This window comes from Barbus barbus (assembly GCF_936440315.1).
Source record: "Barbus barbus genome assembly, chromosome: 7".
Classification (NCBI taxonomy): Eukaryota; Metazoa; Chordata; class Actinopteri; order Cypriniformes; family Cyprinidae; genus Barbus; species Barbus barbus.
The window spans coordinates 25316203-25559995 of NC_136735.1; the positions used below are offsets into that span (position 1 = coordinate 25316203).

Consider the following 243793-nt stretch of genomic DNA (forward strand, 5'->3'; position numbering starts at 1 on the left):
GAAGTATTAGCCATTATTAGAATTTTTTATATTAATAAAAAATACTGGATATTGTTCATATTGTACACATTTTATTTCCTATTTTTACATTTAGATTTAATGTTCCATAATCTAACATTCAAAACCAATTGAATGTTAAATGTAATTGTTAGCAAATCTCAATATGAATACATATTTTTCATATTGTACTGTACATTATAATGTTGTGATGCCTAAATTCACTTTTGCATTTAAAACAATGGATTGTTTAGGATTTTACTTTTTATTATTTTTTGTAACATTTATTTAGAAAACAAATGTTGATATTGAATATTGACTATTATCTGACATAATATAAACTTATCAATAATGGCCAGACTTTCATTATTTGTGCATCTTCGTGAATATTTTTCTAAAGAATGGACTCTTACGAATCACCATATTATTTTATGCTTGTTAAAAGAATCAAGCAAAGCTGAGAAAATAGTGTCAAACACTAGAGGATTCTAGTCCACATTAGTTAAAATGTACAAATTTAAGCTCAAACAAATACAAGCACAAAAGCACTTTTGACGTCTTTATAAAGATAATAGTGTGTGGAAAAAAATGGAATTTCTCCACTGTGAGTGGAATTCTGTGCTGTTTTCAGTTGTTCTGAAGGCTTTTTGTTTCATTTACTGTGGTCAGAGAGAGCAATTGAGTTAAAAGCCTTAGTGCCCCACTGTTACAGGAAGTAGTGCAGACTCTGTGCTTTCCCCGGCGTCATACAAATCAGCACTTCTCTTAAAACTCCTGGATTAAATTTCCACTTCACCAGGGAAAGCGGCCAAGATTATCAGCACACCTTTTATTCTCGCTTCACAGAAACAGACACCTGAGAGATTAACAAGCCATAACCCACCACTCTAGAGAACATATTCCTGGATTATAGATTATACTGACTGACTCACTCACTCACTCACTGTCACGTATCCTGTGGGTGTGCCCTGGTTGGCCACCAGATGTCACTGTCTTGTCTGAGCACATGGGGTTGTGTTGTGATTGTTCCATGTGTTCCCCGGTTGATTGTTTGACCCCGCCCTCCTTGTTATTCCCTAATTGTCTCAGTGTGTACACCTGGTTCCTCCTTGTTTGTCTCCTTTAAATGATCCTGGTGTTTGCAGTCCTGTTCGGCCACGTTGTCTAATGTGATGTGCAGTAAGTCCTGTGTGTTTCTAGATCCTGATCGTTGTATTGCTTAGTCTGCCTGTTTTTCCCCTCGGGGGAATTTATGTTGTGTTTTTGTTTCTTTTATAATTAAACCACCATTTCCCTGCACTTGAGTTCTCGCTTCATTTCACTGCACGTATCATGACAGAACGTGGCCGACACTGAGAACTCAGCGGGGAATGGATCCACACCATCCTCCAGCCGCTAACGTGAGGAACCCTCGCTACTCACGGATCCTCCAGGTCAGGACGCTGCGATCCCTCCGTCAGAGGGGCACTGACGTGAGGAGATTTGCCCTGACGTTCTGTGAGGCAGCAGAGGGTTTGGGCTACAACGATGCGGCTCTCAAGGACTTTTTTAACCTGGCCCTGGAGGAGCCACTCGATGAGGAGTGGATGAGGGGGCTGGGCCGCTTGACTTTTGGGGAGTTTGTGGAGTTTTTGGCGCATCTCCAAGCGGCGGTGCCCACTCACAGCGCTCCCGAGGCGGCCGTGCCCGCTCACAGCGCTCCCGAGGCGGCCGTGCCCGCTCACAGCGCTCCCGAGGCGGCCGTGCCCGCTCACAGCGCTCCCGAGGCGGCCGTGCCCGCTCACAGCGCTCCCGAGGCGGCCGTGCCCGCTCACAGCGCTCCCGAGGCGGCGGTGCCCGCTCACAGCGCTCCCGAGGCGGCGGTGCCCGCTCTCAATCCCCTAGTGGTGGCCGAAGATGCCGCAGCGGCGCCCCGCTCCCGGAGACGGAGGAAGAGGCGGAGGAAGGCCTTCTCCGTCCCACAAGGCCAGGAGGCTACCCAGGAGCTCACTGCTGGCCAGGAGGTCGTGCCAGAGCCACCCAAGCTCCTCGCCCTGCCGGCGCCACCCAAGCTCCTCGCCCTGCCGGCGCCACCCAAGCTCCTCGCCCTGCCGGCGCCACCCAAGCTCCTCGCCCTGCCGGCGCCACCCAAGCTCCTCGCCCTGCCGGCGCCACCCAGACTCCTCGGCCTGCCGGCGCCACCCAAGCGCCTTGCCCTGCCGGCGCCACCCAGACTCCTTGCCCTGCCGGCGCCACCCGAGCGCCTTGCCCTGCCGGCGCCACACGAGCTCCTCGCCTTGCCGGCTCTACCCGAACTTCTCGCCCTGCAGGCTCCACTCGAGCTCCCTACCCTGCCAGAGGCCGTTCCTGAGCTCACTGTCTGCCCTGTCACGGCCACAGAGGCCGTTTCTGAACTGACTGTCTGCCCTGTCACGGCCACAGAGGCCGTTCGTAAACTCACTGCCTGGCTTGTCCCTCCGGCCCCACCCTGGCCGTGCGCTGGGGTTCCTGTTGGGCCGGAAACCCCCTGGTCCGTCCCTCCGGATCTGTTCTGGTCTCCTGCTCTGCCTTGGTCTGCGGGCCCCCTGCCTCTGCACGGGCCTGGCCCACCATCCCTCCCCCTGATCCGTCTCTTGCCCACCTCCCTTCTTGACATTTTGTATTTTCATTTTTCATGTTTTTGTGTCGTCTTAGTGTTGCAGATGGAGCATCTGGGAGCTGCTCCTTTGTTGGGGGGTAGTGTCACGTATCCTGTGGGTGTGCCCTGGTTGGCCACCAGATGTCACTGTCTTGTCTGAGCACATGGGGTTGTGTTGTGATTGTTCCATGTGTTCCCCGGTTGATTGTTTGACCCCGCCCTCCTTGTTATTCCCTAATTGTCTCAGTGTGTACACCTGGTTCCTCCTTGTTTGTCTCCTTTAAATGATCCTGGTGTTTGCAGTCCTGTTCGGCCACGTTGTCTAATGTGATGTGCAGTAAGTCCTGTGTGTTTCTAGATCCTGATCGTTGTATTGCTTAGTCTGCCTGTTTTTCCCCTCGGGGGAATTTATGTTGTGTTTTTGTTTCTTTTATAATTAAACCACCATTTCCCTGCACTTGAGTTCTCGCTTCATTTCACTGCACGTATCATGACACTCACAGGATTAAGGAAAATTTGCTCAACAACCTTTTTTTCAGATTTTTCTTGTGAATATGTAGGACCTATTAGTACTGTTGAGGGTACTGTGATGAATGACTTGAAACTAGTAGATGAAAGTACTCCAAAGTACCTCCAAACCCCTTTTCTTGTCAGACCTCTCTTTCCCATTAGACAAGAACTGTATTGATTTTATGGCCAGAACATGTTCCATTCTAAATAATAGAGGATGGTTGTCTTTCTTTTTTTCTGATTGTTTCTGTCTTTGCCCCTGACTGTGTCTTTCTCTCTCTAGGATGAAGTAAATCAGATCATGGAAACAAATCTTTGGCTGAGACATGTAAGTGATTTTTGTGTGCAGCATGTAGGCCTTGTGCACATGTTTGTGTTAACACAAAGATCTAATCTTCTTTGGGCCTGTTTACACCTGGTCACTTCATGCGTTTTCTTTGATCATGAAAAGACCAGATGTAAATGCCCTCCAAAACGCTTTTGAGACACATTTAAATCCGATCGCTCAAACCACTTCAGGAGGTGGTCTGGGCCGCATTCCAGATGAAACTGGACAAGTGTGAATGCATCCGGTTGTCGAAACCACATATGCAAGTTTTACTCCTCCCAAAATATTAAAATAATACACGTGTGAGAGCATTTTAAAAGTTATATGGCATGTTATAGTCAGATATGACAGCGCTAATGCAACACACATCGCCGCGGATGAGTAGCTGAGTATCTCTTCAGCAAGCCGATACGCAAACTGCCACAAATGAAACTGAAAGTAATTCACAGAGGCTCAACACACAATCATCTTCATTAAAAGTAGTGAGACTAACCTGTCTTTCCAGTGCTGATGCCGCGCTCTCTCCTGTTGCGGTCTTTGATATTGAAATTAGCTGATAATGAATAAAATGCAGCACTTATCTGCTCTTTCGTTAATGTGAACTCCTTTAAATTTACATATAGCGTGGGAATTGAAGACTGGATTTCTATCCGTTTTGCGAAGACACATTTATGTGGCCAAGTGTAAATGGAAACGTTTTAACAAATCAGATAGATATCCGATCAGAGAAAACACATGAAGTGACCAGGTGTAAATAGGCCCTTTGTGTCTCATACCCCTGCCAGTAAGAATGTAACAAGAAAATGTGTATAGCATAAACATACAAAGGATGGGGTTGAGTAATGCAGGTGAAGAACAACACAGTAGGCTACATATATACATGGAGCAGATGAGTAGGTGGAAACAGGACACCATGAAAAAGAAAAGTTATGTAAATAATAAAAAACGTAAAGGTAGCACAGTAGTTAGGCCTATCTCCAAACATGAATGGAAAGAAAGAGGTTAAAAAGATGGTAATATATGTGCAAAAAGAGTCTAGTCTAACTAGATCAAACATTTCCCTTTTTTTAATAACCAGCAGAATAATAATAAACTACTGTTATTTCACAGTCAGCAAAGATTGTTTTCTTAGTTATTTAGTGAACTTATTTATTTAGCAAACCTATTTTTCATCCTCTAGGCATGAAGATACAGTACATGCAGGAAATGAACTTGGCTTTATATGTCTGAAGTGCTATGTTCTTATGTCATACTGAAAATATTTGTGTACTTTATTATTCTGTGTGACTGTCTGCTTAGTTATTACTTAGATACTGTACATGTTTTCAGTACTACAATAATGAGTACAACATGCTCCAGAATTACTGTTGAACTTATTGATTAAATCAGCATATTGTGTTTATAGTTGAGAGTGATTTGTGTGTGTGTGATTCATTGTGTGTGATACATTGTTACGAAGAGTGTGTTGCCCTAGCTGAGGAGGATTCTGGATTTGGATGAAAATTTGTTGATTTTTTTCTGAGAGTGTGTATGTGCTTTTGTTAAGCCCTGTAGTATTGTTCAATAAGTCTGTGTAATGCCTGATAGCAGGATGCTTGATATCACTGAACACAGAGAGATCAGCAGTCCTAATAACATATCTCTACACAGACATGTCAACAAACAACAAAATGAAACAGAAATGGGCACAAAAGCACAGCTCTGCAAATAGACTATTGTACACATTTACACCTTAGTATAAACATTTGTTTACAAGCCTCAATAAACAACATGCCTGCTCAAGCAGAAAATGTGCTTTCTTTTTTCACTGCTGATGGAGAAATGAACATACAAAAATAAAGGCTGTGAAAGGGCACAGATGACAGATGTACACATACAAGTGTACAGTAGTTGCCAGATTAAAACTGTGTCATTTGTATGGGCACCAAAGTTTGAAGCATTTGCATTAATCTTCATCTTATGGTTTAAGCATAAAATTAAAAATGTATTTTTATTTTATTTTATCATAGATATGGAATGACTACAAGCTGAAGTGGTCACCTGCAGAGTTTGATGGAATTGAGTTCATCAGAGTCCCATCAAATAAAATCTGGAGGCCTGACATTGTACTTTACAACAAGTGAGTGGAGTCTTCTAACCTAACTTTCAACTTCTAGGAATTTAAGTTTATAGTAATTGTGGGCATATTTCCAGGTCATTTTTTGTTTTGAGGCAAATGAACATGATCAGAGCTAGCACTCTGAGAAATGAAACATGAATGCAAATATGAAAGAATGAATGTAATAACATTCAAATGTTCTTTTTCTGACACAGTGCTGTTGGGGACTTCTTGGTGGAGGACAAAACCAAAGCTCTTTTGAAATATGATGGAACCATCACTTGGGTTCCTCCTGCAATCTTCAAATCATCCTGCCCTATGGACATAACATACTTCCCCTTTGACTATCAGAATTGCTCTATGAAGTTTGGCTCCTGGACATATGACAAGGCCAAGATTGACCTGGTACTTATTGGCTCAAAGGTAAACCTTAAAGACTTCTGGGAGAGTGGAGAGTGGGAGATCATTGATGCACCCGGTTATAAGCATGACATCAAGTACAACTGCTGTGAAGAGATCTACCCAGACATAACCTACAGTTTTTACATACGGCGACTGCCCCTCTTCTACACTATCAATCTTATTATCCCCTGCCTCCTAATCTCCTTTCTGACAGTTCTCGTCTTCTACCTTCCATCAGACTGTGGTGAGAAAGTGACATTGTGCATCTCTGTACTCCTCTCTCTCACTGTGTTCCTTCTTGTCATTACGGAAACCATCCCGTCCACCTCACTCGTGATCCCTCTGATAGGCGAGTACCTTCTCTTCACCATGATTTTTGTCACCCTCTCCATTGTCATCACCGTCTTTGTATTGAATGTGCACTATCGCACCCCTATGACCCACACTATGCCTAGCTGGGTCCGTACCGTCTTCCTCCGAGCTTTACCCCGCATTATGCTCATGCGTCGACCTCTCGATCTATCAGAGTCATCTGGAAAAGGAGGAGTAGAAAGTGGGGGCTCGTCCGGGACTGGAGCAGGACGAGGAGGAGAGGGAAAGAAGAGGAAAAACAGTGGATCTCAGCAGGGAGCAATGAACTCTTTGGAATTTGGAGAAGGGAAAGCAGCATTAGAAGGAAAGAAAGGCGGATGCCCATGTCACCCAATGAAAGAGGCAACTGAGGGGGATTGTGGGAAAGTGAGTCGTCAGTTGAGTCCACAGGCTATTAACACGGTCGTGGCTTTCTCTGTGGTGTCACCGGAGATCAAACAGGCTATTGAGAGTGTGAAGTACATTGCTGAGAACATGAGGAGCCGCAACAAAGCCAAAGAGGTAAAGTGATTACCATTCAGTCAATCGACTCGGTACAACACATTGACTATAAGGAATTGTGCTCTCTGGATAAACACACTGCCAAAATTATTATTCCTTGACATGGAATTTGGATCCACATGCAGAGCTTTTCCATCCCAGCAGAGATTAGTCACATTAGAGTCAGCTGGGCAGCAAATTGTACTTGCGTGTCTACTTGGGCTGATGGCCCCTATGATAGCAGAAGTCAAATTAGGCTTCATGTTGGTGTAAGCTTTTCAGTCCTCAGTTTTTTCCAGCCATCTGTGTATATCCTATTCACAGGATGGTGGGAGTGACATCTCTAGGCCCATGGAAGGATCCCTTTTTACACAGGGAGTTCCACGGGGCTCTGTTTTGCCAAATAGTGACAAAAAGCACCGGAATGTGGAACCATGTAATGTCTCCTAGAGCAGTGGTTTTAAAACTTGTTCCTGGGGACCCACAGCTCTGCACATTTAGCATGTCTCCCTAATTTACACATGTGATTCAGATCATCAGCTAATTAGGAAAGAGCTCCATGAACTCAAATGAGTGTGTCAGATAAGGGAGACATGCAAAATGTGCAGAGCAGTGGGTCCTCGAGGAACACGATTGAAAATCACTGTCCTAGAGGGGTGTAACTAGTTACACAAGCTACACTTCTTAGAATTACTGGTGGTCTTTTTTCTCCCATTATACAGGTCAGCATGTTCTGATCAGAACAGACAATACAACTGTTGTGTCTTACATAAACTAAATGGGACCTCTGCGCCAAGCAGGCACGGACCTCCTTTACAGGGGAGGACCTTACGTCAGGGAATGGCATCTTCAAGGGTGAACACAGATCTTCTATGTCAGTATAGGTCTCTTCGAATTGTGCGGAAATGTGAGGTGTGAGGTATACCAAAACAGATCAGTGTGCTTCTCTAGGAAAGATGCATCCGCGCATCAGTGGCCCAAGGCTATTCATTTATGCATTTCTTTTTGTACCATCAAAAACATGGTATGCTGACATCATCAAACTTCTATTAGAACAGCCTTGGTGTTTCCTATTTGCGTACAGATCTGCTCAGCCAACCAAAAGGGGAAGTTATGCATCCCTGACCAGAGCTTTGGGCTTTTGAGGTCAGTGTTGTGGGCTGAGTGTTGTTTCTACAGTTCATAATGGTAAAGCCTTCTCTACAAAAGTCTTTCTTTTTCATTCTTTTTTTAACAACTGAAAGTCTTGCAGGACTTTCAGCATATCATAAGGAAATCTGTGGGGTTCCCTTGAGAGATGTGAGGTGCATCACATTAACTATTCAACTGTATGTCTAGGACCTTTCAGATTGTTTGATCAACTCTTTGTCTGTTTTGCCAGTCCGGCTCATTGTACATTTGCAGCCTAAGAAACATCTCTCTCTCACTGAATTGTGGAGGCTCTTGGCATGTAACAGCCTGAGGGAGTGCACAGTCATTCAACTCGTGGGATGGCTGTTTCTGAGCTGTCGTATTAATTTCTGTTTTATATTTGCTAGATTCATTGGGTGTGAGCATTGGTCCTGTAGTCAATGTGTTGCATAGAGCAGAGCAACTATATATAACTATGAATACATAACAACTGTCCCAGAATCAGGGGAACAATGTTCAACACATCACAGTCCCTCTCCACCTTAGCTACCGTAAACGCATCCTTGAACGATAGGAATGACGTACACAGGAGTATTTGTATTCCTGCCTGGTGGATGTAGCTACCTGGCATCACTGTGTGTTAATGGATTTTCAGGCACCCATTTCTGGTCTGATTTCCAAAAGTCAATGTGTTGTACCCTGTTTCCCTCTGGGAAAAGTAATTATTTGCTTAACTGTACCTTTACTCACATGATAAGGCATGCACCCAATCTGTCACACGTCATAATGTCTTCATAATAAACAACCGCATTGCCCATTGGATAATGGATATGACTCAAATTCCAACATCATGTCATGCTTTGGCTGTAATGCCATCACAAGGACAGGTTTTTCATCACAGACATCTAGCATAAGCTTACGGAAAAGACTCAGCTGCTCTCAGTGGAAATGTTTACTGAGTGCTTCACTGACAATAAGTGCTTTAGATCCCTCAATGGAGACATCACACTTTGATATGGAAAGCCTCACCACTTCATCCTTCATCTTCACTTGGCTCAGAGCCTCACTACTGAATCACATTAGCATTGTAATGCACCCAGTGCCTAAATATGTGGAGAGAAAATGTTTCGCGTAGCTCCGCTTATAGTAGCACAATATAATTTAGCTTATCCCCGTGTAGTGTGAATAAAGCATTCTGGACAGTCAGCAGACCTGCTTTTCACTCATTCTTATCATCTCCTTGCCATTTTCTCCTCCATTTACCTTGCTTTCTCATGTTCAAATTTTCCTTCTTTCTCTCATTTTCTTTCCCTGTTACCTCTAACCTCTCTTTTCTTTCATTTATTAACCTTCCATCTCTCCTCTTTTTCTCTGTTTTATTGTATGCCCTTTCTCTCTTAGGTGGAGGATGATTGGAAATATGTTGCCATGGTGATTGACCGTATCTTCCTTTGGGTCTTTGTGCTGGTGTGTGTGCTGGGAACTCTGGGCCTCTTCCTGCAACCTCTGATTGGTTTCTTCTCGTAATTAACTATGCCAGCTTGCCTGTTCTAACTAATAATAAGTCACTGACATGCTCCATATTTAATTAGTATCACAAGTGTTCGGTCACTACAACAAAACTCTCCTAAACTATATACTGGTGTCCTTGCGCAGCAAATAAATAAGCAGGTGTTCTGTTTTTCTCTCTGCCACTCATCAATTGAAGACTCAAAGACTGCTTTTTGTCTTTTTAACAATCAATCCCTCCAAGTGAACTTTCTAATCACCATCTATCCTGAAGCACTGAAATGTCCATAAGAAGACTAATCAGACTGATTGGTGTTCTGTGTCCACTGCTCAAAATTAAATTTTTACACAAAATATCTGATTACACACACTATATGTGGCGTTTTATACCAAACAACATGGCCATTTTCTCTCAACTACTTGACAGTCACTCAGGAAAATCTGCAAAAGACAGTGACGGTGTTTTTCTTGCCAGTGGGAATAGAGTAGAGTAAATCCAGTTTAAACACAAAGAAATGTGTTGTGTAGGTTAGTTCCCCAAACTCTTCAAGGATAAACAGTGAGCCGTGCAATTATGGGATGAAATTAGTCAAGAATATGGGTGTTCTATAAATAAATTTGAGTTGTAGCATGGCTGCACTCCAGAATAAAAATGACTAATCAGGTCCCATTTATGCCAAATAATTTGTTTAGAATGAGATTAATTAATCAGTTTTTTTCCTCAGTGTGTCTCATCCCTATGATACTGCATTTTTTTTTTTGTTGTTTTTTTTTTCATTTGAAGCAGATGGTATTGACCAAGATGTCTAAGTCCTTAACTGTTTTTAGTGGTGTGCAGGCTATTAAAATGACTGCTTTCCCTCCCTTTCTTACACTCATGCTCTCTCTCTTGCTCCATCAGCAAGAGACATAATCCCCTCTTTAATATCACCATTTCAGGTTTTTTTTTCACTTCCACTTGTCAGCTTCTGACACTTTTGTAAAACCGTTTTTAAACAGATGTCTTTCAAATAAAAATAAGTTATTTTTTTGTTGTACACACTATGATCTCTGTCTTACTGCCTCTGTGTTAAACTCAGCAAGCTATGAGTATATTTATGTGGTGTGTGTCTAGGAAACGCACATGCTTATCTTGGTTTGGCTGCTATAGCAGAGGTTGAAAGTGCCTCTGGTTTTATGTTTGGTTTTAGTAGCATTAGGTCTTTTGAAGTAGCAGCTTTTTATAATCATTTCCTAAGTGTAAAAGTGGTTTCAGAACTATCTGACTTAATTCTAGCACAGTTGTAATCCTGTACCAGTGTTTATGGTGTGTAGGAATGACAATTTTTGCAACTTAAATGCAACATAGTGATTTCGCAGATCAGTCTGCAAAGATTAATCATGTGCTATATTTATGTATACTACAAAATTAAAGTCTTCAATATGACTTCAGAGCAGTTCAGAAACTCAAAAAAAATAATAAAGATAAATAATTAGATACATAAATTTTCCTAGTATATTATGTCAAATGTACTTTAACCTTGCAGCAATTCATTTATAATAAAATTTTCAAATACTGCATGAAAATTATTAAAAAAAAATAGTAAATGGTTAATTGAGGGCACTCAAAGTCCCTAAACTGTCATAATTTGAGAGAGAGAGAGAAAGGCAAATGAATTACAGTAGAAACACTAAGACTGTGATGTGTCTCTCTTTTCTAGCACTTTAGATACAGTTGCTCCTTTACGCTTAAGGAAGATCAAAGAAAACAGTCTGACTCCGTGGTATAATGAGCACACTCACACCTTAAAGAGAGCAGCCCGGAAAATGGAGCGCAGATGGAGGAAAACAAAACTAGAGGTATTTCGTATAGCCTGGAGGGAAAATACCCTATCCTACAGAAAAGCATTAAAAACTACTAGATCTGATTACTTTTCATCTCTTCTACAAGAAAACAAACATAACCGACGGTATTTATTCAATACAGTAACTAAAGTAACGAAAAATAAAGCATTAATAGGTGTTGGCATTTCCCAAGAGCACAGCAGTAATGACTTTATGAACCACTTTACTTCCAAGATCGATTCTACCAGAGGTAAAATTGTAATCATGCAGCCGTTAGCTACAGTATCACATCAGATAGTGCACTATAAATCCCCTGAGGAACAATTCCACTCATTCTCTACTATAGGAGAGGAAGAATTGTTTAAATTTGTTAAATCATCTAAACCAACAACATGTATGTTAGACCCTATTCCATCTAATCTACTAAAAGAGCTGCTTCCAGAAGTCATAGAGCCTCTTTTAGCTATTATTAATTCATCACTGTCATTAGGATATGTCCCCAAAACCTTCAAATTGGCTGTTATTAAGCCTCTCATTAAAAAAACACAACTTGACCCCGAAGATCTAGTTAATTACAGACCGATCTCAAATCTCCCTTCTCTGTCAAAGATACTAGAAAAGGTAGTATCCTCGCAATTATATTCCTTCTTAGAGAAAAATAGTATTTGTGAGGAATTCCAGTCAGGATTCAGACCGTATCATAGTACTGAGACTGCTCTCGTTAGAGTTACAAATGACCTGCTTCTATCATCTGATCGTGGTTGTATCTCTTTATTAGTTCTACTGGATCTTAGCGCTGCGTTCGACACTATCGACCACAACATTCTTTTAAATAGACTAGAACATTTGTTGGCATTAGTGGAAGTGCATTAGCATGGTTCAAATCAAACTTATCTGAATGCCATCAGTTCATAGGAGTGAATGAAGAGGTATCATATCGATCACAAGTGCAGTATGGAGTACCTCAAGGCTCAGTACTAGGGCCGTTACTTTTCACGCTTTACATGTTACCCTTGGGAGATATTATCAGGAGACATGGTGTTAGCTTTCACTGTTATGCTGATGATACTCAGCTCTATATTTCTTCGCGGCCCACACCACATTGAGAAATGTGAGAATGCATAGTCGATATAAAAAACTGGATGACGAGTAACTAATTACTGCTAAATTCTGAAAAAACAGAGGTGTTAATTATCAGAGCTAAAAACCCCACATGTAATAACCTAGAACACTATCTAACACTTGACGGCTGCTATGTCAATTCTTCTTCATCAGTTAGGAACCTAGGTGTGCTGTTTGATAGCAATTTTTCATTTGAAAGCCATGTTTCTAGCATCTGTAAAACTGTGTTTTTCCATCTCAAAAACATTTCTAAATTGCGACCTATGCTCTCAACGTCAAATGCAGAAATACTAATTCATGCGTTTATGACCTCAAGGTTAGACTATTGTAATGCTTTATTGGGTGGTTGTTCGCTAACGAATTACAGTTGGTCCAAAATGCAGCAGCTAGAGTCCTTATTAGAACCAGGAAGTACGACCATATTAGCCCAGTTTTGTCAACACTGCATTGGCTCCCTATCAAACATCTTATATATTTTAAAATATTGTTAATTAATTATAAAGCCCTGAATGGCTTAGCTCCTCAGTAGAGCTCTTATCACATTATAGTCCTCTACGTCCGCTGTGTTCTCAAAACTCTGGCCGTTTGATAATACCTAGAATATCAAAATCGACTGCGGGCGGCAGATCCTTTTCCTATTTAGCACCCAAACTCTGGAACAATCTACCTAACACTGTTCGGGAGGCAGACACACTCTATCAGTTTAAATCTAGAATAAAGACACATTTCTTTAACCTGGCTTACACATAACACACTAATACACTTCTATTATTCAAATCCGTTAAAGGATTGTTAGGCTGCATTAATTAGATCAACCGGAACCGGGGACACTCCCCATAACACATGGTGTACTCGTTACATCATAAGAAGAATGGCATCTACGCTAATATTTGTCTGTTTCTTTCTTATTCTGTTTCTCAGTCCGTGTCCGGATCAGATGGTGGATCGGCGCCGGAAGATGATGTATGTGACCCTGATCATCGGCGGAGGCCAGACACCTGGATGAGCCCCGGGGACATATCCCCAGTGAAGACCTCAACTTAAAATACAATAAAACTTAAAATAAAACAAATAACTAAAAATATTATAAAATACCGAATTACATAATACTATTATTGTTAGAAAATGCAACAATATAAAAATAGAAAAATAATACATTTATACATTTAAAATTTTAATTAAAACAATAAATAAACAATAACATCCTGGCCAGAGGAGAACTGGCCCCCTGACTGAGCCTGGTTTCTCCCAAGGTTTTTTTTTCTCCATTCTGTCACAGAGGGAGTTTTGGTTCCTTGCCACTGTCGTCTCTGGCTTGCTCAGTTGGGGACAGTTAATTTACATTTACATTTAGTCATTTGTAAATGTAATTAGATCAATACATTTACATTTACATTTAGTAGTCGAGTCTCGGGCCGGCAGGGATTGTAGGTGGGGGGAGTGAATGTCCAGCGCTCTCTCCACCCTCAATACCACGACTGAGGTGCCCTTGAGCAAGGCACCGAACCCCCAACTGCTCCCCGGGCGCTGCAGCATAAATGGCTGCCCACTGCTCCGGGTGTGTGTTCACGGTGTGTGTGTGTTCACTGCTGTGTGCACGTTGGATGGGTTAAATGCAGAGCACGAATTTCGAGTACTGGTCACCATACTTGGCAGTATGTCACTTCACTTCACATTTGGCAGACGCTTTTATCCAAAGCGACTTACAATTGGGGAATACAAAAAGCGATTCATCTTGAAGAGGCAATCAGACAGAGGAAGTGCTCGTAACACCAAGTCTCAGTCATTGTTCAAATAAGTACAAGCTAGTAAGGGAAGGTAGAGGGAAAGATTAAGGTTTTTTTTTTTGTTTTTTTTTTTGAGCTATTATAATTTCTAGCTATTATCATCAATTTGATTTCACAGATACTATTTAAACTAAACTGAGCTAGACAATGACATCTCTGAATTCAATAACGAAATGCCTTTAACTGAAAACTGAGTGTCTGCACTGGTTTATGTTCATGAATGTCTATTTTCTTCTTTATATCAGTGGAATGTTTTGAATCAATAGCATCTCAAGCAATACAGACTGCAGTAGCATCTTTGACATGTGCTAACATTTGGCTGTGGCTCCAAATGCTCATGTAATTCATTAATTCCAAAGAAAAAAATCTTCTATACACGTTAAGATTGATGTAAAGAAAAAAGCTAATTACCAACATTTGGCTGGAATTACCATAAAACTAAAGAGGCCTCTTTCTTTAATCTGCAATTTTGCACACAACTGCTCATTATTGATATAATGGCTTCAGGCAGCAGACACTTTATCATAGGTTTTCTGAAAATCACAGAATAATGCAGAAAAATGACTTTCCTGAGTTTATTTCTTTGTTTGGGCATTAGAGAACTATGAAGGGGAAAATGCACCTCTCTGCCTCTGTATGGAAAATCATAAAGTGTATATGAATATACACTTTAAAGTTAAATACCTGTATAACACTTGGAGTATAAGTGAAGAGCTCTGTCTTGCACTTCATAACTAAAAACAAAAAGAATAAAAAATGCACTGTTCACTGTTGTTGTCTCTCATATTCCAGTCTAGTGGAATTTGGGACACAATATAATAGTCCAAGATCTGTGTTTATTCGGGATCGTAATAAATGGATTTATTCATTTAGATGTCTTCTTATGAAAAGATTAAATAAAAGATTAAAGTTTTCTATTTGTGCATATTTGCTCAAAATGGATGAATAAGTTCATTTTCTTGATTGTTGTTTGAAAAGAACTTTGCATAATAGTACTCATCAAAACATCTTTCTCTCTTACCGTCTTCCTTTCTGTGTTTTCATCTGATTCATTATACTGATTACTGTGGATGTGCTGCCATATCCAAAATTAACATTTGCTTGTGCATTTGCATGTTTTTGCATTTGTATTACTCTCCCTTTTTTTTTGGTTGCCTCCATTTTTGTCTGGTTGCCTACAAAACTGGATGTGTGTGGCTGTGGCATGAGAATGCATAAGATCCTCAAATAAATTGCACACATTTACCTTCCTGCAATCCTCTCTCTTAGAGGGTAGTACTTTTGATATTATTCTCTTCTTTTGGAGTGCTTAAATTCTGAGGTCAGGCTTACCTCGAAATACCACATTTCTGTCCTTCCAGGATTAGTCGGTCAACATTGTGCTGTTGTCATATTATTGTTACTCTTGTTATTATAGTTGTTTTTGAGCTGTTTGTTGTGGTGTGCCTTGGTAGCCTCCTTGTCACTATATATGGAATCTGAAGCTTTTGTCACGGCAACAGCAGCCCATAATCCAATAGCAAAGCCTCCTTCTCCAGAGTGTATTGTGTACGTGTTCTAACAAACACACCCGCTGATGTAACTGGGCTGAGACAGCAGGAACTACTGTTCCTGTAGTTTGTGTTCTTTTTTGAGAGTGTTCTTGTAGCTCAAACAGTAGGACATGTTGCTAGAAATGCCAAGGTCATGGGTAACATGCAAACTTTGAACTCACTGTAAGTTGCTTTGGATAAAAACATCTGTCAAATGCCTAAATGTCAAGCAAAATAAAAATGCAATTTTTACAGAAAAAGCAAATGGCAGCTAAACTATTTGGCACAAGCTGATTGGTTCATGTTGCATACAAAGCCAATGAGCTTGCTGCTGAACATTTAATTGGTTAGTGAGCATTTAGCAGCGCACTTTTAACGTTCCTCTGAAACCCTTCACCTTCCCCAGCTCCACCTGTATAGATCTGCTATGTGTTATTTTATATGCTATTTGTGCAGCAGCAGTAGGACTATGTCTTAAAGGGATCCCCGGGTATTAAGACATGTATAGCTTAATATAACGTAAATTATGTATCTTATTTAAATATGTAGAAGAAAACCTATGAAAATGTATGTTATTTTAAAAAATCAACATCGTTTTTGGACTATGGGGGGCGCCATTATTTTATGTGCACAGTACATTCTGCGTCGATGACGTAAAATGGCTGCACTCGGTGAACTACTGGCGCTTATTTCTATAGTCTTTGGCTTTTTACCGCAACACAACTCAGAATACACAACTCAGAAAATGCTGATACGATACCGCATTGTGTGGCTTTTGGTTGTAATTTTCAGTCGATGGGCAACAAGAGAAGCAATGCAAGACTTCACTGCTTTCCTAGCGATAAGAGGAGAAAAGAATGGGAAGATGACTGTGGACGAATAAAACTTCCTAAAGACCCACTTCTTTTTTCTGTCCACTTTAGCCCTGATGCCTTTGAGTCTTTTAGTAGACCACAGCTACAGAAAGAGCTTTCAAACGCCTGAGACAAGAAATGCTAGATGCCATCTGTTAGGATGTAAACATGCCGTTGTTAATCATGATGCGCGCCCGCTAGAGGAGTTTCTCAGCACAGACTTCCCTCGATATCCGGGGCGTTTAGACTCCTTGTGGGGAAAAATCGATAGTACAGCATTTGGTTTAAACCTATACTTATATTCATCGCCACCTGTAAGCTCTTTCAGTAGCTGTGGTCATCATATAAGTATTTTATTTTTCGAGTTGTCTATTCCGAGTTGTGCTGTGGTAAAAATAGCAACAGGTAGCAGCAGTAGCTCACAGAGTGCAACCATTTTACGTCATCAGATAATGGCGCACCCCATAGTCCAAAATATGTACAAAACGATGTGAATTTTTAAAAATAACATAAATCTTTGATGGGTTTCCTACTACTTATGAGACATCATTAACGTTATATTAAGCCATACAAGTTTTAATACCCAGGGATCCCTTTAAATACTCATAGCACCATATCAGCGTATGTATTGGCATTAGCATGCTCCTGTACTTGCTTTGCAGCAGCAGCAATAATCTACAACAGCAGCAATAACTAAGAGCAGCAGCAATTTAGCAGTGTAGCGGATCTATTCTGCCAAGACGAAATGTATTAACATTGTCAAATCCATTACCATGCTAAAATCTTCATGACAGAAACACAATAATTTTTACATTGCAACTTCCAATCCTAAAACAAATACTTTGATTAAGCTTGTTTTATGTGACATTCAGCAACTATAGCATTTGACATTCAGTTAGCTGAGCTCTAGGGTTTACCCTGAGCTTGTTTTAACCTTGACATTGAACCTGATGTTTTCAATTGTGGTTCCAGTGTCTCTTAGGGTGATGTTTTCAGGAGAGACTGACTTTTTTTCTCTTTTCTAGAGGAGCATACACTTGAGTCACTTTGTTAAAGGCAGCCGTTCAGCACCAAGGACAGCAGCCCTTAAAACTCAACACGACACATGACCATGACGAGGAATAGCAGAACTGGACATATATGTGTATATGAGCGTCCCTATAGGAAGAAGGTTTTCTATATGACTACCTACCTGCTGTGCCTCTGCTGCATTTTTTTCATAGTCCTAGGTCGAGATGATTAAATCATGCCATCTCATAGTGAGAGACCTGGGATTCTTATTAATGCCAAACTCAAAGCTAGTGATCATGCTATGACATTCAACACCAGAGACCCAATCATAATGCTTCCTACAGCAACACCATACCTTCATAACTCAAACGCAGATTCTGCTGCTGTCAGGTTGGTTCTTAGTGGACTGACCTATTTGTAGTATGTGTCTGTCTAAGGAACTGTATAATAGTTAGACATGTTTTGGAGACAAAATTGTTCCTATTAATAAGCTAAATCTGACAAACCTTGCTTAGGGGGTTTCCAGGGATGTCCTTAAAGGTTAAATGATTCATAAATAAAGTATATTTTTATTTCTTTTTTTTTTCTAAAAATGCTAAATATTTTCATGTCTGCAGCATGTCCTCATTTAGTTACATAGTGTGTGTGCATGCGTGTGTGTGTGTGTGTGTGTGTGTGTGTGTGCATAGGTTTAACCTACATTGTGGTTCCCACAAGAATAGTAAAACCTATATTGTGGGGACCAGTCGATGGTCAGAAAGACAACTGGTTAACAAACCTGCTAAATAATGTTTTAATTGATACATAAATATGCATAAAGGGTCCTGAGAGGGTTAGGGCATGGAAGTCAGTGGAAAGTTCCCACAAAGATATAAATATAAATGTGTGTGAACTTAACCATTTATTGGAGACAAATAGTTGAATATGACAAAAACCTTCTTTTGGGAGGCCCTTCTTTGTAAAAACGGTAAATAAATGAAAATTTAGTAAATATATATGAAGCTATAGAAAAAAATAGAAGTCTTGAATGTCCCTGTATGCATAGCAAAACAAGTGTGTGTGTGTGTGTGTGTGTACACATCATAGCTCAGAATTGTATAATGCATTTAGCGTTGTTCAACTTGGTGTTCAATAATACCACACAGTTTTTAAATATGATTATGATGGGCCTGAAAAGCCAAACTGTTACTTGATTTGTGAGTGCAGCCTATTCAGTTCACTAATAATCGGCTTTACTGTCACCACAGAAGAGCACACAGCTGTATCCCTCTCTGTTCTCAAAATAGACATGGTTTATGAAAGTTTATAGCTACAGTATCCATTGGGATTACTCTAAGGGAGGTAGACAATCAAGATCTATTATCTATTTTTAAATTGTTTTTGAATAATAAGCATTTTTCCATCAAATGGAAAGTAAGATGCTAAGTGCTAAGTAAGAGCTGTCATTTTTTAAATCCCCATTTTATCTGTGATATTTTCAAGGAGTAGCACATGATAAGAAGTCAGATTGTTTTAGGGAGTTTTAGGGATCTCTAAGGACAGCCTGCCAATTACATTAGCAGTGAGGCGTTTCATTCACTCTGTCTCACTTTCTCTCCAAACTACATAATAAAATCCTCTCGCTTCCCTGTTTTGATCAGGCATGCAGAATCATTTCCTAAGCTTGACTGACTGGCTTGGTTTTTATCTTGTCACTGCTGGTCTTTCAAGGACATCACCTCATTTCAACTCAAAGAGCACAAAATTCTGCACTGATCTATGTATTTGAGCTTGTGTAGGGCAAACTCAAACTTTTGAATGTCACCTGTTCACCGGCTGCTCCTTGTACTCCCACTGTCTATTGTGTTTATGCTGTTATTTCTTTCTCTTTTTTCTAATGTACAAAGCAGAGCTGAGGAATGTTTATTGTTTTCCGCACACACACACACACACAGAGGCACATTGGAGGGATAGAGAGCTTTTAAATGTCTAATGGATCTCTCAGAGGGCTTTAACAAAGATATGTTTTACAGATAAATCAATGCGAACACTCTTTCTAAAAACAGTGTACGCATCACTGAAGTAATTTCTGAAAAATTACAGGGGGAAGAATATTAGCTATTGGCACACATGAGGTATAAAAGGACCCCAGGTGTGATTTTTGGATGGTTCATCTGCTGCAGCCTCTTGTGTGTTTAGTGTAAAGGGTTCACAGTCCAGCACACATAAGCACACAAACACATACAGATGTCATTCATTCCAATTCAAGTTAGAACGGAAAAATAAAATAGTTTGTTTATGCATATATCTGTTTATGGTCAGCAACAAGAATACATGAGGAAGAGAGTATATGCTCATGCAAACTTTTGTGCACATTCACTCACACGTGTCTCAGTTAAGTCGACTGGAAGTAAAGGGAAGAGACTATCACTCAATAATTCATTCTAGTGTGCAGAGCTTCTGTTAGATTACGCTTGTCCAAGCCACATAGCAGCTTTTGTTTTACTAGCAAGAAAGCCCCTAATAAACAAGTACTTTATCATCATAAAGCTCTTTTATTATGTTGCTATTCAGAAAGCATTTGAACAGCTGTGATGTTAGGGTTGTTACATAAAGGTTTTGCTAAAATTACAAGGGAGTGGGGTACTACAGGGGTAAAGGTCCTCATGGGGATAAAGACCTTTACTTATAGGGCCATTAAAGGCCCATATGTTGCAAAAGGTCAAATTTGAGGTCATTTGATGTGCCATTTTTAATGTATATAGCAAATTTGTCAAGTTACATGAGTTACATGTACATGTTACTGTACCAATATTTAATTTAATATAATAATTTTATTTTATTATATATTTTAGGTCTTTGCCTCTAGCTGCCTTTATATGTACATTAGTTTTTTTTATCAAAACAAACCTTTTTTAATTATTTAATTATTTTAAAATATTATCTATCTATCTATCTATCTATCTATCTATCTATCTATCTATCTATCTATCTATCTATCTATCTATCTATTGCATTATATTCATGTGTTTTTATAAAAATAAACTTTTTTCAAATTTTTACGTTGCTTGAAATTGTCAAAAATTGTCATTTATATAATTTATTATAAAACTATTTAAAAGTGATGACAATAACAAGTTTATTTGATGTGAAAAAAAAAATTATAGAGAAAAAATCGAGTATCTGTTTTCTCTCTCTTTGAGTTTCAGTTTTATCTTGTCCTCCCCCTGCTGTTAAACCAGTGCTGCTCAGCTCTAGCAATAAGCATTGTGCTCATTGCTTTTATCTGGCCATCGAGCACTTTGTTCATTAGCGGCATGTCAATGATGAGTCACATGCCCCTTGCAACCTCTCTAAAAGACTAACAGCCTTTTAAATGCCACTTACACAGTGACCGAAACTCAGCAGTGCGCCCTCAGGATTATAGGGCTCTAAACTTATGGTTTACTGTGTATGTTTGAATGACCTCCGGTGGAAGACAGAACAGTGATTTATTACATGACAACACTGCAGGTCAGTCTTTTTTATATGTCTATTGTTCAAGTGATTGGCATTTTAATAAATCTCTCTTTTTAAAGCAGGTGTAAAAGAGCTATAGTTTTGTTCTGTCAATATTAGTCAGTGCTGCAATCATCAGGCAAGAGGTTGAGAACTTGACAGCACAGATATCCTTCCTGTGAAGGATACAGCGATAGGCTCGTCTCAAAGCCGTTATGTATAGCTAGAAGAAAAAGAAATATATTTAAAACCCACTCGTTGTGTATATTTCTTTGTGAGTTTTATAAAGCTGGTGTAAAATATTAGTGCAGAAGAAAGCAGAATGGAAAGTATAAACAAGATTTAATAGAACTATAATTGTATTGTTTACTGAAGAGAAACTGGTATCAGAAAGAGTTGAGTAAATCATGAAGAGGCTGTCGAAATGTTCTGTTTATAACAGTCAATGTTTAATATGCCCTATGAAGTTATATTACTGCTATTTTAAAACCCAGTTTCCCTAAAATTGCACTTTATGAAAAACAAAATACAGTCCTTAGGTTATTTTGAAAATAGTATCTACCTGTATCTCTATCCAAACAAAAATATTTAGGCCAAGGGTATCTATCCCTGGTGTCCTAATTCTGTCTTATCAGTGCACTAAAACAGTCAAATGTGAGCTAGTAGTATGTAGTGGCCAGCTGCATGCTAATGTCGAAGTGCTGTGTAAAGCAATTTAAACTACTTTTAACAAACACACACTGTTTTTGTCATATACACTGAACAAAATTAAAAAAAAAAAAAAATAGGGGGAAAGGGAAGTGGTGTGACCCATACTCGGAATTTGTGCTCTGCATTTAACCCATCCAAGTGTACACACAGTAGTGAACATATTCCTGGAGCAGTGTGCAGACTTGGTCTGTTACATATGTGTAACAGTAGCTGCCTATTACATCTACATAATTACATAATTACAAACTGTAATTACAGGCTGTTCCATAACGTAGTTACATGGCAAGTACATTTTATTTCATGTAAGTACAACGGCTACTACTAAGTACTTAATTAGGTAATTACTATGTATTTTGACACCTTAAAATAAAGTGTTACCAAAGCGACTTAAAATACATTACACTTACTGAATACACTGTCTAGCTTGCAGTACTTTTGAGTAAAGAGCTTTTAGATAGCTGAACTGAGTGGACAGTGAAATTTAAAAACAAATCTGCTTTAAAACCCGCAGCAACACAACTACAGTAGTATAACTTTACAGCAGCAACACTGCGTATCAAGAAAGCAAAACAACAACAGATTTATTTTGACATCAAAACAAAATGGAAAAAAAAATTGACATCAAAATTAAAAAATGATCTCTAATCGCTCTTGCGGTACTTTTATGTCAAACAGAACTGTCTGTGCAGTGCGGCTTCAAATCAAACACCTACAAACACACAACAGTTCTTCTGTGGCTTTATAGGTAATATTTTTATTTACACAGTTTTGCAAAAACTTACAAGATTGTGTCTAATATATAGGCCTACCACAGTATTAACTACTATTAGTGTCAAGGTCAGCAGAAAGGGACCCAAATGCAGAGTGAGTGAATCAAATATTTATTGAAATCACAAGTTCATGGGTGCATGGGATGAACAATCTTGAGACAACTCCAACCAGCGGGAAGAGAGCTATGCCTCCAGAGGTCGACGGTCTGGAGAACAGTCCCAGTCGGTGGCCAAACCAGGCAGCAGAATGGGGAGAAGGCCAGAGCAGAGAACCGTAGAGCGTGCAATCAGAGTGAAGGGACTTAAAGCAGGCCAGTATCAGAGATAGATTCTCAGCACCAGGCTTGGTTGGCAGACTGCCTTGGGGAACCAACAGGCAGGGAGTTCAAGGGCTAAACATGAGGCCGTGACCAAGAGAAACAAGGAGATGGGATCACAGGAACACATGGTAGACACAAACAAAGACAAAGCAATGTGTTAAAACACAAGACAAACAAAGAAACATTAAATAAAGACAACACAGACAAAGCTGCCAGGGCAGAGCCCAGACAAATAGTGCTGTCGAACGATTAATCGCATCCAAAATAAAAGTTTTGTTTACATAATATATATGTGTGTGTACTGTGCATATTTATTATGTATATATAAATACACACACATGCATGTATATATTTAAGAAAAATATGTTACATTTATATATATATATATATATATATATATTTAAACATAATATAAATTATATTAATGTAAATATATACATGTAAATATTTTCAAAATATATACTGTATGTGCATGTATTTATACATACGTAAAAATACACACAGTATACACACACATATTATGTAACTTTTAATTTGGATGCAATTAATCGTTTGACAGCACTACTTATTAATGAATTGTTGTAAATAAATATCACATATTATATCACACAAATATCACATATCATGTTATTGTCTTTTTTCTGAACAGTAACTCAGTAACTTTGAAATGATCAGTAAAAAGTACAGAGAAATATTAATTGCAGTAAAAAAGTGACAACTAGCCCCAGTCTTCCATATACTAGCCATCAACACTTAAAAACTTTGCACAACAAATAAACGAACCTTGTAATTTCTTGGTAACACTACAAGATTAGCTCGGTTGACTGAGTTGTCTTTTTAGCTATATGATAGAGCTTTCCATGTCTATTTATACTGAACAGGTCCCGCTGCTATTGATAGTTAAATCAAAGAATTATTGACATTCACAAAGTTCAGCCACAGAGGCCTTACTCAGCTCCCCACACACACTAACACAATGACACAAAACACACAGCAAACTACTTTGAGGAGCTATGCAGCACAATTCATCTGCCCACAGGGTGAATCTAATGAAAGTAACTCCCTCAAACACCCTTTCTTTCTAATCCTTCTAACCTACTCACTGTGGCCTGCAGCTGTGTGTGTTTGTGTGTGTGCATCAGAGCCATGTACAGTATGCATCACTGTGTAACATTCAGAACACAGAACACGTCTAAATGCAGAAAAAGTCAAAGTTGCACCATGAAAAATATTCAGATATTTCAGTCTTACTTAAAGTCGCTTTTACTGAAATGAAAATACTTAATTCAAATATTATTCTGTCATTTCAAAGCACTCAAGATTAGCACTTGAAAGTCAAAATGAATTATTTAACGTGGAACAAATTATTGTATGTTAATCATTAGGCTTCCTTTATATTTGTCTGTATTTGCAGTTTTACATTTTTTGTCATTCAGTCAGTGGGATATCATAATTAGTGTAAGTTTTATGCTGCCTTCAAACACCTGAGGCACCTCAAGTACAGAATGTAACAAACAACTGTATGGCAGCATTTTTTTAATCATTATTAATACAAATTACTAACTGCAGTCATTGGAATGTCAGAATTCATCAAAATTAGAACAATAATAAAAACAAATATTTGTGCATGTGCACCTGTTGTGAATATTTCTGTGATTTTCTGAAATTTAACTTTCTATGTACATGTACACAACTGTTCAAACTCAGGTCAGTAGGACATACATTATATACAGTAGCATAACTACTAAACTTGTACAATTATTATTGAATGAGCTTTAATCCATGACAGACTTACTCCCAAGCTTTGCATAAGACTGAAGCAGAATGTTTTTTTAACCTGTTTTAATAATACAGTCCTTGATGATGAAAAGCAGCTCTAAAGATCGATGCTACCTCCACCATGACAGCATATGGCATTTTAAACATAGATTTGTACCAGAAAAATATAAAAGCTTTAAACTGCTCTCACCTGATTATCTAATCTTTCCCATCTTGCAGCTAGGTCATTATTAAGCTTTGACAAACACCATGTGATTTAGTGTCACATGGAGCTGTGGCATTCCTATATAAAGCCTAGTGTTATGTAGAGAGCTTCATGTGGTTTACTGGTGCAACTTCAATCTGATCTCTTCAACCCTGTAACTCCTTCAAAGCAATCATCTGTGTCTGTGTCTCTCACATGTTTCTTTCTTTGATCAAGAAAAGTTTTGAAGGTTGACCTTTTCTAGACAGCTTTTGTTTTGTTTCATGTAACTTACATTTCCTGACGGTTGCATCAACAGGGCACAGTGGGGTTTCCAAACACTTGGTAATTGTTTTGGTACATTTTTCCAGTTTCTGCAATGGCTTTACTTATATCTCATGCTTTTTTTATACCTTTTATGCACTTTCTATTCATCACTATTGTTTTCTGCTGTCCTACAGGATCACACATTGAATCCCTTATCTGGGTTTTATGATTCACAGCAAATTGCAATGCAGTTGTTTTCAGAGAATTGAATAGTGTATACTATTGCTTACTAATGCATATCAGTTGTTTGGAATATTTTCTATTTTTAATATTATTTTCTATATTTTCTAATTTGTATTTTGTAATTCCAACTATTAATTGTGAAAAACATTAATACATTTGTACTTATTTTATTCAGCAAAGAATCAAAAGTGACAGTAATGACTTTTACATTGTTATAAAAAATAACTGTTTTAACTGTTCTTTTGAAATTTATATTCAACAAAAAATCCTGCATAAACTTTGAAAAAATATATATTGCAACACTAATAACACACACACAACACAATAATAATAGCAATAATAAGAAATGTTTTTGAGCACCAAATCAGCATATCATAATGATTATAATGACTATTGCCTGCTGAAACTAGACGAATGTCTGCTGAAAATTCAGCTTTGCCATTACAGGAGTGAATTACATTCTGAAATATATTAAAATAGAAACAGCTATTTTAAACATATTTAACAGTATTACTGTTTTTACAGTGATGTTCTGTTTTTCACTGTTTTGATCAAGCTTAGGTGAGCATGAGACTTCTTCCAAAAACTGTAGAAATCTTACCAAGACTGAATAATAAATATATATATATATACAGGTGCATCTAAAAAAAAATAGAATATCATGAAAAAGTATTTTTTATTTTGTAACTTATTTTAGTTTTGTAACTTATTTCAAAATTAAACATTCATATATTCTAGATTCATTACATGTAAAGTAAACCATTTCAAAAGTTATTTTGTTTTAATTTTGATGATTAGAGCTTACATTTACATTTATTCATTTAGCTGACGCTTTTATCCAAAGCGACTTACAATTGCTATATATGTCAGAGGTCGCACGCCTCTGGAGCAACTAGGGGGTTAAGTGTCTTGCTCAGGGACACATTGGTGTCTCACAGTGGATTCGAACCCGGGTCTCTCACACCAACGGCATGTGTCTTATCCACTGCGCCATCACCACCCTTACAGCTCATGAAAGTCAAAAATCCAGTATCTCAATATATTAGAATATTTACATTTGTTGTTTCATTTTGTTATTTGAAACCACAATAATGGGGAAGACTGCTGACTTGGCAATGGTCCAGAAGACAATCACTGACACTCTCCACAAAGAGGGTAAGTCACAGAAGGTCATTACTGAAAGGGGTGGCAGTTCACAGAGTGCTGTATCAAAGCATAATAAATGCAAAGTTTACTGGAAGAAAGAAATTGAGTTGGAAAAGATGCACAAGCAACAGGGATGACCGCAAGCTTGAGAATACTGTCAAGCAAAGCCGATTCAAACACTTGAGAGAGCTTCACAAGGAGTGGACTGAAGGTGGAGTCAGTGCATCAAAAGTCACCACACTCAGACGTCTTCAGGAGAAGGGCTAGCAAGCCACTTCTGAAACAGAAACAACACCAGAAGCATCTTACGTAGGCTAAGGAGAAAAAAGAACTGGACTGTTGCTCAGTGGTCCAAAGTCCTCTTTTCAGATAAAAGTAAATTTTGCATTTTATTTGTAAATCAAAGTCCGGAGTCTGGAGGAAGAATGGAGAAGCACAGAATTCAAGCTGCTTGAAGTCACTGTGTTTATCAAGTCCAATGTCAATGTAGCCGTCTACCAGGAGATTGTGGAGCACTTTATGCTTCCATCTGCTGACAAGCTTTATGGAGATGCTGATTTCCTTTTCCAGCAGGACTTTAGCACCTGCCCACAGTGCCAAAACCACTTCCGAGTGGTTTGCTGACATATTCCTGTGCTTGATTGGCCAGCCAACATACCTGACCTGAACCCCATATGGAATCTATGGTATATTTTCAATAGAAAGATGAGAAACAGTCGATCCAACAATACAGACGAGCTGAAGGCTCAATAGTGCCTCATCAGAGCTACAGGCTGATCGCTTCCATGCTATTCCTCACTGATGCTGGAGTTTGTGCTAAAGGAGCCCTGACCAAGTATTGAGTGCGTTAATGAACATACTTTAAACAACTTGAACTTTTCTGTTTTGCAAATTCTTTTTTATTGATCTTAGGCAATATTATAATATTTTGAGATATTGGATTTTTGGCTTTCATGAGCTGTAAGCTCTAATCATCAAAAATCATCAAAAACGTTTGAAATATTTTACTTTATATATAGCTAATGAATCTAGAATATATGAAAGTTTCACTTTTTGAAATAAGTTACAAAAAAATAACTTTTTCACGATATTCAAATTTTTTGAGATGCACCAGCAGATATACTATCCACTTATCCTTGTCTCTGTTCTCATGTATATTTTACAGTGTGACTTCATATCTCACAATTGCAACTTTATTATTATATATCTACCTGTATTTAAGCTTCAATTTAAAAGTTTTAAAGTCTACGACACTTTCAATAAAAATAAGTAGAAACAGTGTTAGCTCATTCACTGACCTTTAAACATTGCTTACATAATCCTGTTGTTCTGCATCAGGACATACTGTACTTATCCCATGAATAATCATTGTTACATCACTAAATATCCTGAGTGGATTAACAATAATGATAAATAAACTGTAAGGCTGGTGCCTTACAGTTCACAAATGTTAAAAGGTTTCATCATAAATTCTTCCATATTCTTATACAGTCCATTACTAAAGCAGTTTGAGTGTGAACATCTTGCACTGACATCAGTGTGAGCTGGTAAGAGGCCATACGTGAGCATCCTGCATACGAGACACTAGTCGTTGTGTGGCGGGAGCAGAGTGTGTGTCTTTAATGCTGCCACACCGCTGTGCTCTGTGCCTTTGCAGCAACTGGAGCAGAAAATTGTCTCATCACGCAGTGCAGATTACATGTCTCTCCACAGACTGTATGTGTTTGAGAAATGCGCATTCTGCTTGTTTACTTATTTATGTTTGTTCATGCTGGTCATTGTCACCCCATGTTGTCTAAAGTGATGTACAATGCAGTACAGTAACATTCTAAAGCTAAAGGATGTAATGATGGAGAGAACTAACAACATTTGTCCTAGCACCAGTTTATAGAATTACTGACACTGCTTAAAAGCTACTAATCATTCACTAATTGCTTTATTGAAACAAATTATGTGCAAATTCTAAAATGTAATTGTTTTAGAAACTTACTGGGCCTACCACAAAAAGTAAGAATTGGCTACCTTTCAATTCATGAATGGAATTTGAATTCAATTGGCCATGTCCCGCAGCAGGGCCTGTGATGTTTCTATAATTTAATTTCCAATGAATTCATCCTGACACTGCCCAGCCCCACAGGTTGCTTGGGATGTGCTCTTTTTTGCTTGGTTTTGTATTTGAGACTTTTAGTTTGTAGTGTTCTTTTGTGCCTTCCTGTATCCTGTGCCACATCTTCATTGTTTTCTCCTCTCTTACTTTACCCTTGTTATTCATCTTCTTTTTAATGTAAGTGTGATTGCAGCCATTTGTAACTTGCAAACTGGTATTTGTTATGGTATTATTTTAATTTATTATTGTAATTATAAACACACTGGTTTGTAATGCAAATAGTTTGACCATTTATACTTTGTTATTCTTCTAATTATAGTGGCTAATAAAATGGACTGTCTTGCATATTCAAAGAAAATAGCTTACTTCCATGTTGCAAAATAATAACCACTAATGTTTCCTTTGTTCTTTGTCAGGATTTATGTAACTGTATGTAAAGCTTTTATTGTTTTTGTAATATGTCATTTTAAATCTTCCTATTAGAAAGACTGAAAAAAAAATAATATTTAAAAATTAATTAGCATGAAACAGATATATTTTCTTCCCTTTTCTTGTGACATATTTCAGAGTAAAATGGCTTCTTGAATGAGAAACAAAGTAGGGTGGGACTTGATTTTGTCCACTGGGAATTGATTGGATTTTTATTGTTTGTGAATTGCTTTAGTCATTTTATGTAACTGTTTAGTTGCTGGTGAGGAAGGATTGAAACTAGTGCTGGTATACACATCATTAGGGGAGAGATGTTGTTGTGAGGACAAATGTTTGTGATTAAGGAATGTGAGTAAAGACTGCTATTCTGTTACTATGCTGAATTGGAATAAAAAGTATCAGGAATTTCAGTGTAAAGACATTTGGGCAAAGCCCCTATCAAGAAAAGTTTGTTCACTCATCAATGCTATTTGCAACGCCTGCAGGCAGATATTTCGGGAATCTAAAACCAAGTCCTATTTACTTGGAGAATGGAGAAATCCTGAAATCTGAAAAACTGCTTGCCACACTAATTTAAATAACGTATTTCAAATCATCAGCAGAATCTGACATGAAGTGTCCCATAAATGTTGTGATGTTATGCCCGATATATACATAATAAATCATCAGAAGTTGAAGCAAGTCGTTGTCCCGTGGCATTAATAACGTAACAAATGTTACTTATGCCAAAATGGCATAAAAAAATGTATTTTAGGCTGGACCAGTCAGTACCCTGAACATATACCCTGAACTCTCGGTTGATTAACCTAAACCTTGCTTACTTGAGGTATGCTGGTTCCAAAAATGCATCCGGGAGTAATTTCCGTCAGCTCAGAATATTTTCAGGGTTAATGCACAAGACATTATCAACAGAGCGACGAATCGACGAGTTACTATGGAAACGGATGCTATTAAAAATTGCGCCATACTGATTCTTTCTTATTCTTTTGTTCAGTGGCCATTTACATACTTAGTGCATATCGCCACCTAACCTAACCTGCTTCGGAACAGGTTATGTTCAGAGAAGAAGTTGCTATGGCTAACCTGAACGTTACCTCTGTTTTTGGAACCGAAAGCTGAGATTATCAGCTTACTTACCCTTAAACATGGGTATGTCACACAACCTGCTTTCTGGAATACCCCCAACCCTTCTGCCCCCAACAACCATTCTAAAGTCACTTATATCACCATCATTTCCCATTTTGATGCTCAATCAGAACTTCAGCAGAACCTGCTACTAACTTAAATTTGCTATGTTTGCAGGGATGTTGGAGTCTATTCCAGCAACCTGGATGGATGGCCAGTCCACCAGAGGGCTCAATTCAATTCAATTTTATTTGTATTGCACTTTTCATGATACAAATCATTGCAAAGCAGCTTTACAGAAAATTTAAAGTTTCTACATTACATTTAGGAGTAGGATATTAGTGGTGACTATGCCAAAAATGTACAGTAAAAATCATGAAGTTAGCTGCAAATTACATGTAATCAAACAGACGGTGAACACTATAACTGCAATGATTATATGTTGCGATTAAACTTTGCGATTGTGATTAAACGTTGCGTTTAAGCAAAATTTGGTAGTTTTATATGTTGTTCCAGGGTAAGCATCATCTGAGGTCTTCTGGGGGGTTGGCATCATCTCTTTTTAGGAGTTCGGTCATCTCAGATCTTCGTAAGGGTTGGATCCAGACTGAAGCTTGTGTAATTCCTAGTTGCCTCAGGATGCAAGTCCCATGGCAGAAACAGAGAAGCAAATAGAGACGAAATTAGTGTAGATGCTGTTCCAACCAAGCAAAGATGATGTGTTCAACCCAAGCAAAAGAATGCTAATTTGTATTTGATCAGATTTAGTTGAAGTACAAAGTTATGAGATACATTATCTGAATGCTTGGCTAAAAAGATGTGTCATTCACTCACAAGCAATTTATTGTGATAGGTGTAAATATTTACAATAATGTCTTACAAATTTGACATTTATAAAAAAATAATGTTCTCATGAATAAATAAGTAAAAACTCAAATGGGACAGAGCAGGATTCACTTTAGACTGCTTAACATTCACTACATTTTTATATATGAAAATATTCTCTTAATCTAATTCTTTTGACCATGTGTCTGGTAAAAATAAAAGAAAGAAGAAAAAAAAAAACATTGTCAGGCATTGCCAAAGGTCTAATGATTACGTCCTATGGATGGTGTCCAAATGTCCAACTTTTCTATGGATGATTTCCAAATCTTGTCTAAACGTTGCATCCATTTTGTTCTCCTAAGCTGCAGTCTCATATTGCATCCAGTACTTAAATTTTGCCCTTAACCCCACATAAGATGTTCTTGCTTTCTCATCCTCCCAGCATTTGTCAAAGAATTTGATAAAAGTAAGCTTACAACAATCACTAACTCTTACATAAAGGATTTTACTTACATAACCTCCAATCAAAGCTCAGCTGTGTGACCTTTTAGATTGAATTCTATGTTTATGAATCATCTCCAGTTGATATTGTGCCAAAGAGCATGAATAATGTTTCCAATGAAGACCGCAAAACTTCAGCTTAAGATACAGTACCAATCTAAAAGACTTACATTGTTTCTTAGATTGGATAGAACCGTCTAGAAACACCAGCATGATACCCACTAGAGTTAATGTATCCCTTGCCAGAATCCACATCCCTTCATCCTCCAGTACACACACACACTGTGCCCAGGTCTCCTTGGAGGCCTTTCTCTCCTTTCCACCTGCCTTTATATGAGCACAATCACAGCTGGCTAAGCAGTAAAGCACCAGCTGTATGAACAGAAAACACACAAACTTAAATTCTGCCCAATGCTCTTGGTATTTAAAACATTCGTTCTCAAAGAATAAACTTCTCAGGGGTTTAAATGTTAAAATGCTTTGTGTTTTAGTACATGTTTATAAAAAGTAGGACTGCATCAAGACCAATGCTACTGATGTTAAAGGACTAGTTCACCCCAAAATGAAAACTTTGTCCATGGGGTCCAAAACACTGACTTTTATTAGCCTTGTTTCTACGCCCAAAGAGCATGCTGCTAATTTCTAATGTTTTCATGTCAGGTAACCTCAACATTTAAGACATTTTAAACAATTTTTAGATGAAAACTCACTTTCAGACACCAGAAAGCCTTTGAAATAACTTCCGGCTTGCACTGGCCTGTTCTATTGAATGGACAAAAATGATGACAGAATTTTCATTTTTGGGTGAACTATGCCTTTAACGCTGCCTGCACTCTGTATGACACATTCATATATTCACAACACAAACCTTCACCCTTGTGTGTCACTTTTTCCAGACCCACTTGCTGCATCTGGTCACTGCAGCATATGTATATGCACACACTCACTCTGTGAAATCTAATGCTTTATGACAGGCGTTCTCGCATCAGTTCTCCTGACCCCCATCTCTCATAAACTTCCCTCTATCATTAGCCACTTGAGTTCTTATCGACAATTTAAACAGACATTTCATAAATGTGTTGGTGTGTATACATGTATTTCTGCTGCTCTTGCTTTGTTGGTCTCTCTCTTTCTCATTTAATCTTGTTGTATAATCTCATGCGAGGATGGACTGTGGTGAAGACAACTGTCTGCTGTCCTGCAGGCCAAATTTATGACAATCGACTGCAGCATTGATAATTATATGTTTAATTAACTGTGCAGAAATTAGGGAATATGGTGAGCTGTGCGTTAAATTCTCGCATCAATATTGTCTCTCTTTCCCTCTTTTTTTTTTGAGAAAGCATCATTAGGTTTAGAAAAACAGTGAAGAAACTAATCATATGTAATAATAGAGAGTTTAAGTGATAATTCACCCAAACGTGAATAATCTGTCAAAATTTATCGAATGTTATGTTGTTTCAAAATAGCATGACTTTCTTCTGTGAAACACATAAGGAGACATTTTGAAGAATCTAATTCCAATGACTGAGCTTTCAAGCTTCAAATGTGATTCATATGTATTATAAAACTGGTGCAAACAACTTGTGTGCTGTATTCCAAGTGTTCTTCTGAAGATATAGTTTTAGGTTAAAAACAGACTGAAATTCATCATTTACTAAAAATCTTGATATCCACCCAAGCTCTCTATGGCACATTCATTACAAAGTTCTTGAGCAAAGTAGTTATTTCAGATTTGTCACTGAATCCTATCACTGAATTATTTGTTCACAAATCAGATTGATATTATATCGACTCTATTCTCAAGTTTATCCCACTGACTCCATCTCCAGTTAACAGTCTACCACATTTAAATAAATAAATAAAATCAGTATAAAAATGGAAAGGTTACTGGTCATTTTCTGCCAGGACATTATCTGTTAAGTTTACAGGCATTTCCTTTAACCCTAAAATACAAAATTCCTTCATATTAACACTGTACCTTGTGCCCTAGTTTTACAGACTTTTCATAAACTATAGAGGTGAACATTATGAGTGAATAATGACTTAAATATCAGTCTGTTTGTCACATAGGTGCAATAAAACATAGGTATAAAGAACAATTGGAATATAGCATATTAGGCCATATGGACCACTTTAATGATATTTTTATTATGCTTTTACATTCTTTTTTGAAGCTGTCATGCTCTAGCGCCCATTAATAATATTTATTCATCAGTGCATTCATCAATGTTTCTTCTTTTGTTTTCCACAGAAGAATAAAATGGGGTTGGAAATGGTCAGCACTGACCGGAAGAAATGAACTGTTAAGTGCTGTCTCAGCTAGAGCTCTGGCCAATCTTTCTGCCTTATTCATTCTCTGTAGGTGAAAGCAACAGTTTTTTGTGTTGCATAAATATTTTAAGACTGAAGCTGGGCACAAACAAAGCACCCTCCCTCTCTCTTTTGTTATTTAGTAAAGTTCAGTGTGTTTTGACAGGATAAATGATACCTGTTCTGGTTAAACAAAGAAATAACAGATTTATAGATGAATGGGAGTAGCTCAACTTCTGCTGTGCATTGTTCTGTCTGCGAGCATGAAGATGAGCTTGGCAGAGTGTGTTGGAGAGATCAGGTGCTGGATTCTCTTGCTGTTTGATGAGCTTTTCATGCTTAATTAGACTCACATTTCACACATCAAAATTCAGAACCTCCTTTTCTTAGTGGATTGATGCTGATGCGTGTTTTGGTTTGCCATTGCCCATTAGTATTAGTACTCCCTCGTGGCCCAGCAGGGAAACACATGCAAACGTGCTCGCTCTCACACACACATGCACACACACACACACATACATGGTGTATAAAGGTGTAAGTGAGTAACAGTACCCCTGCTGGTCTCTGTTGATCTGTTTTGCGGAGAGTCTTAATTAGTTATGGGAGATTTACCCAGCATGCTTTTTTAAACACATGTCTCTTTGGCCTCTCTTCTTTCTTGCAATCTCACTCTCCTTTACTTTCTTTCTTTCATGTTGCCCTGTGTTTGTTATGGAAGCCCATTTCCACCACAGGATGAAAAAAGATAATAGCAACAAAAGGAAAAATAAAAAAGATAATAGCAACGTTTTATCTCAAAATACACATTTCTGAGGGGGTTTTTCCTCAGAATTGTAAGAAAAAATTAAGAATTGTAAGATAAAACGTTGCATTCTGAGATTTAAACAGAGTTCTGAGAAGAATTATATAAGTGTTATATCTTGGAATTCTGAGTTGCGAGAAAAAGATCAGAATTGTGAGATTAAGAGTTACATTTATCTTTTGAATTTTTTATTTCGTGGCTGAAATAAGCTTTCATAGTTTGTCTTTCTTCATGTATAGATTATAGCATTCTACAGTATAGTACAGTTGCCTATTTTACCTTTGGAAAAAATATTTTCTCTTGTGTATGTTTACTGACTGTGAATTTTTATTCAGTATCATGATCATTCTATACCTTGATTGTTTTATTAACCAGTTGGGGTGCCTAGTGTTAGCATGCTATCTTGTTTTCATATCTTTGACCAGCTGGCAGGCTAATCGCTTATTTCATTACACGCATATTACAGTAAGTGTTTGGCCGTGTCTTAGATTTATTTTTCAGGCAGACCATGTTAATGATAATACAAATCCTGACTGGGCCCCGTTTCTAAAGTTAGGAGTGGTAAGCACTCCTAAAAATCAGTGAATGAAAGAAGAGCTTTACATTTTTTTTCTATCCTAGCATATTTTCAAAGCTGTGGATGAACATCTCGCGCCTTCCATCTGCAGCAGCACATGAACACTTTGTCTGCATATTTTAATATGGGTAGGGTTTTTCTAATTATGAGCATGATCACATTAACATAATCACAGTATTCTGTTTGCATTAGCGTCAAGTACTGCCTTAATCGCATTATGAGGGAAAATCTAAACTTGATGGCAGAATATAAAATAAAGAATTATTCTTAAAGAATTACTGTAATTTTTTTGTCATTTCCTTTTGCTATTTTAGTCAGGTGTTATTATTCAGACATACTCCCTTTCTGCAAACTGAATAAATAATAATTTACTGTAATGAACTGAGTTTACTGACAACATGGTGAGTTAAATAGTATAATACCCTATACTACAGTTACTATACTACAAAAGATATTAGGACACAGCTCAAGGCAGCTTAGTACAGAGTTGATGGCACCACAATGAGAGGGGCACAATAAAAAGTCTATAAAATATAAATTATAGAAAAGGGCTCAACACGATTGCAGACAAGGAATAAGGGTCTTATTGTCAGTCCTGTCATGTGTTCCCGCCTCATGTTTCCATATTTGGCTTGTTTCCTGTCCTTGTTAAGTATCATTATTAGTTCATTCTGTTCAGCTGTGTGTGTGTTAATTATCCTGTGTATTTAGTACCTGCCTGTTCAGTTCCTTTTCGTCTGGTCTACTCATTACTCCCGGTGGTCCTGTCCTGTCCTGTCCTGTCCTGTCCTGTCCTGTCCTGTCCTGTCCTGTCCTGTCCTGTCCTGTCCTGTCCTGTCCTGTCCATTAAAAGACTTTTGATTTGAGTTTACTCCTCATCTCCGTGTTCCTGTATCCTCTTCGTGTGTGCACCATGACACTTATTTAGTGAAATTATCAGTTATTTTCTCAAAAAAAATAAATGCGTATACTTTTTAACCAAAATATTATCATCTGCATTGAAACAGCAATTTGGGCCATCAACCTGTTGGCTCCCATTGAAGTCCACAATATGGAGAACAATTTCTGGAATGTTTTCCTAAAAAAAAATCTTAATTTCTGTTTGATTGAAGAAAAAAATATATGAAGTTCTTGGATGACTTCTTTAATATTAATAAAACTGAATTTTATTAATAGCCTTCTGATTTTTATTTTAATTTGCAGCCTATTTCATGGTAGCAATTTTTTTTCATATTCCTTGGCCTAATTTTTGGGAATATTAATAGGCTAAAATTAGGCTACTTCTCTTTTAGGGACAGTTTTGATCACCCTTTCACGCTATACAGTTGTGTGTGTCAAGCCGCCACTTGACGTCACTTGTAAACTCCTGAAGCAAAACCACGCCAGTCTTCAAATAAGGTATATTTTCGTCTTGAAGACGTTGGTTTGTTTATCCCCTCCCCTTACGTTCTCGAGCGCTCATTTTTTTTCTCTCTGCTTCACTGCAGCTGCTCGGCGAATGAATGGCGTCTTTCTCAACATCACGAGGGGGAGCGAAAGCATCTTCCTCTTGTGTTCGACTCGGACGGAGCAGCCTGAAAACCCCACTCCGTTCATGATTAATTTATAGCTTTATCACACAGCAGGTTGCAGTACATCTGATCGTTTTACGAAACGGCTCGGTGTCCGGCCGTATGAATAAAAAAAGAGAATACCCCCTTTTATCGATGACAGAGACTCACTGTTCAAACAGCATGAAATAATTTAATTGAATGAAGGAACTGGAGCCGGGAAAGACAGCATGAAGTTACAAATCTCCGGTCTTATGCTCGTAATGGCAGTAGCCTATGCAACGATTGAGGGTGAGTAACCTGCTGCACTTGAAACTGATCATCTTTAAGAGTTTTCTTGCATTTCTCCGTGTGTGGTTGCATATATCATTGCTCAGTTTTACTTATTACATAGCCAGTTATTAAAATGATGCAAGTGATTTCGTCTCCTATAGCCTATATGTGACCTAAAATGTTATTTTAGACGAATTCGTAAATGTTCAAAATGAAGCCAAGTGCATTCAAGCATTATCAGACGTTTTATCTTGTGCTTTGAACAAATGAATGATGCTAAAGAAATTCGTCTCGTGTTTAATTTACGCTTATTGCTTGACTTCTAGCGCCCTCAGCTGGGTCTCTGAGTGTTAATGTTTTGTGTGACCTGTTCAGTCATACATCCCATAATTGAACCATAGACTTTTACTGGTTTTCCACCCAGCTTTGTAACAAAAAAAAAAAACAAACAAAAAAATTAACAACACCAAAACTTTGATGTGTTAATAGTATCACACTGAAGCACTAATGCAAGAAAATGTGTTTTGTTTGGGTTTGGCAGAGTGTAAAAGTGAAGATATGGGGGTTCTTATCTATCAATGTAAAGCCTTCATCTGCAGCTTTAATCCAAAAATTGAGCTGCTGGACTGGATTTTCATTTATCTTGTCTGTCAGCAACACTGGAGTCAAATACTTGACATATTTTCTCTTCCTCTCTCTGTTCATTGGAATGAGTGAAATTGTTTAATCAAGGGGAAATTGCTGTCAAACTTGGCATTCATAGATTTACCGAATTGCAGTTCTGTTGTAAAGGAAATGTAAAGGAAATTTTATATTCTCTTTTATATCTGTACCATAAGGCCTATATAGCCACTATTATATTTGCAATCTTGAATATCAGCATGGCCATATGCTGAATAATATTCCATGCTGATATTCAGTATAGCTTAACAACTTGATTGTGAGTGTGCTGTTATTTTTATACAACAATTCCTAAAATAACTTGTTTCAAGTCATTTTTAATTGTGATATGGCTGGTTATGTCCATTCCTGCTGCATCTATACAAAAGGGTTCCAAAAACGTCAAAGCAGGATAATTTGACTGAAAGCATATCTGTAATGATATTGAATGAATCGCCATGAATATGCTTATTTGACTCTTGGCTTTTGATTCAGCCCTAAAATTTACCCTAAACTACCTTTTACCCTTAAAAGACCAGACCAGATGTTTTGCTGTCGGGGAAGACAAGAGGACATTTGGTCACATTTGTGGCCAGTGACTAATGAGGTCATGTCTGTGAACTTTGTCCATCTATATGCAAATAACGCCAAGGTTTTCATGATTTTTTTATTTGATATTGTAAGAAGGAAATAACATTATTTTCACTGTAGCAACAGATGAATGCAGATGTCCTTGGATCAAGAGGGTTATTCATAGCGAGTCTGTTTTTTACTCTTTGTGTAGGGATGTCCTATGAATTGCAGCATGCTTGAGTACATTAAAGTGGCTTTGAACGTCCTGATGCAATTGACCGAAATCTAACTTCTATTGAGGAGAAAAAGAACTCATTAACACAATGAAAAAAGAACCATCAACTTTTCTCACAAAACATTAAACAGTTTTTACCTTGAAATTGGCTTGTACACACTTCAGAATGCATATACAAATACACTCTGTTTTCACACTCCCTCCCCCTTCTTGTCTTTTGATTTACACGTCCTTGTCCACTCCCTGGTTGGTTGAATCGTAAACCCAGGCGAGATGGCCTGCCCTGCGTCTTTATTTATGATGTCATTTCATATACTTGCTGTTGTAAGACCCACAGCCCTGCTGAAGATAGGCTGAGAAACCTTTTGCCAGGGCCTGACCGACTGTGATGAGAAAGGAAGTGATGCTGGTCGTTCAGCAACGATAGGTGTAACATCCTGTAAAAATGTCATTAATGTGGTGGAGCACAGATTTCTATGTCATTAATGATGGAGGGTACCTTACAGAGGACATTTATGGATAACCCCAACCCCCAAATGCACACCCTTAATTTGTATATAATGGAACCTACCTACATTTTTAAACTGATGCATTTATAAACTTGCAAGGGCTTCTACTTTGGCTCTCAACGAAGGCTGACGCATTTTTCTCTCCCTCTCCTCCCCCTTACCTTCCCTGCTTTGCTCTCTCGTCTCGTCTATTGTCTAATACTGGAGAGACTCTCTCTGCACTGCTCCCCAAACTGGAAAAATCATGGATTTGATCAACTGGTCTCTCAACGCAATTGACACCATCTTCTCGACGAAAGCTTGGGTTTGGGGGAACCTGACTGCCTTGCCAGAACGTTCACAGCTGGCTACACGATGGACGCGTGAGAGGTGGCGGGTCGTGTGTCTGGCGGTTCTTTCCGTGGAGGACATTGAAGATATCTACCTATTCGGAACCAAGATAACAGGTCTTCTGCTGATTGGATTAGGCTTTTCCCTGGGTTACCGACGAATTCAGGAAACGGGAACAGCTGTCTAAAGCCTCACAAGGCTGCCCGTCATGACTGAAGCAGTGGGCAGAGCGGTCAGCAACCGCAATATGGATACCATCAAGGAGAAGCTCACGGCTTTGCAAAGGAAAATTGATGGATTTGGAGACCAGAATGGGCAAAGAGAGTAGCCGTGAAAATTGGAATGCGGCTACTCGCCCCAAGACCAAACAATCGCAATCTTATCTTCTTTCGACTCCCCTACACCAGCACTGGCCTCAGCCAAGGCCGCTGTTGGGAAAAACAACCCCGGGAAGAGCACTGCAGTGAGACGCTCTTGCATTCCTCGCCCCTTCCACAGACACCTGCCGATTGTTGACTCTGTCTGGGTCCTGATCAAGGCTGTCTCCATGGCAACTTGCTGTGTCGCTATCACAATCTGCGGACTGAGACAACTTGATTTGAATGCCAGCGTGGCGGCTCTCCAGGCATACAAATGCACAAACTACATACATACACAGACACATACGCACATATATACAGATATGCATTCACCTCCCGATCCATCGCCTTCGCCGCTTTGTACCGCCAGTCTGACAAGCAGGTCTGTGACCAGCGCCGAGAATGGCTGCAGGACCGGATGGCTGCTTGCTGGATCTGGATTACCTCCCCCGTTACAAAGTCGTGTGTCTATGCTGTATTGATTGTGCTTTTGTTGCTGGGGTGTTTTTCCTGTTCTCATACTGTACTCTCAAAGGAGCATAGTCTGGGGGTTATTTTTTTTTCTCTCCCGCCCTTCCTATAAAATAAAATATTATTTTATTTTCCAAATTTTGCGGCGTGAATGAATGAATGAGGTATTAAAACATCGCTTACACTTTAAAAAGGGGGAGGAGACCGAAATAAACTCTGGGTTTACCAAAGAAAACCTGCTCCCGACCAGGTTAGGTTCACAGAGTAAGTTACCACGGTAACTGACTCTGAGTATAAGTTACCTCTCTTCCAGAAACGGGCTTGACTTACCCTGCTTTCCCGGGTTTGACAAACCTCCCATTTTGAAACGGAAAACCCAGAGTTTCCCTGATTTCAGGGTTAACATACTCAGAGTTTTCACTTAACCTCTTTTCTGAAACGGGCCCCTCGTGTGTTTTTCTGCATAATAAACAGGCCTGTGAAATGTTATTTTATTAAGAAAATGAATTCCGTGTTACCCTTCCAATAGATCATATAATCCTTGTCATGTAGATGTACATTATATTAAATTTATATTACAAAATGTAAAATTATATAAAATTACATTATATACATGCTATTAAATATACATTAACTGTTGCAATATTGTATATTTTAGCATGTCTGGAATATACAGGACTGGGACCATCTTAGTTATAATTACCTAAAATAGAATTATGAATTATACTGCATAATGGAATCAAGAACTCCCAGCGAGTGCATGCATGAATGTTCTGGAAGTACTCTGAATATAACAATCATGCTGAGAATTACAAGTTTTATCTCAACCAGTCAGAAATACATAACCATGAAAACAAACTATTTTTGGAAATGCCCATTTTATCTGTTGTTACATATCCATGTCTGAAATAGTGCAGACATATTTATTTACTTACATGCGTAGCATGTACCATTTTTGGGGGAAAGTGGAGTGTTGTTCATTTTAAAGAAAGAATAAAGAAAAGCTTTTGCAGGTAAATATACTGACAAAAGATAAAGATCAGCGGCTTGTAAATGCTTTATGAAAATGCTATTTACAGGGGTAGTTAACACTGAAATTAAAATTGTCATTATTTCCTCTCATTGTGCCTAAATAAATTACCTTTCCTTTATCTTTGAAACACAGATTTTAATATTAGTTTTGTTTTTTTAAATTCTCACATATTTTTATATAAATAGAAAGTACAGTGCCCTTCATAAGTAAAGACAAAATTGCTCTGTTGGCTGTGGAGTCAAGACATTTGCAAATATGATTAAAAGATGAATATGAGACAAAACTACAGAATGTCTCATTTTATTATTTACCAAATAAAAAGAACAGCACTTTTAGAGTCCATCCCACTCATTGATGTGAGCATAAGGCAGATCTAAAATATTAAAAGCTACTGTTTCTGCCTTTACTCTCCTCTCCAGCTGGTGAAATTCATGTTCAATCGGATTTAAATCTGGAGATTGACTTGGGCGGTCTAAGACTTTCCATTTCTTTACCCTTATACATTCCTTGACTGAACTGGCAGGGTGTTTTGGGTCATTGTCCTGATGCAATATAAAGCACTTCCCAATGAATCTGGTGGTATTTTCTTGAATATTGGTAAGCAAGATGGTTTTGTACCCTTCTAAATTCATTCTGCTACTGTCATCATACATTGTCATCAGTAAATTTGAGAGGGCCTGTTCCAGAGACAGCCATGCATGCCCATGCCACGACACCACCTCCACCATGCTTTACAGATGAGGCTGTATGCTTGGTATCATTTACAGTTCCCTTTTTTTCTCCACATTTTTGCTTTCCCATCACTTAGATAAAGGTTCATCTTTCTCTCATCGGTCCATAAACACAGTTCCAAAACTTTTCTGGCTAACCTCTGTGCTTTTTTGCAAACTCTAATCTTGCCTTTCTATTTTTGAGCTGGTCAGAGGTTTGCATCTTGCTGTGTAGCATCTGTAATTCTGTCAAAGTCTCCTGAGGACAGTAGGTTGTCAGAGCATCACCCCAGTTTTCTGGAAGTTGTTGGTGATTTTACAGACACTTCTTTTAAGGTTAATTTTCACAGCTTTTATGATTTGTCTGTCATCAACTACTGTTGTTTTCTCAGCCGATCAGGTAGTTGTTGGTTGCTGGTGGTTTCCAAACTCTTTTTTTTCTCCATGTCCTTTGTTTTTACTAGAGCTCTAATTGACTTCCTCTTTTCTTTTGGCATCCAAATTGCTTGCTTTTCTCTCAAAGTCAGCTCCCTCATCTTCATCCTGGTTTGTGTGTGTCATCATCGATTGCAGGATTCAGAATGCAGAAGTAATGGATATAACTGATACGACACATTCCCTGCTTTTAATATCTGAAGAATTAATGCAACAGGATACAGCTGATCACTTAGAAAGACCTGTGAGGCAACTGTTCCAATACTTATGCTCACATCAGATAGAGGGATGAAACTCTAAAAGTGCTGAACTTCTTTGCTGATAAAACATCTATGTGTTGAATCACCCAATAATAAAACGTGACATTCTTGATCACCACCAGAGGGAACCCTCACCTGAGTATTAACTCTGTCATTCGGACTTCATTTCCCATCACACCCCGTACCTGAGACTGATTACCTGCACAGGTGTTCCCCATTGACTGGTCTATTTAATCTGCTCCACCCTTGCTCTCTTTGCGAAGTCTTGTTCTTGCCATGCAGACATTTCTGAGCATTTATCCTGTGTTTGATTTCCTGTTGCCGACCTGGACTGTTTACCCATTTATGAAAGAACTCTGCCTGCCTAATCTGACTCTGCCTGCCTTGCTGATCTGTTTTGTTATCTGTCTGCCGCCTGCCCAGACCTCTAGCCCGAACTCTGTTTATGATTCTGCCCTGCCTACGTGGTACCTGACGCCTGTGATTGACTTAAGCTTGTATGACCATTCTTGTGTGATAATAAAACTGCACATGAATCTTAAAGACACTGCCTCCTTGTTACAATTCTGTAGTTTTGTCTCATATTCATCTTTTAATCATATTTGTAAATGTCTTGACTCCACAGCCAACAGAGCAATTTTGACTTTACTGTTCCAATACTTTTGGAGGACACTGTATGTAATCAATATTTTTAAGCTCCAAAAAGTACCTAAAAACATGATCACTTTAAATGATGAACAGATTTAGATTTTTATTTAGATTTTTATTCACTTAAAAACATTTATAAAAATGCATACTGAGGGGAGCAATCTATACAAATCTCTTTGGCTTTGGAATAGTATTTATAAATGATGACCAATTTTTAATTTTAAGTGACCTAACTCTTTAAATGTTAAATTTTAAAATGATTTAGCATTTTACTGTTTATTATTTCATTTAATTAAATTAATTAAATTTAATTAATACTTCAGATTTTTAAAGACATCTATTTATAATAATAGCTAAATATTTATTTTTTAATACATTTGGTGTTCCATAGTTCAGTCAGTGTGTGTGTGTGTGTGAGAGAGAGTGTGTATGTGTGTGTAGTCGTGGGCTCATCTTGTTCTCCTGATGCTGTGTAGTGCGCTTGTCTGAGGTCATCATGTCATGGCAATGGTTGCGTCAGCAGAAGGAGCTCTGAGGAACATGGGCCAGCTGTCACTTCATGACTCTGTGCTCATCTAACACTCGTGGGAGAGTGTTTCTGAATTTAATGTGTGATTTCTCTAGATGGCAAATCCAACATAGACATACTTCCTACATAACCAGACGGATATGTGTATGTATAGGCCTATACAATACTGGTAATCAGCATGGAAGCTTTAGATTATGCTTTACCTTATCACCACATGCCACCCGAGGCTGTTATGTCATTTTAGTTCCTTTTTATTGTTCTAAAATTAATCCACCCTCTCTCTCTAGCTCCTGAAGAGTTTGTCTCACTAGCTGAGATGGAGGACACATTGTTGAGGAATCTTTTTCGGGGCTATCAAAAGTGGGTGAGACCTATCCTTCACGCCAACGACACGATTACCGTTCGCTTCGGTCTGAAGATCTCGCAGCTGGTGGATGTGGTAAGAAAAACACACATTTGCACTGCAACATCTGATCTTCAGAAGTCATGAAACGCCCTAAACAAATATGTCTTTACTGAACACATGTATGTACTGAAATATGTCTTTTACTGTAAACATGCAAAAGGCAAGGAGGAAAAAGACTAATGACTTCTTCAAAAGCTACTTAAAAACAGCTGTCTAAATGCTGTCAGTTGCTTTGATGTTGAAAAAAATGTGAATGTGAAGTGGATTTTCCAGTTTATGTATTTTATGTGCCATCTGTTTTTGTCTGTTGTTGTTGCACAGCCAATATGCATCTGCACATAGTCAAAAACAGGTTCAAAATCCATATGTCACTATATGGATGCCCGTTTCAGGACTGAATAAAAAATATAAAAAAGCTAATTGCGACTTTTTAACTCACAATTCTGACTGTTTTCTTGGAATTGTGAGTTTATATCTCGCGGTTCGGATTTTTTTTTTTTTTTTTTTTAGAATTGTGAGATATAAAGTCAGATTGTGTAATACAAATTCACAATTTTTACTCCATTTTTCTCTGAATTTTGATATAAACTCGTTTATATCTCACAATTCTGACTTTTTTTTTTTTTTTTTTTTTTTTTTTTAGAATTGTGAGTCCGATTCTGAGGTGAAAAAGACAGAATTGCAATTGTGTGTTTATAAAGTTAGAATTGCGAGATCTAAAATTGCAATTTTGAGAAGTCACAGTTGCGAGTTTATATCTCACAAACCAACATCATCATGACAACCTGCTGTATCACACTTTACTATAGTCTCTGTATCTAATTAATTCTCTCTTTCTCTGTTCTCCTCTTTACTTGTGACCCACTGTATTGATCCTGCTGATGCTGAGCATTCGTGTTCCTGATTGAAAATGTGTGTTCGTGTGTGTGTGTGTGTGTGTTGACCTTGTGGGAAAATTTTTTTGGTCCCCATGAGGAAAACAACTTATAAATCATACATAACTTTTTTTTTTTTTTTTTTAAATCTACAAAAATGAAAAACGTTTTATGTGAGGGGCAGGTTTAGGGGTAGGGTTAAGTGAAATAGAAAATATAGTTTGTACAGTATAAAACCGTTATGTCTATATCCCCATAAAACATGGAAACCAGTGTGTGTGTGTGTGTGTGTGTGATATTAGGTACTAGAAAAACTTTTATTATATCATGCTGCAATTCCAAAATGCTTTACCAATTTGAAGATGATCATGTAGGAGACACTGTTTAGGCTGTAGTCAAACGTAATTAAAAGTCAATAATGTAACTATTAAACTGACCTTTTATTAATCTAAGGTCTCACCAACATCTGAACTGCAAAGCTTACCTAACAGACCCTAAAATGTGTATGGCATCATCCAAGTTTTTTCCTTTTTACTTGTTACTGAGTTCATGAAAAATAACACTGACTGCCAGAGCCATGGGCCTAGCAGCTAGCATATGTGCATGTTGAGATGTAATGTAGTGCTCATATAGACATTATGATATGAGGTATTAGCCTTCAGGGTATTTTGTATTATTCTGTATATTCATACTTCATCATGACATATAGTATAGTATTAAAGGGAGAGTTCACCCAAAAATAAAAATTGTCATTTACTCATCTTCAAAGAGTTTGGTTACAATTTACAGCCATTATATGTACAAAAACGGAGACATTTTATCAAAATATTGTTCCTAACCAATGTAACCTGTTCTACTCCACCCGCTCCGAGCGGGATTCGAACCGCGGTGTCCGGCGCGGGAGGCGGGTGCTCTAACGAGGAGGCTAAAGGTCACGGCCTCTAGCGTCAGTCGCCAGAGCGCCTCTTTTTGAGATCAGGGGAGTGAGGTTTACACGCACCAGCACTTACTTGCCTACGTCTGTTACACTAGCATGATTTTATTTCTTCTGTGTAAAAGATTAAAATAGTCATACAGGTTTGGAATGACACAAGGATGAGTAAATGATGAAGTTTTGGATTAACTAACCCTTTAAAATAACATTTAATATGTGGTACACTCACCAGACACTTAGGTACACCTATTCAACTGCTTGTTAATGGGGTCCTATTGTGCTTTTTCACTTTTTGAATTTTAGTCAGTGTCTAGTGTGTATGTTTGGACATAAAAATATCTACAAAGTTACAAATCTCAAAGTCCACTCCAAAGTGAGATATTTCGTTTTAAAAAAATCCCTTTTCAAGAACGCCTCGTTTGAACTACAAAGTTGTTCCCTATCAATTTCGTTCTCCGGACATCACGTCAGAAGCTGACACTTTGGGGAAACACCTTTCTCCTGAAATACTGAAGCCTTATTGAATAACTCTATTGTGTTGCAATAGCCATGGCGTTCATGCGTGCACATTTGGGAGTGACACCACCCCCTATATAACTCGTTGCTTGGCGCCATTTCCTCAGAATTTTTCTCCTTCATACAATGCGTTAGAAGCTTCTCGCCGTGGATTCATCGCCGAATAAGTGGAATTTTTTTACAGAATAAGTGTATTACTTTTCCCCTTTGAGCGTTCCAGTGAGAACAACGATGTCCATCAAAACTTGTGGAGTCTGCGAGGGAGCCATCGAGCTCCAAGACGGACATGACTCGTGCGTCTTCTGCCTGAAGAACTGAAGATCTGTCTGCCCACGCGGAGGCCGCAGTCATAGAGTCCAACTGCCCTCATTGTGTGGAGATGAGCCTCAAGGCTCTCCGGACGCAGATAGCCATCTTGCTCATCGAGCAGCTAGGGGTGTGCGATATTGACGAAAAATAATATCTCTATATTTTCTGGGATTTTATCGATAACGATAATTAGACTATATTTTGCTATGTTATTGTGCCGGTACCTTAAGGACTGTCGTGGAGATCTGACTCCTTCATTATTCTGTGTGGTGGTCAGTTCACACTGATAGAAAATCTTTTCCAATAATTTTACACTGATTTTTTACATTTTATGGGCATTTTTACCTTTTATAAAGCCATTTTTTCTAAAAGTGTCCATTTATCTTTTGAGTCACATTCTTACTTTTAATCAGTGAATTAGAATAATAAGACTTTTGGGCTGTTACCAAGCAAATGAAATCAGTATCAACAAAATTCATCTTTGCAAAGCAGAGAAAACACAGAAGGTGCATCTGAAGTGGCATTTGCACACTGTTTAATGCAAGACATGAATGCATTTAACCTGCAATTACAAATGCATAAATCATGTATTGATCTGTTAAACACAAAACGTTAAATACCGATATTTGAAATTATTTAAATAATAAAAGATACTTTGAATGTGAAATTAAAATCGCCAGCAGGTGGCACCAATCACTGTTAATAAGTGAGTCATTGAACCAAATCATTCAAACGGTTGATTCATGCAGGAATGAAACGCCCTCGTGTTGCTCAGAGATGCAAAACATTGCTGTGACCGTTTGTAGTGATTTTTGTTGTCGAAATAAAGCAAAAACAGGAAATGTGTCTAAAACGTAAGTCTCTTAATTAACCTCTTGTTTGTTGAACTGTTGTAAAAAATTATCACATTTGTAATCATGGTAATTTTCGGAGTGTTATTTTTCATTATTATTCGTGTGAAATTGATTAATCAGGCTATATGAAGTGGTACAAAATAGCCTATATACATTTTCTGCTCCCATGTTTTTAATTTTGTGTTCATTCTAAATGTAGTGACAGTGCAGTGAAAGAACACACTGTACACACGCGCACTAGTCTAGACTTAACGCAATCCATGTGCAGCCCGTTCTCAGCTCGCAGCAGTCTCCCTCTGCCAGCTATGCTGAGCCGCGGAAGACGAAGTCGTGTTGCCCTGAGGTGGAAAACGGCAGGTCTGCTGGTAAGCACTAGGGCTGGGTATCGTTCAAAAATTTTCGATACCGGTACCGATACCTTGAGTTCGATACCGGTTCCTGAACGATACTTTTTTCGATACCAGTTTTATGAAATCAGTTTTAATAAGATTACATTATCTCAAAAAAATATTTTTTAATGTTGATATTTATACAGACTCAAAGCCTCATCTCCTGAGCCACTGCACAAAGGAACAAAATATATCCAACACAATAAATAAATAATTTTAATAAAGTTCAAATTGTTTTCAGTTTACACATCTGTTAGGCTACGTTTACATTAGTGTGTGTTCATTCATCATCACTTCTAGGTTGTTAAAGACTTCAAGAAATTTCAAATCTTCATCCACTTTCATAAGTGGGTGTTTTATTTTCTTTCACCATATGTTTTATTGTTATTAAATTCTGGTGTAGTATGTCTAATTATTTGAATGCATAAAAACAACTTAGTTTATTTAAATTTATTCTTAAAATAGCCTAATGAAAGGTTTTATTTTTCCTCAGAAATTCTGTGTTCTGTATCTGGTTTTCAAATGAAGACATAAACATTAATTTAATTTCTTTAAATTATTGAAAATCAAAGTTTATTTATTTTGGCAAACAAAGGGGGTTTACTATTAAAATAAAAAAAATTGAATAACTGTTGTGTGATGATTTCTAAAAAAAAATAATAATAAAGTTTTAATTTTAATAGTAGCCTAGTAGTAGCAGTATGTACTGTCCGCTGAACAATAATACAGTATTTCTGCCGCAGTGTCTTCCAAGTGAAACCGAACTTTTATTTTGACGGGTTTCCGGGAATACCTTTACAGTTCTGTGTGTATATGATATGACGTTAGTTTTATTCGAATCAAACGGTAAAATGCTCATTAATTGACTCTCACAGCAGTTCTGGAGATGTTGTTCATGTGTTTATGTCCTCATTTAGTTCGGCGGCAGACGCTGAAATCACAGCGAGGCGCGAGCGTCACGCGAGCTTCAGTCTGTGTGTAGTAAACAAACCGCGCGATATAGAGAGCAGACTGCTCCGTGCGCTTTCATAACGCTCTCGCGGATGTCAAACACTGATCTATCAGCGCCGCGCCGCTTCTACTCAAACACACCTAGTGCTGCAGGATTATTGGCTCACTGACGGTGATGAGATTAACCCCTTAGGTATCGAAATTTGGTACTGAACGACAAGACGTATTTCGATACTCGGTGGTATCGAGGCAATTCGGTCGGTGCCTAAAAAGTATCGAACTCGATACCCAGCCCTAGTAAGCACGTGTCAGTGCACCCCCCACGTGCCATCCATGCGGACGAGGAATTCATCCATCTCATGTCCAAGGCAGTGGAGGAACTCGAGCTGGAGTGGGCTCCAGTGGAGTGGTTCCTCCATCTTGACCGCCGTCGTACTGAGGGCTTTCAAAGACCAGCCCCATTTTTTCCCGAAGTACATGCGGAGGTATCGAAGATGTGGCATGCACCGTATTCGGCTCGGATCTCTGGACCAGCACTCCTCAACATGGTCGAGGGCGCCAATGCATGGGGACATTCAAATCTTTCCCCTGTTGAGGAAGCAGTGGCCACCCAACTCTACACAGAATTGCTCAAGGTTAAGTCCTCGGTAGTGTACCTCAATAAGGCACGATGGCGAACATAGCTGGAAAGGCCTATACAGCAGCCGGCCAAGCAGCTTCACTGCCCAGTACGCACTCTGCGCGTTTATGTTGAGTGCACCAGACAGCTAAGACTTTCTGAGCAGCTCTTCATCTGTTTTAGCGGTCGCAATAAAGGGCTGCCTGTTTCAAAGCAGAGACTATCCCATTGGATTGTGGACGCGATAGCTCTGGCTTATTGTTCACAAGACTATAGGTCTGCGTGCCCACTCCACAAGAGGGATCGCTTCATCATATGCATGGGCTAACAGGATACTCATTGAGGATATTTGTTCTGCAGCTGGATGGGCTTCACAAATGGGTCTCTTTGTTAGCCTCGCGGATTCTGTCCGCACAGGAGTCACATCAGTGAGTTAATTGCAGCAACTCAGTGAATTTAGGCATGTAGACATGGTCAGACTGAAGGACAGAATGGGGACGAAATGTGATTTTAATGATTTTGAACATGGCATGGTTGTTGGTGCCAGATGAGCTGGTCTGGGTATTTCAAAAACTGTTGATCTAGGATTTTCATGCACAACCATCTCTAGGGTTTACAAAGAATGGTCCAAAAAAGAAAAAAAATATTAAGTGAGTGACAATTCTGTAGGTGAAAATGCCTTTTTGACGCCAGATGTCAGAGGAGGATGGCCAGACTGGTTTGAGCACATAGAAAGGCAACAGTAATTTAAATAACCACTCGTTACAACAGAGTTACACAGAAGATCATCTCTTAATGCACAATATGTCGAACCTTAAAGCAGATGGGGATAAAGCAGAAACCACACCGGGTGCCACTTCTATCAGCTTAGAACAGGAAACTGAAGGTACAATTTCCACAGGCTCACCAAAATTGGACAATAGAAGATCGGTAAAAGGTTGTCTGATCTGATGAGTCATTTGTAGCAACAGTTCAGGCTGGTGTAATGGTGTGAGGGATTTTTGTTTGGCACACTTTGGGCCTCTTAGTACCAATTGCACATTGTTTAAATGCCTCAACCTACCTAAATATTGTTGCTGAAAATGTCCATCCCTTTATGACCACAGTGTACACATCTTGTGATGGCTACTTCCAGAGGGATAACAAACGATTGTCACAAAGTTCAAATCATCACAAACTGGTTTAGTTTAGTTTGCACTAGAGTAAAATAAATACAATAAAAACACACACACACAAAAAAAAAAATGCAATCCATATACTGTGCAGGGAGAGGCAGAAAACCGAAAGGGCTTATTTAGAGCCTCCACCTAAACATTGAAAAACAAATAAACTCATGAAACTAAAAGAAAAGCTAGATTACAATAACAAATATATAAATTCAAATTAATTACAACATAGTTTGTTGAAAAAAAGAAAAAACAGAAATAATATACTCAAAACAAACCATCTATGGTACATAAAATGCATAAAAGACACAAGATAAATTATTATAAAACATTTTTTTGCTAGATGAGATAAATCATTCCATAATTTAATACCCCTAAATCTTATCAAGTATTGACCTCTATAAGTGAGAACTTTAGGAAAATTAAAATTTGAAAATTGACGAGTTAAATAACAATGAACCTGTGAATTTACTTTAAAATACATTATAAATGGCTCTGGAATGTTACCCTCACTTGAAAATATCTTATACATAAAAACACATATTTGAAAAGTATTAATATCATAAACGGTAAGAACCTGAAGTTTATGAAATAAAGAAGCAGATGAAGTATATTTGTTTGATCGGGTTGCAATCCTAACAAAATGCTTCTGAAGAACGAAACTTTTTCGAAGAGTAGTAGGAGAAGTACTCGCCCAAACAATATTACAATATGAAAGATACAGATAAATTAAACTATAACAAAGCATCTGTTGTAACAAGATGCTTAACCCTCCTTATTTTTTACATTTTAAAGATCATTTGTTTAAACCAAATTGCATAAGCAAGTAGACCATCATTTGCATTCTTAATCAATAAATTAAAATTTGGGTGAGAGAGAACTAAGGTTGTATCGTCAGCAAACGTTACTGGAGTAAGAATATTTGAAATATTCGACAGGTCATTTATATTAATAAGAAATAGTAATGGTCCAAGTATGGACCCCTGAGGAACCCCACAGAGTAGACTTGCTTTGCTAGAATAGCAACCCTTATAACAAACAAACTGTCTTCTATTAAAAATATAATTCATCAACCATTTATATGTAAAATCATGAAAACCATATTTATACAACTTTCCCAATAAAATGTAATGATTAACTATCAAAAGCTTTTGACAAGTCTAAAAAAATACTATAAGCGAATTCGTGATTTTTCCAGTGCAAGGGTAACCTTGTCAATCAGGTGAAGCAAAGCCATATAAGTAGAGTGTTTTTTTTTTTTTTTTTTTTTTTTTTTTTTTTGGAATCCATATTGATGTTTATAAAGAACAGAATTTGAGTCCAAGTAAAAAATGTATATACTATTTTTGGAAAAAAAAATTGACAAACATGGCAAAATAGATATAGGTCTATAGTTGTTCAAACATTGCGGATCATCTGCTTTAAACAGAGGAATAACTTTAGCTATTTTTAAATCCTCTGGTACAATGTCTGTTTTCAAAGAAAGAGAAAAAATGTGAACAAGTGGCTCCAATATTGAACATTTCGCCTGTTTGACAAGGAAATACAGAAATATTATCATGACCAGCTGAAAATAATTTAAATTAATCAATTTCACTTATTTCCTGAATTTCAGGTGCCTGAAAGTAGTCCCTAGCTAGGGAACTAGTTCTGATATAGCTAGGGACTACTTTCAGGCGCTGCGTAATATCATTGCGCCTGCTGCACCCATGGTACGGCAGCAAAGTTCCTTGATTATTACGCCAGAATGAGCGTATAGTTCCTAGCCATATCGGCCTAGAAAATCGCAACTTTTCATTTTCTGTCGGTCTTAGTACACGATGTAACTACAGAAGAGTCAAGCTTTAAATAGGAAAATTATCGAAATCTTTGGTCATTTTTGAGCGAGAAGCAAATGGTCTAATCCAATTCAATGATCTATGCTAAGCTAAGATAAAAGTGCTACTGCCAGACCCGGAGATCGGCTGAATGGATTGATTGGAGTGTAAGTTACTATGGCAATGAACGCAGCTAAACGCCAAGCCACTTTCATGGTACCTACAACCCAGAATTGGTGCAAACTAAACTGAAATCTACCTGGCTAGCCAGCTAATCCGGCTTCATGGTACAGGCCCCTGAGCAGGAGCTGTCATGTCAGTATGGACCAAAATCTGACGAATATTCCCTTGTTGAATCTATTCCATGCCAATGAGTGTAGTTTGTATGGATATTACATTGATTACAACATGGTATACATAAAAAGGAATAATAACTTTAAAGAAAAATTGATACAGAAGCATGTTTGTATTTCAAATCACAAACAAAGCACGGCAATAATTTTGAAAATTATCTGTTTGAAACCAATATACTGTTAGAGAATTTTTTTTGTTTTTGTTACTTCTGATTCTGACTAACCTTAAAGTAAGATATTGCCCTTTTGATATTCCCTTTGTCACACCTTGCCTTGCTCTCCTCTATAGCTTGTCAGTATATCAAGATCCGTGTGGCCTGTGTCTTGTATAAAATGTGTAGTGTTCCAACCCTACAGGCGCATCTAAAAAAATTAGAGTATCGTGAAAAACAGTATTTTTTTTGTAACTTATTTCAAAAAGTGAGACTGTCATATATATATTTTAGATTGTAAAGTAAGACATTTTAAAAAAAAAAGTTTTAATTTTGATGATTAGAGCTCATGAAAGTCAAAATCCAGTCTCTCAAAATATTAGAATATTTCCTAAGATCAATCAAAAAAAAGGATTTGCAAAGCAGAAAAGTTCAAGTTCTTTTAAGTATGTTCATTAATGCACTCAATACTTGGTCAGGGCTCCTTTAGCACAAACTCCAGCATCAGTGAGGAATAGCATGGAAGCGATCAGCCTGTAGCTCTGCTGAGGCACTATTGAGCCTTCAGCTCGTCTGTATTGTTGGATCGACTGTTTCTCATCTTTCTCTTGAAAATATCCCATAGATTCCGAATGGGGTTCAGGTCAGGCATGTTGGCTGGCCAATCAAGCACAGTAATATCATGGTCAGCAAACCACTTGGAAGTGGTTTTGTCACTGTGGGCAGGTGCTAAAGTCCTGCTGGAAAAGGAAATCAGCATCTCCTTAAAGCTTGTCAGCAGATGGAAGCATAAAGTGCTCCGAAATCTCCTGGTAGATGGCTGCATTGACTCTGGACTTGATAAAACACAATGGACCAACACCAGCAGATGTCACGGCACCCCAAATCATCACTGACTGTGGAAACTTCAAACTGAGCTTCAAGCAGCTTGGATTCTGTGCCTCTCCATTCTTCCTCCAGACTCCAGACATTGATTTCCAAATGAAATGCAAAATTTAATTTATCTGAAAGGAGGACTTTGGACCACTGAGCAACAGTCCAGATCTTTTTCTCCTTAGCCCAGGTAAGATGCTTCTGACTTTGTTTCTGTTTCAGAAGTGGCTTGGTAGCCCTTCTCCTGAAGACGTCTGAGCGTGGTGACTTTTGATGCACTGACTCCAGCTTCAATCCACTCCTTGTGAAACTCTCCCAAGTGTTTGAATCAGCTTTGCTTGACAGTATTCTCAAGCTTGTGGTCATCCCTGTTGCTTGTGCACCTTTTCCTACCCAATTTCTTCCTTCCAGTCAACGTTGCATTTAATATGCTTTGATACAGCACTCTGTGAACAGCCACTCCTTTCAGTAATGACCTTCTGTGACTTACCCTCTTTGTGGAGGGTGTCAGTGATTTGTCTTCTGGACCATTGCCAAGTCAGCAGTCTTCCCCATTATTGTGGTTGCAAAGAACAAGAGATACCCTGAATTTATACTGTAGAGAATGGTCATTTAATGAAACTCAAATATAAATATTCTAATATATTGAGATACTGGATTTTGACTTTCATGAGCTGTAAGCTCTAATCATCAAAATTAAAACAAAAAACTTTTGAAATGTCTTACTTCACATGTTATGAATGTAAAATATATATGAAAGTTTCACTTTTTGAAATAAGTTACAAAAAAATGAAATTTTTCACAATATTCAAATTTTTTGAGATGCACCCGTATGTGTACGTGGAATGTTCAGATCGGATTTGAGGTTTGGTGTGTTGAAATATTTGAACTTTTGCAACTAGACCATATGTAACCTCCCGACCAGATGTAACTACCCAAATCTTCTAATCTGAACTATGAGTGTAAGTTAAGAATGACCAGTATTTTTGCCATAGAACATTTTTCTTTAAACCCTGTTTCTGGGTTGTAACAAATAATTCTGTCATAAATATTATTTTATAATTATTACATGGTTATTTATGTTGATTAGCCATAGAAAACCTACTATGTTTCTCTTTCAAACATATATTGGTGGTTCATGTGGATATATCCATTATTCATTCATTTTACCATTGTGAATAAGCAGAGGTTAAAGCCAGGAGTACAATTAGCCTACATTTTATTTGATAGGGAGTAGAAAGCGAAATTTTCCTCAAAAGAAAAAGCCCTCTGGTCATTATGAACTGTCACTGTATGGTAAGAGCTGCATACGGATTCTTCAAATATTTCTTTGAACAGAATACAAGTTTGGAACAACAAGCAAAAATAATTAAAGAATTTTCACTTCTGTGATCTCTTTAAGCTAGTGCCAGTTGCCCAAGTTAAATCAAATCATAGTCTGAGTCAGACCTGCAACAGTCCATAAATCATACAATATTGTACTGCAAGGAAGTGTGTATAGTAATTACGTCTTACTGTATGAACGTATTTGCATGTGATGCCTCTTTGTTTGGTTAAAAATTATCTGAAATCAATATTTGAGCAAGTACATAACCAGCCAGTGTTCAAAACCATTGCCTTTCTTTAGCCCGATTCACAAAGGTTAGCTTATAATAATTTTTTTCTAATTTGAGTGGTACGGGTAGGTTTTCGCGGGAAATTCGAGCATGGCACTGCATCATTACGTCACGTCTGTAAACATAAAGATTGAGTCCCGGCTACTAGGCTATCTCATGTTCCTTTCTCATGAGGATCCTGCAGGTGGCAGATCATTTAGCCTTTTCTCACAGCAGCTAGAGTAATTAAATGCATCATTTTGATGGTGGATTGTAATCCAGAAAGGATTATGTGTTTATGAAACGCATGTGAATGAAATTAAAGTATATTCCAGTTTTAAATGTGCTTCTGATTACAGATAGCCTGGGATTACACAAGATTTGTATTTTTAAAGAAAACCAGTTCGAAGAGAGCATAGTTTGCTTTTTGGGTTAAAAGAATTTCTTAATATGAAATTTGAATTGCATAACAATTAGATAAGACTGTGTACAGAAATTGAAATCTACACGTTAATACACACTACACTTATACTCACGCAATGCTGATGTTGTTAACATTAATAATTTGAGAATACAGTATAACAATAATAATACTTTGCACGGTTTGTGATATGAGCTAACCGATCGTTAGATTTAATCACTATTGGTAGTGCGATTTATGGTAATGCTTTTTTCCTCAGTTGGGCAGAACAAACGTGGCAGACTTGTTACTTACTTGTTTAGATGGCAATATATGGTAAAAATTCTTATTTGGGTCCATATATTCCAAGACATAAGCTAGAATCTGTGATTGTGAAGTACAGTAAACCTCCACATTAGATTCATCCGCGCTGAAGCCGTGCAGGAGCACATCCCACGCAAGCGAGATAATAAGCTGCAATTCCAGGTTTTCAAACAGAGATGGTGACAAAGAGGCAAAACTTATGGTCTGCAGCTTTAATAGTGCGAGTTTAATAACTCTACATAATGTGTAAATGGGGGGGGGGCTTAAGTTCTGAAAGTTGCATAATGTTTTCAAATTAACTATAGTGATTATAATGAAAGTATAATGAACTCACCCTAATTTAACTAACTACTTTCACACGAACAGGTTTCTAATAATATTGCTGTTAAAGTCCTCTTGGGAAGTTCCTACTTCAGTTTTGAAATGAAAATGCAATTACAACATGATGAGCTTGAAGTAATGTTATCTTTATTGCTTAATCATGTATAAAATAGTATTTTCACTATTTTTTTAATTAAAGTGGACAAAATGCATACAGACTAAATTGTACCATTATAAATCAAACTTATTATGATAATCACCAGTTTGCTTTTGTCATTATTCCTGAATTGATCTAGAGTTTCATGCTGCTTGCTTCAAATCCTGTACATGGTAGAGTTCATGTTTGCTCAACTTTTAAATGCAATCATTCAGTGAAGACTGACAGATTTTTGAGCAAACAATCCCTTTAAAACCATCATTATTATAAAAATAAAAGTGCTGGGTCTGGAAAATATTGCTTTGCAAGCTCACTTTAGACATAACCTAGAATAGATCATCAGTTTGACAATATAGTGCTTTGAAGTCTGTTTAGTCTGAACAGTGAGAGACAGCAAGTCAATTGTTTTGATTCAGACACATTCTATATGTGATAGTCCTGCAGAGCCACCTGATGGTCATATCTTGTAATCAACACTACATGGTATTCAGTGCTCACCTTGTCAGGACTTGACAGTGTGAATTTTCTGGGTGGTGGAAGACTGAACACTGTGGGAACAATTGATTTTCACACTATTCTTATTTAACAGATGAGTCTCAGTATATTAGTTCCTATTCAGGATCTGAATTTCAATTTAATGAAACAAAGGACATAAGATACTATCTTTTAAGCTGCGAGTATAAATAGCACAGTTGAGTTAATCATCTGTATGACACAAGTAGGTCAATTGTGAGAGATTTTTAGAGATTCAAGCTCATGTATGGTACTAAAATCATTTTGCATCTATGAATATTTATCTTCTTTCATTGTGCATTTTCTTCATTTTTCTTTTCAGGATGAAAAGAATCAACTAATGACTACAAATGTCTGGTTGTGGCAGGTAACTCAAAGTAATTTATCTTTTTTTAAGTATGTCCCAAAATACTCTCCTGATTGATGCTTTATTGGTCTCTTTCTTGTAGGAGTGGACAGACTATAAGCTGCGGTGGAATCCAGAAGATTATGGTGGAATCACATCCATCAGAGTGCCCTCAGAAACTATCTGGCTACCAGACATTGTCCTTTATGAGAAGTAATATTTTTAGAACCTCTTATCCGTATCAGTGTCATACAGGTGCACATATTAATGAATAATGTGATCGTATTTTGATTTCATTTTTGTGTGCTTGTTCTGAAAGACAGAAAAAACAAACTATGTCTAGTCTCCCAAATATCTGCATTGTGTCATGTATAAAACGCATGACCAGTCGGTATCAACAATAACTGCTGTTCAGTCTGCATACATGTGCTGCGCTTCTTTCACTCTCTTCTGAATTCTTCCCTAATACATCTGTGTTCACTTTATCAGAGCTCCAGATAAAGGGTTGCAAGCAACCTTGTGTAGTAAAACAGCTACCATAGTTATTGTGCTTTGGGTAGGAGATGGTATTCTCAAAACAAGCCTCTTATAGATAATCTAGAATTAGTTTTTGACAATAATGATCTATAACATGTTCAAAAGAGCCTGAGAAGTGTAAGCTGAGCAGAAAGGGAATTATATGTTGACCAAAAAGAAACATCTCAGTTACGAATGTAACCCTCATTCCCTGAAGGAGGGAACGGAGACGTCACGTCGGATGTCCGACGAAATTGGGATCTCGCCAGAGAGACCAATCCACTTCGAGTGTAACTAAACAAGCCAATGGACATTGGCATGCGATCATTGCATCCAGCTGCCGCTGATCACAGCGTGAGTATAAGAGGCAGCAGGTGCAACTCATTCTTTCCCTGAGGAGCCGAGCCGCTGACCCGGCAGCTCAGCGGTGGTACAGCGACTGTGGCGACGGGACGTGACGTCTCCGTTCCCTCCTTCAGGGAACGAGGGTTACATACGTAACAGAGACGTTCCTATTCAGTCAGTCACTCCGAGTCACGTCGGATGACCGACGAAATTGGGATCCCTACCAAAGCGCCACAGGAGCTGCCCCTTCCAGTGCCCTGTGTAGGCCTCCTTATCCTTCCTATAAGGCAGACGATAGGACCGGGCTCTACACAGAGGTGGTGAATTACTGTTGTTCCTTGAGCAACCCAAACAGTAGGACTTGGATAACACTGGGAAGCGTGCCCTTCCGCTTGGAAGAGGCACACTGCGGAGTCACCTTCTCACCTTCTATTGCACATGGAAGTCTCTGAGATGGCTTAGGCTGCATCATTAAAGATAAAGGGGAAACACAGCTGTAATAAGCATACCATGGAATACACATATGGGATCACATATGGGATCCCGACAGAGTCTCTCATATGGGCACTAACCTCACACCAGATTTCAAGAATTCATTGGCTGAAAGGCCTGGCGCCGGATGCTCCGCCACGTCCGGACGCCGGAGTGCTGGAGGATTCGACAGGGTTTGCCTGGTTAAGGAACTCTCTGGAGAATTAGGCGTAAGGACACCGCAAGCCGACACTGAGCCGGGCCTCTCAGTGCCAATGCCACTACCCTTTTGAGGTGAGAACACAGGAGGAAACCGGTTCGACACGTAGGCTATAAAACCTAGCGAGCGTGTTGGCAGTCGCCCAACCCGCAGCTCTACAGATGTCTGCTAGCGAGGCGCTACAAGCCAGCGCCCAGGACGATGCGACACCCCTAGTGGAGTGAGCACGCAATAGGCCAAGGTGATGGCATCCACTATCCAGTGGGCCATCCTCTGCTTGGAGACAGCCTTCCCTTCTGCTGTCTTCCGTAACAGACAAAGAGCTGTTCTGAGGTCCTGAAGCTCTGAGCTCTATACACGTACTGTCACAGTGCACATACAGGACAGAGCAAAGCTAGGGCTGGGTCTACCTCCTCCTGGGGCAGCGCTTGCAAGTTCACTACCTGGTCCCTGAAAGTAGTGGTAGGAACCTTGGGCACATAGCCAGGCCGGGACCTCAGTGTTGCACTGGAGTCAGCCGGCCCAAACTCGAGGCACGATTCGTTGACTGAAAATGCCTGCAGGTCCCCCACCCTCTTGATCGAGGGCAACGCAGTAAGGAGTAGGGTTTTCATAGAGAGAAACTTAAACTCGACTGACTACAAAGGCTCAAAGGGGGCAGTTTGTAGGGCTCTTGGCACCAATGCCAAATCCCAAGAGGGTAGAGAGGGAGGCCTAGGAGGATTTAACCTCCTGGCCCCCCTAAGAAACCTGACAACCAGATCATGCTTCCCCACCGACCTCCCCTCTACGGGGTTGTGGTGAGCGGAAATAGCAGCAATATAAACCTTAAGGGTGGAGGGGGACAGCCTACGCTCCAACCCTTGTTGCAAAAAGGAAAGCACTGCTCTGATTGAACATCTCCGGGGGTCCTCATGGTCAGAGGAACACCATTCGACGAACAGGTTCCAGTTCAGAGCATAGGCCCGTCTTGTGGATGGTGCATGTGCTGAAAAGATAGTGAGTGCTACATCCTGGGGTAGGTCACCTAGAACCTCCGCGTCCCATCCAGGGACCACGCGTGGAGTTTCCACAGGTCCAGACGTGGGTGCCAGAAGGTGCCCCGTCTCTAAGAAAGCAAATCCTTCCTCAGAGGAATCGGCCAGGGAGGGGCTGTCACGAGGAGCATGAGTTCCGGGAACCAGGTCCTGTTGGGCCAATAGGGAGCCACTAACAAGACCTGCTCCTCGTCCTCACTAGGGGGAACGCATATTTGCGCAGGCCCTGGGGCCAGCTGTGTGCCAGTGCATCCGTGCCGAGCGTTGCCTCGGTTAGGGAGTAGAACCACTGGCAGTGGGTGGTTTCCGGAGATGCAAACAGGTCTACCTGAGCAACTCCGAACCGACTACAAATCAGCTGGACCACCTGGGGATGGAGTCTCCACTCCCCTGGAAGTGCTGCTCGAGACAGCTCGTCGGCTGCCCGATTGAACACTCGTGGGATGTGGATGGCGCGAAGGGACCTCAGATGCTTCTGACTCCAGAGGAGGTGGTGGTGGGCGAGTTGCGACATGCGATGGGAGCGTAACCCGCCTTGCCGGTTGATATACACAGCGGTCACAGTGTTGTCCGTACGGACCAGAACGTCCTTGCCCTGAAGGCGCCCTCTGAGGCGGCTCAAGGCAAGGCGTACTGCCAGCAGCTCAAGGCAATTGCTATGCCAACGCAGTTGGGGGCCTGTCCATACCCCTGACACTGCGTGCCCATTGTACGTGGCTCCCCAGCCGGTGGCCGAGGCGTCTGTGAATACCACAGCATGCCTGGATACCTGCTCCAGGGGCACTCCTGCCCGAAGGAACGAGGGATCTGACCACGGGCTGAAGGTTTTGCGGCAGGCCGGTTTAATCTGAACCCGTTGAGTACAGCGTTTCCACGCCCACCTTGGGATTCGGCCATGGAGCCAGTGCTGAAGCGGTTTCATATGGAGCAGACCGAGCGGAACTATGGCCGCAGCTGCAGCCATATACCCCAGGAGCCTCTGAACGAGTTTCAGTGGGACCGCCGTCCTGCCTGTTAAAGTCTTGAGGCAGTTCAGCACCGACTGAGCACGTTCCTGGGTGAGGCTTGCTGTCTGGTTGACCGAATCCAACTCCATGCCGAGAAAAGAGATCCTCTGCGTTGGCACGAGTTTGCTCTTTTCCCAGTTGACCCGAAGGCCCAACTGGCTGAGGTGCCTGAGCACCAGGTCCCTGTGTGCGCACAACTGCTCTCGAGACTGTGCAAGTATGAGCTAGTCGTCGAGATAGTTGAGGATGCGCACACCCAGTTCTCTCAGGGGAACAAGGGCTGCCTCTGCGACTTTGGTGAAGACTCGAGGCGAAAGAGACAGCCCGAAGGGAAGGACCTTGTACTGATATGCCCGACCCTCGAACGCGAACCGCAGGAATGGCCTGTGTCACGGGAGAATCGTGACATGAAAGTACGCATTCTTCAGGACGATCGCTGCAAACCAATCTAGGGGACGGATGCTCCCGAAAATGTGTTTCTGCGTCAACATCTTGAATGGCATCTTGTAAAGTGCACGGTTCAAAATTTGCAGATCCAAGATCGGTCGTAACCCACCGCTTTTCTTGGGCACAATGAAGTAAAGGCTGTAAAACCCCGACCTCATATCGGCTGGAGGGACTGTCTCTATCGCGTCCTTCGCCAGCAGGACTGCGATTTCCGCACACAAGACAGGGGCATCGACGGCTTTGACTGAAGTGAACCGCATGCCCCTGAACTTGGGGGAACGCCGGCGAACTGAATCGCGTAGCCGAGTCTGATGGTCCGCAGGAGCCACCGAGACAGACTGGGGAGCGCTAGCCAAGCTCCGAGAGACCATGCCAGTGGGACCAGTGGGGCCACCGACGTACCTGTGGAGGAGCAGCGAGGTGGAACACAGGGATCCGCCCTGGGGCCTGTGACGGCCTGGCCTGTAACGGCAGGGGGCGGGGTCTGGGTGTGTAGTGTAACACTTACCTGATTCCTCCTCATGCGGGAGGAAACACAGGAACCCGGCTTGAGGCTTGTAACATTCCGGCGTTTGACGACTTGAAGCAGGGACTCGAGTGCTACCGCCCTTACCTGGTTCCACAAATGGGCAGGAGGGTTGCTCTTGGGAAACCACCCGCTGCCTGGCGAGAGAGGAGGAGGGAAGTGATCCCGTGATGCACGGTTCACCACTCTCCTCCTCTTGAGACCCAGAGATTTAGGAAACTGCTCTTTTATCGATGTTTTGGGTATCACCATCTCCCGACGAGCAGTCTCCTCCATCTCTGGGTCGCCCATCTCAGGGCCTCTTGCACTTGTGCTTGCCGCCAGGTTTGGCGGGGGCCTGGACGGGCTGAGCATCCTGCCTGCGACCGGCTCCACGACCCTGCCTGGTGGAAGTCTGCTGCGGCTGCGCGGGATCGGGGGCGGCCGCAAGGGGGCGCCCACGGCGACGAGCAAGCTGAGGGGCTGCAGCCGGGGTGGAAGCAGCAGGTTTCCTCCTGCGCATGATGTGTTTGATCACCTCAGTCTGCTTCTGTGCTGCCGAGAACTGCTGGGCAAAGCTCTCGACAGCGTCGCCGAAGATGCCGGTCTGTGACACGGGAGCATTCAGGAACTGTACCTTCTCCTGCTCCTTCATGTCAGCGAGATACAACCAGAGATGGCGCTCCTGGACCACTAGCATGGACATCGCACAACCCAGAGACTGTGCAGTCACCTTCGTCGCTCGAAGCGCGAGGTCCGACGCAGCTCATGTAGAACCGCCAGGTCGTGACCACCCTCGTACAGGTCTTTCAGGGCTTTGGCCTGGTGGACCTGCAGTAACGCCATGGCGTGGAGGGCAGAAGCCGCCTCCCCACAGGCTCTATAAGCACTGCCAGTTAGACCTGACGAATACTTACAGGCCCGTGAGGGAGACACGGTTCACCCCGCAGGGTGGTAGCGGCTGTTGGACACAGGCCACAGACCGTTCCACCGAGGGGATGCCCATGTACCCCAAAGCGGCCCCACCATCGAGGGTGGTGAGGGCGGAGGAGCCACAAGATTTGTTTCAGGCAGTGAAAGGTGCCTTCCATGATCTTGTAAGCTCCTCATGCACTTCCGGAAAGATTGGCACCGGAGGGGGGCGCTGAGAACCAGCGCAACCCCCACCGAGAAACCATTCATCCAGCCTCGAAGGATCGAGACGCGGTGGAGGATTCCGCACGAGCCCGACATTCTCGGCGGCCCAGGAAAGCATGGCCGTCATCTCTGGGTCTGGCTCTGACAACGCTACCACACCCGAAGGGGGCAACGCAGCCGAGTCATCATCCCTGGAGAGAGAGGGCTCGCCCTCCGATGCAGTGATCGACATCTGGTCGTCAGAGGGGGCACCGAAGGAAGTGCATGGTGCACCCCGTCCAGCAGAGGGCCCAGCACGCTGCTTCGGCAGCTCCACCGGCTGCGGAGTGCTTGAGGGGTGAGGAGATCCACTTGGGGAAGCCCTCACAGTGATCCTCAAATCACCTCTGACTCCACCAGACGCAGCGCCACCCCGGGTGCCAGGACGAACGCTGGATCGCGACAGAGGCCGAGGGACTCCGCCATGTTTGACATAACGGAGTCTATTACGCAACTCCGAGATGGTCATGTCCCCACAAGAAGAACATGAACCATCCACGAAAGCTTCCTCAGTGTGCTGAATGCCCAGACACATGAGGCAGCAATCGTGACCGTCCTGAGGCGCCAGGAAACGACCACACCCAGAAACCCACGAGTGATAAGACATCTTTGAAAAGACGCGATCACCCGTGTTGCTCTTTTAGAGAAATTCGCTCTTTCAGTGCTGAAGCACGCAGGGGAGCTGGCCACCGCAAACTCCTAGTGTGACCGTCCTCACGGAAATCGCTTTTCCTTCCTGTGGGATCGTGACCACCGCTGCTGCGCTGTAACGCCAACACTTGCTCGCTCTTTCTCACTCGCAGGATAGGAGAGCAGCAGTGATGCACCGCCACTCGGCTCCGAAGCGAAAGGATGAATTAATGCGGCGCACCTGCTGCCTCTTATACGCACGCTGTGATCAGCGGCAGCTGGATGCAATGATCGCATGCCAATGTCCATTGGCTTGTTTAGTTACACTCGAAGTGGATTGGTCTCTCTGGTGAGATCCCAATTTCGTCAATCATCCGACGTGACTCGGAGTGACCGACTGAATGGGAACTCTTTTTTTCAACATAAACATTTTTCAACTTATAAAAAAGCAAAACCCACACATAGGATCATGTTTGCAATCTCTAATCTAATTAGTAGGGTTAACTAACCCATCTGAGGAACTCTTGCAACAGATATAGTCGCAATGTAGCAATCACTCACAACACCTTAGCAATGTCCTGTCAAGCACCCAGAACCTTGTGACAGTTGCTTGGGCAATCACTACTTATGTTTTCTTTAAAAAATGAAAAATGTAGTTGTTAATATCATGTCTCCCTCTCTCCATCTCTTATAGCGCTGATGGCCGATTTGAGGGTTCTCTAATGACCAAAGCCATTGTAAGGTTTAATGGTACCATCATGTGGACTCCTCCTGCCAGCTATAAATCCGCCTGTGCCATGGATGTCACCTTTTTCCCCTTCGACAGACAGAACTGCTCGATGAAGTTTGGGTCATGGACATATGATGGCACTATGGTGGACCTGACCCTGGTGGACGCATACGTAGACCGTAAAGACTTCTTTGACAATGGTGAATGGGAAATACTCAACGCTACTGGCCAGAGAGGCAATCGGCGTGACGGCATTTACTCCTATCCTTATGTCACATATTCATTCATACTTAAACGTCTTCCTCTCTTTTACACACTCTTTCTCATCATCCCATGTCTTGGTCTGTCATTTCTGACCGTGCTGGTCTTCTACCTCCCCTCGGATGAAGGAGAAAAGCTTTCCCTCTCCACCTCCGTCCTTGTGTCTCTCACTGTCTTTCTTCTCGTCATTGAAGAGATCATTCCGTCTTCCTCTAAAGTCATTCCTCTGATAGGAGAGTATCTGCTTTTTATCATGATCTTTGTCACTTTCTCTATCATTGTAACTGTCTTTGTCATTAACGTCCATCATCGTTCTTCTGCCACTTACCATCCCATGGCACCGTGGGTTAAAAGTCTTTTCCTCCAGAGATTACCTAGACTGCTCTGCATGAGGGGACACACTGATCGTTATCAGTACCCAGACATCGAGCTGCGGAGTCCAGAGCCAAAAAAAGGGATGAAAAGAGGGCAACAAAAGAGTGCTGGAGGAGGACGAGCGGGGTTAAAGGAAGATCAGAGCCATGCCTGGATTGCCCTGTTGGAGAAAGCCACTTACTCAGTGCACTACATTTCCAGACACATCAAGAAAGAACACTTCATCAGAGAGGTGTTTAGGCTTTTTTTCCCCACAGCATTAACTTTCTAGTCATAATTTGTTCATTCAGGACACTATTTGTAGAGGACTAAGTGTAAAAATGCAATAAAGCAGTAAGTTATCAAATTAGGAATTAAAAACAAAAAAAAATCAAATAGACAAAAAAAACCTGACAAATATTTATATTTTGAACTTATATTTAAAATTTAACAATTAACAAAATATTAATAAAAACAATTTTAATTTCTAAAATTTAATTTAAGTTCAAAATCTTTCAATTGGAATTATTTAAACTAGTTGCTTTGCCAAATTATTCACTGTTTCGAATTGTTTTCAAAGTGTAATCTATTAAAGGAATAGTTAACCCAAAAAATAAAATTTGCTGAAATATCACGTCTAGTGTAGGCAGACTTTAGATGTTGCGGCGCGCCGAGTCCGCTGTAGGCTTGGTGTTACTCGCCAAGAAGAATCAAAGCAACCTCGGTGTCCGATCGCAGGCCTTCCGCTCCTTGAGTTCTCTCCAGCGCTGGGAAGCTGATCCGATATTTACACGGGTTCTACTTCTTGCCTAATCGTTCCGCAGATGTTTTCCTCTTTTGTTTTTTATCCGCCATCTCTATCTTTCTGTCATCGCTTGGCTCAGCTAATGTCCGTCCTGCGCACTGAATGCTCTCTCCTCTGCATCATGAGTAGACACGCCCCTTACTGCTGATTGGCTACAAGTTTGTTTTGGTACTCGGCCCTGACTCAGTTTTCTAAAGCGTTTTTGAAAAGTTACATACCCCACCTTTAATGTATTGTGAAGTTTTCAATGAAATCTGAAAATAATCAAATACCGTTTAATAAGATGTTTCTGCATAATGTTTTTAATCATTTATAGTGTTTGTATGAGTGTATTGTATTAACTTGTAGACTCATTTGCCCAAGTCATGTGACTTATTTGATACAAATTTTAATACAAAAACAAATCATGAAGCAGTGTTTCAAAAGTGGCAGTCACTAAGACACACCGCTTTGACACAATAGCCATCTGCAAAGGCAAATGCTGTTGGAGATGTTAGCCTGAAGCCATACTTCATCAACATAGTTTTAAATGTAACTACATAAATGCATCTGTGTTTGCAAGATTTTCTCTGAACTACAACACCTATTTAAAAAAATAATCTGTGTTTTAGTGTGTGTGTCTTAAAATTCAGAAAGCTCACTGGCTGTTCCCACATGTGATTGGTTCAAATTGACTGACAAGTAAATAAAGAAAAGCATTTGACAAAAGGAAAAAGAAAGCCAATATGGAAATTATTTTTTTAATACAATGTTGAGTTGAGTTGAGCTTTATTGTCATTCCGCTACATGTGGGGACATACAGTGGAACGAAATGTCGTGTCTCGCAGGACCACGGTGCTACATAAATACAGACTGACATACAACAATGAGGTAAAAAACACTATAAACCTATACACAACTAACCTACTGACAGATTTAACTATAAGTATACTATATATAAGTATTTACCCTATACAAACTAAAAGAATAAAGGATAAAAAATACAAACTATACGAATGCTTCACATAAATATTACCCTATACAAACTAAAAAATAGAAGATAAAAAATACAAACTATACGAATGCTTCACATAAATATTACCCTATACAAACTAAAAAATAGAAGATAAAAAATACAAACTATACGAATGCTTCACAAATACTGTACATGTGCAAAGAGAGACATTTGAGTCAGCAGCTGGTTGGGGAACAGTGCAGGATGATTTGTAGTGCATGAGCATGTAAACATACATATATTGCTGAGTCTTTTGTGGGATTGTGTACACGCAGCAGTGTGTGTAAGTGTTCATAGTGCACATAGTGTAAAGTGTCCATAGTGTAAAGTGTCCATAGTGCACATAGAGGAGAGTGTGGTTTGTACAGGCCCACTCACCTGTGTGTAGCACACTTCGAATTGCACAAAAAATAAAAATATAAATAAAAAAATAAAAGTTCCATACAGTTTTTCTTCGGTGTGGTAAGGTTTGGGGTGGGGGGTGGTCCATGTTTTTAGGAGGTAGGGGGTTTGCATGGGGTTTCAGATGGGGACGGGGTGGTTTGAGTTCAGGGCTCTCACAGCCTGGGGGAAAAAGCTGTTGAGCAGTCTGGCAGAGCGGGCTCTGATGCTCCGGTACCATCTTCCTGATGGTAGGAGCTAGAAGAGACTGTGGGGGGGATGGGTGGAGTCCTTCACGATGCTGTTGGTTTTGCTGGAGCATCGTGTAAGGAAAATGTCCAGGATGGAGGGGAGAGGGGCACCGATGATCTTTGCAGCTGTGTTCACTGTCCGCTGGAGGTTCTTGCGGTCAGCAGCACTGCAGTTCCCGTACCAGACAGTGATGCAGCTAGTCAGCACACTCTCAATGGTGCCTCTGTAGAATGTGGTGAGGATGGGTGGAGGGAGACTTGCTCTTTTCAGCCGGCGGAGAAAGTGTAGGCGCTGTTGTGCCTTTTTGGAGAGTGACATGGTGTTGGTGGTCCAGGTGAGATCCTCTGTGATGTGCACCCCCAGGAATTTAGTGCTGCTGACTCTCTCCACAGTCGAGCTGTCGATGGTCAGTGGGGGGTGGTCAACGGAGTTTCTCCTGAAGTCCATCACAACCTCCTTTGTCTTCTCCACATTGAGGGACAGATTGTTTGTGCCACACCATTCAGCCAGCTGTGCCACTTCCTCTCTGTAGTGCGTTTCATCGTTGTTGCTGATGAGACCTACCACTGTTGTGTCATCAGCAAACTTGATGATGTGGTTGGAGCTGAACTTGGCAGTGCAGTCGTGGGTTAGCAGTGTGAAGAGCAGCGGGCTAAGCGCACAGCCTTGTGGGGCACCTGTGCTCAGTGTTGTAGTGCTCGAGGTGTTGTTGCCGACACGGACTGACTGAGGTCTTCCAGTTAGAAAGTCCAGGATCCAGTTACAAAGGGAATTGTTAAGGCGCAGCAGGTTTAGTTTATTTATGAGCTGTTGTGGGATTATTGTGTTGAATGCCGAGCTGAAGTCAATGAACAGCATTCTAACATAGGAGTCTTTATTTTCTAGGTGGGTAAGAGCCAGGTGGAGGTGTATGCAAACTATAGCGGGTCGAGTGTGTTGGGGAGGCTGGTTTTGATGTTATGCATGACTAGCCTCTCAAAGCACTTCATCATGATTGGAGTCAGTGCTATGGGACGGTAGTCATTGAGACAGGACACAGGTGATTTCTTTGGTACCGGTATGATTGTTGTGGATTTGAAACACGTGGGGACGACTGCCTGACTCAGCGAGGTGTTGAAGATATCTGTTAGGACATCTGTCAGCTGTGCAGCACAGTCTCTCAGAACACGGCCAGGTATGTTGTCAGGACCCGCAGCCTTGCGTGGGTTAATTCTAGATAGGGTCTTCCTTACATCGGCTGGAGACAGACAGAGCGCCCGGTCGTTGGGAGGTGTGGGCAGTTTTTGTGCAGGTGTGTCATTCTGCATTTCAAACCGTGAATAAAAGTGGTTGAGTGCATCGGGGAGGGATGTGTCCTCATCACAGGCCTGTGGCGGGGGCTTGTAGTCAGTGATGGTCTGAATGGCTTGCCACAGGCTCCGTGTGTCTCTGCTGTCTGTGAAGTGGTTGTTGATTTTTTTTGGGCATATGACCGTTTTGCTTTTTTGATGCCACAGGACAGATTGGCTCTTGCTGTTTTGAGGGCTGCTTCATCTCCTGATCTGAATGCTTCATCTCTGGTCTATAGCAGCCCACGAACCTCTGCTGTCATCCATGGCTTCTGGTTTGCACGTGTGGTGATGGTCTTAGTGACTGTCACATCATCAGTGCACTTTTTGATGTAAGCAGTCACAGTTTCAGTGTACTCATTCAGGTCTGTGTGGTTGTTGTAGGTGGCTGCCTCTTTAAACATGTTCTAGTTGCTGCCTCTGTGTCCTGGAAGCAGTCCTGCAGTGCTGAGGTGGCATTGTCTGGCCATACTGTGATCTGCTTTTGAACCGGTTTGGTGAGTTTGAGAAGTGGTCTATATGCTGGGATTAGCATAACAGTGATGTGGTCTGAGTACCCGAGGTGGGGGCGGGGTTCAGCCTTGTAAGAGTTCTTTGTGGTCGTGTAAACAAAGTCCAGTGTGTTGTTTCCCCTTGTTGCAAAGTTCACATGTTGGTAGAACTTTGGCAAAACTGTCTTTAAGTTTGCGTGGTTGAAGTCACCGGCTATGATGAAAAAGCCGTCTGGGTTTTTTGTTTGTTGTTCACTGTATAGCGCCAGTTCACGAAGCGCGTCTTTAGCGTTTGCACACGGGGGGATGTAAACCGCAACGATAACAATGGCCGTGAACTCCCGCGGCAGATAGAACGGTCGACACTTCACAACCATAAACTCCACCAGCGATGAACAGTGTTTTGATAATACCGCAGCATTGTTACACCAGTCTTTGTTGATATACACACACAAGCCACCTCCGCGTGTCTTACCAGACAGTGATGAATCTCTGTCCGCTCGGAAGTTGGTTAGCCCGTGCAATTGAATGGCGGAGTCCGGGATGTTGTCGTTTAGCCATGTTTCGGTGAAAACAAACACGCAACAGTCCCTTGCCTCATGCTGTGTAGATCGACTGAGTTGAATTAAGTCCAGTTTGTTTTCCAGAGAGTGAACGTTTGAGAGCATGAGTGTTGGAAGAGCCGGTCTTGAGGGGTTAGCTCTTAGCCTAGCTCGTATACCTCCGCGCTTACCGCGGTTCCCTCCTCTCTCACACCGCTTGCGACGCTGCCTTGTGCGGGTAGCGTCAGTAGGCGAGGCCGCGGTCTCGAGGTCCGGCTCCAGCAGTAAACAAAGGCCTCGTAGCTTCTCAGTAGCCGCCGGCGAGAGTTGATGTTCGTATGCGTTGCTGATATCCAAAAGACTTTGGCGATCATAGATGAATTCTGGGGTGGTTTCCGTAAGAGTTAGCGGTAAACTGACACTATTTGGAGACGAACAGACGACATTAAACGACATAAAAGCACCTTCTTTGGGACCCGGAGCAGCCGCTGCGATCGATCGCGCCGCCATCTTGGATCTAGTATCCAGTAAATGTTGCATTTAATAATGTTTGATAAATGTATTCTTACATGAAAAATTTTAAACATAAATTGAATTAAACTGTTTTAAATAATGATTTCTTTATTTGTCAGATTGAAAACTGGTCAAAGACACACCTGTGCAATTAAAAAATAGCACAATAGCACAAGGCCCCTAATGCTAACTGTCTGGGACAATTCAGTATTGGAGGTAATCAGTGAAAACTGCTTTGTTATTAAGGTGAAAAAGCAATTTATTGACAGTATGTACTTAATTCCATTTGGGTCTGTTTGTCTCTCAGGTTGTTCAGGACTGGAAGTTTGTGGCTCAGGTGTTGGACCGGATCTTCCTCTGGGTCTTTCTCACAGTCTCTGTGCTTGGGACCATCCTCATCTTCACCCCGGCGCTGCAGATGTACCTCAGCACATCTTAGAGATTTCAGCCTACTAAATCTCTTATGACATTCTTATGACCTCTTTGAAATATGTGTAGTTCCCACAACATTACAGTAATCTCTTTAAAAGTAATTTTCTGGTCTAGCCACATCTGTAATCCTCTCCAAATTCAGCTTCTATCTCTCCTTCCTAGTTGCTGTGTTCAATAGTTAGACTGAAAATAGCAAAACTCAGCTAAAATGAAGTACAGGAATTGTCTGCCCTTTTAACACAAAACTAAAAACGGCAGCTTATACAGTTGAGGGAGTTTGGATCTGTGTAATCTCTCTAAGGGGATCATGATTTTAAAGATCTTCAATAAACTGGCATTATGTGTAAAAGGTATAACCACCTTTTTTATGCCTTTCATTTTGCTTTCAGTCTTTTATTTATTTATTTCAGGTTAAAAATGTGTCATTGTCCATGTAAGTAATATTTTACTTTGTGATTTTATGATTCTGCTTACTACATATTCATGTTATTAAAAATGCAATCTGTTTGCAGTAAATGTAAAAAATTGTATCACTATCCAGATTAATGTAATTGTTCATTAATTTTATTAATAACGTAGCGTTATTTCTGTAAATCTGGATGATGATCAGTTAATAGTATCTCTCTTATTGGCACAGGTGACATTTACCGTACAGTTTATCATCTAGCTTCCTATTTTTAGCACTGTTAAATTAAGTAGTATCATGCCTTGGATGATATTATGCATATGTAACTTTTATGCAGATAAGGTCATGCATAATACAAAGCGCATGTGTATGTATTGTCCACATCCTGGAATTTATAAAAAGAACGCTGCAAAATTTTGCCACATATATCGTTTTATCAATCTATATCTGCCATTTATGTTTATGCATACTTTTAGGATGAAATTTACACTAAGTGTCAGGCATCCTTATCCCTAAATCTATGGAGATACTGTTGCTGATTCAATGGAAGAGATTAAATGATCACAACTTGTTTTTGGCATCATTAGCAAAGACTGTATTATGATAAACTTCTTTATTTCTGTTCATAGATACTGTTTTATCAAAGGTCAGTAAATGGAGATGTCAATTGTACCAAATAAATCACATTAATTTATGTAAATAATCTTTTCACTGATCTGTGCAAGTGTATTTACTGCTGTGACGCATCAGAAACATTCCTCTATGGTTCAGAATAGCCTGGCATTTTGCACAGGAAATATTGAATCAGTGTTATTTGGGTCCTTAAAATAATGTTTTCAAGAAAACCCTAAACCTGGACCTTTTTTTAGAGGTGAATTTAAATTCAGGTAAAATGGACACTTTTGACTTTGACCATATTGCTGTATATATTCACAATACATTTTTAGTTGCACTTAGTTTTACAGTGCCCTTGATACAGTGTAATTATACAATTGCTTAGTAATATTAATCAACAACATGTACTTACTATAAGGTTATGGTTAGGATTAGGGTTTGGTTTATATTTATAGGGTTAGTTGGTTGTAATTATGCAGAATTTATTGTTATTAGTATAGTAAGCACATGTAACGTGTAACAAGGATACTGTAAAATAAAATGTTACCATATTTAATTTTATTTTCACTAACAAAAAGAGGACCATTCAGTTTACATTTACATGAAAAGTGTTCAACAAAAGTAGAATGTATTGGCAACATGTTATTGTAGTTCCTCTCTCCCTCTTTTACCATTGATGATACTGATGTCACATATTCAAGTCAACCCGAAATCTTATTGTACATGATTCATCAGCGCACGCTCTTCCCCTCTAATGACTGGTTGATTTTCAAAATATGAAAGTAAAATGAGTACATATCATTTCATGCTGGCTTTTGTATTCATGAATGAATATGTATTTAACATCTACATTCCTGAATGCTGCTTTTGTATCACATCAAAGAAATTATTCAAATGTTCAATGCTGAAGCGTATGGTTGACACTGTAGTTTGCCTTCTTGATAGGCTTTAATCTCAACGCACCTCATCTGGGAGAGATATTGTCTGGCCTCTCAGAGAAGCACAGAGTGTGAAATATTTCCATTTCCAGAGTGTTTGAATTCTTCAGATATATTTTCAAGTCACATCTGGGCTCTGTAATCACTGGCTTAGCAGCCCATGGTGTGTAAACGGTAGATTGAATTTCACGCTGTTGTGCCATCTCTTTCTTTGCAAGCCATGAGCACTAGGTGTATTCTCTCGAGGTCCCCCACATGCTTCAACAAATCACAGAGTTATATGTTAAAATTAACTGATCAAAATTCATTGTTGACTATTTATCAGTATCAATCTAATGAAAGCCAAAAATACTTTCTTTTATGTTCCAGTCAATGCAATATAGTACTGTACTGCACAAAACAAAAGGTATAGGATTTACTTCTAAAACAATTCACTAAAATTGTTAGTAAATTTCACAAATAATTACAAAGAATCATCAAGTAGCACATTGAAGACATGAAATTGAAGTAAAAATACTGATTTTTATGTTGTATTTATATGTAAAACTTTACACATAACAATGAAATGCAATAATAATTTAACAAAATAAGATGTAACATAAAAACCTATACGTACATAGTTGATACAAAAAAAAAAAAAATAGTTATTTTACTGGGAGATATCTGGGAAGACCAATTTACAGTTTTTCACTGTTAAAAAGATGACTTGTTCTTTTCCACTTCCAAAAACTGTAAAGGTAACAGCAGGCCTATTACAGTTTTTCTCAATATAGTAACGGAAAATATGGCTATCCAATCAACAGGTTTTTACCATATGATTTTTACAGTAATTTACAGTTAAAATAATGTCATTTTTACAGTGTATGCAACTGAAAAGAAGATAAATTTCATAATAATGACAGACATGAAGAGGCCTGTGTAACAGATTTTGTAGGTAAGGTCCAGGGCTTTCTAACAGATTCAAATAACAGTAGATTAGGTCCATTTTTAAAATGACTTATTTTACATAATAAATTCAGGTCTTGTGGATGTATTGTTCTAATAATGCATAATGCAGACTTAGAGGATGCCGCAACAGGCTTCACCTGTCAAGTTAATTAAATACAAAATGGGCGCAAATGTGTAACAGACCTGTATTTTAATTGAAAGGAACTTAAACCAGGCAAACTCAGCTCTTGAATAGTCTGACTTCATCTCCTCCTGTATAATTCAGTAGAGGAGATATTATGTGGTGTGACAGCACTGGTGCTTGTAGCAGTCTCAATTCAGAAACCTTGCAACATCCAAAACAAGTTTACTTAACCTACTTTACAATACCCACACTCACAACTGTATTTCTTATTTTACAGGGGTCTGAAAGTTTTTTGTTGTTTAATTAGCCAACTGTTCTCCATAACTATGAACTAACAACACTTCTAAATGAATCCATACTTCACTGTATCAGACCACTGTACTTAGCTGACCGCCATCAGTTCGTAGCAGTGAATGAAGAGGTATCATATCGATCACAAGTGCAGTATGGAGTACCTCAAGGCTCAGTACTAGGGCCGTTACTTTTCACACTTTACATGTTACCTTTGGGAGATATTATCAGGAGACATGGTGTTAGCTTTCACTGTTATGCTGATGATACTCAGCTCTATATTTCTTCATGGCCTGGTGAAACACACCAAATTGAGAAACTAATGGAATGCATAGTCGATATAAAAAACTGGATGACGAGTAACTTACTGTAACTTCTTACTGCTAAATTCCTAAAAACAGAGGTGTTAATTATCGGACCTAAAAACCCCACATGTAGTAATCTAGAACACTATCCAACACTTGACGGCTGCTCTGTCAATTCTTCTTCATCAGTTAGGAACCTAGGTGTGCTATTTGATAGCAATCTTTCATTTGAAAGCCACATTTCTAGCATCTGTAAAACTGCGTTTTTCCATCTCAAAAACATACCTAAATTGCGACCTATGCTCTCAACGTCAAATGCAGAAATGCTAATGGATGCATTTATGACCTCAAGGTTAGACTATTGTAATGCTTTATTGGGTGGTTGTTCTGCACGCTTGATCAACAAACTACAGTTGGTCCAAAATGCAGCAGCTAGAGTCCTTACTAGAACCAGGAAGTACAACCATATTAGCCCGGTTCTGTCAACACTGCACTGGCTCCCCATCAAACATCGTATGGATTTCATTATCTTGTTAATTACTTATAAAGCCCTGAATGGCTTAGCTCCTCAGTACTTGAGCGAGCTCTTATCACATTATAGTTCTCCATGTCCGCTGCGTTCTCAAAACTCTGGCCGTTTGATAATACCTAGAATATCAAAATTGACTGCGGACAGCAGATCCTTTTCCTATTTAGCACCCAAACTCTGGAACAATCTACCTAACACTGTTCGGGAGACAGACACACTCTGTCAGTTTAAATCTAGATTAAAGACACATTTCTTTAACCTGATTTACACATAACACACTAATACACTTCTATTATTCGAATCCGTTAAAGGATTGTTAGGCTGCATTAATTAGATCAACCGGAACACTCCTCATAACACACGATGTACTCGTTACATCGTAAGAAGAATGGCATCTACGCTTCTTTCTTATTCTGTTTCTCAATCCGTGTCCGGATCAGATGGTGGATCAGCACCGGGAGATTATGTCTGTGGCCTTGATCGTCGGCGGAGGCTGGACACCTGTATTAGCCCCGGGGACATATCCCCAGTGAAGACCTCGACTAAGAATACAATAAAACTCAAAATAACTAAAAATATAATACAATACCTAACTACACAATACTATTATTGTTAGAAATTGCAACAATATAAAAATAGAAATATAATACATTTATACATTTAAAATTTTAATTAAACAATAAGTAAACAATAATATCTGGCTAGAGGAGAACTGGCCCCCCAACTGAGCCTGGTTTCTCCCAAGGTTTTTTTTCTTCATTCTGTTACAGAGGGAGTTTTGGTTCCTTGCCGCTGTCGCCTCTGGCTTGCTCAGTTGGGGACACTTGATTTCTAGCGATTATCATCAATTTGATTTCACAGATACTATTTAAACTAAACTGAGCTAGACAAGGACATCGCTGAATTCAGTAATGAAATGCCTTTAACTGAAAATTGAGTGTTTAATCTTATTATTATATATTACTGACACTCTATCCTCCAGTTTGATACTGTTAAGTGCTTTGACACAATCTGTATCGTTAAAAGTGCTATATAAGTAAAGGTGACATGACTTGACTTGACTTATATAAAAGAAAAACAGTATTTAAATTATTACTGTATAATATCCCAATGAAATACAATAAGTATTACATTTTACACAATATAACACAAGCAACATAATTTTTCTGTCTCTTTTTTTACTCCACAAATTAAAAAATATCAGCGTGTCCAAAAAAAAAAAAAGAAAAACTACTTTGATATTTAATCTAATACAATTTCACAGACCACCACTTTCCAAAATTATATTAATTAACCTCAATACTGTTTCAACTGAATAACTCTTGACATTCAGGTAAAATGACAAAATAAAGAAGAGTCTAGACACTAAGATGACATTTTGTTCCATTTAAATAAAATGAAATAACATAAATAAAATAATAAAAACATTCATTGCCAACAGATGGCAGCATATCCCACTCTAATGACACTGGTTGCATTAACGTTCATCTTTATGACTAACATCCATTGTGAGGGAACTTTGATGTGCATAATAATATAAAAAGGAGAAGGGAAAGTGGTGTGTGGCCAAGTATGGTGACCCATACTCGGAATTTGTGCTCTGCATTTAACCCATCCAAGTGTACACCCAGTAGTGAACATACACACGAAGCAGTGGGCAGCCAATGCTGTGGCGCCCGGGGAGCAGTTGGGGGTTTAGTGCCTTGCTCAAGGGTCTCACCTCAGTCGTGGTATTGAAGGTGAAGAGAGTGTTGGTTATTCACTCCCCCCACTTACAATCCCTGCCGGACCTGAGACTCAAACCCACGACCTTCGGGTTACAAGTCCAACTCTCTATCCATTAGGACACGACTGCCCCTAAAAAAAAAGGGCATGATACACTGAGATATAACACTACACTGCAACTTTCTCAGAGGGTGTTAACTAAACTTTTGCCCCAAATCCTGTCCTTGATCTGTTCGGGTATGAATTACTATATCTAACTTACATTTCCAAATATGTACCGTTCTAGTATGGAGCCAGGCCTAATGACTTCAAGACTGTCTTAATGGGTCTCAGAACTGCATTAACCAGTAAAGCAACAAAAAATGTAATTCTATTTCGCTGTATATTCTGATGCTTTATTCAAGTGTTTTTGAGTGATTAACTAGCTTGTTAAAACTTCACGTCACATAGAAACCAGTGTGTCACTTACTCTTCCTTACTGTGGTAGCATGATAGCCAAAAAGGAACCAGTGTCACCTGCTAAAAGTAGCATACTCAATTAATCTGAAGAGACATTGTCATTCTGTGTTAACACAATGCAATATAGTCTTTATCTATATAAAATATTTATCTTTATAAAAATGCACTGTGTTCTGTGCTATCTCGATCATTGAGAATATTATATGCCTCTGAATAACAGTGCAAGTTATTTAAAAAAACAAACAAAAAAAAACATTTAATTTAAAGTGAAATCAGGATTCCAGTTAAGCTATTCTTTCTTTCTTCATCTCTTCTCTTTGAGTTGATTGAGGGTCAGAAAAGTTTAATTCTGTTCCTCTCTTTTTCTACATCTTTCTTTTTCTTCGCCTTCTGCCCTCCAATCTTTGAAGCTTCAACTCCAATCTTCTGAACACTGATATTCTTTTTCATATAATGAAAGGTGAGAGAGTGAGAGGGTAAAAGAGAGAGAGAGAAAGATATGGAAACCTTGACAGAGAGCCCACTAGTGTCTTCTCTGAGGTTGTAAAGGTCATTTAATATAAATCTGAGCCTGTAATACTTCCTATCGCATTGCTTTCTCTCGTTCTAGTACAACCCTTATTCCGGAAATGTTGGGACATTTTTTAAATTTGAATAAAATAAAAACTAAAAGAATTTCAAATCACATGAGCCAATATTTTATTCACAATAGAAAAGAGATAACAGAAACAGTACAATTTTATGCACAAATTGAGCTCATTTCAAATTTGATGCCTGCTACAGGTCTAAAAATAGTTGGGATGGGGGGGGGCATGTTTACCACGGTGTAGCATCTCCTGTTCTTTTCAAAACAGTTTGAAGACGTCTGGGCATCGAGGTTATGAGTTTCTGGAGTTTTGGTGTTGGAATTTGGTCCCATTCTTGCCTGATATAGGCTTCCAGCTGCTGAAGAGTTTGTGGTTGTCTTTGCCGTATTTTTAATTTAATGAAGCGCCAAATGTTCTCTATAGGTGAAAGATCTGGACTGCAGGCAAGCCAGTTCGTCACCCGCACTCTTCTATTACGAAGCCATGCTGTTGTAATAGCTGCAGTATTTGGTTTTGCATTGTTCTGCTGAAATACACAAGGCCTTACCTTTCAGCATTCATAGTTCCTTCCAAAACATGCAAGCTGCCCATACCGTATGCACTTATGCACCACCATACCATCAGAGATGCTGGCTTTTGAACTGAACACTGATAACACGCTGGAAGGTCTCCCTCTTCTTTAGCCCAGAGGACACGGCATCCGTGATTTCCAACAAGAATGTCAAATTTGGACTCGTCTGACCATAGAACACTTTTCCACTTTGAAACAGTCCATTTGAAATGAGCCTTGGCCTACAAGACACGATGGCACTTCTGGACCATGTTCACATATGGCTTCCTTTTTGCATGATAGAGCTTTAGTTGGCATCTGCAGATGGCACAGCGAAAGTGTGTTTACCGACAGTGGCTTCTTGAAGTATTCCTGGGCCCATTTAGTAATGTCAATGACAGAATCATGCCGATGAGTGATGCAGTGTCATCTGAGGGCCCGAAGACCACGGGCATCCAACAAAGGTCTTCGGCCTTGTCCCTTACACACAGAGATTTCTCCTGTTTCTCTGAATCTTTTGATGATTTTCTGCACTGTAGATGATGAGATTTGCAAAGCCTTTGCAATTTGACGTTGCGGAATGTTGTTTTTAAAGTATTCCACAATCTTTTTACGCACTCTTTCACAGATTGGAGAGCCTCTGCCCATCTTGACATTCTAAAAATTCTAAAATCAACAAAAGGCTTATAACTAAGAATCATATTATTAGTATTAGTATTAGCTATATTACATTCATTTTATTGGGGGTACATAGTGTGGGGGGTTATAATCTATTATACAACAATAGTTTTGAAACATTAAAATACTATAAAGTCTTCTAATATAAAAATTATAAATGCATTAATGTCTCTATGAAAGTAGGGTTATTTTTTAGATTTATCACAAATCAAAGCCCTTTGTTTTCTTTCAAAAGCCAGATTTGCATGGCTGTAGGTTATATGCCAGTAAGGACAGATTAAATGACCCATGACTCTGAGAAGAAAAGAAGAGAACAATACAATAAAAGTTAGTTAATGTGCTCTGAGTCGAGCTGATGGTGCATGAGGCTTGTCTTTTTCCCCCAACTGTTTTCTGCTCTTGTCTGATGCTGAGAGACAGTTATGCAAAGCTTGTGGAGAAGGTGAAGGGGAGAAGAGGGAGAGGTCATATACCGGTGTCTACCACCAATGGGGTTTTGGGGACTGTCAGATTCAATGCCTTGCTCTCTCATTCATAGTCCTGTGTGAGAACGAACATCTGCCGGGGCACCAGTGTGTGATGAATCTGTTTGCAATTCATGCGGCTGCAAAATGCAGCACATTGTAAAAACATATGTGCTCTGAGGGCCAATTCAATTTTGCTAGTCTATAACATCAAGCAGTAAAATAGTGTGTGAAATTGTTTTTAATGATAACCGTTTTGTATGGGTAAAATGTGTTAAGCAGGTTTTTGTTTATTTATCACATAGGATTACACTTTATTAGACAGAGAATGTATTGTACTGTATTCCATACTCTTTCCATAATATTGTTTTCTCCAGTTAAAAAGCCAGTTTGACTGAATCAGGTGAGAAATGTGCACAAATCAAGTACCGTTTACAAGCGAAAACCGTCTAAAACAGTTCTAAACAAATATGTTGGTGGATGTGTGAGGACAACAGGGGATGGACTTTTTCACTGGAGGAAGCATTATTATCTAGCAGTGGATCTATTGGTGAGCATGTGGTAATTCTAAATTTCTCCAAATAAGTTCCGATAAACAACCTTTTCTACATCTTGGATCATCACAATTTTAAAATAGCAGTTGGCTAAATAAGTAACCAATGAAATCACACAAGTAGATTTTAACTGAAATGTTGAACTGTGTTCTCGGGACAAGAGTCAGGTTGGAAACTATTGTAACACTGATATCAGGATTAAGTTGTTACATGTGATCTCATTAATTTATACAGTTCATTAATTTGAACTTCATTATTGATGATTTTCTTTGTAATTTTCCATTAGCCTACTTTTTTTGTTGTTGTTTTGTTTGTTTCTTATATTTTATGTTATAAATGCATAAATATTGTGGGAGATTTCTCTTTCTATTGACTTGAGCCTACATGTATTGCTCCACATTCCAGAAAAAAAGGTATTCTTCTCAAATCAGTGTCTAAACAACAGGTTTCAATTGTGTCAATTAATCCTAGACTGTCAACATGTTTTAAGTGCACTGAATCTTTTCCCCTGAGCAATAAGGCTGAAAATATTAAATAGCTTTTTGTAGTCAAGACTTCAAGGTGTTTATAGGAACTGATTTCCAAAAATAAATCTACCCTGAAAAATATTCACTGGAGTAAAAAGTGACAACAAGACCCGGCTTGCTCTATCCTTAACAGTAACAGACTACAGCCTTTAGACTTCAGGGACATTGTGTCGTGAGCAACATTGGCTTTAAATGCATTGCTCAGTGGCACAATAGTGACAGGAATCATGAATTAAACTTAACATTGTTTAGAATAGCGACCTTATCTGTTCAAGTCTTTAACCTCTAAAATTAATTAACGAGAGAAATGTAATACTTAAGATTTAGTGCAACGATCACAAACACCTGATGATGCGCTCGCGCTGCAAACTCATATATGTATAAATCCTCACTGAACCAAATAATGATTCATGAAGAACATTGCCCAATAAAAGGGGGTTTAAATCTCCCCTCGGATTCAATACTTTAAATGTAAATTTTACAAGCATCATGTCGCGGTTGGAGCATATTATCCACAGCAAGTGAGTGAAATAATTCCTGCAGCTAGCGTGTATCCAGATGGCGTCTTTACGCATAATGTAAGAGCGCGCGCCAGTTCCATAAATCGTTTATGTATTGTTATGCATAGTGATTATACTCTTGGCTGAGACTGATTAAACCACAGAAAAAGACAGTTAATGGGTCACAGTTTGAGGATAGCATGCTGATTATAGACAGACTGCTCTTGCATTGCGGTCACAAATGTGATTGAGAAATTAAAAGCAAAGGAGAGAGAGAGGAAGAGAGAGAGAGAGGGCGCGCGCAAGTGTTACCTACCTCTGCACACAGCTCGGATGCTGACAGACTAAAGTTTCGTCGGCTTGTGTGTATAAGGACAACTTCCCATTACAGAAATGATGCAGAATCAACGATATTTTGGAATTCTACACCTTGGAATTTTTATATGGACGTCATTTTGTATTAAAGGTAGGTGCTGTTCATTTTTTTACTAAAGTAATTCGCGCAACATTAAATTGAATCGTAAAAGTGAACTCCGTGAAGGTGCATCAAGGCGTTTTTACTTCGGTGTTGTTGTAGTAAGATGTTACTGCCTGAATACATGAAGTATGACAAAACAGTTACTAATTTAAAGCGAGGATTGATCATTTCACTGTAGAAATATATGAGCATGTGTGTTTATCTTTGTGTACAGCTTGTAAGAGTGTCTGTGTGCGATTTTCCTTGCAGCACCTCGACCCCTTAATACCCCATAACATCTGGCATGATCGCACTGACGCATGAGCACTGACAAAAATACCGCACAACATTCTTAGGTCTTCTCGCTATTACGTCAATGTGAGATGCGAGCAGCCATGGAAAAGACGTGATGATTATGGGTGTTATGGGTATTATGGGTTAACTCATTGCATGAGTGTATGGGTATGCACGCGCATCAAGTGCTATGCTGGACTTACTTTCCATACTTTCAATTACGCCTCTTATGCGCTGCAAATAAATAAACACCTGCAAATAAAGAAAACAACTTCCTCAATTTTACAACGCACACGCTGCAAATGCTCACAACACAACTAAAAAAAAAAAAAAGAAAGAAAAGAAACGCACTACAAATAGAAAAAACGCCTGCAAATTAAGAAAACAAATTTCCTCAATTTGACAACACCCGCTGCAAATGCTCACAACACAACCAAACAAAGAAACGCACTGCAAATAGAAAAAATGCCTGCAAATTAAGAAAACAACTTTCCTCAATTTGACAACACACAAGCTGCAAATGCTCACAACACAACCAAACAAAGAAACGCACTGCAAATAAAATCTATTTGGCTGTGTTGTGAGCATTTGCAGTGTGTTTCTTTATTTGTTTGTGTTGTGAGCATTTGCACCACCTGCTATCAAACTGATGAAGATGTTTTCTTGATTTGCTTGTAAGATTTATCTTACAATAAATCTGTGATGTCTGGTGTTATGCCTGAATGACATTTAATATTGATTAGCTCTAAAAATTTCTTAGGTGACACAGAAAGTAGTTCCAAAAGAAACCAAAGTAGCCTACCATCCATTGCGTAAACACCTAAGTGAAATGCCCCATTATTAAATCATCACTCTTAGAACATCACTCAGCCAATCAAATTTGAGGAATGGAACTAATTTTGTACAGTCCACCACACTTACACATTAGCATTGGAACTGGAATTGCTCCTCTGAATAATAACCTGTCAAATAGAGAACTTGGTTTGTGACTTTTTGGATAAGTAACACATTCCATTCCTGAACGTGGTCTCTTGGTGTCCTTTAATTCCCCTTACGGCCTGAGCATGATTCAATTTCTCTGATTGATTTTGTCTGGACATTCAGTGTGTGTGTGTGGGCGGAGGGGGGAGGTGGGGGTTCTGTTCTAACCATTTAAGGTGTGGAATTCCGTTAAACTATTTACAGAGGTCAAACTCACCCATTGCCCTTAGTATTTCAGCAAAATTACTTCAGTTTATGACTCTGGTCAGCTATGTGCCAATTATGGTAATACTGTAAGACTGAGTTTGCAGATTTCTTTAAAAGGTACAGTAGAACAGTTGCAAACAAAGGGCCCTGGATTCCTGGACCTCTGTTGTCTTTCTATAAAATAATAAGAAAAAAATAGATAACAATTAAATGTATTTTTAAGGCACCATGAAATTAAAATTGAACATTGTTATTTTTTATGGAATATTGCAATGTTTATCTGATTTATCTGTGCACTTTTTTTAAATTTACGTGCCCTCTTAATCAATAACCAATGCTTTTAAAAGCAATGAAAATACCCATGACGTTTTGCTGTTTTGACACCAGAACAGCAAAACAGGATAGATATTTTCTTTATGTCGGCAGAAATGTCATTTTATCTTATAGTCTGACAATATTCACAGCATACTCCTGGCTATCATAGAGGGTCAGAGTTTATACCATGACCTTAAAATCCCATAGACCAGCAGCTTACACTATTTGGCTGAGAGAAAATGGTCAGCACGTAGATTAGAGAGAGATATGGCAGTCATACTGTATGTTTTGCATCAGTAACGTACTGGAAATGAACAGCCTACACAAAACCCAGACCTGAACCCTATAGAAGAATGAGCCAGACCTCATCATCATGTCAGTAACGTAACTCACTGATTGTATCAATATTTACTTTGAAAATAATGGCAAAAAGCATTTATCCTTCCCTTTGCTTCCACACTTCTAAGAAGCTTTTCCTCTAGGTATTGGAAGAATGACGCAATGATTTGCTTGATTCAGATGCAAGAGCATCATTGAGATCAGGCACTGATGTTAAGTAAAAGGGCTTGACTGACAGGTGTTCCAATAAATTGCAATGGGGTTCATTGTGGTTCAGGTCTGACATTCTACATCAAATCCAGAAAACTATTTCTATATATAAGCCTCACTTTGTGAACTGTTTTATTGCATGATGTTGCATTAAGTTTTGTTGTCATAGAAATGACTGAAATAGCTTAACCTGTTATTAGCACATTTTTTGATCATATATTTCATACGCCTAAACATATGCTGTTTAAGGTTGCCAAGCAACGTAAATTAGCATATTAATGTAGAATTAACTAATGTGCAGTCACAGGTGTGCATATATCAGCTGTGGTTTCATGCATGGTGTATATCCAATCATAATTTAGACTTGCATTTAGATCTGTTATAATGCGAGTAACAATTAGCCTAAACAGACAGTTGTTTTAAAGGTGCCTCAAAGAGTTCTACATTAGTTTCCCAAAGATATTCTATTGTTTTTTGGATATCCAGGGCTTCCCAATTAGAGCCCTGCATTTCGGTCCGTGTTTTTCGGCCCTGCATGTTTTGGGTTTCTCCTTATTTTATATTGTAGACATCTATCGATTAGCGATTAAAAAAATTGCCGCGCAGGTGGAAACAACACGAGACCGTGCCGCGACTGAGAGCAGCTCGATGGTGTTTAGTGTCCCGCAGCAGCAGCAGATGTGCAAGTGACTTCAGCGCAGCTGAATAGTTCTGCTTTCAAATGCACGCAACAGGCTAAAGCTTGCTGCAAAACCCCAGCAAACATAACCATGAATGTGTCTGCGGCAAATAGTAAGGAGATATTTGAATTATTTACTAATAAACTAATGTTTTCTGAGTCTGTGTCGCAAGGATGAAGTTACTGATCCTGACTGGCCGTCTCCTGATTAGACGCGCCTTTAGAGAAAAATGCATCTTTATTGATTAGGATTATAACAAAAGAGTTTTTGTTTTCAATTTTTTTTATTTCGTTAAGTGATAATTAGCTTCAGTTCATTTTTGTGAAGCACTCTTGTTCAAGACGGCAGAAAGCACATCATGTTTGTTTTCTTTGTTTTATAAAATAACTACCTTTTGTTGGTATTTTGAGTGCACACAAATACAAGTAGACTCTTTACAGGTCCGAATGATGCATTACTCTTACCTTTATCAAAAAAAAAAAAAAAAAAAAGAAAAAAGACGGCGTAGGCTATTTTAATTTGTTTCCACTGAAAACAATGCAAGTGTTTGCTGGTGCCTCCATGTCCTGCAGAGCGCGCTTTAGCTTCCACTCTCCGCACAAACTTAGATATAGGCTAGCGCACATTATTATTATAGCCCAGGTTTAACGTTTAAACATTGTTATATACTTGAACTGTTTTAGTATATCTATAGATTTTATTTTAGGCAAGTCGTGATGATATGAGAAGGCTAAATTGATCAAACATAGCCTATGATCAGTTCATGCCGCTGGCCACTTGGTCGTTACTTTAAAAAAACAAAAACTTATAGGCTATTTAACAAACAAAAATGCTCCAAACGTTTTTCTAAATTAACTTAAAAAAACAAAACGAAATATAACCATTTTGCCATCACACACAAAACTGAACTATTTTAATAGCCGAAACAGTAGTATAAACTGTTTTAGGAGAAGGGGAAAAAAAGACGGGCTCGGGCCGGTAATTCTGATAAGCTGTCGAGTGGGCCGGGCTAGGGCCTGAGCGTGCAGGGCTCTATTCCCAATTCTGTTCATGCAGATCTATTGCAGAGTTCAGTTACAATCCAATACACCTAGTGATCAAGTCTTCCACAAAACTTATAATTAATTACATTAATTCTAATTACATAGAATTACAATTTTTTTCCTCGTTGTATGTTATGTCTGTATTTATGTAGCACCATGGTCCTGCGAGGCACGACATTTCGTTCCACTGTATGTCCCCACATGTAGCAGAATGACAATAAAGCTCAACTTGAACTTGAACTTGAACTTAATTTGATTAATGTAATTGATCTCTGCACATCAGATTTGACATCTATTTTTGAAAAGATGGTGGTCTATTAATATGATATTTTGGGTTTCAGCTTGCCCCATATGTGATGTGAAAAACAGTAAAAAATAAAAGAAGGTACAAGGTTGAATATGTACTGTCGTGTTGGCTTTACTGTCACTCTGAAATTTCTAGTAAATTAGTAAATTACACAAGAACAGATTTTCATACTTTCCCTTACTACTTAGAAAAATAATTTTATTACAGTGCAGCTGAGACATAAGAATAGAGAGGGTTTTGTTTTTATAGGGCATTAACAGTAACAAGTGCATTTTTGATGCGATGGAGTTGAGAAGAACACTCCACCAGTGGTATATTGAAGGAAAAGATTTTGTGTATATGCAATGACTTCTGTATGCAATCATCACTTCAATCATCAAGCAAGCAGCAATTGGCAGTCAGTAGAGTGAGACAAAGAGAGGTCTAACATGCTCTCTTGGGGTTGCTGAAGACCAAATACACATTTCCAAAGGTTGATTGTGCATATAGGAAAAAGCATTGCAGCTGTCAGTCAAGATAGGACAGGTTTGCTTTGCCTAACATTGTAGAGGTTCCCAAACTTTTTCATTCTAGGATCCACTAAAAACTTTTCTGAGTATTTCTTTTCTTTTCACAAACACACATACAGAAACTATTATGAGGAAGATGCATGGACATCGCTGTGCGAATTTCTTTCAAAACGTAGCATCTGATATCCACCACAAAATACTAATTACCTGTTTGCCACTTAGAATTACAAGTTTAACACTAGATTTAGAGAGTAATTATAACATAAAAATACTTGAAATCAACTATGATATCATGGTTTAGCTATACATTTATGAAAAAGGTTTACAACAAAAAATGTGTTACACGTAATCTGATTATGTGACACACATTACTTATTTAATGTTCTGTTATCGTTAATGAATGATTAATAAAACCAGTTTGCAGATTAAGTCTGGCTTTACTGTAATGTTGAATTGCCATAATTACTCATATCCAGAAAAACATATAAAATTATCCATTCAATATCAGTATTTGGTGTTATTAACACTGGCCTTCATTATTAAAAAGATAAATCAAATTTTAAACTATACTGTTCCCACATTTATTTGGAGAGTCATTGTTAAAATATTATAAATACTATTTATGATTACAACACCTGTAATGTTAGGTTATTATGATTGCAGAAATCTGTCTGATAAAATAATTATTTTCTTTAATCAATCGACAACCCTGCTTCTCCCACCTTACCCTTGATCTTGGCTAGATCCTACAGGCAGATGTTCTCAGTGCTGAAAAATCTAAAAGCAATGATTTGTCGTAAAAGTGATAAAGTAAATGTACTGTAAAGTAAATTAAGCTAATATATTTCACACTCTAAATAATGTGTGACCTTATTTAGGCACTAGAAAACAGAGAGCATGAGAATAAAGGATTAGTAACTATCCAGGGTTTGCTGCTTCACCACTATTCTCTCTTCCCTCTGCCCCCTTTAGCCCAGTACTGCCATTACTGAATGAATTTATTAGGAAAGCGTGCTTTGTTTAGCTCTTTCCCCCCTCTATATCTTGGTTTTCATCAGGGGAAGAGTGGAGTGATAGCCATTCAGCTTTTAAAGCCAAACGTTCATCGCTAATCTGGACTATAACACAATCCTACAGAGAGTGAGCTGACCCATTTATTCCAGAGGGATTTTCTCTTTCTCTCTCTTTTTCCTCACTTGATTTTTTCCAAAGGCATGAGGTGAAGCTTGATGTGTTATTAGACCGGATGATTTGATGTTTGAGTCAAAGAATATCTTGTCCCTGATCAGGCTTTCATATAAAATAATTTGCTCTTTATCCTCAGTGGAGAAGAAGAGTAATTTACAGCGTTTCTGATTCTGATCTAACTTGTGCTGCCATAATCATACTTGGATTGACATAAATCCCCATAAAAGGCCTGGACTGTGAGTAAGCAAACACGCACACACACACACACATGCAAAGAACATCTGCGTCTGATCCTTTCCAGCAGAAGATGTGATCAGAGAAAGAAGAGTTTAAGAAATCAAAAAAGGAAAAACAAAGTCTGTCTTTTTCAATGTTTGTTTCTTTCTCTCTTAAACAGGTTTTCCCCCTCTCACAGACTTACAGTATATGCATTTTCTCTTTCACTACAGTGGTTCTCAACTGGTGGGTACAGACCCAAAATGTGTCAAAATATATAATATTATGTAAATGCAAATAATAAAATGGAACTAATCATCTAATCATGCATAGTCAGTATAGCATAATGAATAGACACATTGAAAGGAGAAAATGCTACAATATTTTGCACGAATTCATTTGTCAACTGAGAGTTAAACATTTAAACGTGTAAAATTTACTTTACTGTACATCCCCTCATCCTCAAAAACCATTAACAAACCTCTGCAAAGTAAAAAGAAAACACAATGCATTAAATACAGGTTCCCTTGAAAAAAGGAAAAACAGCTTATTTTAATTAATATTAAATCTAGCATTGTTGCTGTTTTAATAATACTGATATATTGTTGTTATAGGAATAATACACTTCAAAATTTGATCCCAAATCCGATGTAAAATCCTAAAGCAAAACCAGTTGAGAGCACACTGTCTCTCTGTTCTCAGTTCTCTTTTTCTCTTCCACGTCTTTCACATTATGTCCAACGTTCTCTTTTTGCAAGTCTCGCTGTCACAAAGTTTCCATTGAGCTGTCTTTGCTATTATGTTTCAACATTTGCATGAAATTCAATAAATCACCCATCACACCATCACTGTCAGGTTCAGACTCTCTGTGAGCTTGCTGATCTCATGGCCACCCGTCTCCCTCTGGAGTCTCCTTGATTGTTGTTTGGGGTTTAGCACTGTGTGCTAGCACTCAAGTGTGAGGAAAAGTTCAGTGAGGGCTTGTTTCCCTAGCAGGCTAAAGTGACATATACTTGTTCCAGTCTTTTTAAATATGTAATATCACTCTGTCCTACATTGTGTTTCACAGCTTCTGTTTGCTTAGCTTTGAGTTTACACCGCAGCTGTTGTATTTGTTTACCCACTTCCTTTGTGATGTATGTGTGTGTTTGTGTGTTAAATGTATCTAATTAGCTAGCTATCTAGCTAGATTGATAGATATATTAGATAGATGTTGAAAAATCAATACAAATTACTTATCTGAGTGACATCATACAGTGTACATTGCCAGAAAATTTTTTAAAACGTCCACCAAGTATGAACATAAAAGAGTTTTTATAGTTTTATTTTAGTCATCCCTTTGTTATTAACCATTTTATTGCCGTATTTATCTTTTAAACATCATGTACTTGCAAATTTGAGAAAATGGGTTAGTTAACCTGAGGCAATAGAGGGTTAATCAATGATGGCACATACATAGTAATGAGTGTGCCAGTGGGATAAAGACTTTAAATAAGTAATGAAATTTAACAAACGTGATTTAAAGGCTTTTATGTTCTGTAGATGTGACCAGGATAGGGTTGGTCTGAAACACAATAGCCACAGTATCTCTTTCTTGGTCTCTGTCACAGTCTTTTCTATACCTGAAATATGTATTTGAATCACATTCCCCAGATACTGCATAACCCTCAGGCTGAGATGGACCTGAAGCCCAAACACTTATTCCATTAGGATGAATTAGGGTAATCTGGAACACCTAAACTCTGATGTGTACATTTCACAAGCAAGTCTATGTTAACACTACACTCATTTGAGATGCCAAATGCCTCACCTTCAGTGTTAATGAGAGTAGACGGCTGCAGTCTGGGGAGGAGGGGAAAAAAGAGCAGGCAAATCAGACAAATCTCACTTCTCATGTGGATCAGCAATCTAGATGATCATTTTTTTCATATTCCTTCTGACCAATTAAGTGCATATGTAGAGCAAGAAGTCCAATTTATCTAGTTTCACCAGAATATGTTTCTTCTGTGTCAGACTATGTGTTTCTCCATTTTAGTGTTAATAAAAACATGTTTTATATTATTTAAATCAAAACATTCTCTACAGAGATCAGAGTGTTGTGTTCACAAAATGTATATTACACAAACATATACAGAGTTAACATTTTAGACCAAAACAAAACATTTATAAGTTGTTTCCCTTCATGCTTAAGTTTGTGCAATTATTAAGGAGCAATTGATGGATCTGGCTCTGAAAGAGTATTTGGCACTGCACACATCACACGTCACATCAAGTCAGAAAGCATTTCTAACTTGCATACAACTAGTAGTGACCACCGGTGGTCCATCAGATTGTTCATTTCAAATCCTAGCAGGGTTGTCAAGTAATCTCGATCGTATTTTAAATAAAAGACCACTGAAGTGAACTTAAACTTCATAAGGTTACTATAGTGGCCTTATCTACTATGTACCTACATCAAAAATAAGTACAATGTATTTATTGTGTTCATAATGTATTGCAAAACACTTTAGCTGCTATTGAGGTGGGATACCGGTAAGGTAAGGGACAGGTTTGGTGCTCTGGTTAGGTTTAAGGGTGGGTTAAGTTGTAAGGGATTGGTCAAAAGTCTAATTATAAATGTAATTATAGAACTTATTTACAGATGTAATTACATGCAGGTATTTTTAAAAATATGTAAAAAAAAAAAAACATGTATGTACACAATAAATACATTGTATCAAATGATTAATTTAAATGTAAGTAGTAGATAAGGCCACTTAATATAAAGTGGTACCAGAAACTTACCACACTTAAGTACACTTTTAAAGAGTACCTTTGTAATAATGTTAAATTAAAGTTTTACTTTAAAGTACATTTTAAATAATAGTTTTAATAATTTTTTTATCATGCTTTAAAGAAGTACACTTGTCCTGACTAACATACTAAAGCACATGTAAAGTACTTGATCATCGTTTAAAATGTAGTGCGTTATTCAGTATTACATTTAAAATATTTCAAATGTACATCGTAACCTTATTCATTACAAATTTATAAAAATATATTTAAATACAGCTTCAATAGAAAAAAATATGTTTGTAAGTATATAAACTTTAATTTCAAAGACAATAGAAGTAATTATGAAATTATATATAAAGATGTACTTAAAATTATATATTAAGATGTTTTACTTAAGTGGGTTAGAAAGCACTCCACTGTTCAGTTAGTTGCATATAATATACATTTAAACTATAATTTTTAATTTTCATTTAGTTTAATTTTCATTTAATTGCAATTAACAATGTGTTTATTAAAAATTGTGGAAAATATTCTATTCAATTTGCATTGAAGTATATTCTATAAATTATAGTATTTCCGTAATAATAGGTATGCACTTAGCACACTTTAGGATAGAAATATAAGGAGAAATATGCTACGTTTTTCATTATAATTTTTTTATATATATTTTTAATAACATTGCAAGGCACAATGAACTCAAAAGGTGGTAAAACATCCAATACATGCATGATATTTAATGTTTTTGTTTTATTTCTGGGTGACATCAGTAAATTGCAGAAATAAGTGCAAAAAGTGTCCCATATTACTCTGATTATGCACGAGAACAAAAGATAAATTAATGTGCTGCCTCTGATGGAATCTGTCATTTCTTCACAGCAGGGAACTCGTTAAGAGTGTCAGTCATTCTCGTCATGGACTGTAATCCTTTAGTGTCATAGTGCTAAATCCTCTGTTGCTTCCTCTGTTGTTGGTGCTTCATGCTGTGATTTGTGTGTGTATGTGTGAGTGACACTATTGACGAACCAGTCTTTTAGAAAGTAAACTTTTATCTAGAAACTTGTAAACTTGTATCTAGCAGCTATCACTGTTCCTGTGGGAACAAGAGATTGAAGTCTCATTCTTTAACAAACGCCCATGCATTGAAATGCATGCCTGACATTTCCTTTAATGGAAAGGATTTAATGTGCAGAGGTGTGGTTATGACTTCTGCAAAATAGTTTTTGCAAGTATCAGCCATTAGAAATGCCAGGGGAAAAGAGCACCATATTGAATCAAGGGGGGAAAAAAGTTTAATGGTATATGGTTTAGTGGTAATTAAAAGGAAGGACCATGTGCGCACTCATAATTGAAAATGAATTGTGATAAAATGAGCCGATATCTCTTTCTAAGCAGCTTCTTATGTTAAACTTGTCTACCCATTTAAGGTTTGGCTGCTTTATCTGTCTGTATGGACCACAGCAGTGCAAAAAGGCAGTTACCACTGCTAAAATGTTTCCACTGATAACTGCAACTTTATTTGGTTTATTAAAAAGCACATTCTTTGAAGAAGAGAAGTCACTCATTACTGACATTCTAACCTTTGATCCAGAATGACTTGTGAGTTTTTTAGTGCATAGCTTAATTTAATTATTTTATATTATTGTATTTTTAGCAGTAAACTGTATTAATATATAATACATATAACTACAGCAAATGTCATTGGAGTATGTTTTACCAGAAAATTCTATTTCAGTCTTTGTACTTCAAAATGTTATGTTTAATTTAATGTGTTCAGTGAAAGTAAACATGAAGTGAACCCTGTTGCAACAACAAAAATATGCTACAGTAAAAGCTAACAACTATATAGGCTTCTAATTGGTAAGAACCAGTTCTAAATACTGTCTTCTGAAAGTAATTCTTAAATATGTATCTGTTTGAACATCAAAGTTGACATCTTTCTACTGAATAAATAAAGAAAATTAATACATTTTCAGGAACAATAGTGATGTTTTATGTGTGCCTATGATTAAAGTCAACGCATACTTGGTTGGTTGGCAGGTTTGACATTGATATGATGCATATCTTGGATCAAAATGCTGAGAGTTTGCATCAGTGCATTCATTCAAAACTTGATTCATGTTGAACAGATTTTATGCGAGCTGAATATTATTTGCTCTGTCTCCCTCTCTGTCCATCACAGCTGCAATCTCATGCACAGACACACAGAACTGGTTTAGACAAAATGGCGCCGCTGATGGCAGCTATTGTGCGTTGCTCCTCAGTGTTCGTATTGTTTTTGTTTGTTTTTCCTGTTTTTTGTTTTTCAAATAAGATCAGTTTTACCAGGGATGATCTGCTAAACATTCGGCAGAACACACCACAAAATCTTCTACCGGTTTTTGATTTTTCGGACGTTTTGCTGGACATTGTAGTTGGTGGAGCCGTAGCTCTGGTCAAACGCTACAGGAGGAGGCGCAGACGGGGAAAGCGAGCCGGCGCGCTTGTGAAACTTCGTCAGCGCGGATTTAGAACGGCGTTACCTAGCATCCATTTGTCGAATCTCCGCTCTCTACCCAACAAAACGGACGAACTCCTTCTGCTCTCCCAGACAAACAAGGACTTTTCTAACTCTGCTGCTCTGTGTTTCACGGAAACCTGGTTGAATGGCGACATACCGGACAGCGCGATTCATCTGCCTAATTACCAGCTGATCAGAGCAGATCGGGACACAGAATCAACGGGGAAATCGCGCGGCGGCGGGACATGCTTTTACATCAATGAGAGGTGGTGTACAGATGTAACTGTGTTAAAGAAGATGTGCTGCCCAGATCTAGAAACGCTCTTCGTTAACTGCAAGCCGTTCTATTCGCCGCGGGAGTTCTGCTCGTTCATTCTCGTGAGTGTCTACATTCCACCGCAAGCGCACGTGAGCACAGCTTTACAGAAACTCGCTGATCTGATCACAGAGAGTGAGCAACAACACCCGGACTCTGTTTTAATCATTCTCGGGGACTTTAATAAAGCAAATCTCTCCCGTGAACTGCCAAAATACAGACAGTACATCACATGTCCCACCAGAGACAGTAATATATTGGATCACTGTTACACAACAATAAAGGACGCATATCACTCTGTTCCACGAGCAGCTTTAGGACTCTCTGATCACTGTTTGGTTCATCTTATTCCATCCTACAGGCAGAAACTTAAGTCTGCAAAGCCTGTATTAAGATCTGTTAAAAGATGGACTAACGAAACAGAGCGGGATTTACAAGCCTGTTTCGACCTGACTGATTGGACTGTTTTTGAAGCTGCTGCAAATAATCTGGACGAGCTCACAGAGACTGTAACATCTTATATCAGTTTGTGTGAGGACATGTGCATTCCTACCAGGACTCATCTATTCTACAACAATGACAAACCATGGTTCACTGCCAAACTCAGACAGCTCCGTCAGGCCAAAGAAGATGCTCACAGAAAGGGGGATAAAGTCTTGTACAAACAGGCCAAATACACACTGGAAAAGGAGATCAGAGTGGCAAAGAGGAATTATTCTGACAAGCTCAGGAACAAATTCTCTTCCAGTGATCCTGCTTCAGTGTGGTTAGGATTGAAGGACATCACCAGCTACAAAACACCACCCCCCAGCACTCTGGAGAATCAACACATGGCAGACGACTTAAAGAGTTCTTTTGTCGTTTTGAACGATCACCCCACACCCGCCCAGAACACCCCTCCACACAACCATTCACACCTCCAGCAACCCCTCTCTCCCCCACACCTACAATTCAAATCAGTGAAGATGATGTGTGCCAGGTCTTCAGGAAGAACAAAAGAAGGAAAGCACCTGGTCCAGATGGTGTGTCACCAGCCTGCCTAAAAATCTGTGCTGATCAGCTAGCCCCCATCTTCACACAGATCTTCAATAGATCACTGGAGCTGTGTGAAGTCCCCTCATGCTTCAAACGCTCCACCATCATCCCCGTCCCAAAGAAACACAAAATTACTGGACTTAATGACTACAGACCTGTGGCCCTAACATCTGTAGCCATGAAATCATTCGAAAGACTGGTTTTGGCTCATCTGAAGGACATCACTGGACCCTTACTGGACCCCCTGCAGTTTGCCTACAGAGCAAACAGGTCTGTGGATGATGCAGTCAACATGGGACTGCACTTCATCCTGCAGCATCTGGACAGACCAGGGACTTATGTGAGGATCCTATTTGTGGACTTCAGCTCTGCTTTTAACACCATTATCCCGGAAACCCTTCAAAATAAACTAACTCAGCTCTCCGTCCCCACCTCCGTCTGCCAGTGGATCAACAGCTTCCTGACAGACAGACAGCAGTTAGTAAAGCTGGGCAAATTCACATCCAGCACTCGGACCATCAGCACTGGAGCTCCTCAGGGCTGCGTTCTCTCCCCACTGCTCTTCTCCCTCTACACCAACGACTGCACATCTAAAGACCCCTCTGTCAAGCTCCTGAAGTTCGCAGACGACACCACACTGATCGGCCTCATCCAGGACGGTGACGAGTCTGCTTACAGACAGGAGGTTAAGGAGCTGGCTGTCTGGTGCAGTCTCAACAACCTGGAGCTTAACACGCTCAAAACTGTGGAGATGATCGTGGACTTCAGGAGAAACCCCCCTGCTCTCCCCCCACTCACCATCATTAATAGCACTGTGACTGCAGTGGAGTCATTCAGATTCCTGGGCACCACCATCTCTCAGGACCTGAAGTGGGATATTCACATTGACTCCATTGTCAGGAAGGCCCAGCAGAGGTTGTACTTTCTTCGCCAGCTGAGGAAGTTCAACCTGCCACAGGACTTACTGAAACAGTTCTACTCCGCCATCATTGAATCCATCCTCTGCACCTCAATAACTGTCTGGTTCAGCTCTGCTACCAAATCTGACCTCAGAAGACTACGGAGGTTAGTCCGGACTGCTGAGCGAATCATTGGTACAACCCTCCCCACTCTCCAAGAACTGTACTTATCCAGAGTGAGCAAAAGGGCTGGCAAAATCACTCTGGACCCCTCACATCCAGCACACAACCTCTTTGAACTGTTACCGTCTGGTCGACGCTACAGAGCTCTGAGCACCAGAACGACCAGACACAGGAACAGTTTCTTCCCTCAGTCAATACATCTCATGAACACTCAATAAATAAACGTGGAACACACAACTAATTCATTATCCATCCACCACACTCACTTATTTTATTTTTATTTTTCTCATTTCTAATTTGCACATACTTGACCTGTACATACATAGTCGCCTATATTATATATTATATATTGTGTTTTTTTTTTTTTTTTTTTTTTTTGCTGCTTTGTACATTGGTTATTGGCTATTTCTTGTTATTTTGTTTTATTACCTGTGTCCTGTCCTGTTACTGTCTTTCTGTTGCACTGTGTAGCTTCTGTCACTACAACAAATTCCTTGTATGTGTAAACATACTTGCCAATAAAGCTCATTCTTCTGATTCTGAACATACGCTCCTCTTAATTTCCTCATATGTATTGTGAGTCAAGAGAGTCTGAGTGATGCCTCTTGCTTAGAATGTGAATGAATTCCTATGATTTATGAAGGAAATTCTGCTTATTTAACAACATAACCATACTGAATCTAAACATAGACATCATGACAGATGTTCCAAGAAAATTAAATTATCCACATTGAATTATCCAGGACTGCTAAGATTATGTCATTCATTAATTTGTTGAAATTTTCCGTTTCATCTCTCCATCTCATTGTGTTTTTACATTTGAGAAAATCCCATTTGTACACATCAGGGCGCTTTAGTCCATCTTTGGAAGGTGTACAAACGGCTTGCGTGTGTGGCCCCTTTAAGACTTGTTGCCCTTTTAAGACCTGTCGCCATTTTAAGATTGCGCAGCAAAGTTTGAGAGAAGAGATGCGAGCCGCTCCAAATCCAGGTGTAATATGTGTGCGTGCATCCTGTAAAGTGAGTTGTTCTTGTTGAATTATGCTTAATATTGAGATTAAGTTGTAATCTTGCCGGTGTTATGGATCAACTGGGGATCGTGTTAACTGGGGACATGCGCGTGCACGCTAATAGTTTTACCTGAGTTTCCAGCAGACGTTGGACCTCCACAGATTCGTCACAGGGAATTTTCAACGGAACAGATTTCAAAGCTTTCCACATTATTTGTGAATGTTTTGTATTATTGGACTTATGTATGGACTTTGTATTATTGTATTATGTTCCCCTGTCCATGTTCAAATGTATCTGACGCGGTTTAAGGGAAGTCTTAATGCGTTTTCAGGTCACTTCTCAGACCACGCCCAGATTAATTTGTTTAGGCTATCTTAAATTCGTTTCAATATATATATATACAGTGTATATATATATATTCTAATGACAATTGTACATTCATTAAATAAGGTGTTACTTTGTTTCTTTGCAACGCGTGTGTAGGCAGTTGTTCAAAAATATTACTTAATTTGTGTAAATGAATTCGAGCATCAATATTGCTGTGGTCAAAGGAATGTCAAGCATTTCATTTTCTTTCTTTTTATATTACTAAAGAATGAGCGATAAACAAGCTATAGTTTTGCATTATGCATATAATTTCGAATTAGTGACAGATAAAATGCAGTGAATTATGCTGAATAGGGAATGTTCAACAAACGTATACACATAGTTAGGTGTTGAGGCAAACACACACACACTTTTACATTTATCTGACGCTTTTATCCAAAGCGACTTACAATTGCTATATATGTCAGAGGTCGCACGCCTCTGGAGCAACTAGGGGTTAAGTGTCTTGCTCAGGGACACATTGGTGTCTCACAGTGGATTCGAACCCGGGTCTCTCACACCAAAGGCATGTGTCTTATCCACTGCGCCATCAGAGTAGCTTATCTCTGTTTTTTTCTTCACACCCCTCCCCCCTCTCTATATAATCACTCAGAAAAGAAATAATTTGATTAAGAACAATCGTAAACTCAATGAACAGGCTTGTCAATAAAAAAAAAATATTGACTTTGCAATTCATGTTTGTTTTAGGTCTACTGCTAATTTTAACTTAATCTAGGCCCATATCTGTTCATTATAACACATGACAACACACTACAGACACAATGTGATCCAGTAATATTGAAAAGAAAATACTTCCATTTGTATTTCAGTTCGTAGTAGAGTTTGATCATCCATTGAAACTAATGTCCCATGTTAAAGTGGGCGTGGTTGTGAGCGTGACTCCGGAGCATGGTAAACTTCCCAAAAACCGCGGGACATACACAGGTATGGACATCGCGGAATCAAAACGCTTTATTATGCTTGATGCCAATGTATACAACTGGTGAAAAACGTTTTTTAGTCTATGATCCGTAGAATATCTCAGTGACGAATCTGTCGCCGTCTAACATCTGCTGGAAATCCAGGTAAACATTTTAGCGTGCACGCGCACACCCCCAGTTAACACGATCCCCAGTTGATCCATAACACCGGCAATCGCGGTTATGGTAATTATTTTCCTTTGATTGAGTGCGCATAACCAGCGCCTGTTTAAATGAACGTTATGTATATCTGCCGTGAGATTCTATAATCACTCTATTTCTACTGTTCTTATGTTCTACATTGAGATAGATTATTGTTTTAGTTCATATGTCTATTGGGAATCGCAAGTATAAGTGTGTTAATGAAGATTATGCGGTCAAATGGCCTATTCAGATGCTAATATGCCAATTCGTTGAGTTGTAGTATTTCATTTAATTCCAGTAATATTGACAGTAATGTCATTTGTTATTGAATTGGCAAATTATTGGATTTAAAGTCTGTATTATTTACTTTGTGTTTGTTATCTCTGTACAGACCACACCTATTACATGCTCCAGTGCACAGTAAAGTCATAAAGGAAAATAACTGTTGTTGACTGAGTTCCTGGGTTCTGACCAGCCCACCAGGGCGAGTGATCCCTTCCACAGTCCTTTAAAGACAGACGCAACATTCTAATTCCTACAGAAGGAGTAGGTCTGTTCTGAATATTTTATGCTGCTGACACGCTGCAGTTTTACATATTCTTTTCTTTTATCAGAACGTTCCCTTCATGTGTTTCTATCTACAGGACAACAGCAATGTCCCTCAGGGTATTAGTCTCAGTTACCGAGTCACCTATCGGAGCCTGTGGAAATCAAATCAGTCTGACGATTAATTAATAATTTAACCCCAAACTGTCAGGATTGTGGACTGTTTTGTGTGTGTTTTGCTCCCCATGTGTTCCCTATGACCCAGCTTTTCCCTCATGTTGATTGTGTTAATTTGACTCCAGGTGTGTCTCGTTCCTCCCTGATTGTCCTGTGTATTTAGGTCTTGTCCATTCAGTTAGTGTTTGTCGGTTCTGAATGTCTTTCCATGTGTTCCTGTGTCTCCTACGTGTGTGGACTATTATAGACCGTGTTTTTGAAGTACTCCTCGCTCCCTTGTTCCTTGCTCCCTGGTAAAGTGTGACAGAAGAACCGACCAATAACAGTTACCTCTGCATCTACCCTCCGTTTTGTTTCCCGTTTTCTATCAGTGTTTTTGTTTCTGTTGTGTGCCCCATGGAGCCCCCTCGTCCGGCCCAAATTCCTCTTCCTCGCTCGTTCGCTCGAGGACCATACCAGACTGTTTCTGGCCCTCGCGGAACTCACCAGCTACCCGGACGACACGCTCTGCGCGTTCTATGACACTAACCTGAACGCTGCGTGCAGAGTGCTGTCGTCTGAAGATGGTCCTCGAGCAGAATTCGCCACCTTCGTGGAGTGGACTCTGGCAAGAAATGGATCGCCACTCACCATCTGCCCCGTGGATGATCTCGCCAGATTCACTCCAGACCCAGAGCCCAGCCCACCATCTCCCCGCGGTGCGGAGCATCAGCCCGAGCCCACCGATGACGGAGATCCATTTCCCGCTGCAATCAGTGAGCCAGCGCAAAGCCGAGCGACTGAGCGGAAGATCGCCCCGGAAGTTGAGCCCAACCCATGAGACCAGGTGCGAGAGCCGGCGACAGTGCCCACCATGAGGGACGGTGTGGATGGTGTGAGCACGGAGTGGAGCTCCACCCCCTGCACCGCGGCTGAGGGTGAGCTGATGATAGATCTGGGACTGCTGGACAGGGAGGGGGTGTCAGATCCTCCAGTACCCATTCCGCTCCCTCGCCTCCACCTTCACCCATCGATCCACCAGCTCTACCGGGCTCCCTCGTCCCTCCGGCTCCGCCTTGGTCGGGCGTCGACCCACCATCGCCTCGGGACTCCTCTCCTCTGGCTGCGCCTCGTCTCTCCACCCCACTGGCTCCGTTGGGCTCCTTCTTCCCTTCAGCTCCACCTGGGTCCTCAGTCGCTCTGGCTCCGCCGCGGATCTCTGGACTTCCAGCTCCGTCTCGGTCGGCAGAGCCCTCGGCTCCACCCTGGCCCCCGGATCCTCGGCATCCCTCTGGCTAGTTGGCTCTTGGGCTCCTCCACCACCTGCTCCGCTGCCGTTGGTCGGCCCCCTGGAGTCCGCGGCCATCCCTCCTCCATGGCTCCTCCCTCCGTCGGCTCCACCATGAGCCATCATCATGGCTGTGGCCTGGGTCCAGCTGTGCGCCTCCTGCTCTAGGTCCCTCCTGTCTCTTCCCTGACTCCTTCCTCCATCGTCGCCTTCCTGGTCTCTGTCTGCCGGCCCCCTCCCGGGTGTCCGTCCTCCTCCTGAACCTCCTCCCTAGTTCCCGCCCGCCCCTCCCCTTTGGATGTTACTACAGTGCGAGGATGTACCTTCCGGGAGGGGGACGATATGTCAGGATTGTGGACTGTTTTGTGTGTTTTGCTCCCCATGTGTTCCCTGTGACCCAGTTTTTCCCTCATGTTGATTGTGTTAATTTGACTCCAGGTGTGTCTCGTTCCTCCCTGATTGTCCTGTGTATTTAGGTCTTGTCCATTCAGTTAGTGTTTGTCAGTTCTTTCCATGTGTTCTGTGTCTTCTACGTGTGTGGACTATTAAAGACCGTGTTTTTGAAGTATTCCTCGCTCCCTCGTTCCTTGCTCCCTGGTAAAGTGTGACACAAACCATCTGTCTATGAATTCAGTTTTGATTGGATGGTTCACAAAATTTTGTCATTATTTACACTTGTTCCAAACCATTATGACACACAAAAATAATTATAATGGTCATGCAATTATTGTCAAGCTTTGGGAAAAGGACCATAAATGTATAATAAAAGTGGTCCACAGGATGTATGTGCTATATGTTTTCACAGATCATATGGGATATTTTTATTATACTTTGTTTCTTTTGCCTCATTCTTTGAAGTCATACAAATTTTGAACTACATGAGGGTCAGTAAATAATGACAGAATTGTAATTTTTTTTTGTTTTTTTTCTTTCTTTCTATAGGCTCGTTACAGGGGGAATATCAGCGGAAGTTGTATAAGGAGTTGATGGAGAACTATAACAGACTGGAAAGGCCTGTTATCAATGATTCTGCACCTATATTGGTGGAGCTGGGACTCACACTGCTTCAGATCATAGACGTGGTGAGTGTCTGCTTCTGCTTCTCTTTTATGTGATCTTCCTTTCATGATGCTGGTTTGCATCACACCATGCATATTGCACTTCCCAGTGTTTTCAGTGGTGATTTGCAGTTGGATGCACCCTTTACTACTGAATCCAGTTTGATTGATAAGACTGGATTGTATATAGAGTGTGCTTAAGGTCATTGTTTTTTGTTTCGGCATCAAAATCAAGTTAAAAATTGTGAATACCTTGAATTAAAATTAGGGTTCATGCTCTACTCATGAAGAAATACAATAGTTTAAGAATGGTTTTATAAAATCCCTGAATGAACAATCTTCGCTCTCATTACCAGTCTGTTTCAAATTCTTCCATTACGTCATTCCTCATTACATATTCGCCATAGAATGTTGGTAAATAATGTGATTTATTATATCAAATACGAAAATAGTATTTGATGGTAGCTTACATGTGGTGGAACATACACAGTCTGAACACACACAAAGCTGTTTGATTACACTATTGAATTTTTTGGGTTTACAAATGAATGTGTTTATACACTGACCACAAAAATATAAATGCATTATGTAACAAAATATAAATAAAAAAATAGTTTTTTTATAATTATTAAACTATATCTATTTAAAGATCTACTCAAGACATTTTCTGATTGTATTTGGAAACTTTCTGGCTATCAAACAGTAGTGGAGCAGGTTTTTCTTGGCATCTATAGTTCCATGAAGAACCTTCGACATCCATAGAATCTTGGAGCTCTGGAGCACCCATAGTCTCGCTTATGATTACCTGATGCGCCCCTGGTCTTTTTTCTTTGACTATGATCCATAGAATATTTTTATTGCACAAAGGGTTCTTTATAGTGAGTAAAGGTTCTGGGAGTAAAGTGTTATGGGAAGTACAACCAACTTAACAATTAACACTTCTTTATATAGGGCTTTAGGGCTAGTTCAAATATTCTGACCTGCTTGGACCCATGAGTAGACCACTTCACTTGGAGACTGTGCTGTTAATGAAAATGTTTGTTTTCTGCTTCTTAGCAGATGTTTTCCTTTCACCAAGCTCTTAATAATAATAAAAAAAGTGTACTTCTGAAGGCAACCAAGGCACATTGCCCAGTTGTACTAAGCCCTTTAATTTAAGAAAAGCTTTTATTGTTATAATTGTAAGCACATTAAAACTGTGACTTTCTTAACTTAAGTGGTTTGTTGCAACCAACTTTTTTTTTTTTTCTCTAACATCAGAGAACAAAACCGCTTTGACGGCGGAAATAATTCTAAAAATAAAAAATGTTTTAGTTGGGTTCTTACTGAATTTTGAATTCAGCAAAAAGTCATGTAATGCAAATGACAAATCACTATATATAGCTATTTTTATGTTTTAATATTTAATAAATAAATTAATATGGTAATTTATTCTTACCTTTGGGGATTTAGGACAAACTGGAGGTTATCTTAATTTTAAGAACATTCTAAAGAAGTATTTTTAGCAATACAACATTCTTTTTTCCCCTTTTTGTGTTAGAACATAAGAAAATAGCAGTTTAAAGATTGTTTTTTCTCATATAGTTGTGTGAATCCAGCTCCAGTTGAAAAGTTTATTTTCTCTAGAAAGTCTTTTTTGAAGACACTGACACATTTTCCTTTTTATTTTTTCCTTTTTATTTCCACATTTTCTCCACATTTTATCTTACCATTTTATATGCCAGACGAATACATATGTTGATGTTTCGTCGCAGCAGGACTCCCTGAGCATGAAAAGAATCACATGAAACATTAATAAGATCACATTTTAGCTGTTGCACTTGACAGTGCATGCATCTCAATCACATTAATATCTATAGGCAATAAATAAGACAGGCAAAATATGCAGAAAACAATAGACTGACATAAAAAGGATCATTAAGTAATTAATAAATTTTGTCAGAACAGTTTAGTTCAGTCTTTAACCATCATGCTGCATCTTTGCATGATGCCCCCCTTTGGATTTGATGGAGCCCAAACATCCATATGATATTGTTAGTCCATCTGCAGGTTTCTTGGTATGTAAGACCTAAATTATTTGCAGTCTGATTTTGCAACATCAATAAAAACACATACTCTGCACTTTAGATTTTACCCTAAAGAATTAATGATGTTTAGGTCTGCTGATTTGTGAGGCCATCGAAGGCATTTATCACCATCCTTGCGTTTACAAGAGTCTTGAATTTCATTAAACAGCATGCAGTTTATCTTTATCATCCTGGAATATGGGTACATCATGAGTGCAATGTGTTTGCATGTCAGATTATCCTGTGAAATGGCTGATGACCATTAAATGTATATGCGGAGCAGTTATCAGATTTAAAGGACAAAGTGTGTCATTTCTCTAAACCTACTTGATGTTTTATAGAACCAGTCAAACACTATTTTACAGATGTTTCTTGAATTTGAAAAATTTTACCCACTTCCTTTATGCAAACAATACAAAAAAATTCAAATTAAAGAAAATAAAAGTATGCATGCCTGACTGTCCCATTTCCTCTGTCCCAAAGGCCCCGTCACCCGGCTGAAATCTATCTCCATTCACCCATTGCACCATGTGAATTATGAAATATCTGTTTATCCTGTGTGTTAAATCATGGCTGCTGTGGCGTGGTTCTTGCGCGGCCCCAGATGGTGAGAGGCCCATAGGCTATGACTGGGATGCTGTGAAACTGTGAACGCATGAGTTGTTAGAAATCAGCTGAGGGAGGGCTGGGGGTGGCAGCTGCCACACCATTCTACATCACCGCAGTGCTGGGAGGGATATGAGTGTGACTGAGGATAGGTGGACTGTGATAAACAAAAGCTGAAAAATACTTGGAATTGAAAAGGCCTCTGTTTGATTTGTAATGCAGTGTGTCCATTACATTACAACATAGAGTAGAGTTCATGTGGAAGGAAACTTTACTGTATCAGAAGTGGCTTAAATGGCTTGCAGTTTTTGGGGACAAGACAGAAGTTTGCAATTAACGTTTGTTGATGGGGGAATTGAAGCTTTATTGTTAATGATCTAGAACTGAAAACATAAGGAAAGTTAAAATCTAGGCAGGGTTGACCCTGCCCAGTGGCGTAACTTTGCTTTGAAAAGTGGTGGGGACACCGCACAAAACGTTTTGCTATTTGTTTATTTAATAACCGAATTTACTTGGGGACTGAGTTCAGAGTTGGAAATGCACTTAATTTCCACACATGCATCACATTCACAATATGTCTATAAACATCCAAATAAGCAAAACGTAACATTCACAATGTGGAACAACTTGCTAAAAGTAGGTGTGATCAATGCACGCGCTGAACGAAGAATCAACATTACGTCAAGAGTCAAGACAAGCCCACAAAATGTTTCCTCATCCAATCAAATAATTTAACCAATCCTGAACTACGCAAAACCTTGTGTAAAACATGAATGAGAGTTCATTTGTGTTTGAAATAGTTAAACTACCTTTATTAATTAAATAATTAAATAAATGAAATTGTTTTGACGAATCTTTTTTTTATGACGTTTTTATAAAAGCTCTATTTTTTCCTCCCCCACCCCACATGTAAAGGCTAGTTAACGGTAATTGTTGCTACCTATAGCATAAATGTTAAAACATCAACAAAATGTCCAAAAGAAAGTGTGGAAGTGATATAAGAAGCTTTTTAGTGAAGCAGCCACGCACAGTAAAGGCCATTGCACACTGAGTCCGAATTTTTCGTCCGAAATTTTAGCACGTTGAAAAATAAATACGAACTCACGTTGTCAATCACGTTTGCACACTGCCTCCGAAATTGTCGTCCGTCAAAAAAAAATCGGATCGGGTTCGATTTTTTTGCGTTTTTCGCATCCGTATAAAGCATTTTGAGATGCTTTGAGAAGGTGTTTTGACTATTCAGCGCCACCGTACAAGCGAAAGCCAAAATCCAAAATAGTGTCAGACAAATTAATACACTTCGTCTTGCAGCACAGAGCACTTTATGACAAACAAATTGCAGAATACAAAGATACAGAATATAAAGAACTGCTGTAGCCTATTTTTTTATGCCTGGCGCGCACCTTTCCGATGCCGTTCGGTGTGTGTGTGTGTGTGTGTGTGTCTGTGGGTGTATCCATACCTCAGACAGTCTCTGTTCAGGATCAATTGGTTCACGGAAATTGGTGGTCTTCTTTTTAATATGTGGATTCAGTATCGCTAGCAAATTATCAAACTGAGGCACTGACATCCCGAAATAAACTTTGAATCTCTCGGGATAATCCCGCAGCTCTTTGATGAGGAGGTGGAACTCTCCTTCCTCTCTGCGCAATCTAAGGATTGGATGGACCCAATATTTCCTTTTTTTTTTTCTTTTTTTAAAAAGAGAGAAGACAACAAAATCATCCTCACTGCTTGAAGACATTTTGTATAGTTTTGCGAATTTTTTCGCAACGGATTAATTAAAACGCATCGGACTCAGTGTGCAAGGTCTCTGTGCGTGACGAATTTTTAAGATTGCGAATGCGAAAAAACGCATGCGAAAATTTCGGACTCAGTGTGCAGAGACCTTAAGACTAAAATACAGTATTAACATTGTAGACTACAAATACATTTTAAAAGAGGTACAGGATCTGTAGACTAATTAATTATAGGGAAAGGAAACTACATATCCCATGACGCATATCGCGTATCTCGCGATAGTTTCACAACGAGACTTAATATTCATTTTTGAGGATGTTGAAAAGCTTCTGACCGGCGGAAAAATTTGTTAAATGAATGAATTAGATTATGAAGAGTGACGATTTGTAGATGGTGCTTTTCCTTTAATACATACCTTACGCAATCTATTTTTCAGTTACTTTTTAAAAGTGGTGGGGACAATATCGAGCCTGGTAAAAAGTGGTGGGGACATGTCCCACCCGTCCCACCCGTAAATTACGCCTATGACCCTGCCATACTTCCAGCTTTGTGGCTACTGTACCCGACAACAAATTTTTAGGTTGTTTTGTTGACAACAGAAAAAAAAGAGGCTGTTTACTGTACAATAATCAATGGGAAGCAGTAACCAGAAGTTCATCCACAAAAAGGATGATTTTAGGCAAATGTACAGCTCAAATTATAAACAGCTTTTTTACTGAATAATTAGTGAATACTTTAACAAAAAAAAAATTAGGTTCACATTTTTGCTTTTAAACCTCCTAGCACTGGCCCAGTTTATGTATGTTGTAAGAGCATTACTGTAACCACTGTTATCGGCTACTAAAAAAAAGTTGAGTTATTTTTGATAATGCTTAACTTGGAACATTTCTTTAAACAAGGTCTTGTGGAGGTCAAACGCCATGTATTACATGTGACCCTTTGTATGTGTTTACATGTCCTTATAACGGATAAGCAGACAAAATGTGAATTCTGGGAATGCAAATAGCAGTTTGTGAGGGAAAGTTCATTTCAGGGCAGGAATCTCTCACATTCACCGTCTGCCCACAGAACCAGTAACCCCTCTGTGACCTCCATCCTTCTGTCCTCCAGCCTCCATACTGTATAGTCCTGTCTCACTCACTGCCTGCCATCCCCAAACCACAAGACCGCCAATACCACACTCTCACGTTCTCTCATCTCTCTTTTTTCAAGGAAAGACTAATCATATATATATATATAGTACCAGTGTTGCAGTTGAGACCAGCCCATTTGTGTTGAGACTGCGACCAGGAGAGGGTCAGTTCTGAGACGAGATCGAGACCCGAAATGGGTTTATTTTTAAACAGGGTTACTTCTGATAAAACTGAGATGAAACATTTGCATGAACTTTCTCTTTGCCTTGTTCTCTCTTTCACACACACATAAGGACAGATTAACAAATAGCATTAAATTAAATAAATTGTCAGTTTATTCCTCACACAAAAAGCCAAATTCCCACTGTGTGGAAATACTGTCATAAATATTAAACTGCTAATGAACCCAACAAACAATGTAGTAATATGCAGCAAATACAACCCTCATACAACCTCCCAAGTCCTGACCATATGTGGTTTCAAGTCATGCACAAAAGAAAATAATCAGTCACTGATTAATATTGGATATCAATGAAATCATCAATTGAGTGAAATACATTTAATAAAAGTAATAATCATCATAATGAAAATCACACAAAATAAATTTCTCCCAAATAATGCTGTAAATTTGTTATCTCTATCACTTGGTACATTAAGACAATGTTGAAGATTTCAATTAACAACAGAGTATTAATACAAACTATTAATTTGGACTATTGCACGAAAGCTGATACATGTCAGGTAAAATGATGAGAGGTTCAATCGCAAATGCAGATCATACTGTTTATTAGGCAGACAGGAGTACACACAAAGAAGTCTGGTGTAAGGTATCGTGGATACAAGGAATGGTCAGTTCCTCGGTAGTGCTGAGCTGCAGGGGGTGAAGGTAATCCAACTCCAAATATGAAACAGCGGAAGTCCGACCAGTCCAGGAGTCCACAGCAAACGGGAACAGTGACTACTGCCAGGCATGGAAAAACAATAGAACATCCAGAAAAAACACACGCACACGCACACACACACACACACACACGTTGGTTTTTGTGGTTTATGGGGACTCTCCATAGGCGTAATGGTTTTTATACTGAACAAACTGTGTGTGCTATTGCCCTACACCAACCCTACACCTAAACTTAGCCCTCACAGGAGACTTTGTGCATTTTTTGATTTTCAAAAAAACACCATTTAGTATGTTTTTTAAGCCTTTTGAATTACGGGGACATAGGCAGTGTCCTCATAAACCACCTTCATATTGTAATACCTCTGTCATACCCATGTCATTATACAAATTTGCGTCCTCATAAACCTCATAAACATGCGCACACACACACACACACACACACACACTTAAGTAGGAGCACTGACGAGCCACAGCTGAAGCTGATAACTCATCAGCGGCAGTATACAAAACGACCAGAATAGGCCAGTGAATACTGTGAAGTGTGAACCATGACAGATACATTCCAGTAAGTCGTACGGATCCTTTCAACATACCTTATGATATTCATTCATGTTTATTATCAATATTTTTGACCCAGCTCTATTAATTACTTGACTTTTTTTTAAGACTCTACTGATCTCAGGAATAAGTCAGATTGCAAACTTGTTAGTGTCCAAATCAAGAGTTCAAATGCTCTGGGTCCATGACAAGACCAAGACCCTGAACTTAGACTTGGATGGAGTGGAGTGTCCACAATTTCCCATCCTCAAAGACATTGTGTAATCACTCAACTGTTTTCACTCAACTGTTTTCTGTTTTTCCACTGCAAGCTCGTTTCCTGCTCACTGGTAAAATAAAACCCCTTATACTGTAAATTTAATCTCCTGGAAATCACAAATTTGCACTTGTTTGTTTGAAACCATGTTTAATTATTTGCTTTTTGGACTACACATCTGAAAAGAAGATGCATTACCCACCTTTGCATTTTATTCCAAATATTAAAAGAACATTTCATGTTTTTCTCAACTCGTCTCATTAAATTCCTCAACAAATCTCAAATCTCCACAAAACTTGTGTTCACCCATTGCATTTATTTTACAAAACATTTTGAGTATTTCTACAATAATATTTTACAGATTGCATATTTTTTTCATTATGATACGTATTAATGTATCACATTTACCATTGTTTGACACATTTTTCAGGCAAAATCCAATAATTTGAATAGGAAATCACACAATCTGCAGCCACACAATATGAACAGCCCACTGGCACCTCTGACATTAACATTGTGTTTAACACATGGGAAATTCTTGCTGACTTCTAACTGTATTATGGACTGCTAACATGTTAAGGTTATGATGGGTACAATCCTGGAACCAGAGAGCACACTCAAAAAACGTCTAAAATGCTCCTCGATCGCTCCAGGCAAAAATCATGCACGCTTTGCTCACATACTCTGCATAGAGAGTGAGAAATTGAGAGAGACGGAGGGTGTAGATAGATAGGGCCTAGAATAGTAGCTACGATTTTCCATAGTTCCGCTCCATTGTTCACTTCCTTCTCGTATCGAGTGCATATTGTCAGAGTCACATCCTCTTTTTATCAAATCAAGTGACACTTATTATTATATTCTCCATTTAAAGAGCCTCCATACTTATGTGGATAATCTTCTGTCATCTGCAATGCGTGTTCATTTCACAGCTTTTCCATATGAAAGATTCAATTTATCGGTTCACAGAGCGAAAACGCTCACGCGCCCCCTTATCTCAATCTGATCACAATAGTCAGTCACTGCTCATTACCGCAGGCAGGTTTTCATGTGTCTCATCTCTTCTAAGTACTGTAGAAGTGTTCATTCACAGATTCGTGTTGGACAGTCTCACTGTACAAAAGCAGATGCAACTCTCTGTTTATTCTACAACTATTTACAAAATCAGCTCTAAATAAGCAGTTTATGAACTCATCTTAAGTGTGTTGGCTTTTTGAAGATGCAGACAATGAAAAAAAGAAATCCAAACAATTTACAGTATGCATACAGTGATGTAACACTGAATGATAGAATGGCAGTGATTAGCTGTGCGTTACAGTGATCTCTTGTGACTTGGCAGATTAACTGTAATAGCGGTGTGCTGGCACTTACAAAATGTTTCCAGTATTCAGTGGAATTAATAAATTATGTGGTTCCCTTTTTTCTTGCTGGTTTACTTTGCTGTTTGTATGCTGAGTGTTATTTGTGCATGCCTGGTTAATAACTCAACCATATGTTCACTGGTGATAACAAGCCCTTAGACAAATAGTTCACCCCTTTATTATTTATTATACATTTTATTATTAATATTTTAATAACATTTCCCATCAACTGTAAAATACAAAATTGTGCACAAATAATGATTAGACTATGATTAACAGCATATTGTATTCATGTAATACAGTGAAACCAATTAGTCTGTAGCCCAATTACACTGGCTGGGAGAAAATTAATCAAATGTAAATAAGGTCCAAATTCCCAGTCAAATGGAACACTAATTACTGCAGTAATGTCTTCAAATACACTATTACCCCACAATCTGGAACTACATAACCAGTATTTTAGTAATTGTTTGTGTCATAACAGAACACGAGCTTGATAGATGCTGCTTGATCATAATTTTAACTCAGTATTTTGTTCAATATTAAATATATGTTAAAATATTTTAAATATAATATATTGCAAATTCATTACAAATGCAATTACAAAATTACTAATATATTAAAATACTTAACATACAAGTGTCAATAAAATGACATTAAATTATATTTTAATGTTTTTATATTTTCTTTACAAGGGTAATTTAAATTTGAGTGAAATGAAATGCCTCTTTATCACTTAAACATGCATCAGCATTTTATTGCTCTGTTTTACAGAAGTATAATTATTTGAAGCTCATATACACAGCTGCATGAGGCTGTGCTCACGGCTGCTTCAGTGGGTTTCATTTAGACGTTGCAGTGGAACTGCTATTTAGGAATCCTGCCATATATATGAAAGTGACATACGGCCAAGTATGGTGACCCATACTCGGAATTCGTGCTCTGCATTTAACCCATCCAAAGTGCACACACACAGCAGTGAACACACACACACCCTGAACATACACCCGGAGCAGTGGGCAGCCATTTATGCTGCGGAGCCCGGGGAGCAGTTGGGGGTTCGCTCAAGGTATTGCTCAAGGGCACCTCAGTCGTGGTATTGAGGGTGGAAAGAGTGCTGTACATACACTCCCCCCACCTACAATCCCTGCTGACCCAAGACTCAAACCCGCAACCTTTGGATTAAGAGTCCGACTCTCTAACCATTAGGCCACGACGTCCCTGGAAGGGGAAGGAAAAGGTAAAATGCAGGAAAAGGTGTTTGGAAAAGCTTAGCCATGAAGGTCTAATTATAAATGCAGTAATATACTTTATGCTGTCCCATGTGCTTCCACAGAAATTAAGCACAACACTCATCTTTACAATGTACTAGCCGGCTACAATGAATTTGTTTCATCTTCAAATACACTTATCACTGGATTTGAAGGTTTAAGTGATTGATAGAATCAATTCTTTTAAAAGATATTCAGGGTTTTGTTAAGGAACTTAATAGTAAGTACACTAAATTTCCACTGCAGAATTTCTTTTCACTTTATTGTCTGTGAAATAATCAGTACTTATTACTTTTGGATGGACAGAAAATCTGATCGAAGTCTACACACATTTCCGAGGACATATTCGAAGGACTTTCCCACACTATTCTATTAGTGTAGGACATAAAACTGATTTTTGTAAAACATTTATAAAGAGGAATTACTTTAATTCAACAGTTCACCAGAGGGACTCTCACAATCATGCATAAATGTGTCTTCACACAAAACACAAACTACAACAATACAACAAGAATCAAAGGAGACTAAGACTAATGTCAAAAATAATTTTATTTCTTTTATTATTTTTTGATTAAGCATGCATTTTTTAATTATTCTTATTTTTATTAAGAGTATAAAGCACAAGGGCTTTAGTGTTTATTTTTCTCAACTTTAATTTTGTACTCTATCAATTGTATCAATAATTAATACTCAAAACATTATGATTAATGGTAAATCAATTGTATCAGTAATTAATACTCAAAACATTATGATTAATGGTAAAAAAAATAAATAAAAAAAAACCTATGTTGTCAACAAATTAATTTCATTTGAGGGAGCTGTTAGTATTTATAGTGTGTCACTAGTTAAAAGTCTTGGTCTTTTGGAGCCGTACAGAGGAAGTTTTGTTCAGGCTTGTGCTGGCACTGTTATAGCATTCTTAAATTCATCCGTTGATGTTGATTGCATGTCACAAGCCCTCAGTTCACCCTTCACAGACAGCATGTTACCTCTACTTTCTTCTGCAGGAGCAGAAAACAACAGGGACTTTAGTGTGACAAAGGAAGAGACAGAGAAGGAAGGAAAATAAGAAGCGACAGGGAGTGAGAGCAAGATTAAAAAAAGTAAATGATATATACTCAGCAGAGAAAAAAAGATCAAACAGGCAACTGATGTGTCATGTTAATGAGTGTAAATTTTGGCATGCACCCCTCTCTCTCTCGCTCTCTATCAGGTTTTGACACATGGAGGATACATAGAGAAATTACTAACCTTGTTTGTGGACCTTAAATCAAGATGGCTAAGGCATTATTTCTTTCATCAAAGTGACAATGTTTCTGCAGACAGGCCTAGAATAGTAATTTAATAATTAAGAAAAGGAAGAGCAAAAACAACAGAGCGAAATGTGAGAATATGAGTTGTACTCATTGACATCCTGAACAAAAATAGTAGTATTCCATTACATTTAGTAACCCTAAAAACGTATTTGGACACCTAAGACATGCTTTTAAATCAGAAACATAAAAAACAAGCATATAAAACAAAGTATAAATATATCATGATCATTATAAGATCAAATATATGAAATATTTAAAATGATATGATGATATGCTATTTCAATTATTTAAAATAAAAATATATGTATATAAAAATATAAATAAGATCTGCACACTCTCACCACACTGATGTAATGCTGTGTCAAATAAAGATGTCAACTTTTTGATTTAAGTTTTATTTATTTATTTAATTTTTTGTAAAAAAAATGTCTTTTTCTGTCAAATTGTTCATAGACTCCCTATACCTCTTTGTCAACCACATTGACCTATTTTAACATTTTGCAAGGTATTCAATTGGTGTATTTTGTGCTGGAATGTCATAGGAACCATTCTGCAGTTGCCAAAAGAGACATCATTGCAAATTACACAGGAAGCTCAGTGACAGAGGAACTGGAGACAAGGACGGGTTTCTCTTAAGCATGAGTAATCATTGGTGCCTTAAGGAAAGATTCAAAACTGAGATTCAAGATCAGCAACAATGAAAACTGTTTTTGTCAACTGGAAGCTCACCTCTATAATAGTTCCTTTTCAGCAGACACTTCAGAAAGCAGTGTTGAATACTGGCTTCATTCATTACAATGTTTAATTAATTGTTTACTATTTAAATATATTTTAAATGTAATTTACTCCTGTGATGGCAAAGCAGCCATTACTCCAGTCTTCAGTGTCACATGATCATTCAGAAAGCATTCTAATATGCTGGTTTTGGGCACAAGAAACATGACACACCATTGTTACCATACCAATGTTGAAAACAGTTGTGATGCCTCTTTTTTTTGATAAATAATGTAGTGTTAAAAAAACAGTATATTTTTTGTGACAATGTAAAAGTCTGTTCTGTCACTTTTGATCAGTTTAATGCATTCTTGCTCAGTAAAAGTTACCTTTTGAATGGTAGTGCATACTACATAATATACTAACATATTAAACATCAATCACAAACCATGGTGTAGTGATGATACCAGAAGTTAATATCATGGTACTTTGATATTGACTGTGGTACTGTATGATTAACATTCTTATACCATATTTACATGATACTATATATTTAAAACTATGGTATTACTAGCATGGTAACATATGTAAGACCAGACTATTTTTTTGTGTATTAAATACCTCCTAAACTTAAAACAGTTCTCCTTCTAAAATTTTTATTTATTCTAGAACAGTATCTTGTATGTAGTATGATGGTGTGTTTAAAATGTGTTGACACTTTATTTGGACCTCTCTGAAGCTGACGCTTTGTTCTTATCGGTCAGTTATACTTATTGAAATATAGCTGAAGCAAGAACACCTAATGGTGAATTGATGACACTGTGGATCATCCCTGGTCCAAACTGAATGAAATGTGAGGAAATGAGAGCTGACACTTCTCTGAATGAAACAAACGTCTTTGATCATTCAAAGCTCAATGTTCTATAACTCACATAAACACACACACACACACACACACAGATCAATGCATGTTGAAGTCAAGCTTTAAAGCCCAAGAGGTTTACAATGAGATCTGTATTGTAATGGTGATTGTCACTTTGTAAAACTGCTTTAAGGGTAGATTGCTCCTATTCATTGGGTGTCATAGCAGGTCCCTTTTGGCATTATCTCAAATACTCCAAAAAGCAAAGTCTGTGGAAGTGTGTGTGAGAAGATAGAGATAGAGAACCACTGGTACACAGAGGGCAAAAAAGAATAAAAGTATTTGTTCATAGAAAGGGTTGGGATTATAGAAGCAGAAAGGAGATTTGTTCAATTTGAAGTAATCCTTCATTTATGTCCTCATTTGATACTGAATCTCTTTTTCTCTTCTCTTTCTCTGCCCCAGGATGAAAAAAATCAGGTATTAATAACCAACGCCTGGCTACAGCTGGTGAGTTTCTACTTAGTTTCCTTTTGTACTCTTTGTGCATGTCTGTGTAATAATGTCAGGCTGCTTTAAGGCAACCAAGTTCACTTGACAGCCATTTTGGTAACATTTCTAGGCAGCTACTTACTATTTACTAAGAGCCACAGCTCCTCTGTACTTGGAAAAGACCAAAATGTGTTTTAACTGTTTGTCACAATTACATTTCAATATCATCTAAAATTAATTAAAAACATCAATAAAATCCAACATTGAAAAAACATTCAAATAAAATAAAACACGCACGCAGAAATATCCCTCTACCTGCATTTTTGCAAAAATACAAAATATACAATTCACTGCAGTTTCAGTTTGACATGTTCACCGACACTGAAATTCTGGCAGTGTCAGAAGATTTGCCGCATAGTCTTGCAGTGTGACGCCTCCTACGGCGAAAGTCAAACGTATCTTTCGTTTTTCAAGACAAGCCATGCTCAGAATTAATGCTAGAGATTTCTTCTAACTGCTATCAACTCTGGCGCTCCCGTCCTCCACTCACGGAATGCACAAGATTTGTTGCCTTTGCTATGATAAACACCGGTTGTGCTGCTGCTTTTATATGGGTGTGTGATGCTTACATTATTCTTCCTGAATATGCCAATATTGCCGCCATATACTTTTCGTGATCAACATTTCAGCTCCACGTGTAATGCAGCTCACAGTCACTGAGCGTGTATGGGTTGATAATGTAAAACTCTGGACGAGTTTTCTTGTGCACACCCATTTTTGTCGCGTCGTGACAATCGTACAGTCTGACAATAATAACATCTAAGATCCCACAGTGTGACATGACCATCATGTTCGTACAGTATGTCAAGCAACAATCGCAAAGGACTATTAAAAATCATACAGTGTGCGCCCGCCTTAAGCCTTAAAAAACATGCACTTTATATTGTATGACTTATAAACTAATACATTTTGGCATTTATACATCATATGTACCATATGAATGACTTTTCTGATGTAGCAAACTTGCTCAGTATAGCTCACCTGGTACAGCATTCACTTGCAATATCGAGCGTTTGGGTACAAGTCACAATTAAATAGCTCAAAGACTTGTAGAAGCCAGCTAAAATTATGATTTTATGTGCTTAAACATGCTTTTATCTCACGTTTGGTTTTGTTAACACTATCGATTAGGTTTAGAGTAGGGTTTATTGTAGGTGGTGCATTATTTTCAAAGTAAACCTTTTAGCAACACACACTCGACATTTCATCTGTGGACTGCCACAATACAAACAAAAACCAAGTTGACAGATTCACGTTTATCTGTGTTTTGCAGAAATGTATCTCAACGTTTTGCAGAAATGTCGCCATAGGCATGTTTTTCCAGCCTGGAATAAAATCTGATCACGGTGATGTCATAATGTCAGACCTACAGTATGGACCTGTTTTGTTGTGCTTCATCCCTCATGTGCTCTGTGTGACCCAGTTTTCCCTCATGTTTGATTGTGTCATTTAGTTCAGGTGTGTGTCATTAATTATCTTCATTTTCTTCAGTGTATATATATTTGTGTTCAGTCCTGTGTTCCCACGTCCGGTCTACTACATCCCTATGTGTGCATCCTGCCTGTCCAATCTGTGTTTGCCCTTTTGTGGATTATTAAAGACTATTTGCATTGTTCATTGTCTTCTTTGTGTATTTCATTCACCATAGTGGTGACAGAAGACCGGACCTAGAATAGAGTACACAGTGTGATTTCACACATTTTGTTTTTCCGTTTTTGCGAAAGTTTCTGTTGTTTTTTGTTATGGAGCAAGATTCACCACCCTAGCTCGGAGGAGCCAGGATATCGAGGATTTCGGCCGTTTCGCCGTTACTACCACCTTCATAGACGAGATGCTGAAGTCCCTGTTCAAGATCGGGGCTAACTGCCACCGCCCTGTAGACCTTCCAGATACCACAAGACTGAACTGGAGGGAGGCGATCGTCCGTGTCTGGAGAGTGTCCAGCTCCGATCCGGAATGTGACTTGACCCAGAGCCCAGCCCACTATCATCCCGCTGCATGGAGCAAGAGCCAGAAACTGCCTCGACCGATGAGCCATCACCAAGAGGAGCGACAGTTCTGAGGATCGCCCCGGAGCTAGAGCCCAACATGTCAGACCAGATGCGAGAGCCGGCTACAGACCTCGCCATGGGGGAGAGCGTTATGGACAGTGAAAGCTCAGAGGGAAGCTCCGCCCACTGCACCATGGCTGAGGGTGAGCCGAGCTCAGTGGACTGTTATTTGGATATATATGCAGACATGCCCCCTCTTCTCCCGTCTTCGTCTGAACTCTCTGCCTGCCCTGAATTATCTGTCTGCCCTGAACTGTTTGCCTGTCCTGAAACGACCACGGAGGTCATTCCCCTGTCCACCACACTCCAAGTGTTGGGAGTCGCAATGTGGTGTGTGTGGATGGTACACACCATCCCTGAACCCTCTACCTGTCTGTTGGGGCAATTTCCCACCCAGCCTCCCTCTCCCACCTCCTCTATATCAGTCCTCACAATCGCCACCGCTGTCTCCTGGCAGTCCCTCTGCTCACCTTCAGCCCACCATCTGTGAGGTAGGATCGCCGTAGATCTGCCAGTCTCCATCGTGGCTGGAGGGTCCCTTGTCTCTGCCTCCAGCCTCTGACCCAGCAGCTCCACCTTGGAACCTAGCTCCCTCTCTCCGCCGTGGCCCGTCAGTCCACCAGTTCTGTCAGGCTCCCTCGTCCCTCCAGCTCCGACTTGGTCGGTCATCGACCATCCACCGCCTTGGGACTCCACTCTTCCTGCTACACCTCGTCCCTCTGTCCTTCCGGCTCTGTCAGATGACTGCTTCCCTCCGGCTCCACCTTGTTCATCTGTCGCTCCGGCTCCACCGTGGCCTTCCGGATCCCCGCCTCAGTCGCCAGAGCCATCTGTTCCGCCTTGGCCCTCCGGATCCTCCCTGTTACTCTGGCTCATCGGCTCTTCGTCTCTGCCCCGGGCTCCACCACCACCTGCTCCGCCATCGTCGGTCAGCCACGTGTGCATCCTGCCTGTCCGACCTGTATTTTGTAAGACTTACAGAACCTCAGACACTTTGATCTTCTGAGATGGACAATAAACACAGTGTATTCAAATAAAGACATCTGTTTCCACATCTCACTGAGAGAAGATGTGAGAGAATTTTCCTTCTCACCTATCCACTTCCTTCACTCACTCTCTCCTGCTCTCCCCTAATTTCCATCTAAACACAGGACACTACAGAGATCACAGAAACCACTATTCTTAATCAGAGTTCATAACAATGCAACTGTTCGTGTCTGATATTGTTTGAAAGGTCTCTGTGTGTCTGGTAAAAGGTCTCATTCTCTTCTTCATGCAAATTACTTTACGTCCCAAAAGGTGTTAATTCATCTTGATCAATACATATTAAAATAGTTAGTTCCTTTCTCCATTTCGGGGGATTTTGTCAAGGGCTGAGTACTTAAGGAAATCTTGCAAGAAGATCAGGGCCATTCTGTAGCCAGAGGCCCATAGAGACTCCACACTATGTATCTTTCTAAAGTCAGGTATGCATTTCTTACTCTTAGATTTATCTTTGAGAATGTTATGATTTGTATTGATTTGATATCTCTGAATTGGCTATGTAATTGGCATAATACATATTTACCTGAGTGATAATAAATTGTTACCTTTGAATTTATTAAAATGTTTTAGAGCTCCGACTAACACATTGGCATTAGTTATACTTAGACTGTAGAGGCTATTGGGTTTTTCTGTTTAGAACAACAGTGTGTTGTTGACTAACCTAAATTCGGGTCAGCCTCAACCTCTGGTTATTGTAATATTATTCTAACTAAGTGTACGTGAGAAATCACAGCATGATTATATAAAGTTAGAAGAAGCTAAGTTGGTCAACTTGGTTCTATAGTAATGGTCATGACCTCTGGTTAGATCTTACCTTAATTAAGTGTTTACAGATCTATGAGGACTAATAAAAGTATTCTAGAATGAGCTAAGTATTGCACGAGCCGTCTAGAATATTAGTCAATCGCCTCTGTCTAATGACCAAGACTGACGAGTTTGTGAATACGAGATCTGCATACCAGCCGGAACGAGACTCAAAATGTTATAGGAAGATTAATGAGATTGAATACGATTAAAGAGCGAAATAGAATAATCAAATGCCAGAATAATAATAATTAGAAATTAACAAACAACCAATTGGCATTTCAACGTAAATGAGGTCATAACAAAATTAAATCAGATTAGATCATAAAATGGAGTCAGATTATAATTTAACCTAAATTTAATAACTTTGAGCGCTGAAACGACAGAACATGCAGAAAACCTTCATCCACCATACCTCCGTTGGGGCAAGTTGTGGATCTTACAGTTTGCCATTTTGTGGATTATTAAAGACTTTTTTTATTGTTCATCATCTTCGTGCGCTTCATTCACCGTAGTTGTGACACATAAATGTAGCTTCTCTGGCTCAAATCATGCTACAACTGTATTTTACTGTATTTTTATAGATAAATCACAGAGTAAATTCTAGTGTAAATTAATTCAGTGAAATAGACTGAAAGGTGGGACTTCCATTCCTATAGCCGTCATATTGAACATTATGATTTCTCTTCTTCATTTAATACAAAGTAGTCCATGTCCTCCTCCTTATATTGTTACGGCATAATTTTTGAAAGTCTAATAGCAATTTTGCTTGTTTTAAACATGACAGTCCCTGTGTTCCTGTCCTGCCCAGTTATGCCGCTCAGTGGCACGTCTTCCTCATATGCTATTTGTTCAGACATCACCCTGGAAAGCAAAAAACAACAGCAGAATTATTTGAAATTTAAATAGGTTGTTCCAGTTGCATGCCTTGCAGGTGATGATAACAAAGGTTTCAGTCCTCAGAGCAACAAGATAACGACATTTCAAAGGCTTCTATGGGTTTAATGTCACACCCCTTGGTCACATCAGGCAGATTTACAACTAAAATAACAGCTTGAAGTGGAGCAGGACCAGGTCTGTTTCTGGGAGCTTGACTTATAATGGGGTTTCTGACTTTAGAAATGTTGGAACGGTCTGTACAAGGCTGCCATTCTCTGGTTCACCTCCTTTGGACTGCATTTTTTGTTTAGCATATTTTGTTTCACTTTTAACAATAAAGTTGAGCTCTAAACAAAATTCAAAAGGAGAATTCATAAAATATTTATATTATATTTATATTCTGAATTGTTTTCAGTACCCAAGAGTGCTTTAAGATGAGCAATGTTATCAGACTTTGAATATATTTCAGTTCTGCATTCAGAACTCATCTGGATATTATTTACTTGAGTAAAAGCTTCCATGCTGAGAAACATTACAAACCAGGGTAATTGCTAAAATGCCCACAACCATTAAAGGTGCAAAACATAAGCACATTAAATATATATTTGGTAAACATAATCAGCATAAAAGCAGGCGAGTGTGAAATTTCATGAAAGACATGTTCATAAATTTGTATATACTCAAATGGCACCAATTGGCTTGTGCAAACTATGGGTTTTAGTTGTTAAAAGGTGTTTCTATCTGTCTGAAACATTGCTCAGCTCTAATTCACCTTTATTGACCTCATCAGCCATAATGCACAAGTTTAGCCAACTGAGTACTTAACCATGAAATTAAGCTGGATAAGAAATTTTCCACAAAGGGGCTGCTCTGATTTTGAACCCAACATTCAGACCAATTGCTTTCCAAAGTGCCATGCAGGCTTAGAGACAGACCTTGCACAGATGATCACCCACAAACTGACTTTTGATTTGTTGACGTTGCAATGTATGGCCCACAGATGGACGTCACATGTTAAATGTAGCATAATAATACACAGGTTTATGATGGTGTGTTTTGGTCCTACATCTCTCAAATGTCAGCACAAAGTAGATACACATATCTTCTACAAAGCTCAGTTGCTTTAATATATATATTGATTTTGAAAAGGAGTTCCATTGTTGCAGTCTCCTCCCACAGGCCCTTTTGACTTAACTGCAGCTTTTTACCCTTTCTGCCTGTCATTCCTTATGTCTAAAAAAATACATTTTAATTAGGGTTGTCAAAAAGTACTGTTTTTCAAAAAGTACTAAATTTCTTTTCATTCATTCAAGTTGTAACCTGCCATTATTACCTCAAGCTATTTCTATATGATTTAACATATAACATTCTTTGTTGGTAGAATGAAGTTGAAGTGTAGAATGGTGGCATGATCTTAAATAAAGTTCATCAAAATGTTCTTGAAAGGCTTTTCATGAGTTCACTTATAAAAATAAACAGCACAAATGTATTACATTTATTAAATAACTTTATTATTAAAAAATTAAAACAAATATGTTATATTTGACATTTTTTTATTTGTATTATATATGTATATTTAATATATGCAAATTATTTTAAAGTATAAAATTAAAATATCAGCACAAATCATTCAAATATATAAATACAAATTTGGTCCAAAAATTATTTTCTCACCTTATCTTTTATTGGTTCTAAAATCTGTTGCTTAAAAAACATGAAACTGCATGTGACAAAGTGGATCTGTTGTTTTCTTCCTATGCTTTTATTAGATATGGAGTAGAAACCGTGTGTTCTACTGTAAGTATGTGTCGCAGTACATATATGAAATATATGCATATACATTCCTTGATCCTTTCATGATGTCAGTGCCAAGCAAGCTATTGTGTCCGGAGAGAGAGAGACAGCGCCTCAGGGAATACGCTCACTAAAGCACACTGGGACATCTGAGCCACAGAGAGAGATGTGTGGAACCCAACTCCTCTTTCCTCCTGACTGATCTGATGTGATCTGTGAGGATGAAACAAACATGATTTTCTCCCTGTTGTTTTAACGCAATTAACTGTGCATCAGTGAACACACACACACACACACACACGCGTAATCAGAAATAGTTGAAAGGTCGTATTATAATGACAGCAATCTGTAATATATGAGATAAAGAGGGACAAAAGTAATAAAGAATATATGTGCTTAACCTACATCATCTTTTTGAGGAAAGTCATGCGAGGTTTTTTGAACATGCTCAGGAACTTGTACCAAAATTTCCAAGAGTTACAGGGATAGTTCATCCAAAAAATAAAAATAAAAATCAATTACTAACCCTCATGTGATTCCAAATTAATAAGACTTTCATCAATCTTCATAACACAAATTTAAATATTTAATACTCTTTTAAATGTGCATGCTTGATGTGCAAGAACACACTAAGCAAAGATGTGTGTGCTTCCATTGACCATAATTGATGTGCTCTATGCATGTGTGTTGATCAGTGTTTACAGTGGAGGCCAAAATGATTAGAACACTAGTATTTTCACCAGCTAGAAATGGTTTTAAGTCACTTATTTCTATCTTTTGCTGTAGTGTGTCAGCAGGAAATATCAGTTTACATTTCCAAACATTCATTTTACATTAATTATAATAATCCAGTGAGATTTTTGTTTGCACAAGCAGTCTGACATCAGCCAGTGCTCCACACAGAGATCTGGTCATCATTCAGTCTGTCTGGATTGTCATGAAGAAACAGAGCAAACTGAGACAGACTAAATCCAGAAGAACTGTGGCAATGTCTCCAAGATGCTTCAAGAAACCTACCTGCAAAGCTACAGTACTGTTAAAAGTTGTAGGCACTTGTATAAAATGCTGTAAAATGAGGATGCTGTCAATAATAATGTCATAAATATATTTTCTTTATCAATTAACTTCTATGAACTAAATTAAATCAACATTTGGTGTGACTATCCTTTGCGTTTAAAGCAGCTTTTGCTCTAGGTGCACTTGTGCATAGTTTTTCAGGTAGGTTTGCAGGTAGGTTTCTTGAAGCATCTTGGAGATGTTGCCACAGTTCTTCTGGATTTAGTCTGTCTCAGTTTGCTCTGTTTCTTCATGACAATCCAGACAGACTGGATGATGATGATATCAGATCTCTGTGTGGAGCACTGGCTGTTGTCAGAGTCCTTGTACAAACAAAAATCTCACTGTGCTACTACAATTAATGGCTAAATGAATGTTTGGACATGTATTTCCTACTGACACACTACAGAAAAAGTCTTAAAACCATTTTTTAGCTGATGAAAATCCTAGTGCCCTAATAATTTTGGTCAACACCGTGTATGAATAAATAAAAGTCCATATTAAAATCTGTTCATCACATAAAGCATTCATGTCTCTTCAGAAGACTTGGATTAAACTGCTAGTTTTATACGGATTACTTTTTACAATTTATGTACTTTTTAAAGCATAAATATTTTCAGTGGATGGACAAAAATTATGAAAGAATATTAACATTAAAATATTATTAATAATATTATTATTATAAAAATACTGATATTAAAAAGAGCTTTTGCATTCATGTTTCGTAATTTTTGAACACTTTATTAATAAATCAGTTCTAACGTGAACATTTTAAAAGTATGTATCCACACACAATGTTTTAACATTTCAATAAATAAGGCAAGGGACTTGAGGAAGCTTTGTGGCCAAGCTTAAACTCTTAATGAACTATTTGTACATTTTCCCTAATAAGAAACTATCAACAACAACAACCCACAATTGCCACCATAGAACTGAAGCACTGCAATGCTACTGTGTAGGAATAAATGGGCTGAGTATCAAACAATGGAAATATTTGTTCTAATTATCAATGCAGCAAGTCTGATTTCAGAAAGCAATGTCTTGTTTGCCTCAGTTGACGGTATCTCTAAATTAATTTAATAGAATACTAGTGTGCTTTCTGTTACTTATAAGAAAGACTGCTTCATGTGTGCTGCTTAATAAAGCTTTAAAAAAGAATATATTATGCTAAATCCACATGGCACCACATATGATCCTGCCCTAAAATACAGCGGGGAGGCAACTTTAGGTTAGAGAAAATATAGCCAAGGGCCATCTACACCTCTTAAAAGGGATCAGGTGGAGTTCATGCACAAAGAAGTGAGATGTTCAACACACATTACTCATACTAAAAAGCTTGACTTTCAGTGACTTTGTTGAACTTTAATTATTGGCATTTATGTGATCTTTAGGGACTGTTTTAGCACATTGTGTTATATTCAGCTTTGTGTATTGCATAGGCATATACCTTTGCTCTGTGTTTTATGTGTATTTATGTTCTCTTCTTATTTCCCAGTGGTAAATTTACATGTGTGTACCCTGGGCAGACCACAGCTGTGTGATTGTGTCATTGTGTTTTCTGGCTCTGTCTGTGTGTATGTGTGTGTCCAATATGTTTGTGTCTTAGCAGTCAAGCATTTTAATGGTGTTGAGTCTGATGTGTGTTTTGTGTATTCAGGCATGGACGGATGTCTATCTGAGCTGGAACCCTGATAACTATCCTGGAGTTCAGACCCTGCGTTTCCCATCCAATCAGATCTGGACACCAGATATTCTGCTGTATAACAGGTAACGGACACATTTATATAATTTTGTTTGCTTGGAGCCCACAATAGTGTGTTCTTCTTAAACCTGCCTAATGATCGGTTTTATTTCAACAAAGCAATAAGCCACAGGAGGCTGTTCATACAGTACAACACATACAACACACTCCAATGGCTTTTCCAAGACAGCAGCAACAACAATACAATAAAAGTACCTTCAGTGATAAGAATAAGTGGTTACATGTCAGTTTAGGGTGTGTAATTCTAGATTTTTATATGGAGTAATATCAGTTTACAATGTGTGCTTACTATAGGGTTGGGATAAGAGATTGCTTTAGGGTTAGTTGCTTGTAATTACTATAGCAAGTACCTGTAACAAATGAAACAAAGACACTGTAAAATACAGTGTTACCGATTAATCTTAGGGCAAGATAAACAATATTTGGGTTGTCAAGAAACAAAGCAAAATGATACATGAATATATGATTCAACTGATGTGGTCATGGTTTGTATAAAAAAACATTTTTTTTTATACAAAGAACTGTTAAATAATACAGGAGCTCTGATCTCACTCCAACAGAAGAAAGCCCTTAAAACATATCAGAAAACAGAGTTTTATCGAGCTTACCTGGACACGTTTTCATGTGTCTCATATCTGTGTGGATATGGTGCTGTGATTTTTGTTAATGCTAAGTAATAATTAAGTAGCATGAAGAAATTTTCGTCATGCATCCTGACACAGGTAATGATCCGCATGTGATGTTTCACAGCACCAAACATGCATAATAAAGTCCTTCGGTGTAATTGTACAGAATGTTAAAGCAGGGACAGTTCATCTAAAAATGAAAATGCTGTCATCATTTACTTCTCCTCTAAACCTATATGACTTTCTTTCTTACCAAGAACTTCACCCAAAAATCTGTCATTAATTACTCTCCCTCATGTCATTCCAAACACATAAGACCATCTTCAGAACACAATTTAAGATATTTTTGATCAAATCCGAGGGCTTTCTGATCCTCAATAGACAACAAAGCAACGTTGTGGTACTCTCGTGAATGATGGTGGACGGTGACGTGGAGGACAAGAATTATTGAATAAAGTCATTATTTTTGCACACTTACTGGTTTAGAACGACATGAGGGTGAGTTATGTTGTATGAGAAAGAGCTGCATGAACATTTTTTAAAGCATTTTTTGGTCCATTGAAGACAAAGTTCTTCATGTTTGCAGTGACATGAAGGGGAGTAAATGAGGACAATTTTCATTTTTGCGTGAACTATGCCTTTAAGCAGTGTTAAAGTTTGGGTGGGCTTTGAAAACACAAGCCTTTTGTCAACACTCAGTAGATTTGAGTCACCATCTGTTCCATCTGAATGGACATCTGAACTGATTTGTGATGCAGTTTTATTATATCTTACCTCAATCTAGTTGCTCTTATAACAGAATGGAAAGCTCAGGAAATAAAGACAAGCAGTGAAATATCAGTTTACACATCACAAGGCATTAGGCCACACCGGAGGCTATTTTAATTTTTTTTTTACATTTTCCTTCATAACCCACAAACTAATACAAATCCACCTGCCAACAACAGTAGAACCATTAAAGCATTTACATTGAAAGAGACTTGATCATAATGTTGAGTTATGGATTTAATTACAGGAAGTCAGAGTGTTATAAAACTTTTAAGAAATATTGGGCATTAAAAAAAAACTCACTTCAAATGCTTTCCATTTCTATCTAAAAAAACTTTATTTTTGTCAGAAAGAGAGAATAAATGTGTGTTAAATGTGTTACCAGCTCCTTTAATCAGATTTATTCTGTTCAGTAGTGTGATAAATGATTTGTGTGAAGGGCCATTCTGAAACATTTAGATAACAGGCTTTTCTTCATTCCATTTTAGTGCTACTTTCAATGGGGTTAACCACTTGAATAGCCCGTGTCTGGTCTAGTTTGTTAACAGGTTTAATCTCCAGAAGGGTTGATCTACTGTTGACATCATTGTGCAATTAATTATGTGCAATACCCAACACACTATTTAAACTTATTTAACATATCCTACCTCTTGTTTTTTTTATAGAATAGTTTTTACTTACCTTTATTTTATTTGTCTGTCACCAAGATACATCTCTTTTGTGTAAACATACCTCTGATTCTGAGCATTCAACCTGAACGATGTAAAGTAAACCAACTATTCCGATCCTCTTCATTTAGCTACATTGCTTTTATCACATCCCATCTTTAATCCAATGTATGTGGATTCTTTCTAATATATTCCACACCCTTTTCTACTTGATCAGCAGATGTCCAGATCATTTTATAGAGGTGATTAGAACAACGTTTACAGCAAACCTACACCTTAAGTTGAATACCAGTAGTAAAAGAAAAGAGAAAGTAGAAGAATACAGACAGAGAAGTTAGTGAGGTGAGAAGAGAATTACACACATGATTAAGCTGCTTTACCCATTGTAGTAATTTTAGAACTATTCATTTAATTTTAGTTTCTGGAAATCGAGTCGTATCGATTTCATATTCGTATGATTAATGGATATTAATCAAAACGTCCAACTAATACCTTATTAACGATGCCTCATTAACGACTTGTCCAGCAAGCATTAAAACCAGTATGTTTTAACAATTCAGATTATTCCCGTGGCCACGGTAATACCGAACTGATTAGGTCATTTTTTAGCATAGGTAAAAAATAACCTAATAGGTAAATTTAGCATAGGCAAATTTTAGCAAATTAACGCAATCTTTGGCAAATAGTTTAAGACTTGAAAATCACATAGCACCAGACAAAGATTTCTTAATAAATCAAAGTTTATTTGCTACTCTACAACACTACTAAGCTAAAATAACACAAAACAGAATACGTACACACACAAACACACATACACGCTGCAGTCAATGAACGGTTTTGATTTGAAGAGAGTTTAAGGTTCTAATGCTCGTTTTCAAGAATTCTCTGACTTCAACCTGAGGGAGTCACAAGCAAGGAACTTTATTATCTTTACTCTTAAAGATGAATGCAACCAGGGGGCTGTTCCATAAACCAAGATTAGAGTATAAGCCAGGCTTATTTCGGTTAGTCAGTCTTATTTTTGGTAGATTCGGTTTCATAAAGCAAACTTAAAAAAGTTCAAACTCAGTTACCCCGGCAACTTATGCTGGCAAACTAACCTGGTCCGGAGCAGGCTAACTGTCAGGCTAAGCTGAGCTCCTCTAACTCTGACCAATAGGAACGCATCCATATTACCACTGACTCTCTCACATACAGTCAGTTTAATTTATTATCGGTCCAAAAATAAAAGTATACAGAAAATACACCTTAAATAATCAAATAAATAAAAAATAGGCTACAACCAACTGTATTTAATGTATTGTGCCCAAAATGTAGGCGAATGACATTTTAACAGTTGCTACTTGTGCATGCAGTTGATCAGAAGTTTCTAGCCATGCAGCCTTTCTCTCTGAATTTATGACAGCTGTACCTTTTATGGTTATTAGAACATTAAAACATTACAATCTAAAATGTCTCTTTAAAGCATTAAAGCATAAAAACACAATCAAAAGTTAAAATCACTTAATTAAAATTTTTAATTTATAATAGAAATCAGAGTACATTTTAACTGATAAGAGGAACACACATTTAACTCATTTGAGCTAGTGATTAACAGTTGCTGCTATCATAAAAATAAACTTATATGTAGTAAAATTCTATGTGTCACATTTAATGTCCAACAACAAATATTTTAGCAGAATGTATATTTTATTCAGATTTCTTGCGCTAGTATTCTATTCTGCTCTGTCTGTGTAGCGCGCATGCGCGCCGCAGCGCTCGTTCTCTCGCATAAGCCTCGCCCACTCCTGACAGCTAAATGGATATATTTGCATGGCTTTTTGACATTTACAGATGTAAAAAATATACCTGTGATGTATCAGTTATGCACTGAGGAAAACACAATGTTTCAAATGCATTAAACAGCACAAATATTCGCTGTTTGCTATGGTGGATCGATTTGATCCATGATCGACATTAAGGGCTGCTTCAGAATAAGCGTGTACGTCACATTATCCTGACTCACTGAACCTGGATAGCATTAGTCAGATTGCGTGAACTTGAATTGTCGTTTATGGAACCGCTTTAGTCCCGATTGATTTGTTAGGTTATTTCAAGTCAGGTTTTGGACTTTAATCCCCGCTTTTCTTAGCGTCTTTTATGGAACAGCCCCCAGTTTTCAGCAGAATTATGAAGAATTATTTGATTACTTGCTCTGAGTTGTTTCGTTCCTTTCCTGGTTGAGGGAACCCCGGGTGCGGATTGGCTGCTGAAATCGCTGTTGCGTGATGTCACTAGGGATGCCCTCTTGCAATTGGTTGGTTTCTCTGTGACGTAATGACGCGCTTAGGAAGCGTAAAACCGGTTGTAAAACCGTCTCTCCTGGTTGATAACATCATTGAATGTATGCGTTAAACGGTCAGGAGATATCAGGGAGGGTCTGTGCTGGAGCCTTTCCAGATGCCACATGCTTTGTACTGTTGATTATGCAACTTTTATTTATGGTAAACCGGTCAGGAACAACATTGAAGGTTCTGTTCTAAATCCATTGCAGATGTTCCCTCAAATTTATCCTGGGTTTTAGAGGTCTCCTGAGATAAGGAGATTTAGGGCAGGAAATTGGCCAGCCAGTCAAATGCAGATGCTGGGAGGGGAAGTCTTAACTCCTGCTAAGGAATGTGCTGTCTTGAAATTATTTTGTGTCTGTGTCCTGGTCTACTAGGCACTACACCATAGATCATCAACTCCTGATGATGGCAATGTCACTCTGAAAAGAAACGAACAATGATAGAAAGAGTTCAAGAGAGACAACGTGAGTGAAATAATACAGAAAAACTCTACAATTTCAAACCCTTTTATTCTGTCTGTCTCAAAGAAATGGTATGCAGTGTCAGTGGTTGGATGAAAGTTCTTGTGTCATTTGCTTCTTGTTTTATATTTTAGAACAAATTTTTCCCAAGAAATCTGAATTATTTACAAGAGCTGGTCATGAGTTAATGTTTCCTGACATATGTTGTCTGATATCATACAGAACAGACAGTGACTCTGAAATGTGTGCAGATATGTATATATATATATATATACTGTTGATATTATATTACAATTTTTCTCTAATTTTGGCTCAATTATCGAATTCGTTTTTTTATTTCTCAAAACAATAAATTCAGATGTCTGAACAATTAGTTTCTTGTTCACATCAGATTTTAAATTGCATTTGTTTTGGCACGTGTGCAAATTGTCTACAATTTGCATAATATCTAAATTCACTTGGCTTGGTTGATTAAAACCGATGAGTTGATTCTCACTGAAAATTGTCATATTCATCACAACTTCTAAACATTCTTTAATCATGTGAGCCATTTTTTGCAAAATGAAAAAATCTGTCAGAGATGCGTGAATATTCCATAAATATCTGACATGGAATGGTTGAAATGTCCACTAAGTTGGCAAATGGCTTGCTATTAGGGTTGCAAATGGATGGAAGCTGTATAGAATTTTTATAAATTTTCCAGGATTTTTTGTAAACTATAAAAAAAAAAACTGTACATTTTCGAAAACTTTTAGAAAGTTTTCAGTAAATTTGCTGGACATTTTCTGCCTCTTTGTAATGAAATAGGAATCACAATCAATCAACAAAGTTTGGAAGCATAGGCTATATATGGAGTTTGCCCAGCACAAGCACTACCATTTTTAACAAGGAGGAATGTCACAACTCTAAACAGCAGCAGCTACAGCAGTTCTATATAAATACATTTACATTTGTACAATAGATTTATCTCTAGATATGTGTTACGTGTAAACTTAGAATTTTAAGAAAAATTGCCAAAGCAATTGGGAAAACCTGTAATGTTTTGTGCATAGCAGTGTGCTGTATTTGCAGTGTAAATCCCAACATAATCACTCTCTCACTTCACACTTAATGCCCCCTTATCTGTAATATAAAGCATGCTGTGAGTTGGCCGTGTTTGTGTGTGCTGAGAGAGGACAGATGTAGTGTTATGTATTATTTAGACAGAGCTGCTCAGAGGTCAGATTCACTTCCCTACCACCACCCTCTTTTTATATAATGGACTGCACTGATTACAAGTCTTCCATCCCCCCATTTCTTTCTTTTTTGTTCTTTTAAACATCATAGTCTTTTGTGTGTATTCTGCAGAAATACATGATTACAAATATTTGTCTCAAATTCCAGTGATAAAGTTGATCAGTGGTATTTCCCTTCAGTTCCTCCTAATGTTTCTCTGTTGACAACCGTTCTAAAATAGCTGTGTATTCTGACAATCAATCAATCAATCAATCAATCAATCAATCAATATTCAAGGAATAATTTAAATATAAATAGCATATGCTAACGTGTAATTCTTTAAACCAGGGTGTCATTTTGTTTTGATGAGCCTATCACAGACTCTATGTTCTTGGTGTTGTCTTAACAGTAGTAATCCAGGTTCATTATATGATCTGGATTGAGTACAATAATTAAAAATTATCTTTTCATTTTGTAGCAGAACTATAACTACATATTGTGTGGCAGATTTTGTGTGCAACACTCATTTATAGAGCAGATTGCAGCTGGGTGATTTTATTAGTGACAAAAATTACTGGGCTTGAAAGACAATGTAATAAAACATTTGGTGAGTTAAAAAACAATCTGATAAGGATAAACAAATCTGGCTGAAAGAATATGCCAGATGATTTGAAAGAAACTGCAACTTGTTCATGTGCAATGTGTTTGACAGGGTTCAAACCATTCAGAAATTTGCAGATTTCCTATTAAAATCGCTTGATGGTACACCATTAATTAGACAAATAATGAACATCTTGCGTCTTACAACTGGACTAACAAGTTGAATGGAGAGATTGCCAGATCCTGTTGTTTATATGAATTAAAATTAAAATAATATAAATGGATCACACAACAACTAAAATACTGGAGAAACTGTGGCAAGGTGCTTTACAACATCTGCCATTCACAAGAAAACAGTTTGGCTCAAGAAGCATGACGTGTAGAAGGAAGGAAATGTGTCGAAGATTTAGATCTTCCAACTTAGTACAGTTATTAGTTATTATTCACTTAGTAAAGTGATGGCCTGCATGTTCTTTTATTCATTACTATATTGTTCTAGATTGGTCCCATGCGTTCTGCAAACAGTTTATTTCCACCATATACCACCCTAACAATAACTTAATATTCTCGACAATCGTTTGGTTTTAATTTAACACATTTGTCATGGACAATTAGAATTGCAACTAAATGTGCCTGTATGATAGAGAGAAATGGGAGCTGTGTTTTGTGTCAGTGACTGACAGCAGTAATTGCCTCCTCTATGGCCAGGCTTCATAAATCTGCATTATGCAAATGTCTTTTGTCCTAGCTTGGCAGGTGTCACCTCTTCCTAAAGCTGCATTACAACAACTTGCTGTTTGAGGAAAAGATGTAAAGAGTTTTTAATCTACATCATCCGAATTCTGCCAGATCATGCACACCTTAAAATATCGCTCATGGCCTCTTGGCAGAAATCAGTAGCTAAAGCATCATGCCATGTTAAGATGAATATATTAAGAGATGAACATCCAGAGATGCTGACTGTGCTGCCTGACTCTGAGGATGAGTCGAAAGAGGCTAAACCTCTAAAGACAAGACAGGATGCATTTAGATAAAATATTTAATGTGGATGGATGTGGAGTGGTGCCAGCGGTGTACAGGACACCCCCGCAGCCTCCGCAGTGCGTGGGACCTTCTAGACAGGACATTCTACAAAGGTACTACAAAGGTAGTACAGTGGAGTGGAAAAGCGCATGAAAAACTCTTAACGTGGTTTTAAAACAACAACCAAGGAAAATCAATTTCATCATTTCACTTGTCATATACAGTACACTGTACTTCAACGACAATGGCACCGTAATTGAAGTAGATATTTTTACACTTAACATGGATGTGTAAGGGTTAAGTCCCACCCTCCACAAATTTATTATTGGATTTAATGTCTGTGGGTTTAAATAATTACACAGTTATTTAATTTTTCTGCATTCTTTTAGGTCTTGTGATTTATATTTAATGTTTCTGTTCTTTTCATGCTCTATCTGCACAATAGTATGTATGTATTGTGGCGGGAGGAGCAAACGACAGACACAGTCGGTTTGGCGTCAGGCCTCGGAGAGGCTTTTATTAAACAAAATAATAAAATAAAGTGTCCAAAGGGGGTAAAAGTGTCCAAAAATAAACAGGGGGGTCTGGTGTCCTCGTTGTGCTGCGGGGTTTGTGAAGGAGGGCAGTGTTCTGGAAGGAAGGGTCCAGGTAAGGGGTGGAGTCCGGCGGTCGCACGCGCTCCCCTCTCGGGACCGGGGCACGAGGGGCAGTGGCTTCTTCTAGCGGCTTCATCCTTCTTCGGCCCGCGGCGCTTCCGGGGGATAGTACGGCCCGGCATCCTGGCCCGTGAGCCGTCACACGGGTGCGGAACTCGGTCCATTCTCAACGCTCCCTTCCTGGACCCACGAGGACACCAGCGTGCATGCACGGGGAAGAGACCAGTCTCCCGAGGAGAGGCGCACTCGGCATTTAAACAGCGGCGGTGATGAGGCTCTTTTCAGATCAGGTGCGCCTCATCACACACCGCCAGCCCTGGCTGTTTCAGCGCTCCTCCTCTCTCACACACCCACTCCCGTCGGGAGCCTGGTGAAGGGCGGCGAATACGGGACGGGGTGGTGATGATAATAAGGGGGGAGGCAGCCGACTCGTCACAGTATGTATAAAGTCTGTCTGTGACTTTTAAGCTGATGCTTGGCAGACAAGATTTGTAGAAGACAGATGTGTAGAATCACGAGATCAAGAAAAAAAAAACGAAGAGAGAGTAATTGAGAGACGGGTGGATAAGCATGTGTTGTTGATGTTCCCCCGTAGTGTAACTCTGTGTTGAAAGTGTTCTTGAAATAAAACGGACCTTATATCTTCCTAAAAACACACGTGTGGACTCGGTGTGTGTAACATATGCATTAAGACAGCAATATTAAAGGATCAAGAGAACAGAATATGAAAGCAATGTGCAAATTTTTATGTTAAGCATTTACCTTACACTGTAAAAAGTGGTAACGTGTAATTGTCATATTAAACAGATATTTTGACCTGTTCTTACCCTTAAATTTAGTTTTGCCTCCACGTTCATAGACTAAATACTTTCCTGCAGGAATTTCAGCCTGACTAAAAACCGTTATTCAATAAACGCATCAATGCAATGATAATTCACCGCATAAATCAGTTATCTAAATGGGGGAGACAGACTCAGTAATATGTTGCAGCAGGTGCACAATAAATTTTCATACATGACATCACTGCTGGTGGGAGGGGCCTCATCACAATCTTTTGTGGGGGGCCTCAAAGATATGTGTGGTATGCCACTGTGTATTAAACTGGAGACATCTGTGCCAGTTATGCAATATAATGTAAATGTGAAAAGAACGTCTCAGGTTACATATGTAACCATGGTTCCCTGAGTAGGGAACGAGGCACTGCGTCCTCTAGGGGTCGCTATGGGGAACGCCGTCAGCGTGACCCGTGTCTGAAGCATACATACAAAACACCACGCTGGCCGGCGACAGCCTATGACGCCACTACCGGCGCAACCACAATATAAAGGGGCGCCGGGAAAATACGTCATCCACTTCTTCGTCTGAAGCTTGCGTCCGAAGCATGGCACAAAGCCTAGAGGACGCAGTGTCTCGCTCCCTACTCAACCATGGTTACATATGTAACCTGAGACGTTCCCTTTCGAGGGAACTTCGAACTGCATCCTCTAGGGGTCGCTATGGGGAACGGAATACCCACACCACCCTGCTGAGGGGAGTGCAAGCCAAGCACAAAAGGCGAGCACTAAGAACCAACTCTACCAGGCTAAGGGAGTTGCCCCTGAGACAGTTAGATGGCTGTCAGTGACATTATCCCCTACGGCCAAAGACCCGAGCTGCATACCCTAAAAAACTTACCTGTTTTTTAGGGTATGCAGGGCCGGGACTCCCGGACCCAGGGTAGAGCTCGAAGGCTTAGAATCATAAGGAAAGATTCCTTTAAGGGGATACGGCCAAGTGCCTAGGATAGTAGCTAGGTCCTGGCCTGTCACCCAGGGGCTACCGCTTGCTCTGCACGAGCTCGCTGAGGGAATTGTCTCAACAGACAATCGGTAGCACCCCACTGTTCAAGCCCAGAAACATTGGGAGAAATAGGTAGAGTGGGGCCCAAGGCGAAACCAGGGCCTGACCAACACAAAGAAGGGGCACGAAGCCGCAGCGCGTAACCCCTACCGTACAGTTTTTTAGAAAGAACGCAAAACACGATGTGCGATCTTACCACAATGTGGCTTTCAGAAAGTGCACAGAGACTTAGCGTGCGCACTTACCATAACATGGATTTTAAACACCAGAAACATTGGAAGAAATAGGTAGAGTGGGGCCCAAAGCGAAACCGGGGCCTAACCAACCCAAAGAAAGGGCACGAAGTCGCAGTGCGTAACCCATACCGTACAGGATTTTAGAAGGAAATGCAAAACACTTGCTGTGCGATCTTACCACAACGTGGCTTTCAGAAAGTGCACAGAGACTAACGTGCGCACTTACCATAACATGGATTTGTAAACACCGTTCTAGGGAGCAAAGCAAGCAACTTAACAGGGAGGAAGAGAGAGGCCTAACAACCTGAAGTTGCTGACTCACAGAGCTCTGGGGGGGTGGAGAACTCAACTCTCAGGATGAGAGGGAAACTCCAACGCTCAGGAAGGGGTTGCGTGCTCATAGAGACCCTCGGAGTGAGGGGAGCACTGCCGAACATACCACGAGATCAGCCTAAGGGGAAGGGCGGAGAAAGGGCCTGACCCGTTGGCATGACTGCACGGTGGATCCCACAGAGCAGAGAATCCAATTCTCAGGATGAAAGAGAAACTCAGATGCTCGGAAGGGAGCAGCATGCTCATAGGTGACCCTCTATAGTGAGGGGAGCAATGCTAGCTCGACCAACAAGGAGAGCAACCTAATAGGGAGGCAGAGAGAGGCCTAACAACCTGAGGCTGCTGAATTACAGAGCTCCGGGGAGCAGAGAACCTAACTCTCAGAATGAGAGGGAGCTCAGATGCTCAAAACGGAGCGGCATGCTCGTAGGTGACCCTCTATGGTGAGGGAAGCAATGCTAGCTCGACCAACAAGGAGAGCAACCTAACAGGGAGGCATAGAGAGGCCTAACAACCTGAGGCTGCTGAAAGACAGAGCTCTGGGGAGCGGAGAACTCAACTCTCAGCATGAGAGAGAACTCAGATGCTCAGAAGGGAGCAGCATGCTCATAGGTGACCCTCTATGGTGAGGGGAGCAATGCTAGCTTGACCAACAAGGAGAGCAACCTAACAAGGAGGCATAGAGAGGCCTACCAACCTGAGGCTGCTGAATGACAGAGCTCTGGGGAGTGGAGAACTCATCTCTCAGAATGAGAGGAAACTCAGACGCTCCGGCGCATGGTCTGAAGGCAATGCTCAAGCCATCCCACACGGTGCCCCTCTATCAGCAGGTGGTCCTACACTAGCTAGCCTGAAAAACCCTGGTAAGCCCTCCAAAGAAGCTGCCACAAGAGTGGGCTACTTACTTACTAGCAGGGGAGAAGCACACTCTAGGCAAAGGCTCAGGGAGATCGCTACTTAAAAAAACCTGGGGGGGGGGGGCAGTCCCTGAGCTACCACATATATATCCTCAGATAGTCATGCACCTAGGAAGGTTACCAGAGAGGAACCGACTGAGACTATCCAGACCACAAAGAGTGGACTGTTTGCGTTAAAAAAGTAAAGCCGCTCAGTAGAGGAGCTTCACTCAGAGAATGCTTGATGATAGAGTGGGTAATCTAACAACAGTGGCAGGCGTCCCAGCCATAGAAAATAATAGTAAAAAGACCCGCAGGTCCTGGAATTGCAGTGCTGGAGACCTGATGACCAAGGAGGTTCCCACGGAAACCAACCACTGGGCTCACACAATCCAGGGGTATGAGGCTGAGAACAGGGCTCTCATCCTGGATCTAGTATCGATGAGTGAGGTCATCACTGAACAGAGTCGAAGGAAAGAGGTTAGAAAACACACAACGACAGGTCCCAGAAGTACGGCAAAGAATGGCTACACAATACCAGTGAACCATTAGAACTGAATCGTACTCACCCATCCATGGATCAGTCCGGACCATCAGTAAGGTAGTTTCTATGAAACACAGAACCTAACCAAAACATCATAAGTCCAGCATAGAGACTGCAATGTCCAGCGCAGGTTCTAGGTTCCCACCTAACCTCGGTCAGGTGGTGTTAACTGTGGTTGCAGGGGAATTAGAGAGGGGAAGATGAGGGCAGATGACAGGCCCCCCGAGGGAAGGGAGTAGATGTTCAAGTCTTACTCTGGTCCGGACTAGAGCGTTGAGAACGCCTCGTCTGGATCACCTCCCTCAGGTCTTGCCTACCTCTCTTTGACCCGCGCCTCCCTCTAGGCGTGGGTCAAAGAGGGGCATGAGTCGCGACACTAGCCTTATGTGCCCATCTCTGATCCCCAGACGGAGATGGGCCAGGACCCCTGCGTTGTTCGGGCTCAGACCTGGACCTTCTTGGAATTAAGGTTTTGAAGGCCGCTGAGCACGCCTTCGCCTCCCTAAACTTCTTGACCACCGTCTCGACGGAGGTACCGAAAAGCTCGGAAGGCGAGAATGGAGCATCGAGAAGAAAGCCCTTCTCTTTCTTCCCAATATCTGCCAGATTTACCCACAGATGTCTCTCCATTACCACCATGGCCATTAGTGGCACGGAGAGCCAAATCCGTGGTGCGGCGCAGCTCAACTACTTCAACAGGTGACAAGCCCTGACCCTTATCCATGTCTTTCAGCAGATCAGCCTGGTATGCCTGAAGCACCACCATTGTGTGCAACGAAGCGACAGCCTGACCTGCTGCTGCGTATGCCCTGCCATTTAAGCAAGATGTCTCCTGAAGGGGCTTAGACGGCAAGGAGGGAGCCTTGAGAGAGGATGTCTCGCCCATAGAGAGATAGCTAGCTGGCGTCTCTTCTACAGGGGGCATCTGCTCATAACTGCTCTCACGCATCCTTTCTTAATCTTCAAAGTTAGCATAACTAGTATGCAGGAACCTATGAATGCGAGAGTAAAACGGATGGAGATCAGGAAGAAATGGAAGGCTCACTCGAGCTGGGGGGCTATGGCCAGAAAGATAACGCTCATCGAGACGACCCCGCGTCACCACCATCTTACTTTTTACTTACTTTTTACTTTTGTCATTTAGCAGACGCTTTTGTCCAAAGCGACTTACAAATAAGAAAAAGTAACTAAAACTAAAAAGTTACAACTCTATAAATACTATCTACCCACATATTTAAGAAAATAAAGAAAATAAATAAAATTAACACATGCATATAACAACAACATTTCAATAATAAACATATCAATGAAAAAATTTAATAAAAAGCTACTACTATCCCTTGCCGGTGTCCCTGCCCGGTGGAGTCGCACGGTAGAGTCGATGGTCTTTACACTCTTTACTTTTTTACTTTTGTCATTTACCATCTTGGCACCACTTCCACGGGAAGTCAAGCCTCGCCATGGCATGTTCCATAACCTCCAACAACTCGTCATACGCAGAGCAGGAGGATTGAGAGGGCTCAGTCTCAACTTCTTCGCCCTCAGACATCTCCTGCTCTTCCTGGGCATAACCCAGCAGAGCACTAGCCGCTGGATCAGATGATGTCAGAGAGATCGCATTATCATCATCCAGCAACTCACTCTCGTTCGCGGCCGATGAGAGCGAGAAGGAAAGCCCCCTCTCTAACTCATCAGCCAGATCCGCCTGCGAGCCCCACAAGCTCATTCTCCCCCGTGCCTCGGCAACAGTGGGTCTTGAAACGTGGGAAGCAGATGGCTGCACCTCCTTCCTCGAAAAGAAAGACAGACGAGAGCGGAGCTTTCTCATAGAAAAAAGCTCACAGTGCACGCAGATTGCCCCCTCGAGGACATCGCGTGCATGCTCCTTGCCCAAACAAAAGACGCAAAGATCGTGTGTGTCATCAGGTGTCAAATAACAAGGACACGGATGCACACATCTCTTAAACTCCTTGCTAGTGCTCGCCACGGTAACAGTAGAAAAACGTTCTTACCAGTAGAATGCACGCTTCAAACAAAACAGTCACTGAAGACGAAGAAGAGGATGATGTATTTTCCCGGCGCCCCTTTATACTGTGGTCGTGCTGGTAGTGACGTCATAGGCTGTCGCCGGCCGGTGGTGTTTTTGTATGTATGCTTCAGACACGGGTCATGCTGACGGCGTTCCCCATAGCGACCCCTAGAGGACGCAGTTCGAAGTTCCCTCGAAAGGGAACGTATTATCATCCATTGATTCTATTTGTTTTAGAATAGATTGGATTAATGTAGAATAGAGTGGATTAGTAACTGGTATGAATCAGATTGTTTTGTATGTGTCTGCGGATTGTTTTAGTGTGAAGATTCATGGAGAATGCTTCAGTGCACAATGGAAAGTTGTCAACTTAATGTTATCTCTGAGAGGCAAGAGGATATTGTCAAAGAGACGCTTCTTTTATTCAGCTACACAATGAACCACCTGTTGTCCACATTAACACTAAAACCGAATGTATGACGTCAGCTACTAACTAAAGAACATTCATTCTTTAATAGTGCTCTCAATGAGATTTTATATCAATGATTGAGAGGAGGAGATACAACCAGCTGCAGGTGATTTCATTGACACTAGTGCCATGGAATTGCTGAAATGAAGATTTTATTATACACATTTTAGGTTTTTTACTTAAATACTGTATGTTGAACTATTTAGACATACTATTACACTTAATTTATCCAGGTGAATAATTAATGCCAAGTGTAAGTATTAATTGTAAAAAAATATCAACTACTGCTAATAATGGTGTAGAATATCAGAGACTGAATCAGACAAATTTAAGATGCATCAGAACATTGAAACCTGAGGAGCTGGAATTCAGAGAGGCCCCAAGGAAACAGGACAATGTCATAAATTAGATTCTGGCACTAGTCTGAAGCAAGCAAACTAACCAACTTTTTCACAGAACAGCTTACAACCTTGAGACAAAAGAACACTTATTGATAATTCCAATTCAGGAAGGAGACCGTCAAAATTTGGGCAAATAATCAAGATTGATGGTCAAAGAGATGGCCATCACGTGTTCCACGATTGAATTCACGAGCTTCCTTAGACTGACTTCTCCCCCACATAGAAGACAGACCAAACCAAAATTCCTTTGTCTAAAGAACATGCCTTCGTTCTCCATAGAACTATACAAAGACTTTCTTTTTCATATGCACATAAAATCATCCTAAAAGACATTTCTATGCAGAACCCCATATTATGTTGGTAACCCACATATTAGACGTTCATGTTTTAATCAAATATTATGTATGTCTTTTTAATCATTATTGAATAGCTGAAGGATTCCTGCGTGTTTGGTATGTACGAGTTTGAAAAATCATGCTTTAAATGTTTCTTCTAATCAATTCTTTGTCAAATGTATCATAGTCTTGTTATAGAAACCATGTTCAAAAGTGTACTTTACCCCGAGCAAGGACAGTATCTAATTGGTCAAGACGTCCAGATGGGACGGTCTGAAAGACGAATTTAAAAACTCAGGACACCATCAAACGCTCTCTTCTTCTTAAAAATGCTCTCTTGGCTCTCTTAGTCCTCTCCCTTCTCCTCTTTTTATTTTTTGCCACCGCGTTTTGACGCTGCTCTTTGAGCATGCTCTGGCCCACGTGCCAGCTGCTACCATAATGAGAAGAAAACCAACCTAGTCTTGTTACAACCTTTTATTCTTTTACTTTAATTTCTTTTCTTTTCCGTTGTGAGTTTCATGTACTCAGTTAAGTTTTGCCGCCACGCCTCGTCTCCGAGTTCAACTGGAGTCTGTGACCGCCTCAAAACTTCTACCAGCCCCAACTCCATTGGCTTCCCAAGACGTCACTTCACGACTACTGAACTCTCAACCAATCAGACACTTCGGGGAACCCCTTTTCTGCAACGACAACGACACAAAGGAAACCCCTTAACACAGGCATAGCAAGCAAGTAACACCTCCAGGTTCTAACTGAATCGGTGTATTTAATATAAATTTTAGCCTCATTGAGAAACTCAAAGCGAGGGTTAAATAAGTGATTGATGGTTGTTCAGGTCTATGCAATTGAACATATTGCTGTAAACTTGGGATTTCACATTTCCATTCTCTTACTCATCCTTTCCTTACTTTCTCTCTTTCTGCAACGTGTGAATGTGTGAATGCTTGTGTTCACATGTCTTAGGTTTATTGAATAAAGTCTTTAGTATTATAGTCTAGTATTTTGAAAAGAGAAGTATCTTGTGTTTTGTGTTCACAGGTTAATGTCTTAATCTGCCGATCTTGTTACTGTGCTATTAAATAGTGTTTTCACTATATTTTGGATTTTAATATCCAGTGCAGAGTTGATGTTATATGACTTGGTCAGTGAATCGCTTCCGCCTCAGTGATCAGCCATTGACCAGGGAGTCTGTTAAAATTCCTTATAAAATCATAAATGATTCCCTTTGAGCTAAATTAAACTATTTGCTTTAAATATTAATATTAAGTTTTTTTATTATGTTACAATGGGTTAACTTTGCATAGTTTTGATTTGACTGCATGACTGATTAGCAATTGAGTTACTCTTTTAGAGGCATGTAATGGATATTTTATGTTGAGCAAAAGCATCATTGTGAGTATGACAGGTGATTTGTATGGTAAACTGGTCATTTGCAGGCTGGTTCTTGTGCTAATTGCTGTCAAAATAATTATTCTGTCATTATATGAGATATTGTGGGGTTTTTTTTTGTCTTGTTTTGTTTTTACCATGGCTGTTAGCCAGGCAGGTTCCTTTCAGTTTGGCAGGTTGTAATCTGCCAAACCACCATTAAAAAAAGGGACAGCTTTCTGAGAATGGAAAGGATTAGGGACATTATTATCTTGGCTATGCAGCTGAAAGGTCATCTTTGACAGCAAAGAGCAGTGACAGTTAAAATCTCACGGTATGGAACTTTGATTGGGATTCTGTCCTCTGACTTTACAAAAAGGTTTTTAAGAAAAGTTTTAAGATTGAAAGGAATGTCATAGGAGAATATCACAAATGGGCAGTCCTTTTGGGGACATTGCAGTGATTGCCATCTTTGCATTTTGTTTTAGGTTACATAATGGTATTTTATTTTTAGCTCAAAGCCCAGTAATAAAACAGTGTGAAGAATAAGTAACCCCCCCCCCCCCCCCCCCCCAAAAAAAATCATGAATTTTCATTGATTGAAAATAAAATAAAATATATTTTAAACCTATTTTGGTTACATGGCAGCATTCCTGTTTCGTTTAAATTAAAATACTAAAACAACTAAAACTAAAAAATATATAAATTAATGCTAAATAAAAATATATAAAAAAAATAAAATAAAAAAAAATGCCCTAATCTACTCGATCTTTCATCCCTTTCATCCTTTAAAATTGCTTCTGTTGGTTTTAGATATCTTGGGATATTTATTACACCAATGCTTAAGGATTTATTTAAAGAAAATTACGCCCCTCTTTTTGAAGTTATTAAAAAAGACCTTAACATTTGGAGGACACTTCCTATTTCTTTTTTGGGTAGGATTAATGTGATTAGAATGAATATTCTCCCTAAATTTTTATATTTATTTCAATCTCTTCCTTGTTACTTACCTAATACTTTTTTTAAAGACATTAATAAGCATTTTTCTAAATTTATCTGGAACCATAAAATGCCCAGAATTAATCTTAATAAATTAATGAAACCAAAAGAAAGGGGAGGAGTCGCTTTACCAAACTTACGTCTTTATTTTTGGTCAGCACAAGTGAAGCATATGGTCAGCTGGTACAGTGAAAGAATAGACTCGAGATGGTTCAACATGGAGGCAACAGCTTGTGCTCCTCTCCCAATAAAATTCCTGCCTTTTATTATAAATATTAAAAAACTTGAATGCGCTTCAACAAATTTCATCATCTCAAATACTCTTTTGACATGGGGAGACATAAAAAAGTATTTTACAATTCCAGCTAATATCTCTTTGTTTTCGCCTATTGCTTTTAATCCTGATTTCCCTGTATCTTTACAAAATATTGGCCTTTCAGATTGGTCTAAATTAGGGATTCTAAAGTTATCGTGCCTCTTTACAGGCAGTACTCTAAAATCTTTTCAAGAAATTTCTAACCAATATAACATACCACAATCCAATTTTTTTAAATACCTTCAGCTGCGTCATTTCATAAAATCTTTGTCTGATAAAGGTAAATTGAGATTTGAACTTGCTGCCATAGAGCAAATGGTAACGAGCAGTTTTTCCAAGGGGTTAATATCCAAAATATACAAAGCTCTATCTTACTCATGTACCTCTTCTTTCGAGAGCTTAAAGAGTGTGTGGGAAAAAGATTTAGGCCATGAAATTGAAGATATAGACTGGTCTGAAATATGTAACAATTTGTTCTTTAAATGTACTTCATTGGGTATTCAGGAACTCAATTATAAATTCATCAACAGAGTTTATCTTACACCTTTACGTCTGAAAAAGATTTACAGAAACTCCTCTGATCTTTGTTTTAACTGTAAAAAATGTAAAGGAACATTCCTTCACTGTTTTTGGTACTGTGACAAAATCATTTCTTTTTGGAAGAAAGTACATCATTTTCTACAAAGGCTTTTTAAGTTAAAATTGTGTTTTTCTCTGGAATTGTATTTGTTATATGGTGGAGTAGAGAATGTGTTGGACTTCCACACCAAACATTTGTTTCTAATTTTGGTTTATCTGGCAAAGAAATGTATACTTCTATTGTGGTCATCTTCTCAGGTACCATCTTTTGAAATGTGGTTGTCTCAAGCATGTACACTATTTCCACTCAAGAAACTCACCTATGATATACATCAAAAGTCTGATGATTTTTGGCAGTTATGGACACCCTTTTGGTGCTACATTAATAATTTCTCTTGACTCTATTTTATGGTGCATATTTAGTCCCTAGCCTGATTGTTAATTTGTTTACCTGTTTGTATATTTCCCATTATTTCTTACTGTATAGCTGAGACTGTACTTGTACGTGCATGTGCATTGAAATAACCGACGACTAAAAAAAAAACAAAAAAAAAAACAAATGCATAAAAATTACTAAAGCTTAAACTAAAATTAAAATGAAAAATGAAAATCTATAAATAAAATTTAATTAAAAATATTGATAAATACAATCATGTCTAAATTATGAATTTTCTCATTTCAACCAGACCTATGCTGGCACATGCTGTCTTTGTAAATATGATGCCACATAGTGTAATGAACTTGTCAGACACAGCAGGTTAGTGAAAGAACAAAGGTGTTTAATAGTGAATCTGGAATCGGAAGAACTGAGGGGTTGGTATTCTTGAGATGAGTAGAAGTCAATGGAGTTACAGGAGACCCGTGAGCCGGGATAAACTCAGTCACTGTGTCTTTGACAGGGATGATGACAGCGGGAACCTCCAGCGTGCAGGGGAGTGCTCTGTGTGCCGTGATACGTGTCCAGTGAGTGGTAACCACAACAGTGTCCGTCGTCGAGCGTCTGGATCTGCGGATGGGGAAGATGAAGAGGAGCAGAACAAGAGGTAAGTTTCAACAGGTAAGTATCGTCAGGTAGTATACTCAGCTATGAGTCTTGAGAGCGTCGGTCCTTGTATGTTACAACAAGATCGGACACTGTTGTGATTGAGGAGAGTGCTTTTAAGTGTGTGGTGATTGTTCGCTGATGAGGTGCAGGTGCGGGTGATTAGAACTCTGGTGACGTGGATCGTGGCAATTGGTTGAGAGGAAAGCCTGGTCGTTCTCTGACAGTACCCCCCTCTCCACGGCCCGCTCCTGAGGGCCGACCCCGGCGTCGTGGTGGTCTACCTCGTCCTCGAGGAGCAGGGCGATCAGGATGGTTGGAATGAAATTCACTTAATAGATCCGGGTCAAGTATATCATCCCTGGGAACCCAAGCGCGTTCCTCTGGGCCGTACCCCTCCCAGTCGACTAGATATTCGAGTTGACCACCCCGACGCCGGGAATCCAAAATCTCCTGGACTTTATAGATAGCACCGTCGTCAATGATGAGAGGGAGAGGGGGTTCCTCGACCGGACCAGGCTCTGGGGAGACAGAAGGAAAATACGGCTTGAGGAGTGAGACGTGGAATGTGGGGTGGATCTTGTAGTGTGCAGGTAGTTGTAGTTTGAAGGTTACCGGATTGACCTGTTCCAGAATGGTAAAGGGGCCAACGAATCTGGGACTAAGCTTGCGGCAAGGCAGGCGCAGCCTGACGTCCCGTGTGGAGAGCCAAACCTTTTGTCCTGGATGATAATCAGGTGGGGTCGAGCGACGAGCATCGGCGGAGATCTTTTGCCTGCGCACTGCCTGCTGAAGATGGTGATGAGCCGAGTCCCAGACTCCCTCGCTCTCCCGGAACCAGTGATCTACCGAGGGTACGTCAGATGGTTCTCCTGACCATGGGAATAGGGGAGGCTGGTAACCGAGTACGCACTGGAAGGGAGTGAGACCAGTGGCGCCTTGCCGAAGGGAGTTTTGAGCGTACTCGGCCCAGCCTAGGAACTGGCTCCAGGAGTTCTGGCGGCCGTGACAGAAGGTTCTCAGGAATCTCCCTATTTCCTGGATTTTGCGTTCAGTCTGCCCGTTGGATTGAGGATGGTATCCAGAGGTCAAACTGACGGTCACACCTAGGAGAGAGAAGAATGCTTTCCATACCCGTGATATGAACTGTGGTCCTCTGTCGGAGACGATGTCCTCCGGGATTCCAAAGTAGCGGAAGACGTGGTTGAAGAGTAACTCGGCAGTTTGTATAGCGGTGGGTAGTCCAGGGAGAGGAAGGAGTCTACAGAATTTGGAGAAGCGATCAATGATGACGAAAATGCAGGTATTCTTATCTGAGAGTGGTAAATCAGTAATGAAGTCTACTCCTAGGTGTGACCATGGACGATTGGGAATGGGTAGTGGTACCAGTTTGCCAGCAGGGAGATGACGTGAGCTCTTGGATATCGCGCAGTCGGGACAGCCCTGAACGAACCTCCTCACATCCCTTGCCATGTTTGGCCACCAGAAGCGATCGCTTAGCAGCGAGAGAGTAGCGTTGGCCCCTGGGTGGCCTGTACCAATGGATGTATGCGAGGAGTGGATGAGAGGCGTGCGTTGAGTCCGGGGTACATACTGGCGATTCGGGGGACAGCCCGGCGGATTGGCCGGAGGAGGATCGGAGACAACTGGAGGAGAGGTCCATACAATGGGGCTGGCAATAATGTTGGTAGGGAGGATCCCCTCGGGCTCATCGGAGACCTCTTCTTGAGAGTGAACCCGGGACAGGGCATCAGCCTTGATGTTACGAGGACCTGGACGGTATGAAATTTTGAAATCAAATCTAGTGAAGAACAGCGCCCACCGCGCTTGACGAGGATTGAGCCTCTTGGCGTCTCGTAAGTACTCTAGATTTTTGTGATCTGTTAAGACTAGGAAGGGGTGGTTGGCTCCCTCCAACCAGTGTCTCCATTCTTCTAACGCTAGCTTGATAGCTAGCAACTCACGGTTTCCGATGTCGTAGTTCCTCTCCGCCGGGCTGAGTTTTTTAGAAAAGAAGGCACATGGATGGAGTTTCGGAGGGGTCCCCTGCTGCTGTGAGAGAACCGCACCCACTCCGGTAGTAGAGGCATCCACCTCTACGGTGAAGGGTAAATTGGGTTCGGGATGGACTAGGAGTGGTGCGGTCGTAAAGGCTTCCTTAAGGCGGTTGAAGGCGTCGGTCGCATCTTGGCCCCAATGGAGAGATTTCTTTCCTCCCTTCAGGAGGTCAGTGAGGGGACTGGTTATGGTGCTGTAGTTACTAATAAAGCGACGATAAAAGTTAGAAAATCCTAAAAATCTCTGTAGTTCCTTGATGGTAGTGGGTTGGGGCCAAGAGGTGATGGCTTCCACCTTCCCCTTGTCCATGCGAATGCCACCATGACTGATGATGTACCCCAGGAAATGAACGGTTGTTTGATGGAATTGACATTTTTCGGCTTTCAGATATAACTGGAACTTTCGTAATTGCTGGAGGACCTCCGCAACGTGTTGGCGATGTTCGGCCAGGCTCCGGGAGTAGATTAAGATGTCATCAATGTAGACCAACACAAACCGGGGAAGGAACTCCCGGAGCACCTCATGCATGAACCCCTGGAAAACGGAAGGGGCGTTGACGAGGCCATAGGGCATGACCCGATATTCGTAGTGGCCAGTAGGGGTCACAAAAGCGGTTTTCCATTCATCCCCTTCCCTGATGCGAATGAGGTTATACGCGCTGCGGAGGTCCAGTTTGGTGAAGATGGTGGCACCGCGGAGTTGTTCCAAGGCTGCTGGGACAAGAGGAAGGGGATAGCGAAATTTGACAGTTATCTGGTTGAGCTTACGGTAATCGATACACGGACGTAGACCTCCATCCTTCTTTGCCACAAAGAAAAAGCTGGAAGCAGCAGGGGACGTGGACGGTACAATATAGCCTTGATGGAGGGCTTCCTCGATGTACTCCTCCATGGCCTTCTGTTCAGGTAGTGAGAGGGGATAGATCTTTCCTCGTGGTACAGGCTCACCCGGAACCAGGTCAATTGCACAGTCCCATGGCCGATGCGGTGGAAGTCTGGCAGCTCGCTGGGGGCAGAAAACGTCACTGTAAGAAGAATACTCAGAAGGGATATCCACGGATCTTTGATCCACAGGACTCTCGATAGTGGTGGCATGTAGGGGAAGTGAAACGGTTGCCCAATGAGTAGGTTGAGGTAAGTACGGGAAACATTGAGGGAAACAGGACGAACCCCACTTTAGCACCTCGCCAGACTTCCAGGATAATATTGGATTGTGTTTCACCAGCCAGGGCAGACCCAAGATGACATCAACAGTTGCCTCTTCCAGTACCAACAGGTGAATGAATTCTTGATGGAGTTGCCCTACGCGAAGCTGCAACGGTCCAACACAATTCTCAACAAGATTGGGAGTGAGTGGCATACCGGTTATGGACTGGATCTGGTAAGTGGTCTTTGTCGCGGCGATCGGGAGGTCGAGCCTTCGACAGAGATCGCCGGAGATGAAGTTCCCGGCCGAGCCGGAGTCGAGGAGGATGGTAACTGGGAGTGGAGTAGAGTCTATTATCAGATGTGCATTGGAAGTTAAAGGGTTCATCTTGGGAAAGGTAGGTTGGATGCCACTCACCGCAAGTCGAGTAGGACGTTGTGGGCATGATGAGATTCGGTGGTTTGGGTCACCACAGTACAGACACAGGTTGTTAGCGATTCTTCTTTGTCGTTCTGAGGGGGACAAGCGAAACATGTCTGTCTGCATGGGTTCCGGTGAGGGTCTGGCCTCTGGCTGGGAAGTTGGAGGAGTAGCAATGGCAGATGGTGAGGGAGTATCAGAAAGACATGCCTTCATACGGTTCGAGCAGCGGATGGCGAGCTGTATAAACTTCTCGAGCCCATAAGTATCATCATAAGCAGCGAGATGTAACTTCAACCGGGGGTTTAAGCCTTGTCGGAAGGCAGTAAGTAGTGCAGGCTCATTCCAACCGCTCGTGGCTGCCAGGGTGCGGAACTTCAGAGCGTGTTGATGGATAGTCGATGAGCCTTGACGTAACTTAAATAATTGTTCGCCTACCGATGAGTCCCCCGGTGAGCTGCTAAATACTTCTTTGAAGTGGGCGAGAAATTGGACATAGGAATGTGTTGCGGGACCGGCTTGGCTCAGGATCGACTCGGCCCAACTGAGGGCTGGTCCCCGGAGCGAGGTGACCACAAAGGCAATTTTTGCTTGATCGGAGGTGAACATCTGAGGATGCAGATCAATAGTTAGTGAGCATTGTAACAAAAAGCCATTGCACTCCTCGGGATCACCTGAGAACGGCGCTGGTCGGGCCATGGGACTGGCGAACATGATCGGCGAAGAAGAGCTGAATGCGGAAGTGGCTGGAGAAGGTACTGGAGCTGGTGCGGGAGGAGAGGTGGAATGAGTGAGGATCCTCTTGAGTGTGTCGACAAGTTCCTGGAAGGGATCAGCTGTACTCATGATGTTGCTGTCCAGGTCCGATCTTCTGTAATGAACTTGTCAGACACAGCAGGTTAGTGAAAGAACAAAGGTGTTTAATAGTGAATCTGGAATCGGAAGAACTGAGGGGTTGGTATTCTTGAGATGAGTAGAAGTCAATGGAGTTACAGGAGACCCGTGAGCCGGGATAAACTCAGTCACTGTGTCTTTGACAGGGATGATGACAGCGGGAACCTCCAGCGTGCAGGGGAGTGCTCTGTGTGCCGTGATACGTGTCCAGTGAGTGGTAACCACAACAGTGTCCGTCGTCGAGCGTCTGGATCTGCGGATGGGGAAGATGAAGAGGAGCAGAACAAGAGGTAAGTTTCAACAGGTAAGTATCGTCAGGTAGTATACTCAGCTATGAGTCTTGAGAGCGTCGGTCCTTGTATGTTACAACAAGATCGGACACTGTTGTGATTGAGGAGAGTGCTTTTAAGTGTGTGGTGATTGTTCGCTGATGAGGTGCAGGTGCGGGTGATTAGAACTCTGGTGACGTGGATCGTGGCAATTGGTTGAGAGGAAAGCCTGGTCGTTCTCTGACACATAGTGCTTACAATTTCATAATGTGCAACATGAATATTGCATGACATGCATATTTCAGCATTTTTGCTTTAGCATCAATAGTACCCGAAGTCAGAGTACAATTATACACACAAAAACACACTGGAGTGTACTGGACATACAGTGTATATATATATATATATATATATATATATATATGATGCATATTTGTGTGTTCCCATTTTACACTCCCGCTCACATACACACATGTACACCCCTACACAAACTCTGTCCAAATACTAATTAAATGACTAATGTGACAAATAAAAGGTCACAACGTTTATAATTACTTTTACATATTTAAAACCATATTGTTTACCTCCTACATACTAATAAGTCCTAAATGTCACTGAGGATTTATGACATTATTTTACAAAGGTATTATCAAATGCCTCTGTCCTTGCTAAGATTTTACCTGAATTTCATTTCTTAATCATATTGCTGATGGTGCTTTGGTATGTATGATTAATTATGAATAGGTTTTTGAATAATACAACTGCTGGACTGCCTCCTTGTTACCACAATGTCAATTGCATTGGACATTTTAATCAACAGAACATTATTCTTGTGGGAGGTAGGCGAAACACAAAAGGACAAGGACATATATTATTCTGCAGAGAGCTACTGGGACAGAAGCTATTTTAAGATGCATTGTGACCGATTACATAGTATGAAGACAATAACTAGTATTTGATTGTCCAATGTATGTTAGTTTATGCAAATTACAAGGCAGCAAACATTTGAGGAATGCAGTTGCAAAATATTCTGAGTGAACTTTGTTCTGTTCTTTCTCTGCAGTGCTGATGAGAGGTTTGATGCCACCTTCCATACAAATGTCCTGGTTAATGCATCAGGTTCCTGTCAGTACATACCACCAGGTACAAATTATTCTTACCACTTAATGATAATGACCATATTTAAAACACTAATCATTTAATAACAATATTAAATATATTTCTTTAGCAGTGTTTCATTCTGTAGGCTACATGAGCGATGCTGATGTAGAGCGATATCAGATGGCTACGAGTGTGATATTGCATTTATACAACAGTTCAACGGCAAAAATGTGTCAATGAATAAGAAACTACAACAGATTGTCTTAAAAAACATTTTGTATGCAGAATTACTTCTGCCCGCCATGGATTCAAATCTCAAGTTGACAGTTAACATTATTATTCAATGAATAAACAACTAAATTCTCGCCTAAAAAACTCTTTAAACTTAATTCTGTCACACAAAAGCAGGAGAAGTGTTAAGAAGCCCGCCATGATACTTGCTGTGAGAAATACCAAAGCCCCTGGAAGGCTCTGGAAATACGCAAGCGGAGTGATACAAATGATGAATCAGTTCCTGTGGTGATATTGGGGGATCTTGTAAAGACCTATCAGGCTACATTTACACTAGTGCGTTTTCATTTTAAAACGCATAACTTTTGCTACGGTTATGCCTGTCGTTTACACTACTCCATTGTTTTCGAGGAGACTTTTGAAAATGCTGCAGACCCCGTTTTAGTTTAAAAATTCTGGGGTTGCATTTCAGTGTAAACGGAACAAAACGGAGACTTTTGAAAACGATGGCATATTGTAAACAATAACATCATATTCATTGTTGAAAGCATATTAAGTGAAAACGCACTAGTGTAAACGTAGCCTAAGCCAATCAGATTCGAGGACCAGAATGAACTGTTGTATAAATTATAATATTGTGATGTAAATTCACATGTAGCATTTAAATTCAAATGTAGCATTTTAAACTAAGTGCAAATAGCAATGGATTCTATTTACACTAAGTGAAAATAGTAGCATTTTTTAACGATATGCTATTTACACTATGTGCAAATAGCTAAAGATTATATTTACACTATGTTAAAATAGCAAGATTTTCTGCTATTTATACTACTTATTGCAAATAGTGGCAATTATCTGCACCTCAGAATTGTAATACATTATAAAACAGTATGAAATAATAACGTATTGAGTGTAAATTATAATTTTAATTCAAATTATTAAATGGATGCCTTTTTATTGGGTCAATAAAGCCCTCCCTACACCTACCCAATACTTTTTGATTATTTCCTTCATTTTTATTGACAATAAATGCCTTTCCGATGCTATATGAGATTTGAAAAGGGAGAAAAAAAAGTTTGCCAAAAGGTGGGTTCGAACTCGGGTCAATAGTGTCAAGCAGCATGTGCCTTACCATCTACGCCACTGAAATGGATGACCAATGAGAGTCTTTTTTTCAATATTGACTGTCCCAATCACACGTTGGTGGGCAGAGTTAGTGTAAATAGCCTCAGCCAACAAGGCGGGCACTTAGTGTAAATAGACACTTCGAATTGTAATACCAGAATTTTAACCCGTATTTTGCTAAATCAATTAATAAAACAGAAAATGGTTCATTATTTTGTTTCTACACTTGGTCTATATGTTTGGCTACATTAATTTTGCAGATTTATGTGTTACATATACCCGTATCGGACAAATAGCCCGCCTTGTTGGCAGAGGCTAATTTCACTAACTCCGCCCACCAAGGTGTGATAGGGATATACAACATTACAAAAGACGGCTTTCAAACAACAGCTCCAGCCGCGTAGGGAGTAAAACGTGTAACGGTTGGCGCGATGACCCGAGTTCGAATCTGCCTGTTTTGGCCTTTTGTTTTGGCCAAAACAGGGTCTTTGAGTTGGAAGCATGGCAGCGGGCTTTGTGATGAACGCACTTCATTCCACCAAACTTTTATTTCTTCTTATTTATTTAGGTAGATAATTGATCAACAAAAAATATACTAAAATTAAGATAAAAATCGTACAAAATGAAATTCGTTCCAAAACAAGGGATTCCACAAAAAAAAGAATATGAAGTGGTCAAAAATTATGTCTGACCCACTTCCAATCTTCCGGCGTCATGCCGTGATTACCACGCCCTTTATGATGTTTACAATTTCCTTTCTTAATTAACAAATTAAACTAAGAACACAAACAAATAATATTTAAGCAAATAATTTAAAATAGAAATACTTTGTTAAATGGCTACAACACCACTTTTTGCCGAACTAGTTCTTCTCCTTTTTCACATTTCATATCACATCATAAAAGCATTTATTTTCAGTAAAAATGAAAGAAATAATTGAAAGGTTAAAATTAAGGTGAATAAAATAGTTTAAAAAATACAATTAAATAAAATTAAAGCTTTAAGTATAAATAGAATCATTAACAGAATAGAATTGAATCAATATATAGAATATAATAAATAGTATTGCTATTTGCACTTAGTGTAAATAGCCTATGACTAAGAAAATACTGGTATTTTTACCTGGTGTCAATAGAATCCATTGTTATTCACACTTAGTTAAATAGTGGCCCTGTCTTTACAGTATAGTGTAATAGTTAAGATAATTTTCATTCATTCAATTGCAGTTGAAAATGATCTTCTCTACTATTATTAATTTTGTTGATACAGGTATTTATGTGTTTGTGTGTAATCATGCAGGTATTCTGAAGAGTACATGTTACATAGATGTGCGCTGGTTCCCATTCGATATACAGAAATGTGACCTCAAGTTTGGCTCCTGGACTCATAATGGCTGGCTGCTGGACCTACAGATGCAGGCAGTAGACATCTCTACATACATTCCCAATGGAGAATGGGATTTAGTGGGTGAGAGTCCCTGGCATTACTACTGAGATACTGTAAAGGTCTTTCTTTGGGTAGATTTCTGAGATGTCTTGCCTTTTGAGTTGTTTTGGCAACTAGCGGCAAAAAAATATGATGTTTATACAGTCTTTATATATTTTATTTTTTAGCTAATGTTTTATATATATATATATATCAAATTTCTGGTGGACTGAATTTGGTGTTTTAAAAGAGAGAGCAGTTTGTGAGAAACCAAATCCATTTTTATGAAAGCATTGAGTACAAACACCTGTGACTCACGCATTCCTTCTTTAATGGTATATAGATCTGTTTCAAGTGTCAGTAATGCATTATTGTGTGCTCAGTATAGACCATGTGTGTTTGAAAGTTTTCTTTGCCTGGAGGGACACTTTTGCTTCCCCCGCCGCCCTGCATCAGCATCATGTTGTTGGCTCACCTGAATGCTGAGGTGATAATTTCGTCCTCCCTGCTAGACTGTAGGGAACACAAATTGAACACACGGTACAGAAGGTCTTTGAAAGGCACTTCTTTTTCATGTTCATACTCAGGTGGACAATAAAAAGAAAGTGTCTTGACTCATTTTCTCAGGAGAGCATTCCTTCTGTCATTTTCTTGGATTAAGACAGCGCATACAGAATTTTAACATTCTGTCGATTACAACAAAGTAATTTACTTTTCTATCTGACTTTATATTGTAACAGGATAAAATATCGTGCCGCACTATAGGATGTTTTGCACTAATATTAGAAATGAATGTTTGTGTGGCACAGGTTTTCTAATCTCATAATCTGATCGTGTTTGGCTTTTTAATCTCTCTGTTTCGGTCTCAGTCTCTCATTTTTTCGCTTTCAGTGCCAATGTGACCCAGGGTCTGTTCGACAGATGGGGTCCTGATGGTAGTTGGCAGTGCTTTGGCACTGATTCTGGCTGGCACCAATGGCCAGTTGCGTGCCAAGGTTGTACAGTGACATGGGCAGTCTGTGAACGGGTATCTTTAACACCGCAGGGAGACACACATTGCACACACACACACAGCCACAACCTACTGGTCATCCTGTTACAGAGTACTGCAAACATATATGATATGCAACAAGAATCGTTGTATGTGCTATTAGGTGGTTTTTCCTGTTTTTTTCATTCATCTTTGAAATTTGCAGGCTATGATGCAAAATTTTTTTGCAAAACTATGATTACAAATCCCTCCCCCTTCAAATACACACACAAAGCACATTACTCAGGTAGGCCTTTAGTAATCAGTTAAATGACTCAAACCAGCAATTTGCTTTGATGTGATTGTCTCTGAGTGCCATGACAATTTTGACCAGCGTGAAATCCTGATGAAAGCTTTTCCTCCACCTGCCTAGTTTGATTAATTACAATTTTGATTTAATTTTTAATCAATTGGAGAGGAGGGCTGTCTGACCCTGACAGATCTAGACTGTCTCATTTGCAACATGTCATGTCGTTGTTTCCCTTTTGCAACTGGTAGAAATAATGTTTATTTCATGCATTTTGAAGTATGGATTGCGTTGTAAGATACTATATTATAGAAAACATTGCTGTATTTCATATCATTAAAACTTGGGTTGGGCTTGTTTTACTATGAAGCACAGAATTATTGAATTGTATAATAATTCTATAGTATTTTAAAATTGCATTTTAAGAGACTACATATTATAGAAAACATTGCCGTGTTTCATATCATTAAAACTTGGGTTGGGCTTGTTTTACTATGTAGCACAGAATTATTTAATTGCGTGCCCACTTTCGAGAGCACCGTAGGATTAAGTGGAGTGCATTGCAAAAATTAGGAAAATGGAAAGCAAATATTAGTCTTGTGCACACACAGATCAAGGACAAGAAACAGAGGATAAATAATGGCTGAATCTTATGTTTGCTTTAGATTTAAAGTTTTGGAGGTTATGCACTTTAAAGGTCATGAAGATCATGTCTGTGATTTGGTCCTGTCACAAATATGCTCATCTTGGCTGACAGCCTTTATTTTTAGAAAAGCCTTCATCTCAGTTCTGTTGTGGAAGGGTCACTTTGACGTGCTGCCTTAGCTTTTACCTCTTTTAACAAAGACAGCATATATTAAAAATATACTAGAGAATTTATATATATATATATAATCTATCATTATGACTTAGTATCTTGTGAATTGACAGATTTTTTCATAATAATGACAAACTTTCTCATGTTTTCTCATAATGACTCATTATGAGATGTTTAGTCATTACTATAAAGTATTCAAGACCCCTGAGGTGGGACAGAACAAAATCACAATGCAGATGAGCTATAGATGTGCTTAAAACTATCCACTTTTGATGCTACTGTGCTATACAGTATGTAAGACAATATTTAATATTTTTGGCAACAAAAAGTAAGGGGACACCAGAGTGTACTGTATTAGTGGAAAATGTCTGCTGTTGTACGACATAAACCTGAATGTGTTCCTTTGTGCTTTGTCAGGGGTACCTGGAAAACGTAATGAGTTGTATTATGAGTGCTGTAAGGAGCCGTACCCTGACGTGACATTTACAGTAACGATGCGCAGACGAACATTGTACTATGGTCTGAACCTGCTCATTCCCTGTGTGCTCATCTCCGGCCTGGCTCTGCTCGTCTTCCTGCTGCCAGCAGATTCTGGAGAGAAGATATCACTGGGTGAGATGACATCCTTGACCATAAAGCTGTTTTTTTATCACAATGCTTTATGCAAAGTTTATGCACAACTGTCATTGAAGGAATGTCATTTTGTTTTATACTTACTTTTCCACTTTCCCGTCTGTCAGGTATCACTGTCCTCTTGTCGTTAACGGTCTTCATGCTGCTAGTGGCTGAGATCATGCCGGCCACCTCTGACTCAGTTCCTCTCATAGGTAAGTGCAAATTGCTGAATTTTAATATCATACTGAATCTCACACAGAACTTTTTGGCCGTTGATGTTTTAGACAGCACAGCTTGCAGGTTTAAAAGCTTGTTTCTTCTTTTCTCCTTAGCTCAGTACTTTGCCAGCACCATGATGATTGTGGGTTTGTCCGTTGTTGTCACCGTCCTCGTTCTGCAGTTTCATCATCATGATCCACAAGGGGGAAAGATGCCAAGATGGGTAAGTGAAAACTCTTTAAAGCAGATTGTTTAAGTTTAAGATGAAAAAAAGAGGAGGACTATGACCCCAGAACAGTCTTGTTAACTAAAATTAAAAACCATAAACTATTTTCATTATTTGAAATAAAATAAATATTAACTGAAATAAAAGATGAAAAAAAAAACTATTTCAGCCAGTTGCCAAGGCAACATTTTTGTATTAAAATACCTAAAACTGAAAACACAAACTGACACAGAAGAATGTGCCTCATTGCCAGGAGATGCACAACTGAAAACAATATTGGGTAACACTTCGTTTTAAGGTGTCCATAATACAGTGTAATTACCTAGTTAAGTACTTAGTAGTAGCCGTTGTACTTACATGAAACAAAATGTACTTACCATGTAACTAAGTTATGGAACAGCCTGTAATTACAGTTTGTAATTATGCAGATGTAATACGCAGCTACTGTTACACATACGTAACAGACTGAGTCTGTTACAGCTACTTATGTAACCAAAAGATTGTTACATACAGTTGGGCAAAAAAGTATTTAGTCAGCCACCAATTGTGCAAGTTCTCCCACTTAAAAAGATGAGAGAGGCCTGTAATTTTCATCATAGGTACACTTCAACTATGAGAGACAGAATGGGGGGAAAGAATCCAGGAAATCACATTGTCTGATTTTTAAAGAACTTATTTGCAAATTATGGTGGAAAATAAGTATTTGGTCAATAACAAAAGTTAATCTCAATACTTTGTTATATACCCTTTGTTGGCAATGACAGAGGTCAAACGTTTTCTGTAAGTCTTCACAAGGTTTTGACACACTGTTGCTGGTATTTTGGCCCATTCCTCCATGCAGATCTCCTCTAGAGCAGTGATGTTTTGGGGCTGTCGCTGGGCAACACAGACTTTCAACTCCCTCCAAAGATTTTCTATGGGGTTGAGATCTGGAGACTGGCTAGGCCACTCCAGGACCTTGAAATGCTTCTTACGAAGCCACTCCTTCGTTGCCCGGGCGCTGTGTTTGGGATCATTGTCATGTTGAAAGACCCAGCCACGTTTCATCTTCAATGCCCTTGTTGATGGAAGGAGGTTTTCACTCAAAATCTTTTAAATGGATGTTAAAGATGCTACATGGAACCAAAGGTGCCAATAAAGAACCTTTATTTTCAAGTGTAAGTTCATAAAATCACTTCACATCAGACTGTTAACGCAATATTTTTTTAAGTAATACAAAGGGTAACACTTTAGTATAGGGACCAGTTCGCACTTAACTAGTTGCTTATTAGCATGGCTGTTTTTAACGTATTGGCTGTTAATTAGTACTTACAAAGCACATGTTCTGCATGACCATATTCTACATCCCTAATCCTACCCAATACCTAAACTAAGCAACTACCTTACTAACTATTAATAAGCAGCAAATTAGGAGCTTATCAAGGCAAAAGTTAATGGTTTGTAAATAGGGAGAATTGGACCTTAAAATAAAATGTGACCAAACACATTTTTGGAACAATACAAACTATCAGGAATTGTGTAATATTTAACTTAAAATGCTGCTTTCTGTTCAAACAACTAGTGCTGGATTCACAAAAATAAAAAAATTAAAAATCATAAAAAATCACTTCTGACAGAAATCTCAGAAAACCTCCTGAATATAAGCAATGTAGGTGAGTTGTAGAATGCAGTTGGCATCATGGCCCCCCACTGGAGAGGTAATGAGGTCTATTTGTATTAAAGTTTAATGTCTCCTCTGCTACTCTTACAAGAAGAAAAGAGATCTTAGGTAGCTGTGTGGTGTTTCTTATTTGGTTCATGTCCAGTGGGACGCACCTGCCACTTGAAGCAGGTCTGAATCTTTAAACACACAAACCTTCAGTGGACACTTTCTCCACAGTCTAATGAAATATACCAACTTCATACAGCATATCATCAAAATAAAGACACGAATGTCTCGTTCACCCATCTGAGAGCTTAATCTTTAAGTAGATTCTTCCTGCTCTTCTTAGGTGCGCGTGATCCTGCTCAACTGGTGTGCCTGGTTCTTGCGCATGAAGAAGCCTGGTGAGGAACGCAAAGCCAGCTACAAATATGACCACTCTCCAGCGCACCACACCAGCGCAAGCAGCATTCAGATGGGAGTCATGCCCGGTCAGCCATCCTCTACCAATTCCACCACCAACGGTCACATGAACCTGTACTTTGGCTACCACTCCATTGACAGTGCTTGCTGCCCACCCAGCAGCGACTCTGGTGTGTCTTGCAGCGGTGGGCGAGTCGGTGGGTCACCAAACGAAGAACAGCGGGAGGCAGTTAGGATGTTTGTAGGTGAACAGGAGATCAATCGCATCCTAGCGGAGGTGATGTACATCGCTCAGCGGTTCCGTGACCAGGATGAGGCCGAGGCCATCTGCAGCGAGTGGAAATTTGCAGCAGCAGTCGTGGATCGGCTCTGTCTGGTGGCGTTTTCACTTTTCTCCATTATCTGCACCTTTACCATTCTCATGTCCGCGCCAAACTTCATTGAGGCTGTCTCGAAAGACTTCACATAATCATAATAGCTTCGCATTTAATTTGTTTTCTTTTGTTTTTATATATATATATATATATATATATATATATATAAACACCACGTGATTGAGTGTGAGAAGTGTCTACCACCAAAGTCAATTCCTTCCGCTTCTCATCTTTCTGAGATCAACGTAAGCTGTTACAAAAAAAAAATTGACAAAGTTGTGTATTTTTGAAATGTGACTTTTCGAACAAATACAGACCCCTTGGACAAGCTGTTTGGGTGATATTTTATGTCTTTATATAATGTATCTGGACTGAGCACTTGAGGGTTGGTTTATGTAGAGATGTGTTCTCAGTGTGCTAAAACTGTTAGTCACAACAGCTAAAAATGTGTCTGTGAAGTTTATGTGCTGAAATTCAAACATAATCAATCCCATAATCCCTTTGGAAGTCACACTGTTTCATTTAATTCCTTGGCTTTAGTAATATTTTTGGTATCATTTAATACTATTATTTTAGAATTTAGTTATCACTGAACTTACATAAAATTATCTACATTTTTAGCAAGCATTTCCTTACCAAAGCAACATTAACATACATGTATGGTAGAATTAATATGCTCTTTAACTGTCACTTTTCATCATTTTGATATTTTTTATATAAATATTACAATTTATTAGTCTGTTGAAATGTCTCACTTGTGTCTGTTTAGTCCAAGTAATCAGAGTGTCATTATTTTGTGACTTCATTCTGACCCTGTGCTCTGTTGTATTATGTAAAGAAATACTATGTAAACCCTGTGGATATACGTCATTTTGTTAGAAAATATAGATTTAAAAAATTAAAAATTTAAAAAGTTCTAGGTGAGTCTTATGTATTTTGGAGAAGAATTTTCCAGCACTTAATTTTCACTTTCTGTATATTGTGCATGGGGCATGTTTTGTTTAACCTTGTTTTTCTTTTACACACTGGTATCTCTACTTATTAGAACTGCCAGAGGTGGAAAGAGTACTTGAGTAAAAAAAATATTTTACTTAAGTAAAAGTACCATTACATTAATGAAATTTTACTTAAGTACAAGTAAAATCTGACCTCTACCTTAACTCTACATGCTTGCGAAGAGTTGATGTCGAGATTTTATAGCTGCTAGCTTGGTCTCCCTAGGCAAACAGTTTGCACTGCATAATAGAGCATAAACATGGCCAGGGGTTCACTTAATTTCCTTCGAGTACAACTTCAGCAGAATACAACAGGGTTTGGTTTTCAGCTGTGTCTGCACCATAACGCCTGTTGTCCGTCTGCATCTTTCTTGTGATTTTAGCGCCAGTTTGTTCTCCTGCCCATTATTTACTGCAGTAGTTTCCAGGGAGCGATTTTTTTATTTTTTTTACTCAGTAATTAATGTGTTTTAAAATGTAGCGAAGTACAATACTTCAAACAAAATATACTTAAGTAAAAGTAAAATTACAGATTTTAAAAATTACTGTGTACTACTTTTTAGAGTAACGCGAGTAAATGTAATTCGTTACTTTCCACCTCTGAGAACTGCAAATACCAAGGCTACACTGGTGGCTCTGTGTTTAGCACATAAACAATGCAACATTACAGTTCATTTTGATTTACAATTCATTTTGAATGGGTTTTTTTTAAAGCTTTAATGTTACTTATCCTCAAAACACTAAAAGCACTGTTGAGAAAGGATATACATTTTCAAGAAGTAAGTGAAGTAAAGCATACAGCATTGCTTATTCATTGAGTTGGCAGAGTAGTGCAGATGCTTTTGAGATCCAGTAGTCACTGGGCTGGTTGGATGGCAACATCACAGTTACCACAAAATTTGTGGAGTGTCCTAACAGACAAAACAAAATATACAATTAAATAAAAGAAACAATAAAAATGATAAAAATATGATAACACATATAATACAATTTCAAAGCTAAGGTCTGATACTAGTGGTTTAAAAAGTTTAATAGACAATATTAAACAGTAGTTTTTTTTTCCTCTAGTAAAAATATGGAACCATGTTTCCAGGATAAAACCTGAAGTTAATTATGGGGTAATTGTGGGCTAATTTTGAGCTGAATATTAAAATATGAAATAGTTACAATTGTGAGGTTTAAAGCTACAATTAGTTTTTTTTTTTTTTTTTACTCTGTGGTGGGAACAGGATAACTATTTAAACTTGACACAAGATGAAGTTCTGAACAAGTCAAAATATAACCTGTAGTTGACAGAGTTCCAGCACGAATGGAGGTCTTGTACAGAGGTGCGTGGTATAGGGTGGGCTCAGGAACATAGTTTTGCTGAGGTTCGAAATGCACCACAGGCAGCATGGGGTTCATCACTCTAGACAGCGCATCCTCAATAACCATGTTTGTGTCATCCCAGCGACAAGCATCCATGAACATCCCATGAACCAACACACCATCCTCCATGGTGGGAAGCTATCAGGCAAACCACAAAAGTATTGACTTCATTCATGGTGTCAGATTTTAAAAGAGCTATACCATTACAAACCTTTTCCTTGATATTTTGAAATGAAATAATTAACTAAGGAAAACTGTAAAGAAAACTCAGTTCAAAAAGCATATTTTAAGACTCATCTCAATCTGAAATAAATAGATAATATGAATAATTCCTAAAACCTGGCCCATCCATTTGTAGAAGCAATAATCTTCACATGAAGAGGATGTTTACATTGAACTCTCAAAGGCACAGTACCAAAGATTATGTTACTGTCGAAAAGTCTGGGGTTCACATTAGTAAGTTTTTTTAATGACTTGAATACTTTTGTTCAGCAAGGATGCAATACATTGATCAAAATTCAAAGATATTTATAATGCTACAAGTTTTGGATTTCAAATAAAAATGCATCATGGTTTCTACTGTAAACAACTGTTTCCACAAATGTTTATTGAGTACCAAATTAGCATATTAAAATTATTTCTGAAAATTCTGCTTTGCCATCACAGGAATACATCACATTTTAACATATATTCAAATAGAAAACAGATATTTGAAATAGTAATAATATTTTACAATATTGTTTTAACTGTATTTTCTGATCAAATAAATGCAGCTTTGCTGAGCATGAGCCAAGTCCAAATACTTCAATGGTAGTTTAATTTAATAAGGAAAATGGTCATGAAAAAATTAATTATGACTGTTGTTCATGCTAAAAAAAAAAAAGTGAACCTCAGAGAAAAAATAAAACTTAAATCCCTTTATCATGTAACCATCTGAAGTTTCTGCATGCCTGCATGCTTCTGGACTGACCTCCTTGTCCATGTCAAGTTCTTCCCCTGGCTCAAGGGTTTTCAGAGCTTCAGTGACAAGGGTCTGGTCTCTGTACACTGGTACCATGTTGAAACGAAAATTCAGCTCATCAATGGGCAGGTTGTATTTGCGCGCATGATTCTGCAGTGCACCTATGAGACACATGAACCGACTCTTTATTGAAAAAAAGGTGTTTCAACAAAGTTTTAAAAATACTGTATACATTTGGATTTCACCTATATTAGCAGGGCCAAATTTTGTTAGGATTTTATTTCATTTGCCAGAGCAAGTAAGCAAACGTGTTACTTACCTGTGAGGAATCCTTGAGGAAAAAATAATCCAGAAATCCAAAAAGACTTGGGCTGACCTGTTGTGATCCAACTCTGCTCAAACACAAATACAACCAATGGGTACTACTTCTCAATTCAAAATGAAAAAAAGGAATAAAGATCAATAAAAATAAAACAAAAAAGAAGCAAAACAACTCAACTTTTGCCACCTAAGGGAAAAAGAAGTTAGCTCAAGGTAAACAGACTTGGATCATTTCTAATTCAAATCATATGAAAGAATCAGAAACTAGAGGGTTGAAGGTTATAGCTGATGGACACAACTACCCACCCACTACCCACCCAAAAGTTCACCACATTTTCCCCAAAAAGTTTTGTGTGAGAAACAACTGAAATGTTATTTATTCAGTGAAAATCTTGCCTTCTGGCTTAGCTCTCAAATCTCATTCACCCTCCAAAAATTTAAACTTGCTGCTTCACAAGAAACAAGACAAGAATGTCAATGAGGATTGTGCTGGTGAGTGTTCTTCTTCAACACTTTCCCTAAACTTGATTTTCACCATATCATGGTAGAAGACTTTTTGTTTTCATACATGATGATGGGCTTATCTTATGCAGTGTACCTCAGTCTATTCAAGCTGATGTAGAGGAAACTTCTCACTTCACTGCTGGAATTTAAACTAGTTCCGTTACATATTCTGAGCCTTTTTCTGATTTCAAAAACAGCATACTTCTGCAATTTATCCATATTAACATGAGCTTATTGTGCATGTCTGTGTGTTATATAACAGAGCACTCAGACCAGCCAGGTCAGAGATAACAGTTTGGGTGTGCCCATCAACCCGTGCAAGAGAACTATGACCATATGTGCATGCCAGACAGTGAAGCTAGTATATCCAGTGAGGAAATTGTAGTTGTTTATGTAGCTTTTTCTGTTTGGAATGGCTGTGGGCACCTCTAGCTCCATTTGTGAACTATAATACCAACAGCATATCATTGGCCTTTACTGGAATCCCCTACCCAGAGGAAATTGTCCATGTACAATGAGGGTGAACCTCCTGAATACAGAGTAAAAAAGTGTGTGTGTATGTGTGTGCATTGTGAGTGTTAAACCAGAGACTATTTTAATGCCTTGCTTTAGGAATAATAGAGTCAAGAATATTGTAGTCTAGATTTACAGACTGGAATAACATAATACAGATTTAATTGCATCAAAATTTTAAGTAAGCAAGCTTTTAAAATATATATAAACTACATGTGTCACAGTATTCCCTACAGGATTTTGGGAGATTATGGTGGTAAAGTAAAATGCATCAGTCTGGTGTCTGTTGGACATCTTTTAGAGACCAAATTGAAACTGAAAAAAAGAAAATTAACACTGACTTGAACCTGGACTTAAAAGTGAACTCAAAGTCTAAGTGCACTCACAATGTAAGAAGCCAAACTATTTGAACATGGAAAACAATATGAACATGGGTTTAACAGCATTTACTGTAAACTGAGCCAATCTGAGATTATATACTAACATAGCAGGCATTTGTGATATGATAATTGCACTAAGCCATATACGATTTCGATTTTAGTCTGACTGACAATGCACTGTTAAGCAACTGCACATAACACAGCATCAGAAATCTTTTATGTTATGAGAAGTGTAACATTTTTCAGTTTATCATGAATCAGGCAGGACGAATTAGCAAGCTTCCACAGTCTAAATAATTAATAGGAAATACAAGTGTCATCATTTTGACTCCACAGACATACCTCTATAAATGCAGTGCGCAGGGTGAGGTCTCTAACCCAGCTGGCGAGGGGTTTGAGAGATGGGTAAGCAGCATTAGACCAGTGATCAGGAACCTGGTTATTCAGGAAACTGTTATAAATCTTCTCCATTTCTTCTGACATCACCACTAGACCTGCTATTGCCTTCTGCAGAGTACATAGCGAAGTCTGCAGAGAAATGCAAGCACACAAATACAAACAATCAAGAGCAGGGAGATTAGTGTGATCAATAATTCATTCATTCTTGCTGGACTGGCTTCTGTAATCAATTCATCATTTGTAGTTTACAAAAAAAAAAAAAAAAAAAAATTCTTACCTTAAGGACACGCAGCAGGAAGTTAAAGCGGTCTACTTCCTGTCCGAGCACAGTGGTTAGAGAGTTGACTCTACCGTTTGAGTCTTGCAAGAACAGACTCTCCACTGCTGCATCCATATCTAATTTCTCTGCTCAGATACACACACACACACACACACACAGAGGCAGGTCCAAAATGTCATTATAAAACAATGAAGTGACAGTAGACTTCTGTGCAAAGAGATACAGGGTTTTGAGACTAACCAGGGATTCTTGCTAAGATGGAGTCAGCCAGCTCATGAACCACCTCATCATTGCTCTTCCCTCCACCTGCTGCAGAGGAGCGGGGCTGGACTTCCAGAATGGTGCTGATCAGCGTCATTGTCTCCTGCCTCTGTTTTCAATGATGGAAAGAAGACCCACATTTCGGTCAGGACCACTATCGTCAAAGATGACTGACAATTAGCATACAGTTTGGATTAGCGGTATGGTTCTGTTCTGAGCAAGAACAGCAATAACCCCCCAGGGTAAACAGAACAGAACAAATATAAATGTATTGCAGATTTCATTATGTTCAATAATTTAATGTAACATTTTAGAAATTAGTCTGATTCAAAGGAGAACAGAAGGCTGAATCCTGACTGACAAGAGGAGTCGGGGATGGAGGTGGGTGATTAATTACTGGGCAACGCAAAAGCAGGTGATAATACTGAAGGACCTTATATATGAGTGGTGTGATAGGTGTCACATCCCTATAGGTAGACGTGGATCAGCTGAGAGTCAGCGGATGCAAGCTTGACTAACGTGACCTGCCAGAACTGACGCTATGCTTGATGTGTGTTATATGTCAGGTAACAGGTGCACTTTATCTAAAGATGCGTGCAATGCACAAAAAGCAAGGACAGCCACACTGGAAATAAACATGGCTTAAGTCAAGTCACCTTTATTTATATAGCGCTTTATAGACATTGTTTCAAAGAAGCTTTATAGTATTAAACAGGAAAGTAACAGAATCATTGATGCAAAATGTTGGGGTAAATACAAATTCAGTTGTAAAGTTCTCTTACGAGACAAAAGCATCATTATTCAGCCCCAGTCAGTTCAGTGCTGCATTAATGTAACTTTTATCAGTTATTAATAATACTGTCAATGTTGTGAAATGAGCCAATTATGAACAAACTGGATTCAGTGGGGGCTCAGTTGGGGGACCAGTTCTCCAGTTTCACACAGTGTAGTTCATTACAAATCAGATTTGTGGATTGATATTATTTAATAACATTTTAGGTGTTTTAGGTGGAAAGGGACAGTTCACATCATTATTTCAAGCGATTCATGTTGTTCCAAATCTTTTTTTTCTTCTGTGGAGTAAAAACATGGATACGTGAATGAGGACTGGGGCTATCAGGCTTCAAATAAACTCACTGATTCTTGTGAGTCAAGTAAGTATGCGGAATATTTGATGAGATCTATGTATTTGCTTTTATTAGGTGTTTATATATGAACACGTTTCTTTAGAAGATGTGATATTAATAGTTCAATTCATATGAATCACTTTTAACATGTCTTTTTTATACTTTGATGCATGAAAGTTTGATTGTGTGGATTGTCAATAGATGGACAAAAATGATGAGAGAATTACTGGAAATATCTTAATTTGTTTTCCAAAGATAAGCAAACGTCTTATGGGTTTTGGAATAAGATAAAAGTGAGTAAATAAATTTTTTTATGGCATAAAGTTACAGCACAAAATTGTACAGAATAACAAGTTCTAAAATACTGGACTTGAACAAATACTCCTACTTACAGTACTAGTTTGCTGAGTTTGTTATTCTGTGTGCGGTTAAAAGAGGTGAGAATTACCTGGAAGGCCAAGTTAGCATTTTCATGCATGCCAAAGACCTCTGGATCATCAATCAGTGGCAGATCCTCAATATATTGCTTATATTCAGTCAAGCTGTCTGAATTAGGAGCAAAGTAAATCCCTGCACAAAAGGAAAGAATGTCTTGGTTACTTGGAGGTGAAGTGTGTAATGATCTAGTGTCACTAAAATGAAGTCTGCAATGAAGTTTAGTGGCACTAAACAAAATCTCCAATAAAAAAAAAAACAACACTCCCCCCACCCCTCATGCCCCTCCACCCTCAATGGCTATCCATTAACAGTATACAAAGGACTCCAGAGGTTAAATTAATCAAAATGTAAATGACTACCTAGCCAGTAACATTTATCTAAATATATAAAAAAGCTAATTTTAGAAAAGGTGACCAATGAAGTCAACATACGAGTACTTGTGATTGTAGTTGTCACTGCACATAAAAACTGGAGAAAGTATTTCAGAGTGGGAAAAATACACACTACATTTTTAATTTACATGACTTGCAAGTCTGAATACCAGATTTTGCTAAATGTGTGTTAATATTATTTATCATAAGTTTGAGCATGAGTGTGTGTATATGCATATGTGACCCTGGACCACAAAACCAGTCTTAAGTAGCACGGGTATATTTGTAGCAATAGCCAACAATACATTGTATGGGTCAAAATTATCCATTTTTCTTTTATGCCAAAAATCAATAGGATATTAAGTAAAAAATCATCTTCCATGAAGATATTTTGTAAATGTAATACCATAAATATATAAAAAATGATTTTTGATTAGTAATATTCATTGCTTAGAACTTCGTTTGGAAAATCTTAAAGGCAATTGTCTCAGTATTTAGATTTTTCTGCACAGATTCCAGATTTTCAAATAGTTGAAATAGTCCATGTAAAGCTTATTTATTCAGATTTCAGGTGATGTATCTCAAATTAAACAAATTGACCCTTATGACTGGGTTTGTGGTCCAGGGTCACATATTTTGGGGTCAAATTTCAGCCAGAAGTGAGCAAAAAATTACAAAACCTCCTTTGGGGGACACCCTTGTTTGCAAAAAATGGCATAAAAATAGAGGTGTTTTTTTTTTTATTGTAAAAATGTATAAAGTTTTGTGTTAGAGTTATAGTACTACACTAGCTGTGCTGTATATAAAAACAACAGAAGTCTATGGAATTCCCCAGTTAGCTAAGTAGACGTGTGCACCTGATTTAGAGAAGGTATAGCTGTCCTCTAATGTGGTTGGGGAGAAGAAACTCTTGAGTATGGTGCGCAAACATCGCTGATCCCAGGCATCTGTCACCCTGCCTCCATACGTAATCTCACCTACAGAGATAATAAAACACACACACACACAAACACATTCCATTTCATTGCATGACTGACTGACACCTTGCCAAGAATTAATGAGACAATTTGACACTGTGTGAAGCTTCCTTAATGAGTCTTTCCCAAAGCCTCTCATAACAACATTACTGAAACATTCTTTTATAGTCCCCTGCACACCACCAGCTGCATCAAATTTAATAACCTTTATTTTCACCAGCTGATGGTCTGTAAAATGATGCCTACTTAAACTAATGCATTCTTAACAATTAGAAAACCTTTTAGAAATTTTAGCGAAAGAAACACTAAGTTTTTCTGCGAAAATTCAATCATAACACACTAATATTAATATTTTCTTTCTTTATGAATAAAATACTTGATTCTAAATGTATTTCTTGAGCAAACTCACATAGAAACAGCTGAGAGAAATGTGTAAAAGTGTGGATCAATAACTGATGCTATAAATAAACACACACATACCCGTGATGTATATAAGAGCATCCCAGGGTATATGTCCTGTCTGGCAGTAGAGGTTTAGGTTGAGAAGAGCACACTCTCTGTCACTGTCATTGAATTCATAACGGATGTTCCAGCCCAGAGGACCAAATTTCTTCCTCTCCTATTCATACATAAAAGCATTCACACACGTATGAGAAAAACACATACAGACAAATAAGGGTAGGATTTAGAGGATGTGATTTATTAAGGCCCTCTTGAACTTCTAGTATTCTGCAAATAATTGGCCAATTTTTCAAATTAGATTAATGTTACATTTTTCAAATGATTTCTGTATCAAATAAATGCTATACTCATTAGAGACAAACAAACAAATAAACTCAAATCCCATCACAGTTTACATAATGTTAAGCAGTACAACCACTTTTGGTTTGATACATTCATAATACACTGATCATTGATAATTACATGAATAATGATAAGGGCCAGGATCTCAGAAACAAGATATGAGAATGATTTTCGAGAGTCACTGCCTTGCCATTTAATAAATTAATAAATTACATTTTAAAATATATTAAAATAGCAAATAATTCTTTTAAATTGAAATAATATTTCACAACATTACTGTTTTCACTGTAATAAATAATGCAGCCTTTACAAGCATAAAATACTATAATAAATAATGCAACCATAGTGTATGAGTAGAGTATGTGTACATGAACATAAATCAACATATTAAGCATTTTAAATGTAGACCTGCAATATAATTCCAAAAGATATTATGCTTAAATTTTATTTTATTTTTTTGGTAAAAGTGTTTTTTTTTTTTTCTAGGATTCTTAGATGAATAAAAAGTTAAAAAGAACAGCATTTATTTAAAATGTAAATATTTTGTAACAATATACACTACTGTTCAAAATTTCAGGGTCAGTAAATATTTTTTTATTTTATTTTGAAGAAATTAATACTTTTATTCAGCAAGGATGCATTAAATTGATAAAAGTAAAGTGATAGTGAAGACTATTAGTATTACTATTAGTAAAATATTTCTATTTTGAATAAATGCTTTTTAACTTTATATTCAACAAAGTAAATCCTGAAAAAAGTAGTACAGGTTCCAAACTTTTGATCGACAGTGGTTATTTAAATATATTTGAATCAGACGCAGAGCTTTTACTGTAATATTTACCACTAATTAAGTGGTTTGAAGCTGTTCTTACATAAAATCATTGACACATAAGAAATAAAGAGAAACAAATTTAAAGTTAACCCAAAACAAATTTACCATACAGTATAAGCTGTACAAGAGCAAAGTTTCCAGCCAATTGTTTTTATTTAATCATAAAAACTGCATTAGCCTTCCACACCAGTCCTGCTCATATTTTATGGCAAGAAAAACATAAGGCTTTTCATGAGGTTTTCTAAACTTTATAATCTCTATAGGCTTCAAATTGAATAAAACCCCCCATCATTGGCTACACACAAAATTTTCAACCCTAGAGCCCTGACCTGAACGATGGCGTGGAAGAAACACACTCCAAAAATGATCTTCCTCCATTTCCTGCCAAGGATGTGTTCCTCAAAGAACGTACTGCTGATCTCAGTAAAGGCACGTCTCACATTGGCACGGAGACCCTTTGGGGGCTCGTTAGTAACCTACCATCACATTAACAAAGGCTCATTAGTTCCCTGGCAACAGAAGCATATTAACAACAAAACAAAATTTAGAGCCAAAGAAATAAAATAGAACTGCTAAAATTCATAAACTAAGTTACAAACTCTAAAAGTCTGGCTGCTTAAAGACATCCATGTCACTGCACTTTCATTATAATGAAACATTGTTTAAGGTCTTATAAACTACTATTGGTTCCAGTGATTTGGTAAAGCTAGGGTTTAATTGATAGGGATGTGAGCACAGGGGTGTTAATGTATTAGGTTGAGAGTGAATAAAAAATGAAAGCGCTCCTCCTTGTGAAGTGTTATCTTCTTTTTGCAGGAGTGTGTGACAGTGTTAGTGTGACTAAAATTTTAATTTGATATACATGCAGATATATCCCAGTGCTAGAAGGATGAATGACGTGTAAAATGTAAAAATATGTGCATGTCATCAGCATATGGATGCCACTGACACGTGAAGCTTCACTCTATATTGATGTATGTTTTCCTCCCGAAATATTAAAAAATGAGCTAAAGGCATGTGAATGCTTTCCTGAAAAATCACTACTTGTTTGTGAGCACTCACAGAACTTTACTATCAGTTTCTAGAGCTTTTAAGTATGTATAAGCAAGTGTGTGTCTGTGTTACCTTGACAGAGTTTTGCAATACAGTGACAGGAAACACATTGGTAGGCATGGAGCTAAGGAAGAGTCTGAAGTCCTCATGGATAACAGTGTCTGCAAAGGTCGTACAAGAACAGGACAACAAAATAGCTTTATAGTGGATTCACATGTGCAACACACACACTCTGTAATAAAAGGTAGAAGCAGGTGCAAAACAGGTGAGTCTGTCTAAAACAGAACAATAATATTTTCACTGAACCATACAAACAAACAAGCACACAGACACAAATATAAACATACAAAAATAGTTTTTGTGAATCTAGTCATTCATTTGACATGTTTATTTGGCATGTCATACTGATCTAACAGTGTCAGCTTCAGGGACAAGTTTCTGGAGTAACTATAATAGTCAGTAACTATAATAAGCAACTATAATAGCAACTATAAACTATAATCTGGATCAGCTCACAGAGATTGTAACATCATATATCAGTTTCTGTGAGGATATGTGCATTCCTTCCAGGATTCATTTAACCTACAACAATGACAAACCATGGTTCACTGCAAAACTCAGACAGCTCCGTCAGGCCAAAGAAGATGCTCACAGAAAAGGGGATAAAGTCTTGTATAAACAGGCCAAATACACACTGGAAAAGGAGATCAGAGTGGCAAAGCGGAATTATTCTGACAAGCTAAGGAACAAATTCTCTTCCAGTGATTCTACTTCAGTGTGGAATGGTATGAAAGATATCACCAGTTACAAGTTACCATCCCCCAGCACTGTGGAGAATCAACAACTAGCAGACGACTTGAACGAGTTTTATTGCTGGTTTGAAAAATCACCCCACACCTGCCCTGAACACCTCTCCACACAACCATTCACACCTCCAGCAACCCCCCTCTCCCCCACACCTACAATTCAGATAAGCGAATAAGATGTGCGCCAGGACTTCAGAAAGAAAAAAAGAAGGAAAGCACCAGGCCCAGACGGTGTGTCCCCAGCCTGCCTAAAAATCTGTGCTGACCAGCTGGCCCCCATCTTCACACAGATCTTCAACAGCTCACTGGAGCTGTGTGAAGTCCCCTCATGCTTCAAAGGCTCCACCATCAGCCCCGTCCCAAAGAAACCCAAAATTACTTGACTTAATGACTACAGACCTGTGGCTCTAACGTCTGTGGCCATGAAATCATTTGAAAGAGTGGTTTTGGCTTATCTGAAGGACATCACTGGACCCTCACTGGACCCCCTGCAGTTTGCCTACAGAGCAAACAGGTCTGTGGATGATGCAGTCAACATGGGACTGCACTTTATTCTGCAGAATCTGGACAGACCAGAGACTTATGTGAGGATCCTGTTTGTGGATTTCAGCTCCGCTTTTAACACCATCATCATGGACACCCTTCAGAATAAACTGACACAGCTCTCCGTCCCCACCTCTGTCTGTCAGTAGATCAACAGCTTCCTGACAGACAGGCAGCAGTTAGTAAAGCTTGGTAAATTCACATCCAACACCCGCACCATCAGCACTGGAGTAGAGGTCTGCGCGGGACTGTTTTTTAAGCTCCCACGAGGTTATATCCCGAACCCACCCGCTCCCGCGATATATTCACTCTTTGTTCACCCGCTGTCCGCTTTGAATAATTTTCTTCCTGACCCGACCGTTCCCGCTAAATTTAGATCTTGTTTCCAGAATCATACATTTAAATTTACTCTACTGAAAGAAAGCGAGATTGGCTAGCAAATAAAAGACACAAAGTTCGTTTAACATTTTGCTGCCAACACAGTAGGAAAAAAAAGTGTCACAGAGAAAATAAATATGTACAAAAGTCGTATTCCTTATTTTTATTTGTCTTGTCAGGATACAATTCGTTTAACCTTTACAACACAATACGAACAATTGTTGCAGAGGAAAAAAAAATCTAGGTTGTACAAAAATGGCCTATTATAATTTTATTCGTCTTGTCAAAATACTAATAATAATTCGTTTAACATCTTGCTGTAAACACAGTAGCCTAGCCTAGGAAAAGTGTTGCAGAAGAACAAATAAATAAATAAATAAATGTTACATCTGTCATTTAAAATTATAGGCTAAGCAAAATATAAACAAAACCGAGTTGAACGTTCTTCAAGGACAGCGCATCCACACTTTGCTCCATCTTTATTCTGCTCTGTCACTCATCTACAATCTGCCTGTTCTGTCTGCGGGCCGTATATTCACCACCAGTACAGCCTGCTGTGAGCATCATTATGCACATGCTGCGCACACAGACCCCGCAAATAAAACAAAGCACTGGTTCATGCGTGCAGCACGTGCATAACAGTCGAGTGCAGGCTGTACCGGAGCTTGAATAAAGCGCAGATATGCAGTTCTGAAAGGACGTCGGGAACGGGATATTGTTAGACTGTCCGCTCCCATTCAAATTGACATGACGTGACGTGCTCTGCATTTAACCCATCCAACGTGCACACACACAGCAGTGAACACACACACACCGTGAACACACACCCAGAGCAGTGGGCAGCCATTTATGCTGCGGCGCCCGGGGAGCAGTTGGGGGTTCAGTGCCTTGCTCAAGGGCATCTCAGTCGTGGTATTGAGGGTGGAGAGAGCGCTGGACATTCACTCCCCCCACCTACAATCCCTGCCGGCCCGAGACTCGAACCTGCAACCTTTGGATTACGAGTCCGACTCTCTAACCACTAGGCCACGACTTCCCCCATTAGGCCACGACTTCCCCCATTAGGCCATGACTTCCCATTAGGCCAGATTTGCACCAGAGTTACCGACCGCTGCCGTGTTTTATACAGGAATTTAATCCTGCGTCGCAAGAAATCTGGTCACGGGAATGCAGACCTCTACACTGGAGCGCCTCATGGCTACGTTCTCTCCCCACTGTTCTTCTCCATCTACACCAACGACTGCACATCTAAAGACCCCTCTGTCAAGCTCCTGACACTGACCACACTGATCGGCCTCATTCAGGATGGTGACGAGTCTGCTTACAGACAGGAGGTTAAGGAGCAGGCTGTATGGTGCTGTCTTAACAACCTGGACCTTAACACGCTCAAAACTGTGGAGATGATCGTGGACTTCAGGAGAAACCCCCCTGCTCTCCCCCAACTCACCATCATGAACAGCACTGTGACTGCAGTGGAGTCATTCAGATTCCTGGATACCACAATTTCTCAGGACCTGAAGTGGGACATTCACATTGACTCTATTGTCAAAAAGGCCCAGCAGAGGTTGTACTTCCTTCGCCAGCTGAGGAAGTTCAATCTGCCACAAGAGCTGCTGAAACAGTTCTACTCCGCCATCATTGAATCCATCCTCTGCACTTCTATAACTGTCTGGTTCAGCTCAGCTACCAAATCTGACCTCAGAAGACTACGGCGAGTAGTCCGGACTGCTGAGCGAATCATTGGTACAACCCACTCTCCAAGAACTGTACTCATCCAGAGTGAGCAAAAGGGCTGGTAAAATCACTCTGGACCCCTCACATCCCCTCACTCTGTAGGTCGACGCTACAGAGCTCTGAGCACCAGAATGACCAGACACAGGAACAGTTTCTTTCCTCAGGCAATCCATCTCATGAACACTTGACAATAAACGCGGAACACACAACTCTATTATACATTATTTATTCACCATACTTATTTATATATATTTTTTTTTTCATTTCAAATTTGCACATATCAGACCTGTACACACATAATTGTCTATATTATATATTGTGTTTTTGCTGTTTTGTACATTGCCTATTTGGATATTATTCTTTTATTATCTGTGTCCTGTCCTGTTGCTGTTTTTCTGTTGCACTGTGGAGCTTCTGTCACTAAAACAAATTCCTTGTATGTGTAAACATACTTGGCCAATAAAGCTCATTCTGATTCTGATTCTAATAAGCAAGTTTTGATGGATTATTTCATTCTTTAAGCAGGGGTTTCAACCTTTTTCCAGCTCTTCTTATTTTTTACATTTACATAATATTTTAATGCAGGAGAGACAATCAAACAAATATGGTACACTAAAGTTTAAAAGTGGGGTCGGTAAGGTAATTTTTTAAAGAAATCAATCATTTTATTAATTTCAAGGATGCATTTAATTAATCAAATTGAAATTTTTTAAATGTGTTCACTATTTCAAATAAATGCTGTTCTCTAGAACTTTATTTTTATCAAAAAATCCTATATTTGCCACGTAGGTTACACTTTATTTTAAGGTGTCCTTGTTACAGTGTAATTATACATTTAAGAACTAAGTAATATTAATTAACTAAATGTACTCAATATATGGCTTGGGTTAGGATTAGTGTTTGTCTCATGGTTACTTGCATGTAATTATGCATAATTTATTGTTATTATAATAGTAATGTAACGTGTAACTAGGGCTGCACGATTATGACAAAAATCATAATTGTTGATTATTCCCTTTAGATTGTAATTGCGATTATTAATAACGATTATTTTGAACAGATTTATGCCATTGTTTGAAGCTGCATGCCATATTTTTATATAAAATATATATTTAAAAAAAGGCTGAAAACACTCTTCCTGAACTTTTATTGATTTCTATAGCATTGAGCCTCAAATGTCAACTGGTTTGGTTTCTTCTTTAAACAAAAAAAGGTAAAATTATGCATGGTATAATAATGTTATACTAAAACACTAACTAAAAGAAAAAAAAAGGTTTATTAAAGCTATATATTTAATTTACAATTAAACAGATGGAATTTCAAATTACAGTAACATTTTACAATACAATTTATATTATCAGGGCTCCAGACTAACATTCGAGAGCGGTGGCACCAGCATCTGATTTGGTAGCACTGAACATGTAATATTACAAGTTTTGTCTCTTAGAAATGCACATTAGAACAGGAGCTTGAGTTCAGAGTAGCAGGAGTTTGAGTTGGGATGCAGATGTACATTTGTCAGTTCCATTGTGAAAACTGTAACAGCCTCATCTTTTATACATAACCAAAAGTACAGCATCTCATTACCATGGTAAAAAAGTAGCCTAACTATATGGTTTCTATGGTGTTTGCATTGAAAAACAGTAGCCTAAAGACATTCAGTCAATAACAAATCCACATTAACTGATAGAATAATTAACAAAATAATGTAATTATATTCCATTACTCCTTTAACATATTTAGTATATTAATAATATAATAATACTCAATATGAAGTATTGAGTACCTTACCATTATTGAGCCACCTTACCATTGTTACCGTTAGTGTTACTACAGTAAAATTATGGTAAATGTGGGTGATTTGTGGATTGAAACGTCTTCTAACTGGATCGTTGTTGCACTGTTTCTGCATCAATGTTGATGAGAATAACAGCTCCGATTTATTTGGCATTAAACTAGTTTAAATTAAAGAGATGTGATTTGTCCTGGAGAACTCTGCGCTGAACTCGAGTGCTTCTTATTAAGTCTTTTATCCAATGTGTTTGAGTTTGTTAAACCTCGTGCTGCAAACAACTCTTAAGCACACAGAATAATGCAAGTGGTCATTTTTAATTGTTTATTTATTTTTGTAATCGCAGCTTTGAACGATTATGTAATCGTGGCATCCATAATCGTAATCGCGATTAGAAATTCGATTAATTGTGCAGCTCTACGTGTAACAATGGCACCTCAAAATAAAACGTTACCATTTTCTACAGTAATAAGAGGAAGAGGAAGAAGAAGAAGAAGAGGTTTCTTGAGCACCAAATGAGCATATTAGAATGATTTCTGAAGAAACGTGATCACTGAAGACTGGAGAGAAAATTCAGCTTTGCCATCATAGGAGCATATATTAAAATACGTATGAAAAAAAAAAAAAAATTAAATGGTATTTCATATAATTACTGTTTTTATATGAAGATTTAACAGACCCCTTTGGGCAGTAGTGTAGTTGAACTACAGCATTATTACGTTTATTTTTGGTTGAATATAAATATTTTTTTAAATTGACCCCTAATTTAAAGGACTAGGCTACAAAGCAAGACCTCACTTATACACACATACAAACTAACCAGGCTCAGTGAAGGTTTTGATAAGCTCCTCCATTGCCAGCATCCACGACACAGCAAGGTGACAGTTTTGCAGGAAGATCCAGTTGCCTGTCTTCAGAGCTTCCATAATCATCCTCTCCGCAATAGGCCCTTGACCCTGACCCAGTGAGATTGATTTCACCCTGCAATACAAAAAACGCAAAATAACTGCAAGTGTTTATATTTTAGGTACTGGATTTGCCAAAGTTTGTCAGATTTACTTAATAATTGTTACTACAATTATTTTAGATGCACCCATGCCTAAATTACATATTAACACACACACACATAAATCAAATAAACAGCTTTACTTTTCAAAGAGTCTCTTTGTATTTAGGGATAGTTTTTGGCTATCCAAAACTAATACAAGTCCTTGACAATAGGTGAACCTTTTGAAAATGTGTTTCTTGTGGCTTTGTTGGAATTACTAATGAATCAACTGTTCTCATAGTTGGCAAGCAGAAGTGACAATTTATCAGGTTTACAATTTATTGCAAGACTGAAAGTAACGGGAATATAGGAAATTGGCAGCAGTGTGAGCTAAGGTGCAAATTTGATATGTCGGCGAGGCACATACACAGGAGGAGGAATTTACTGTATGTGTACTGCTGAATGTAATGAGCACAGCAATGCTAAAAGAAGCATGGGATCTGAAGTAGAAGTGAAGTGTATGCAAAAGAAGAATAGAGGTCCAAGCACTGATCCCTGTGGTACCCCCGTTTTGAGCAAAATGTGAAGAGTGTAAGCCTTCGTCATAAATATCACATACTAAAGTTTTTTAATTTTAGGAGATCTGTTTGTAAGCTATCTGAAACATGTATCACACATTCAATATGAATTAATATATTCAGCAGAAGTGAATGTACAACACTCTGAGTATTCAATCATGTATGTATGTACTAACATGTGTGACATAACTGGGAGTGACACTTGGGAAGTGAGTGAGTAAACGGTATATAAATGTCACAGTGCATGTACAAGTACCTATCTTGGTATCCTCTCTCATTGGCAAACCGCTGGAATGCTCCCATTGGATCTGAGCCTGTGCTTAAAATAAAGACCAGGGGAATGGAAGGAGACATGTCTGCATACAGGGTTGCAAGATCCACTGGGGGATTCTCCACAAATTGTTGTCCCAAACCAATGATAACAAACTGAGTCACTGCAAACACAACCTGAAAACACACAGAGTAAGAGACTCGAAATACATTTCAATGAAGAATCATACCAGCTGATAATGACACATAACTCAAGCAGACTTACAAGAAACTTGACACACAGGAACCGTAACACATACACACACACACACACACACACACAAACAAATCACAGTTTCTTTATATCAAAGCATATACAACAGCTAGGGAGACATCTGAACAGATTAAAGGCATTAAAGAAAGCCTGAATATTGAGATTTTAACTCAAATTGTGATATTTGTGAGAGTGAAGTGTGAAGAGAGTGAATTTGTTGATTGTGAAAATTTTGAGAGTAGTGAGATACAAGGTTGCAATTACTTTTAGTGTCAGTTATATTTTTAAAATTATTTCTAAAAATATTAAGCGAATTTTGAGAATTTAGAGAATTGTTAAATTTCAAATCAGAGCAGACAGGAAAAAGTCAGACTTGTGAGATGCTAGCTCAAAATTACAAAATTCAAACTCGTATAAAGTCATAATTGTGTGTCATGAATTGTTAATTCTGAGGAAAAAAATTATGAATTAATCTGAGAATCAGCTCATTTAACTCAGAATAAACTTGGAATTGCAAGAAATAAAGTCAGAATAGTGAGATTCTGGCAGAAACAGTCTTACATAGTAAGTCAACTTTCTCTCTTTCTCTTTCTTTCTTTCTTTCTTTCTCTTTCTCTCTTCCTTTCTTTTTCTCTTTCTTTTTTTTTTTTACCTTCTCCTCCATAAAACTCTTGATGAGGATGAGTTTCTGGAAGGCCCCAAGTCGCTGGTTCCAGTGACCTCTGACCTGTGGCTGTTTCTCAGGGGGTATGTCTTCTGAGAAAGGAGGAATGTCAGTAACATACCCATCCCACTGTTCAGGGTTTATTGTTACCTCTAGTTGCCCTGAGAAAAAGAGACAAGGAAAAATATCATTAAGATAAAAATTACTGTACGATTTCCATTTTGTGATTGATGCTTTTCAAGAAACTGTGCAAGCATGAGACAGTGATGTTTTAATGAAACAGGAAGAATATACCCAGTTTGACAGATATAGGTGTGGATATGATCTCCTTTTTAATGCCATTAAAGCATGGTAGTCGGTCTTCTAGATTACAACAAGTCTCCCAGGCAAAATCAGACAACCATGGCACTTCTGGCTTCTCTGGCAATTCCTGCAGTGGGAAGCAGGAGTGTTATGATCAGAAAATGTGTGTGTGTGTTTGTGAATAAGGCTGCATAAGTAATATTTCATCATACTGATACATGTCAGAAGCCATCAAACAGCATGAATTGAGATTAGGGACTTTGATCAAGCAACAAGTCATAATTGATTTGAGTACAAAAATGTTGACAAACACTGGCGTAGACTGAAATATAAACCTATCAGAAGAAAATTAGTTACAAGCAGTGATGGACAGCATATTGGATTATTACACTTGGAATTTTTTCTTCTCTTATTTCTCTCCGCAGAGAAATTCCCTCTTTTCCTTAATTTCTAAACCATATTAACATCCTACACTGAGAGGTTCATAAATAAAGGAACACAAAAATATCCGTCAGTGTTTATAAAATTCGGTAAATGACAAATGTTTTACTTAATGCGACCTCTCGTGTAATATGTAAATGGTGATTAATTTTGTGTGGGAGACACACTGGAGTGAAAGTGCAAATACAATCCTTTTCAAATATAAAATCAATGTTAATATAAGGTGAAATGGAGCTTGCAAGAGCAGTAGGTGATCGCCAGGACTTTAAACGATGTAGCATGTTTCCTTGAGGTTACCTGGGTGTTCTAAATGCATTCCAGATGGGTAATAGGGTGTTCTGGAGATTTGTTTATTGGCCAAAATGTCCACCCCTAAGTAAGAATGTGGAATTTTTTGCATATTTGATTGCCTGATTGTCCAAGTTTGATCAATTAGAAAAGTAACAGCACACATCTTCTCAACAAGCCACACGATTTGAGTTTCATTCATGTCCCTAATAGTACTGGAACCAAGTTTAATACTTAGGGTTACCCATGAGCAATAGTAACAGAGAAGCTTTCCTTAGCAACAGAACAGGACTCAGTTTACTGAAATACACACAAAAACACATTGCTTCAATGCACACTAAAACAATATAACAGTGTGGGGCATTAGAGAGATGCCTTTTTAATGGGGGCAGAGACCGTAGGCCCCTGAGGAAAGGGAAAAATTAGAAAACAGTTCTACAATCTAACAATCAACACAATTAAATCTCATTCATGACTTGTAGAAGGATAATTGCCTTCTACAGAATCAGAATAAGAACTTACATACATAAGTACTTACACACACACAAACACACACACACACACACACACGTGTTTTTTCTTTTTCTGTTATCACATATGCCCTTTCAACATCCCTGACCTTCTCCATGCCTCCTGCTCCTCGCAGAAAGTACTGCCACTCCTGCTGAGAGATCTCTCCCCTCTGCATCATGATCTCCACGCACAGCATGAAGCTGTAGATGGCCTTGTGCTGCTCAAAAAGGCCGCGAGACACGTTCTTGTAGGCGCTCAGCAAAGTCTGATCCAACAGGATCTGCAGTCTCACGCTCAGATCTCTGTGCTTCTCTGATGACTCAATAGTATTGTTGAACAACTGCAAAAACATTTCAGGGAAATTCTCAGGGGATGCGTGAATTGGCAAAATGCACTGAAAGTCACTTTGAACAATATAACTACTGTATATATACATATAGATTGCTGATCAAAAGTCTGGGGTCGAAAAATATTTTACAATATTACTGTTTTTATTGTATTTTTGATCAAATAAATGCAGGTGAGCATAAGACACTTTGTGAAAGAATTTAAAAAAAATCCTATAGACCCCAAAATTTAAACAGTATATGAAGAGTTTATTTGCAAAAACCGATAAACTCCACTTTAAAAAAAAATTAAAAATGAGCTGATTGCCATGCATTATTCTCCACATATAGCGCGATCTAAGCTGACAAGCACCCTTGTTGTTTTTGAACAGAAGCCGATAAGTGCGCGCTGTATTTAGGTCAGGTGGCAAAGCTGCTTTCACTTTGAAAAGACGTGCTAGCTGAGAGGAGTTTCGTCAAAGCTGACTAAAAGTGATCGAAGATGGATGATTTCGACGAACTTGATGGACCTGTGATATCTTCTTTAGGGCGTAAAGGAAAATAAAAGCTGAAACTTTTTCACACAACCTTGCAAAAGCAGCGTGTTACAATGGTGAGGGAAAGCTCTGTATATTGTGTATAATCACATACATACAGTCTATGATCACAACAACAACGTTTGTCAGGCATCTACATTGTCATCTGAGGAGATTACAAAGATTAAAGGAGTGTTGGTTTTTTAACTCTAAAACATGAAATGTGGAGTTATTTGCTTTTGCTATAAAACAAACTTTTAATATGTAAAAAAAACATACTTTCAATGAACTTTAATTTTGTAAATTACCTTTATTGTTTAAGTTATTATTACTTAATCAAAACAACCCAACTGCAGTTTGATTGATAGTACTTGGAACGCACAATAAAAAAATTAGTTATCGGTTTTTGCAAAGCTGGGTTTATTTTATTTAATAAATTTTTTTTTATTACTTTAAATCCTGAAATAATATTCTAGAATGTCTGCTCTAGACTGAAATTACCTGTTTAAAGTACTTTAGGGAGAACTGGTACATGGGGTCAATCTCAGACAGGCTGGCAATGACAAAATACATGATGGAGCCACGTGTGGCAACGGGGCGATACTTCTCTCTGGCTGCGTTGATCATCTCCTCTGTCGTCTCTGCCTCCACCAGCCGAGATTTAATGGCCTGAGATGTCACCTGTGCAAGAGAAAAGAGGATAAATTGTTAGCAGATCTGCTTCATGTCAAATGTAAGTGTTGTACTCCAAACAGAGACAAATGTAATGACTTGATAGATTAATGTGTTTATAAAGCATCTTAAAATGCAAAAGGAGCTATAAAGCCATCCATATTGACAGCAGTATCAGTGCCACAGAGATACACGAAACTGTAGCAGAGATGTCACACAGAGACAGAGCTGTTTTTGCCTTTGAGACGGATACTTCGTTCTTTGCCGGCCCAACCTTTCGTTCATCTATCAATCTATCCGTACATCCCATTCAGCCTTTCATTACTCTCTGTAGGCGGTGGAAGGTTGACAGTGACATGCAATCTGTGCCTCTGATCCTTCTGCTTGCTCAAATTTGGCACAAACAAACTATGTCAGGGGAATTTGCTAAAAATGTATTGTGCCAAGTGAAAGCGCCATTTATTAGTAAACAGCATATATGCTGGTTTTGCACCTGATTCACTAAAGAAATTAGGCAGATTAAGGCAGCATTACAAATGCTGGCACAACTGTACTGTACTATAAATCTAGAGGAGTACTTTTTTCTATAGTTTCACATTATAAAAATTTAAATTATTCAAAAATATGGTAAAATGCTCATGTTGAGTTGCTTGTGATAGTGGCACAAGAGGAAACATAGCATTTGTTTTTCCAAATCTTAAAACAAAAATAAAAATATAAAATTATATTATTTTTATAACAAAATAAAAATATTAAACTGTGTCAGCCCTCATTCCCAAATGTTCACATAATCTTTTTAGTTGACTGTGACATTTACTTTGTTTGTGAAGTAAACCTCTCCTTTTTGTATGCAGCAGTCATTAGCATAGTGGAAAAAAGGTTTAATGACAATTATTATATAAACAGTGGCAACAAAAAGCGTCTGGACACTTAAAATAAATAAAATGTCAACGAATTACATAAATTATCAAACAAAGTGGCTTCTGCAAACAAATGATGCAAGTACTTTTCAGAGTTAACTTCAGTTTTTTCCAAGATTTTTTTTTTTTTTTTTTAAGTGAAGTCAGTAAAATTGCCTTTTTTCAGAAATTAATACTTTTATTCAGTAAGGATGCATTAAATTGACAAAAGTAACCGTGAAGAAAAATAAATGTTGTTCTTCTGAACTGCATTTTTATATCAAAGAATCTTGGAAAAAATAATCATGGTTCCCACAAAAATAGCTCAACCTTTTTTAACCAAAATATTTCTTGAGCACCAAATGGCTGCTGAAAATTCACCTTTGAAACAAGATATATTTAAAAAAAATTAAAATAGAAAACAGTTTATTAAACAGTTTTTACATTGTAATAATATATCTCAATATTACAGTTTTTACAGTATTTTTAACAAATATGCAACCTTGGTGAGCATAAGAGACTTCAAACCCCAAACTGAACGGTAGTGTATGAATTCATATTGCTTTAGGGTAAATAAAGGTTAAAGTAAATAACATCTTCAGCTGCCTTTATATATAATTACTGGATCTGCTCACTAAGTATTTAAGTACTGTCTTCACACGAAAACTACTATAGATCCATAAAAACACATAACTATGCCCTCTCTTTAAAATTCTGACCCCAAACCACTGACCTTTGACTCTTGTAATGTTTGCACAAGCTCCTCGTTGTCGAGGATGTTGCCCTCAGAGGTAAAGAGCAGTTTGAGAATTCGGTCCTCAATGGCTTTTAACTGGTTCCGGTCTGCATTGATGCGAACTATCAGCTGGTTTCTCTGTTCTTCCAAGTCAGGACGCTCCAGACGAACTACATCACTGGGTATAGACAAAATTAAACAATCACAACAAGTCAAGCTAAATTTTACAGAGTAGTATTTGGCAAGAGAATAATAATTTAATCAAATAATCACCATAAACATCTAATAATACTTTTTTGGTAGACAAAATTATGTTATTATGCTGTATGTCAACTTGTGTAATGAAATGTGTTTGCATATGATACATGTTAATACCAGTTGTAAATGGTAATGTGTCTTTGTTGACCAGCTGTGATTGGACCACCCATAAGATGACCCAATAATAAAGTCTATAACAATGTAGGACTTGAGCCAAGGGGTGATGGTTTTCATATCCTTGGACCATGATATAAAAAGCAAAGACTCAGAAATCTACAACTCTTATGCTACTGCATTACTCCAGCACTCCTTGCTTTTAAAAAAATAAACACCTCTGATTCAGCTGCTGTCTCCTAGGTGAATATTTTAGACCTCTGGAGGACTTAAATTTTCTTTTTCCTAAAATTGCAAGTTATTGCATTGGACTAAAACATACTGACTTTGCTCACACAGGGTTTAGCAACACTTGTGGTGTTTCCAGTCAAAAATGAACGGCCTACAAAAAAATTGCTTATAAATTTCTCATTATGCTATATTATTAACAAATATTGGATTCAGTATTATGTACCTTATGTTTTTGAGTGAAGATTGACAAAATTATCCACAAATAATGCTTTCTTTACTCAAAAACAGGTTCATAAGCTCACATCAATGAGGCCTATGACCAACCAATTTCAAAAAGAAATACAAAACCTGAGATAATTGAAACAATAAAGAGTTGACAAAAAGATTGAATCCAAGATTTGTTGACAATATAATATTGTGAGAGATTTACAAGCATTTTTGACTGGAAACATCAACATTAGGTAAAAGATAAGATTTTCAGCACAGCCAAAAGGTTAACTAAGTTTTTATCTATAGCAGATTTTAATGTATCACATGTGTCTCATGTGCTTTTTGTTTTTAAATTGAATCTGAATATTCAAAGCACGGGATTACCTTAGGATTTGATCTTCCAGTCCAGACTTGGTAACGGTGAAGTTGATGATGGTCACTTTGATGCACACCTGACACAAATAAGTCATAAAACAATTATGGATGTGTAGCTTAAAGGGGTCATACCATAACTTGTACAGTATCAACATTAATTGACAGCAAACTACATAAATAACTTGTTCTGGTTTGAGACAATGCTGGTGGCTCAGAGGAAGGCAGAAAATCATTCAAATTTGAATTATAAAAAAAAAAAAAAAAAAATTGACCTGTAATTCTAAATAGCACAAACATGCATTCTTTAGGGGAATGTGAATAATGATTGGCATTATCTGCTAAATGTATCCCCTAAGAGATGCTAACTTTCCACTCTAAAAATCCTCTAGAGGCCCACTTTGTGCTTTGTATTTGCTGTCTGTCTGTGAGAATGTTTCTTTAGTCCAGACTGGTCTGTCAGGACAGCTCATCTCTCTTCACATAAGCTGAAATGACAGGTCTGTCCTGTCTCTAATGCTGGAGCTTACAATGGCACATCCCCATTTGACAGGCAACTGTATCTGGCAGTGTGCTCTCTGCCTGCTGCAAGCGCTATTGCCCGTGGCCTTGTCTATTATGATTGCTAGAGCATTGTCTCTTGGCAGGTGGGCGCTGATCCGCATCCACCCCAGAATTTTCCAGCGAGAGTTGACATGGCATGGAGCCAGGGAGGGATTGGTGCACAAGGTGGTGCCACAACAGATATGTGAAGGGCTGGTGCCAACCGTGTCCACTTTGCTACAGTGCCAAATCTAGTTGACCTTAAACAGGTGTCAACCTTGACCCCAGAATGCTTTCTAAAATCCCCCCTGCCATTTGCACAATAGTCTGAGAGGATAAATTAACAATGAGCTGCTAATGAAACACTGACAGTAATTACATATCACAACAAGACTGCGGGGGTCAGACATTTGCAGGGAAGAATGAATTATCAGTCACATACAGGGGTTGGACAAAGTATTGTGAACACCTAGGAAATAGATGATTTTCTTTCTACCACAATTTGCTTTTAATACAGCCTCCAACCTTCTCAGAACAGATTCATATGTAAATTTTTGAATAGTCTCCAGTAGAATGCTGTCTATCAAAACATATGCAACTTGCTTCAGAGATACTGGAGATGGGAATCTGTTTCTCACTCTACTTTAAAAACTGCCCACAGTGGCTTGATAAAATTCAAGTCAGGTGATTTGACAAGGCCAGGGCAGATATTGAAGCTTATCTTGGCGCTCCAACTGTCCAGGTTTCATGATCGTGACTTTATCTTTTCGCACTTTAGCACTGGTGTCTGTGATTAAAGTTTTAGCAATTGCAGCTCTTTTATGGATGTTGGTTTTGTGAGTTTGTGAAAACATGGTCTTCAAGGTGAATATTGAAGTTTGCTGTCACTTCTGCAATAATTTTCTGTGTTGTTTGGACACAATGCTTAGTAGTGTTTGATGGTGCCTTTGATTTACTTTCAGTTGTTTTCTCAGAAATCTTCTTTGCTGATGAAGTCTTGCCATGCTTTGTCTACGCAGTCATAATCGTAAAGAGTGTTGTTCTTAAAACACCAACAATTAGGCTATCAAGTTTATAGATGTTCCTGCTAAGAGGGCTCCCATGATTTGCCTTTTAGGAAGTCAAAAAAATCACCCATTTCATCAAGCACTTGTACTAACCACTGCTGAACACAACTTATACTACACTGATACACAACCTAGAGAATATAGACAATAAAAGATAAATAAACGATAGTCACTACAATTACTTTTTACACTGTAGCCTACACAAACTCTATGAATCAATGGGTGTTCAACCCCTGTAGATTCTCTGGTTACAGGTGGTGACAAAGGAGTCCCACATAACAAGAATATTTATATTTTATATGAAATGAAAATTGAAAACAAAAATTATTAATATAATTTGATGGAGCTGTTTGTGTGTTCTCATGCTCAGATTGACACACATACCTCTGGAAGGTAGTGGGGATTGGCCATTTTGGTGGTCATGTAGAAACGGAAATTTTTATCATAGTCAATGTCAGAATCTCCCAGCCGGATCAACGTTCTTCCACCTAACACAAATGTTTGCTTCAGAAGAATGGGTTCCAGAGCAGGGTCCAGTGTTTCTTTTAGCTGTACACACACAAATACTGTATGAGTGAAATGCATGATATTTGTTTATTTTGCAGTTATGATAAATATTCAGCATTTAGTTTCATTTTTATATTAGATCTCTTGGTATGGTACAGATGTCTGATCTCTGTTCTTAAAACTGATCTAGAAATAGATGCTAGGGGAAAACTATAAGCCTCAGTTGTCAGCAATGAAAACAAACATGACTGAAACTAGATTCATCAGAAAATCACATCTGGCAAGAGTCAGAACTAATAAACTCACTACAGAATCACTCATTTAAGACTGAATTAAACCATTCAAAGCCAATCAGATATCAGTTATCAGTCCCTATCAACTCTAATCTGTAATTTTAAATATTTAAATTCTTATTTCAGCAATGTATTTGTATTTACATTCGACTAAAAAGTTTCAAAAGTGAAAGAACGGTCAAAGTTTACCTCCTCCAGAAGTACAGGCATGCCCAGCCGGATGGCGTTCTCAAGTGTACGGAGGAAACCTGCATCGGTTAGCTTGATCACCTTTAGACCATTCTTTGCCTCTTTCGACCGTATCCAACGATTTGCCTAGATATAATACGTAAAAGCCTGCATTGCATTACTGTAAAAAGGTAATGTGGTGTAACCATCATTTAAAAAAGTAATAACAGATTTCCTTACTTCTTGAATGCATGTGAGAGTACGTCATCATGAATAACCCATTAATATCATACATTTATAAGCTTTTTTTTGTCACATGCTTTTTTCATTATGACAGTTACATGCCTATGTATGACGGTGTTTTAATGCCACGTATAGAAAAAAATAATAACAAGATTACAAGAATAAAGCTGTAAAAATTAAAAAAATTAAAAATTCTAAAATTCTAAATTATGAGAATTACATCGTAGCAAATTACGAGATTCAAGTTAATATAATTAAATATAATATTTTGAGAGTATAGCCTATATTGCGCATGCAAATTGGGAGCACCAGGAGAAATTCCGGTGGCCTGGCAAATGATTTGAATATTTTTTGAATACTGATTTGAATACTGTTAATATAAAACTCAGCTTTCAAATTCTGTCAGGTTTATAGTGAAATACAAATACAATAATGTGTTTTCCCGCTCTTTAATGTGATGTGACAGATCTCTGTATTTGCCTCAGTTTAAGCAGCATGTGAATCAGTCATCTTTTCGATTACAATGAGACATTAGATTCATTCAATTATACTGTTTTTTATGCCTTTTGATGTTCGTTCACGTTTATATCATTCTATAACTTGTAATAAAGGGGAAAAACGCATTTATAATTTGTATTTCATGATAAAACTGACAAAATTTGAAAGCTGAGCTGTGTTATTTTAAAAGCAACAACACACAAAGCTTTTTGCGATTACTGGGTGGCTGGCGCGCTACAAATAAAAAATGGATTTGAAGACGTGAAATGTTATTTCCAATCATTTATTATGCTGTGAATAAAACATCTTGTAAATAGTCACTTAACATTATTTACCTCATAAAAGACAACAATATAACTTAAGGAGTGGGAGACCACTTCAACCTTTAGAACGTTTTATTGCTGTTTTTAATTAAATACATTGAACATTAGCTTGCTACCACTTTATTCTCAAAATATTACCTTAATCTCTTATTGCAACGACTTTGATTTTTGACTTTATTCTCATACTACGACTTTGTCTTTATCATTATGTGAGTGCATGAGTATATTTGTGCATGTATGTGTGACAGAGAGACATGAAGAGAAACATCTTTCTCAGATGAAAAGAATGTGACAGATGTCCCTTTGTAAAGAATCTGGGTTTGGATTCTGCTGAAATTAAGTATTGTACTATATAGAAATGTGTGTGTGTGTGTTTGTGTGTGTGAGACGTGCATGTAGAATCTAAGTATTATGACATCAATGCCACAATACAGAATGGAGATGAGTTGAGTGTAGAGTGTTTGTGTCATGGTGTTTGTGTGTATGTAAATGTGTGACAGTCTGATGTTTGAATGTCTGTTTCGGTCTCTCTAGAAGACAGATGTCTCCCAAGAGAGACAGCCAGAGGGAGAGAGAGTAAAACACAAATGACAAGTAAGAGCCAAGGAAAAAGGGGAACGACAGGCAAATGTGCTGAAACCGGAGGACAGTAATGAAAATGGAGAGGTTGGAATGGGGGAAAGATATCTGTATGGTAATGCAGGGAGGCGGGTTGTTTTCCTATTTGGGTTGCGAAGGCTGTCCTTCGTTCCATTGTGACATCATCTCTAACCGACTGAACAACACTTTTCTTTTAAAGATGCCCTTCACCTGACGCACTCGTTTATGTTCTGATGACACAGGCTATACGAAATTCAAAACAGGAATCCATTGAGAATAGATCTATTGAGGTGGCAAGAATTATACAGAAAGCATCTTTAAACAAGTCAGTCTAAATTTAGCTCCATGTTACTTCCATTTGTAATTTAAACATACATTACCGTTCCAACGTTTGGGATCACTAATTTTATTTTCTTCAAAGAAATTAATACTTTATTTCTGATGACAGTAAAAACATTTACAATGATACAAAAGATTTCTATTTTAAAATAAATGCTGTGCTTTTGACCTTTTTATTAAAGAAATCTAGAAAAAATGTACTACAAATTTCCACAAAAATATTAGGCATCACAACTGTTTTTAACTATGATAATTACAAATGTTACTTGAGCACCAAATCAGCATATTCGAAGGATGTCTAAAGGATTATGTGACACTTAGGACTGGAGTCAGCTTTGCCATCACAGAACTAAATCATTTTAAATATGTAATATTGCATTTTCAAATAAAAGCAGCCTTGGTGAAAATAAAAGTATTCTTTCAAAAACACCAAAACGTGATAGTGGTCAAATATGCATGAGAGATATAGTCAGTGTCGTATATTAATGGAATGTACTGTCTGGTGTCATGGGGGCATTTGTCGTAATTCTGCAGTCTCTTAACAGTGTCTACATTAGGAATTCAGAGTGCTTGAGGGAAGTAACTCCTCCTGTGCCTATCCATGCTGGCCTTGGTTGCAGCAGTGGGGAAAGTCTGTGGTTAGGCCACCATCAAGTTCGCATGTGGTAAACTATAATGATCATCTTGAAACAGTGTGTGGCAGCTGCTTTGCCTGCCAGAAAAAGACCTATTAGCTTCCTTTCAACCTGAAAATAAGATGCTTTTGAATGAACTGACTCATCTTAACCCTTTCATGAACAGATTAATTAGTTTTAATGGTTATGTGAGGCACTGTGGGCTGGAAACTTTTTAGTGCTATTTAAAGGACTATAAATTTCATTATTAAATTAAAATTGTTCTTGTGACTTGCCTTGCTAAGTCACTGAAACAGCATTATTGGAAGGTTCGGGAAAGTTAGATGTTACCTGATCTTGAGGGTCAATCATGAGTGGCCAGCGGCGTCCCCGCATCACAAGTATTCCATTCTCTGTGGAGACATTATCCCGCGGCAACCCTTCAGCATTCCACTGTCGGATCTCATAGGGATCTCCTAGAATGCTGATAAGACTGAAGTTGTCACTGATTGGGATTCCCAACTTTTGACAGCGTGTGATCCAGTGATCTATAAGCTACACAACACAAAAAATGCTCATCATATGCACGATTCTCAGAAATAAGTGTTAGTATTCTGTAAGCTGAAGGGGAACTCTGTTTTGATGTGTCATAGTTCGGTAAGGTGGGCATTTGACATAGGTCATGATTAAGAGGATAAGACAGGCTTGACTTTAAAGCCTTGCCAGATAATGTAATATACTCAGTGGCATTTTATAATTAAGGTATGCTGTGGAGTGAGAAAAGCTTATGATCTAATACACTACCAGTTGTCTGTAATGGGAGGTGAACGCGCCGTAATAAGCCACACATGCAGCAGCGATGAACACATTTCCAATGACGTTGTGGATTTCCTGTTCAAAGAAAGTAATGCTTTCCTGCCATCGCACCTGCTCGTCTCCCAGAGCAGATGTTAACTTCCCCGACCGACCCAGACGTACTTCGGTCAGAACCCTGGTTTTATCTACAACACACACACAAACACAGATAAATATACACACAGATTCATAAAGGCATACTGTGTGGCACCTTATAAACAGCTCACTGTCATTTTAAAAATGTGTCCATCTTATGTCAACAGTCACTAAAAATACCATCTAAATTGGTCCAGGCTTTCATAAGATTAGTCAACTAGTCATTTCGACAACTTGAGTAGTTGACATAGAAATATGTAGTTTTGTACATCCCTAATAAAAACAACATGAATACTTCACTCATACACACAAAATCCCACAATTACTGAACCCACACCATATATAGAACACTGCAGTGATAATGTATTTTTGTAGGCCAAACCATAAGTTAGCATCACACCAGTTCCCTCAAAGAGTACCCAACAGGATTTTTTACATTGGCCTTCCATTGGATTATTGCAGAATAATCCAACGCTCTGTGACCAACATGTTTATGAATTATTATGTTGTGTTCATCATGATAATCTTCACAAATGATCACAGCTGAATTTTGAAGTCTATATACAGTCGGCATAAATAAAAAGCTGAATGAAGGCTATACACGAACTACACCATGGTCGCATGACATCACTATCACTAAGCTTCTAACAACTCTTAAATATTTTTCCTGAATGTTAGAAAGTTAGAATAGATCACAAGAGTGTGATTATACACACAACGGGGCAGTAAAAACAAACTAGTGAGTAGATGAGTTATAGCATGCAAAAATACATAACTCCCTGCAGCACTCTTATTTGTTATAAATGTAAATTTTATTCACTTGACTTTGCACAGTAATCCAAGAATAACCATTATTCAATCCTCTTCTAAATTCCATTATCCTTTTTTTTTTAAATCCCTTTATTTGGCCCCAAAACTATTTCTTGCTTTCTGTTATTGCATTATTATCATTTAGCTCACTTTGTGATAAATTTCAATAAATTCAATTATTATGCAGTCGTGGATGCTATCTGACTCTTCATCTCTCTCTTTCTCTCACCCAGCATCTCTTTCTCAGCCACACTGGATTCAAATTGCTCCTGTAAAGCTTTGATTTGGCTCTCCACCTCTTGTAGTTTTTTCTGCTTTTCTTTCAAGGTGGACATTGTTGCATCCAACTCGGCCTGATAAAACCAAAACAAATTAATAATAACAGCAAACAATACATAGTTACACACACATAATGCAATATAAATTATCTACATATCAACATAAAAAAACTACAAAAAAAAACAGACTCACCTGAGCAGCAGCAAGTTTCTCACGTTTGGGCCCAACCTCTTTCAGAACTCTTGAGTACAGGTCCATGGCCCTTACCCACATACACATGGACTTGCAGGCCTTGGACACTTTTTCCACTTTATCAGGCACAAAGTCTGGATTAATAATGTATTTCTGCAGCTTCTGAAGAATCTGAGGTTTGATATTGTCCTTGTCATAGTCCATTAGCTTTTTCAGGAAGTTTCCATCACCCAGGAGCTGCTTTGCACTGGCCCAGTCTGTCCTTGTTGGGCGAAAACAAAGGAATGATAGGAAGTGAAGTCTACAACTACTGTAGCAACTAAAACAGTAGGTATGAAATATAGAATTAGACGGCTTAGAAATGGTATGTTACCAAATATTTTTCAGAAAGTGCAATTCAGTCAAATGTCTTATTTGTAATAACTGAATAAAATGATGAATGTCCAGTTTAATGAAGAAAGAATTTACAGTGAAGTCTTTTTAGTTTTAAAATCCTACAAGGCTCGTCTGAGTTACTTTAAAGTGTATATTGTTCTTTTCTTTTGGCAAAGAAATTATGGTTGGTAATATCTGAATGTTCAACATATTACAACACCATATCCTCTCCACCAACCCCTTAATTACATTAGATTTAACACCAGCTGGATGAGTACGCAGCTGGAAACATAAAACAAAGCCGATTACAATAACAGAGGATTATATATTTAACAGCTAAAAACCAGGCAATATAGAGATGGTGTCTAATTTTATACTGGAGTTAATATTTTAAAATGTTAATATAGAGCAATTAAAAGTCTCTCATATTAAACAGCACACTGTAATATTAATAAGTAATATTACAACTCATTATGTCGATATGAAATGTTCACTTCTGTAATGTTAACTTTTTTCCAAGTGAAACTGGATATTCAAAACAAAATGACCTGATTTTGTCCATCTGAAATTAATTGGATCATGAAAGTGGACTATAAAGGTGGTTGGAGGGTAAAATATGGATGAATTATTCACAGTAAGACCAGGAACATGTATTAAGAAAGTAAATGGGGTCGATCTTTATTTCATGTTGAGTTTAAACTCCACTAATCTGCCACTTAGATGCAGCACAGGTTTAACATCATGAGCAAATTGAACAATTAGAAGGATAAAAGAACTGCAGAGAGAGAGGAAGGAGGAGAGGCAGAAACACAGCTTGTTCAGTCTGTGTTATGACATTTTAAACACCCATTAAATTGCTGTCTTATAAAGTTAATAATGAGTAGCTCTGCGGCAGATGATGATGGTGATGCTGAAAGTAAGGAGATGAAGGAGAAGGATGAGATTGATGACTGAGTGAAAAGAGCACAGATGCTCCTCAGTCAGACAATCTGATGTTAATATGGCCAGCACATACTGAGTCACACTGTGAAGGGTCTCAAAGCCAGAGGGGGTTTATGATGTGTGAGAACATGTTTTTCTGCAGCTAGATTAGATACCTAAAAAGATTTAATACCAAAATTTCATGAACATGCATTAAAATCATATCAGTGCCCCTACACTCAAAAAATAGAAATAGATTGTAAATGGCATAGTTTGTAAATGCCACAAAAAAACAGTTATTTATACTTAATTCAGGGTTTCTTTAGATAAGTCCTGTCTATCATCGGTCACATGCTCAGTGTGATGGCAATGCAGTTATTTTTTTCTCTGAAAGCCATGAGCAGGACAGGTGTCTGATCACAGCCGCATCAACTTGGTTTAAATGTGATTCTGCACAATCCCCTTGGAGCAACATAGGGTTAAATATGCATGCAGTCATTTTTTCACCATTAAAAATTTTACTCCTGCAGAAATTATTGTACTATTAATAAATAGGTTTCTATCCTGCACACTCACATGAGATGAGGGTCTATAAATTTTGTAATATAATATAATTTTTCCATTGGCTTTTGGATTATTGCAGAAAACAGAATAGTCTGAGTTGTAATAGTTTGCAAGAGCACAAGTACATACACAACAAGGCTGTAGAAATAAACTAGTGAGTAGATCAGTTTTCGTGTTTGGTGTGATGACATTTAATATGTCGTCTCATTTTGTTAGCAACCACATTTTTAAAGACATGTAAAGGCTTAAACACGAGTGGGGTATTACTGGTGTATTTTAGGTTATAGAGTAAGACTTGAAACCGCAGACAATATTTCAGGCCTTTAGACCATTTTAAAAACATATTGACTTTGGGACGATGGAACCAAAAGTGCAAATATTTCTGGGTTTTAGGACTCCTGGAGCACTCTATATAATACAATATAATATAATAAATATGGAACTCACTTGTTGCTGAGCAGGATGCACACCGCCTCCATCACAGTCGTGACGAGGTCTGGTGGTTTGGTGAAGACACGGATTTCTGATATGTCAGCTTTATCCAGGGCATTCAGGGCCTTGTTGGCACCGTCGAGTGCAGGCAGAGCCTCATCCAAATCACGCTGAGCATCGTCTGCAATGGCTTGAGTCTCCTCTGCCTTTACCTTAGCTAAAGCTTCATCCTCCTTCACAACCCTACGCACCTACAGGTAAAGAGGTCCATAAGAGCAACTGTTAATGTTAGAAGATGTACTTCTTCAAAGCATTATTGAGTTCATATCATGAAAAATCTAAACATTTTCATGTGGTTTGGGACTTCTAACATACAGCAGACATAGCATTACAAGCTGATCCTAGGAGAAAAAATGGAAGTATAAAATGAGTTCCTGTGAAAACAGATGGGGAATGGTTGAATTATTAGTAATACACATACCTGATCAGCATTCTCTTGATCCACAGCGAGTTTCTCCATGAGAGCATTGACATCGATTGATTTTTGTTTAAGCACAGGCTCCAGAGCAGAGAGGTCTTGCTTCATCTTATCAACTAGTTCATTTGTCTCCAGCAGTTTAGTAAGACCATTTTTCACACGATCTCGAGCCTGTGCAGACAAACACACATTATATTTCACACATACAAGTCACACATTTCTATGTTTGTTCAGCTCTGATGGATCCTTTACTCTAATATATCTACAAGCTGACACATCTCTTACTTTAAAATTTAAAAAGGTAGCGACTTTTTTTTCTTGAAATTTCTGGGAAGATTCCACAAGAGTAGAGTCCACAATCTTAAGTAATCATGTAACCACATCAATAATTTATGCATCTATGCATCACTCATAGCCTAGTCTCCTCACCGCCTGCAGCTGCTGTCTCTTTTCTCCCAGCATGCTCAGGTACAGGTTAATGAGCTCTAAATAAGAGGTGGGCGTTGTGTAATAGTGTCTGCGCAGTTCGGAGTAAAAACGTTCCGCCATGTCAGTCACGCTAACATGGATCTCCACACACATCTCTGAAAAACACTGCTTCATCTCCTCACTGCCAAACTCCACGTTCTGGAAGAAGGTCTGGGACACAGAAAGCAGTGCTTCACGGGGCCACTGAAAAACAAACATGGAAAGAAAGAAAGAAAATTTCCCTGACTGCAACATAACAAATTTGTGAACGCATCACAGAGTGAGCACACAGAAGTTGTTTACTGAATTGTATTTGAAAAGATCTTTTAAAAACTCACATCATGTGTCATTTTTGGGTGCACTATTCCTTTAAATGTTTATTTCCTTTTTCTGACTTATTTATGTAATGTATTGGATTTCACAAGTACAAAAATAGCATGCAGATTGTACTGAAGACATTATTATAGACTATTCTTTCATTTCATTCTGCAAGAACCATTGCGGTCACCTTGAAATATGTGGGGCGAGTGCGTTTGTGTGTGTGTGTGTGTACAAGTAAACAAACACACACTGATGGAAACAAATAAGCAAATAAAAGCAGGGTGAACAGACAAACGGGCTTGCTGCTTAACATTAATGAGCAGCTGCAGTTGGCCAGCACAGAGCCATTCATCACACCCACAAACACAACACAACAATGGACAACACAACAAATAAAATCAACACTCTACATGCAAACAAACCACACACACACACTTTATAGTAATTAGCAGAACACCCCTTTCAACCAAACAGCTCACAGAGGTCAGTGAACATGCGTCTCATTAGATAAGAGAATGAAACAAAAGAATGGTGGTAGAGAGAGATTGAATGATAGACGCACAGTGTCTGTATGTGTGTGAGACCTGAAGCCCCCTCTCTTTATTAGAATCAGTTTCCATCACCGTCTATAAAAATAATTAGTAAGTCATTCTATAAAAAAGTAGTAAGTAACATTTGTGTCCACAATATCTGATGAAAGGCACCAAAAATCTGATATTAAGTGTTTTAAAATTAATTATATTGAATTATAAATGTATTCTATATATAAAAATGTTATTTTATGTGACTGTGGTGTATTTTTTATAAATATTTATAAGAGGTATATATATTTTGCATGTCCATATAGCCAGTCTACTGTATAAAAAAGGTTGTAAATACAACAAAGATTATTGGAGTAAATTTGACAAGAAAATCTACTTCAAAATTTCAGGTTTAATACAATGTGTAAATACAATGTGAAAATTGAACTAAAAATTGTGTCTACACCAAAGTTTTTTAATATATATATTAATATTTATTTTAAATGCAACCATTGCTGATACATTAGTTGAAAAATATGTATTGGTTTTTATTATTATTAATTGAATTAATTTTTATTATTATTAAATGAATTTTGATTCCCCCATCCCCCCAACACCACTTTCATTTTAAATGGCATAATGAACAGAAAGTGACCATTTACATTTCTGGAGTTTCTTTTCACTATTCTAGCAGAAAAATTGTCACGGATTTACTCTAAATTAGCACTCTTGGAATGTCGCTCATTCAGATTCAAGGAACAGAACTATTGTATAACTGCTTTTATTAATTTAGCTTGAGATAGCAGTATGCATAATTTTACTTAAAACATTATTTGGCTGTTTCATTTACTTATTTTCTATCTCCCTCTCCGTTTCTCTTTCTCAGGGCCTAAACCAACACTAGTTAAAATCACATTGATATGCCTTTAGACATGAGCAAATCAGCTACTGAAAAGAGCCCTGTTCCCAACCATGATTACTGTGAAAACAGAGAACTGAAACAATGGACTTGCAGGGATGAGTAAGGGCGGAATGCATAAGTAGCCTTTTTAAAGTATATACATGCAAAAAGCAAAAAAGCAAAAAATGAGAGTTGCTTCTTATCATCTTCGTATAGTGCTGCCTGTCTTGCATAAGTGACTCTTTAATATGTATATTAGGGACTGGGGTAGCAATTTTCCTTATCAATGCCCCATGCTTTTACTGGACAGATTGGCCATGGAGAATAAATGTGCTCATATTCCTGATGTAGACCAAAAGGTCACTTGAAGACAATTTTTGTCAAATTTTATTTATATTTTCCTGCAACACACAATTATTTGGTTTGGTCTCGTTTCATAGCTGTGTAATAGAAATAGTGTAAGAGATATACAGTATAGAGATTTTTTCAATTGTTTGTACAGTAGATGCTGCTCTTTTGAAATTTAAGAAATGTTCATGCGCATCAAATCAGCATATTAAAATGGTTTCTGAAAGATCACGTGACTCTGAAGACTGGAGTAATGATGTTAAAAATTCAGCTTTGCCCTAAAAAGGAATAAATTACAATTTAAAATATACTAAAATACTAAAAAAGACCGTTTTAATTTTGGATTTTAATAGTATTTCACAATATTACTGCTTTTACTGTATTTTTGATCAAATAAATATCCTGATGGGTATTTCAGGATGCCTTCAGGTTTCATTGAATTTCTACTTTCTTATGTACATGTTACTTTAAGGGGAACTCACTAAGAATTAATTATGCCCACTGACAGTGTAGTTAGCATTCGCTGTCTGTTGTTTTAGCAACCAATTTACTAAACAAGTAACGCAAACAAGCCCAAAAATTACTGCCGAACACTATGTGCATGACACAATTGCCCATCTTGCAGGCCGATTAAAACTCTGCCTACCACCTGCTTTCTGTAAATAGTACTAATTTTTGTGAATAAGGCACACCTGTAATAAGCCTTTGCCTGTGCCTGTCCGTATTTAAATTTTGTCATTTGTATTCTTTTTATTGCACAAATTTCCTTTCAATGAAAATTATTTTATAGAGAGGAAATATGTGCGGCGCTGAAAAGAATAAGAATGACTTCATTTAAATGTGCAACGTGAAACACTGCATGTTTAAGTTTCGTTGCGGGTGGTACAGGCAGGCGTTTGCATGCGCAGCAGTTTAGTGGTAACGTGTTTAATGAATTCACTGCTCAGTGATTTTTGGTTTGAAAAAGAGAGAGTGTTAAAAGAGAGAAGGTGGATTCTGACCTGTACAAACCAGTCAATGGTACAGCAGTTAACTAGCGATGGGAACATGCGGCAGCGTGAGCGGAAGGAGTCGCCCACAGGGCTCATACACAGCACTATGTGCAGCTTCTCACGCACACGAGAGATAAAGAACTGGAAGACCTGAAGACACAAAGACAAACAGAGATAAGACAACTGACATCTAAACAGAACTGCAGAGCAGCTGAGAATATATAGTGACATTCTGCACTTGGTTAGATGTCTTGGTTATGGCCAGGTTGTAAGATTGGATAGTTGTTCGTTGTATCATGTACCTCATCCCTATTTCCCTCAGAGATGCCAGCCTCTTTAGCCTTGGGGCTAATGGCAGCCAACACCTGTTTCAGTTCATCCTTCTCAAAGAGGTTTGGTACTTCACCCGAGTTCAGCATGTTATTAACATCCTCCAGGAACTCTTCCACCACAATCTAAAACAGATGAGAAAAACAAATCGCATAGTCAAACAATATCATTCCACTAACACTGGTGCATGTTATTAATATCATGTTAATACTACGACTGGTTGAAAGCTGGTGGTATTGCACCTTAATGCTGGTTGCCACCTGCATCAGTCCCTAGCACACCTCTTTAGATGAGGGGAGTGAGCTTTACCCATACAGCTCTTACTAACTGGCCTCCATTACACTCTCCAATTTAAGGCTGACAGAGCTGGGTAGTAACTGATTACATGTAATCTGGATTACGTAATCAGATTCCAAAAATGAATTACTTGTAATCAGAGTAAGTTACATTTTAAAATACTCGTAATCAGACTACAGTTACTTTTTTATGGATTACATGATAACATATTATTCACACAATAGCAATAAATTATTCATAAATCATTGATTCCCCCTAATTTCTCTTTTTCATATTTTAAATTTTCCTTTCTAAAATAGCCTACCGATTATATACTTATTATATATGTATATATAGTCCAGTCTTGTGGACATTCACACAAAGATCAGTCATTAGTATTTGACCACTGGATTAACAAAAATCATTTTAGGTTTAAGAAGGGTTTCAACACTGAATTAGGCTACTGATGAACACATTCATTTTTATTTGAATTATTACTCTGTAGGTTTTTTAACCATGTATTATTAATTATAACTAATTAAAATGCACATATTCACGTTATTTCTTAGTTACATGTAATGCAGATATTCCAAAACTTTTTGTCATCTAAACCTTATTCACCAAATATATTTGCTTTAAGTACCCCTGAGATTTTAAAATAAATATTTCAATAATTAAGTATCACATTTGCATGCTCACGGTTTCTTTGATGTTGATTAATGATCACATTGCATGCAGGTAAATAAAAATATTTCATCTTTTTTAGTAAGTGTTTTATTTAAAACAAAGACTATAGAATTGCAAAGATGGTTCTATACTATACTTATGAATGGGAGAAACTGCAATGCGCAATATGGAGGAATAGTCCCACCTTCTAAATGAACGAGCCAAATGTCCCATAGAAACCTGACTAGACCTGCCAATGCATATGCGCAGTCTTAAGCACGTTATGACACCGCATGCACATTGCCTGGTCTAGCCTGAAAAATAAGCTTTTTAAATGCTATTTGAGCATAAGAAACAACATTCATGAGGCAATTAATTTCAGATTTTTGTTGCTGATTTGACATATGTAATTTAATTGTGAGTTCAGCGAGCAGTTTTTGAGATTTCAGGATTCCCCCATTCATTAACATAGGTCTTGTATGAGCTGCCCGGAGGCGTTGCAAATATGGCCGCCAAGTGAAGAGACTTTCCTCGAAAGGGATTTCAAATAAAAAAAAAAACATTAAAAAAAAAGAAAAAAAGGGAGTTTGTTTTAAAATGATTTATTTTCATTAAAATTTTTAATGATTTAATTAATTGTCAGGTTTTCATTAAACTCACAACCCCCCTGTGTACTGTAACCCCTCCGATTCTACTCGCCATGCTATCCCAGAGCAGGTTTTGAACCAGCATTTCCAGCATGGGAGGCAGGCACACTAACAAGGGTGTTAATGACAACAGCCTCTTGCATCAGATGCTAGCGCACCTCTTGAGGTCTGGGGAGTGAGGTATAACTGGCCTCTGTTACATACACTTTTGTACAGTTATGTTTATAAACTCTCTCTGCATCCCTACATTCATATTTTAAGTGTGATTCAGCAGTGCTTGATGAGGGAGAATAAATTATTTTAAAAAATTACTTTTCCTTTTTATGTAAACTGTTCCTTTCATATGTTAAATCCAGAACAAAACCAATCCGAACATTACACCCACACACACACCCATGGGTTAGTACTCCAGGTATAGAATTTAAACCAAAAGGTCAAACACCCTCTAAGGGCAAGTTTGAAAAACAATGTTTCAACAGTGAGTGACTATCTATCAAAAACACTGAAGAGTATTTACTCCCTTCAGTCCATGAAACACAATAATAAATGGTACTTAAAACAGCCTATTCATTCAAACACTCTGATTCTCATTAGTAATTAATCTTACAGATGGGCACACAAACACACACCTCAAAAAGTATATATCTCTTGTCTATAGCACCAGCTTGTGTCTGTCTCGTTAGGAACTGTTCATGAAATTATTTAGGGGGTCATTACTGCTGCAGAGCCTGTACGCTGAATCACAAAGCAGTAGAAGTCTCTGCTTTCATGAGACAGTATTACAGCACTGGCAGAGGGCCCGGAGTCATAACAGAGATGACCTACTGTCTACTCTACAGCTCAGGGAAAACCTCTCTGCATCCATATATCCACAAATCAATAAATCATAACTTGTGAATTGGTTACAAGGAGTTTCAGAGAGGTGTGGTTTTGGGTTACGCTAGGGCAAACATTCCATTTTACAAACTTACAACACAACAAAATTACTTTTTTTTCAAATAAATTTCTTTTTGGCTGTACCTGAGTGTCTGTAAAGAGAAACACCATGTCCTGGCCTTCCACGCCTGCCATTTTGTAAAGTTTACGCAGGTCTTCGTGGAAGCTGTCATAATTATAACCACGGCTCAACTCAATCTGAAAGCAGCGGTAACCACACATGTGAGCAGCCAAACGTGTTAGAGATTGCTTTCCTGTGCCGCCCACACCAACTAACAGGGCATTTCCACGTTCTTGGCGAATCATGCGGGCGATTCTGTTGACAGAGGAAGAGATGAATGGTAAGAAAAGAAGGTCAATTGGGTGAATGAACAAAACATTCCATTAGTAAACCAATGGAGATACCCAGCCTGAATGGCGGGGTCGTCTGAACACCTGGTTTTGTGATCACCAGATGAAATGGCAAGCTGCTTGCTTACCTAGACACGTGTTCAATGGCATCTTGGAAGAACACAAGCTTGGTTTCCTTGGCAAAGGTTGTGTTGTAGTCATCCAGGTAGTCCTGTAGTACCTGGCGAATTTTCTCCATGTCTGTTAGATCCTCATAGACACGGTCAGCCTTGTCTGCTCCAACCTGAACAGTGTTAATTCAATAATTTAATAAAAAATATTAAGCACTGCCCTTACATCAAACAGGACCATAATCAAAAAGACAAGTGACTGTTATAGCGAACTATCTTTGTATGAGTAACTATACTACTGTATTAAACAGTTAATTGTAAACACACAGAAAGCACTCTACAAAGAAAATACAAAACAGTGACAAGACTGTCAGATGCAAAAAAAAAAAGGCACGACAATCCCCAAAATACTTTTACCTTGATGAAATCTCCAAAAATGATGGGCTGATTCACAAAGTACATCGGCTCTATGTTTATGCTGAAATATTTACCTGTTGGATAAGCAGTTCAGGACATTAATGTTTACTGTAGCAAAAGGATGACAGATTGGGGGCAAAACAAAAATAAATAGATCACTCTGATAAATCACATTGCAAAACAAGGAGAATTATAATATTGCTTTAATCTGACCCACTTTCCTATATCTAAAAATTTTAATTTTACTAAATAATAATAATAATAAACCTGCTTAAAGACATTTCAAAATATAATGTATTATAATATTAAATTATTTTATCTCTTAAGATGTCTGGACTAAGCTCCTGAAGATTAACAGAGAAAAGGATTCAAGGGTCAGATGCTTACTGGCCATCTCTGAGATCATGGCATGGAAGTAGGTCTTGTCCTCGTTGTTGATGAGTCGATCGTGGAACACACGCTGACACTCGTGACAGAACAAACGGAAGATCTGGGTTTGATCTCTCACTGTAGTTGGCTCACACTGCAACATACCTGCACAAAAACACACACACGCATGCAGAAGCAGAGAATGAATATGATTTCCTGTAACATTCATACATATTCTTCGTTATGTCTTTAATTTCTTAGCAAGAATGCCTACTAGTAGAAAATCAATTCTGAGTCTACAGATCAATGAACAGTAACAGATGAACAGATTAAAAAAAACAATCAGATGGAGGCTGTGCTGGTTGGTTTTAGTTTACATTGACAGTATCCCTATTGACAGTCTATAGTTCAGCCCCTGGGCAAGTCCTAAACCATAAAATTACATTTTAACAACTCACAAGGTGCTTATTCAAATTAAGAGAAAGCATTTTTATTGCTCATTTAAGAGCTCCAAAACGAAAGAAGCTCTTTACAAGCCTTTGGTGGATTTAAGCAAAATAGATGCTAAACACCATGGATAAAATTGTTAAAAGTTGTATTGTTTTAGATGAATTGTGATTTTGACCAGGTTTTAAATTATTTGAGTGCAATATATAAATGACTGTTTATGATTGTCCTCCTGCCTTCTATGTCTATGTAGGTATGTCTTTGTTCATTTGTGCATGTTTTTCTTACCCTGCACACATTTAGAGAGGTCTCTAAGGTTAAAAACGTAGTGGGATTTGGCTGGTGTAGGCAGCAGGTCTACACTCATACGATGGTAGATTTCAACAGCAGCATCCACAATGCTGTCAGATGCCTGCTTCACCGCTATGGGAAACTCAGTAAGGAATCCACCCAAAATTGCCTGCAAACATGCACATACAAGAATAGTCAGAGTGCAGCATGTGTAGAACTAGGGACAGTAATATTTATATGCGTGAAATGTCTGAAGACTACTATGGACAGTTCCAGCATTGACCAGTATTTGCCTGCTCAGGCTCATTGGAAATACGCAAAACTCAAGAAACGCATCTGTATGAATCACTGCAGTTTCTAGTTGAAATGAACACTAGAGGCAGTACAACTCTGACCAATTTTGTTCCTTTTCACACAAGATTTACAGGGCCAGAGTTATGATTAAGAAAGCCTAATTTGTGGCACAATTCCTTGCACAATATTATGTTATGACTTCAAAACAATTTTAACATGCTGTGAAATTTCAAAACTGATACTTTTTAATGTTAGCGTCACATGTCCAGGTTCATATGTATGGGTTTTCTAATGCAGTAGATTTGTTCAGTAGCTCACACAATACAGCGCTGCACTTGAGAGGTGAAGCACTCTAGTATGAATCCTGTGAAACTACAGTTTGACAAAACAGCGCAAATCCGTATAGAAGGAAATTAAAAATAGCACAGTTGCATCAGCGAATGTATTTTAATATAACTTTTGCATTCGGAAACAATATGGGGTAGTTTTAGGGTTGAGTTTGGTGTAGGGGGTATTTCCAAGACGATAGACCATTAACCTTTTAGCAACACTCCCCAGACTTTTGATCTCTGAAATATCATAATAGAGTATGTACTTGAAGCAACATTAAAAACACTGCATATGTGCCTGTACCAACATAATAAAAACATGGCCACGGTTAGGTATTGAACGCGCGTTTTAGAGCCACTCACTGGACATATCACTTTGAAACTGCCGTGAAACATGCAGCAAGATATGTAATATTGGTGCTGCAGAAAAATTGCCACAAGCATGTATATCCAGTGAGCATGGGTTAGTTTCTGCTCTGAGTCTGTCAGTTCAGAACCATGGACAGCTACAGCTCTCAGGCTGTAGTTTCAGAACCCAGGACAGCTCCGTTCCAATACCTAATGAGCTACTCTGCAATTAACTTTCTATATAGGAAGCTACTAGAAATGTGGAAAACTGCATATTTTAAAACTCAACTAGCCGGTGGGTTGTCTTAATGAGGAAGTCCAATTACACCGGTGAAGGGTCATGTCTACCAAACACTATTCAGATGCTTAAGGGATTCTTAAGAGTTATTCACATGATACATATTCAAAAACAGCTAGACAGACATGCAACATCATGGAACAGAATAGAACCTGTCATGTATTGATAAAAATTAAATCAGAATTGTTTTGAATTTAAAAGTGATTGCAAAGGTGGTTACAAAAGTTATATTTCAATTGTTGTAGTGGCTGTGCTTTAAAGGAATAGCTCACCCAAAATGAAAATTTGCTAATATTACACACCATTAGGCCAACCAAGAAAAGTTTGTTTCTTCATCGGAAATTTAATTGTACATTACTTGCTCATCAATGAATCCTGTGCAGAAAATTCAAACATTTGATAAAGATATAAGAATAATCCACAAGCAATTCACATGAATCCAGTACATCAATTATCCTCTCTTTGAGTGAAAGCTGTGTGTTTGTAAGAAGCAAATCTATCATTAAGGCTTTTAACTTTCAACGGTTGTCCCTAGCCAAAATGAGTCCATACTCCATAACTGTCACATGTCGGTTTTCCTTTCAGTTCTGTTTGACCTTATTTGGTAGTTCCTGTTCTGATTTAGTTAATTAGTAATCATCATTTAGTCTTGTCACCTGTGTTTGATTAATTATCTAGTTTGCTCCTTTGTTTCCTGTTTCTTTATAAGCATTCAGTTTTGTCCCAATCCTTGTCGGATCTTAAGTTCATAATGGTTTATAGTGTGTTGATGCAAATAAAATTACCTTTTGTTATTCGTCGTTGTGGGCACCTTCTCTACAACCACCAACCGTTACAATAACACTTCCTCCGGTTAAAAAAAAAAATCTATTCCCTTTTGTCCTCTCATCAAAATCCACCAACATGTCTGTTTGAATTTGTTTCCACTTGCAAGCAGTGCTTGAGCTGTGCATTTTTCTCTTCTGATTCAGATGAGATGACTTTTTACTGGAGAAAGTAATATGACAGGACTTGTTTGATGGCCCTATGTTGAGTACATTTTCATCTATTTAAAATTTTTGGGTGAACTGTTCCATTAAATTCAATGAATTCAAAAATGCAACTTTTCTGAAAGAATTTTAGCTCCAGTCCAGACAGATATCAAAAGGCTTTGACATCAGCTTGTTGCTGATGTAATGCAACACTCCAGTAAATCTCAGTGTTGAATGAAATACTAATATCCTTATCAATACTCTTTTTCAACTCATCTGCCTATGTCGCCTACTTTTCAAACACCCTTAAATACAAGTGAAGCATTCTTTCAGCCTTATTATGCTGTCTAGGTAGGCAGCTTGGAACAGATTTTAAGTCAGTTCAAGATCATTGCCATTTTCTAAACCAATGGGCTGATTCAGACTTTGAAGTCTCCAGAATCATCAGGCACAGCATGCATCAGCTTTAAAGTCAACATGATGAAACAGCATTGGCAACCCTTTGACTGTCATACATATATGTGACGTAATTACGAGTGAAACTGGATATTCAATGAGAAAAAGTAGTAGTCCAGGACTTGATTTTATCCAGAGGGACATGACTGAATGTTACATATCCAGGTGGCTGGAGGGGAAATCATAATGTTAACTAAAAAGCAAAGCTGCATTTATTATATTTTGATATGTTTATTTGGAATAACATGTACCAGTGAAATAAGTCAAATAAGACCGAAAACATCCATTAGGAAAGTAAATGGGTCAGTTGTGATTTCATGTTAACTTTAAAAGTAAAATGTTCATTCAAAATGAGTGCTACCATATGTCTGACCTTAAAAATCTGTTTGAGGCTCTGCTCAGAGGGCGTTGGGAGGCACAGCATGCTGAAGTGGCGGATAAAACGAGGGGTCACCGGGTTGCGACCTCCTCCAGGAGGCGCACAGGCTGCAGCTATGGTCATATCCTTTAGGGAGGAGAAGCAAAGAGAAGAAGGTGAATAAGTGCATAAGAAAAAATATCCAAGGGACATCATTTAACTTTTTTGACACTTCCACTAATCTCATCAAACCTTTACTAGAATAAATTAATGTAATATTGATTAAAACCCAAATTAGAATGAGAGCATTCATGACAGCAGGAAAACTTAAGGACCAATTACTCTTCAAATGACAGAAAAATCATTCAGGAAATGTTACTGTGTCAAAGTCAAAGCAGAGTCATATTCAGCCACCAAAGAGCTACACTAACCCAGATGAGTTTTTCCAAGGGCAAAGCTCATTTGAGACTCACAAATCATTCTTTTAATTCTCAGCAGGTTCTTTTCTCATCATATTTCTGCCTTTTATTCATCATAACTCATATTTGAGATAGATGAGTATTGAGGTCAACTACATCTCAGATCACCATATTTCTCTGTAACCTTGCCAAATCGCATAATTGTCCCTGTTTATATTATGCACTTTTATCTTTGTTTGTATGTGTGTATGAGTGTGTGTGTGTTCAACAAGCACAGGGTTTACTTGATGCTGGTGTGTGAAAAATACATAATTAAGAGTCATTCCCGAGGTAAGGCAACATTACAATGAGAGCAGCTACTTCAAACATCAAGCATTAGTCCAGCTCATTATATGATAATTGTTACAACATACATTATTTTCCATGCCCATAAAGAGAGACAGTGAGGTAGTGAGTGAGAAAATGTTTAACGATTAAAATGCTTGATAAAATTGAAATGTAGTCCCTGAGGTTTCTGCGCAAACTACTGGTCTCACAGCAGATGCACAAGATTAGGAATGGAAATCTTAAGGAAAGTAACAATTCTGGTTCTAGTTAACAATTCTGATTCCTTAATGACTCTATTAATGACTTTTTCAGTACACCCCGTCCCTGACCCTCAATAATAAATCCTAATTATACAGTGGTATATCAAAACAACACTACTACTGTGGATACACACACAAACACACAATATAAACTTATAAAAATTCAAAATTTTTGTTTATTTATTCCCGTTTAAACAATACCAGTCATGAATAAGTAACAGTTTTTGATTTCTTATCCTGGCCAGTGACGTGAAACCAGGACAAATCTTTTAATATCTCTAAAGGAATCATGACACATGATTCTGTTTTTAATGTGTAAGTGTCTGTTTCTTACATGAATCTCCTTCCAGAAAAACTTTTCTCTGTCATAGAAGCCATGGAAGTCCTGAAACTGTCTGAGCAGCTCTATAGGGGGCTGAGAGCCATAACTGTCCAGTTTTGGCATGTTCAGATCATCCACAAACACCACAATCTTTTTATTAGCAGGAGCACCTGAAATACATAAACACACAGATGATGATTTTCAGTATGGCAGTTTACACAGCCACCCAAATCATATCCAATGCCCCTTACCAAGTATATTCTTTCTCTTCTTCTCCAGTTTTGACTCAATGATCTCTTGAGTTCTAGCTGATGAAGTTTGGGCTGAGAAGTTGATGTAGACGGGTACATAACCTGCCTTCTCCTGCACACTGTTCAACAATGCCCGTGCCACCACAGACTAAAATGCACAATATGCCTAATAAGCAGTTTTGTAGTGATGAACACTGGAAAACTTTATTGCTTCACGCACACTTACATTACATTAAACACACCAGCCTTACCTTTCCCACTCCAGTGATGCCCGTAAAGAGGACAGAGTGATTGACAGACAACAGTTTTTCCATCAGGTATCCGTACCTCACCGTGTCTGTGGTGGGCACCAGCATCTCAAAGAAGGGCATCTCACTGTTATAACTGAAGCAGGGAATGATCTTCTCCCATGGCTCTAAACATTTAGCATCAAAGTTCATATACATACTCCATAAATCACCTCCACTGGGCAACTGTTAAAGAGAGAGAGAGTTCACTCTAGTATGTACTTTATGCCATTTTGAATGTTATTAAAATACAAAATTCGATGTTTAGCAGAATGTCATAGTCGCTCTTTTCTATGAAATGAAAGTGAATAGGGACAGGGATGTCACACAATTTTTAAGAACCAACCTATCTATCTATCTATCTATCTATCTATCTATCTATCTATCTATCTATCTAGGGGTCTTCTGGTTGGTTGGTTGCTTTGCAGTGGCCAAAGTCAAAAGATTGCTATGCTATTCTGGTCTCTAAATATTGCTTGGGTCCGTCAAAGTAACAATCATAAGGGGGTTTGTTTATGTATAATCAACAGTAATAGCAATGCTGTTAACCCACTAGAGTCTGAGAATAGAAAAGAAAGATTTTTTTCTTCTGGACTCTTTATTATAAGGGCAGGTTCTAGCACCCTTGTTCATCTCAAATTCACCACTTCCTTTTCTTCTGCTCTCCACTCCTCCCCTCCTCCCTTGCTCATTCTGACTTGCTCTGTGGAATACTAATAGTGACACTCTCCACTGCATTCCGACCTTCTGAAATAAATACCACACCTTCCCTTTATCCTTATACAAATGTCTGGAACATATTGTTTTCCCTCAATCTAGTTCTCATTAAATATTCCTAAGGTCACATTTAAGAATGTAACAGACACATGAGACACAGAAGACGTAGCTGTCTTTATGAAAAGAATTGAACCAGTCAGGTGCTATATATAATTTACGATGACCTCTGAGTCAGGTTAATATGCTCTTTTCAGGGTCAAAGCCCAGAGGAGGTTTTTAGTGGCTTCAATGTTCCATATCAGTTATTAAACAGGAATAGCTACTGTATGGTCACTAAGAAAACATTATAATGGGACAAGAGAAGAAAAAAATAATTGCCTTTTTGATTATGTAAAATTATAAAAACTCTATGGCTGCAGATCTGTGAAGAACTAAACATGTTCCTCCAAATCTTGTAACACATAATGGTGTCTTTTTCTGAACAAAATGCTATGAAGCTGATATGATTGTCATAAATTATGACAATAAAAGAGAAAGTCCCCATTACTGTGTGTTTATTGATAAAATTATCCATAAATGTAAGCATACTTAATCAAAATGATCTGAGGCGTATTTCAGTGTATATAAAATGTACCTTTGCATCACTGTTGCCCTCAAACTGCTGCCTGACAAATGTGTCGTATGTGTCCCAGTGGCTGTCAATCAAATTTCCCCCCAGTGCCCACAGGTAGCAGAACACAAACGTCTGACACAACATACTGTTCAACTTACTGGCCTCCTGTAAATACATACACAAAAAAGCATACACAAATTTAAAAGAAAGCAGACAAAGCAAACAGTTGGATACCATAATACTGCAATTTCTAGCAACTGCAGAACTACTGCACATCGATATGAGTGTTCTGAACTGTGCCAGTTCAGGGTTTTGATTCATGATACTCAATTTGCAACTCAAGTTCCCACTCCTTTATGCATCTTTATATCAGAAAAAAAAAACATTCAGGGAGAAGTAAGAATGTGAATTCATGTTTATGCTTAATGGAGTAATGGAGCAGAAAAGCATTTAAGTCTGTACTTAAATGTATGACTGCGAATAAATCTGAATTTCTTTTCAGGTTTATATATTGAAAATTACTTTATCAGTAGGTAAAAAAACATTTTTATAACATTATTAATAATTTGCAAATTTATTAATAATGTACAGCAGGGGTGGGGAACGTCCGGCCTCCGGGCCGTATGCGGCCCGCGAGACAGTTTGATCCGGCCCATCAGTCAATTCAAAATCCCCCCTCCTCCCTCAGGAAGAGAGAGAGAGAAAAAAAAGCTACACAGCAATTAATTTTCCTGTGATAGAAAAATGACAGATATATATATAAAAAAATAGAAATATAATATTATAGATAATTTATAATTATATGAAATAGGGTTGCCTGTCTGGGTCACAGTCAGCGTGAACGTGAAACATGCACGTAACGTTCACGGTTGTCGTCGCTGATAAGCATCATGGCGACAGGCAAGAAAAGAAAAGTAGATGCAGAATGTCGTGCTTTTCAAGAAAAATGGACAAACGATTATTTTTTTGTTGAAGTCAAAGGCAAGCCAGTCTGCCTAGTTTGCGGAGATGCGCTTGCAGTGATGAAAAAGGCCAATCTCGAGCGTCATTACAGCTCGAAGCATGCTAAACTGATTGAGTTGCAAGGACAAATGCGCTTGGATAAAGTTAACACTCTTCGGCGGAGTTTGAGTGCCCAACAAGCAGTTTTCACAAGACCGCATTCTGACAGGGAGAACGTTATTCATGCAAGTTTTGTGGTGAGCGAGCTAATAGCAAAGAAACTGAGACCTCATTCAGAAGGAGAGTTCGTGAAAGAGTGTCTTGTTGCCGCTGCGGAGCTGCTTGCACCAGACAAAATAAAACTCTTCCAAAGTGTCAGTTTATCTCGAAGAACTGTCGCAGAACGGATTACTGATATGGCTCAAGACATTGAAACAACACTGAATGACACTGCAAAAAAATTCCAGTTTTTCTCTCTGGCCTGCGATGAAACAACGGACATAACTAATACCGCCCAACTAGCCATCTTTGTGCGTGGAATTACTGCTGAGTTTGAAACGACAGAGGAATTGCTGTCTTTGCAATCCATGCATGGCACTACCAAAGGTGAGGATTTGTTTGAGCAAGTTGTTTTGGCAATGAATAAATTTGAATTACCATTTGAAAAGTTAAGTGGCCTTGCCACAGATGGAGCGCCAGCCATGCTTGGCTCGCAAAAGGGATTAACTGCATTGGTCAAAAAAGAAATGAGTCGTCTCAATCTTGATCCAAGTGATTTAATTGTATGCCACTGTATCATACATCAAGAGAGTCTGTGTGCACATTCCCTGAAGCTCCAGAGTGTAATGACAACTGTTGTTTCCACCATAAATTTCATCAAAAGCAGAGGGCTAAACAGCCGCCAGTTCAAAGAGTTACTGAGTGATCTTGAGTCCGAGTATGGAGATCTGGTTTACCATTGTGAGGTGCGATGGCTGAGTCGTGCAGATATGCTTTCACGGTTTTACAATTTGAGGGAAGAAGTAAAACAATTCATGGAGATTAAGGGAAAACCTGTTGTGGAACTCAGTGAAGACAAGTGGCTGTGTGATTTGGCCTTTATGGTGGACATAACCAAGCACCTGTCAGAGCTGAATGTCAAGCTCCAAGGTCCGAACCAGCTTCTCAGCTCTCTGCTTTCAAACGTGAAATCATTTGAGGCGAAATTAAAGCTGTGGCAATTGCAACTGGAAACGGGTAACACTGTGCATTTTCCTACTCTACAAGAACAAAAGCCTGCTATGACAGCTGAGTATGCTGGTGAGTGTGCAAAACTGCATCAGGCATTTGGCGAGAGGTTTCAGGACATGAAAAGTAAACAAAATGAACTGAACATATTTGCTACGCCATTTAATGTGGAACCATCTGAAGTACCTGACAACCTACAACATGAAATAATTGAGCTGCAAAGCAATGACGAGCTCAAAGCAAAGTACAACAACCTCCCTCTGCTTGAGTTCTATAAACTGTATGTACGTTCTGAGGATTTTCCCATTCTGAGGAGACATGCACTGAAGTTTGCATCTCTGTTTGGGACAACCTACTGCTGTGAGCAGTTCTTTTCAAAACTGACTCTTGCAAAGACTCGATTCCGCTCAAGACTGACTGACCCAAACTTGGAAAACCAGCTGCGAGTAGCATCGTCATCACTGCCATCTAACATCAGACACCTCGCCAAAGAGAAGCAGTTCCAACCATCGCATTAGAGAGGTTAGTGATATATGTTCAAAAATTTAGAATGGCCCTTAAAGGATGTTACAAAAATGTAAATGGCCCTTGATAGAAAAAAGGTTCCCCACCCCTGATGTACAGTAACAGTATTAAAGCCATTTAATATCACAAAATACATTTGTCTTCACATTATAACACTTTTTTTTCCTCACACAATATATATGGGTCTTTGTACATGTGAATATATAGCATTTATATTTTAAGTAGGGGTCATTTGAGGTGGTAAGATTTTTGTAATGTTTAAAAAAAAGTCTCTTTTGCTCATCAATGCAGTATTTATTTAATTAAAAAGACAGTGAAAACAGCAATATCGTGAAACATTATTGCAATTTAAATAACTATCTATTATATCTATTTTAATATATATTAAATATAATTTATTCCTACAATGGCAAAGCTGAATTTTCAGCAGCCATTACTCTGGTCTTCAAGGTCTCATGTTTCTTCAGAAATCATGATAGCATGCTGATTTGGTCCTCAAGAAATATTTCTAATTATTATCAATAGGATTCTTTGATGAATAAAATGTTAAAAATAACAGCATTTAATTGAAATGGAAATATTTTTTAACATTATACATATTTTTACTCTCTTTTCAATTTAATGCATTGGACCTAAATAAAATTATTACTTTATTTATTTTATTAGTAGTATACAGCATCAAATTTCTTTGGCATCTTTAACATTATAAATCAGACATCCTGCCGAAGCTTTCTAACATATGTTGCTTTCTAACATATTCATTTTGGTGATAGTTGAGATGAATTATACCATTTTAAGGTTAGGGGCTCCATCGCTGAACAGTAACGCTTCCAGTAGGCAGCAGAGGGTTGTGACTTTACTTATGTCCACCTGTGCAATGGCCTGCACACAGTGCTTTGATACAAACTGCAGGCCCTTCTCTACATATAGTTCAAACAGCTCCATCAGATATCCACGTACAGGCTCTGTAATCTAAAAAAACAAAATTTCCGAGATGGCGATAGCTCTACAGGTATAAAAACCGAGCTAGAAAACACTCAACAACCAGCTACATACAAAATACATATTGCATATAAAACTAAAACTCCTTCTAATGCTTCTAATAAGAACTCTGAGAGTTTTAAAGGCTTCACCTTCTCTGCAAAACCTGTGAGCCACGTCTGAACATACGGCATCCACTTAAGCTCCTCTGGGTCAATGTACACCATCCCACAACGGCTTACTGTGGCAGGAGACGCTACTGCCAGGTCCTGAACCTGATTGAGAAAGCGTAGTATGTAAGTGTGCGTGACTAGCCTCTAATTAAAAACAGAAAGTACGTGTGGAATTCAACAAACAGGTGCACATTTGAGCATCTCACCTCAAAAATCATGTGTATGGAAGGCGTGAGCTTGATCCTTTCACTGTTAGCCAAGCAGAGCATCTTATTATCATCCAGCACCGTGTTCATGTTCTCGATCCACAGGGCATCCACCGGCCCGTCACTGATCACCCATTTGTGGTCGTCACTGAAGTCCTGGACTGCTGCCCGCACACAAAGCGCCATAAGACCGTCCCGCCATTCAAGCGTCAACGGGTTCACCTCCCCGTAAAGCTCGCCCATGCTCACTGACTTTGGGTTGAGTACATAGGTCTTAACAGGGCGGTAGAAGGGATTTTGGTGGCCAGCATGATACAGGGTATCCAAGGTGTCTGCCAGCACAAGGTAGACAGTGGTTTTTCCGCTTCCGGTCGGCCCCACGAGCATTACCCCATGGCGGACTAGCATGGTCTCGTAGAGTTGGATGACTTTGCTTATGATGCTTGGGAGGGGCTGGAGGGAGCGCTGGCACAGGGATGAGTGAATGGTGGACTGCAGGACACCATAGTCATGCTCTGGGATGCTGACGCCAGGGAAGAGGTCTGACAAAATGCCACTAATGGGAAGAAAAAGAAGAGTTAGGGATCCAGACATATATCGAGGGTTGAGAACCAGAAGGGCGTAAGTGACATTTTTGGTGAAATGGAGATATATACATCAAATGAAAGCTCTTGATGAGCTTTGTCTACTGGCAAATGTACTGTCATCCATGAGTGTACAAATTTGTATTATACACAATTGAAATCAGTACACAAAGTCAGATCAAACTATGGTACATTTTTTGTTTAGGCTCTCCTGTAAAGTTGGTGAAATGTCACTTACCACTTGTTCTCAACCCTCGATATAGTATATTTGGATCTGGACTGAATTTGACTGAATCAGGTCTTAAAATATAAAATTATCAAAAGTAAAAACACCTGTCCAGATGTTTATAGCTAAAGAAATGAATGGTATGACAAATATGCGTACAATAATGGACACTCACATGAGATGGATTTTATTATACATAATGGTGGCTCCCCCTCATGGTGGAGATCATATGATCATGTGAAATGACTACAGTATTCACACACACATTTACACATATATATAACACATATTTACACACACACACACACACACACACACACACACACACACATATATATATATATATATATATATATATATATATATAGCTTTAATAGCTAGTCATAAATACTGCAACCTAACCTTAATCTACACCCTGACCTTCAGGGTTATTAGAGTTAGAGGGTTATCAGAGCCATAAAAACATTTTTGTTACTTGAAATAAACATGAACCCTATTTTCATTTAGTTTAATTTGATGTACTAAAATTGCAACAACTAAAAACGAATAAAAACTGTAGAGATAATATATTTTTTAAAAATTAATAAATAACAAAATCACACAATAAAATGACAAAAAATTTACCTAAAATTTAAACGAAAAGGAAAATATAAAAATAAAAAATTGATTCAAAATATTAATAAACACTCTAATAACTTATCAATGATACTAAAAACACTACAATAACCCTGACAGAAAACTTTCTGCATGCCATTTTTTTAAACAAACTTTACTTTATTTCTATACTGTTTTTACATATGAGGACATCCCTAAAATTAGGTGTTGGGAAGTTTTGGCAGATTTAACTAACATGTGACACTGAAGACTGAAAATTCAGCTTTGTTATCACAGGAACAAATTACATTTTTAAATATATTAAAATAGAAAGCAGTTGTTTTCAATTGCAATAATGTTTCAAAATAATGCTGTTTTATGGTATTTTTGATCAAATAAATACAGTCTTGGTAAGCATAAGAGACTTCTTTCAAAAACATTTTAAAAATTGTATGTGTTGTAAACACAATGAGTGGTCACCTGAAAAGCAGTGCATCATCTTTGAGGAACTTGGGCAGGTTTGAGTCTCGCAGAGCTCTGATCAGCACAACATCCTCGCTCAAGTGAGGGTTTTCTCTTTTTAATGACCTGAACACGCACACACATAATACATAATATATTAAAGGTTGTTCAGAAAATGTGAACATGAACACACAACCAGCAACCCCAAAAAATTGGACTTGTTCAGTATTTCACCCTGAATACACACAGGTAATCACACAATAGATCTGACTATAGATGGAGTTCACAAATCAAACAAGAATTTTACATTTTCTGAAGAAAATGGGAGTGATGCTCTGTGAGTGCACTTTGTGAGTGATTTTAGTGCAATGCTATGTGGTTGCTAGGGTGGAAAATATGAGGTAAGTGGTGCTTGCCTGCCACAATATTAGGATGTTGGAGGTGGTTTTGCTAGGGTGGTTGCTAAGGCATTTCTAGATGGTTGCTATGTGGCTGCTTCCTGGCTTAAGGTTTTTCTTTCCCACACATTATAATGTCCATTTTCCGTAAATCATAGGGCTGATCCCATCTCTCAACAACCTGCACAATTTGATGTGTTATTATTGCCTTGGTAAGCACCACTAATTAGTACTGTGTGAATCATAAAGACTATTAAACAACCTGTATTAACTTCATATCAGTACATTACACAGAATATAGTGCTCATGTTTACTCTCTTTTAAACACGCTTGCCTACAGTTGTTCATCACACTGATTTAAAGACAGACCTTTTAAATCACTGAATCACACAATGAAATAAAGGGACACTAAAGTGAATTTACGCTGCATATAAAACCTGAGTACTAATAAAAATTTTATTGAGCCCCATATCAGCAATTCAAATGATTTCTGAAGGATCATGTGACAGTGAAGAGTAATAGTTTCTGAAAATTCAAATGTGCTATCACAGAAATAAAATACACTTCAAAATATTTGGAAATAGAAAAGTTGTTTTCAATTGTAATGATATTTCACAATATGAATACTATTATTTTTGACTGAATAAATGCAGCCTTGGTGATAATTCAATTATTTTTTTTTTTTTCAATTATACCGACCCCAAAATCTTTAATGGTAGTGTATGTTAGAGAATTGTTGAGTAATGTGAAAATGTGTTTGTGCTCTGTCTCACCCTGCCATGACCAGCACAGATTTGACAGCTCTCATGCCAAAGTCATAGTGATCCTGCTGAGAGAGCTGCTCACTGCAGAGCTTGTACATCTGAGTCATCTTTCTTGCAAGAGTCTTACTAGACTCAAAGCCCTCCGAGTACAGGATCACCTACAGGGAGAGAGAGGTTTTAAGGTTAAAGACACTGTAGAACTGCTTGGGCTGTCAGATAAGACATGCTATTATTGAAAGACTTAATAGGACCCATGTAACTCCACTTAAACAGATATCCTCTAAAGCTGTGGTTCCCAAACTACTTCACACTGTGAGATAGTATATTGTTTGGGGGCTACATGGGACTTCCCTAGTTCCCTAAGAGTGTTTTGTTGGACAAAATCTGGTGAACTGATACATCTACTAATATTTTATCTAATCTTTATTTAATTTTAATTAATAATTACATATAAAAATAAATGTATATGGGTGCCAAAGAGAGGGGGATTTTAGGGAATTGGGAAAAATATATTAGATTTTTATCATACCGGTGTATATATAATAAACTTAAGTGTGTATATATATATATATATATATAGGAAATATAGTGTGTGTTAAAGTTAAAAGTACATTTAACAACGAGTCAATTGTTCAAATTCACAAACAGGAATTCAGTGGTAGGACACCAGTTTCCTTGTAGTAACACATACACACACACACATGAACAAACAAAAGCTTTTAATGATTACACGCATTAGGTGAGCAGTGACATCTCTGACCCCTCTACTTCTCACCTAGTGTGATTTATCATCATTACTGGGATCAGACCAGGTTGTTTAATCACACACCTCAGCGATAAGAGTGTAGTTGGGCACCATCATGGCTATGGGTCTGAAAAGGGCTTTCAGGTTGTCAGGGAGTTCAGTTCTGCCAGCGTAACCGGGGTTCATAGTGATGAAAGCAGCACAGGTCATCACCAATTTTATCTCTCTCCCCTCAAACATGAACCGAGGTAGCTGCCAAACACAAACACAATCTAGACACATGCAGTTGCACATAATTCCTGTATAACTGATCGCAATTGAGATTGTACATGCATACAGTATGTAAGTGTGTATGTGCATTACCCTGGCTGCCTTGGCGTTTCTGATAGTGATGAGCTGTTGAGCGATGACTGACAGCACCTCGATGTTGATGCGATTGAACTCGTCAAAGCAGCACCAGGCACCAGACTGAGCCAAACCACTGAAGAATGTCCCCATCATCTGAACACACAAATGCAATATACTGTAACAATTGCAGCAAACTGAACACGGAACCCTCCAAATGCTTAAAATGAAAATATAGCATACAATAAAACAGAGCTATATATAAACTAATTGTACCATAACACTGCCACAGCATGAATATTAACGTAGTAACATATTAACTATATCAACTTTTTTCCAACTTAAAACTAATGTCTTTCTCATTGTTTGCAGTGTCTCAGGCATGACACAATGTTATAAAAATGTGGCATTCAAGTTAAAAATATTTCAATTTTAAAAGAAAAAAAAAGTTTGACTGATGTTTGGCCATTTCAAGTTTATCGTCATGCCTGTTTGGTCAACCTGTAGCATCCCCAATGTGTCGATTCCAAAATCATGTGACAACCATGCCAATGACAAAGTAGATACACATTGACAATTACTTGACAGTTACCCTAAATATTGGATTATACAAGTGTACCATTTACTTTCAAGAAATTAAATTATACATATTATCATACATATTGGCCTCTGGTCACTCTGCTCCTTACACACTGACATAATGTAGGCCACTGAAATACCCACACTGGTGAACCACTAATGGATGAAACCCATACTGATGGACCACTAATGGATGAAATACACGAGTTGGACAAAATAATGCCAACACCCATAGATATAATTTGTGTAGGCTACAGTGAAAAAACTAAAGTTGTGATTATCTTTTATCTTTCATTGTTTACATTCTATAGATTGTGTATCAGTATAGTAAAAGTTGTGTCCACTTCGAGTGTAACAAAACGAGCCAATGGACATTGGCATGCGAACATTGCATCCAGCTGCCGCTGATCACAGCGTGAGTATAAGAGGCAGCAGGTGCACCGCATTAATTCATCCTTTCGCTTCGGAGCCGAGCAGTAGTGATGAAGCTACTGCTCTCCCCTTCCAGAGAGTGTTTCTGCAAGCGAGTGCGGGCGTTACGGCGCAGCAGCGATGGTCACGTCGGACGGGAGAGAAAGATCGTCTTCTGGCTGACAGCCACACTAGGAATGTGCGGTGGCCAGCTCCCCTGCGTGCTTCAGCACTGAAAGAGCAATTTCTCTAAAAGAGTAAACACGGGTGATCGCGTCTTTTTAAAGATGTCTTATCACCCGTGCGTTTCTGGGTGTGGTCGTTTCCTGGCGCCTCAGGACGGTCACGATTGCTGCCTCACGTGTATGGGCATTCAGCACGCTGAGGAAGCTTTCGTGGATGGTTCATGTTCTTCTTGTGGGGACATGACCATCTCGGAGTTGCGTAATAGACTTCGTTATGTTAAACATGGCAGAGTCCCTCTACCTCTGCCACGATCCAGCGTTCGTCCCAGCACACGGGGTGGTGCTGTATCCGGTGGAGTCAGAGGTGATTTGAAGAGCACGGTGACGGCTTCCCCAAGTGGAGCTCCTCACCCCTCAAGCACTCCACAGCCGGTGGAGCTGCCGAAGGAGCGTGCTGGGCCCTCTGCTGGACGGGGTGCACCAGGCGTTTCCTTTGGTGCCTCCTCTGACAACCAGATATCGATCGCTGCATCGGAGGGTGAGCACTCTCTCTCCAGGGATGACGACTAGGCAGCGTTGCCCCCTTCGGGTGTGGTAGCGTTGTCCGAGCCAGACCCAGAGATGACGGCTATGCTTTCCCGGCTCGTGTGGAATCCTCCACGATCCTTCGAGGTTGGACGAGTGGTTTCTCGGGGGGGGTCGCGCTGGTTCTCAGCACCCCCCTCCGGTGCCATTCTTTCCAGAAGTGCAAGAGGAGCTTACAAGTTCGTGGAAGGCACCTTTTACTGCCTGAAACAAATCTTGTGACTCATCCTCCCTCACCACCCTCAATGGTGGGGCCGCTTTGGGGTACGCGGGCATCCCTTCGGTGGAGCGGTCTGTGGCCATGCAACTATGTCCAACAGCCGCTACCACCCTGCGGGGTGACCCATGTCTTCCCTCACGGGCCTGTAAGTATTCGTCAGGTCTAACTGGCAGTGCTTGTAGAGCCTGTGGGGAGGCGGCTTCTGCCCTCCATGCCATGGCGTTACTGCAGTTCCACCAGCCCAAAGCCCTGAAAGACCTGCACGAGGGTGGTCACGACCTAGCGGTTCTACATGAGCTGCGTGCTGCGACGGACCTCGCGCTTCGAGCGACGAAGGTGACCGCACAGTCTCTGGGTCGTGCGATGTCCACGCTAGTGGTCCAGGAGCGCCATCTCTGGCTGGTACAGTTCCTGAATGCTCCCGTGTCACAGACCGGCCTCTTCGGCGACGCTGTCGAGAGCTTTGCCCAGCAGTTCTCGGCAGCACAGAAGCAGACACATCAAACACATCATACACCGGAGGAAACCTGCTTCTTCCACCTCGACAGTACGTGGATAGAACTCAGAACTTCAGGACCACAGAACAGCTCTTTGTCTGTTACGGAGGACAGCAGAAGGGGAAGGCTGTCTCCAAGCAGAGGATGGCCCACTGGATAGTGGATGCCATCACCTTGGCCTATGAAGCACAAGGTGTGCCCTGCCCGCTCAAGTTGCGTGCTCACTCCACTAGGGGTGTCGCATCGTCCTGGGCGCTGACTCGTGGTGCCTCGCTACCAGACATCTGTAGAGCTGCGTGTTGGGCGACTCCCAACACGTTTGCTAGGTTTTATAGCCTACGTGTCGAACCGGTTTCCTCCTGTGTTCTCACCTCAAACGGGTAGTGGCACTGAGAGGCCCGGCTCAGAGTCGGCTTGCAACATCCTTACGACTAATTCTCCAGAAAGTTCCATAATCAGAAAAACCCTGTCGAGTCCTCCAGCACTCCGGCATCCAGACGTGGCAGAGCGTCTGGCGCCAGGCCTTTCAGCCAATGAATTCTTGAAATCTGGTGTGAGGCTAGTGCCCATATGAGAGACCCTGTCAGTATCCCATATGTGTATTCCACAGTATGCTTATTAGAGCGGCGTTTCCCCTGGCAGACCACGTTCTGCCATCTCTAATGATGCAGCCTAAGCCATCTCAGAGACTTCCATGTGCAATACAGGGGTTACTTCACATGTCTAAATGTCACTTAACCCCCTCTGGGAGAAGGTGACTCCGCAGTGTGCCTCTTCCAAGCAGAAGGGCATGCTTCCCAGTGTTATCCAAGTCCTACTGTTTGGGTTGCTCAAGGAACAACAGTAGTTGACCTCCTCCGTCAGCCCGGTCCTATCGTCTGCCTTATAGGAAGGATAAGGAGGCCTACACAGGGCACTGGAAGGGGCAGCTCCTGTGACGCTTTGGTAGGGATCCCAATTTCGATGGTCAACCGGCGTGACTCGGAGTGACCGACTGAATGGGAACGTCTCGGTTACGTATGTAACCCTCGTTCCCTGAAGGAGGGAACGGAGATGTCACGTCCCGTCGCCACAGTCGCTGTACCACCGCTGAGCTGCCGGGTCACCGGCTCGGCTCCTCAGCGAAAGCATGAATTAATGCGGTGCACCTGCTGCCTCTTATACTCATGCCGTGATCAGCGGCAGCTGGATGCAATGTTCGCATGCCAATGTCCATTGGCTCGTTTAGTTACACTCGAAGTGGATTGGTCTCTCTGGCGAGATCCCAATTTCATCGGTCATCCGACGTGACGTCTCTGTTCCCTCCTTCAGGGAACTAGGGTTACATACGTAACCGAGACGTTTTAGATACACACCCAAAGTGACATTCTCATGACCTCCGGCTTTTCTTTTACCCTTTTTGGACAGAACAAAGACTCTTTTATAAAGTAACTTTTATAAAGTATTGCTGCTATTAAAGCAATATACTCAAGAGACAATATATATATATATTCAGGTTGTATGTTATGTCATTTATAAGCTTGCTGTTTTATTGGAACCGATGGTAGATCACTAGTATCATATGCTTGGTGTGATTATTTAGAATGTAGGATGTTTTAATTGATGCCTTAGCCCGTGCAGTAGATAAAATTAGATAAAATTAGTATAAGTACTTTGTGTATGCGAAATACCTGATGTTTGATGTTGAACGAAAGCTGAGTTCATTGGCAAGAAGTTGGTATTGATGAAAGTTAACTTTTAGCATCATAATGTATGAGTACAACAAGAAATCTGCTTTCAATATTTGCTTCATGGAATTAAAATAACTAAGCCAATAATGTATGCACAGAAAGAAGCCGTGCGTCAGTCGCCTGGACCCAAATCGGGCCGTTTAAAAATGGACGCAAAAGCTTTGCTTGCTTGCTCGCTGACTTCCTTGAAACTTCGGTTTCGTCATTTGATCGCGCTGCTAAGCGTCCTCAGCCATATACCATCTGGCGAGAATCCACACATGCCGTCCAAGTTCCGACCAAAGAAACTTTAACACCTGAAGCCGTAAGAACTCCAAACAAACTTCTTAAGAGCGTCATCACGTCACAGAGAAGCCAACCAACCACCGAAGGGCATCCCTTGAAACGTGTCAGGCAACTACAGCTACAGCAGCCAATCCTCGACAACGCGGAGACGCGGAGACACACAAGGAAAACAACAGATCGCCTGTCAACTCAAAGCAAGTAACAACTCTTCATACCTTACTGAGCTGGTGGTATTAATCTTTAAAAGTCAAGATAGTAAGGTTCTCTGCTCGTAATCTGCCCCTGGTAGACATTTTGAAATAGCAAATAGTGCTATACTTTAACATCCTTCAAATCGCGTTCCTGTATATGTGTTTTGTGTAGTATGTTATCGTAGACTAGCAAATAAACTTTGATTCATTTATAAAGAAATCTTCTGTCTTCTGTTGTGTAATATTCATTTCAAAACTTTGCCCAGAGCCACTACCTGTACTCAAATTTCCCCAACCAATTCTGTATTATTATCGTGGCCACAAAATAAACAGAATTGTTAAGATATACTGATTCTAACGCTCGCTGGACGATCGTTGATAAAGTATAAATTAGACGTTTTGATTAATATCAATTAATCAAATCAATATCGAATCCCTACGATTCAAATTTCCTAATAATAAAATAAGAGCTAATTCTTACAGAGCCCATTTAGCAGGCATATTTGTATTAACCTTATAATTGTTTAGTGTTTTAAGAACAACAGTCTTTACCATTATTACTGCACACAAAGCATGGCAAGACTTTATTAGTGAAGAAAATAGTGGGAGAAGACCACAAATGAATGATCGAATATTAAGAAGGATTGTATCCAAACAATACAGAACTGCTGCAGCAAAAGTGACAGCAAACCTCAATATTTACTGTACCTTGAATACCCTTTGTCCACAAAAAAAAACCTCAGACAACTCTACCAAGCCAACATACAGTACGAGAAAATGCTGCAATTGCTAAACCATTAATCACAGACAACAATGCTAAAATGTGAAAAAGATGGAGTCATGATCATGAAACCTGGACAGTTGGAGCACCAAGATGAACTTCAACATTTGCCCTGGCCAGTTCAATCACCTGACTTGAATATTTTCAAACCATTATGGGCAGTTTTAGAAAGAGGAATAAGAAGAATCCCTCCTCCAACACCAATTGTTCTGATAGAAGACGAATAGAAGACGAATCTATTCAAAAAAGTTTGGAAGCTGTATTAAAGGCAAATGGTAAAACACCTTAATAAAGAAATGTTGCATGTTTCCCAGGTGTTCACATTATTTTGTCCAACCCCTGTAGATAATAGCAACTGAAAATATGAGGCAGTAGTGATTAATTGATTTCATACTGTTTAATAACAGTCTACTGTTCCACAGGATGACATTCTCACATGCCCCCCCCATGTACTGAACCACAGCAATAACAAGCCCCAGCCCAGCAAACCCGTGGGCAGAGGAATGATCTACAGAAAGAGCTAGATATGGTAAAATAATGTTCCAGTAACAGAATAAAAAAAGTTAAACAATGACTATGGCTGTTGTTAAGGCCTAGTCAGAATCTTACACATCTTTATGACATATGACTCCCCTTAGCAAACACTAAACACAGACTGGCCATAAATAAAAAGATAGATGTCTCAGACAGATGTCTACAGTGGTTTTCATGTACAGCACAGATAACTCAGTTGGGGATCTTCTGCCTCCTAGTGACAGATACAATGAATTCACTCTAATATGACAGGGAAAACGAGTATCTCATATAGGTTGTCAAGCTGCTTAAAAAAATGAGGAAAAAAGAAAACAGAAGTTGGACTGGCAGAGAGACAGATTCACACCTTATAGTCAAGTCCATCTGAGCAGTTAAAGACCACACACTGGATTGCCAGAGCTTTCGCAAGGTCTTTAGTGGTCTCAGTTTTGCCTGTACCAGCTGGACCTGCAGGAGCTCCTCCAAGATCTAGCTGCAGCGCTCCCATCAGGCAGAGGTAACATCGATCCTAACATAAAAAAAGCAAACAGATCCACAATTTGCACACACAATCATGCATCTTAATAACTCATACACACAACACTGACAGATCCATCCACGAATTGATACATTTATTTGTTACTCGCACTTTAGTATGAGTGGTTAAACTGTTATTTCTTATGCATAACATGTACAATTTCAATCAAAATAGACCATGAATTTAAATTCTATCACAGCTTTATTGTTTTTGATAATATTGAGCATTATTTATAGCTTCTTTTGATATTGGTTTTATTTTATAAAATACATTTTTACAGGGTAAAATTGTATAATTTAGTTTTACTTTATACTGAACATTAGAATTTATATAAAGTAAAAGCAATCTTTATTCAATCAATTTTATGCAAATTTGTTTACATTAAGTAAAATTCAAACGCATTCAAAATAACTGGACAAAAATCCATGTTTTACAGCATATGTATTAAATACACTCATAAAAAAGTGCATTAATGTACCGTCAGTGGAGTGATCACCAAACGAGGACACGCTCCCAAATATTCATATCCATAGACATATTGAGAGAGAGCCATCCGAGCCACACAGTCATCCAGATCCACATCCCAATAATACCGCAACTGCCTCTGCCACTCGAAATTATCACTGGAGTCCACCTACAAACACACACACACACACACACGCACGCACAATAACCCCTTGAACTATCAGACAGGTAAATAATTGGCATTTACATTATGTATTACAGTAGTTCTCAACTGCCTGGTCACAGGTTTATTCTGATACTGATGGACAGGGGAGTACAGTACAATTTATGCTGCTAAATATAAATAATAAAATAAGCATGCAATATGATACCATCAAAAATAATCCAGTGTCAGTAAATTATCTGGTTGACACTCCAACATAGTAGGTAAAAAAGATAAGCGTTACACACCCCAGTCTGCAGGAAGCAGCGATCAACACTAAGTTGTTTTTATAAGCTTTTTTATAGTTATGGTTACAGATTCTCTCAACATGTGTATTTTGAGTGATTTATTGTCCAAAAAGAGTAAACACAAAAGTAAAACTTTATTTGATTGATAGATTATTTAAAGGTATAGTTGACCCATACATTGAAAATTCCTGAAAATTTAACATACTCTCAGACTATCCAAGATGTTCATTTTCATCGCTTCTGGACAAAATACCATAACGACACTGGAGTCCATAATCCATAATAAAGCTTCCTCCTGTAAAACGGCCCATCCCCTGTTGTCCTCTCACATCAAAATCCAACGACATGTATGTATTTCACTTTCAAAAATGCTTGATCTGCGCATATTTTTATCCTGATTCAGACGAGATGGCTTTTCAACTGGAGGAAGCAATATTATAGATAGAAGACTTGCATGTTAGCTGGAAGCAACAGTTTTAAGATGTTAACTGAATCAGTTATTTTTTTAACCATGAAAATCTTGTAGTTAAAATATAATATTGTTATAACCCTATTAAGAAGCACCGATCTATTGCAAAGAGGTCACATTTGTCTTGGTCCCTGTGTGATAAGATGAAGGAAATACACAAACCTTCTCTTTGACAAGCTCTGTGACAATGTCTCTGGCATGCACATCTATGGTGATGAGAGCTGTGATGATGTTTCGATGAAGACTGGGCAAATTCCCACGGACCAGAGCAGCAAGAGCATTCAGTCTCTATTTGTACACATAAAGACAGATAAACACATACAGTATATAAAAAAACACATGAATGTACTACACATACTAAATTGTTATATATAAATAAATAAATATAAATCTATATGAAGATCATTTGTGACCATGGACCACAAAACCAGTCTTAAGTGTCAATTTTTCGAAATTGAGATTTATGAATCATCTGAAGGCTGAATAAATAAGCTTTCCATTGATATATGGTTTGTTATGATAGGACAATATTTGGCCGAGATACAACTATTTGAAAATCTGGAATCTGAGGGTGCAAAAAAAAATTATATATTGAGAAAATCGCCTTTAAAGTTGTCCAAATTAAGTTCTTAGAAATGCATATTACTAATCAAAAATTAAGTTTTGATATATTTACGGTAAGAAATGTACAAAATATCTTCATGGAACATGATCTTTACTTAATATCCTAATGATTTTTGGCATAAAAGAAAAATCTATAATTTTGACCCATACAATGTATTTTTGGCTATTGCTACAAATATACCCCAGCGACTTAAGACTGGTTTTGTGGTCCAGGGTCACATTTGGTCTATGAAAGCTATATGTTGTCACCTCAAAGTTGGTGATCTCAAATTCTTGTAGCGCTTGATAGTGGTCATGATCTCCCTCTAGGCAGTTGTCCATGTCCCTGCACCACATGAGCTGAGAAATCGTCAACACCACCTGCAGAAAAGCATAGGTGAGAATTGCTCATACACTCAGAGATGCACAAAAACAATCCCACCTAGACAAGCACAAACCTGTGAGGGATGTCCAGCCACAACCCACTCCACTCTGGGTTTGCTCTGGTAGTCAGCAATTGCAGCCTTACTAAGCCTCCTAAGAGAGGAAAACATGGCCTCCTCCACCTTCCCCAACCAGTCCTCTACATTTCCACGAGCCTTCAGGCCTTTCCCCAGTGCCACCTATAGCACAGACACACACATACATATTTTTAACATTATCCTCTTTTATTTTATATATCCTTGCTATTTGGTCCATGTACTTTCTGATAATTTGTCTTCTAGTTTTTGTTTTCAAGACGGAAAAACAAACCCCTCATTTATCATTTATAACGTCTGTGTAAATTTTGACCATTTCATTCCTATTTGGAAAGGGATAGTGAGAAAGGAAAAGATGGCTTATTTCTGTGTACAGTAATACCCAAACATTTCACTTTTATCCAAAATGAATAAAACATTTTCATTGCATTTATCAAGGGGAAATGAAAACATTACTTAAAGTTATTACATATAAAAAATATACCAAACTCTGCGTCAGCATCTCTCATGTGTCCTACATTAGGAAAAGCTTTGCTGCTTGATAATGGAATGTGTAGCAATAACAGTAAGTGGTGGTTTGCAACTTTAACATTTTATTAAAGTGTAAAGACACTGGCAGAGTCATATCGACTCTTTATGAATTAATGCTGTACAGAAGACAGAGCGGTTCAGTACCGCCCACATGTGCAAATAAAATACTGAAGCCATAAACTGATTAGGTACACAATAAGAAAAAGTAAAACCAAATGCAAAAAACGAGCCATCCTTTACTTTCATGCTATTCCTTTCCAAATAGGAAATGGAATAGTCAAAATGTTCACCGACCATAAAAAGGGTTGACAATATGTTAAATTAATTCATTATATATTTTTCATTTTGAAGACAAAAATAAGAAAACAAATCAGCCAAAAGGTACACTGAACCTATTTGTATTGAATTTGTCTTACACGAAAAAGAAAAGAAAAGAAAAGAAAATAAAATAAAAGAATTCACCTTTTCTCCCTCAGGTGACACCATGGCTAAGATGTCATTGGTGTACTGTATTTTTTCACCAGTCTCTCCCTCTCCAGGGGTAAGAAGGCCAAACTCCAGCTGAGATATTGCATCAAAACACTTCCTCAGATGAGGCTGCACAGCCTGAGGGTTCCGCGTCTGAGCCAAAATCTCCAACAGTTCATCATTAGACAAGAAATAGAACCTAAGCCACCCAGAAAAGTGAGTTAAGTCATGGCACAGCATCAAGAGAAATCAGCATTCTGATGAGAAACTGCTGTGAATATGTGCGTGTGCGTAGGCACCTTGGGAAGATAACTCTCTTTGACTCCAGGTAAGCCTCCAGGCATTTCTGTATCCGCTCCAGGAGTGCATTATTATTTTGGAAAATATCCAGAAGCCCTGAGGAGACAGATTAGAGGGCAACACTGGTGAAAGTCATTTAAAATTTACGTTAACCTACAGCTTTCATTTTTCATGTACTAATTTGCAGATAAAAACTCTTCTGACACTGAACAAGAATTTTATTTTTTTAAAGTATGTGTACATCTAATGTTCTGAGTTGTTCAGCTAATGTTTTGAGATGCTTCCTGAGCTACATCCTGTCAGACCTGTTTGTGTGGCACCACGCAGGGCATTAGGCAGGCGGTTGACCTTCCTCATGATCTCTTTCCAGGACTTGTCCACTTGAAGGAACATCTTAGACTCAGCAGGCAACTGCCTCTGGATGTCAGGAGCACTGAAAATACTCTCAAGATAAAGCCAGCTTCTCTGACATGCCAACCACTCATCCTAGGAATACAGCAAAAAAGCAGTCAGAGAAAGACTAATATTTGACATAAAAACAGAACAAAACAAAATCCAAAAACTAAAACCAAAAATTATCTGGCTTTGGTTTTGTTTTTGGTGATCACCACTCTGGTGTGATTACCAAGGTCTGGTTGAAGAGAGAAAGCTGTCTCTGCCACTTGTCCACTCTGGCCTTGATGGGGCCAGCATAACGAGATGATGCAACTGTGGCCACATTGACTATACTGTCATCGAGAAGCACCTAGAGGTTTTACATTCACATAGACAGAATACAAATATTAATAATATTGGGCGATATGGAAGAAATATCTTTTTTTTTTTTTTTTTTAAATCACAATTCACGATTTTAGCACAATTCTTTGTCATGTTGATTTTACTAAGTTGTCTAAGGCATACAGCCAAACTGATTTCCCTACTTTAAAAACAAAGACTTACAAGTTAACAAAATATAAAATAAAGAATGGCAAAGACTTTCAAGCCAAAGAGGGTGAAGATAAAAATATTTGTCATTATGTAATCTTTGTTATTAAAATATAAGAACAAAGATACACATTACAAATACAAACAATATGAAAATAAAACAAACAGTGCTTTATTTTTCAGGTACAGTAGGTGTATTTAGCAGTAGGATTAAAGAAATATAAAAATAAAGCACCTGTATAAACTTCACTGTATAAATTTACATTATAAATTCTTACATAAAGAATTTTAATTTAATTCTTATTAAAACAACTGTACTCAGTCAAGAGCCAGTAAATGAGTATTATTAACATTAAAGGAAGAGTTCACCCAAAAATGAAAATTATTCTGCCATCATTTACTCATTCTCAAGTTGTTTTAAACCTGAATGAGCTTCTTTCTTCTGTTGAAGATAAAAATTATTGTAAAGAATGTGGGTAACAAAACAGTTGCTGGTCCCCAGTGACTTCCATAGTATTTTTTCCCTACTATCAAAGTCAGTGGACAAAGGAACTGTTTGGTTACCTACATTCTTCAAAAAAAGTTTCTGTTGTGTTCCGCACCAGAAAGAAATTAATACAGGCCTGGGAAAACATGAGCATCACGTAACGTGGTCTATAAAACCCGCACGAAGATGAAGATCAAGTCAAATATCCTTTAATAAATCCACAGAAGGGTGATTCACAGAAGGCAGGCAGAAGACAGAATGAACAGACATGAACTTAAGTAGGTGGGCAAATAAGGTTAAATAATAAAACACAGGTGAACAGAATGACACAATCAGACACGAGGGAAACCATGGTCATGGGTAGGTCATGGGCACACAAGGAAAGAAAACACAACAAAAGTCCATGAGTCTGACAATGAGAGTGCGTAAACAATTACAGAATTTTTTTTTTTGGGCGAACTTTTAATGTAATAGCAGCATGTTTAATACTATCACTTTAAGAGCTGAACGCATCTAATATACAGGCAACTGTTTACTTTCACTTTAGACATAACCAACTATATTTATTTGTAAACCTTGTTTGTTTTGACAGTATTAGCGCAATCAGACACGAAAGATAACTGTTTGAAAGTGCATGTGCTTCAGCAAGCGAAAGAAATGTTAAACCGGCATAACAAATGCTGACGTTGTTATGCTTTGTTGGTGTTTGTCTGTGTGGTGTGAATTGGCCTGTACAGTACAGTATATTGAGACAGAGAGATCTCTGATAGAACTGATAGAATGTTTGCTGTTGCATGATACTACCATATTTTTTCAAAAGCAGATTATGAAGACATTTTAATCATCTATCAAAAACCGTGATATCTAGGCAAGGTTAGGGTTGGAATATAATTATAATTATGCATGAATCTTACAGTTTAACAATCTGAAACACTATGAACAAAGGTTCTGACACACTCTTACCTGAATATCATCAGTTCCCCCAAGGATAAACACATCCTTGGAGTCCCGATGGGGCAGAACCACAAACTCTGTCGTCTTCCAAGATTCTTCGATCTATCAATAGTATGAGTGTGTAAAGTTGAATTTAAAGATACGTATAAAAGTTATTAAATGAGAATGATATATATAGATGTCACCTTTCTCAGAATGTTCTCCAGAGATGCTTCTCCTGAGGCTTGTGCTGACACCTGAGAGTTTGAGAAGATTCATAGAGTTAAAAGAAGAATTCTCAGCACCTATACAATGATTTACTCTTTCCTGGCAAGTTGCACCTCAAAACCTAGTGAGCTGCCTACCCAGACAGCAAGTTAAAAATGTGGACTGTGTCTATGGTGCCCAGAAATGCTGTCTAGGTAAGTACATCAGTGGATATTGAGAGCCTCTGTGTTTCTCTCACCTCCTGTATTTGTGGTCCAAAGTGGAAGATGTTGAGTTCTTGCAGGTAAGCGAGAGTCAGTGGCTCTTCCAGTAGGCTGGAATCCACAATGTCCTCCAGCATTTCCCAGTGACGAGCTTTCAGACATGGGTTACGCAGGTCTGTGATGACTGGCAGCTACACAAACACAGAATATTAAATACGCAGGTACAATCATCAAAAGTGACATTAAAGACATTTATAATATTAAGTTAATAAGTTTTCTATTTAAAATAAATGTTTTTCTTTAGAAATTTACACTCATCAAAAAATCCTTAAAATCACTAACATTTGACAATAAGAAATGTTACTTGAGCACCAAACCAGAATGATTTCTGAAGGATCATGTGACATTGAAGACTAGAGTAATGGCTATTACTCTATAGTAAACAATATAGTAAATAAATTAATTGAAGTTTTAAACGGTATAGTGTACTCCTAAAAGTGTACTCCTAATACTACACTTTGTCAAGGGGTTTAGACATTTTTCCAGTCCAAATGCAAAATACAGCAGTTGACTTCAAACAAGGAAACTGTTGAAAAGCAATGACACACTAGCATTAGTGCCAACCTCACCCACCTTCTCTCGCATGCTCTCCACATCCTCTTTGAGGCAGGGCACCACATTGTTTTTTGGCAGTCCTTTCTCCAGCTGGCTGACATATTTGGCAAACTTGTTCACCTGCCTGCTCAGCAATTCTGGGTCCAGCTCATCAAACTTATTCTGCATCAAAGAGATAATTGACCATTTGACATTTAGAAGACACTTTCATTCAAAATGGCTTCCAGCACACCATTTGCAAGGACACTTCATCTGAAGCTATCTAGCTTAAAGTGCCTAATTTAAGGCCATAATTAAGACAACCATAAGATTTTATCTCAGTAACACTAAAGTTGCTGTATCTCTACTCCTACTTTGGAACTGGACTTCAAACTTTGGGTTTGGAGATTTTTAAGTGATTGCTATCACCCTCAAGAACTGGTACTATACTACTGTATACTATACAGTTTAGAATTTAATAAATAAATAAATAAATAAATAACATATTATAGTGATGTGCACTTTCACAACAGCTTCCAAACCTTTGTGAATTATTTATCTGGCATCAAACAGCCAAAGTCATGTGATTCAATGGTAGAAAAATTTCAATGGTTTGCTGCTAGGGGGCGATGATCTTTGTGAACCCCGAACCAGTGCCTACATTGTTTTTATCTAATCTCAGATCAGATTTATAAATTGTTGACATTTTTAATGACACATTTGTATAATACAAAGAAGAGTTTTAGTGAGCTGGCCTGGCTCTCCATAAAACAAACAAAACAATCCCTGTAAAATAATAAATTAACATATTATACAGACACTTTGATTGTATTATATGATTTGTTCATTTCATTTAATAGATAACCTTTTCAATTAAACTTTTGCAATTGGTTTGTTTTAGTAGCATTTACACCATTCTGACCAGCAGACATCACTAGAATGTGACGTTTTGAGCGCTTCAAAAAAGTCAATCATTGATGTTTGTACTTAACAATTGGTTCAATTAATTCAAAGTTTCAAAGAGTATTGTTTCTCCCATCACTATCATATTAATTTACACCATCTCTAAACAAAAATAATTGAAGTACAGTTGTTGTAAATTATACTACACTTCAATTTGCAGTTTAAATCTAAGGAGTTATGGTGTTCCTCCATTAAGTGGATTTAAGTGAAAGGGAAAAATTCAAATGCTTCAAAAGTATATAAAAAAATGACCTGCAACCAGCTGTTCTCTAGATTTCCCCATTCTTCCAGAGAATCCCACAGTAACTGTTTCAGCTTCACTTCAGCAGTCAGTTCCTCTAGAGCTTCATATTTAGTCACCTCCACCTGAAAAACAGACATAGGTTAAAAATAAGTATAACTCGTGATGCCCAGCCAGACAAGGTGAAAACATAAAAATAAATAGAGAACAAGCGTCCTCTAGTGGACATATAGACACACTGACTTTAAAGTTCTTCTGGTAGGTTTTATATTTGAAGGCTTGAGTCTGCAGCTCATCAATAGAGATCTGAATATCTCCCAGCAGCCGGCGTATGTTAGAGCGATCTGCATCGATGTCAAGGAGCTGACTGTTCTGTAGAGACAACATCAAAAAGACACAAAGGTAGACTGTGAGTTATTTAGCAATAATTCACATTTGACCGGTTAAGTACAAAAAGTTAAAGTACTGGGTGGGTATACAATACTGTTCAAAAAATTGGGGTCAGCAAGATTCTTTTAATGCTCATCAAGCATTTATTTGATTAAAAAAAAGCAGTAAATATTATTGCAATTTAAAATAACTGTTTAAATATATTTTAAAATGTGTAACATGATCCTTCATCATTGTAATACGCTGATTTGGTGCTCAAGAAAAATTATAGTTGTTATACTTTGATGAATAGAAAATTCAACAGCATTTATTTAAAATATAAATATTTTGTAACAAAAGTATGCCTTTACTGTCACATCTGATTCATTTAATGCATCCTTATTGAATAAAAGTATTAATTTCTTTCAAAACAAATCTGCTGACTCCACACTTTTGAACTGTTAAAAATAAAAATATACAAAATAAAAATACCATAACAATGTTAGAACATTATTCTGATATAGTATCACTATTTCTTTCTTTCACCTCTCCTTGCTCTTTCACTTCCAGTACTTTCTTGTTTAGTTGGTTGATGTCTTGCTGGAGGTGTTGGCAAAATTTGTCCACATAAGTGTGCCGCTCTCCCACTGCCTTGTCGATGGTGATCCTTATGGCAGTTATACAAGGAGACAATGTGGCAAAGACGGCAATATCCTCAGGAGGAGTGGGGACAGAGTAAGACTCAATCAACTTGTACATGTCACAGACAGTCTCAGTCTCCTTTTCCAGCACAACAATCTAACAGAAAAAGATTAAAAGATTAGATTAATACATCTGAGCAAACTGCCGTCTAATACTCAGCCCTCTGTTTGATGGGTCATGGTTCTCTTCTGATTCTTACCCTCTTCTGAATTTCCTCTAGGAAGTTGAGGGAGTTGACATATTCGTTGGTTACAGTTGGAACAAAGTCCAGTTTGAACTGGGCATCCTGAGCCTCTGCAATGATGTCATCCATTTTTTTCTTTGCCAGCCGAGGTAGGATGTCATTAATGACCTGGAAAAGGGTTCAGAATGAGGTGGGTTATGTATCTGTGTATTTATTTGTCCCTTATTACAGGCTGTGTTGGGATAAATGATGAATGCAAATATTACAGAAGAAATCATTTTGTATTTGTGTGTCAGTTTGCAACCTCTATGCAGCGTAGAGGGGATGGTATAAGTTTCTGCTTCAGTTGTGTAGTATCCACCAGCAGAATTCCCAAGGGTCTTTTCTGTTTGATGGCTAAAGCCTCTTTATGCTCTCGATGATATTTATCCAGACTGTTCCCAAAAAATGCAACCTCTGCATCAGACACACATACACAACATAAGTGTGACAATCATGATTTTCACATAGATTATGATGATTATGATAAAGATGATGTACCATGGTCTTGCTCTTTGAGAGCCTCCAGATCCAGTTCTTCATTTTCTTTGTAAAACAGTCTGAACGGCTCAAATGTACTAGCATACACATTAGCGGTATTGAATGCAAAGTGAATAGATTGCTGACAGGGGAAGAAACATGAAACATTTTCACAATTAGAGACAGATATTAAAAAAAAAAATTAAGCTTGTAGTAAACATGGAAGCTTAATTGTGCTTTCTCGGTTTGTTCTTGTGCATCAAGCAAGCATGGTTGAGCGTCTCTTTTCCATATTTGATGTGCTCTGTGTATGTGCATTGAAGGTTTATAATTAACTAAATCTAAAAAACACATTTTATTTTAGGTAGTTGTCAAGGTATGATTTAGCAATTTACTGTACTAAAATAACAAACTAAAACTTAAATAAAAATGAACAAAAAACTATATAGACATTTAAACTAATAAAAATGGCACACGACAAAATTAGACTTTGCTCAGGGATTTCAGAATGACCATAATATTTCAGATGCTATGGAACGAGAGTGGTTCGCTGGTTGGTCAGGATTTGCCGTCCCACAGCACAAAGTCACATAACTTTCTTGATGCGCAGGGAGAAATTTATTAGGCAAATACATTTCCATCTACCATTATTTGCATTAACCCTTTTATTGCACAAGTAAAAAAAAAAAAGGGAAAGGGAAGTGGTGTGTGGCCAAGTATGGTGACCCATACTCGGAATTTGTGCTCAGCATTTAACCCATCCAAGTGTACACACATACACCCGGAGCAGTGGGCAGCCATTGCTGCTGCGCCCAGGGAGCAGTTGGGGGTTTGGTGCCTTGCTCAAGGGTCTCACCTCAGTCGTGGTATTGAGGGTGGTTATTCACTCCACCGACCTGAGACTCAAACCCACAACCTTCGGGTTACAAGTCCAACTCACTATCCACTAGGCCACGACTGCTCCTAAAAACCACCTCAAGCGAGCATAAAAACTTTTTTTGCAAATTAAAGCATTTCAATCTGAAATTCAGCATTTCCATCAATCGTTTCTGATGCGATACTTCAAAATGTGCATAAAAGTATGGTGATGGAAATATAGCTACTGTCAACTATCTATCTAAACGAACTTGAGAGTTTTCATGACTGAAATATATTTAAATAAGTAAGTTACTCTACCTGAAAACACTGCTGTTTTCTGTTAAACATATTCTTTATGAATATGTTGCCACTTCCATTACTAGAACCACCAAATGGTGACACTTATTGAAGAACGCAATATTGAAGAAACCAATAAATTGCTTCTATAACTTGTATAGAAAACACAAATATTCCTATATTTAAAATACCTCAACTTTAACATGTTAAAGTGGTGCATAAGAACAGTCTCTTTTTAACTGCTTTTATATTATAGTCATGTTAGAATAAAATAATAACCTTAATATTGAGGATGATGTCCTGCAGATAAGCATCATCTTCCAAGATTTCCTCAAGACTAGGGCCATCCCCACATGTCTTCTCCTCAACCTGAAACCCACCCATACACATGCGGACAAAAACATCAGCAATGGCCAAATTATAAAAGAGTGCATTGAAGCAATGATGCTATATTTTTTTAACCTTTTTGTTGATAATAGGTTGAGTAAAAGCATCAAAGTAGGTGTCTTGCAGCAGAGTATCCAAAGACAATACTGTCTTCTCAAACCTCCCAGTAATCTCTGCTACACACTCCTGATATACACACAAATGACACACATAAACATGCGTTGTGCAGATATACACATAATGGTTATGCTGCAGACAAGCTTTGCAACAGACTCAAATATAGTGCGCAGAAACACAAACCTGGAAGTCGTCATTGGAGGGCTGGTATGCTAAGGAGTGCGTGTCCAGCATCAGCTCGGTTATAAACATTGGCTGGTGGGAAGTATTAACATTTTGCTCTCCTGTGACCTGTAACACACACATGCTTTTGTTTGTTTAACTATAATACTGATGGTATCTCATAGACTTCCACTGTTTATTTAGGTTTGATGATATTTTCACCTGACCTAACACCTACGCCTAAACATAACAGTAGGCTGTGTTTTACAGGTTTCAATATATTAGTGAGGTCATTTTGGACCTCACGAGTGTAGTCGAACTTGCACACACACACACACACACCCCAAACTAAATTCTAAACTTTCAACTTGCACACACATTGCGTGTTTGGTAATAGTCTGTGGAGGAAATTACATTTTTTAAACAACTAAATACAATTAAAACAAACGGAATAAAATAAAACAAACAAAAAAACTTAAAAATTAAAATTAAAAATAGATACACACTTGCATAATTTGACAAAACTGAAGCTTGTAAATGATGCACAATAAAACTATTCTGTTTACAAGTGATTTGACTCTTTTTTTCTCTCAGTACATCACATGTCTGATATTTGATGCTCTTCACTGACATTGTCCATCATTCATTTTGATCAAATTTATTTACAAAACTTTTGGTCACAATGGAAATGAAGCCAGTGAAGAAGGTGATGAAATTGATTTAATTTAGTGTAAAAAGTGATAAATGTCACCAAATAATGAAAAGTTTCTTTACATTTCTTAACATTTGTATAATTATTATTAAAGTATAATTATTATTTGTTTGGTAAATCTTCATATTTGTAAACTGAAAGTCTCGCTTCGGAACAAGGGTGAAAATGCAATCTATATGTATCAGTCATTTGAAAAGTGGCAAAAATAAATAAAACATATGATAAAAAAAGGTTCCAGTTTTAATTATCTGTTTGATATTTTAGTTTTAATTAAAAAATATAATCAAAGTGACAGTAGTTTAAGAATCACAGACATACAGACTGAAACGAACAGATAAAAAAAACAGTAATAATATTACCCTGAATCACATACCCAAACAAGCTTACTAACCTTTACATCAGGATCAAGGCTAGTCTCACCACCTGCCCAGCTCTGGATGAGGGTGAGTGAAGGGGTGTGTGTGATGTGCTCTTGAAACACACTTAGTAGTTTACTGATTGAATTGACTACAAGCATGTGTGTGGTGTTCACAATCAGATAATCAGCCAGTCTGATGAAACTATGGAGACCAAAAAAAAAATCAACAGTTCATGAAAAAATTATAACTTTTTGGAACTTGACAGAAGTCTGTCACTGCTACAACTGTCAATGCAAACTAAGTAAATATATATTTTCTTAATATCTCCTTTTGTGTTCCACAACAAGAATAAAAAAACGAATGAGTTTGAAATAAGATAAAGGCTTTCATTTTTGAGAGAGTTACACATTTAAGCAACTAAGAAAAAAGAGTGTATTTGATATATATGCTTCTAAACAAAAGTTGACTTATATGTGTTATTTATATAAAGTAAGATTATTATATATCATATGTTGATTATTAAATATAGTGGGCCGATGTGATCATGCTTTCAGCTACCTGAAGTTACAATAATATATTTTATCAGTGGCGTAGCGTCTGGGTATGCAGGTTATGCAGGTGCATATGGGCCCGGACAGATTGGGGACCCCAACTTTTAATTGAAAGGAGGGAATTAATTTCCCTGCAGTTTCCCTGAATTTCCCTTGTCCGTCAGCTTATTAGAATTCTCAGCCCGAGTCCATCTGGAGCCATGTCTTTTTTCTCTCTCTATCTTCCCCATTACACAGCTGCTGTTGCAGCCATTAAAATAGTTCAGTTTTGGTTTTTAATGGCAAAGTAGTGATATTTCTTTTTGTTTCTTTATTATTTAATATTTATTAAGTTAATTTAGAAATATGTTTGGAACATTTTATGTTTGTTAAATTCAAGTTTTAGTTTTTTAAAGGAACAACCAAGCGACCAGCGGCAGACAGTGAGTTTAGCATATGTTTGATCAATTTAGCCTTCTCAAATCATCACGACTTGCCTAAAATAAAATCTATAGATATAAAACACTTCATGCATTTCACAGTATTACTTTAAACATTTAATCTAGTTAAATGTGTGCTTTTAGGCACATATCCAATCGACACTGGAGGCGCCAGCGTGATAACTTGCATTTTTTTAATAACAGTGGAAGCTTAAAAATATGCCATCATTTTTGCTAATAAAGAGTATACATCATTTGGAACTGCAAAGAGTCTACTTTTATTTGTGTGCACTCACAATATCAACAAAACCTTGTGCTTTTGTAAAATAAGGAAAAAATGCTTTCTGATTGTTTGATTGTCTTGAGCAGGAGCGCCTCACAATAATGAACTGAAACTCAGTGAATAATTGGCTTACCGACATGATAACTATATCTATATAATACTTTAAATTACTATTTTAAAACCGAAAACAAAAACTCTTTCATTATGTAATCCGAAAAGATGCATTTCTCTCTAAAGGCACGTCCAATGAGGAGATGGTGAGTCAGGTTCATCAAATTCATCTTTGCGACACTGACTCAGAAAACACTAGTTTATTAACAAATAATTCAAATATCCCCTCACTATTTTTTACTTTTTTGTTTGTTTTTTATTTATTTTGTTTGTTTGTTTGTTTGTTTTTTGGGCCGCTGTGCCAAAATTCTGTTTGCATTCAGTAGCTACAAATAGCCTACGGCAGCATTTTAGTGCCACGTTGACAAATAACTAAATAAATAAGATTAATGTCATAATATTTTAAGAATAAAGTCAAAAACGATAATAAAATCATGTTATATTGCGTGAAGTTAATGTGAAAATTCCATGAAACTCTGATTTTTCGATTTCATGAGAAATTCGTTTGTATTAAATTGTTCAGATTTTTTTCATGCATGCATTCAAATATTCATGTTTATTTCATGCTGCAAATATTAAAGAGGAAAATATCATTGATTCATATGCCGCTTGAACTAAAGCAAATTATCTCACTACAAATTAAAGAGCGTAAAAACACATTTATTGTTTGTATATTATCATAACATTGACAGAAGGCTTTGTAGTAACAAAGCACAAAACTGCAATTATTGGGTGGCTTGCGTGCTACAAATAATGAATGACTTGAAAACGTTAAATATCATTTCCAAGCATTTAGCCTATACCGTGTGAATAGTCACGATTCACGTAATGTTATTTACTTTAGAAAAATCAACACTAGGGCCCAAGTTAAGTTAACCAAGTTTGGAGCCCATAACGTTTGGGGGGGGCCCGTACAATTTTTTTTGCATATGGGCCTGGGGCTGATTTGCTACGCCACTGTATTTTATCATGTATAAATTCAATCCACAGAATAATTAATCAGCCAAGAGAGCATGTTACATTCTCAACAATCAACAAATAGTGAAGTGTCTGCTGATTAATCAGTCTGGATGATCCATTGCGTTGCGAGTTAGTATTGTTAGTAATGTTGACTAACCAAGTAAGACGTCTGCAGTGGTAGCTTTTGTTTGCTTGCTGCGTATAACTCATCTTCTGAGGTGAATCCTCAAAGAGCAATCCAAAAGCAGGTGACGCTAACTCTTCATTTGCATCTGATGCATGCATATAAGAAAGGGAAAACATGCTCAAATTCACAATATGCCAGCTGTTAGACATATAATTGTTTTTTACATCTGAATAAAGGTGTCACCAGTCTCCAAGTTGCCATAGTCAGGTGTGTGTCCAGACTCTTTCAAAGCATTTCGACAGGCACTTCTTGCCACTTCCATTACTAGCTCCCTGAACTTCTCAAGACGAGAGGACACCTAAAACACAGATACACAAAAAGAACCAATTATAATTGACAATGACAGAAAAGACTCTTCCCACTGCAGTGCATGCAGAATATAACCCTTATTAAAAAAATGGGGTTACACTGGAAAATATAATGCAAAATATTAAGTTATACATTTCCATATATGGGAAACTAGTGCTTATATTTTCCAATATACTGCAATATGTGAATACATTTTTTACATGTAACAGCTTTTTTGAAACACTCCTTAATTTTTGTTTTTTTCAATTATGCAAGTAAAGAATGTGACAATGTTTACATGTACCAAATACAGAACCCCATAGATCAAACATATAAGAGAAGAAAAAACAAACAAAAAACAAAACAAAACACTAAGTAAAGAAGGTGACAATATTTACATTTACACAGACAAATAAAATATGTGTGTGTGTGTGTGTGTGTGTGTGTGTGTGTGTGTGTGTGTGTGTGCGCGCATGTGTCTGTCATTAAATTAAATAAAAAAGACAAATAATAATAATAGTAATAATAAAGACAGCAAATGTTATTAGCAACAATAATAACCATAATAATATTAATCATAATCTTAATAATAATAATAATTTTAATAATAATAATAAAGATTTCATCAAAACTGGGAAAGGGTGGAGGACAATGAAGAGGGCAAGTAAAAATAATAATATTAATAATATTAGTTGTGAATTATAAATTGATGTTTAATAATTGAGGGGGGGGGTGCCTCCGATCCCCCCGTGGCTACGACATATCAGAACTTAACGCCCCAGCCCATGTCACGGGCCAGGGAAGGATGCTAAAAGCACTCCTTCATGAGATAATGCATGTGTTTACATCAAGCTGAACACATATTCTTAAACTTTTATCTCACGTTATTGTTTGCATAGTTCATTTACATATGTTCATTTACATTGTTTGCATTGTACATTTTATATATAAAAATGTCTATGATGTTTACTGAAAACATTTAAAAGTTTGTATATATTTTATATACAGTATATATATATGGATATGTGTATATATACATGCATACCTACATACATATGCATGTGAGTGTATGTGTATTCAAACATTTTATTACAAATATATTTAATATATTTTATTACATGTGCATCTGTATATTTTAAGTGTATTATTGAATGTAAAATTACATACTTTGACATACTCTTTCATAAATTACAATATATATACGTAAATATATTGTCACATATTTTTCGATATGTGACCCTGGACCGCAAAACCAAGTTTTAAGTCGCTGGGGTATATTTGTAGCAATAGCCAAAAATACATTGTATGGGTCATAATTATTGATTTTTCTTTTACAGTATGCCAAAAATCATTAGGACATTAAGTAAAGATCATGTTCCATGAAGATATTTTGTAAATTTCCTAATCAAAACTTGATTTTTGATTAATAATATGCATTACTAAGAACTTCATTTGGACAACTTTAAAGTCGATTTTCTCAATATTTAGATTTTTTGCACCCTCAGATTACATATTTTCAAATACATCAATGGACATCAATGAAAAGCTTATTTATTCAGCTTTCAGATGACGTATAAATAAATAAAATACATTAACTCATTTTTTTTCAAAATATATTAAATAATTAAATATATTGAACGTTAATCTAGAAGTAAATATATTTTCTTTGCATAAAGGAACACACAAACATAGATCTCTCTCACCTCCTCCAGCTGTTTGTATTGTGCGCTCAGAAACTCTTTTAGTGTATATGTATGGTCTTTCTCTATTCGACACAAAGGCATATCACTGATGTGGCAACACATCTCCTTGATGTCAATCAGAGCTGGTCGCAGAGACTGAAATACAAACATGATACTTTTCATCAATCTTTTCCTAGACTTTTCATAAAGAAGGTGATGCATTGTTCACGGAACCTTATTGTAAATATTTACAGTATGCAAAATTCAAGTTGCTTTCATTGATAGATCATATAATATTTTATTTAAACAAATCAGCTTAGCTTTTTAAAAGCCATATAGTATATGAAATAAATACAATAACCACTGGCAAACCTCATTGAGAATGAAGAGATGCTCTTGCAATGACCGTCTGCATTTGCTGATTTTCTTATAGCGCACATTGGTGCGCCATACACTGAAAGCCTTCCACTTGCGGAAGAGGGCAAACACAGAGATGCGCAAAAGCTTCCGGTGATATTGGTATTCCTGCTCCCAGCGTTCCAAGAGCAAACAGTCCACCTCAGACCCATGGTAGTGCATAACTGCATGAGTGCTGACTGTATAGTAGTCTGACTTATTAATATTGTCAAACGTTGCAATTCTGTTAAAAGAATAATTGGAATATTCAGAGATAAAGATCTGGTTTAACACACAATTTACAGTTCATGTGTATTTGCATTTATCACTTTTTCATACTTTCATCATTCAAACAAAAAAGTCCATGACACCAAACATTATTCAGAATATGCAAATGAAATATTCCTGAATATTAACCTTTATTTGATTAAATATGTGAAAATGTTTAAACGGAAACTAATAAATTTAAGCAAAATGTCTTTGGTTTGGTTTTGTTTTGTTTTAATATATATATATTTATATATATATAATGTAAATTATGCCTGTGATGGCAAAACTACATTTCCAGCAGCCATTACTCCAGTCTTCAGTGTCACATGATCCTTCAGAAATCATTCTAACATGCTGACAAAGCCACTATTAGCCAAATAGTGTTTAACCATTAGCCAAAGAAGCGTAATGGCTAATGCTAACAGAAAGGAGACCAGAGGCCGTTTTGAATGGATGTCAATGGAAGAGAGGCTTCACTACGCTGAATAAACAGTTTTTTAGAGGAAACAGCTCATCATTTGATGAATTCTCATTCATTCCTATGGTGTCCGTAAACAGCGATTGAGCAACTCTGACTGAAATTCAGTGACCTCAAGGCTGTAATGTGATTGGTTATTACGGCACACGTGATCCAAGTTAGCCATTAGGCTTTCTCCAATAGTAAGTAATACAGACCCTCTCATCTCCCTATAATAAGACCATCTCTGATGCTGACTTGGTAACATTTCTTATTATTGTCAATGCTGAAAAAAGCTTTATATTTTTGTGGAAATCCGTGTTTTTTTCCAGGATTGTCTGATGAATAGAAAGTTCAGAAGTACAACATTTATTTGAAATCTTTGGTAACAGTGTAAAAATGTTTGATCTCATCCTTGCATTAAAAGTGTTAATTTCTTTTCTTTCTTTTTTTATCTAACTAACCCTAAACTTTTAAACGGTAGTGTACAAACACATTTCTATGTGATTGAAAAAACTGCAGTTCTTACTTGAGATTGTATGAATCAAATTTGATGGATGATTTAGGTTCTGCAGACGTCACATAGAGGAATCCCAAGTGAGGGTTATTCCGAATAGTTTGGACAATATCAGGTGGGGAGTGAATTTTGGCACGAATCACTTCCTCTACTGAGTTGAACAGCAGTGAACTAGACAGTGGTGGAGAGGGGGTGTAGCTCAGAGGTGAAACTGCAGTGGCATAACTTCTAGATGAGCTCTTGGCTCTTTTAGGAGCTGATGGTATCCTGAGTGAACCCTGAGTCAACTGCACCTGAAATCAGCAAATAAAATGCACAAAATTGTCACTAATATTACAAGACACATCTGCCATAGTTGTCTATGATGACAGTGTCCAGACCTGTCTATCCCTGAGATGGTCAGGAATTCTGGGAAGCTGTAGTGGAGAGGGTCCTCTCTCTGAGAAGGGGTCAATGGATTGGACCTCATTAGAGGGAAAAGACATCTTAGGGCTTAAGTTGACCCTCTGGGTGTTCTCCAGTTTCATATGTTCACTGCGTCTCTTCAGAGCTGGCTAGAGTAAAATATAGATCACATACTTAAATGGTTAACAGTCATGAATATGACAGTTATTTTTGTTTACCATTGTACATTTTACAAACTGTTTATTAATATTTGAGTCATAATGGCATACAACATTAAGAAAAGAAAAATCTTTTAAATATCAAGCTTTTAAATGTATACCATCTAAGGTTAAAAGTAATTTTTACAAATATCATGAATTTTTAATTAATAAACATTTGTTTTTTGGGGGGAGCACCATGTGACATTTTACAACCTGAACTAATCTTACCAACACTCTGCAAACAAACGTTTTTCAAATAATTATAATAAAGATTTTATAAAATATTATAAGCTTGTCAAAATTGTAGGCTAAGTCTTTTGATGAGGTTTTCTTCTTCATTATGATTTCAGAACAGCTGCTTTACTCTGGCATTTCTAACTTTATACCCCCAAAAATAATATAAAAATGAATTTTAATTGATCAATTAAAACATGCCCATTTGAGCAGGTATATTTATGTATGTATATTTATCATACATTTTAGGACAAAAAAAAAAGTAATATGTCATGCCACCAATTTTGACAGCCAAAAGAAATTAAATGAATGAACAAATGAACAAACTCACAATTTATACATTGAGTTCTCAGATGTTATTGCTCTTACCAACATATCAACTTGTGCAGGTCTCTGTGCGGCCCATTGTCTTTCCAGAGCTTTGGTTCTGTGAGGAAACACCAGAGCATCAGCGTTCGGCTGTGGACGTCTGGGCACTGCTGAGACAAGTCTAGCCCTCAGCTGCTCCACATCAACAGGTGCCAGAGAACCAGGTACACTGGTGGAAACGGGTAAAGACACAGCTGTCCCAAATAACTTCTGTTTGTCAGGACCTTGCTCTGGCCCTGCCTGGCTCCTGGATGACCCTTTCTGAAAAGAGTACATGACCAAACTGTCCTCCTATTTGTGTTCTTCCCAAAAAAGTTTCAATTCCTTGTCCTCTGAGTTATGTCTGGACGGTAAACTCTTTAAACACAGTCAAGAGAACAGCATGTTAGTGACAATCGTAGTGAACTGCCATATTACATCTGTAACGTACAATAAAAGTATTAGTGTTGCTAAGCAACCCGCGGGAAGTTGTTTTGCTTATAAAACTTGTGCCAAA

The 243793-nt window shown here is 38.6% G+C and overlaps 4 protein-coding genes across 4 annotated transcripts in view; 3 read left to right on the forward strand and 1 right to left on the reverse strand.

Moving 5' to 3' along the window:
• Positions 1-10487, forward strand: part of LOC306872349 (neuronal acetylcholine receptor subunit alpha-3) — an 18282-nt gene extending 7795 nt beyond the window's left edge. The window contains exons 3-6 of the mRNA XM_079420860.1: positions 3408-3452; positions 5462-5571; positions 5766-6825; positions 9337-10487. Of these exons, the coding sequence (XP_079276986.1) occupies positions 3408-3452; positions 5462-5571; positions 5766-6825; positions 9337-9462 (1341 nt within the window). The 3' untranslated portion in view covers positions 9463-10487. The remainder of the gene's footprint in view (positions 1-3407; positions 3453-5461; positions 5572-5765; positions 6826-9336) is intronic.
• A 26119-nt stretch (positions 10488-36606) lies between these two features.
• LOC306872627 (neuronal acetylcholine receptor subunit non-alpha-3-like) lies at positions 36607-72148 on the forward strand. Its single transcript, XM_079421272.1, has 6 exons — positions 36607-36991; positions 44013-44164; positions 57572-57616; positions 57699-57808; positions 64644-65547; positions 70908-72148. Exons 1-6 carry the CDS (start codon positions 36931-36933, stop codon positions 71037-71039), a joined length of 1404 nt encoding a protein of 467 aa, XP_079277398.1. The 5' UTR covers positions 36607-36930; the 3' UTR covers positions 71040-72148.
• A 9477-nt stretch (positions 72149-81625) lies between these two features.
• Positions 81626-158045, forward strand: LOC306872147 (neuronal acetylcholine receptor subunit alpha-7-like; the record flags this gene model as incomplete). Its single annotated transcript, XM_079420572.1, has 10 exons — positions 81626-81698; positions 101117-101256; positions 114479-114523; positions 123851-123960; positions 149539-149618; positions 152232-152399; positions 154869-155063; positions 155192-155278; positions 155399-155508; positions 157503-158045. The coding sequence occupies 10 exons, from the start codon at positions 81626-81628 to the stop codon at positions 158043-158045; spliced, it is 1551 nt and encodes a 516-aa protein (XP_079276698.1).
• Positions 158046-159623: 1578 nt separating this feature from the next.
• Positions 159624-243573, reverse strand: dnah6 (dynein, axonemal, heavy chain 6; the record flags this gene model as incomplete). The annotated part of the gene is made up of 78 exons (XM_079421155.1): positions 159624-159856; positions 160229-160451; positions 161284-161435; positions 161594-161666; positions 163335-163520; positions 163669-163796; positions 163912-164041; positions 165508-165629; positions 166726-166845; positions 167326-167464; positions 168811-168957; positions 169607-169695; positions 175608-175768; positions 176610-176800; positions 177529-177701; positions 177835-177970; positions 179192-179425; positions 180449-180628; positions 182252-182432; positions 183452-183519; positions 185434-185598; positions 186039-186164; positions 188986-189189; positions 189439-189635; positions 190625-190748; positions 190867-191128; positions 193174-193409; positions 193640-193807; positions 194066-194308; positions 197197-197337; positions 197490-197642; positions 200127-200358; positions 200522-200676; positions 200921-200994; positions 201308-201454; positions 202025-202196; positions 205097-205228; positions 206422-206579; positions 206661-206808; positions 206912-207133; positions 208299-208442; positions 211761-211943; positions 212105-212227; positions 212332-212887; positions 214216-214323; positions 215369-215517; positions 216189-216356; positions 216468-216605; positions 222794-222955; positions 223443-223598; positions 224511-224636; positions 225222-225332; positions 225410-225574; positions 226424-226628; positions 226729-226825; positions 227035-227215; positions 227355-227474; positions 229104-229196; positions 229280-229330; positions 229540-229695; positions 230138-230281; positions 231314-231427; positions 231546-231674; positions 232218-232469; positions 232573-232725; positions 232862-233013; positions 233098-233218; positions 234511-234600; positions 234694-234804; positions 234919-235026; positions 236001-236169; positions 238450-238564; positions 238663-238777; positions 240471-240605; positions 240822-241089; positions 242102-242382; positions 242470-242643; positions 243298-243573. 78 exons carry the CDS (start codon positions 243571-243573, stop codon positions 159753-159755), a joined length of 12495 nt encoding a protein of 4164 aa, XP_079277281.1. The 3' UTR covers positions 159624-159752.
• Between the last annotated feature and the right edge of the window lie 220 nt (positions 243574-243793).

What these genes read in the sequence shown, in the direction of transcription:
- LOC306872627 (XM_079421272.1), top strand. Translation starts at nt 36,931, where the DNA reads ATGAAGTTACAAATCTCCGGTCTTATGCTCGTAATGGCAGTAGCCTAT. An exon ending in TCTCGCAGCTGGTGGATGTG is followed by an intron (nt 44,165 to 57,571) that starts GTAAGAAAAACA and finishes TTTTCTTTTCAG; the next exon opens with GATGAAAAGAATCAACTAAT. An exon ending in CAAATGTCTGGTTGTGGCAG is followed by an intron (nt 57,617 to 57,698) that starts GTAACTCAAAGT and finishes TCTTTCTTGTAG; the next exon opens with GAGTGGACAGACTATAAGCT.